The 250,699-nt window shown below is 37.9% G+C and overlaps 5 protein-coding genes across 20 annotated transcripts; 4 read left to right on the top strand and 1 right to left on the bottom strand.

Moving 5' to 3' along the window:
- The first annotated feature begins 11,598 nt into the window (after window positions 1-11,598).
- On the top strand, window positions 11,599-103,776 carry LOC121327632 (mitogen-activated protein kinase kinase kinase kinase 4). Of its 8 annotated transcripts, none has more exons than XM_041271757.1 (33): window positions 11,600-12,078; window positions 12,496-12,561; window positions 51,388-51,444; window positions 56,627-56,752; window positions 58,338-58,448; window positions 61,431-61,521; window positions 62,242-62,372; window positions 62,985-63,039; window positions 63,198-63,276; window positions 64,366-64,541; window positions 64,720-64,792; window positions 66,594-66,804; window positions 72,353-72,514; window positions 73,784-73,870; window positions 75,218-75,424; window positions 77,002-77,163; window positions 77,566-77,802; window positions 78,529-78,635; window positions 80,866-81,005; window positions 81,844-81,941; window positions 84,352-84,527; window positions 84,984-85,101; window positions 89,422-89,607; window positions 90,102-90,146; window positions 93,273-93,390; window positions 94,294-94,458; window positions 95,245-95,388; window positions 96,627-96,761; window positions 98,019-98,119; window positions 98,519-98,668; window positions 98,779-98,938; window positions 100,242-100,381; window positions 100,917-103,776. In XM_041271757.1, the coding sequence occupies exons 1-33, from the start codon at window positions 12,022-12,024 to the stop codon at window positions 100,998-101,000; spliced, it is 4,155 nt and encodes a 1,384-aa protein (XP_041127691.1). In that variant the 5' UTR covers window positions 11,600-12,021; the 3' UTR covers window positions 101,001-103,776. The 8 variants fall into 8 exon arrangements, with proteins under 8 accessions (XP_041127694.1, XP_041127691.1, XP_041127690.1 ...); XM_041271756.1 differs by having other exon boundaries at window positions 77,560-77,802; XM_041271759.1 differs by lacking the exon at window positions 75,218-75,424 and having other exon boundaries at window positions 11,601-12,078; window positions 77,560-77,802.
- Window positions 103,777-106,479: 2,703 nt separating this feature from the next.
- LOC121327678 (interleukin-1 receptor type 1-like) lies at window positions 106,480-122,901 on the top strand. Of its 2 annotated transcripts, none has more exons than XM_041271823.1 (11): window positions 106,480-106,558; window positions 107,288-107,361; window positions 111,487-111,718; window positions 113,860-114,028; window positions 114,340-114,508; window positions 116,026-116,091; window positions 116,873-116,999; window positions 118,604-118,746; window positions 118,986-119,129; window positions 121,754-121,921; window positions 122,269-122,901. In XM_041271823.1, the coding sequence occupies exons 2-11, from the start codon at window positions 107,295-107,297 to the stop codon at window positions 122,583-122,585; spliced, it is 1,602 nt and encodes a 533-aa protein (XP_041127757.1). In that variant the 5' UTR covers window positions 106,480-106,558; window positions 107,288-107,294; the 3' UTR covers window positions 122,586-122,901. The 2 variants fall into 2 exon arrangements, with proteins under 2 accessions (XP_041127757.1, XP_041127756.1); XM_041271822.1 differs by having other exon boundaries at window positions 106,499-106,563.
- Window positions 122,902-124,749: 1,848 nt separating this feature from the next.
- LOC121327549 (probable ribonuclease ZC3H12C) lies at window positions 124,750-169,717 on the top strand. 8 transcript variants are annotated; one of them, XM_041271628.1, is made up of 7 exons: window positions 124,750-125,018; window positions 125,388-125,482; window positions 151,706-152,529; window positions 158,353-158,492; window positions 159,526-159,760; window positions 165,986-166,092; window positions 166,545-169,717. In XM_041271628.1, exons 3-7 carry the CDS (start codon window positions 151,778-151,780, stop codon window positions 167,930-167,932), a joined length of 2,622 nt encoding a protein of 873 aa, XP_041127562.1. In that variant the 5' UTR covers window positions 124,750-125,018; window positions 125,388-125,482; window positions 151,706-151,777; the 3' UTR covers window positions 167,933-169,717. The 8 variants fall into 8 exon arrangements, with proteins under 8 accessions (XP_041127562.1, XP_041127560.1, XP_041127559.1 ...); XM_041271626.1 differs by having other exon boundaries at window positions 125,364-125,482; XM_041271625.1 differs by having other exon boundaries at window positions 125,331-125,482.
- Window positions 169,718-180,171: 10,454 nt separating this feature from the next.
- LOC121327948 (radixin-like) lies at window positions 180,172-219,022 on the bottom strand. Its single transcript, XM_041272314.1, is given in 15 exon segments — window positions 180,172-181,193; window positions 185,494-185,658; window positions 185,661-185,750; window positions 186,233-186,325; window positions 187,234-187,394; window positions 188,285-188,415; window positions 190,858-191,021; window positions 192,126-192,222; window positions 193,004-193,150; window positions 193,363-193,446; window positions 194,922-195,196; window positions 197,887-197,982; window positions 201,022-201,105; window positions 212,911-212,982; window positions 218,775-219,022. Coding segments are annotated over 14 exon segments (1,764 nt in total). The 5' UTR covers window positions 212,923-212,982; window positions 218,775-219,022; the 3' UTR covers window positions 180,172-181,028.
- Window positions 219,023-232,202: 13,180 nt separating this feature from the next.
- On the top strand, window positions 232,203-242,214 carry fdx1 (ferredoxin 1). The gene is made up of 4 exons (XM_041272589.1): window positions 232,203-232,518; window positions 235,737-235,861; window positions 239,254-239,383; window positions 241,961-242,214. The coding sequence occupies exons 1-4, from the start codon at window positions 232,352-232,354 to the stop codon at window positions 242,073-242,075; spliced, it is 537 nt and encodes a 178-aa protein (XP_041128523.1). The 5' UTR covers window positions 232,203-232,351; the 3' UTR covers window positions 242,076-242,214.
- The last annotated feature ends 8,485 nt before the right edge of the window (window positions 242,215-250,699 follow it).

Genomic DNA, 250,699 nt, shown 5'->3' with positions numbered 1-250,699 from the left:
TCACTATATAACTCAGTCATCAGCGAGGCCCCACCTTACTATTGTAGAACATACCTCGTTGCCAGTTGCTGAATCTATCAGGAACCCCACAATGTGGACAGTGATGCCCTCTAAACTGACAGGGTTGCTGTTCGCTGGTTCAGCACTCTGATAGGACTGCTGTACAGCTACCACACCCACAGTGAGTTCAGACAAGGGGGGGGGCTCCTTCAGGGGTTCTTCTGCCAGCCACTCAGTCTCCTCCATGTAGGAATGCAGTACGTGGAGAACGTAGTCTGAAAGTAGCAAATTCAGCAAATGCCAAGACCCTGTGGGAATGCAGGCATGGCATGGTAACTTGCTTCCAATTTGGAAACTTGGCATAACATAAATTGACCAGTACAGTTCCCCGTCCCTTTAAACACGGTATTTTAATTATCATATACATTTTAGAGGCACTGTTGTTGCCATCTTCCACAGGACAGGTTTATCACAAATACTTGATACATAAATAACTAAACACAAATGTTTCGGGTGCATTGAGACTGACATACCAAAGCTTTCTGCATTTGACAGTATCATGACTCTGCTTATGCCAGTGAGGAAATAGTTCCATGTCAAGAGGAAGTCAGCTGCCAGTCCTGACCACACACCGTTGCTTCTCCTTGGCTAGAAACAGTTTGAAAATGTGAACTGTCTCTATAACCAAAAAACTTAAAAACTATTCACCTCAAACATTTTAGCCAGAATCAGAGGTTAATGTCGCCAACATATTTCTCATGCAGGTTTTATATAACCTTGTAAATATGAAGTGTCTACCTCAAATGCGTCTGTATGAGGCTTTTCACTGTGGCAATTTACACAAGAGTTCATTTTAATGGCACAATACTCCAAATCGAAATTGACCTACAAAATCACTTTACAGTTTGAAGCCAATATCTCAAAGCAGTAGTTTGACGGGGTGTACCCTGCCCCTGTGTTTAAATGTATTATTTTGTATTTGTGGCGTGTTATTATTTAATTGTATGTATGTATTTGTGCACGTGTGTGTTTCACATGCAGACTGTGCCTTATCCCGAATTAGTGATTATAAAGCAATCAATCCCAGGCACATGTTGGGTTGTTCAGAGGAGGAACGTTACAAGAACAGAAAATACAGTATATAAGAAACAGCTGCTACTGAACTGAGTGACCCCTGTGCCACACGGTATTTGTTTTGTGTTTGTTTAGTTTGACCCTTGTGCCGTTGGCTTTGTTTCTTGTTTAAAAGTGTTCTGTTTTACTATAATATTTAATAAAAGTAAGAAGCACATTTGCGTCGCGCCCCGCAGTACTTGCCTGTCTGTCCTTTCTCTTCCTGGTCTGACGTCACCACAAAGCCTATCCGTGACATATGTGCCCTTTAACTTTCTGACTGTTTCTTGTTCTGAGTAAAAATCTAAAATGGCCGGGAAGGATGAGAATAGTTGCAAAACCAAAGTTCCGACAATATAAGGAATGTGATGCAAATTAAGTGGGGACCTAATTAACATACTCCCCCAAGCAAAAATCAAAAGGGTTGATGTGGTCGGATTGAGTATTCTCCGTCTAAAGTGGTTCCGCCTGTTTCAAAGAGTCCTAATGGAGATGGGAACCTATTTAAAACAGGCTCTATCTGATGTGGGTGCAGTTACTCGACTACTTTGGCAATGACTCCCAGTGCGCTGCTAGAGATTGCTGCAATTTTAGAGGATGAAAGGGATAATGTAGCTGCTGTGCCAAAATGAAAAATAAATATATATATATATATATATATATATATATATATATATATATATATTATATATATTTCGATTATTTATTTATTTCGATATTTATGCATTAATTAATTTCTTTTTCATTTTCGCATAAAATATCCTCCATAACCAAAGCTATAATTTACATACAGTATTAGTTCTGATCCATTTATTGTACTCACTACTTGCTCTTAATGGAATTTACTGTTATAGGAAAATAGTTGTACAGTATGTTTAACTGCTGTTAGTTGAAAAAGGAGTAGCTGCAGTGGGATTTATTTTATTTGAAGTACATAATGAAATGACACTTTAAAAAATGTTTTAAAAAAAGAAAAGATAGCCAAAGAGAAATGGAGGATTTTAAAACGACCATAATAATAATAATAATAATAATAATAATAATAATAATAATAATAATAATAATCATCATCATCATCTTCTGGCTAGATAACAGTATTAACTGCTTTAAAAAGAAAAAAATCCCCTGAACTTGGCCCTTTTTTTGTTGCTTTCTTGACTAATCCAAAAAAAAAAAAAAAGGGGCTAATAGAGGCTAATATTATTATTAAGAAGTTAAGAAAGGAAGCTACCATGCATTTGACTTCAGTGTTGCTGTTCTCTTCTTCCGATTCCCAGAGATCTTTTTCTAGGCTTTTCCATGGGATGTTTAGGATGCCGTGTGCGAGAACTGAATGCAGATCAGACTTCAAGGTGCTGATAATTCGACTGTCGTTTATAACTGATCTCATCGTCTGTACACAAGGATGATTGGCAAAACCATTACACCAGTACTAATGAGACTACTATAGATTCATACAAATGAAAATCTCTCGCTGGATCAATTTATCCCAACTTTATACCGCCAGCCTACCTTAACTAAATTGCAAAGGCATGACTTTCTTTACAGTCTGTTCACAAACACAATGGATTCTGTTTAAACAGAGAAAAGGAAAACAAATAAACAGTCAATAATTGAGAAGTAATACAGCAATATCTGTCTAATACCAGAAAATTGTGCCGGATTATAGAAGTACTGTAAAATCTATCTGCGCACATACAGTAGGGGTATTGTCCAGGTTTACTCTCGCCATTATGTAAGCAAGGATTTTACTGCAGAGGTACCATATCCAAAAATTATGGCAAATTATATTGAATGCTGGTATCTAGAGAGGCTGGATTGGACAGGTTTTACTGAATGGTTAAAGTATACAGGCAAATAAATAAATGAGCATGTGTGAAACGAGAATCAACCCTTTTTAGTCACAGATATTGTCCCTTGTTTTAAAATTCAGAGTTGCACCTATATTGTAGCTGGTTCTCTAATTTGACTGACCAGACACCAGTTGTAGTTCTAGCATAAGGCTTGGGAGGCTATGAAGTGCCAATTATGTATTATTCTTGCAGTGTGTGTCAAGCCGGATTATGGTTTGAGTTGCAATCTGACATGATAATCTCATTGACATTACCGTCACTAAAAATGTGTCTCATAACAAATGTATTTTATATGTAATCAGTGTAAATTTTTGTTCCACTGGCATGGAACCATTACTGTGTGATTTACATGCGCCTCATTTATAGTTACACTCTTTTAGTCTTGCAAGAATGTCAGTTTGATACTGCAGCAATGTTGTACCGCTGCATACCACCCATTGCTGTCTATTTCGAGAAGCTCAGAAGAGTTCATAAAACCACTGAATAAAAAGGAGCACCTTTTAAAGTTGGCTGCAGAATAACACAAGATCTGTTCTGTAACTTCTGTTTTGTTAAAGCTGAAACCTTTTCTATTTAAACACATTTTATTATTTAAACAAATTAAGCTCTTTAGGTCTTGTCACGAAAATCCATCACATCTCTGTACTCCAGAATAGGTAAGACCATATTTCTTCTTGAAGTCCTGGTTTAACATGTCTACCTTTGCATTTTGAAGCCTGTAGCATGACTGGGAAGTCATCCAGGACTGTCAGCAGCCAGGACCTGAAGTTCTGAGTGACTGTCCTAGCTCTTTTAAGATCCTGAACAGAGACTTCTTCCAGGAAGTCATTAATAAGAATCCCTTTGATCATCTACCAATGACCGAATGGATTATTAATACAATATTCTCATATGGTCCTATTTCAAATGTTTACTTTAGCAGTACTTTTATAAATTTAGGCCCAGCATTTTCTATAAACTAAATTTATGTTAATCTAATCTTTTTGTTTTTCAAAATATGAAGTCAGCATCTGAAACGGTGGTGGATTTACAAAAAAAATAGGCCTATTTTATTCAATTATTTACTGTATATAGTATACAGTTTGTTCATAATTTAAGAACCAATTAAAGAGTAAGTTATGTGTTTCCGAAAAATATATTGATATATGTTCCCATGTGTTTCTACAACTGTTCAAATAACATACCTGTAATTTTTCTTTTCATTGTTAACATTCTGACAACTTTTTACACTTATAACATTAAAGTCTGTTTCAAAGCTCTTTTCAAAATGTCCGCTCTAGTGCACTGGGGTTTGAGATCTGTCCTCTAAATCACTGTGTCTCTGTTTGCAAGACTCAAGCATAAAATGAAGGTGGTACAAAATAACAGTAACGTCTCTGCAAGACATTTCGAACTGTACTCCATAGTCTTTTAATTCTAATTTCCAACACAGGTGAAACAATATTCTGCTAATTCTTCAACAAAAAGTCCCCAACACACAAAAACTGGACTTGGTATTTCAGCTGACCTATCCTGCTTAAATATCTTTACAAAAGATCATCAATCAATCAAAATAAACAATCAATTGTCTTTACAGAGTTCCGAGAGACTAAACTGTACAACTGAACAAAAATGCTTGTTTACCTGTATTGATTGAATGATGAAGCAGAAGCATGGAGTGTAGATAGAGTTCCTGAATGAGTCCTTGTCATCACATTCGCAGCCATTGACTTGCTCGCTGCCTTCATTGGAAGTATTTACATTTCTCAATTACTCAAGTTCACGTCTCAAACTAAACCCGTCAAGCAGATTGGAAAACTGCAGACTTCTAATGTTAAATCATTCCCTGGTCACTGAATTGGCTTGTTCTAGAGTCATTCCTAGCAGTGTGAAACTGAGTAAAAAACACTGAGAAAAAGTTGTGGCCAGTTTTTAAGTGTATGAGGGTTGTATTTTAAAAGAGTTTATTCAAAACTTGTAAGTGAATTCCACATAAAACAAACAAACAAAAAAAAAACGGTTGTACATAAATTCTGTGGACTGTATTCATAAAATGTTAACAAGGACTGTATTCATAAAATGTTAACAACTCTTTCTTGGTAAGTATTTGCTTTGTGTTTTTGTTGTGTTTTTATTTTCAGTTTTAAGAAAAAAAGTAAAGTGGAATTACCTGAGTTAAACCAGTTTCTGTGTAAATTACAAAATCTAGCTAATGGCAAAAAATTATTTATGACTGAACGGGAGAGAATGAATCGGAACTGTAAATCTATCTCCAGACCTGGAAGGGTGCAAAGTAAGGTTGGTGGTACGCCTTCACAGGAATGGGCTGACTCAATGGTAGGACAAAACCAGAAGTCAGCCATCTTGGTGAAAAGTCGTAGCTGTAAGCGCTGATTGGATAGAGCGTGGTGCCATACTGATCATGGGGAGGAGGTTAACAGTACAAAGGGCATGCAGCTACGTGAGTATGGCCCATTACGCTGACAAGCTAACAAGCCGGAGCGCTGCTGTTGTTGTGTTTGGTGTTTTGACAGACGACTACTGATCAGGACTACCACCCAGAGCATCTTCACTGCCACAGCACCTCAACCTGTTCCAGCACTCTGAGAACCTGCACTGCCACACCCCCTGAACCTGTTCCAGCACTCTGATCATATACACAGCCACACCCCCTCAACCTGTTAGCACTCTGAGCACCTGCACTTGCACACCCCTTCACCCCGATGCTCACCGTTCACTATGGCTATTGTTTAAATATTTTGGGAACCTTTTAATTTGGGACTGCAAGCCCAACGTTTGATCCCTGATGCCATTGCTGGTAGAGGGGATAGTTATTTAAACAAATGGGACTGTGATTGTAAATATACCACTGCACCACTCACATGCTGACAGTGAGTCACCATGTTTTTTAGGTGTTTGTGCTCCAAAGTAAAATTACTCTCCATAAGCCAATGAACAGCTTCTTAGAGGAAAAACATGACAGAAACAAAAGCCAGCCTCTAATCGTTAGTTTTAATAGGCCACTTGAAAACATTTATAGCTTTGGCATAACCACTGCAGAGTAGGCAAAAAAATGTAATGGTTTTGTACAGCTAATTCAGAAACAATCCATTTGTGAGAAGAAACATAGCAAACTTTTTTGCTTCTCAACAAAAGAGGAGCTATTCTTATACATGAAGAAAATACCTCTGGGAGACAGAATGTGAAGGTGACTCTAGAAGTGGTCAGACTGGAGAATTAGTGTGGTTTTAAGATTTGTCTCTTTGGTTGCAATCAACAGAGGTCAATCAAACATGTGTTTTCAGAATTCCATCCTGTCCTGAACACTTCAAGGGGAAAGTTACGAGTTTAAATCTGTAAAGTTTTTAAATCCCTAATTTATTAGGGCTTCTTTTATTTTTTGTTATATTATGACATTCTTTTAATTTGTAGGTACAACATTATAGCGCATCCTTCTGCATTTTGCTTTGCAACTATTGTTATTATTTTATTACTTAGCAGAAGCTCTTATCCAGAGTGACTTCATATTATTGAAAGACATCATGTTATTATTCTTTTACATACAATTACCCATTTATACAGTAGGGTTTTTACTGGAGCAATCTAGGTAAAATACCTTGCTCAAGGGTACAACAGCAGTGTCCCCCACAAAAGTCAAAGATCACATATATCTATTTTTTTTCTGTATGATTGCTATTTTTTAATGAATCCACCAATATTCCCCTGATGGTTTAATACATTCACCACCTTCAAGTTCAGCCAAATTGTTTTTGTACATGTATCAGGTAACGGTTATGGATGTATCATCGGTTCCCTGAAAGAGAAGATGAAGTGGAGGTGATAGCTAACAGAAAGGCTGTCTTCATAGAGAGATATTTCAGCTCTATGGTATCTATGGGCTCAAACGGGGCCTTAGTGAAAGCCTCCAGTACCACTTCTAGACTCCATTCAGGGAGGACGTCCTTTATAGGAGGACGTAACCGCAGAGCACCCTTTAGAAAATGGGTTGCCAGTGTATGAGTCGGTGGAAGGTGGCAAGCAGATATGGCTGCTAGGTATGCTTTCAACGTAGAGGGGGATTTACCTTCCTCTATTAGATCTTGCAGAAACTGTAATATAACCGCTATAGGGCAATACATCGGATCATGGCCATGCACCAGTTTTGAAAATATTTCTACTTATAGGCGTACAACGCTGTTGTGGAAGACACCCTAGTATTCTGCAGCGTAGTCACTACTGCGTCTGAGAGCCCTAGGGCGGACAGACGGTCCTGCTCAGGGGCCAGACCCACAGTTGGAGTCTGCCCGGTTCTGGGTGCCAGAGGGTGCCTTTCGTCTGACTGAGGAGATCCATGCGCAGCGGGATCTCCCAGGGCTGGCCCTGTGGCAGGTGGCAGAGATTCTCATGGGCCATCTGGGGGCCACCACAGGAACTGTTGCTTCCTCTCTCCTGCCCTTCATGAGGACGGCAGGGAGCAGCGGTATAGGTGAGAAAGCATATAAAAGCGCTTTGGGCCATTCGTGTGCTAGGGCGTCGACACCTAGTGGACCTCCGAAACTGCGGAGGGAGAACCACGGGGCAATGGGTCACCTCTGCCATGGTAAATAGGTTGGCCTGTGCTTCCCTGAAGCATTCCCAAATGCGCTGCACAACTCCTTTCAACTATCAGGCTGAGCAAAGCCTACACTGGTTTTCCTTTACCTCTTCAAGCATTCTCTCACCACCAGAAACTTACAACACACAGTTGTTTTTCATTTAAGCTCCAAATCTCACGTTCTTTGTTGTTCTTGGTTGTACACACAGTACTGCTTTGTTAACAGCTCCCTGGCAGTCCTCCTAATGGAGCTTCAAGCTCCCTTTTTATATCCCTGTGGTTGTTCCCAATTAGCACCAATTATTTAATTTGGGAACAGCCACAGTCACATGTATTTGACAGGGCTAGGAATTAACCTCATCCCTGCCAACCACCACCAAAACACAGAACCCCAACACTTGCGTAGCTCTGCTTTTTGACCAGTAAAACGTGTGCTTTCACAAAAGGGGTTACAATGTGTATACTTAAAAACAGCATACTGTTTTTTCCTGAATCAAGTCTTCAGCAATGCACCGTAACAAAACTGTAAATCCTTTGCAACTGTGAATTTCAAGAACTGTGAAACTATAGAAAGTCTCTCAAATGTACCATCTAACATTATGTACATCCAGCTGTTCATCATTGTGATGCAGAGCACCCTCCATTGCTTGACAACGTTTCTATTTATTTTTTCCAAAGCCGCATTGTTCGTACAGGTTTTGTAACAGCGGTTAGCAAACTACACTGCAGACCCAACAACTCATTTGACCACTATCGTTATCAAACTCCAGCTATGAGTAAATCTTCAGCCACTTTGCCTGAAAATCTATTTAAATTTTCTTGTCACTGACGTCTCTTATTTGTGCTGTTGTATGACTAAGGCTGTATCTAACCCTAGTCTAATCTATGTATTAGTCAGTGGTGTGAGACCGAGCACCCTGAATATTATTTTTTTGTACCAAATTACCTTTTTGTATTTTCTCATTATGAAAGTTTGTTGTTTTTAAATTAGATTTTTTTATACCAATTTATTTTTACAATGGAAGTGACCTATATTTTATTTTTGTAACAATTTGAGTGTGAATCACATAGACAACATTGATTTGTGTTTGTTTGAATTACTATTTCGTCGACATAATATGCTCTCTGTATTTCTTTTTGTTGTTTTAGAATGAGTATGAAAATCGCCTTGGTGCCCTTGGGTTGGATTTATGTTTTTTCTTTTTGCCCCCTAGAACTGCCTTGGTGCTCCTGAATCTTCACACCCAATGAAGGCAACATTGCCTTGCCTGTATACTATACTCCATGGTTTTGTATATGGATTACGTCATACAACAGACTGTATACAATGACTAACTGAGTCTTGATTCAATGTTTTTGGTTTAGAGTTTAAACATTATGTGTGGTAGAGTAAGTAGTGTAGGTTAATGCACTAGCCTTTCACAAGATCTGCTATGGGGAGTCTCAATGTACTGTTGTTCAGATGTACTAAAAAGAGACTTTAATGTTTGTCTATTTTTTTTAGCACTGTACTTTATATAGGGCCTCATTTATGAAAGGCCACTAAACTTTATGTGTGCGATAACTGCAATTAGTGTGCACGTTAATGATTTCTGTATATACTATTGGAATTTTATTCATTATCACGTGGGATACTTGGCATATTATGGAGTGCGCTACATTTAGTGCTTCACACCATGGTAATCAGAATGAATATTTGATTGTTATTGTAATGCATGCTGATGTATTTAATTATGTATTTGATGTATTTAAGTCTCTGGCATTAGCTTGCACATTAAATTATCGCTCACAATACATCTAGTGTGCAGGGTATGGTATGTAAATTAGCCAAATACTGTGCACGTATTTTAATGTGTTCTTTGTATGGGGCAATAAACTGGGATTTATTGCACTACTTTACATGCACGTTAACTCCGAATTTAGTGCCCTTTTGTAAATGAGACCCATTGTGTACAACTGATGAGCTTTGTCCTTTAAAAAAAAACAGGAGTGATTTAATGAGTGCTTGGAAAATATGGTCGGAAGTAATACTGTTACCTGTGTTTGTGCATCATTACAGAATCATAGACACTTTTGCTTCTGCTTTTGCAGAGAACTTCCTTTTTCATGGAGTATCAGTTTGTCTTATGCTGCTTCAATCATGACTATGTGGACATTCAAAATAGGAAACAAATTTTGATGGTATTTCTCTTTTGCTTGTGTCATTGTGTCCTCTGACATCATTGCTAAACAATAAGGTTTATGTTTGCATGACTTTAAAAGGGTATATACTAGGGTAATGTTGCTTCACTGTACTCACACACTAGAACTCCCTGTTTAAAAAAAAAATAGATGTTGTTCTGAAACAACAGCACAACATTGTAGTGATCCTGCAGTGGGAGGTGAAAGAATCAGGATAGTGTAGAGGGTGTGTGTACGTGCAGGGGGTTGCATGGTGGTGTGTGCGTGCAAGGGGTTGCATGGTGGTGTGTGCGTGCAAAGGCATTGCATGGTGGTGTGTTCGTGGGTTCCCTCTTGTGTGTGTAGGGGGGTGCATTGGGTGTGTGCGTGCATAGGTTGCATGTTGTGTGTATAAGAGAATTGGGGTGCCGATTTGGGGCAAAGGGGGCAGAGGGAGCGAGGGGATATAAGGGGGTGCGTGGAAAAGACTGGGAGAATTGGAGAAAGCAAGAGTGACACAGAAGGGTGTATGTATGGAGAGATACAGTGGGAAAAGAAAAGAAAACAAATACTGATTTAATTTTTGACTCCTAGTTCCCTTCCCTCACTACATTGGTCAATAAGCATATTGAAGAAAGGAGCAAGGCAAAAATTGAAGGAGACCGAAGAAAGACAGCAAAGACAAGATGTACTGTTGAAAGGAACTCCCTCTCTCCTAACATTTTTTTTTTCTCCTACTAAGTCTGGTGGTTAGGAAGTCCAGGCGAAATTCAGTACAGGTTCCGTACAGTACAGTACAGTAATTCCGAAGTCAGTACAGGGTCAAATGTCTGTGTCAGAAATACCCAGAAGATCTCCTAGTTGGTTTTACTAAAGAATTTCAACAATATGTTGAATTCACATCCCTCTCAGGTATAGAAAGAAAAGATGACGAAAGCAAATCTATTTGGATGTACCAAGGTATCACTGAATCCAGTGTGATATAATGTTTCCCAAATGCTGAAACTGCATTACAGTTGTATTTGTCACTAATGATCACTAACTGTAGCGGAGAACATTCCTTCTCTCTTCTAAAAAGGGTAAAAAAATGTCTGCTAATCCACCATGACTCAGAAGCATCTCAGTGCTTTGTCCCTCTTGAGCAATGAAATCATCATGTCTTTGAATTACGATGACATCATTCATGACTTTGCCACACCTAAACTAGGAAAATGTTTTTTGTTTGAAGAAATTAGTGTAGTGAGTGATTTATGTTTGATGAATTTACCTGAGTTGAATACATTTGTTAATTTTACATAAGTAAATAAATAAATATGTTTGACTTCATAATTTTTTTTGCAATATGTAATCCATACTTAGGCCCCTCCATCCTATTAGCCTTAAACCCCTCATAACCTTAATCCCTATATATATCTATATATATATATATATTGTAGCAACCTACATCGTCTTGGCCTAGATATCCCTCGCGGTAGCGTCTCTGACCAATTTAACAGACAGTACTGTCAGGTACTATCCACTTACACAATATTCCCTTCCTCTGGTCCGGTCCCCTCCATAAATCCTCTTTCCCACACTCTCGATCAGGGTCCCGAGCCCCTGGGTCGTTATCCCTCCACAGACCCCCTGACACACTCCTGTGAGAGGAAAATAATATATATATATATATATATATATATATATATATATATATATATATATAATTTTTTTTTTTTCAATATTTACCAGTCAATAGCTGCAAGTTTCAATTCTGTTATATAGCTACAGATTATATAGCTTTACATTTTAGAGCATGTATTCTTTGGTTTGGGTTCGAACTGGAAACTCATCAATGTGACCTTTGTTCCCTACCACACCCCTCATGAATATTGATATATTTGTCTGTCGGAGACCGGGAGGGTTACTCACAGAACGGTTTCGAGGCGCGTTTCCGCTTATTTTTCGTGTTGGTGGAGAAAAGGGGGAGCTATTTTCACTTTTCTCATCGTCTTTCATTAAAGTCATCGAGTCTTCATGTAGAACAGCCCCAGCCGTTTTGTCTCTGTGTGATTCAACTAACCGGCTTCCTGTGTTTGTGTGTGTCTCTCTCTCTCTCACACAGACTGAGTGAGCGAGGAGGAGAAGGACGGGAGAGATTGGGAGCTACCAGCTGCCACCTCAACATGGTGTAGCTGTGCTTCTGAAAACAGCAAGAAACACAAAGAGAAATCCGCGTGAAATCTTAAAAAAAGCGTCACCAATGAAGAGATACAATATTGCAGAGATACAATCCGTGTGAAGGAAGAAGGATAGACATTGCAGTTTGTGTTTATTATTTAAAAGATGGCGAACGACTCTCCAGCTAAAAGTCTGGTGGACATAGACCTTTCCTCTCTGCGGGTGAGTGCTAGCTACACAAGGATAACATATTTCAACTGAAAAAGGATTTGGATTGTGGAATACGAGAATTGTAAGCCACATGGGCGGGTGCGTTAAAAAGACAAAGTAGCCTAACCCGCTTTATTAACAAGATAGTTTTGTCGCTGGTTTTAAAAAGGTTGTGTGTGTGTGTGTGTGTGTGTGTGTGTGTGTCTCTATCTATCTATCTATATATATATATATAGATAGATAGATAGATAGATAGTTTGTGTGTGTGAAATTATTACGATAGGGTGGGTGTCGGAGTTGGCATTTCCTTTGTTTGCATGTATTGGCATGTATATGTTGGAGAAACAGGGCGCAACAGCTGTATCTAATAGCTACCCAACAAGATTTGGGAGAGAAGTAATTAAAATGAATTAATAATATTTTTTGTAGGATCCTGCCGGAATTTTTGAGCTGGTGGAAGTAGTTGGAAATGGCACCTATGGACAAGTATACAAGGTTTGTGATTGGAATTATTTTCATCTCCCTTCTTAAATTGGATTGGTTGTTTACAGTGTTAATAATTTAGAACATGCAAACCACATTTCCACGTTATGTTGTACACGATTATGACCTAGGAAGAACCAGTCAAAGGTGTGTTTTTCAACATTGTGCAAGTACAGATCAAATTAAGAATGCATTGTTTTGCTTGTTTGTGTATTTTGCGTGCTGTAATTATCAAGTTGTAGCTAGGGATTATACATAACAAAAGTAGTGTTGTCTAAACAAGTAAAACGAAATCTAACCTGTATTCTCAGCTGACGTTTATGTTGTGAAGCTTGGCAAATGCTTTTCTTGATAGTTTAGTTAGACTGCTCTGTACAAACTGTTAAATGCATCAAAATAACAGTTGAAAAGGCAAGGCTAAGTCGGAGCCCTGAGCCTAGCAAGAACACCACCCGGTTTGCTAAATACAGAATGAGCCTCCTGAAGTGCAGTTGCGGTAGTACAGCACATCCTGTTATTCTGCATGTGGGAAAAGAAGAAAGGATTATAGACTGTTCTGCAGAGATTGTGCGTGGTCATTTTTATTATTTACTGTCCTTGAATTTCCATAGTACAGAAACATATTAACATTGGTCACTGAAAATGTTCAACATGAACCCACTTTTAAGCTTGTTTTACGTACACAAGCCAGATGAAATGTCATTGATTCCTTTGCCTATTCTCATGCGAAGGGGCTAAGGGAGGACAGGTGATGAATTCACTACTTAATATGTTTTGAGGCTTGCAAGTCAAGTTTGATTAGACAGGGTAGTGTATGTACTGCCAGGGGTAACATTTGGGAGTGAGTGACAGTATGTATGAGGATTTCCTTCTATTTAATCCAGTCTTTGTCTAGCTTAAAAACAAACATTGTAACTGTTGCCAGTTTTTAATCAAGTCCTACAGTGATAGGAACGTTTACATTGAGGAGGAGGCAGGGTTGAGAACAAGGAAAGCTCATTTGAGGCTGTGTTCACACGGAGTCTGTTTTTAGAGAGTTTGATCCACACTCGGTACAGTTCAGTAGGTTTGGTGTGAATAACAAAGTATGATTGGGAAAAGGAACTGTACCATCCACCTAAAAAGGTGGCGCTGGTCCGGTTTGGCAAACAAACAGAGTTTGATTCACTTGGTAAACCTCTGTGAACAACTGCTGGACTTGGCCCTTTTGACATAGGAAACAAGTTATACAAGGTAATGTCAGGCTATTCCGAGGAAACAGGGAGAGCAAAAAAAATCAGAACATGGACAGTGCGAGGAACTGGTAGAAGTTTGGTCAAATGCCAAAAGCCGAACTGGACAAAATATTAAAATATATGCAGTCTTTTCTCAAATAACTTGGTTTAATGCCTAAAGTAGGAGAATAGTGCAGTGTTGTGTAATTGTACTATTCTCCCACTTAATAAAATTAGCAAAGTGTTCCCCCATTTCCCATGCTTTATTTCACAAAAATACATCAAATATGTAAATAGCTGCCATCTTTCAAGATACCAAGATGCATGAATGAACCGAGTGCACTTGCAAACTGCGCTGTGAACACAAACCAACTCTGTCCTGATAAAAGTTGGAAAAGGACCAAAAAAAACAAACTTTAGCTCATATCCAAACAAACTCGGTCCCTTTGCTCTCAGATAAGTGTGAACAGCAAGCACATTGTTTCAAATGAAATTATCTAGGCCGAGGGCACTTGCAAGTAATTTGAATCGTAGTTCACTTGCAAACTAAATTAATTTTATTGATGCTGTGGTTTGGTTCATTTCACACCAAAAAAATTTAAGCTGAAAATTTAAGTGTTTCTTTTAGGAGTCTTTCACTCCTAGTTTGTTTGGAGAGGATAATTCGCACTGGAGTTCGGTTAACACCTGAGTTCGTTTAGTTTTGTGCAGGTGTGAAACGTAAAAAATTTTATTGTCGCGTCAGTGCGCATCAGAGGACTAGGGTTTACTGGAAAGGATGGTCTCGGCTCGATTGAGGGGGAACTGTAGTGCGTTTCCCCCCTCGGCTGGCCAGTGTGAAAGCAATCGTGATTCACAATGCAACAGAAACCAACCGATGTTTAAGCCACTAAGTTATTAAAAGCAAGTAGGGTTAATGTATATGTGTGTACTCATTCTGCCAGGGCACTGTATATAGTATAATTTTTATGTTGCATATATAAATAGCTTGGTCTCTCGCATAATTGGTCTTTCTGCCTTGACACACTTTTTCTGCGTTTGTGTCATTTACAATACAATCATTGATGAGACAAAATACTTTTATCTGTGCCTGTATACACTTACTTGGTTAAACAAATACAACACACTCGGTTGTAGGATTAATCTCGCACATGCAACCCAGCTACAGTACACAGTGACATATCTACTTAACAGTGCTGAATTAGTTTTGTTGACTTCTTCTTTCCAGTGATTTTCTAGCTACTAGATAATGATTTCTCTGTATTATAGTAGCTCTGTGAATACGCAATGAAGGAAAACTGTGTTGGTTGCAAGGGTAGTCACATGATGTATGCATCTAGGCCAAAAGAGCTTATCTCGGTATCTCCATGTCTCCTGTGTGGAAACTGAGCACTAACATGCTCGTTTTTGGCACCACTGGGAACTTTGATGCATGTAATAAGTACTGTAGAAAGGCTAGGCTATTAGTTGCCATCCTCCAGCTATAGATTCATATGCATTTCTTTGCAAGTGAAGGAGGGGGACAGGATTAGATTGTGAAGTGTTATAATGCAACTCTGGAGAGCCAATGCAGGAAACAAAATAAAATAACTATGAAAACCACTTTAACTGACTGTCTACTTTGCTGATGTGGATAGTATTTCATCAGCTGCAGTTGGAGACTGCTGACCTACTAAAAGTGTGGTGCATTTCTGCCTTTAGATAAAATATAATGTGAAGTTACCATCCTGAAGAATGATAAATTGATGATTTTATAGCACAAACAGCAAACAGGTGTTTCACGCAAATGGAAGATGTGCATGTTTCTGTAATTATTGTTTGTGGCAGACTTGTATCCAGCAAGGTTGGGAACAGCTTGTGCAAGATTAGTATGCATCTTTTTTTTTTTTTTGGAACTTTTTTCAAACGGTGTGGGAAGCCACTGCTAATGGTTTAATTACGTGTTTACCTACACATGCTAGGAACCCCCTTTCGTAACAGTATTTTAAAACTGTTGTTCTTGAGGGGGACTATACTAAGCCATAAGGATTTGTGAAGCTAATTGTGTGAGAGCACCAAAAGAAGTGGAGAAAAAAAAGAATCCTTGAATCGCCCAACTACAAGTCATCATTTATTAACAGTTTATCTGACTTCAGATGTAGGCTTTTTAAAATTTATAAATCAATGTTGCTAGCTTGTGAGAAACAACCAAGTCGCAAACGTTTGGTTTTCATGGGCAAATCGGTGAAGATAAATAAATTGCAGCTCATTGGCTGATGTCTCTGCTGTAGTTTAAGCAGAAAACGCTGTCTTTGAAAAATATATTGATTTATTTGTTTTTGCCATACAAAACTTGAAGATAAAGGCTGAAAGGATACAAGACTATTCTGTGGATTAAACTGAAGTCAATTTGTGAGTAAAGATAAAAGCACTATTTGTTTAACGCGCTCCAAACTTCTGCTGAGTTTTTTTTCTAATCAGGGAATGTGGAAAAGGTGCTTGGTATGAGCTGACTTGCAGTTATTTTCAGCGAAGTTTTTGCTTTGCTTTACAGCTGGTTTATATTATGACTGAATCACATTGATTGAGGCATGTTTGTATATGTCTTTTTTTTAAAACTCGAATTTTAGCATGCTTACTGTGATCTGTGTTTGACCTGATCTAGAAAACCCACTGCACCTTTTGCTAGGTTATTTCAGTCTGAAATCTGGCACCAGTCACAAGTGAAGAAAATTTGATGGCTGTTCCTATTAAAAACATTACACATGGGACAGGTGATATTCGGGACAGTATAGGAATGCTCCTGTAGAGTATGTGGGGTAAGCTCTTGTGATGCCTGCCAGTACCTCACCTGACTAGCCAGTGATCCTCAAAACTGGACGCCCAAACAAAAATGGAATGGGGGGTGGGGCTGGTAAGGAATCGGAAGAACTCTCCCTGAGACTTTAGCTAGCTTTCAAAAAATTTGTGTATGTGTGTGTTTATATATATATATATATATATATATATATATATATATATATATATATATATATATATATATATATATATATATATATATATATATATATATATATATATGATATATATATGTATATATATATATATAAAAAATATATATATATATATATATATATATATATATATAAAAATAGGTCAGATTGGGGTGTTTTTGTTTTCCCTGTATTGACTCTTCAGTCCTAGTTACTTTCAGAAGATTCTTTAGACTAGACTACTGATATAAACAGTGCTTCACATGACTGGTACATGCATACCCATAAAAAAATAAATTAAGACTTCCATTTTGTTAAGATGCAAATGCATACTGTTAGTACATTTAACAGGAAAGCATTTTTCATGTAAGTTGTGAGGGTGTTCACCCTTGCAAGGTCAAGCATATTATCTGGCTGTGACCCATACCTGCCTAACCACCTGATATACCTGTATATTTTTTATTTTCCCCTATTGAGTCTGGGATCTGTCAACAATCTCTGGGTAACCTGAGCTTTTATTATCGCTGATCATAATTAAATACCAGTCACCATATTTCACTTAAGGCCAGAGGGTTCCAGTTCACTAAAGTCCATCCCTGCTAGCACTGTCATTGGCTGCTTCTAATGGACACTTGAAACAACCAGTGCTAGTAGGGATCTCTGTTTTAGCTGTCCATTCTGATGCTTCACTTCCCAAACTGAGTGCAGTTGAGAGGTGGTGTCGATGTTTGAGAACCATTCCATTTAAATATTTAGTTTTTAGTTTCCCCCAGTTATATCATTCTATAAAAATATTGAAATAAACAGAATGTGTTTGTTAAATTGTATAACCAGCAATCCAGACTCCTAGTTAAACATTCATAAACTATTGTTGTTGTCTGTGATACTGTTGTTGAGCAGTGCAGCTTATGAGAACGTGGGTTTTCACATGTCAGCATTTTAATTGGCCTCACACCTTTCTGCCCTGATGCATATTCATATGTGCAAGATGACCACTGAAACCTTTGATCCTGAACCCAACATCCTTGACGGGTGCAAATCGCTTTGAAAATTGAATGCTAAACGGTTTTAAAAGTTTAGCACCAGAGAGTCTACTGGTGCTTAATTATTCTACCCTAAAGCCCCCTTACAATGACACAAATCTTCTCTCCTCTGTATGTGGATGAATGCGGGTGGGTCATTTGAGTACTCCAGACCCAATGAGAAGCTATCCTCTGTGGTTGCTAATGAATAAAAGACAAGAAATTAACATGTCTACTGGTGCCATAATACTGTATGAGGTACCCTGACGCTAGAATCTGGCTCCAGATCCGCCCTGATCCTTGACATGCCAATTGTTGGAGGAGTAGGTGGGAAGTGACTTGGGTGATGACCTGTAATTTCGGTGCGCAGCAATCCATTTCTGCTGGTACTCATGTGAGAAGCTAATAAGTTATGTGAACCACTGGATATAAACAGTCTTGTTTCTCTCCATGTCCCTATTCACACTTGCAATTTTAAGGTGGCTCAGGGCCGCCTTTTGTCATGTGAATGCTCCAAAAAAGAAAATGCAGCAAAGGGCTGGCCTGGACCGTTTGGATGTGGCCCAGGGCCTGCAATCTGGGATCATGGCCGGCCTTTACATATGTATGAAATCAAAGCAGACTTGGGCTGCCTTTTCGTATCGCATTAACAATTAGATTTTCTTTGATAACACAGAAAAAACGCAGATTTTCTATGATGTCAGGTTTTTTTGTTTTACGTTTGGGGAGTGTTTTTTTTTTTGTTTGTTTTGATAATAACCAAGTCAGTACATGCACCACATACACACATTTACACAGGCAACCTTGCTTTAAATTTATGTAAACATACCTGTCTAACAAAACCGCTTCTTGTATTCAGTTTAGTTTTGAATGGGGCTTCATTTTACTTCAGTCAGTATCCAGAGCTCTTCAAAGATCCCGAAAACAATAACAATGGCCCCTAAAGATTGGGTCAACGAGTAGTTTATGTATCATGCATGTTGTTGAGCAAAGTGTATATATGATATGATAGAAGTGTATATTTGATATATAATAGTGTATTGCTGCACTTCCCTTAATGAAGTTGCCATAGCTACATTAAAACATTTTTAAATTAGTAGTTGCCAATTATTTTTACCCTATTTTTCTCCCAATTTGGAATGTCCAATTGTATTTAGGCTCAGCTGACCGCTACCACCCCTGCGCTGACTTGGGAGCGGTGAAGGCGAACACATGTGCCGTCAGCCGACCTCGTCGTTTCACTTTGCAGGCCCACCTTGCAGCCAACCCAGAGCTACAGCATCGGAGGACAATGCAGCTCTGGGCAGCTTTGCAGGCAAGCCTGCATGCTCCTGGCCAGACCACAGGGGCCGCTGGTGCGCAGTGAGCCGAGGACACCCTGGCCGATCTTAAAAAATTAGTTAATGACGTGTCTTTCCTTAGGCGGGAGCAGTAGTATTAGGTGGTCAGTCGTGAGCTTGTCTTGTGAATGTTAGTCATTGTGTGTACAACCACATTTTAGCCTGCTTTTCAGTTACATCTGTGCGTGCAAAGGCGTCTAAAACCGCAAATGTGAACGGGGTTGCAGACCTAAATATACGGCGACCCAGGGCCAGCACAGTAGTGTGAATGGGGTCTATGTGGAACAAAGTAAACTTTTATAATCTTAAGGTAGTTTCCAGTAGGTAGTAATTGCATTGTTTTACTTTAGAATACACTTTATATTGGACCTCACAATACACAAGTTACAAACTTGCCCAACCTGTTCAATTGCACAAACATCAAAACCAAGTCATATAATCCTTTGTGTCAGCATCTACTTTTCTGATTGCAAATACTGGCAGTTAAAATGCAAATGTGTGAGAATTCATGCATTCAGGCATCTGACAAAGGACATTTGTAAACTGTTCTGTTACAGACAAAAGGCTTTTGGCTTTAAACAAGCAGTGTATTGGTTGTCTTGGCTTCTGTTTTCAATACATTTTTTTTTTTATTTATTTATTTTGATTTGATTTAGGTATATTGTCCAAATTTGTACTCCTGTGTGGTTAGCATTGTCAGGACACAATGAATAGACGTGCTGCAATGCAGACATTTCACAGCAATGTGTGTACAGTATGGATTGTAGATGTAATATTCATGATTTAAATATCAAAGATCCCCTATTCATTCAACATTTGATTTGGAAAAGCCTCTTCCCCAACTTGATTTAGCAACCCTCCAACTTTTAATGGGAATTGTGAATAAATATTCAGAATTCTTCATTTAAAAACAAGAAGAAAAAAAGTGCTTCAGGTTATGACTGGCTTGGGCACTGGGCTTCTGTAATGGAACTCGAGACTTGAGAACAAATCCCTCATATTGGTTGGTGATGAGTCATCAGTGTGGCAGTGACCATTAGGGTCATTCTCCCTGGCAATAAGATGACAAGCAAAGTGGGCAAGGGAGTGGTGAAGTCATTGATTTGAAGAATGGAAATGCACATCCACTAGACAATGAGCCTTCATATTAAAATAAAGCCCATTATACTTACACATTGCTGTATCTTGAAATTTTGAATTTAAATGTGTTACCACGATGGTCTCATGGTAAGAATTGCTCTTCTAGAAATAGTGTGTTTTGATGGCACAAGCTGGTGCCACGAGGAGGCAGAGTGGGTGACAGACACGCTGTCCTTGACCACAGGACCATGAGGGGTTGATCTGTCATGTGAAATCTCAGCATTGTTTTTTAAATCTTCCAAGGTCTGTATAAAAGCGTATTATAAGAGTGGTTTGTGGTTGCAATCAAAACCAGACAGAAATCTTTAAAAGGACTTCCTCTTTTCCACAACCAAGGACAGTGTGTTTTACATTGTGATGGGAATCAATCCCACTGCTTTGCGTTCTCTCATACCAAGTTTGGGTTGTAGGTTATGCTCTTATTAATAACTTTTGTTATACTTTCTATATTTTTACAGGTGATACCTGAAGTGGTATCGTTGTGCAAGGTGTGTGGAACACTTTGTGCCAAATGCATATTGATTTAGTTTTTAACCATTTCAAATACAGTGGAAAGATATTATCCAAACCTTTGTTTACTTGGCTCGGTTTCTTATAGTTTTGCCTTCGATTTTATTTAATGGCATTTATTTATTTTTATAAAAAAGCTACTAGGCTACTGTAGAAAGCAAATTTAATGATTTGATAAAAGCTTAACTATAGGGAAGTTAATAAACCACTAGAAAACTGAAAGTGTATTGGCAAAAAAAAAAACAGCAGTTGACTTTCTCAAATAAAATGCCTCAAGGTGTTGTGGGTGTTCAATCGCATGCTCTGCAGGGTTTATTAAAGATTGCTCGCTGGACTTCACTTGGGCCTTTTGAATTAGGCTGAATTAGAATTTTAGGTTCAGTGCATCAACAGATGTGGGTTGAAATCTGTTCAGGGATTAGGGGTAAGGATCTACTGTAGCTGGTTCCTGGATTCTTGGAAATGGGCGATTTTATTATTGGCTCTTTCCTATTGCCGTCCTTTTATATGTAAAGCTCGCTGTAATTGCCTGTAGTGTCTGGGGTTGTGCTGTTGTGCCTCCTCACGACTTCTGATCGGAGACACTTCAGCACTAGCTGTGGGCAAACACAGCTGGGTAGATTTTAATGCAAGTCTGTTTTGAGTAATGGGGAAATATTCCTTTTAGTTTGCTAGCATATGTTTATATATTTTCATGAGCCATTCATGCACCTAATGAATATTTATAGTCTGTTTTCAGGATGTACCGTATATAAATATCCATAGGTACTGTGTTACTAAACTGGGTTATTTGTATGTGGTGAAGAGAAGTGTCAGTTACGTTATAAATTCTAAAATCCATATGGTTTACAGTAGTGGAGTTTTTTAAAATACAAATTTTACATTGTCTGCAGCCTGATCTAATTACTGCAGTATAATCAAAAGTGCTGCTGGCATTTTCCTTGAAAGCATGACTAACTGTACGCTAGCAGCCTTTTTTGTATTTGGTTCCAACCTCTTGAAAATCCATATTATATATATATATATATATATAATATATATATATATATATATATATATATATATATATATATATATATATATATATATATATATATTCCCCTCCCTAAAGCCACAGTGAGTTTTATCTTTCATTTTATCCCACCCAAATACTGGCATATGTTCAGACCGAGTCCCTGAAGTGAAACATCCTGTCAAGTGATATCCCAGGATGTAAGCGACTCAGAATAGAGGTTTCTGGCTGTGTGGAGCAGAGCTGAAACGAGCAAACGCAGTGGCTTTCCCAGCCTCTGCTGAAACAATTCTCTTTCTTAATGCAGTAGGTAGGCTTGCAAGTAACAGTTGTGTGCAGTCTGAGCTGGGGGTGGATCTTGGGTTTTAGAAGGTGCTTAATGAGAGAGAGATAACAGCTGCTGGTGTTTCTCTCGAATACATTTTTACAAACCGTGACAATTCTTTGTCACATCCTGTAGTTTGTAACTACCCTCTCTAATCAGGGTTGACAGTTTCTGCACCTCGGCTAGGATTCAAAGCCAGGATTCTTCTCTGGACTAAACCCTTCTATCCAGCTTGGTGTTACAGATGATCCACATTTAGACTCCTCTTGTCAGGGGTGGGGGGGTGGGGGGTGGATCGTATCCTGTTTGATTCTGTTGTGAATAGGTTGCTGAACAGTCATGTGCTTCAGCTGTAGCTGGGTAGATTGCAAACCCCTCCCCTGCATCTCGTCACCTTCCACATCCTCGCGGGGCTACAAGATGAGCTGCCTCAGTTATTTTATGTGTGGAGAATGCCATTTTCTTTTGTTGCACCTGCTGTTTTTAGAAGTTCATGAAATTAAGCACTTTGGCAAATACAATGTAACTTCCAGACCTATAGCCTATACACTGCTGGATTTATACAGTACATGGCACTTACTAGAAGTCAGGTTTTTGAGATCCATAAGATATATATTTTTTTTTTTTAAAGCATAAAATAGTTCTGAGAAATTCCCATTTATTTAAGAATTGTAATTCATACCATAATTCATTTTAACGAATGGCTATTTCTCGGCGTTGTATAGAAGGGGCTTAACAATAAGATTACAACACAAAATGTAGCACTGTAATAAGAATCATTTAATGATGGGCTATTTAGGTAAGACAAATCCTAAATGAGATTGGAAGAATATGTATTTATGTCCACTATAAATTGCAATTTACTGTTCAAATATAGTTTTGATGGACTATGAGTTAGTGATGTAGTGCAGTGGTTGCTAAAAAAAAACATTTTCTAATTAGACCTCCAAACATTTTTAAACCAATAAAAAATGTACACAAATTAATTCAAGAGAAATAATGTGCATTCGCACACCCTCAAACTGTATAGCACAGGCAAGGACAGATTGTCCTTCTCTCTCACGCTCACTCACGTTCATTTCAGCATGAGCAGTAAAGGTACTCACTGGTGGGGGAGGTTCGTGTGTAAATCAAAGCTCAGGGAGTAATTCCATATCCATTTCCATGTTTGTTTTTTTGAATGTGACAGCTGGTGTATGAAGTGAACTGTCATGTTTTGTCAATATAATAGTCTGCCTTTTCAGCTGTCTTGTTGGCACCTGTTGGGTTTGGATATAGTGTAAACCCTCCCTGCTGATTGTAATCACAGATGTGACGATACCTTCTTTCTACTTTTGCCAAACTAGTGGTGGAACAAGAATTGATTATCATGATATTATTTAGTCAGTTACCTAATATGAGATGGTTTTTTTTGGGGGGGGGGGGGTGAGCTCATCGCACGCAGATTCAGTGAGTCAGACCTGAGGTGAGTGGGAAAAGCTTTGTGCTAAAATCCAATAAATTTGTGCTGATTTTACAGCCAAAAAAAGGCCCTTTTGCTTTTAAACCTTTATACAGAAACGTATTGACATAGTGTTCAAATGATACGATGCATCTCCTCTGCCTTACTTCACTTTTAACAGCGAAGTAGTATGAAGACTGCTCTACAGTACGGCAAAGATAACCCCACGAGAAACCATTAATGAAATATATATATACCAGACTGCTCCTGGCCTCAAATCCAGTGTTCATTTTGTGATTTAACAAAGTAAGAAATAGCTGCATTTTAGAGTTGCTGCGTAAGGAACACAAGTATACTTTATTTGTTAGCCAGATTGCAAATGTTGCACATTTTGAAGGTGACCTTCTCAGCTAGCCCATAAAATCTGCATCAGCTGCACTCATTATAATGCACACTTCTGTGTGTTGTAAATAATTATTCGGCTCTGTGATGAGTAGACTTTCCAAATAACAAGGTTTGGTCTGTGCTTTTAAAAGGTTGTCAAGTAACCACTTGCTGTGACACTGGAGCTGTACATGGTGTAATGGAGGAGGTGCTTGTATTCTGTAGCACATGGCTGCTAAAGAAATTTGGATTTCAGGACAAGCTTCTCAGCCAATAATTAAGGCCTTAAATGAGCACTAAGTACTTCAGCTGTATACAAAGCATTTTTACAGCCCTGTGTTTGTCTGAAAAGTCTCATGAAGGCTACTTGGGTTTCCCCAAGGAATCCCTTGGTACCTCAGTTTACTGTAAAGTTTTTCCATAACTTCTAAATTTGAAAGTAAACAAGTACTTGGATAAAGCAGCCTTCATTGCTGTTGGTTTTTTTTTTTTTTTTGGTTTTTAAGTAAAAGCTGTACATGGGTTGGTTCACTGTAGCATCAACGTGGTTATGCAGAAAGTCATGTAGAATGAAGTATGAATATTTGTAAATATGTAGCTGCTGTACACTTGAGACTTCCGTTAATTCTTTGACAGGTTGGAGGCAATTCAAAGGCTAAAGCATAATCAAACTCTGGTACAGCGTATACTGTAAAGATTTGATCATAGTACAATATATTCATTCACAATAGTATTCATGTTACAATAATAATGTTGCTATTTTTTTGCTTTTCAATTCAATTTTTTTTTTTTTGCGTATTCTGCTGTGCATGTTTGTGTAAATGCCTCAGCTTTACAGGTTTCATGCTATCTTGTGCAAGCACCTCTGAGCATTGAAATCCATTGTGGATACTGCAAGTTTTCGACCGTCAACCTTGTAAATCCATTCTTTATATATTCCTCTCCTAAGCTTCCCCTTTTTTTGTGTGTTGCGGTTGCTTGTTATGCTTTCATTTCTGGTGTGATTTTTTTTCTGTTTTACACCAGTATGAATCAACCAGCGATCCATCCTTACCAAAAGCCAGGTAACCAGCTTATTTAATAGATAACATGACCAATGAATATGCAAAAATAGTTCCCTGCTGGACTGATAGCTGTATAATAGTGGGAGATGCCACATGCTGACTAGTCACACACACAGTGCCACCTGGAGGTTTCAGCAGTAACATTGGTTCAGCTTAGTTTGCTGGGATGTGCTCATTAGCTGTACATTTCAACATTTCAGTTATGTTCTCATGCCCCTCTGGGATCTTTTCTGCACCAGTTTGAGAAACACTGCTATATAAACTTAACCCTTGGCTGTCCATACACTGTGGAGGGGTGGTGCTGAACTACTGTACATGACTCGGGTAGGTTTGCTCCCTAAATGAAGCGTAAAGATGCGCGAGTACTGTCAAACTAGGCGTGCTGTCAAACTAGGGAGTGAGGATAACCGTGGTTTCAGTGGCTTGGCTTTCTCATACTGGTTCTCATCAATCATTCATGTGTTTAGAATAAAGGAACAAATACAAGAGGGAATTTTACTCCCAACCCTGAAATCTGAGTCCATTTGTGATGTGGAAAATGTGAGTCAACATGCAGGCCCTACTTTTGTAGGTATTCGGCTGGTCTCCCAGGGCTTTCTGTTGAATATATATTTTAAATATTTGGCTGCTGTGAACTATACTCAGTCAGGGTCAGAAAGTTCCCACAAGCAAAGCATAGACTTAAAGCATCATGTTTGCAAAAGAAGACTGGTGTTTTGTCTGTGCAATGTACTGTCTCTCAGTGGCATGTGTTTTGCATACCAAGAGCAAATTCAATGCTATAATTGGGCTGCTGATAATGAAATTCTTCTGATTTTGTACTTTTTTTATTTAGTTTTCCAAGTTCAGCATTTTTTTCATGTATTGCTCTTAGAAGCGTGTTTACATTTACTTGTTACTTACTGTCAAATGTGTATTTTTTTTTTTGTTTTGTGATGCGAACTGCAGTTTCAAACTGTACGGAAAAGCAACACTGCCTAAAACACCTGGTAACTGTGCAGAGTGTTTCAGATTGGGGAATTCAGTCTGGCTGTCAGGATACCGACCTGCAGGCCCGCTGCATTCACTAGCTGCCTGCTGCGTTGTGAGCTATGTGGCGGCTGATTTAGATTTCATTCCTTTTGATGAAAGCATGCACTCATCCTTTTTTAAAGGATATTTATCTACACATTATAACTCCCGGTGGCTTACTTCTTCCCTCCGTCCTTACTGACTGCCATTGTGTGACTTGAGAGACAGTTTACATATTTGCAGGGGAAAAAAAACCAGAACAACTTTTTTTTTTTAAAAGGAGCCCATAAAGGTCTTTGCTTGCTTTGCTGGCTTCTGTTAAGTTGTGGTTGGCCAGGTCACTATTTCTAGGTTCTTGTGCAAGTAGTTTGTTTGCATAACAGTAACTAGTGTTTGTCATATAGCCTCAACTTGTAGGATGATACCCATAGAAGCAGAAACCTATTCCTGAGATGCTGGTTTTAATCTGCAGGTTGTGCCTACTTTACCAAGGAGTGATTTGGGAACTAGTGTAAGCCCATAGTAAGGCAACATTATGCAAAGGATCTGAAGGTGGAACCACGTAATACATAAGTTATTACTTCAGTTGCAAGGTACTGTAAACCCAGACCAGTTAGTTGATAGAAACGGGGGAGAATATTAGTGTCAGACAGCACCTGTAACTGAAATCAAGGAGCACAACATCATATGGTTTTCGTGAATGTCCAGTGATCCAGTACTACTGAATTGTCTGATGGCTGCCGAGGATATTGACATAAGAACTTATTTTTAGATTTTAATTTTTTTGTCTTAAGGCAAGCTGTTGAACCCACTTATCTGCAGAGTTTTGTGCCACATGAGCCAGAATTACAGGGGTGCCCTGTGGAAACAGAGGCACTGCTGTAATGTGCTGTGGTGCAAACTTGAATAGAGGTTGCACACTAAAGAGATAATGCACCTTTTGTGTATTGTTGGATCTTGGCTTTTTACATTAAAGTGAAAAACAATATGTGAATTGGCTATTGCTGATTGATTGCTGTTCGACAGTCCCTGCAGGTGAAAAATTGAAGAGTCAGCAACTAGAACTAAATGCATTTGGGTGGGGGGGGGTCACATTTTAAAATAGTAAGTGTACAGAACTGTATAAGCTTGTCTAATGAATTGCACTTCCAGTAAGCAGACCCTACCATTGTTTTAAACTTTGTGTGTAGCTCATCTCCTGCTTTCCTATTACATCATCTCAGAATCCTGTGTATAGTGCCATTTTTAGCTGCGTTTGAACTGCATGTTGTAGTGTTTTGGTAATTTCTGAAATTCAAAACCCTGTTGCAATTTGATGCCTGTTTACTGACGTGTTGTATGTAATCTTGCTTTGTCTGGTTTTGTACTGCGTAATTATTACATAATGTTTCATTTCATATTGTCAGGGCTTGGAATATTTGTGTAGGAATGCTGCTGTTTTTAAAATGTTTCTTTCATTGCAGCCTGTTTGGCTGTGCACATATTGATTACAAATTGATTCATTTCTCCTATCGCTGTGTATGTAATGCTGTAGTGTCATGTCACATTGTTCCTCTTTCTCTGCTGGACAGTTCCCTAAACCAGTGTTCTCTTAAGAGCAGCCATAGTCTAAAGTTTAGAGGTTGGTCAGCTGCAGAGTGGGACAAATCACTTTGTATGTTGGTGGCCATTTAGCCACTAGCTTTCAAAACCTGGTGGCCAGCATTTTCAAACGGAGACAATATGAGGAGACATGCATATGTTGCACAGGCATTGATTTTGCATGCTTTGTTTTCATGCAATGGGTGTTTTTCAATTATCTTTTAAATTGTGGAGGGGAACTATATAAAAATCAATGTGCCAAAGAACTAACCGTTCTATTCTATTCTAACCATTCTAACCACCAGAGGACTATGTGTTAAATTCCAGGGAACTATATACAATAAATACCAGGTAATTCTACATTAAATTCCAGAACTGTTTTCTGTGTGCATAACAATACCAGGGAACTATATACATAAAATGCCTGGAAGTAGAACTATAATTGCCAGGGAAGACCACTGTATAAAAAAAATATAGGGAAGTGAACACATTTCTTTATTTTTCAATCATAAACAGTTTTCTTTTGGCAGCCCAAGTCTGCTTTGCATTCTCTCTCTCTCTCTCTCTCTCAATGTCTTGCTCTCTCTCTCTTGATCCTGGATTGCAGGTCCTGGGCCACATCGAAACGGTGGTCTAAATCTACTCCGACCCAGAGCTGCCTTTTCATTTTTTAGATCGTTCACATATGAGAACGCTCCATATTGCGATTTTAAGGGCTGCCTTAAAAGTGTGAATGGGGTCTAGCATATTTTACCTTTGAAAAAAAGTAAGCTTGGAGGGTTACACACTGGCAGAATTTGACCCTACCAACTGTACAATCAGTGTTTTTAGAGATCATACTACAAAAACTAGTTGTTGCAGAGTTAAAAAAATAATAATAAAAAAAAAAAAATTGAAGCCTCACAATGGAAATGAAAGAATAAGATTGTGTTTTGTTAAACAATAGTTGACAATAATATTTATTTTGTTGATGCAAAAGTATTAAACTCCAAGTGCTATGTAATACGGGGCAGGGGGGAATATTTAGATGTTCAACAGCAAATAAAAGGCAACAGATTTTTTCACTAAATTGATTGTATATAATATATTTTTAATGTCATTGTGTGCGCAAATTATTATTTTTTTATTTACTTGTAAGCAAATGCACCAAAGAAAGCTAGCATTGAGCACTGTATTATAAAGGACGTCAGTGTGTTTTGGTTAGTTTTAGTTTTATTATAAACATTTGTCTTTTAAATTGTTCTGTAAAACTGTTTCATTTTGGTTGTGTTGGGCTAATTGTTTAAAATCTGCATGATATCTCAAAGCTGGAAGCCAGTCCTGCATGCGTTTTGCAAACAATGAGGCCCTTATTTGTGGGAGCACATGCCTTGGTGCTAGTGGAGAAATGTGACTTCGAGGTCTGTATATCAAGGAGATTCTTTCTGGTATCTGTAAAATATCATCCAGCTTTCCACAGGGACTTGTTCACCAATTATCCCTTCCAGAGATGTATGTGGTGGGGGCAGTTATAAAGGAGGTTGGTAGGGTAGGAGTGCAGGAAAGTAATTAAATTGCTCTTGCAGGAACAAACCTGTCCTGCTGTGCAATTGGAAAGAGACCAGCCTCTCCAGACAGCAGCAGGAATGGCTATAAATTGAAATTGCCCAACTATAGTGGAGGAAGTGTACCAGCCTCCTCCCTGTTCACCCAGCCTTCAGAAGTAAGAAGCTTTGGTTGGCAGCAACAGTCCATTCTTAAATAGACCTCTACCCAACCAACAACCGCAACAACCACCACTGTAGATCCCTGAAATAGACAATTATAAAGTAGCTTATTTTAGGAAGTAAATTAAGATATGTAAACCTAAAATGTAAATGCAGTACTGCAAGTGTTTGAACTTGTTTATTTTATATTGCTGATTTATTTTGCCTGTCATTTAGTTTGGTAGCCATGTCTGTTCTGCTGTACTGTTGTGCTATGCATTTTATTCTAACCTGTGCATATAGATTAGTTGCAAATCATTGTTGTTTGTTCCAGGCAAACTTTTATACAGTGCCACCCAGTTGTTTGTAACCCATTTCATATTATCAGGTGTGATGCAGGATAAGTAGTGTTGGATTTTCCACGATCCTTTACATTTTTAAATAACCTTATAGAAAATGTGTATGTGTGCATACAACAACTTCATGTTCTAGTACTTCAATCAAGCAAGTGTGTGTTCAGAACTGCCGTCGGTGATGGAACGGGGGTGTATGCAGTGATTTAAACTGGTCTGGGTCTAGACGCCTCCAACTTCAGACAGACAAGCCATCACAAGATGATGAGTCAAACCCTGCAACAGTTACTCAGCATTGCTTAGGTGCAAACCTTCACAGGGTCTTTGTGTTTTCCATAGATATCTTTCTAAATATAACCTCTGTTTTGGTAGGAAACACATGCTCTGACAGCACTCGCACAAAATCGTCCTGCAGAATTTGCAGCATTAATTGAGGTTGGTGCGATAAGATGTTGCTATGTGGCTAGAAACAGGAAATTCTGTTCACCAGCAGGTGTCACATGCTGAAGATGCTCTGCAATGGAGGGTGATCCACTGCAAGAGGTTTGATTATTTAAAAATAATTTACCGTAAAATAGAGCTTCATTGTGTTAATTTGTGTATGCATGGACACAGATGAAGACAACGACAATGCCTTGTGGTCCTGAATTCTGACTCAACATCTGCTTGAAAGCTGCATTTCTCTAATCAACATTATTAATGCCACTGTGATTCTTACACTGTGTGCATTGGGGTGTTCCCCTTTTTGTCTCTGTGTTGCTATTATTTTAGACCAAGCCACTATTGGAGCCCCTGTCGTAGTCTGGAGACCTGCCGCACGAGCCTCCCTATCGGCCCATTTGTTTTGTATCCGATCAGATAAGCCGCTGGCCAAATCTGGCCCCAAACATGCACACAACAAAACACATGTATCAGTCAGCCTGTGCTGGTCCAGAACTCCTCTCTAATCTCTGAACAAACTCATGGCATCGCCTTTAGTAGGATTAAATGGACCAGTTTGTTTTTGGAGGGTATCTATTTCACTTGGGGACAATACAGTCATCCAAAGTAGTTCTAACAGGGGCTATAGGAGAATCTGTGGATTGCACGCTCTGATTATCTCGTCAATTATGTTTAGTATTAACATGCATGTAACGGATGTTTGGGGCCAGATATTACAACAGCTGAGGTCTACAGTAAACTGTCTATTTTACTTTCTATTCCTGTTTTTGATGCAATTAAACTGTGCAGTGGTTTGACCCCTACTGCGTATTTTCAGATATACTTAGAACATGATCTAAATTGAATTACTGTACGTTCTCATTTGATCAAGGTAATTAAACCACTATTTCAATGCAACAGCTGTGCTATAATTTTAGTTGGGAAGTTCAACGTTTTTAAACTTTTTATAGCTATTAATCAAAAACAGACCGACGGTTTCAAACTGTTCATGGCGAACAAGATATTTAATGGAATCATGTATAGTAGTACTCAAAATGCCTGCTCACAGCAGTGAAGATTAGTGTTCCACGGAGCTTGTGTTTATTGCGGTGAAAATAAATGAATATTAATGTCAATCGCCTTGTTTTGGTAGGCATTATTGTGTTGCCCTGGAATTAAGTGGAATGTTTGCTAAATCTGTAGTTGCAGGTTTTTATTTCAGGTGGTTAAGTTCTTTGTTGTTGAAATCAGTGTAGTGTTGATTACAACTGACAATAGTATCCTTGCATATAATATCATAATTATGTAAATATAGTTTGCTTTAAATTTTAGGCTATTTGAAATTTTAGTTTGTATCTTTAATCTATAAGTGTCAGTGCATTGTCCACATGTTTGTTTTGGTGGTTTTATTTTTTTTAAAGGGAAGAAATAACCTTAAATTAGCAAATAAAAAAAATGAATACATATTTAGCCACTGCGTTAGTCTCAATATGCTTCAATTAGTACCGCTTTCAATTAGTATACACATCACCCGCCACTCTCAACTGACCAATGACATGCTTGCTGTCTGACAAAGCATGAATTTCAAATTCCTGTTTGTGATTGGGCTATTTTACTGTCATTTGTGAGAGATTGAACTCTTCTGATTTTGGACAAAGCACATAGCTTTTACACTTTACAGTCCAAACGGACACACAATGTGACATAACACAGAGTTAGAGACGTGAAGTATGAACTGACAGCGGTAGAGGAAAGGGAAGCATAATTTAAAAATTAGCTGTTTGTTTTGGTGGTCCTAATTTGTCTACACGGCAGAAAACTGTTGATGAACCGTCCCGAAGACAACAAGCTAGCAACTACCACCAGTCAGGATTTGTGAGATTAACTAAAATGCTTTGCTTTGAACACAATGTTAGTTAACAAAAATGAACAACCATAAAATCGGGCATTGGGTCTGAGCGCGGTTTCGCCACGTTGGGTCGCCACTGGGTCACGGCAGCTCTTGCTGTTTTTTTTTGTTTGGTTTTTTGTTTTTCTGTTTCTTCTTCTGCCACCTGGTGTCAGGAATAAAAGGAAGTGCTGCTGAATTACTTTTTATTTATTTTTATTTATTTATTTTAAACTTGGTGTACTATAGAAATTCTCAACCTTCATGAGAGTACTGAACAAATGACAACCCTGTAATCAATGTGGCAGTCCATGCCACCCTTAAATCGATCATACATGAAGTACACTAAACAGTTTCATATCTCCTACAATTCAACAGTCCCTACTACTACTGTGCGTTCATATTTTACATGTGCTTTATAAAGAAAAAAGACTGTAGGGGATATTTCAATCTGCACGTGCTGGCAACGTGTAGGGGCTGGTGCAGAATGACTTTTCCTTAGGGCCAGTGTAATGTAGGACACCTGGCTGGTAAATCACTTCTTTGTCATTGTAATTAACACTGCAGATCTATTACATTTTTGGTGACCCTGCTTCTGCAAGTTGTTGAATTTGAGTGCTTTTTGTGTGAACTTTTTATTCAGTAGTAGTGTGATTTTAAATAAATTATTCAAATTTGAGAAAACCCCTCAACAATCAGAAATGTATTTAAACGGGGTCCCTCAGTGTCCAGGTAAAGCCATGATTTTGTAGGGGAGGAGACGACTTGCAGTCGGCTGGCAGTCTAGGGGTCGCTTACTGTTTATCAATTCCACTTATTTAAAATAAATTCCCAATTCCTTTTCCCTTTTTTATTGTGAAATCTGTAGAATAACCTACCTGAATGGCAATGTTGTTGCTGTATCCCACATTGTAGTAGTGATGCATTAGTTGCGTTTAGTAGAACTATTTTGGTTCCGGTGAAATATAAAAGACTGTGTTGCTTTTATGATTCAGAATTGACCAGTTAATCAAATGCAAGCCAGACCATTCAATTGCTGTGGTTTTGGTGATGTTTATGCTTTCTGTTATCCATTGGGAAATAATGCGCATAAGAAAGCAGAGCCCCATGTATGCAGTCTTTTCTTGTTAAAAGAAAAGTTTAATTTCATTGCAGTACCTTCACTTATCTCATTTTGAATTTAACATGGGTTTTTACCTATCACTTTTACATTGACTATAGTAATTTCATTCAGTATTAAACTTCTAGTAATACAGTAGGATATGTCATTTTTAGATGAGCACCAGGTTACCTTTTAATTAATGCTATACTGTACAATTTAGCATCTTTAGAGAACTTCATATAATTTTAAAATGACAAATGCTACTTTTGGCTGAACCAATTTTTTTATAAATTTATATTTAGTAGGATCTGTGCTCGATGGTTTGTTCGCTAGCCAGGAATTCGTAGTTGTAAACCTTTGAAGGTTTGTCAGGTGGCATTCGCGCACTGTCATTTTTTTTAAAGTTTTGTAACTGTGTGAATACTATAAACCACACATTAAAAATCTTTTGATTTTGTGGAATATCTGTTGCTTAAACAAAAGTTTTCATATTAAAATCCACTGCCAAATCCTTTTACTTGGCACCTCTATGGTGCTGGAGTCGTGCATTGCACAGGGTGTGCCAAAGTGCTGAGGGGGTCCCTGTAGTGCCTGTATTGCTTCAATAAAAGGTGTACTGAATACCTAGTGTATTAAGAAGTGTTACAGTAGAATAAGTATGGAACATAAAATATTTTTGTTTTTTTTAATTGAGAAATAATCATCATATCTTCCGGTACTCAATATGATAAGCCTGTGTTTGTGGGTAACAGTAGCTGTGCATTGAAGCTGTAAGCGTGAGTTTCTGCGAGGCGTTAATGTCCTTTTCACAGCAAGTGCTCGGTGTCAAAACGAACTTAACATTCATGTTTTAGAATAACCGTACATCTTGCGGAGGCTTTCACATCGGTCATGTAGCGAGAAAAGGACGGCGTCTAAAATTATACTGTGTTCCTATTTCTCTGTGGGTGTCCAGCATAAATGTACTTATTATGAAATATCCATCCATGTGGCAAGTAATGTTTACTGTATTCAAATTTAAACATTCATATTGTCTCTGCACCTATTTAAAAAATGTAAAATAAATAAACCAGAGTTAAAAAGCCACAGCACCTCTATAGTATCAAATGATTCAGACAGATTGGGGGGAGGGGAGGAGATAATTCCTCATTTTATAAAGGTTACAACCCTACTTTTTTTGGTGGGGTTCAAAAATAATTTTTTGAATTCTTTTTATTTTGTAAAGTTAGTAATAACGACACATTACAATAACTTTTTATATATTTAGCCGATAATCTAACATGATTATCGTGATCACTTACAACCAATAATCGATAACAGCAAATAACATTATTGTTCAACACTACTGCTTTTATATGCGAGTATTGCAAGCAGCATCAATTGCGTGTACGTAAATGTGTTTTTGGTTGAAATTATAAAAACATGATTACCGTTATAATACAACACATTTTTAAACTACACTTGTTTTATTCCATTTTATATGGATTACCTGCAAGTTATAGGGTTTTTCAATCAAATATAAACTAGTAGTTATGGTGGCTGTCACCAGTAAATTATGCAAATGAGATCTATTGCTAGTTCGAACCTTCATTGGGTAATGTGTTCCGAACCTTTTAAACGTCAAAATGAACCCATCGTTACAGCCTTAAAGTTCAGTAGCAAGCTAATAGCAGAGTTTATAGTCTGTCAAATTGAGAGGCAATGGCTATGCAAGCTTCCCTGAAATCTTCTCCGTTGGAACACCTCAAACGCCACCTTTTTGTTTTGGCTGCGCTAGTGCTTCAAACCGGAACATTTCAAGGCTTCCTAAAAACTGCGTTCCAATTGCGTCGCCTAGTCTTAATGTATGCTTGAGTCATGCTATGGGCCAGTTGGTTTTTAGTTTCGCAGGTTCAGCGCAGCAGCTGCTAGGAGGATATGAAACAGAAACTGGAGTCGCTGTTGGGAGTTTGTGGGGTTAATTGAACAAAGACATTGATTGGATGCTGTTGTGCTCTGCTAAACAGCTCAGTGGCTTCCTTTTTCACACATGCACACTATCCTGTATATGATATTGATTTTTCCGGAGAGACATTTTGAAGCTATGGGAAATATTTTCCACTTGAAGTAGCTTATGTGAATAATGTACAGATGTTTGAGTGGGGTGCAATACAGCATGATGTAAAGGATTCATTGGCAGTTTAAGTGATTCTTGGCAGGGGATGTGCAGATGAGAATTACTGTACACTGTGCTGGGAACCTACCTGAGCTTCGTTTAGGAAGTGCTGCAATAAGAGCCACATGTGTGCTCTAGGTCTGTTTCAATCAAGCCAATAATTAGACAGAATTTGGTCATGGGAATTTTGTAAGGTAGCTGATGGTCTGTGCAGTACCATGTCATTTTTTTTTTAGCTCAGCACAGTAATATCTACACTGATGCCAGCTCAGACATTACACCTTCTGAGGCCTACTGTATGCTGTATGTGGTCTTTGTTCTTGTTCTTGTTTTTAAATAAAATCTTTGATTTGAATTTAAAAAGACCTAATTTGTTCTCGTTTAAGAAGAAATCAAACCTCTTGCATGAGTAAACCTGTGATGTTCTGTACAATCCTAGTGTGTGTGTGTGCACATACAGCTGTAGACTATGCAAAACTGTTGTAAACCATGACCTTGCAATCCCTGACTTGCAGTAAAACTGAACATGAAATGATGAACCCTAGAGCTTAACTAATGCCTGGAAAACAATGGTGAGAGTGGTGACCTTTTGATCCTTTGGTAATTAAGAAAACGCACAATCGCATACTAACTTGCAGTTAGATTTGGGTGTTCCAGTGAATTGCTATGCAATGGTTTGCTCAAGCTCGCAAGAAGTGATTTTTGAATGCATTTTATCTGAAAAATTGGCTGTAGAAAGTGAACTTTGTAGATATCTAACCCATCTGTTTCTGAAATGGCAGGTTGTGTAAACATTGCAGGTCAATTATAATAGATGTGCTTTTAAGTATTCTCCATCAAAACAAGGAACATTGCTTGTCATCTTGTTAAGCCCAGTTTTAGCATTCCTGAATTGAAGGGGTACTGTAAAACATTTGTGCTTCGTGTAGCAGCAGGCCGTTTACATTGTAGAAAAAACTGAAACTGCTGGACTTTTTACTATTTTCTGCTAAAGACCATTTACAGTATTGATTGTCCTACCTTTTTTGTACCAACAAAAGTGAAGGAAATGTAGTAATAATTAAAGAAATAAACAAAAGCACACTATCTGTACTTGGGATTTGACTTCTCAATACAGTCCATTTTATTTTTCTTTAAGTGTTCCAGTGATGAGAACATGACCTGGAATGAACCTTATGGGAATAAGAACTTTAAATAGGTCTTTTTCCAAGCATGTCTTGAACTACTTTCATTCTGGGTTAAGTTTCTACATATTCCTCCCTCTCAATTATATGTGCTAGTCACAAATACATGTTTTCTGCCTCAGATAAATGACCAGCTTTACTGTACCAAAGTTTAACATTTCACCCATGTGAAGTAAGCTTCTCTGGTGCCAGATTAAATTTATAACTGGGGGGGAGCAATGGTTTTTAGGAGTAAAGGAAATCTTATTATGCACTTATTTTGAACAAACCTCTCACAGAAATACAACTGTAAAATAACTAAATGAACCCATAGCATATTACACTAATTTTGAAAGACAAAACCGCAAACTGTACCAGAAATTATGCTTATTGGCACTGTAGTTTTAAACAACATTGAGGAGGTGGATGTTTTCCAAGATAAAAGCCATCAACCAAAATAGTTTTTTCCCCTGCCAATATCTTTTTATAAGAAAAAACAGCATTGAGATCCTCATTCTCCTTGAAACAATTTACTCTCACACACAAACACAACTGGCTGTTAGACAGGCACAACCTGTTAGTAAACTGTAGTATACAGTCTTTGACAATGCCACTTGCACAATTAACATTAATGTTAGATTGTACGATTTCAGATCTTTTAGAAACTTTGTGTCACTGGTTACCTGGAATTAGCATTTTTGCAAAAAGTTTGAGTGGTATGGTAAGAATATATGTTGAAACCCTAATTTTAAACAACTGAGTTTGAATTTGCTTTCCTTGGATTAAGTTCCACATCTACTTAACAATTCAGCGTAATTTAGAATAGTGTGATTCACCTAGCCGTTCTGTTGCATTTGAAGGAATACAAAACAGATTCCAAAATGACACCTGGGAAGAAATATTTACTTGGGACCATTGAAATATGAAAGTTATTGATACTAGATACCAGCATTTCCTCTAAATAATGAGCACGGTTTGGAGAACAGTGGGAATTTCTGATGTGGTGATGTGATGATTTCAAGAGGGGTGAATCAGACTCTTCTTATTGCAATTCACAAGGTAGAGGTTTACTGTATATTGAACCTCTGATCCATAGACTAGAGGAAATGTATTCCTTTATCATTTTAAATATACTGTCTGTATAAAACTAAATGGCCTTTGTCTGCTCAAGGCAGGGTGAAAATGTAGCTCGGTATACTTTTGAAAAATGTATTTGTATCCTTTTTTTAGTTTACAAATTCATAGCCTTCTCCAGCTGCTGGTGTTTGGCAGAATATTCTGTTCAGTTCCTAGTGTGACAGTGAAGACGGTTACCAAAGAATCACATTTTACAGTAAATAAAAGTTGAACTTGATGATGGGGGAAACCTTCTTCAGACATTAAAATAGGCAAACATTTCAGATGATGTCTTCACCATGGTTCTAGCTGGATGTACAGTGACATGCAGCATGAAGGTAACAGGATTCCTGCGTTCATGTAGCGTGAGCTCCACGTGGAGAGCAGGAATGATCCGTGATACTGTATATTGAAATAACATCAAGTAGCAGAAATTAATTCTGTACATAAGAAACCAAAATTACTGTTCCTGTTAAACGACTGTCTTCCCTCTGCATTATTGCATGGCCCTCTGTTCTTGTGCTCTGTGTTTACATCCATTTAAACACATTGCTGTCTAGTGGTGCAGTTCACTCATTGTCAAGGTAGCGTTAGTGGGATGAAATGTGCAGGAGAGTAGTGTGAAGACAGTGAAAGCTGCAGGAAAGCAGTGTGGTAGTGGCCTGAACTAGCTTGAAATGCACTACCTTCATGCTATGTGTACTGAAACTTGTAAATCGACTTGGATTTATATATTTATGACCTTTAAGAATCCTGCCTTTTAAAAAACAAACAAAAAAAAAAACTTGCGGTATGCTTGTCTTCCATCCTGAGTTGTCATCTGTATCTAGGCAAAAAAAGAAAAGCAGGCTTTCTTTGTATAGGGACCGCCCCCCCCCCACCCCAATTTCTTTAGCCAGGAGTTTTTTCAGTAACTCATGACAGTTTCATATTACAGTTCCTGCTAGTGCTCACTTTGTTGTTGGCTGGCTGTGCTGCCAGGTTGAGCCTGCTGCTGTCTGAAACAATGAAGGCAGACTGCATCTCCAGGGTCAAGACCCTGCCACTGGGCCTTGAAGTGGCTTATCTACAGAGGAACTGAAAGTGCAGAAATAGATATTGTCAAATATTGGCAGAGTAGCAGTAGTTAGGAAGGCTTTAAAGCAGCATCTCCTGCTCTTCATTTGAAGTTCATTTTCTACATCATCAATCTTTGTTGTAGAAATAGGTCAAACACTCCTAGTTAATACTCCTGGTGGTGTTTTTTTTGTTGTTTTTTTTTGTTGTGTTTTTTAAGTATCAACTGTAGTGGAAAGTAGATAAGTCAGCAGTTAATTTTATAGCCAGGGGTGGCTTTTTATGAAGTGCGATGATTATGTAGGTTTAAAAGTGGTCCACTTTTTTACTTGAGCATTAAGCAGGTATTTGTTTAGAAAGTTTTGTTTTTATTCTGCAGATTGGCCTCCTACACAGTACACTGTTGCTTTTACAGTCGTGTAGTGTAATTTGTAGTTGCAATTTCAGCTACCAATTCTGCAGCAGTTGTAATGATAACACTATGTAACACAGTTTTTGTTCCTGGGTAGTAAGTGTTATTTCCTAATTGCTTATGCCTCAAAAGTATAGAAAATGGCTATTATTCCCCACAAACTTTGCTTTTGTGGGGAAAACGGGCAAATGTGTGTCTTTTCGTTCACATAGTCAGAAAAAAAAACAACATATGAATCCAAATTAACATGTATTTATATTAAAGTAATACAAAAATGACTACAAAAGATTTAGAAGTGAGTAGTTTTTCGAGATTTACGATTATACTGTAAATACATTTTCTATACTTGAGACATAAGCAATTAGGAAATAACTTACTACCCAGGAACAAAAAATAAATAAATAAATTGTTACACAGTGTAATTGACCTCAGGTCTGGACTGCTTTGCTTATACCATCAGAATTATGTAATTTTAGGAGTAGAGCCATTCCAGGTTTTAGTGTGAGCCTAGTTACACTTGAGCTTATTTTGAGACTGCAGAGGTCACATGCCTGATTTCTCATTTCAAGAGGCCTGGTAGCTTAACTGAAATATGTACTGTTTTTAAAGTGCAAGTTTACAAGAGACAGAATTTTGGGCATATTCTACTTAGATTACAGAATAAATAATAAAAATAATAGAGGATGGCCTAAGGAGAACAAATAGACTTAGTTTGGGTAAACTGTTTTGCCTAAAGACGTGAAAGAAATGCATGCTTTTTTTTCTTACCAACAGTAACCATAATTGTAAATGTTGGATTCAGACAACACTCCCCTTTTGATAAATGTGTTCTGTTGCCTGTATACAGGGTTGCCCTATTAAAAAGCACCCCGCCCTATTGAAAAGCAGTGCCTTAATGTACTGTACACAGTGCTTGGGCTCTGTTGTAGAGGACTGACCTGCACAGGGTGCTCTGTGTGTGAAATAGCTGCTTCATCACACTGCTTTTGCTTTAACACATGCTGCGATCAATGTGAATGCCTCTGCACACAAGGCTTTTACCAGCCCCCTTAACATACACACAGCTTGCTAACCATCCAAATGCAGATTTAATGTACAGTGCAGTGAAATCTTGGCATGGCTATAAATGGACCCCGCCCACCCCCACACACACTCTCTACAGGAAGCAGATTAGACTGCTGCAGCTGCTACTTTTTCTTATATAGGCTTTTTTTTTTTTTTTTTTAAAGTGTGATTCCTGAAGCAGTTTGGGAACCTGGATCGCTGCCTGGTGGAATAATGTAGTCCAAAAAGACCCCATGTCTTTAATGCTGTGGTGGTGCATGAAAATGGGACTAGTGAAATGTCAATGAAATTGAACATTTTAAAAATGTAATTGTGCTACATACAGTAGGTCCTACCCAGCAAAGAATATTACAAAAAAAGCGTTCTAGTGTACAATATAGGCTTCTCTGTCTAGGTAAGGTCTGAATAAGAAGCTGGTACAGCAGCCTGTTTCTTACAGTAGTTTGCAAACTCCACAGCAGCCTTCTCCAGTATTACAAGTGAAACAAGGTTAGAAGTGAAAGGCTTTATGTTCAAATCGTGGGGAAAAATTTGCTTTTTCCTTTTTATAATGATATTTGTGTTGTGTTAATCAGCAAATGTAAGACAGAGGCTGAGGGGGGAGCAGTGCATGTAAGCACAGCGGCGCTGTTAACAGTGCAGTCATTGGTTAGCCTGGGAATTTCTCAGTTTTCACTTGTTCAGTGCACTAAAAAGATCATGCATGACTCCATCCCACTGGCATTTCCTAAGGAAAGTCTCTGTTATCCAGCTCGTCCTGAAGAGACTTGGATTGGGGAGGGGCGTGCTGCATAACGTTAGTATCCTCTCTGCATTTTAATTAGGGGGTTTAGGTTCCCCATTTTATTCTTGTTACGGTTAGTCTTTCATGAAGACCACCCTTCAGTGCACTGTAAGGTACAGATAGATGCCCTAAAGCCTACTGTGGACTTTTTGTTTTGTAAGATGTGTCCTTTGAGACAGCTGACTGTGCCAGGCTTTGGGTTGGGGCTGTTTTTTGTTTTTTTATTCTGGACAATTGATGAGATCGCATCTACTTTAACCAATCGGCAGGTAATTGTCATCTGATCAGTGCAGTCCCTGGAGTCCTTACAGGAAACCCAAGATCTTATCACATGAAGCAAATGAAACACATTTCCCATGAACATAAATAGTGTAGAACATGATGCTTCCTTTTAGTTACTGGCAAATTGCAATATAAAACTTTAATCTGAGGAAATCGAGAGGTGGGATTTTTAAGGGGCTCTATTTCTAAAAAGTCTTAATTGTATTTCAGTAGTGACTGATGCATCCTTTGTGTTACTCCTGTATTTAATCACTTGCATTGTATAATTTGCAAAAGACAACTGTCTAAGTCAGTCCGCTAAGAACCAATGATTCATTCGTAATGCCACTGGTCAAATGATTGCTTCAGTTGTCCTCCTATTAAGTGATAGCCATGGCGCTTTAGCCCACATATCAGTAGGGTTAGTCGTTAAAGCCGCCTGGCTCCACAGACACCCCTGTGGGGTCATGGCTATCCAAAGTAACAAGTGAGTTTAATCCATATTACAAAACTACCTCACTGTATGGCACAATTGGCAGTTTCTGGAGTTCACTGAACTAGGTATTTTGTCTTAGAACAGCGTTCAGCGTTCTTCAGAGCCCTTGATAAAGTTGTAGATTGACCTAACTGTGAATCCCTGGAGTGTTTGTGTGTGGGCCTAATTTAGCCCGAATCACAGGGGAGCTGCTTTTCATAATATTTACATCCACCCTAGTTAACCGTACTAACTAATGTCTTTGGGGGGGATTTCCCCCTATGATGAAGCCAATGTAGGGGGGATTCCAAAATTAAGGGGGAATGGTAAAAGCGAATCCATCACATGAGGGTCTTCAGATGATCATAGTTCCAACCAGTACCGCATACACACACTGAATACGTCTTTGAAAAGCCCAGAGTCTGTGCTTTTAAACAAGCCAGGTAGGTGGCTTTTCCGGTGCCTGGGTAATGTGTGTAACCTTTGGTGCGCTGGCGCCCCAGAGTGAATGGAGCTGAGTTTTAAGAGTTAAAGCGAAAGTTACCGCTTGCAAAACAACACCTAGATAGACTTTTAATATTGTCTTTTTTTTCAAAACTGTTTACTTACTGCAGTGTACTGAGCTTCTACAATCCTTAGATCCTTGAAAAATACAGTAGCTTGGTGTCTTAAAATATCTCCTGCAGGATTTTCCTACGCTGAAAGTTGCAGGGAGCAACTTGGAAAATGCATGATTCCCACAATCCCGCACTGAAATTCAAGTCCTTATATATATCTCTGTCTCTCTGTCTCATTCTTTGTCTCTTTCTCCCTACTATCTCTATCTGATTGTATAATTCATATCACAAGGAGCTCTTTTCATTTGCCATTATTTTTTTTCATTTTTATTTTTTGCCAGGAGACTATGGTTAAAGAAACAGGCTTGTAACCAGGAGGTACTCTGTTCAAATCCCAGCTCAGCCACTGACTCATGTGACCCCGAGCAAGTCACTTAACCTCCTTGTGCTCCGTCTTTCGGGTGAGACGTTCTTGTAAGTGACTCTGCAGCTGATGCACAGGTCACGCACCCTAGTCTCATATCTTGTAAAGCGCTTTGTGATGGTGGTCCACTATGAAAGGTGCTATATAACAATAAAGATTATTTTTTGAGTGCCACTCAAATTCTAGTGATAGTAAATAAGTGCAAGGTATTTTTGTCATTTGTAGCAAATAGGAATATCTGACTTGCATCAGAGTACATATATAGGCTACGTTGAGTACTGGTGTGGTGGTGTGCGTGTTTTTTTTTTTTTTTTTAATAAGTGTGTATGTAGATGTGGTTTTAAATGCTGACACTGAATAGCATTTAAACATTCATAAATATACCAAAATGCACATCCTTTTTGTTTTTTTGAGCTTCACTTATAAAAAAAAAAAAAGTGATATTGTATGAAGTGGTCATACTTGTTCTATATTTACAGTAGTCAATTTTACAAGCAAGAACATGTAATTGAAAGGGGAGCCTGTCCTCCTTCTCATTCTTTCTGGGTGTGACTTTCTGTGGCTGATCTGCAATCGCAGTCAAACAACCTACTGGCTTCAACCGCTAGACCACACTGCTTCAGATTGAACTGTTTACAGCAGGACTGAAGCGTAGAGGGGGTTCACTTCAGGATTGAGGTGTAAAGAAAAGCTCATGGCGCCTGCCAGCACGGAGCCTGATTTTGTAGCTGTAGGGATGGAAATAGATTCCTATTGCATAGCAGTTTGATCCATTCCTAGTTTTACAGTACACACTGGGACTTGTATTCAAATCTAGACTGGGTGAAACTGCTATGCATTAGGAGACTCATTTCCATCCCTGAGGCAGTACCAATGTCCCTCACATTCTTTTATCACAAAAAAAAAAAGAAAACAACCACCCTTCTGTGGTCTTGCTGATTTTGTAAAAATGATGTTCTACTAGTCTCGGTTATATTTGAATTCATGGAAATTCATGTTGGTAAAATGGCATCACCTTGTCATGTTACAGCTATGTAGTGGGAATCTTGATTTCCATCCCTGCAGCTACAAATCAGGCCCCGTGTTGGCAGGTGCCATGAGAGCTAACACTAGTATGCAGCTAACATTAGGCCTTTTTACTGTCCGTTTTTGGCAGCGAGTTAAAGGTTTTGAAGCAATAATGGTCTGGCATATCCTTTTGTTTTATTGCAGTCGTGTTTTTTCAACTACAGTGCATCTTAATTGCTGACTTAAATGTCATTTATTAAACTTTTTCAATCAGCAATAGCAACATGATCCCAAAGTACATTGGCTTCAGTTGGTGCAGTGGCTTGCTTTTTACACTGAACAAAAATATAAACACAACATACAACAATTTCAAAGATTTTACTGAGTTACAGTTCGTGTAAGGAAATCAGTCAGTTGAAATAAATTCATTAGGCCCTACTTTATGGATTTCACATGACTGGGAATATAGATATGCATCTGTTGGTCACAGATACAGAAAAAACAAAAACAAAATTAAAAAAAAAGGTAGGGGGATGGATCAGAAAACCAGTCTGTATCTGATGTGACCACCATTTGCCTCATGCGGCGCGACACATCTCCTTCACATAGAGTTGATCAGGCTGTTGATTGTGGCCTGTGGAATGTTGTCCCGCTCCTCTTCAATGGCTGTGCCAAGTTGCTGGATATTGGCAGGAACTGGAACACGCTGTCGTACACGTCGATCCAGAGCATCCCAAACATGCTCAATGGGTGACATGTCTGAGTATACAGGCCATGGATGAAAATGTCCCAGTTCTGTTTCCAGGAATTGTGTACAGACCCTTGCGACATGGGGCCGTGCATTATCATGCTGAAACATGAGGTGATGGCAGCAGATGAATGGTATGACAGTGGCCCTCAGGATCTCGTCACGGTATCTCTGTGCATTCAAATTGCCATCGATAAAATACAATTGTTCGTTGTCCATAACTTATACCTGCCCATACCATAACCCCACCGCCACCATGCGGCACTCTGTTCAACATTGACATCAGCAAACCGCTTGCCTACACAACACCGTACACGCTGTCTGTCATCTGCCTGGTATAGTTGAAACCGGGATTCATCCGTGAAGAGCACACTTCTCCAGCGTGCCAGTGGCCATCAAAGGTGAGCATTTGCCCACTGAAGTCGGTTACGACGCCAAACTGCAGTCAGGTCAAGACCCTGGTGAGATAACGAGCACGCAGATGAGCTTCCCTGAGACGGTTTGTGACAGTTTGTGCAGAAATTCTTCGCTTGTGCAAACCAACCGTTTCATCAGCTGTCAGAGTGGCTGGTCTCAGAATCCTGCAGGTGAAGAAACAGGATGTGGAGGTCCTGGGCTGGTGTGGTTACACGTGGTCTGCGGTTGTGAGGCTGGTTGGACGTGCTGCCAAATTCTCTAAAACGATGGTGGAGGAGGCTTGTGGCAGAGAAATGAACATTCAATTCTCTGGCAACAGCTCTGGTGGACATTCCTGCAGTCAGCATGCCAATTGCACGCTCCCTCAAAACTTGGGACACCTGTGGCATTGTGTTGTGTGACAAAACTGCACATTTTAGAGTGGCCTTTTATTGTCCCCAGCACAAGGTGCACCTGTGTAATGATCATGCTATTTAATCTGCTTCTTGATATGCCACACCTGTCAGGTGGATGGATTATCTTGGCAAAGGAGAAATGCTCACTAACAGGGATGTAAACAAATTTGTGCACAAAATTTGAGAGAAGTAAAGCTTTTTGTGCGCATGGAAAATTTTTGCGATCTTTCATTTCAGCTCGTGAAACATGGGACCAACACTTGACATATATTTTTGTTCAGTGTAGGTTTGAATGTGTTTTGTTTGTATTTTATGAAGTCATACTATTGGGTCCCTGTTTACTGTATAAATGCTACTGTATACATTTTTCAATTCAGTATCAATAACTAAATCTTAAATGCCAATAACTGACATTTGTGTTTTTACGTGCTTCAAAATATTTATGTATATTGGTTTATGCATCATGAAATGGGATTGTAAAAGTACCCCTAATGCATTAAGCAAAATTTACAAAGTTTGGGGGCATACTACTAACATGAAGGTGCATAGTATTGATTTGAAGCACACAGTATAAATTGTAACTTGGTCGAATCTTGTACAGCAGTCTGCTCAAAGCACTTTGGCAGAGGCTGCCATTGCAAGCAGCAGATGCTGGAGTGTGGAACTGGCTACTAACAGCTGCTCTGTTTATTACTAGTATCTGCGTGCTATGTTGCAGTACTGTGTGTGTGGTTCTTTTTTTTTTTTAAGATTTTTTTTTGTTTGTTTTTTTTAAAAAAGGCCATGTACTCCAAGAATTAATTTTCCATTGCCTTGGCACAGTCGATTTCCCTGAGAATGCAGCATTTAAGACACATCAACAAACCTATACCTTCAAACAATAATAAAGTATTTGACTCATTAAAATACCATTAAAGTAGTATCTTGGCTTTCTTGAAACCTGATTTGGATAGTCCCTTCTGTTTCCCTTGCAGTACGTCAGTGGTTTTCCACTGTGGTACCCCTCAGGTACCCAAGTAATACTCCAGGCCTGTCACTACTGCATGAATACATATGCATGTATTGTGCAAGCATAATTAAATCTTAATTTATCAATCTTGCGTAAGGAACTTGTACACACTTAATAGGTGTTAAGTCTTTTAGTGTCACCTAAAGTTGTTTATGTGTTGACATTGGCATTATAAAACTCCCCTATATAGCCATAAGGTGTATAGCCCTCTGTCACTGCTTAGTTTTCTAGGGGAGTGCTCACACTTGTGTTGAAGAATGAATAAATTGCGGGTTCCATCTGGCCATTTAGCCACAAGATTTAGTAGACAGAGACGGTCATCAGATATAACACTCACTAATTTTGAATGGTCCTGTTTTGTGTTAACTACATTTAGATTCATTCACTGTGTCTTGGTGCTTTTAATTGCTACTCAAGTATATATATATACACACACCACACACATACATATACACTTACTCACGTAATGTAAACATAATGAGGACGTTATTAAATTGCACTGGTTGCTGGTCTTTGCTGATTTTAATAGGAGTTTAATAGATCCTAACACAAGGAAACTGTCGTTTGCATGGTCCAGTGCAGCGCGAGTCTAAATAGCCTCACGCATACCTCTGTGTTGATAAATGGCATACTTTCTGTTCAAATGTGCTTGCGCACGGTTTAGAAGGGAATACTTGCGCACAAACAAATGATAAATATTGGACCAGGTTTTGAACCACTTTTAATGTTTGTGTATTTACGTATTGCTTTCTGGTTTAACATTCTAGAACAATTATAGTAGAGCTACACACTGTTTTTAAAATCTCAGACGCTGTCTGTCCTAAAAAGAAACGCACGCATTTAGCTACAGTAGGTCATGGTTGGGTGTTTGAGGACCAGAGGTGAAACCCTCCACCTTGCATTCTACTTCACAGTACTTGAAAAATTCCTGATTTTAAAAAAGCTACATTATTGGGAACCGCATCAAGTATTACTGTGTCACATGAACCATATAAGCTGGGTATTTTTATATTTTCTAGAAACTCTAGGGAAAGTGTAACTGCATTCTTTAGTTTCACCTGTAACCTAAGATGGCTGCCAATTGAGTATTTTTTTATTAATTTTTTTTCTTTGGTTTCTGTGCTTTTTATATAGAAAAGAAAATATTCAGCAAGTTACACATACTGTACTATCTCACTAGAATGATGCTGTTTTTCTAAGAACTGAGAAGCCATGTGCATTTTCCATTAGACCTCCTGCTAGTGTTTTACAGTTAGGAGGTATTTGCTGTAGGTGGAAGGCTGAGAAAGCCCCCCCCCCCCCCCCCCCCCCCCCCCCCCCAAAGCGGTTGCCGAGCAAGGGATCTGGCTCTTGGATGTAAACAACGGGCTGCTGTTCATTTGCTGTTTTTTAAAATATAAAATGTATTCGTTTATTTGAAACTGAACTGAAGCATTGACAGCACATATGAGTAAAAATATAAATGTTTTAATATCTGCTTTGTTTCTAGGATGTGCTGTAAAGGTGTAAAATCTCCAGCTTGTGTGCTTTTCATATGCTACTGTGAAAGATGAGTAATAAGCACACCTTTTCAGGTGAAAGCACTGCATGTGCTCCACAATAGATTCCTGGCTGAGCAAGCCAATAAACGGAAGTCTTCTGCTTAAGTACATTTACCAACTTAACTAGGGCTGTGTTTAAAAGGTTCAAAGGTAATTCTAAACCTTCGATGGTTCCACAGGCTGCATTCACGCGCCATCTGTTTGTTTTCTTTCTTTAACAAATTGTGTGAATGCATTAAATTTACACATTAAATGTCACTTGCATGCAACATTTGATCTTTTGACTTGCATAATGCCCATTACTTTAAACAGTCATTTGTTGTATTAAAATCCAGTAATCATTCTATGTGGCACCTCTAAGGCTCTGGCGCCGAGCACTGGTCCGAGTATATTCTGCCAAAGCACCGAGGGGCAGGGGTGCCTGACTTTGTTAAAGTGGGGGGTAAGAACTGCCAAGCAGAGCGAGGCAAACTTCTTTTTATTTTACTGTATATACAAGGTAGCTCTGGAAAACCTCATTTTTACTGTTCAAACTAAGTTACTGTTTTTGTAATAGTAAACCCACAAAACTGGGCAGGTGTTTCAGCATAAAATGTAGACTATTTACATTTACTAACTGAGCATTTATTAAGCACAAACACAAGTAGCACCAAATGGCAGAGCCAGTTCCAGTGGCATATCTACACAATGCTGTACATTACCTATAATTTCAACAAGCAGTTTATTAACGTGCTAAACAAACATGTACAAAAGACTTCTGATGTCAGAAGCATTGGTTTTCCCTTGCAGTTGCAAATCTCTGATCAGAAGCTTTATCACCTTGTCAACCTAGCATAATTGTTAATGTTACTAGTGAAAAAAGGTAAGCTTTCCAACACAACTGGTTTTGAAAGTCCCAAAAGTGTTCTGTCTAGCTGCTCTCCTATGGACTCAAGGTCAGGTAAGTCAGTAATTTCTTGGTGGGTGTATAAAAGAAGGATGTGGTTCAGCTGTGACTGACATAGTTCTACTCAGATCTGCTGAAGCAGATGAGGAAGGCAAAACCTTTAGATTTGTATGCAGTTGGCTAAAGACTCTGGCAGTCTCTCCCATTTTGTTTAATTCAATGATTGTTAGTGATGAGCGATTTGTCTATTTTGATGTATGAAAATAATCCCGGTTGTGATTTATCGATTTTATTCTAATAACAGCATTCTTAGGGTCAAAAAGCCACAAAGGTTCTGGATTTTAAATGTGTGTTTTTTTTTTTTCTAATTAAAAAAACTACAATAAAACCTAACTTTTTTCAACAGCTCTTTCAAACCTACGAGACATACAGTATGCATTATATTGAAGTCACTACTAAAGCAGCATAACCAATATATAAACAATACCACGCACAGAAACCATTTTTAGATAAAGAAGAGAAGCACACACAATCTGACAGTGTACTCTCTGGCTCTCAACTGCCTGAAATCTTCTCTTCAGCTCTTTTGAATCCCTTACACCCCAGAATTATGCACAGAAAAAAAAATAGCAAAATGATGCAGCGTCTCAGTACAAGTATGTACAAAGCATACTTTTATTTTTTTTTGCATAATGTCTTTCTAGCATTTATTCCCCTGGTCCCACCCCAGTTTGATGAAAATAAGTTGCTAATTTTCTCAAATGAAACACTACTCAACAGAATACTTTCTCAGACCTGTTTCTTGGACACTGTAGAGGTGCCTGCCTGTCTAGTGTGACCTTTCAACTCTGCTTTGCTTTGTTTTGGCAGTCCTGTAGCCTTCTCTGAAAAAATCTGGATGTGTCATTATTATTGGGGGGGGGGGGGGGGGGGATGGTGGTTTCATTTTGAACACTAATAAAGTTATTTGTCATATTGGTGTATATTTTTCATAAATATATTGGGTAAATAAGTACAGCAGTTGCCCACAGAGAATTAGGCACACAGTGTATTTTAGACGCCACCGTTTTACGCTACTTGACATTTACGTCTCGCGCAGACAGATCAGTGCCGCTTAATGCTTCAGTACAGGGTGGTAAATTTGGGCTGCATCTCAAATACCGTATTCCTTCAAACTTACTTTTCAGATTAAAATGCCATTGTTATGCAGTTAGTGCACCGTTTCTCAAATGCAGCCACCAGCAGGATTTTGGGCAGCCCCATCAGCCCCCCAGGAACTCCTCTCTTAATTAGTCTTTTCCTCCAGAAACAATCTTCCGAAGAAGTGAGCATCGTTTTATAAGACTAAATGGGGAAACTGTTACATAACATAGGTTTGTTGCAATGCCCTCCCAAAAAAAATGTAATTGTGTTTTGGCGTGTTTTCATGGTTGCAATAGAATCGTGACTCTACTCATTGTTTGATAAAATGAGAGAAGATTTGAAAACCGTGGTACAGTGGCAGGGATGTACTTTTTGTACTGTTTCTGCCTGAAATATGTAGAAGAAATATAGAAGTTTGACTACTGCTTGACATCCCCTGCTTTTTATAGTTAATTCAGTGGGGCAAAGGAAAGCCTTCACAACCTATTCTGGAATACTACAGTTTGATGTAACTTATGATATTAACAACATTGTACGTACGTTTATTGTATGTATTTGTATTCATATTTATTTGTGTTAAAAGCTTTAGGTGGAGTTCTGTATTTGTTCCATTTCCATACTGTACCTGCACATTCCTCCAATATCAAGAGTCTAAAGGGATATCCGAATCAATCTGAGGAAGGTGAAGGTTGCTCTTGAAGGAAATTGAAGCTGCCAGATTAGTACCTTCTGCTGTTGATTTTTTGCTTAATCTACGCAGAATGAAAGCTGTCATGGGTTTCCTAGTGTGTTTATATCCCTCTATTTTTGACTGTTAATATTGGGATCCAGTAATCACACAGGCAATGTACAGTAGCAGGGTTAAAAGAATCAAGTAACCAGTTATGAGCATATGGTGTGATGTAATGCTATAATCTTGCTGAATGTGATACACCATTGATGGGGCCTGTCTGGGACTTTACATTTTTCATTCCAATTAGTGCCCTATACTGTATGGAAAGATTGAGGAGATAGATATAAAGGTTGCGAGTACAAAGGCAACTGTTGGTGTATTTAAAGAATGTAAAACGTGGTCCGCAAGCTTAGTCCCGATGGATGTTTGGCACTTGTGTTTCTGTGACCTGGTTTCACTCTAGTTCTGCTTTGAGCTGGCACATGTTTTTGGTCACAACAAAATGAGCTGTGCAGCATAACTTTCCTGCCCTTTTTAAAGTGGAGGCTAATAACTAGAAAACACTTTCAATATTTAAAAAGGTTGTATCTGACCTTAAATAGTAAAGCTGTACAGTAAAACAGACGCAGTAGTGGAAGCATACCTACCATGTTAAATACGTGTGATGTCACCTGATATGGACATTCCTTCGCACAAGCTTTTGAACTCTGGCTTCTGATCTCTGTCACTCTGCACTGACACCTGAACAGCAGAGCTATTTCTGGATATATCATGAAGCACTGATTTTTAAACTGTGCATGGGCATTTACTTCCATTCTGCATTCTGAGGACATAGGCCATGTCTACCTTGTTTTTTTTTTCCCCCCATAGTGAAATAATAAAACCTCATCTGCTGCAGACAGACCAACAGGATGCTGTGATGTACAGCTGCTCAAGATTACAGGTCTTGAACTTAAAGAAGACATTCTATAGACAACGTACTTGGTCTGGCATGCCTTTTTTTCATGCTACGCTGTTGGAGTTTGTGATGTAGAATAAATCTGGAGCAATAGTATATAGAATAACAAGGTTTTCTCTTTTTTTCAGGGACGACATGTCAAAACAGGCCAACTTGCAGCCATCAAGGTTATGGATGTTACCGAGGTAAGTGAGCTGAGTGGAGTCCAGATGCATCAGTTATATTACAATTATTTACACTGCATTTCACTGGAACATTACAAAGAGTGCTGCAGAAGCTTTGAACACATACAGTACAAACCTGAATGCCAGCTTGATTGTCTCAGCTGGAAATATTGAGTGACACTTGCCTTGGTAAAATTCAGTGCTGGTGTAGCTTAGAAATTTTTCCGGGGATGCTTTGTCCCAGGAGATACGTATACGTGGACGGGTCTATTTTGAAAAGTAAGTAATGCGACCATCCAGAATACGTCCACTGATGTCAATAAAACCTGAATCTGTAGCGATTTATAACGGCAGACCTACTGAGGTTTTAATGTGAGCTGTCAAGTCATCTTAGAATAAGACGGGCTGATTTGCCCCCAACTTATACAGTTATTGTAGAATAAGTACTGACTGGATAGGATGTGCTTTCTAATATTTTGAAATCGTCAAGTTACCAGTTTCACCAACCATATGTTACAACATGGGTAGAAATAGTCGGGAGTAAGCTTTAAAAACAAATAATATTGCTATTCGTGCTGGGGTTATGCCAGCATGATACTTGTTTTATTTAGGGTTTCTCCTGTGTTTTTATTTTCATTAATAAACCGGTTCAACAGCGCACTCGTTCTCCAGTCCTGTGTCCTGCATTTCCCGGCCTGATGTCAACACCAGCCAGCTTGTTCACTTGAAACAAAAATAAACAAACCATTTTATTGTTTAGTATGGGCTACTGCTATTGTTTTATTGCAGTGTTTTATTCCTACCCTTTTAAAGAACTACAGATAGTTGAATTTAAAAGAAACAATGCACATCTTCTGATTTTTAATTCTTTAGTAGAAACAATTTAAGGCAATAATGTTGGCTGATAGTATAACAGTAAAGGCCAAATAATTTGTTATATTGTATTTTTCCAGGCATATTTTGTTTTCATCATTTACAATATGCTAAGAGCCTAAGAATATCTGCTAGAGTAGGCTGCTAGTGCTGATGCATCCTCTGCTGCTTACACTAGTTTTCCAGAAATGTAATACTCTACTGATTGTTCAAAAATAATTAATAGTAATACTGTGTACTTTCCATATGGATCTCTAATCGTTTATGACAATCTGTGTGGCGATATCCCCCAGTGACAAACACCCTGTCGTGCTATATTGGTTAAGGCGAGGTTCACAAATGCACCACTTTTTTTTTGGCGTAATGGACAGCAGCAGAAACTGAAATCCTGTGTAGTGCACCAAAGTAAAATTGCATTTCTACTGCCAGCATCCTTCCTGTTTTTACAGGCCTTGAGAAACATCTTGAAAGACAAATTGGGTTAAAGGAATGCTCCAATTCTCAGCACATTATTACTGCTGAACCCAGCTACAGTAAAATGAACGCATCCTGTTGAGTTTCAGATGGTGTCTTTTTGGTTCTTAAGTTCTGCATTCTTTTTACAATGTTTACGGTACTTTTCCTGAGTTCAGGTGATTGCATATCTGACAGTTAACTGGAACTGAAAAGCAGTTTGTGAACCCATAGTGCCTTACCAATTTTTAAAACACACTTTGTGTTTTTTGTACATCTGAGTCTTCAGACACTGATCCAGTAAGGTGTCCATGTATTGTCAATGGTTTAATGGCAGGTACAGAGCTCTTGAGTGGAATTATGTGCAGCTCTGGGAATCCTCAATATGCTCATGGAATCTTCCAGTATTCTAAGAATGTTACAAGCAGCAACATGTACCCCCTCGGTGGTCAGTCTCAGCTAACTCACAATGCCCAATGCTGTGTGCATTCTCTGAAATCGCCTGCTGTAGAGGCTGAAAATATGTGTTTAATCATAGATGTATCTCCCTTTTCATCTAAGAATTTAGGAGCAGTAAGTTCAATTTGCAGTCAATGACATTTTACATTCATGGTTAAATCTGACTTTAAAATGTATCCCAAACTGTGTACAGTCACAGACAAAACAATAGGCACTCTGCATTTAATATAAAATAATTTAAGAAAACTTAAATACAAGCATTTAGTGAACATTAGCCACTTACTAATGACAGGCTATGTACCCAAATACTGATAGTTTTAAAGAAACATCTTTATAACAAAAACAACAAAAGCATTTAAGCAAATATTCAACATTCAAATATTTGTTCATGACAGTCACCTTTGTAATTTGTCTGTAAAAACTAATTGCATAGTGACGAAGTTGCATTATAAAGTTAAAGGTGGTAATTATTTCTAACATCTGTGTTGCCAAAACGTTCAGAAGACGGTCAAGACAAAGGAGTTGGATTCACTTTTTGAGAAAAGCACTTCTAGTATACTACAACAAAGGAAATGGCTACGGAACAGTGTCAAAGCAATATGGAATAGCAAATTCCACAGAACAATAATCGAGAAGTACCACAGAAAAAATTCAGCTGAAACACTTGAAAGAAGTGGACATCCAAAGAAAGAGAAACATCCAAGATTAACATTTAAGGAAAAGCATCAGACATAATAGTGCAAGATAGAACTGTACAAAGGCATCTGAGCACAGAAGGGTTGTATTCACGGAGACCTCGCTGCAAACCACTTTTTAAAGAAAATGTATAAAACTGAAATTTGCGGAGAATTATGAACTGGAATCAAGCATTCAACAAAATTCTATGGTCCAATGAGACTAAAATAACTTCCCCAAAGATGAAAACCATGGCAAGAAATGTGATAAATATTCAGGAACATTACGTGAAGATAAATACTCTGAATTAGCACAGTCATTGAAAAATCAGCAATTTATGTTTACTAATGCTTGTAGCATAAGTGATGCTGCTGTTAAGGTGAGCTATGTGATTGCTTATGAATTAGCTGTTTCTTCAAAACCGTTTTCTGATGGAGAGTTTTTGAAGAAATGCTGCTGAAATAGTGTCCCCTGACAAGTGGAAAGCTTTCTCTGACATGAATATCAACAAATCAAAATGTTAATCTCAACTTAACTGGATACTCAAGATATCCTCAGCCCAGTCATTTGCTCCAGTTGATGTGCAAGTTCAAGCAGAGGTCCCAGGTATCAGGAAGCAACAGTAGCAGTCACTGATATTCTTTGTCTATCTTTTTGGTAAGTGCTAAATAAAATAAAAAAATGTATCCGTATCTATTTATTTTGCAGTTTTAGTGTTGGGACGAACATGGAATTTTCACGTTCGGATATTTGTTCAAGATTTAAATATTCGTTCGGGTATTCGCTTTAAAAAAAAATTTGCACCCTAGGTACATACGAAGGAGACTGATCTCGGCAAGAAGGCTCACAGAACCGGGTCTAGCCTGTCTCCCAAAAAGACAATTTCAAATTCGATTTCATCCGGTATTTAATATGTTGCAGTCTTGGAAAGAAAACGTCTTCAGAGACCATCAAAGCCCAATACAGGACATCTGCCATGCTACTACCTCGGCCTCATTCGAGACCTTTTTTAGCATTATAACTTGAATGTGTCTTGCTTTCAGCCTACTTTTTTGTTCAGTGTGATTTATCTGTGTCTTCCTCTACTGACATTTAATATACCCCCCTCACCTGGACACTTGAGCCGGTGTGGGAACACCAGGGTTTCTTTTTAATGCTAGTCTGAATTTTAATTAAATTAATTCTTGTTTTGTGGTTGGTATATTGTGTTATTGCATGCTTGCACTGTGCCTGTAGGGCACCTCTGTCCGTGCTACCTATGTACATGTTCATCTTGTTATATGGACTACACACAACAAAACCTACAGAGCTTCACGTGAATGCGTTCAGAAGCTCAGCACTACTTCATCGCTGACCTGCATTGCCTTGTGTTGTGTTCTTCCATCTTCCTGTCTTAGAAGCATGGTCTGCAGCCTTTATAAAGTGGTCCAAACCCATATATCAGAGGACACTGCCATTGTTTGAATGTTGTGGAGGGGAGGGGGGAGAGAGAGAGGGAGGTATTGGTGAGTCAGCCATGTCTGGGCATGTTTCCATGGGATTTTTATTTATTTTTATATACACAAGGGAAGATATACAAATGGAAACAGAAATGAGCAAACATATTGATGTCAGTGTGCTATATTTTTACAATAACAATTTACTTTATGTAACTGTTCTGAATCATTTAATAGCCTGAAAGCATTCAAGCTGCCATTGTGGTTCACGTGCAGTTCTTTGTGTTTTGTAGATGAAGGGCACTTTTTGTAAAAAGGCAATTCATCAGTAACTTTCTGCACACATTTACCAATTAAAACAGGTACCTACTCCCAAGAGCCTATTTTTAGGAAGATAACATTACATTTCAAATCCAGTGGAAATATAACACTTGCAGAACTATTGGCTGAAGGTGGCTGTAATTCTTGCAGTTTAAGCAAGATTTTATAATTTTATATGACGTGCATATCGTTGGTGTAATTCCCTTGTGTAGGTATTTTGATTACACACATTTGTTATTGAAGTATAAGTAAATCACCACCTACAGTGGAATTACTTTATTATTGAGTACTTGGGATTCAAAGCACAAACAGTTGACGTTTTTTCTAATTTTTATTATTATGGTAACATCTTGAAGGAACATCAGGCAGACGCAGGTACTGCGTCACTCTGCTTTTATAATTTACTTCTACTTATTCACAATACTGATTTACAAAGCAACATTTTCAAATCTCAAATTAATTTGAACATAGCAGATAATACACAAATTATTTTGTGACAGGCTAGCAATATGAACAAAAATTCTAAAATTCCTAGTATCAGAGTATATGCATACAACATTTTTTTTTAAATATTACCGTCTGGTAGTTGAAGATAGTGTGAAATAAAGCACTGGTTCATATAATGAGTGTCCACTAAAACTGATTGGATGATAATCATAGTAATATATAATAATAATAATAGTTTTGTATTAAACGGTAGTAAATTTAAAATTGAAAATGGGAAGTCACGTGATAAGGCTCATTGCTGTTTTGATTTGAAGGTTAATCTCTTTCTATGGTAAAACTGATAAATAAAATGTCTGTGAATCCGGCAGCTCTTCAGATTCAAACTGTACAGATCAGAGTGTTTATACAGTACTTTAGTTACTGTTGTGTGTGTGCAGGTTTGCAGACCTCATAAGCAGGATGCAGTATAGGAGATTAAATTAGTACTGTTGTAGTTTATTTTGAAATCAAGGTTTTTTGATTATTTTGTTTTTCTCCAGGATGAAGAGGAGGAAATTAAACTGGAGATTAATATGCTTAAAAAATACTCTCACCACAGAAACATTGCCACTTACTATGGAGCTTTCATAAAGAAAAGTCTCCCAGGACACGATGACCAGCTGTGGGTGAGTACGTTACACGGGATCACCACGGCTCATGCGATTCTGAAAGCAAACCACAGCTATGGCACACAAAGCGGCAGTTTTCTGTGTCTAAACCAAGAGCCGAAGTATGTTCTATTGCATAAGAAGCGCTTCTATTTCCACAGTGAGGTAACTAGCTGTGTGTGCCCAATTAATGGGCACGTTTAAATCTGTTACTCGAGTCATTATGCTTTTGAAGTGAACAAAGTAAATATACAATACCTGTATGACCAGACAAGGTCAATATCATTCAAACATTTGAAGATTAGTGAAACTTTGTACCTGATTTGGTACCCCAAACAGCCATCATTTTTAGAACCTTTAAGTTCAAAAGCATTTAAACTGCGATGGTCTAGAGCAGTGGTGTGTAAAGTGTAGGGCACGGCATGGAGAGCCAGTAAGGATGGCACGACTGTGACTAGAGGCAGTTCTGTCCTTTTTTTTAAAGGATAGGAAATATAATAAGTACATAAATAACAGCTAATTAGTCCAAGTTCTTACCTTTTCAAATGAGACGTTGATTATCACTCTAGGACTTGTAGAACCGGAGAAATGATGTTTTGAAGTGGCTCGTGTCGGTGAAGCTGAAATGGTGGCTTCCATGTATGGGGGTACCAAGAGTAAAAAAGTTTTCTTGGATTTAATCTAAAAGTCTAAATTTAGCTTAACATGTAAATGTTAAACACATTCTTTTAAAATTTTAAATTTGTAAAAAAAAAAAAAAAAAAAAAAAAAAAAAAATTGTATGCAGAGGAGGCGAGGAAGTGGAGAGATTGGCTCTCGGAGTGTAAGGGCAGTTCTGCAGCATTCAGTGCCCAATCAAACACTGTGGGTGGGGGCTCGTTTTGCATGTTTGTTTCAGATTTACCTGCCAATTTTATTTTGTGACAATCCAGATTTTTCTTTTCAGATTAATTGGTGAATGCTTTTTTTTTTCTGATTTATCTTTTGGGTAAATATTGAATCACCAAGTGTGGGGGGAGAAAAAAAAAGTCTCCTAAGAAAAGGGGGCGGCATATATAATGTTTGCGCACCACTAATCCTAGATGACCATTATAGTAGAGTTGAATTGGTATTAAGTGTCCTTTCTGAAATGATTTGTTTTAAGCATGCCCACTTTTATATAGAGAGAATGAGAGCATTAGAATTTGTAGAGTGAGTCGTGTCACACACTTTCTTTTAAGCTATTAATGAGATTGCATTTTTCTGCTTCGCCAGAAAGCTCCTTGGCTTTAATCCTTCACTACATTCTAATGAGTCCATGTGGTTCAGGGATGGCTTCATGGTGGTGGCATATATGCATAAAAAACAATAGTTGTGGATGCTCTACTATATCAAGCCTGTACATTAAATTACATTTCATATGAAAAGGTCTATAGATGGAAGATGTTTATTTGAAACCGTGGAACTTCCCACCATTGACAGCTGTGCATGCTGGAGCTGTGGCTTTATTGTTGTTTTTGGCTGGACAGTGTTTTTCTTGGTAAGTGTGAAGCAGCTGTTTCTCACCTCCAGAGAATGTTGACGATGTAAGGTTCTTCCTTTTTTTTGTTTGCACGTCTTGTAGCTTGTCATGGAATTCTGTGGGGCAGGTTCCATCACAGACCTGGTGAAGAACACAAAGGGAAACACCCTGAAGGAAGACTGGATCGCATACATCTCCAGAGAGATCCTCCGGGTGAGAGATTTTCATCCCTACTTATTGTCTACACAGCGGTTCACTCCCTTCCGACCTAGGCATTTTGTTTGTTTGTAGGGTTAGTAGCAGAAAGGACAACCTTAAATAAACTTGAGTACTACCTGAGAACTCTTCTACTGAATTATGTTGGACCCTGTACAAAGTTAGAGAGGGTGTCTTAGCTAGAATTACAGTAGATATGTTTGCACTTCCATTGCTCCTTGTTTGCCAATTGTTAAATTTGAAGTTTTTAAAATTGTATTTACCAGTGAGGCAACAGATAAGTACGAAAGACACAAATGTTGAACGTTTAAAAAACATTTAAATGGAAAATGCATTACATATACAGTAGAGCGTGATAAATTCAAGAATATTTAAAACAAAAACAATTAGTTTGTCTGGTGCTGGAGGCAACTTTCCTGTCAACAGCTGCTGACCCTTCTTTAATACACTGGAACAATGTTCACAAGCCAGCACCAGTTAGTATTAAGACCTTGTTAGTGGGATGCATTGTCACTTGTAACACTCACTTGCTTAAAGAAAGTAGTCACAGCAGCCTTGTTACAATTCATCCCACCTACAGTACAAACTGACTTTCAGATATTGCCCCCTGATTCCATTGCCAAGTGAAATGGTTACATTTTGGATTCTTTCATTTTCAAGAAATGCAAAGTCTTGTCTTTGTTTCCACCACCTTTTTCAGCTGTGGCCCTCGCTGTCCTACAGTAAGTAGAAAACCAGACTCTGGTCACAAACAGCAAATGACAGACCAGCACTGAACTTTGTAAAGATTCTTGCTCATGTGTAAATGGGTCTAGAACAGGCCATTCTGTGGGTGAGAATAGTCCTTGCAACAGAGTATATAAACCAGTAACACTTCACTTGCTCCATTTCCCTCTGCCTCACCATTCTTTATGCATCATTATTCCTCATGTCTCTCTTGTTCTCTCCTCTCTTTTTCTCTCTCTCACACACACATTTTCACAGTGTAACTTCCTGTAAACCTGTTTATTCAGTTACACTCATAATAGATAGGTCAGAGCGAGATGTATGTTCCTTTTTTAAAGGAAAGCCAGAGCTCAACCTATACACAACTATAATAACTTTTTGCAAGTCTTGCTCTATTGGGATATAATCCAAATAATGCTTTTAAATATACAGGGTGATTTAGAAAATAAGTTTACCACATCAGCTCATGGTGCATTGATGTGGTAAGCTTACTTTCTAATCGCCCTGTATACCAAAAGCATACCCCATATGGTTACCGTTCCCCAAATTGGTTTACACATTAAAGAAGGTTGATGCCCACGTTGAAAAAATGTTTTCAAAAGTCAGAGAAAGCCTCAAGGCTGTTTTTTTAATTTTATTCACTGTACAATACCAGGAGGTCTTTATTAAAGGGATCGTCCCTGACAAAGGCTTTAACCTCTAGTAGCTGACAGAGACCGGAGTTCCTGAGCCAAACAGAAATACAATTGCGGTTTATTTTAGTGAAAAAACAGAGCATTGTTGGGGGTGGGGGTTACCATCTGTAGTCTGGTATCTTGTTTCGTGGCATCAAGACATTGAGCTATTGCAGCACAGTCTGGGTCAAATAAGCAATGCATTGTTTGGGCAGTTCACACTGCAGCATAACAACGGTTCCCTTCAAATCTGAAATGTAAGCATAGCTCACGCCCCCAGTCCGGAACCAAACCGATCTTCCTCAGGTCTCACTATCTGTAAGCAGATTGAGGCAGCATCTGTATACTGTACACTGCGTTGCTTGCTTCTTGCATCATGCCTGGGTTTTATCCCTGCAAGACATGCAAGGCCAGTCTGCCTGTTGAGGACAAGCACAGTAGATGCTCTTCCTGCCTGGGGCCAGAGCAGTCTCTGCAAGTTTTGCACACATTTTCTAAGCACACGCTGGAGAAATGTTACTCCCGAAGCTCTGTAGAGCGCTCTGCGTCCCTTACTACTTGCTCTAGGAGTCAGGGGACTTTGTGGCATCCTGACCGATCGAGCCTACATCTCCAGGTCTGACCCCTGAACGGATGCATTTGAGCTCTCTGGCATTTTGTAGGATGTCAGTAACCCTATTGACAGACCCAGAGCAGTGTCCACAAGAACGAGTACAAGTGGGCCGTCTCGGACGTGGTGCCTGTCTCGTGGGTTTGACCCCACTACCTGTCCCATGGCAGTTATACTGCAATTTTTGCAGGACACTTTTTGATGAAGGGAAATCCCCCTCCATGTTAAAGGTCTATCCAGGAGCTCACTTCCTGACAGGGCAATTTTTGAAAGGGGCTCTGTGGCTTCGGCCGCCTATGACGGACTTTGTTCCTCACTGGAGGTTAAACGTGGTGCTTATTGCACTTACGAAGCCTCCATTTGAGTCCATGCATTCAGCTCAGCTGAAATATTTCTCTCTCAAAGTGGCTTTCTTGCTTGCCATCACCTTCGCAAAGCAGGTGACTGAGATGCAGGCATTTCTCATTACAAAAGCATTAATTTTTAGAGAGGCCAAGACAAAGGTTACGCTCTGTACCAATCCTGCCTTTGTGATCTCAGCATTTCATTTCAACCAGTCTGTGGAATTGCTAAACCCTTTTTGGTGTGGAATACTGCATTCAAAAGTACTTCTAATAGAACATGTATAGTTTAAAAATACACTTGCAAAAATTCTAAACCAAATAACCCCAGGAATGTGACATTACACCAAGCCTATTATCAAAAGCATATAGTTTTTGTTTTGCTTTGAAAACCCAGACTGAAACTTTGAGAACTTGAACCTCAGTGTACAGATTTGTCTCCTAAACTGGTAGAAAGTTTTTAGACGGAATCTTGAAACTGGATTCGGGGACTGAGCAATGCGCACCCAGCAGAAACAGTCCTGGGATTCCACATCATCTCTGTTTACTGTTGTACAGCACATTCTTTGGGACAATTGCAGTGAAGGGTACAATGTAAACCAGATGTCCTGTTTTCTTTGATACGTAGGGATTGACACATCTTCATGCCCACCATGTGATTCACCGTGACATCAAAGGCCAGAATGTTTTGCTGACAGAAAATGCAGAAGTGAAGCTGGGTATGTAATTGGCAGGCTGCTTTATCTTCTGTTGCTAGGCCTAGGATTGCAGGTTGGGGTTGTAATTCTGTGTGTGGTCATGCTATCCTGTGATAACACAGTAGGATTAAAAACACACGCCACAAACGGTCCAATCAACAGTAACCTGTCACAGACCCAGCTGACATCCACAGACGGCACGTAACTGTCTATTGTAATACAGATCCAGGACCTTAGTATACCAATACTCCGCCCTGTACTTGGAGAAATTGGTCAGCCTTGCTCGTATAATATCCTCAGCTCTGTCTATGCAATACACAATGTCTACTGTTTATAATTTTATATTAAAGGGGTAACCATCTTTTGAATCAATTTTTTTAACTCTCAGATTTTTTCTGCCAGGCAGACTTATTTCCTTGTACTCTTGATGTGCCCTATAGTTATTGCTTCATTATATATTTACTTTTTGTTTATTAATTGCTTATTGCTGTAAATTTGTATTTTTGTTTAATGGGTTTTTATTCAAAATTGACATTTTAGGAAAATGATACTTTTTATCAATTCCGTGCTTTGTTGCCAGCTGTGAATAAAGTCTTGGGTTATAACTTCTGTCTGTTCTACAAAGCAGCTGCTGTGGGTGATCTGCTGTCTTGGAAGCCTGAGCATCTATGAGATTTCTGAGAGCGCGTAGCTCTCTGTTTGAAAGGGTTAAAGCTGATGTAAGCTAATTCTGGTTTGCAGTGGATTTCGGTGTGAGTGCTCAACTGGACAGGACTGTGGGTAGGAGGAATACGTTTATTGGTACACCATACTGGATGGCTCCTGAGGTCATTGCCTGTGATGAAAACCCAGATGCAACCTATGACTATAGAGTAAGGAAATCCTTGTTTGCAGTTTACAAGGCTTGTGTACTTGTACTGTGTATATTCTGTTCTACTAATTTTATTACAGCTGTTTCTATATTTAAAATAAGACCCTGCATATAGAATAGTGTTCAAGTCTTATTTTTATAAATGTGAGAAGCACAATGATTTTGATTGCAGCAAGTGTTGGATTCATCAGTTTTTAGCTTAATTGTAAAATGCTCATTGTGTCAAGCTGTCTTGGATAAAACTGTCTGAACCCATTCGATATTTTTTTTTTTTTTTTTGTTGTCATGTTAAACCATATGTCAACTAGTGCTGAATTTGTATAAATCCAGGCATCGAGTGTAAGTGATAAATGTGTTCATTTTAATGTAAAATTAGTATGAATTATTCAGAACCTAATGGTGGAAACAATTGTAAATAATGTGGAATTTGACTTCCCTAATCAAAAGTTCACCAGATCCTTCTGTTGAAGAAAATTGGTGTACCTCAACTTGGCCAGAAGTTTCATTATTTCACTGTAATCAATTGGACAGTGCCTCTTTAGCACGCACTGATGGTTTGATGCTCAATCTACCACCGCCTTGCACCAGGAGTTTATCGCTTTTTGTTTTGCAGAGTGACTTGTGGTCCTGTGGGATCACAGCTATTGAAATGGCAGAAGGAGCGCCTCGTAAGTATAGATGTTAACAATTTTCTTTTAAATGTTTTTAAACAAAATGCCTTCCTGGGCTCTTGTCAACACGCCTGCATGAATGAACGTTTTTCACATGTTTAAGACCTGCAGCCGTAATGCCTTATATTCTTCTTTTGTTTTTCTTTGTCTTGCAGCCCTTTGTGACATGCATCCCATGAGAGCACTTTTCCTTATTCCCAGGAATCCTCCACCAAGGCTTAAATCGAAGAAGTGGTAGGTCTCATTGATTTATCTAATAGTACCGCACAAGTAACGGTGCAGAATTAGAGAACCTTTCTCTCCTGCGGGATGTCCATCCTTGTCAGTGGAGATGCACTGGAGACACCCCATATCTGTGTAAGAATCTGACCACCTGTGCATATGGTGCACATTCTACTTTCTGTGGACGTTTTGTGATGTTGAAACAGTAGAATGCTATTCCTAGGGATCTGGTGTCAGGATTAAAAAGAAATATACTGCTTTTGCCTAGAATCCTTTATCTCCATTCATGAATGTTTCAGCTGCTAAGCTGTATTTCAGAACCCCGCCCCCTGTGGACAAGGCTTCGTTTCAGTGGGATACACTTTCTGATTGCAACATGGCCACAATAATGAAATTGTAATGCTGCATTTTTTTTTTTTTTTTTTTTTTTTTACACTTAAGGAACTGTCCCTAAATTTCACATGACTGTTTTGTGCATATCAATCATACTGTCTGTGGTTTTGTTCTGTGATTTTAATGAACTCATCTGGTCATGTCATTTTTGGAGTCGCTTTTGTCAAGCACACTATATACCGTATAATTATATATCTTTTGAACGGGTTTTACTTCATGAGCTGTATCAGAAATCAAATAACATCCCACCACTGAAAATACTAACAGGATAATTCATGTATGGCTAAATTATGGAAAAATGTAATTGCCAGACACCAAAAAATATATTTTTTTGTTTACAGATGAATGACTGGATACTGCAGCTTTGTGTGCAATTTTTTTTTTTTTTTTGCAAAGCACGCACTATTACTTGGTGGCCCAGTACTAACATTGAGTTTAAGAATAAAAATCTAAATGTTTTTTTCTCTACGTAAAAATGCATAGGAAGAAATGTTAAATGATGCACAATGCTGCTGCTTTTTAAAAGAAAACCATTTCTGTGAAACGTGTACAATTTCTGTGAAGCACTAAGGTTTCAGAATAGCAAAAAGCTGTTAGAAGCATTCAAGAAGACAGCTTTGTCAGACTCCCCTCCCTGAGATCAATTCCTGCATGAGGATTAAAGCACCATGAGTTAATTTCCCATCTGCTGCTGTTTGCTTGTCTCAGGTCCAAGAAGTTCTTCAGTTTCATAGAGGGCTGTTTAGTAAAAAACTACACACAGCGTCCTCCAACGGAGCAGCTGCTGAAACACCCCTTCATCCGAGACCAGCCCAACGAGAGGCAGGTCCGAATCCAGCTCAAAGACCACATCGACAGGACCCGGAAGAAGAGAGGAGAGAAAGGTAGATGGCACGCTTGCATGCCTTTTGCTTAACCTGCTTTTCAGAAATCTGAATGCATTACCAAATTGAACCGGAGTTCTGAACTCCTTTTACAGGGTGAGATGGCATTACGTTAGCAATTCGACTGTGAATGTGGACTGTTGTGCATGATGTGTACTTTGTGTTTTGTCTTGTTTAGATGAAACAGAGTATGAATACAGTGGGAGTGAAGAAGAGGAGGAGGAGGTTCCTGAACAGGAAGGAGAGCCAAGGTAACAAAGAGCATCTTCAGTCTGTCCTGGACTGATTCCATTGGCTTACTTGAACCCTCATAATTCAGTCCTACTTTTTTCCACACTCCCAACATGTTACGTCTTGGCTCAGAAGATCTCGCCATGTGTAAAATGTCTTGATTTAAAAACAAATTCATTTTTTGCGCAGAGCAATCTGTGTGAACGTGCAGTAATGTACAAGACCCGGGTTGTTTCAGTTGTCAATGGTGAATTTGTCCTTGGGTAAGAGACAGGATCTTGCAGGCTTCTTATCTAATCTATCTGACCCTGGGAAGTTAATAGGAGCCTGGAACAGGTTGTGTGTGGTATGCTTGACAAATTCAGCTGAACATTTTTGTACATAAGACCTCTCCCTTTACTTCAAACAAGAGGTGCCATGTTGCTTGGACTATCTAATAGTTTGACTTCTGTGCCTTGTCACATCGAGGGATAGACGCTTCACCGTAAGCATCTCTTCATGCTTCCTTCTACAGTTATTCAACATCCTGATAAGGCACTTGGTATAAGGCATTACTGGTGAACTCACTAGAATTTGTCTACATTTCCCTAGACTAAAGGTCAATAAACCTCTTGCTTTCACATGAATTCTAATGCAGCTAATGAAGAAGTTGAATTAGATTAAAATATTAGCTGTACTTTTAGGCTGCTGACTCATTTGGATTCTCCCCCCCCCAGTGCCCACATGTTTTTATTAAGGTGTTACATCATATTTGGTAAGTGTCTCTAAAAATCTCCCACACAAAAGGTACCTGTTTCAGTGTCTGGCCAGTATTAGTGGTAGGGAAACAATGTACTGTGGTGAAGCATCGTGAAACGCTGTCCTTGCCTTTTCTTTGACTTTTTAGTATCGTTTTCCCCATACCCCTCATACCCTGATAAGTGTGGATATGAACTTCGCGTTATTATTATTTTCTCTCCCTTTTGGTTTCAGTGTGTTTGTTTTTTACAATGAGTTTAAAAGCCTGTTAACTGATATCCTCTTATAATAGAAAAACAAAAAACAAAAAAAAAACTTCACAATGATTAGGAAAGAAGAAAGGTGTCTTGTTTTGGAGGCAAAAAATGAAATGTACAGTACAACAAGCACTATATTATAATGGTCAATAAGCAATTCTGTATAGGGACTTACTGGAGTTGGTTAATAAAATCGTGAGGGGGGGTGGTTTTGCCAAACTCTGTCCTGCATGGTTTCCACTACACTTACTGTTTCTATGGGGCTTCTTGAGTCCTTTTGAATCAACACGAACAAAAAATTGGCTTGGATTGCAAAATTGAAATGACTGCTTAACTGTTTGCCAGGATCTAGCACATGTTTTACAATGTTAATTACTTTTAGATCGTCGTGTAAAAACTCTTAAATCATAGTCGTTGTAATGTGCTTTCTTACAAAAAGTTGAATAGCAATACCTGTTCTGTCAATCCTAGTGAATTTGGTAAATAACCAGGTTAATAACTCTGTATATAGGTGTTTATAAGAAACCTCGGTCAAGCCGACAAATGTTCTGGCTAATTCTGTGTTAGTGTTTCTGAAAGCTTTAGTCGATTTATTTGCTTTTGTTTGTTAGTTTTACCAGGTATAAATGAGCATTTTGAAGTTACGGATGGATTAGTTATAAAACACTGCAGCTGATGCTTTTGTTGGATGGGTGTCTCCAGTTCTAATAGTTAATATTTATACCAATATTGTCCCCACTCTTGGTGAATGCCGATGCTCTACACCTGCCAAACGCTGCATTGTCTTGCGTGTTGTAGTGCTGACTGACTGTTCTCTCTCTGGTAGCTCCATCGTGAATGTCCCGGGTGAATCGACGCTGCGGCGGGACTTCCTGCGGTTGCAGCAGGAGAACAAGGAGCGCTCTGAGGCCCTGAGGAGACAGCAGCTCCTCCAGGAGCAGCAGCTGCGTGAGCAGGAGGAGTACAAGCGGCAGCTGCTGGCCGAGCGGCAGAAACGTATCGAGCAGCAGAAGGAGCAGAGGAGGCGGCTTGAGGAGGTGAGGAGTGCTCGGACCGGGGACAGATACCAGGGGAGCCTCAGATGGTGGCATCTTTACAGGGCTTCATATAATTGTTTTAAATGTCATTACGCTGCATTTGGCAAAGTTTATCTGCAGTTGGTTTATATATGCAGACTCTGTTTTCAGGACACCCAGAAAACCTTCACAGGATTAAGTCACAATAACTTTAATTGGGTACAATACACTTTTGTTTTTCAGATTTTCACACGGTAATTCCAGTTCAAACTTTTAAGCTTGGACAGCACAGTTATTGATTCTTAATATCTTTTCTCCTAGGACAGTTTCTGATTTTATAATATGTATGCATGCATTTATTTTTATAGATGGATACATGTGTAATAAATACATTCGTACATGAGTAAAATACATTAAATACATTAGTAAAATATTGTAGGAGAGATGCAAATTTTTCTTAAATCAGCATCTCTACATGTATGGCAGCCATTCCATTCCAGTGTCTGTTGAATTCCAACACAGGCACACCTCATTCTACTGAATGAGTTACTGATTAGGGGATCACCTGAACCAAATCTTATTTAACGAGAAAAAGTATAAAAACCACTCCTGTGGTCATCACTATCCTCTTGCAATAGGACCAGCTGGATAGCAGAACAGTGCTAGTAGTACCTCAAAAGTAATTGGAATCAAAAAATAACTATTGACCATGCCCGAAGAGTTGAAAAGGAAAGTGAGGAAAAGAAGGGTTCAATTCTGGCTTTACTGGCAGAGGGATACAGTGAGCGTCGGGTTGCTTCCATCCTTAAAATCTCAAAGACGGCGGTTCATAAGAACAAGGTCAAGCAGCACACATTGGGGACAACAAAGCTACAGACCAGCAGAGGGCGGAAATGACTCTCCACTGACCGGGATGACCGTCAACTCATTCGAATGTCATTCAGCAACCATAGGATGACATCAAGTGACCTACAAAAAGAATGGCAAACGGCAGCTGGGGTGAAGTGCACGTCGAAGACGGTTCGAAACAGGCTCCTAGGGGCAGGGCTGAAGTCGTGCAAAGCTAGAAAAAAGCCATTCATCAATGAGAAGCAAAGAAGAGCCAGGCTGAGGTTTGCAAAATACCATAAGGATTGGACCATAGAGGACTGGAGTAAGGTCATCTTCTCCGAGTCCAATTTTCAGCTTTGCCCAACACCTGGTCATCTAATGGTTAGACGGAGACCTGGAGAGGCCTACAAGCCACAGTGTCTCGTACCCACTGTGAAATGTGGTGGAGGATTGGTGATGATCTGGAGGTGCTTCAGCAAGGTTGGAATCGGGCAGATTTGTGTTTGTGAAGGGCGCATGAATCAAGCCAAGTACAAGGTTGTCCTGGAAGAAAACTTGCTTCCTTCTGCTTTGACAATGTTCCCCAACTCTGAGGATTGGTTTTTCCAGCAGGACAATGCTCCATGCCACACAGCCAGGTCAATCAAGGTGTGGATGGAGGACCACCAGATCAAGACCCTGTCATGGCCAGCCCAATCTCCAGACCTGAACCCCATTGAAAACATCTGGAATGTGATCAAGAGGAAGATGGATGGTCACAAGCCATCAAACAAAGCCGAACTGCTTGAATTTTTGCGCCAGGAGTGGCATAAAGTCACCCAACATCAATGTGAAAGACTGGTGGAGAGCATGCCAAGACGCATGAAAGCTGTGATTGAAAATCAGGGTTATTCCACCAAATATTGATTTCTGAACTCTTCCTAAGTTAAAACATTAGTATTGTGTTGTTTAAAAATGAATCTGAACTTATTTTCTTTGCATTATTTGAGGTCTGACAACACTGCATCTTTTTTGTTATTTTGACCAGTTGTCATTTTCTGCAACTAAATGCTCTAAATGACAATATTTTTATTTGGAATTTGGGAGAAATGTTGTCAGTAGTTTATAGAATAAAACAAAAATGTTCATTTTACCCAAACACATACCTATAAATAGTAAAACCAGAGAAACTGATAATTGTCTGAACAAATAACCCTTTCAAAAGCAGGTTACTTGCCCTTTTTAACATTTTCAAAACTGATGTATTTGTGTGTGAGAGACAGATGGGTTTGGCAGTCCTGTTTGTATACTGCACAGATTAAGTCATATACTGTATGTGGTCCAGTCATTTGCAAACAGCTGCTGGAACACAGACCTGCTCCCTGTAAAATTGGTTTAAAAAAAAAAAAAATACAAGCCTCTTATTAACATGTTGGCTGGGTTCCTAGACCATATAGATTGTGTCAGTGCACAGGTGTCTAGGCCTTGTGCTAGAGTATGATACTCCCCTTAGATACAGGGATGAGCACTGCGTTGAGCCTATGCATGTGGTGTGGAGGCTATTTTATTCATGACTTGCGTGGATTTCTTTAGCTCTTATTGGAACAGTCTGTCAGTGTATAGGATGGTATTAGTTGGATGAGCTGGGTCATTTCAGGAGGTGGGGGGTGGGCTGAACCACACTTGTGGCAAAAACAAGGATTCTGTGTTTTTATAGGCTTGTTTTTATTAAACCAAAGTGCAAATTGCACTTGGCTACTGTCTGTTGCAGAACCACGTGGTAGAATGAAATCTGAAATCCCTTCTTCATTGTTTTAAAGCTTTTATTTATTTATTTATTTATTTATTTATTTAAATCTGAGGTCTTGCCTCTGATTTTTACAGGGTTTTCAGGTTTTAGGATCCCATAAACACACCACTACTATGTATTTTCTGTTCACTTACTCCTGGGGCATGGGGCAGTTTACTGCATTTAGGGCAGAAAAAAAAGTTACTCATTTTTAATATATATATATATATTTTTTTTAGTGGGAGCCTGAAAACAGAAAGCAAGATTAAGTTGTCACAGGCCTTATTTAAGCACATGCCAAGGTCAAGATGTCTCAAGCACACGCTTCCCTCTCTGCCATTTATTAGCTAGAATGCCTTTGATTTGAAACAAGAGATTGCACAAAAGCTCAAAATTGGAATTTCACTTTCCTGATTTGCGTAAATTATCGTTGCATGGTGGCAGGTGTGGGGGAGCCAGATCCTTTTAAACCGTATTTAACATTTTATATTTAATTTCACTATAGTCTTGCGTGTTAGCTTTTTTACTGAATTTTGTGGGAGCAACAATTATCAATTATATTATGTATTTAAAATATGCTTTTATGCACTTCCCAGTAATATTGGCAGATTGGTCACTGTTGGCTTTTAAACAGCTGATCGAGCTGCAGAATAATGTATAAACACTCATTGTAAATATGTATTTCTGTTCATCTGCCCTCCAGCTCTGGCCAAATGTTTTGCATCACCATATAGAATGAATTAATTGTTTCATAAAGTCAATGAATAATGTTATGTTAAAATATTTAATTACATTCTGCATCTTGAATAACTTGTTTTTGAAGTGTCTTGTACACAGTTTTATGACTAAGTGAACATGCTCCGCCACTGGGTAGCAGTCTTTGATTGATAGTGTATCTTTTTTTCACCAGACAGCTGCTACAAAAAGGATATATCCTGAAATAACAAAATAACAAGTTGTTTTAGAGCTAAATAAATGCCAAGCTGCTACCGTCCGTTCAGTCCTTGCTGATCACTATACACTTCAGTTATTTCATTAACTACTGTAAACCAAACTAAAGTAGATAACAGCCATCTGTTTCATCCAAGTGATGGCCATTCAGTCAAAGTTCAATATTATTTCACAGAATCAGTTAAACTTTCCTCAATAGCTTGCTTACAGCACTTGCTGAAATACATAAAATTACATAATGTTCCATAAAAGGTTTTTAAGGGAGTCCTCACCAAGGCTTTAAAATAAAAAAATACAAGTACAACCTCCTATTAGCACTAGTGAATCACGAGCCCCTCCTTTTATATTGATAATCTATTGTTACTTAATTTACTTTATTGGTATCACAATATCTGATTGCAGTAGTTTTCAGTATATCCTACAATATAGGAAGTTTATAATGAACTCCAGTGACATTACAAGCTTTTATATATACAAAAGTGTCTAAAACCATATTTTTAAAGTTCATGTGCAACTGATAATGACTCTGGTAGTGAAATTATGAACGATTGATAACTAAAAGTCGGGGTTCAAAAGAAATGCTTGTTTTGGAAATGACCCGTCTTGTCAATCCGCCCAGTAAGATGAAGCAGCAGGCCAGCACTATTACCAAGGAGCTGAAGTTGTCCGGTGCGAAGCATTCCTGCTTTCTGGCAGGGCTGCTGCAGTGGTTACTGACAGGAAGGTGGTGGTTGGCGCAAGGAACTCCATCTCCTTGTTTAATTTGGCACTCCAGACAATGACACAGTTGTGCCCCTTGAATTTGGTTTCTCTGTAGACTGGCACTAATTTAGCTTTCTTTTTTTCCCGTGGGCAATAGACCTTTAAAAAAAAAAAAAAAAAAAAAACACTGGTATGGAGTTGTAAACTCACCCATGTTTAATACCAATTATTTCTTTGAACATCTAAAACGTATCAATCATCTCTGTTGACTAAAAAGACAGGGACTTAATGGCTTTAAAACTCTGTGACAACCATGATTTGGTTCTATTACTTGATTAACAGTAGCATGATTTGATTCTAGTACTTGATTAACAGTAGCATGAAGCTCAAATCAGGGTTTTGGTATGAAGCAATATGCCATTTTATTCATAGTAGTGGGGAGGCAATGCATGGTCAGTTCTAGGTTCCACACCTGCCACAAACTTTCGGTAACATGCACACTCAGATGTTTTTTTTTGTTTTTGCACTTAAATACCTGCAATGCAGTATATCCAGGCAAAATATCTTAAACACAAGTGTAAACTGTGCTGTGTAGTTTGGGAAACCTCACAGTCTACCTCAGCAAGACACTACCTGCAAAGTATTTAAAACTACAGTGCATTAAAAAGCTAGGTGCCTCAACTAGTCACTTTTCTGTACATTTAAATTGTTGGATTGAAGCCCTTCTCTACAAAGCCTGGTTTAGGCAGGTGCTAGGTATGCTTCACACCTCTCTTATCCTGAAACAGTAATTTGTGCATTAGTTAAACTTGATACATGTGTGCTACAGGTTGAGAAATGTGACCAAAAGCACTAAATCATGATTTTGTAGTCCTTCAAACGATTCTTGAATGATCAATACACAATTCTCATTTTGTTTTTTTGTTTTTTTTTTTGCTTTTTAACAGTGTTTGATTTTATCTTGCTACAAATCGCACATTGTCAGACTCATCATGTCGTGACCTTATTGTTCAGTTACATCACTGATTTGAGCTGTTCAAGTAAACCGATCCAAAACAACCTGACTGAAAAGCGCTTTGCAATCAGTGTTGACCTAAGGGTTTCGATCTGAATAAGGCTGTAATGGCAAAACACTTCAACTATGCTTCTTGCACAAAACACAGTCAAGCAATGCTCAGGTCATTACCTGGACCTCCACCACTGTAAGTCAAACAGAAAATAAAAATAATTGACACTGACAAGCTGTACTGTAGATTAAATCAACCTTTAATTCCCCACCTGACAGCAAAGGTAACGGTTGTTCTTTCATTTCTTTAGCAACAAAGGTGTGAGCGAGAGGTTCGAAGGCAACAGGAGCGGGAACAGAGGCGCCGGGAGCAGGAAGAGAAGCGCAGAATGGAAGAGATGGAGCGCAGGCGTAAGGAGGAGGAGGAACGCAGGAGAGCCGAGGAGGAGAAGAGGAGGGTCGAGAGAGAGCAGGTAGCATCAGCACTGTTGGATCAGAGCTGGGTCCCAGACATAATATCTACACAGGAATGTATAACCCCTAGTAGCACAATATAGTGAACCTGTACATGAAATTCATAGTTGATATATCGCACAATATATTTTGAAAAACTGTATCTTGAGAAATTGGGGGTTCATGTATAGAGGCTGTACACCTTTTTAAGAAGAAAGGTGTGATGGGATATCAGCTGAACACTTGTCAGCTGACATACAAATGCTTAAGTGCAGAGGTGCTGGATTATTACACTCTGGTTTCAATCGGCAGGTATGATGGTGACCAAACGTGTGTAAATAAATAAGTAAATAAATTAAATGGTTAAAATGAACAGTTGCATTCAAAAAAAATATAGAACGAAAAACAAAAATGGACTTGCATTCACAAAATGCCCTGAAAACTTAACATAAAGAAAACCAATTTAAATGAAGCACCATAGTGAAGCTAAAAAGGCATTGAAAAGGTTACCGTTGGGTTTTTTGGGGGATTTTTTAACTACAATAAACCTTCGCTATCTTTCCCCAGTCAAATCATAGAGTGCTTCAGCACAGTAATTTACCATAATAGTCATGAAAAAGAATGTAGAACATAAAGCACAACCAGATACAGTCAACGAAAGACGACACATTATTCAAATTCTTTGTCGTATTATATGTTTAAGGTAAGGCAAGTTATTTTGCTCCTGGCTATAATGTCCTGACGCTCGGCTGTATGGAATTCCTGGGGAGAACCCTGGTTATTATTCACGCACACGTACTGAACAGTTATTAAATGGATAAGGCTAATGACTTTGTCATCATACCCAGACTGTAGTTTCAACCTCAGTGCCATTTTAAACTGTCATGTAATCTAAAATATAGTCATATATGCAGTTCCCAGATTGTTCCCAAGAATATGGGGATAGTTGGCAGTATAATGAATATTTTCTGGTTTCGTTGTTTTAATTTGATTTCTTTTTAGTATTCGTGTCTTAAGATTGGGTATGTACAATATGAAGGTGTATTTCTCAAGATAAATAAACAAAGTCCCTCAACAACAATCATCCATATTCACCAGAAATGTTAGAATGAACCGTATTTGGGGTTAAACTATCCATGAGTCTTTGCATCAACTTTCATAGGAATGGTTAAAACAACCAGATGTTTGCCAGGGAAATTTAGCTTGCACTGAACTGACAGAGAAGGCATGTCTTGCAGTGCTGTGCCTCCTTGTCCCAATATTAATGATTGTGTGGTTCTGTGTGGCAGGAATACATCAGGCGACAGCTGGAGGAGGAACAGCGGCACTTGGAAATTCTTCAGCAGCAGCTGCTCCATGAGCAGGCCATGTTACTGGTAAGTCACTGTTGTCTTTTTTGATTCACAAGTTTGGGCGATTTGATCTCACTGGCAGACTTAGTTGCACTGTGCACCGGGCACAGCTGCACAAACTGGTGTGTGTTACAAGCAGTAGCAGCAGCGGTGCTTTGTTAAAGAGCTGTCACGTTTTTATAGCTGAACATTAATGGTGGGATTTATGAGGCCTGCTTGGCCCTTTTCTGATGAGGCGCTGTGTTGTTGCTGCAGGCTTTAAAAAGGGAATATGTCACCAAGGCTGCTGCTAAGCTTGTCTTTGGGGGGAGATGATCCTTTATAAGGATTGTTAAACTCCTACTGTAATGCGGGCCTAATTTGACCATTATATAAATACTGAATCACCATATATAGGGTTAAATGTGACATCAGCAAACACATGCGCCGTTACCAACTTAGAGTCCTCACCTTGGCTGAGTTTAATAAGAGGAAGTGTCTGATTTATCGCTTCACCCACTCCATATCTTTTATAATTACATTGCTTGATAGATTTAACAAATTATTTTTTATTTGTAAATGCAGAGGTGGGTAGAATTGTGTGAAACGCCACCATAACGAAAGCAGAGGAAATTGGTAAAGAATCTTGAGACATAACAATAAAGATGCAACTTGTCAATAGTGTGGTGGGGTTTAAATGGTGGGGAGCACATAGACAAGCTATCGGAACAAGCCCTTTTAATTCAAGCAGTTCAGAATTCCAGTTAGCAAGTCACTTTGCAGATCAGCAGTTGCACTGCCACACACTGGATGGAGCTGCTTTCCCAAGAAGAGTGTGTACGCATGGAGTTTCCCACTATCAGCCCTGCACGCCACTGGCAGACTCTTGATCATTCAACACAAGTGGCACTTCCTTTTTGTCTCTAGTCCTTCACTGGCCTCCAGTTAGCTAGCCAGGTTTATTTTGATTTTCTTTGTATGTTTTCTGCCAGCCATGCTCACCTCAGGAATTTGTCTGTGGTGCAAATGCTCGTACAGCCAGAGACCTACAGATTAAGCCCAAATACCTAAACCTAAAAACTTTTTGATTTTTAAAAATACAATTAATTATTATTCTTTAACTTTAGCTGTGCCCTGGCTGATTTTTAAATTCTATATGGCCCATTTGCTGCTATGAAGACCAGGATGAATAAAATCAAAAAGGCCAGTGCATACTTTTCAAATTGAATTAGTTCTGCAAGACTGATCATCTGAGGCAAACGACATGCGTAGGTAGTCTTTTGGACTCTGGAATGCAAGCTTGAGCCATCGAGGGCACCGCTAGTGTTAAAGAAGCAAGTCCTGACCTGTGTACCCATGTATACCTGAACCCTTGCACTCTCTGTACATCAGGAGTACAAATGGCGGGAGATGGAAGAGCAGCGTCAGGCAGAGAGACTGCAACGTCAGTTACAGCAGGAGCAGGCCTACCTTCTTTCACTGCAGCACGACCATAGGCAGCAGCAAGACAGGAATAAACAGCAGCCACAGCAGCAGCAACCATACCAGCCAGCAGAGCTGAAACCCCTGCCCCATGAACCAGCAGAGCGAGCGAGAGAGGTGAACCACAGTGCCATTGCTTCTGGCATATTTATCACACATCACCATAGTCCTAGGGGGTGCTCAGTGGTGGCATTGGTGGTGTGAGTGGCATAATCTTGATTTTTATTTACTTTCTTTTTTATTTATTTTTATCCACTACATAGCTTGAGATTCAGCATCTCATTAAGTAGTTGGCCTGCTGCTGCTTCCAATTTGTACTGCCAAGAAGACCAAAGTGCAAGGTCGGTCAAGTCCATCGACCCACGCAGTGAGCTAGAGGCCAAACTGGGATTTGAACCCAGGGTCTCTTGGTTGTTTTTCCTTGACTCTGACTGCTGGACCGAACTGCCTTCCAACTACTGCCTACTCCATTTCCTTAGTAAGATAGAACATTCCTCATAATCATTCTGCTTTATAGAGTGCCATTCTTACATGAGCGGATTGAAGGATTAATTCATACACAATAATCATGATCAAGCTCGCGACTAGAAACCGCACACATTTTCTAATTGCTACGCTGTGTCAAGTGTGATTTACCACAAGAGGTTACCATCCTGATGAAGTCTCGCTTGTGTAGCATGTCTCACTCTACAGATAGTCATGCTATGAAAACGGCTGCCTTTGTTTGATTTGTTTCTTTATAACAGCGTGTGTGCATTTTCAACATTGCACTGACAAATTAGACTGGGCTTTCCTCAATTTCAGCAAACTTATAAAATGATTTTAATGTAAAAATCACTGCAGATGGAGCTGCCTTGTTATTTAATGATTTTCGAGTACGTTGATGAACAATGTGTCCCCTGCATTCACAGAGAATAAGCATTGTTTTGTGATTTGGTGATCTGAAGTTATGCATGCATGTTGCGGAGCAGCACACTGGTGTTCTTTCATCATGATGTGTGCGATTTATCTCCAAATCTTTGCCTTTCTGCTTCAGTGTTAATAATGAAGTCATTGGAAGGTCTTTATGCTGCAGTACCACTGTTTAATTTTTTTAGTAATACTGTTTTAGGATGATATAAAACTAATCAAGGAAGTAATATTTGTATTTGAGAATTTTCCCAAAATGCTAAATAAAAGTACAGCAGTAGAATTAAACTGGCTGGAATTGAATTGTTTGGTAAACAGTGGTCAATGAGTACAATAGTGTTATCATTTTAGAACCGTGAAGCAGAAAACAGATATTTCCTGATCACAGTGGTAGCATCTGCATTTAATCTTGATGCTTACTGATTTGCGCCTATGAACCTAATGAAAGATATAGGCCTATACTGCCTATAATATTAATTGGCTGTCCCTTTTGTACAGTGAAAATGTGGAAAACAATGATTGGCTTCTACATTAATTAACGTCATTTCAAATATATCTTGAATATGCCTTTTCTCACATGGTTCCTCAGTATAAAAAATTGCCTGTTTGCTATCCATACCATCTATGTGGGTGAACTCTTAAGTTTTGTATAGGAAAACGGGGTTTGTCTCAAGAGTCTTGTCATGGCATGAACATTTTTTTTTTTTTTATTACTTTTAATGCTTACTATTAACTGCCTTGCCTACAGAATTCAAAATAAGATTGTTCCTTATTTGTTCACCCAGGCTGACGAAAGGTTTCGAAAGACTATTCAGGGCTCGCCTCAATCGCAATCAAAACAGCCTAGCAAAGTGTTGGAGCCCCCTGTGCCTTCCCGATCAGAGTCCTTCTCAAATGGCAACCCTGAGCCTGCCCCGTCAGCAATGCACAGGCCAATGGAACCACAGGTACAAAATGCATTCAGTATTCACTGCTTTCAGGTACAGACAACCCATTAAGACCAATTTATCTTTAAATATTAACTGAAACGTCGCAGTACCTTCCAGAGTCTGCACTTTTAAAAATATTAATACTTTTCCTGTTTCTTGTTAACTGTTTCTATAAATGTATGAGTTACACATGCTGTATTGTGTTTGGACAATGTGTTTATATATGCAGGTATTTGTCTAATTATAGACTTGTGCCATAAATGCTAGAGCATGCCTGCTTGTCAGCTTTCATATCTGTATATGTACATGTAATGTTTGTCTGAATTCATTTCCATTTTCTGTATTTTCTCCTTTTTGTGCCATGCACACCACACCCCAATGCAAGCTGAAAGTTGTTTGTTCTCTCCCTGTAAGGTACAGTGGTCCCACCTGGCATCTCTCAAGAATAGCGCGTCCCCCGTGTCTCGATCCCATTCCTTCAGCGACCCTTCTCCTATTTTTGCACATCTCCATCTTCGCTCTCAGGACCCATGTCCACCTTCACGTAATGACAAGCAGCAAAGCTCTGAGCCTAGGTCAGACATGCCTGACCCCAGCCAAAAGGATAGATACCCAGGGGTCTGGGCTAGAGCAGACAGTGAGGAGGTGCCTCCCAGGGTAAGAGGCAGCATTGAAGTAGTTTGTGCTACCTGGGGACAGAAGGGTGGGGTGGAACTTGTGGAATGACACACAAGGTCCTGAGATACTGACGAAGAAATTAACCCTTAATAAAAACCCTTTTTACCACTGGCTTTGAAATATTGAATGGGCAATAAAAACAAATGGAGGAGTGATTTATCGAAATTGTGTCGTTTCTCTTCCTTTGTTTTTTATAGGTAATAGCAAGGTATCAGGCCCAATGCACTTTTTTTTTTTTTTGCGTTTTCATTGCAATACCGAAAAGGGAGATGTAAACTTTGATGAAGCAGCACAGCAATCCATTCTTATAGCCGGTTGTTTTTAGTTTGTCTCTGCCGTCTGCTAATCAATTCATTTTCCCCTCTGTGCACTTGTCGTTCTGCAGCTCTAGCATCACTCATGCACACTTACAAAACATTCGTAGGTATGCTCATCCCACAAACCTGTTAATTTTATTTTTTTTTATTCAGTTTTTGGTATACTTTCAATGGCTGTGTTAGAATGGATTCGCTAGATAAAATGCTGATTTTAATTTTAGCTTTGGAAATACAGTAGTAGGTTTTACGTTTTTCAGTAGAACAGATTTATGGCTTTGAACTTCACATACACTTGACAAGGTGTTTATGTATTGTATTTGACAGGGCTTGAACTGCTTTAGCACTCCTGCTATATGTCCTGTTAAGTAAACGCCTCTGATTGTTTAAGGTTCCTGTGAGGACGACATCCAGGTCTCCAGTGCTGTCCCGTCGAGACTCCCCACTGCAGGGGAGCGGTCAGCCCAGCAACCAGGCTGGCCAAAGGAACTCCACAAGGTTAATTTCCCCCCTTCTCTGAGCTAAACACCTGAGCAAACAAACAGTTGTGTCTTGCTGCTAAGCCCTGTGACCCACGCTGTTGATGCATTTCACTGCAGTCTTTTTTTCATAGTTCACCGTTTTTGGGATTCTCAGTTTCCAGAAAACGGAACTTGTTGACAGTCTGGTTTGTTTACATTCACCAAGGTGTGCATGTCAGCCAAATAGGCATGCAACCTCCAGCCAGTGTGTTTTTCAGTTTCAGCATTTCAATTCAGTTTTTATTTAGTTAAGCTTATTATTTCAGTTTATTTTGTTTTTAAATTATTTACCTTTAGTTTCAGTTAAACTAAATTCAGAAAGAGATTTCAGTTTTAGAAGTTTCAGTATCTTTTTTTAGGTTCACACTGAGTTGCTGCATACAAAAAAAGCATATGAATCTCTTTTTGTCAGTGCAAACACATTCGTCCATGTGCTTTAGGCAACAGTACCACAGAGCAAGGAATCATTGCAACTTGGCTTTACTATTTGTATAGCGTTTTCATGAAACGATAGGAACACAACTCATTTAGTTTTATGTTTTTTGTTTGTTAATTTAGTTTTTAAACATTTTCCAGTTTCTATTACTATTTTGTTAAGGAACTTTTTTCCATTTTTGGTCATTTGTTTTAATTTTTGTTAACTGAAAATGAATTCTATATTCAAACTCTGGCGTAGTTCAGGATAAAAAAAGTCTAATTCTGTCAAACTGAAAATAAGGAAGCCCGACATATTAATCATGGAATGTAACTGCACTCCAGCACAGGAACAGCACCCCTGCTGTAAATATATGCTAATAGATATTTAGCTAGGTATGCTTAACATGCATTCCACAAACAAAGTGCTTGACAAAGATGACACATACTTGAGAGGTCTCACTGGCTGGAAGGAGTTAAGGTTTTATCAACACTGTGTTGCCAAGGAAAATTTAAACAGGGTGTGGTATTCTTTGGGGGTTTGTTCATAGGTAGCAACTTTATGCAGTGTATAGAAAAGATCTATCCCTTGAGGCAGTGTAGTCCAGTGGTTAAAGTCCAGGGGTTGTAACCAGAAGGTCTCCGGTCAAATCCCACCACTGCCACTGACCTTGAGTAAGTCACTTAACCTCTCTGTGCTCCATCCTGGAGATTAGATGTTAAATCAATGTCCTATTGTAAGTGACTCTGCATATAATGCACAGTTCAGACTACCTCTGTAAAGTGCTTTGTGATGGTGGTCCACTATGAAAGGTGCTATATAAAAGTGAAAATGATAATAAAAATATCTTTTTACCTGGAGTGTTTAACTGCCTTCCTCAGTAACCTAATCTTAAAATAAAGGGAGGCTTTTTAACTGAAGAGTGAATGTTGAGGGATACATTTCCCTTTAAATATTGACTTGAAACTGGGAACAGTCAGCCCTATGAAACACTTTGTTTGACGTGGACTTCAGGGAAGTGATCAGTTTTACCATGTGAATAGTACTGGTTACCGAGCAAAGGTGAATGTTACAATACAGTCCTTCATTACAGCTCTTTCTGATTGGTGGGAACAGGATCACCATCTGTGATTTAGTTTGCCATTGTAGGTTGGTTGTATCTCATCTTTAATACATATTAAGCAGATACAATTAACAAATCATAACTGCACTAATGACTCAATAACACGGGCCATTAGAAACAATATGTTCTCTAATCAAGTGATAACATTATCATGCATCTCTGCTGTGAAAGTGCCCCTGGCTAACTCAGTGGCATTATATCTAAGGTTATGGGATGTATTTAATTGAACTAAAAAGTGTTGGATCTGAAGGCCATTGTGTATCGAGGTTATAAAAAGCACTGTCTCCTATAATGTATGCAGGTGTATTTGTCTCTCTTTAAGGGCAACTGTATTTATGTCCTAGCGTATTTATATCCTTTACTGTTTTTAGGTAATTTAGATACCCCCCAATTGAGTTTGCAAAAATAAATCCCCTTTTTTTGATAACTTCCATAGAATAAATCTGGAATGATTTAAACAAGCCTGCCTGCCACTACAGTTTCTTGCTATTTGTTATGTGGTACACAACATTTAATTCTACAGTTTTACAAATATTAAATATAAATTTAACTTAAACTTTAAGTCTACATCTGGAATTAACTCCATTAGTTGTGTTTTTTTATATTTCGTATTTATGCATCTTTTTGTCTTGGTGATTTTTAAGGATTATTTTGTTTGTCTCCTGACAGCAATATTGAGCCCAGGCTGCTGTGGGAGCGAGTGGAGAAGCTGGTGCCTAGGCCTGGCAGTGGCAGCTCCTCGGGCTCCAGTAATTCAGGTTCCCAGCCGGGATCTCAGAGCGGCTCTGGGGAGCGCTTTCGCGTCAGATGTAAGACTACCTTCTGTTTCGCAACGATTACTCATTATATCCAGCTTGAGCAGGGAGAGAGTGAGGGAGGGGCAAAAAAACAGCACTGTCTGTACACTGGAACTATATGCAATCATGTGAGAATTGAATAAGATACTTAGCAACAGTGTCATCCAAATCTAAACCGTCAGCAGCAGTTTAAATTTCACTGTCAAACTTTGTTGCATAAAATGTGAGATTTTTTTTATATAAGTATGCAATGAGTTGTATTTGCCTGTTTGGTGAGATACATAGTTTATGGGCATGGTTACCCATAACCAAACCCCTAATAATGAGTACCCCTTTATAAATCTCACATGGGTAATTGTATTTAATTTCCTTTTCAGTACAGGTGTTCCTTGTATAAGGGTGAACACACACAATATACCAATAGGCACAATGCTTTCCACTGGTCAGACACCCATTCGACCCTGCCTTTTATCCACTTCCCTCTCTTCACAAAGGATCCAGAGCTCTCGAATCATCTGCTCATCCCTGTTGCTAGGAGATTTATTGTAATTAATAACTTTATCTATCCCCCTGGGTTTTCAAAGTGCACAGCAAGCTCTCGCCTCAATTCAGAGCTGGGCTGTTAGTACAGGGGATTAATAAGACTGAAGTGACTAGATTTGAATGCTGTGTTAGCACATCAGTGATTTGTACTGTCTTTGTATGTTTAGTTTTACATGGTTGGTGCTGGACATCTTCATCCAGATCAGGTTGCTTTGCAATAGCATTGACTGCACTTGTTTACATTAATCATCGTCAGATAGAGTGCCTTGTCTGCTTTCTTTTAGATTTGTGTGTTTTTTTTTCCCAGCATCTTCAAAATCAGAGGGTTCCCCATCACAAAGACAAGAAAATGCCTCTAAAAAGCCTGAAGAGAAAAAGGACGTTTACAGACCAAGCAGGCCAGCTGTAAGATGGTGTATTCTGTATTCTAGTTTTTAAAATACTAACACTTTTTTTTTGTACATTTTGTACACTGATTTGAAATACAAATCTAGTTATTTTTTTTTTACCAAAGGGGGCAATATGTGAAGGCTTGACAATGTAATATTACACAATTTCAATAACATGTACTGTAGGACCATAGCCCCAAAGTAATGCATGCTTTAAGAAAGGCTATTGAAATGAAATTCTGACCTTTTTTGCATTTATTTCTTTTTCTTTTACTCTCTGGTTTGTCAACATACATGGCTGCATATGACCTAATCATATGACTGCTGAATGCTATAGGGAGAAGTGGTAAGCTATGTTCTTATAGTGGTTATCAAGCACCATCAGTTCATCCCAGTGAACCATTGCCTGCAATAACTTGAACTCTTTCAAAACAAACTAAAAGCAACATTTTGTTCAGTTAAAGCGTTGAATTCATGTTATGGGAATAGTACGTGTTTATTGCATTCTTTATCATTTTTGTTAATTCAAATAAAACGTGTTTTACACAAGTCTACTGAAGTTTAGTTTTTAGTGAGGGTCAATTAAGTAATGTATGTTGATATATATATATATATATATATATATATAATATGATATATAGATATTATATATAATATATATATATATATATATATATATATATATCTATATTATTACGATTTATCTACAATTCTGCATCATCAAAAAAATTCTTGTAATACCCCTGAACGTAAAGTGCTGATATTATCATTGAAAGGTGAAAATACTAACGTTGGGCTTATTTTAAACCAATGACAATGTGTGGTTTGTGCAGAGCAAAGCCAACTTTCAGTCTAACTGCCACCCAGACATGAAAGCTGACTCTCTGCTCGAGTAAAACCAACAATATAATGTAGTAGCTCTCTCAAAGGACCGCAGTACTACCGAAGAAAGACTGGCGTTTGTCCAAAAGCAAGAGAATCCGAAAACTCTATTCATCTACTGCAGCCCAAACTGTCAGAAAACAGTGAGTCGCAGGCAATAGAAACCATACCCACCACACAGCTCCACAGTATTATAGCGGATTTTATATCTGTCAATTAAAAACAAGATGGCTCTGAATACAAGCCCAGCACCATTAGAGGAGTCCTGTGCACAATAGATAGGCACTTAATAAAGCTTTGCAGAGACTGTCGCATCAACATCATCCCTGCAGGGATTGACACCAGCGAACAGTCTCGCTGATTAAGAGATACCAATACTCGGGCACAGCAGGGAACATCTTTGGTTCCCATTGCACTTTCTTTGGAGATGTTTCAGTTAACATAAGGCAGTCTCCATCAAAGCTAATGAAACACAAGAATGTCATCTACTCGCAGTCTGAGTAAACAATCAAAAAACTGTTGTTTCCAGTTCTTGTTCGTGTTTCACAGTGCTTGTCAACGTTATGATTTATTGCCACAATCATTGGCTAACTCCAAGTACTTGCTGCCAGAGATTCATCCTGTTGTCTGCATCTCCCGGCTCCCAACCGATTTTAAATGCAACTCTCCCACGAAACGCAAGACGTACATTTTTCAGACGGGTGACACTGTCCCAAGAATCTCAATGGTATTACTCCCTCGTAATACACACTTATTCTATTTTGTTACCATGGCAAAGACCCCTAAACTGAAATTTATCTTGATATTTACATTTCATATGTATGAAAATGACTATTGTTTTTATATTGGACTCCTTCCTATGTCATCACCACCTTCAGTGTGTAGTGCCACTTATGTCAAGTCTCCATATTTATCACTAATTACAACAAGCCCTGTAAATTAGAGACTAGGCTACATTTTAAAACAGATGTGGACAATTTGAAAACAAATTGATTCACACCAATAATGGAACAATTTAAACAAATGTTTTTAAAAGAGCAAGAAAAGAAAACGTTGACATAAACCTGTTGTATTTTTGTTCAGCAAGAGAAACTAGAGAATTTCACCCCGATACCTGGACAAAAACCTCGAATTTCATCTCGTCAGTAAAAATAAATAAATGAGGACGACTATGAACCAAGTTCTCTCCGAAGCATTCTTCGTGTTGACCGTTTCCTGCGCAGACATAACTGTGGATGCAGCATTTTCCAGAGCAGCCTGTCCCATTTTACACAAACAAAAGAAACTCTCAGTCAAACAAAAACAGCGTAAGAAAGAAGGTAAAGACAACCAGGTTTAAGAGCCATAGAACATGTTTATTAAACCTGTGCCACTCGTGTGTTACGGCTCAACATGAATCCAGTTTGCGAGACTATTTATTTGGATGAGTTTGAATTTGATAGCTCATTGGCATTCTCCTGACCCTCATTGATCCACCTCATTGTTGTATTTTTGTTGTTCACGTGACGCTCCGATGCTTCACAGCTTTCTCTACCTCTCATCAGGACCTTGCTGCTCTGGCCAAGGAGCTGCGTGCAGTTGAAGACCCCCGGCCTCCTCACAAAGTGACGGACTACTCCTCCTCCAGTGAAGAATCAGGAACCACAGATGAGGAGGATGATGACTTGGAGCAAGAGGGAGCAGACGAGTCGACCTCTGGTGCAGAAGACTCCAGGGCAGCGTATGTGAGGAGCTGTGGTGGCTGCATTGAACCATTCAAGCTTAGTCACAGAGCACTTTTAATTTGGTTGAGCATGAGCCGTAACTCAACATCACATTTCTATGTTTTTGCTGTTGTCTAGAAGAGCAGGCTTAGTTACCACTTAACACTTTTTTTTTTTTCTGAAAGGCCTTTAATTTTACTGTGCACCTAACGTTCAAGATTTATTCAGGGAAATGTAAATCAGTTTGTTTAGTTCAGTAAGGTGGAGATCTGTGTTTCGAAACCATTCTTGTGGAACCTGGTATTTTATATTTGTATCTGGATCTAAATCCTTTTAAATTGAATTAGGTTCAGAAACCGAAACATAAGGGCAAGATTCATTGCCAGTAGTTATTACTTTGGTAAGTGATTTGCAGAAAATGTATCTGTTGCTCATAAAACTGATCCTTTTTACTGCTGGCTTGCTTTCACCAGACTGTCTAAATTGAGTAATGGCGAAACTGAGTCCGTGAAGACGATGATTGTTCACGACGATGTTGAGAGTGATCCTGCTATTACTCCCTCACAGGAAGGCACTTTAATTGTCCATGAGGTACAGTGTGTGTTTGTGTTTGTTTTATTTTTATGTTTTTAAGTTGATCTATTTCAATTGTGTAATCATTAATTCACTCATTCATTCCCACTGTTTGTTTAATATTTGTTACACTGTCTTTGTTCTCGTACTGGTAGGAGATGTGGATGGGTGACAGATGGTAATAGCTAGGCTGCAGTCAGCTCTTGAGGGCCACATATGAAGTGCATCTAGAGAGGATGCCATAACCTCTAACTTGCAACTATTGTTTTGCATGATATAATCTGCAAACGCCACCCACCGCTTTTTTCCTCTTGTTGTTTTACTTCATTTAGAAAGAAAGGAAGCAAAGTGGATGTACAATACGCTAATGGAATTCCTTAGTTCTACAGACTACTAGGTAAATCCCCTCAAGAAGAGGTTATTTTGGTCCTCTATCAGTAGTGGCCCCAAAAATTGGGCAGGCATAAAATATTGGCAGCGGGTCTAACTCACTTGCTATTACATTTGAAAAGATGCTATTCAATACAAATGCTGCAATTTACCTAAAAACTTAAGTTTTGCTTACTATGCGATACACTAACAATGCAAAACGCTAATTGGCTAATGACACTTCAGAAGTAGGCAGAATCTCCTTTGTCCTCCACTCCTCCAGTGACTGGTATAGGTAGCAGTACAGCACAGAGAATTTAGATTTTCCATCAACCGATATGGCTCTCAACCGCGTGGAGCATCTTGCGTGCAAAATAAGTAATATTTATGCAAATAGTTAAATGTATGTGATCACTCTGGTTGTTTTTTTGTTTGTTTTAATTTTTTGCTTAAATTTTGAGGCAGCAGTGCCTCCCTTGCCCTACCCCAAGGTGATTCGTATGCTTCGGTGGTTCTCTGCGTCGTATCTGCTGTGTCTGTTCGTTTCATGAATTATTCACTATTATATTAAAACTAGGCAGCAGAGCTGGAAGTCATTCAGTGGTTTATAACCAGTACTGTTGACTTATGCTTGAAAATAAGTTAAAATTGCCAGCTCAAGTCTATGCTTGTATTGGTCTCTTGTGGGCTTTATACAGCAAGTTGCGGTGTTTTCTTCATTATTATTATTAGTTATTATTTAGCAGATGCTTTTATTTAGCAGAAAATTAAACAAAATATAAATTGCAGGCATTAAATGCAAAACAATATATAAAAATTATAAATAAAATACAAAAATATATAAATAGGAATTTGCATGTAAATATGGAATAAATGGGTTTTGAGGAGACGTCAAAGCTGAGGATAACCGGTAGCTGGTTCCATCACAAGAGGACGAGGGTAGAGGAGCGAGCACGGAAGTAAGGAGAGTGAAGAGAAGGCATAACAAGTCGGCCAGTAGAGGATGAGCAGAGAGGGAATATAAGGAGACCTGAGGGATTGGAGCTAGGAAGGGGCAGTATGAGGACTAGAGCGAGAGCAAGGGTTAAATTGGATGCGAGCAGAGGTAGGTAGCCAGTGGAGTGTGTGAAGCAGAGGGGTAGTGTGAGAGTAGCGGGGTTGGGGAAAATACCAGACAAGCAGCAGAATTTTGAATAAGTTGAAGAGGGTGAAAAGCAGTGAGACCAGTGAGGAGAGATTTACAATAACCCAATCTAAAAAGAACAAGAGCTTGGACGAGCAGTGGAATAAGAAGACAGAAAAGGGCAGATTCTATAGATGTTGCCAAGAATGAAATGACAAGTATTTGTTAGTGAAGAGATGTGTTGAGAAAAGGAGAGGGAAGGGTTTAAAATAACACCTTGGTTTCTTGCATAAGGAGAAAGATTGATAGCATCAAGGGAGACTGAGATGGAGGAGAGTAGAAGGAAAGTAAAGGAGGTTGGATTTAGGTTGAGTTTCACTTACGTGTGTGTATTGTATACGTTGTTTTCCCTGATACTGTTTTCAGTCAGTGTCCCTATTCTGAATGCTGAAACTGCTACATTGATTAAGTCTCTTCCTGCAACAAACTGCTCTTTTAGGGCCTCATCCTTCCATATTGTTAAAAGCAAAACCAAAAAAAAACAGGGGTAGGTTTGAGACCTTATCATTTGAAACATAAGTTTACCATAGTAAAAACACCATGGTGTTAAATGTAAAATGGGTATTTACCTCCTAAAGACATAAAACCTGAATAAGATGTAACAAAGTTCCTCAGCTGAGCCTGTGACGCAGTCATTTCCGCTCCTGGGGGTATAAAGGACTTTGTGCACAGACCCCAGTGCCATTTTTCAAGAACTGACCTGGCATTTTTCTGCTATAAATTTTCTCATGTGTGTCTTTACACATTTGTTAGTTTTACTAATTTATTTTTTGCGCTACAGCCTGTTTGTTACTTCCCGCTGCGGCTTTGTGCCCTGCATGAAGACCCCTGCTTGAGTCTCTCCTTTCCAGGGATCAAGCAACATAAGTCGGCTGACTTTGTGCTCTCCCCCCAGGCTGCAATAGGAACTATTTTAATCTTATTTTGGCTTTGGCCAAAATTCCAAGATTGTTTGTATAATTTAAGTAATTGTTACTCCTTTGTTGAAATATTTATTTTCGCATTCTGTTTTCACAGAGACTATGTGCAGGCCTGTCACATGTAGTGACAGCAGCTGCTGGGTTCATCAGAGCTGCGCAGGACCAAGATGCTGCTTCGGATGTGCTTGCTTGCAAACCACAGCATCTTGATGCCATTTCGGTGACAGCTTTTGCATCACCATTACAAGGGCTGTTAGTTCATTCTAACAAGCAGGCTTCCCTCAGTCTCATTTGAGTACTGACTGAGTGGTTTTGCCAGTAGCTTGCACTGGTAGACATCCCTGTACAGTGCTACCCACTGTAACTGCAAACCGAATTTTTGGTTAACCTTAGCAGAATTTTTTGCAGGTGGTTCAAGGGAGCCGTGCTTGTCCGTAAGGACAACACAACAGTAGTGGTGTACAGAAACCACCAGGGTAGCCTTGGGTCTCCCAGTCTCCATTGTGTGGCCCGCAAGCTTTTGCTCTAGGCGCACGAGAACCTCCACTCACTGCAGACAGTACACCTGCCCAGGGTGACAAACTGGGGGATGGACCTCCTCTCATGGGGAGTTTTGGGAGAGATTTGGGAGAGCAGAGATCTGTTTGCCTCCCAGGAATCGACCCTCTGTCCCCTCTGGTTCTCCATATAAGGAGGTGTGGACCCGCTGGCGGTTTAGATGTCTTGGCACACCAGTAGCTGAGGCATCTGTTATATGCCTCCCCACTGTTGTCCATGCTTCTGCTATGTCTGGAGAAAATCAGGCAGGGCTGGGCTGGGGTGCTGTTAGTAGCCCTTGATGCACTCATGAAGCCTCCATTTGAGCCCTTGCATTCAGCTGTGCTGAAATTACCACTTAGCCTTGTAGCATTTTGGTCATGCAGCAATCTTGCCCTCGCGACGGCTTGGGTATACTGATCCATTCGATTTAATGGTTGCATTTCATACTTGAAAGGGAACGTTTGGTTATTATCATTACCCTGGTTCCCTGGAATAGAAGTGTAACCTTAAAGGTCTCTGCGTCCATGATTGTGCACGGCTGATGAGATTTGTGATGCTGATCTGTGCGCGCTGTCCTTTTATACCTTAGGGTGAGAGCATGACTGCAACACAGGCTCAGCTGAGCAGCTTATATCTTCTTCAGGTTTCAAGTCTTTAGGAGGTAAATACCCATTCAATAATGGTTACATTTCTATTTCAAGGAACCAGGGTTATGACAATAACCTAACGTTATAACTAATTTTCATTAGTTGCAATTGCAACTCTTAATTAATAAGGCTGCATGATGAAACAGTCAGAACTATTGCCCTCTGACTAGAAGCTGCATCTTGTGATAACAGGATACTGTTCTTTTTTGATGAACAAATTTCACAAAGGCTCCCATTCACAGCACTGCCTACTAGAGAATCTCCAGTTCTGTTGAGTTCAGCAGAATGAGCAGATCCCTTTTTTTTCTGGACCTTAAATGGAAAGTCAAAAGCACTTGTTACACAATGGTTCTAATTGGAGGACACATCAAGATCTCTCTGACCAGTATACTAATCTTTACTCTCTTCATATAAGCAATACACCCTGTAGTTATTGCTTCAATAGCCCTTAGTAGAGGCTAAATAAAACAAATGAATACAAAGAATGATTAAGTCTTACTTTAAGAATTAAGTGTACAGTAAAAAAAAAAAAAAAACATTTATTAAGCATGTTATTCTTTAGTTAAGCTGGGCTGTTATTTAAGACTGTTAAGATTGGTAGTTTTGTTTTTAAACTTTTTTTTTAAGTTTGCTAGAACTAGTGGTTTTCCGCAGCTCTTGAGCCTGTTTTTGATTACAGAGCGCAGGTGACAAAAAGCGTCCCAGCCATCCCGAGAGCAATGGCTTTGCCGGTCGCATTCACCTCTTGCCAGATCTGATTCAGCAAAGCCATTCCTCCTCCTCCACCACCACCTCCCCATCCTCCAGCCAGCCGACTCCCTCCATGTCCCCTCAGACTCCCCAGGACAAGCTTACTGCTAACGAGGTATGTCTTGCACTCACACTGCTGCTGGCTGCTTTCTTGGGCTGTGCCATTTTCAATGCCTAGTGACCTAGTACCAACTCTTAGAGCAGTTCCCATCCCCCCAAGAACTGTTATGCGATGGATACCTGTGTCTTTAGTACCCTAAACAAATGATATTTGTTTATTTTTTAGAACTAAGGCTGTAAGTAATGCAGTTTAAACCACTTGTGTATGCGGTCACTGACAATTTAAACTCATGTGCTTAACAAAAGATGCTGTTGAAGTAAAGTAATAGTATAAATACATATGATAATGACAAGAAGTATGAACATGATTTGATCTTCATAATAAACACATTAAACATTTTTCATTTGCCGCTTTACATGTTTAAACTTTTACAGTCTTAAAAGGATCACTTTTTTCACACATCATGCTGTATTTTATTAGGGATATGCACAAAACCAGTGGCTGAAACCATTTCCTTTAACACTGTTTTTATTTACTTTTATTTCTAGTGGGATTTTTGCATAGCACACAGTGCCACCCGATTGCTGAATGTTGTAAGTGCAGCAAGCAACTTTTAAAGACAAAAATAAAATTAAATATTTCTGCTCACCACTTGCAATTAGTTATTAGTTTGATGCAAATGCCATGGGTAAATTCTCCCAAAATTAGTTTTTATTTTTGTTATTTTAAAGACAAATCTTTAGTAAATTGGTTACATTTTCCAATACCTGACAGCGTTTTTATAATCAGGGTCTCTGATAAATGGTAGCTGAATCCACACAAGAGCTTGATTTTTAATGACAAGGACCGCTTATCCTGACTCCTTGAAGCAGCTGCAGTAAAATGAGGGTTTCAACAAATATTTGTGCAGCTTTTGCATGAGAGCAAAGAACCATTAGAATACCCCCGGCTGGGTGCTTTTATATGTGCATTAAAACCAGTCCATCTTGGTGGTCAGTAGGTTGTTTGACGTTGTGATTGTTGCTTAGACAATTGCATGTCAGTAAGTAAACTCTTTAAGAGATCTCTTACTGCCTGTTTTCACATGGTTTTAGTGTCATTCCTGCAGCAGTTGAAATTAAAAATGACATTGCTAGTAAAAGATGTTTAGGGTATGGTAATTCTTTTCTGTATACCACATTTCAGCTAACTTGTATACAGGTTATCTACTGTAGTTTGCAGATTTCTCTTATGCAGTTACTGTAAATATTCATTGTTGCCACAAAAAAATGCTTAAACTTTGAAGGATCACTAATAGAAAAGATAAGGGAAGTTGTGTGTCTGTTAATTGACGAGTCGTCTTTAATAACATTTCACAAGAGGGTTTTGCACCGTTTTGAGTAAATGTTGCAGTTCTCTGTGCTCCACAGTGACCTGTTTTTAAGGGTACATTATTGATCGTGTGGCTTCTGTTACTTTGTTTTAGCTCAATCTGTGCTATATTTAAATTGGCTGTATTGCATCAGGTTTCAGCTAACAAGGGTAGTCTGAGAATAGAGTTCAAGCAAGTGATTCTTGTTAATGTCACCACCTTAACACTTGTGTGCACTAAACTGGCAAGTTGTATTTCTGTTTAACATCACTCAGCCATATTTGTAACCTTTTTTTAATATCCCGCTTGTGTTCTATGTGTTTTTTTTATATTTCCTTCATCTCTCCTTTTTGTGCTTGTGGCTTTATTTATTTATTTTTGATGGATCACTTTAACCGGTGTTATCTGACTAATCGCATGTTCCTTTCACATGAAACCCTTATTCAAGTAATGTATGTATCTTTTGTACTCCAAGTTGGAGACCAGGTGGTCCAAAATGCTGCTGGTTTCTGGCAAGCACTTCCTTTTGTCAAGTTGTTTTTGAAGGATTTGAACCCAGTATTAGACAGCATATCCACAGCCAAAAGTAAAGTGTTTTTGGGGCGAACTGAAATAGGTTTGATATAAATGCTGGTGTTTACAGCTGCTGTATGGTTTTTACCAACTGCAGGCCAGGCTTAATTTGCCTGTTAAAGTTGGTAATGCCATAGTTTTTATATAATCTGGAACACAATGTATTTAATAGTTTCAGTATGCTGTCTGATTTTAGTAAATTTGTGCTTTGGGTTAGCTGTATTAAAGCAGTAATACTAGTGCTGGGACACATTTGAATATTTGAACGAATATTTTTTGCATGTATTCGAGTACTTGTTGGAAATGTTGCTGTGTAGTGATTTTTATGCAGATTTTAAAATATATATTTTTTGCGACCTTTGTGGGATGTAATAAACGAGAACCAAAACGATTTTTTTTTCCCTCACCTCACTTTTTACAGCGCCGTTTCCTTGTTTTTGTTTTATTAGAGGTGTTTTAAAGTAATTTCGGGTTGTTTGTTCAGCTATGAAAAAGTAAACCTAATGTTGTTACTTTATGAAAACGTGTCGATGGCCACTGTTTAGTGTGCAGAAACGGCAATGACAAGGAATGAAAAAACGCGGCGTCAGCTTTATGACTATTTTCTGAATAAACAGAACAATGTTCAACTTGAACTGCTGTTTAGCATCCTTTGGTTTGTAGTTAATTCACTGGGGTAAAGTAAATCCTACACAACTGATTCTTTACTCCTGGGATATTCTATTTTAACATGTTATATATGTTAAAATGCTGTAAAATAGGCGCATGCTCAGGGGCCACGCCCCTGTCTCTGCCTGTGTTCTGAGCAGTATACTGGCTTCTATTACTTTCTGAAAAACAAACAAATATCTGAACGAATATTTAAATTGAGTGAATATCCGAACATGAAGATCCAGTTTTTGTCCCAGCACTAAGTAATACAAGTGTTAATTTTTTATTTAAGAATAGCTTATGCCAAACAAGTCTTTAAACTTTGATACATTTGTGCCACATCAATTAATATGGATTATGGATTTTAGTATTGAAGACCTGTTTTCAGCACAAGTATTTGAGTTCATTGACTCACCAAAAGACAATTCTTTTTTCTATACTGTTGGAATGGTCGAAGTTTAATTGAAATTGAGTTATATTTAATCAATCATATACAGGCTTTTCAAAAGCATGGATTGAAGTTTTTTTTTTTTTTTTGTTTGTTTTTTGTTTAGTTGCCAATATTTTTTACCCCGGGTTTTCTCCCCTGTCTTGTGTGCTCAATTATTATCTGTAGCCTCGGCTCACTGCTCGCAATACCCCCTCACCCCCTGTTGTCTTGGGAAACGGTGTCTCGGGAATCGTCAATCCATCATTTTTCGCACTGCGGATCCACAGCAAAGCCACCAGAACTATAGTGCCGGAGGACAACACAGATCTGGCGGCTGCACTGCATGATCACAGGCGGCCACAGGGGTCGCTGGTGCGCAGTGAACCGTGGATTCCCCTCCCAACCTAAGCCCTCCCTACCCGGGCGGCGCTTGGCCAATTGTGTGCCGCCCCTAGGAACCCCCAGTCAGTTGGCTGCGACATAGCCTGGATTTGAACCTGCTATCTCCAGGCTATAGGGTGCATTCCTGCACTCCATACGGAGTGCTTTTACTGGATGCGCCACTCGGGAGCCCAATGGATTAAAGTTTCTTGAATAAGGTCTCATGCAATGTATTTGTTTTCCTGAGAGGGGCAAATTGCTTTGGTAATTTTTTTTCTAGCCATTCTTGAGTGCATGCGGAGTGTCATTTCTGATTGAACCTTTCCGTTCCAGACCCAGTCAGTTAGTAGCACACTACAGAAACACAAATCCTCCTCCTCATTTACACCCTTTATCGATCCACGGCTGCTGCAGATTTCTCCGTCCAGTGGAATGACTCTAACGTCTGTGGGTAAGTACTGCTTAAGAGTACCTCCTATAGGAGGGGGGCGTAGCCTGTATAGAGAATATACATTTATTAAAAGATATCTGACAGCTTAAAACGATGTTCATGTCATCCAGTCAGTAATTTGAAGAGCTTTTGAATTCTATAGGTCAACATGTAAAAGCTATAAACGTTTAAAATAATACGTAGACAATATATGAAACCCTGCAGTCATCATCAATATTGCCTTAATATTTTGCTACATCTTTTTATACAGAAATTCCTTTCTCCCTGAGCATAAGTATGTATGTCTTTGGAAGCACTCCATTTAACTTGGTGAAATTTTCCATTGCCAAGTTATTAAAACTGTGTTATAAATATACAATGCGGAACTGAGATATAGATAGATGGCAAATTTCATTCGACTTTATGAAGCAAAATGAGTTCCTTCTGTAGGGTGATGCAAAACTTGTGGCCATAGCTGTAGTTCATACTGTACCAAGTTATAAAGTGCAAGGAATGGATTTTGGCTGGTGGTCACTGTCAGTCATCTCAGTGGTCCGTTCTTAGTACTGTAGTTTCACCCTATTCTGGCAGAAGCAGTGCTAGAATGCTGTCATATGCCAGCTACAGCGCCTGTCGTTCAATACGCCTTGATAGTAGTGGGTCAAGGTGTACGTATTTTGCTTTAGGTATATGGTGAGTTACTAGTTTTGATTTGAAAATGGGGTGGAAGAGAAAAACACTAAATGAAGATTGTGAACAGTACCCTGACCGATGGTCAAAATAAAATAGTAGCAAGCCTATATATAATGGTGTAATGCATTGAATACATTGAACTGCACTGCATCATCACTTGTATGATAGACTCTAGGTGATATAGCTTATATAACTACACACACTCTAAATGGTGTGTGTTTTATTCCACAGTAGGGTTTGAACCTATAAGGCCAGATGCTCTGAGACAGGATCCTACAAGGAAGGGCTCAGTGGTTAACGTGAATCCCACCAACACTCGACCTCAGAGTGACACCCCAGAAATCCGCAAGTACAAGAAAAGGTTCAACTCAGAGATCCTGTGTGCTGCACTGTGGGGTATTTCTTAATTTTATTTTTTTGTTCAACATTTCATTTAAAAGATAGCAGTCTGGTATTTTACAGGGCCTTTGTGTGTACATAACAAATTATGAGCTGCTGAAAGACCACCAGACAACCCTGTGAGAGGCAGCGTCTAACAAAATGAGAGCTCTGAAAATGGCAAAGCATGAATTGACATCTACTGCTCCAGTTGGAGAATTGATGCTGCTGTTTTTTCTTTTGTAGTTCCTTCCTTGCCCTCGAGGGCTCCCATAGTCAGTCTTTCATAACTACTTACTGGTAGCTGAAAAGCTGTTTTTATTTAAGGCTTTTTATAAAATGAAAGATTTCTTCCAGCTGACAGTAAAATCAAGATTAAAGAAACATAAGTGCGAACAAACTGCAAAATATGTAGGATTTTAGTTTGCGTCCAGCTTTGTTTGCAATGTAAATTAATGAAGTACTGCCTGGCTCTGAGCTTGCCTGACTTTTTTTTTTTTTAAATGCAAGATTAGCAGCACAATAAGCGGCACGGATTCTTGGTCATTATCTGCTCATATTGTGCTGTCTTTAGAAATGAACAGCAGGTGTTCATTTTTTTTGTAGTAGTAAATGCTTTCCTTTGGTGGAAGATGGCCCTGTTTCTGTAGGGGAACATGTCTCTGCTACATTCACTTCCCTTGAGATATACTACTGGGTCCTTGCCTCCAACACAAGCTGATTCAGAACTTTTGTTAAATCTGACATTTTGTTTAACAATCAATACACTAATAAATGTAACTTTTTTTTGCTTTTTGTTGTCAGGTGTCAATCTGTTAGTAGGTACTGAAAGTGGCCTGATGCTTCTGGACAGGAGTGGGCAGGGTAAAGTGTATCCATTGATTGGCAGGAGGCGTTTCCAACAGATGGACGTGCTTGAAGGCTTGAATGTCCTGGTGACAATATCAGGTAAACTTGTGAAGTATGCATAATCCATGTAATATGAATCCATTGGAAATTTGCCAAGGAACTTTTTTTTTATTTTTTAATAAGAATTTTAAAAATCCTTTATTTCCAAGACCTTGGTTTACTGTTTACTGAGTCACATGTGAATTGGAAAGCCAGTCATAGATATTTAATTGTGAAAGTTATCAAATGGCATTACACTTTTTATGTAATCTAAAATAAGTTGTTGTTATAGTAATTGTTTTTTGAGAATAGGGTAGAATAAAATGTGTATGTACTGTATTTGAACTGCAAGCTGGAGAGAAATTGACGATTCCAGACACTGCACCTTTAAATAAGTGAGGGGTGGTGGTTTGTGGTCTTTGTGTTAAGTCACTTGATTGCAGTCTGAAAAAATCTGTCACTGTGAACTCACTTACATAGTACTGCTGGAGAAGCTTGTCAAGAAGTGTTGCCGTCCAAAACCGTGGCTGAAACCTACTAGAAAGGAAGTTGAGCAGATATGTAGCATGCAGGACACAGAACATAAAGAAAAGAATAAGCTCTCAATAGAAAATGTCCTTTTTTTAAAAAAAGAAAACACTTTTAAATGTATTTGCCTGTGATTTGCAAATACAATATTTGGAAAAAGGAAACTTGATTTTTAAGAACCTTTTAAACAAGGTCACTAAACATAGGGCCTGTCTAGTCGCAAATGCATTTCAAATACACAGGCTGACTTCAGTATTGCAGCCTTTTTTAATGTCTCCCAAAATCTCCTGGTGTCTTTTCTTCATTACTGCTGTACAGTACAAAGGATTCTGAGACATTTTAGTTTATTATGTAAAAACCAGGATTTTTGTAATTGTGGTGCCTCTAAAATGTAATTACTGTTTTGACAGTGGAGGCTGACCCTCGATATCTTAATGTAAGCTGTGTGAAATGTATTCAGGACATCTGAGACCTGCCTTTAATTGGGCCAGTGTTACCAGATTGAATCAGCGTTTTGTTTTTGACCCTTGGCTCCAGAAGTGAAAGGCTAGTACCGTCTATTAACCCAAAATACAACCATGTTAATGATTTTATATAACCAAAGAACACATGAGGTGCTTTACTCACAAAATTATCAAAGAAAAGCACAGTTTTTGCCCCCCTTATCAGCGCTGCTTTCTGGGTATACAATGTGTTCCCAAGTCTGAACAGCAGCTATTAAATTCAATCGCTGAAGCAAGTGTTCATGTCGCATTTACATTTTTTCCTAGGCAAGAAGAACAAACTGCGAGTGTATTACCTTTCCTGGTTAAGGAACAAGATTTTGCATAATGATCCTGAAGTGGAAAAGAAGCAGGGTTGGACAACAGTTGGCGATTTGGAAGGCTGTGTGCACTATAATGTTGGTATGTCCTACTCATACATGTTTCTGTTTTGTATGTAAAATTAATCCACTTTTTTTTTCTTATGGAGACAAGACTGGAATTCATCTTAATAGCCAATTTAGTGAAGTCAACTATTTTAGTGAGTTTGCGAGTGCCCTTTGTTAAAGGTTTGCTTTTTTTTATTATGAAAAGACTGAAATGCTCCCCAGGTGTAATTTAGTTAATTGATTTCGGGGGTAATGAAGCTGATGGGTTGAATTTCAGCAGGGATTAATTTGGGCTGCATCTGCGTGTGTCCCTGCTGGATCCCTTAAATGCGGAAAAATAAAATGTTCCAATTGTTTTGTGTATTTTTTATATTTGAGCTATTTTGATGATCAGTTACTGGAACAACAAAAGTTAATCTTGCTATTTTGACCCTCTTCTCCATTGTATGAAATCTTAAATACATCCTAGTAGCACTATGTAATTTCAAACATAAACCTAAAACAGGCTTGATATTTTTTTCACCAACTCAAGAAAAACAATCTTGTCACAGTGAGAACTGCTCGGCCCATACTTCAGAAAACGTACAAAAAGACATTAACCCTGAATCCTGACTCTCAAACTGAAAAAAGAATCTTTACTAGCTGTGCTGTGTTCCTCAGTTAATGACAAGATGCATTTGTGCTTTCAATATCATGTAATTTACTGCAGTGGGAAATGTAAGACACTGCTCCATTCAAGGTGTTGGGGGGGGGGGGGGGATAGGGCCTCTTTGAAATGCAAAAAGCTGCCCTGGAAATGCTCCAAGAAGTTGTGATTTTTTGTTGTTTTTTTTGGCCACATGAACTAATATAGAACAGTAGTACAAAGCATACAGAATTGATTCAAGTCAAGTAAAACCACAAACTAAACAAGGGCTGTAACCAGGTAGGCTGAGGCACTTTATGCCTTTTTCACCTGCTCCATCCCAAGTGAAATGAGTTTGGCAGCCTCGGCCTCTTCCCCAATAAATAGAACTGTTGCACTACCACAACAGTTTAGCACCCTTGTCAGCCTCTGCTTGAGATGGGCCCTTGACTGAAGAGCATGGCCGGTTTTGGTCAGGATTGAGGTGACATGTAGCCATCCTTAGCCTTCCATGAGTTCTATTCAAATGCAATTCACAATTTTGAACAATACATTGTGTTCTGCTTGCCAGACACAAATCACAACAAGCATTGATGGGCTGAATGGCCTCCTCTTGCTTTGAACTTTTATTATGTGTTAGTTAATGGCATGCCTTTCTTTTTACAGTAAAATATGAGCGAATCAAGTTCTTAGTGATTGCTCTGAAGAATTCTGTGGAAGTCTATGCATGGGCCCCAAAACCGTACCACAAATTTATGGCCTTTAAGGTAAGGAGCAAAATCAGTCATTTTCTAGTTACCTACAAGTTGTTTGTTAACCCAATATGTGAGTTTAGTAATAATAACAATACTTTGTTTGTTTAGTATTTTTTAATAAACAGTAGTGAGTTTACAGTGTACGTTTTTTCCTTTTATTTTATTTACTAACTTTGTCTTCATAACTGTAAGTTCATACAAAAAGTGTTCTATCTTTTCAAGTTCAGTGTTGCAGTATACTCCAGTAACCTTGTTTGTCATTCTTTATATACAGTACTGTGTGCCTCTTGGTTTCACATAGTGTGGTTTCGGTTTTGCAGCATGTGGTGGCTGAGATCAGGATGGCATTGTGGGGCTCAGTGCTATTTCAGTGGTATTACACATGTTAACGTGCATTTTCTTTTCTGGTAGTCTTTTGGAGAATTGATACACAGGCCACTGTTGGTGGATTTGACAGTTGAAGAAGGGCAGAGATTAAAAGTTATCTATGGCTCCAGTGCTGGCTTCCATGCTGTCGATGTGGACTCTGGGTCGGTTTATGACATTTACCTGCCAACACATGTGAGAGAAGCATCTGTTTGTAGTCTTGTGCTACTAAGGAGTAAATTAGTCATTTTGTTTCCTTTCCCGTAACGTTTTCTCATTGCAATGGGTGGTTTTTGTTTTTTCAGATCCAGTGTAGCATTCAGCCACATGCTATCATCATCCTGCCCAACACTGATGGAATTGAACTGCTGGTGTGTTACGAGGATGAAGGAGTCTATGTGAACACTTACGGAAGGATCACCAAAGATGTGGTTCTGCAGTGGGGAGAGATGCCAACCTCTGTTGGTATGTAGATAGCGTTGAACAACTAATTATACCTTTCAGCCAATATAAAACACAGGCCTTCTGTGAACCGAGTCAAGAAGGAAGATAAGGGAACATGTACTTAAATTTCTTTGGATGAAAATGTGTGTGTTTGCGGTAGACAGACAAAAATCAGTTTCACAGAGAAAGGTATTTAAAAAAAAAAAAAAATTAAAAAAATCAAATGCTGTTTTGGAAGTCTCTATCCCAGTGACTAGAATATAGTGAACGTAAGGGATATCTGCTGTCCCCAAACAAAATCGGGAGTGTTGCACAACTGGAACAGCTGTTCACGGTACAATACTTTTCATTTTGAGAAATCGTAGCATTCTCTTTTCTTTATTTTTTTTTTTTGCAAAGTAAGTAGTTAATTTAGTCATGGATCTTCAGGAAAGATTCAAAACCTGCAGCAACCTGATTTGACAAGGACAGTTCTGGGGTGTTACTGTGTGATCTATCTGACAGATGGTGATCAAGGTTAAAGGGGACAGAGTTGAAAATATGATATGAGGTATGATATTCTGTTGGTATGCAATCATGTTGAGCTAGTTGTGCGTTTTACACACCTACGAGTGGTAGTGCACAAATGATACATGCAAGTCATGGTAATCTACATTTTCAGGATTCTTTTTTTTTTTTTTATTTACAATTTTGGTGGGTGTATGCATGTTGCAGACAATTAAGAAGAAAATACTGAGTAAAAAAAAGTTAGTATATAAAGTTAATTTATAAAAATAAAAAAAAAACAATTAACCAGCCATTGGACTAGTTTCTTTCACTATTAATTCAGAGATGGAAGTTTAAAATGCATAGTCATTGATTCTACCATTACCAGACCATGCCAACTGAAGCACGCCACAAGCAGCTTGGACTGTTATCATAAGGCAGTCACTACCTCGTGTACTTACAGGGTTATTCAGAATTAGACACCCTGTGATGTGCTGTTTGGCCACCAGGGGTTGGTTCAGGTAAAAAGAGGCTGGATGCCTGTAGTTCCTCAGACCTCACAGCCTCTACTATGCAAATTATTAATCACCCTGTATATACCTCCAATCTTTAACTGCTTAAATGCTGATTCATATTAACTTGTAATGGTTTGTCATGTTGAAGTCTTTATATTTTAATTCAGCTTTAGTCAATGTTACCCACCTTTTACTCCGAAGTCTTTTCAGGATTCTTTCCTAGTTGGGTCATCAGCACTAATCTATGAATGTTGTTTCAGTTCAAAGTGCTGCCCTGCTCTAGCTGTATTAGACCTGTCTGCATGTTCCTTTTCCTTTTGCAGCGTACATCCGATCCAATCAGATCATGGGCTGGGGAGAGAAGGCCATTGAGATTCGGTCAGTAGAGACCGGCCACTTGGATGGCGTTTTCATGCACAAACGGGCACAAAGGCTAAAGTTTCTCTGTGAAAGGAATGACAAGGTTGGTGCCCCTTGATTCTGCTTTTTGATATTTAAAAAAATAAATAAATACAAAAAGAAATTGACTGTTTTAATATTGTGCCCTGAATACTATCTGAATGGGGTGGGGTGGGGTGACTGCCCAGACTGGGTGTGCATTGAATTGACAGATCCACTGAAGCCTCCATATGGTACAGCACCACATTTAGTTTGCTATTTGGATGTTCATGATTTATTTTGATAAAACAAGAGGGATTGTACTGTGTGTACAATGTCCTTTTGTTCCCAGTATGTGGCAGTAAGTAGCACTAAGCACTTGCTGTACAGAAATGTTTTTATTGGAGGTTTTGCAATCGTAGGTGGTAAGCAAGTTTGGCAGCATAGCTGAAGCTAAAAGAACAAGGTGAGCTTTTTGGAATCTCTCCCCCCAAAATTGGCTGCAGCATAGGGGGGAAATCCCCCCCCCCCAGCAGACACACATGAAATTCAAGCCCTGTGAACGGAAACTTGCCTAGCTTCCTTATTTTGTTAAATCACTCTCCTCCTTTTTGTTGTAGGTCTTCTTTGCCTCTGTGCGTTCAGGTGGGTCAAGCCAGGTTTACTTCATGACTCTCGGCAGGAGCTCCCTTCTCAGCTGGTAGAAGAACGGGTTGAACAAAATGGACAACCAGAGTCTTAACAAGATCTGAAAATAAAACCAACAAAAAAAAAACAACCTTGAACTAATCTACAACTGGAGAACAACCTGCACTGAGGCATTCTCTACGGATGTCACTTGGTGATAATAGATTTTAGATATTTAAAAATAAATAAATTAAAAAATAAAGGCTGTTAGGTCGTTGGCGCGGTTAGAAAGTCGCTGTCAGATGCCGTAAGCACTGTGGCTCTGACACATTAGCCAGCAACACCTCACCTTGGTTGCAGATTTCCTTGGCTTCAGACTCTACTTTGTCAATTTGAGAAAATAAAAGCCCTATCTTGAGTAATGTAGTTGGATAAACATTAGACACGCGAGTGCGAGTGCAAGCAGGGGAGGGTGTCTGTTTTTGGTAAAGAGGGGATACAATCTAAAGTATTAATACTATAGCGTATTTAAATGTTTGTTATCTTTGGTAGTGTGGCAGTGCAAAAACCGGATGAAGGTACAGGTTTTAGTGTTTTTATATATAAAACAAAGGCAAAGTGAAAGGCAAAAAGGAGGCGTTTAGCATCAAATGTGAAAGGGGGATATTTGGTCATTTTCTGTGCATCAGGTTGTGCCTGAAATGCTGAGGAGTGGATTCAGGTTGTTCACATATATTCTGTGTTAGGCTGGGATGGGGTTACATCACAGGGTAAAGATCCTGCTTTATTTTAAGGACTGGCTTTTTTTTTTCTTTTTCCCCCATTAAGTGCAACCTACTTTTTTTTTTTTTTTTTTAAGAAAAGGTTTTCCAGACTGCAGTTTATTTTATTTGATTATTATTATATTTCTTATTTTTGTGCCTACCTCATTGTTGAAATGCAAGACTTCAGAGGTGGTTTAATGTTTTGTATCTAAAGAAGAAAAAAACAGTCTCTTAAATGCTTGTCAAACCAAATTATGAACATGTTTGAGTGTTATAAAGGAAGGGGCAGACACAGTCAAACCAACGGACCATGGTAATGTTGAATACCCAAAGGCACTGATGGCAGAAACTGACAAGATACTTGCATTTATTTTTGAATGGGGGAAACATATAATGTCAAATATTGTACTTGGTTATGTGATTTAGAACTGATTTTTAATCTGCTAAATCTGATTTTTGTAGCATACAGGTTACTCTACTAGGCTTCTTAACTATATATAGTAGAAAACCAGTGGTTGTCTTTTCAATGAACGCAGTGCACTAAATCTCAAGAATGTAGTGAAATACTGTTCATCAGTACATGGCATAACAGTTCCCTTTTTAGATGGAAGATCCCAGTCCAGAAGCATTTTTTTTTTAAATACAAGTCGAACAGTTTTGTTTTGCAAAATTGTTAACATTTATAATTGTCTCTGCAGGTTCTATGTTTTAACTGTCTGTTAATTTCTTGAGAGACCAAGTGTGTGTCATATTTCAGTGATGTAACAATACACATTCTTACCATGTACTGTCAACAGCTGCCTTAAGCTGTTCATTCTGTGAACAGTATCTCAGTGTTTCTATAGGGCGTAGTCTTCTGCAATCAAAATATTATTAGAATAGCATGACACGCAGAAATTATTTAATTTGTTCATATGGGAAGTCATATTAATAACTGTTATAAAGATTAAGCATAAATGGTTCCCCACCTCATACAATCTATCTAAATAAAATCTATCTAGGTTGTAAAATACTACTCAAACAGCATCTTTGTGGATGCATTGTGTATGAAGAAGCTAGAACCCAGCCAACTACACAATCCTAAAAAGAAATAACGGGGAAAGGCTTGCTTAAACAAGCTTGCAATGCACATCTTCAGATTGCAGTACCACCATTTAGTGTGTTCTTTTTGTTTTGTTTAAGCACCAAGGCAGAGGACTTCTTGCAAATGCTAAAATTAAGGATTCCAAGATATTTATAATATGATAAAGGGACTTGATTGTCATAGACCTAAACCCATTTACCAAACAGATTTTTTTTAATGTCTTTGGCATTGCACTTGTAGTCACACGAAGCAATTGAACCAATTTCCTGTATGCAAAAAACTTTTTTGTATAATAGATGTGTGTAAGGTCTTTATGGTTGTTAGTCCCTACAACAATCAATCTCTCTCTCTCTCCATCTTATTTCTGGTTATTAACATACTGTAAGGTCTTTTTGACAAGTTTAATTTGCCATTAACAGAAAGCTGTTGAAGTTTAAAGTAGAAGACATGTTCTCTCAGCAGTGTGACTAGCAGCTCCCACTGTAAGAAGTGCCAAGGTGGCAATGTTACATGTTTAACAGTATTACAAAACCACTACATAGAAAAAGAGAGAAATAATTCGAAGAACTCTCTTTAAGCATCATTGCTTTTATGTTTTGTTAAGGAGCTTAACGAGAGTTCACTTTTATTTCTGTGTTTTAATTAACCCTAATTATGTGAAGTGTTTAATCTTATGCACATGTTCTGTTGCAAATGTTTACAAAAACAATGTTTTGTTACACTAATGTGCATCACGTATTTATGGTTTATTTGAAAGCAACTGTGGGTTTTTTGTTTGTTTTTTTAGCTTGTTTTGTATTATTGAAAGTACACTTTTTTGTGATTTATAACCCTAAACTCTGCTGATACAAAAGTAATTACTAATATCTAGCTGCAAAGCAGACCAGTTACAGGTAAAATGTTTTCATCCATTGTTTCTGCCACGCTTCTGTCTTCTGTGTATTATGGAAATTCCTGTATTTTCCAGAAGGTCTTTTTTTTCTTGAATAAACTCAAATAAATACACCTTTTTTTTGTGTTTTCCATCCATTTGTTTTAGATTTAAAATCAGTGTGTTTTGGAAGTATCATTTTTCTACATTCTTGAGGTTAATTTCCCCATTAGAAAGTATTGGTAGCAAGAGTCTGTACCTGGAATGTCATTGACAAGAACATCAACACGTTGACCATCCCACACATAACAACTGTGGGTGCCAAACATACAGTACCTGCACGGCATTGACTCTGATCAGTTTAAACAGAGCAGTTGTTCCCAAGGTGATGGTTTCCTTTCAAGTATGAAATATATCTGTTACTGTATGGGTATTTACCTCCTAAAGACCCGAAACCTGAATGTTGATATACCAAAGCTGCTCAACAAGCCTGTGACAGTCATGGCCCTCCCCGAGGGCACAAAGACTGCGCTCACAGATCTCAGTGGAATTTTTCCTTTCAAGTGACCAGATCAGAGATCCCTGAACAGTTTCATAAAAGTCCTGCGATTTGCGTTGAAGTTGAGAGGATTCGGAGGTCGGCACTGTGTGCGTTTCATAAAGCACTTTGCGAGTGCCGTCGCTTGTGCTCACTTTTTCTGTCTGCGATGAGTGAAGTCTTTAACTCGGTAATCAATTTTAAGGCACGTGACCAATTCGGTAAACACACAATGGCAGAATTGCAAAGGAAAAGCTTTTTTTTTTTTTTTAAGAAAATATATATAATTATTGAAATTGCTGGTTGACACAACCAGAAAACAAAACAGAACGGAAGTTGTAAAAATATGCAGTAAACACTTTTGGGGAGGGGCAAAGAACAGTAGCCGAAATAAGAGAGATGGATAGATCTAGCGATCAGAAAATTTAAAAAAATTTGATTTGAGATAAACCAAAATCCCTCACTGTTCTGGAGCTGTGTAGAAGTGACAGGCTGTACTTTGAAGTTCCATCCTTCCATACATACATAAAGAAAGCCCTTCAACTGTGTAAAAAAAATAATGAATTAAATCATTGTGCAGTAAACGTATTTAAAGAAAAAGTTCACTGATCTGTGTCGACTTCTTTCTACACCACTGAAAAGGGGCTTTGGGTCGAAACGTATGTACCCGGCTAAGCACACCGACTACCTTTTATTATTCTATTAGTGGGCATGCCTGATAATCAAGCTGTGTTTAGCCTCATTATTTAAATGTGTGGGGTTTTGTTGTTTGTCTGGTGAACTGTAGCTGAGATGAATTGAGGAAGAAGCGCTTTTTGTTTCTGTGATTTGGAGATCTAGCAGGTTTTTTTTTTTAGATACCACCTGGCACATTGGTGATCATGCACCAACAGCATCTGGGTGCTCAACTCGATTCAGCTTTGTGTCACAAAGCACGGTCACAAACACTCGCGACGCCCTGGTGGTGTCCCAAGAGGTGACGACCCTGTTACTGAGGCAAGCTATCCAAATGGTAGACTTCCTTGAACTGGAGTCCGATTTTTACTATCGATACTTCCTGGTGTCCAAATGGAATTGTGGTCTTCGACCCATTATCGACCTCAGACAGCTCAATCTGTTCCAGAGGGTCAGAAAGTTCAAGATGCTGTCCACACAGCAACACAGTCAGGACAGGTGACTGGTTCACCACAGTGGACCTGAAAGATGCCTACTTCTATGTCCCCATACTACCAGGCCACAGAAAGTACCTGTGCTTCTCTTTTCAGGGAAAAACTTACGAGTTCTGTGTGCTTCCATTTGGCCTCCTAAGTTTTTCAAAGTGCATGGATGCTGTACTGTCCCCTTGAGACTCCAGACTGTTAAATTATCTCTTGCTTAGTGACACGTCACTGCAATCTCCTACTTTGAGCACACGACAACACTTTATCTCTCAGAGCAGTTCACCTGCTAATGGATTTTTTTCAGCAGGATAACGCCCCATGCCACAATGCTAGGATTGTCCAGGAATGGTTCCACGAACATGACAGTGAATTCAGCTTACTACAGTAGCCTGTCCAGTCACCAGATCTCAATCCAATAGAGCATCTGTGGGATGAGATGAAACGAGCTATTGGGAGTAGAGATCCACTACCAGCCAACTTGACACAACTGTGGAAAGCATTGGAGTCAACATGGGCCAGCATCCCTGTGGAACGCTTTCGACACATTGTAGAGTCCATGCCCCAACGAATTGAGGCTGTTCTGAGGGCAAAAGGGGGTGCAGCTCAATATTAGGAAGGTGTTCCTAATGTTTTGTACACTCAGTGTGTGTGTGTGTGTGTGTATATATATATATATATATATAATATATATATTTATATAAATTTTCATTTCATTTATTTTTAAAAACATTATTTGGCCAACTATCTTTTCTGCCTGTAAGCTACTAAATGTATTTTATTTATTTTGTGCATTGTTTCATATTGTATCTTTAAATATGATGCAAACTATATTGCAAATGTCTCATTCCTTATCAACGGTTTTATATGTAATAATACATATGTTTTCATATATTTCACATGTGAGTTATATATGCATAACATATTCAGCATAAGACAAATATAATAGTTATATTCTGCCAGGTAAATAAGTGGGGGGTTTTTTTTGTAGTTTTTATATTGAGTGGTAGGAAGAAGACTTGGTGACAGCTACAATTGGCTTTAAGTAAAAAAAAAACCACATCATTTTGCGATCGTCCGGGAAATTCCAGCGTTGATGAATAATGAAAACGCGGGAGGGGAGCGACAGTCATGCATTAAGTATTTCCACTTCAGGCACCAGGTGAACACACATATCGGGACCCGTGAATGTGGAGGACAGATTACATTTGGATAGCCAATGTAAGGTACCTTAAAGAATATTAAGATTCTTTCAACACTACAGTTAACAAGAAAATGCTGATAATAACTTGGTTGGTTTTAAATGTTGTAAAAATTAACATAATATTTTACAAACAGAAAAATTCGAAATGACTGGGCGGTATAGTTAATGCTGTGCAAAACCATGGTCAGACACCTGCTAAACAGCATACTGTTGCATTTAATAAAAACAGTAATAGTTTATCGAGGCATAAACATTAAACACTGCATGTAATGCCTAAGCTTGCTTTCATGGCATGTTTATTGCAAAGTCAGAGCTGTGGTGAAACGAAACTGTCATATATTAGATAAGAAAGTAGACAAGAACACCTCGATTCATCTCCTGTCCATAGAGTTGCTAGGATACGCGGTAATTTGTTCTCAAGTACATTTAACGTACATAAGACAAATAATCTCTTTTGAAAAGTGTTCAGTGTCTGTGCGTGGTGTATACTATTCAAACAGACTGTATAGAAGGTGAGTGTTTAGAAATGTGTCAGCGAATAATAAAACAGACGTGTATTCTGTATGTGTATCTGCCGCAGTAAACAGCTAGCAAACATATTGCTCTTTGAACATTTTTTGCTTGACGAATTGTGGTAACTTAATGGAATGGGACCCAGGCTATATCACTACCTAGGACTGGCCCAGTAAGGCAATGCATGATGAAATATAAAATACAGGGAATAATATAACTGTTTTGTTTTACAGCAGAACAATGGATACACCACTCCTTATCATTTTCTGCTCCTGTTTTTATATGTACTTCTGTGATAACAAAGCAGGTAAGCATTGGGATAACTTCTGGCATAGTGTATAATTAGGGAGATCAAAGTAATGTATACATTTAACGTACTGTACATTTCAGTGTAAGCTAGAATGGGTTTACTTTGTCTCAAGCTATGAAAGGGTATAAGGAGTTGGCACAGCATGTTCCTGATCGAAATCCGATCTCAGAATCCAGACCTGTGAAGCATTCAGGTTTTTCCTGTTTCGTGCGTGTATTAGATAGCTAATATCTTCTAGATTTTGCAACTGGAAACCCCGATGTGTATCTTGTAGTATTTCACACCTGAGTGTGCTGTTGGCAGGTGCTGATGTTCCATTAGGATCACTCTCAAAAGTTTTGCCTCTGTGGACAGCATATTTTAGATATTAATCCAATAAAAAAATATGGTGACCCTATTATTTCCTTATAATGTAGTGACAGCCAAGAAACTTTCTAGAGACATCACTCTCTCTCTCTATATATATATATACACACACACACACACACACACAGTACACCCTCGCTATAACGAACCTGTTGAGGTACAAGCCTGTTGTTCGTTATATCGAGAGGTTTGTTCTAGCAAAAGGACAATCAAAATGAATGATAAACTGTTGGAGTAAGTTAATGAGATGAGATTAAAATAGCCCTTAAATAGTCCGTGGGCCTGCCAACATTACAACATTGTATCACTCACAGCCCCCTGTCTCTAGTCTTAGTCTAGGTGCACCTCTGGAGCTTGAATCCATTGGAGCTCCACACACACAAAGTCAACTCTCAAATTTCAAGCAAAAAAATCAGTAATTCTTATCAGGAGTCTAAGTCAAATACATGCTGTCAATTTTTACAGTGTTGCAAAGTTACAGGAAATCAAATTTCAATTACACTACAATTAAAAGTTAAAAAAAATAAATAAAGTACTGTGCATTTAATTGAAAATATGGTTGTAAGAGAACTTTTAAAAGGTATACATTGCAAATAAGCGGCACTTGAAATCTGCACGTATCAGTTTTAACACGGGCCTTTTTAAACCACAAAAACCAGATGTCCTCAATATCAAGTATTCAGCAAATCGGAAACGCTGATGACTTGCATCCACACTTTGCTGCACATGGGCTTGTATTATGGCAAAGAATAATGCACATTTCCGGACAAGAAAAACATCTATATTGGGTTTAGACAAATAGGAAAAAAAAAGATTTAGACAAATACAGGTTTTATCATTTTAAAGCATGTTTCTGGCTCTGTCCCCTGGGGAAGAACATTTAATTAAGAATGTTCTTTCCCGGCGGGGATTAAAATAATTCACACAAACAAGAAATTGTGTTAATTTAATTCGTATTATAAGAAGTCATTTACAATAAGCAACTGCTAAATTTATCGGGGACCATGTAGAAAATTCATAGTACCAGAAAACTGATTTAATTGAAGATTGATTTAATCTCTCTATCTCTCTCTCTCTCTCTCTCTCTCTCTCTTTTGTTTTTAGGTCATAGTTATTTGAAGTGGTCTTATACAAACTGCCATGTATAGCCGTTTTGAAATGTTGTATTGGTTTGGAGTTTTTCAAGCATATTGAGTAAGAAAAAAGCTATATGTGGGTCACACAAATAGATTTAAAGATTTAGATTTTTTTTGCATTCATTTTGTTTCTGGCTTGGTCCGAATGCCTTCCTTGCCCACTCTGTGCCCCAGGAAGCTGACCTCCTGCTTCATGAAATGGCACTTGTCTGGGTGTAGATTCAGAATTACCATAGCCCTCTACCTGATGAAAACCGCCACCTCGCAAATGCTCAAATGTACATGAGACTGATAAACGACATTCGAAATACATTAACTGAAAAACTACAAATCCAATTATAGAAAATAAAGTCAGCAGAGAACGATACCGCGGCGCAGAGTATTGTAGCTGTAGCCATTACAGTTTTTATTCTGCAGGTTTACATTATAATTTGTATTGTAAGCAGGGGGAACTGTTAACGTTTGACAATGTCACAATGTGTTTCTGTTCCAAAGGATATCACTCTACCCCAGACCATTGCCAAGATATTAATGGTTGTAAACTTGAGTTTAACGTAGAAACGCAGTTGAAACCATGACTATAGCGATAATGGTATTTTGGCAAATGGAATTGTCATGGCAGTATAATATCCATTCCCAATAAAGGTTGATCCATATATATGACTACAGTAGTTTTCTCTACTTCTACCCCCTGATTACTTTTTCAAAAAGTTGAATCATTCTTATAGGTATCTGATTAATTGCTGATGACCTAAATGCATATGCCACTGTCATTGGACCAAATGATACCTCTTGAGGGTTCTTAAAAAACAAAGTGTGAAACCGATTGCCTGCTGCTTCAATTTGCAACCACCTCTTGGATTGTATGTGGTTTTAAGAAATATGACAGAATACAATACTGTACCTACTGTAGCTCAAAATACAATGTTTATTATTTATATTTTTTGTCACAATAGTTTGTATGATCTTTTCAATCGTTCAGTTGTTCAGTGATGTTGTAGCTAACTCTTTGAATTATTGATGGCAGAAACAAATGGTGACAATTATTTAAAACCTAAATGTACGATAAAAGCAACATAAGGTTTAGTCCTACTTTGACTGGAAAACAGTTGATTTTGACACACATTATTTTAGCTCTGCTTGGCTTGCATCCAAGGTCTTTATTGTCTTTGCATACAGAAATGTGTGTGAGGAAGAGCCCCTTGCTAAACTTTTAGTTTAGTTTAGTAGTATGTTTAGTAGTATGTAGTAGTATTAGTATAGTATGAAGTACTGACATTTCTAATTCAAAGTTAATCATTTATCTTAATGTATGGATTGCTTCTGTGGGAAAATTCTAGATCTTCAGTGAAAAACAAAGCAGGTTTGACCTGCATATTCACTTAAGTTATGAGAACCTGTTCTTTCAGTTTGATTGTGGATTTTCCAACTTGGTGAAACTAGACAACGAAATCTTTCATTTTAGTATTGGCTGAAAAAAAAACTCCTCCTCTATATGTAAAATAGTAGAGTTTGTCGTTGAATGTAATTTTTTTGTAAAATACAGTATGTGCAAAAAAATCTAGCTGGAAACTTAGCTGCAACAGTCTTTTAAGAGGTGAATCAGTATATCTAGGGACAACTGAATAAACTATAGACAGAGAGAAGGATTTGTTTGATGTGTTTGATCTAACATAATTATGAAAAAGGAATTAATGCAGTATGTTTTTATATAAGGTGACAATGACACTAATAATAGATGTTGGGATAGATGAGTTTCCCCACACTTCTTTGACAATGCTATATGCCGACCTGAAGAATCTCCCTTTAACTACAGTGAATGATCAGTAGTAAGCTGTTGCATTTCATTTTTGTCCATGTATGTGTATGCTGCATGTTTACTTTCTACATTGCCAGACAGTAAAGTTGTGATGACTTTATCCACACAGCAAGCATCTCGAGTAGCTACAGAGGGAATACATGTGGTTATTCTTTCTCAGACATATATAAGACATTTTTTCATTACGGCAGTTGAGCCAACATTGTGTGGTAGTTAGTTATACACGTCCGAATCCCTGATTGAGTATAATGATAACTCTGTAAATTTAAATAATGTAAACTGTTGAACCTTAGACTGCTCTGTACAGATAATTACCTGCTCAGTTATTTTAACGGCTTCCAAAACAATTGTTTATTAATGCATTAATTAACTTAATTCATGCATTTACGAACTTATGAATTAAGTTAATGACATGTGGCCCTTCTGTTAATTCAAATACAGTGGTCACTAGGACCAGCTATTTACCTGTTGCAGGACTGCCACAGTACAGCAATGTAAAAATGTCACAACAATATGTGGTCTTCTTTGAAAAAGATGTGCTTCATTTGTCCTGTCACAGAGTTTCATTGGGTATTTGCTGTCCACTAAAAAGTCAGGTAAACTTCGTTTTGACCTAGACCACCAGAGCAGGAATGCTAGTGTGTTAAATCACTGCACCACCTAGGCCCCAAACATTGTTTTTATTGCTTGTAGAGTATATAATGCCTAAGTAAGTTAATTTTAAGCAATGCTTAATTTTTTATAAAATTATGTACAGTACATGTTTTTAAAACTTATCTTTCTTAATTTGTTTTCATACAGAGAACTGTATAGAGATGCGTGAAGAAGAAACATATGATGCCAGGGATGGAGAAGTTGCCAGGCTTGAATGCAATATAAATGAATCTAATGATAATTATGATTTCAACTTGTCGTGGTACAAAAATGACAAAATAATCGATGGAATAGGACAAAAAATTGAAGAGCAGAGAAATGCACTGTGGTTTTTACCAGCATCCCTCTCGGACTCTGGAAATTATGTATGTGAAGTAAGGTGAGACACTTCATCTAGACATCAGCCTCAGCATGCATTTGCAGTGTTTGCAAGTTAACATATGCTAACAACATAAATCTATGCACTAAATTCTTATTAGCACTCACAATAATATTACTGGTGCCCTTTTTCTTTTGCAGATCTTTATGTTCGTCGCTTGTGTTTCACACTTCTGTTTAGAATTCTGCTTCTTCTTCATCCCTGATAACTTCATATGTTGTAGTTCAAACTAGCAGCAACCGGGTCATGTGACCTACAGCAAAGGTACCATATTGTAGGTGGCTTGCAAATGATTACAATGTCCTCCAACTTAGCTATATGAACACGTGTATGGCGAGACATGTTTTTTGGTAAAAGAAAAAAAAAAAGTAATGTAATGATGAGGCAAAACCAGTCGTACAGCGACTGCTTTCGTCAGTGTTAGGTATTCACATGAAGACATATTTTCAACTTAATAATAAACTCCTTTCTAATGTTGAAAATGCTATGTTAATGTTACAAAATTGGAAACATACAACTTAAGAGTGTGTAAGGCCTCGCACACATAAACTGCGGTTAGCGTGACAACCGTATTAACAAACTGCAATCACTATGGTTGTTTGTTGTACACACAGGTCTTTCATTACTGAAATGAGTGCACTCCCTGTCTAACTGAACTCGGACCATCATTACACGACATTCGACAGGTTTGTGTGCTAGCAGCATGGAGGCTTTGTTTTTGTTTATGCTTTTGGAAGGAAGTACAGTGCGTAATCGATCGAGAGGATAGCTCACCATACGTAAGGTTTACCCAGTTAATTGTTATAGGAATAAAATATACTCAAATATTGATTCAAATCGCACAATTTATTTATTTGTACTTTTTGTTTAATTCATTGATTTTGAAATATATATGCCTCATTGTTGTTCGTTGTGCACAAGGAAATGTGTGATAAATGATGGCGTTACGAATTATGAAATCCACAAGCACCTACTGTAGTTGTTTTAGTGTAGTTTTAATACACACACACACACGGTTAGTGCACATTAACTAACCAAACTGAATTAATAACAAACTCGCTACTTGTTCTGAACAGGATTAACTAGTGCAGTTGTCGTTGCCTTTTACAACCGAACTGTGTGTACTTAAACCGTATTAAGAGCAAAAGGTGAACTCTCAACCACATTTAGGCTGTGTGTGTGTACAAGGCCTAAGAGGCTTTGAATTTTATTGCTTTGTCGTTTGGTTCCATTGTTGGAAAATTAACAGCTGTTTTTCTCCTTTGAAAAAATATGAGTTTACTGAAGAGTGGAGAACTACTATGACTAATGATTGAGGCCAGTGTTTTCTGGAAATGAAAATAGAATTATTTAATATTTCCAAAACTTCAAATTTTCTTATATACAATAAATTAGTACAAACAGTAACTGTTTGATCATGAGCAACAGCACAATAGCAAGTGCATGCAAAGTACTTTAAAACCAGAGTGATTGACTGGCACATCGCTTATTAAGTGTTGTCTGTGTGTAACACTGGAGAACATTAAATAATACTACACCAGATTTAAAAAACAAATAACAGAAAAGAGAAAAACCCACAAAAAACACCTCCTGAAAATTTTTATATTTTTCTAGCTAAAGATTATTTTTGATGTACCTAAAACAAGGAAAGAAGACTGAATTTAAAAACATTCCAGCAAAAGAGAAAAAAAAAGAGCAATACTTAATTTTGTAAATTATTAAAATCAGACATAGATAATTGATTTAGGAAATGTAGGTTCATTTTGGAGAAAACTGTGGCAATTCTGGCATTTTCAGGTAAACACTGGTCCTAATAAGGATGAATCTGTATTGTAAAATGTATTAATATAAATTGTTGAAATTTAGACTGTAGAATACACATGAGTTGATCAGTTAAACAGCTGTGAATAGTGAGTTTATCACAGGTGAATGACTCATGACCCTCAGCTAGCTCTAATTTAGGCCTCAGCCTTTTCCTCCAGGGTTCAAAAGCATTGGTTGCTTTGGAATGACAATGGCATGAAGGTTGCCAGTTGCAGCAGTGAAGCAGCATTCCAATTGGGCATTTCCAATTAGCTAGAAAACATGGGTACAGATTTTTGAAAACAGTAATTTGAAGTCTTCATCTTTATACTTCACAGATTCTCAACATCCTGCTACAAGTTAGAAATGAACCTGTCTGTGAAGGCCCAGGGCTTCTATATTAATACCTTGGATATAATGGAATACTCAAAACCTGCTGTTATCCCTTGCTACATACTGAAGTATGTTGTTGATTTAGACAAGAACCCAGACGTTAAGTGGTTTAAGGTATTGTATGCTGTGATGTTGGTAGTGGGTTTTTTTTGTTTGTTTGTTTTTTGCGGGATGGATGGCAATTGTATTTTCCTGTTTTTACTTAGATATTTGCTTCCTGCTAGAAGTAACATATAAATCTGTATTTTGACATCATTTCCATCTGATACAAGCTCCCTGTGAGCCAAGAACTCATTGCCCCTGTGGGCTTCCAGCCAAGAAGTCAGGGCAACTAGCGTTAGAATAAGCTGCCAATTCCACGACTCGCCCTACACTTCACATGGCATAATATTTACTTTTAATACATTTTGACTGTTTTGTTGCAGAACTTTGAACCTTTTCAAGTAAATGGAAAAAAAGTTAAAAGGATTGAAAATACACTTCTCATATCTGATATGAACCACAATGATGCTGGAAATTACACCTGTCAAATAACCTTTACATACAAGGGGAAAAGATATACTATGTCAAGTAATACTGAGATAACACTTCAAGGTAATGTCAATAAAACAAATGTGCAGGTAATACTGAGTATACATACAATGTATTAAAGTTTTTACCTTTTAATATGTGTGGTGGTGTTGCTTTAAAAGTGAGTTCTGATGTTTCTTAAGAAAGTACACAAAGTCATTTTCTTCAGTTAATTATAGGTTTATTATAACACATGCAGGGAATCATGTCCCAAGTACAGAACAGACACATTTCAAATTATTATGACTTTACAAGATGTTAAATACCCCTTAACACAGGGCGGTTCCCCTCTCCGTCTCTGGCACTTAGCCAATGGTAAACCGCTCTGTTACTGGCTGTTGGTACTTTTACATGCCACCCATCCAGCTAAAGCCTGAATTTAAAAGGGTCCTGTGAAATTCAAAGTAACCAGATCTTACCTTGTTTCCCCGGACAGACTGTGAGATTACAGGGGGAGAGATAGTTAAAGACGTATTCCTTCTTACTAGAACAAGAGAGTTGTAAAATGGTTAAGAAGGTCCGCCCATGTTGTTTGCATGATCTGAGTGAGAAACTTAAACATGAAGGAACAGAAAAGTTCCGGTTTCTTAAAGCACACACATACACAGAAATTAAAGTAGTGTGTGTGTACCCCAACTGAGACGTGTTCAAAAGATGGGATGGTATGTGTTTGGGGTGGCCTTGCAAATGGCTCATCAGCAAGAGATTACCATTTATGTTAACCAGCTATTGTGTTTATTATCTTGAGTGTGCCAGGTTTTTTTTGCCAGCAGTTGTTCATTGGAGAAGGTGCTATTGGTTAATTTAACAATCTTCTCAAGAATATGCAACTTCAGACGACATTACCACTTGCTCCCACTTCCTCTGCTAATCCTTATGAACTAAAAGCATATAGGAGATTTGTGAATTTAGTCACTCAGTGCACAGAAAAGCAGCCCCAGTGGTTGAAAAATGACACAAGTTAGAAAGCCTTGTAAATAACAATGAAGATGAAACAGTATTAGAGAATTATACAAAACAAGATATTAAAAATAAAAATTTAATTATTCCCACAAAAATGTAAAAGTACTCCTTCTAACTCTCACTTTACTGAATTCCAAGGTGAAAACCAATAACAGAAGCATTGGAAACTATAGAAACTTGCAATGCAATTCTATAATAATTGCTAGAATGCCTTAAAGTTCACCTTTAATACTAAGAGCCATTCCAATAACAAATCTTAAACTCTTAAAACATCACAGCCCCCCAAAGCATGCCAGTCAATGCACAGGACTGCCATGCTAAAGCTTTATAAATACAGCTCAATATGTTTCACTTGGTGTTAAAATTGATGTTTAAATATTGGGAAAAAAACTGAGTTATCAAAATGTTAACAGCATTTAATATCCATTGTATAATGCAAAGAGTGAATGTTCATTTGTGTAGTTTAATTGTGTAGATAATGGAGTGAATTAATGTGTCAAACAAGTTTTTTTCACAAAATCTATTTCTCCCAATTAAAAGGTATAATGTACACTCATAAGCTATTTTCTTGTTGACAGATCCAGTAAAGCCCTTAACACCACACGTGATATATCCACAAAACGAAACTCTTCAAGTAGAATGTGGTATGTAACAGTATGCTGTTACTAAAGTCTTAAACCCATGAATGCTATACGACAAGCAGTTATGTAGCCTAGGCAGCAATAATTATCTGTTATTTTGTATGAAAAACCCTTAAAATGCTTGTCATTCATTGTCATTTTAAAGAAGTATCCTATATTTGAATCCTGAAACATTCCGCTTGCACTGTGTTTAAATTCCATGCAAACTGGGATGAAGGGCCGGTGTAGAGTAGATTGTAGCGCTAACAAGGGGTTCAGAAAGTTGTTCACCCAGTTGCGTTTCACAGAGACTTGTACAGAACATTTCATATCGATTTTATAATGCATATAATAATATTATAATTATAATATATATGTGTGTGATTTAATCAGCTGCTGAACCCAGCCAGCGGAGCTTGATCTACAGTAGGCACAAGAATGCAGAGTTGCCAGAAAACAGGGATTGTTACATTTACTGTGTTACCTTTTATATAAACACAGTGAAAGTATGCATGTTTCAGGATTCAAATATATGATAAAACATTGTTTTCTGTATAATTCTCTGATGTAAGTCGACAGTTATACACAATATCTTCACCCAGTCTACTTGAACTAACTAATCATGAGTAAATGGAAGCGTTTTGTGTCAGTATAATTTCCATCAGCATAATGCAGATACAGGTAAGTATAGCAGGTATGAATAGCTTAGGCAGTGAGGCTGGAGAATACATTTAAAGGTGGATTGGAAACCACAACCAGGCTTTTATATGAATATATTTGATCAACTTTGGCTTCTCTTCCCTAGGCTCTGAAAAAATCTTAACTTGCAGAGCATTCATAGGAATTGGTGAATATTTAAAGCCAATCATATACTGGACTGTAAATAATACACATCCTGAGATGTACAATGAAATGAAAGCACTACCTGGCATGTAAGTAAAATTGACCGTACAGTCTGTGTGAAAACAGTCCTGTGAAGTGTGGTTATTACCGGTTCTGTTACCTAACAGTAGGTCCCCTTAAAATTGAATTTTAAAAAGCCTGCAGATGATAAGTGTGCACATTTTTCAAACAATAAATATCTGGGAAACTAAATACTTATGTCAATGTCATTCAAAGAAAATAATAATTGCATGCTTGTGTGAGTAATGTTCTTGTTTGTATTGTTTGTATAACTTGTATAAGGGATATTTCCAATCATTGGGGAATGAAAATGTACCTGCCGTGAGACATGGCATACATGTTTTGAAGGTCTTTATTATGTTTAGCTTTTAAATTGGTAGCTAACGTTCATTGTTACCTAAGTTAATTTTATGACTCTTTGGGGTAGGTGTATTAAAGTGTTGCGCCTGTCGCAAACCAGTTGCAAACGAGTTGGAAGTCTTGGGTGAAATGTACTAAACAAGCACAATGCTATTTGCGGCTTTTTAGGGAATGCTTTGCAGCAGCAGTTTCTGTTTGTAGTTCAAGCGTAGATGAATACGTAGTTATGGGCAAATTCGCAAAAAGGGGGCAGAGATGGTACAAATTAGGGTTCTGAAAAATTATAACGAAATGTACGAAAGCTTTCGGCAATTGCGACACAATTGCATCAATTTGTTTAGAAGTTTTGAAAGCATGTTTTAAACAGTCATAATTGTTGCTGGCATTTCTCAGTCCGCTTTTTCTCATGCATTGCCAGTTGTGCTCAATGCATTTCTGAGGCGAACACATAAGTACCTATTTTTTCCTAACAGCAGGGTGTAACTACAAGCCTTAAACTCATTGTTATTCAATTTAATGATAATACGAATTAGTGGTATAATGCAAAATGTGTTGCTTGTCCTTTGAAATTCATATTAACAAGAATTGAGTGTGTAAGTATCATAACTTGTCAATGTGGCACCATGATCAATTTTTTTGTTAATTGTCTAGGCTGCCACGCTAATAATAATAATAATAATAATAATAAAACGCTAAAGTCATTTAGTCTCAATTTAAAATAATCTTTTATTCACACTGTACACCAATGTGTACAATGATTGCAGCAGCATGATTTATTTTTTGTTACCATACCAGTAACCTACAGGCTAAAGTAAAAAGTGCGCTAGGTTTTCATTTGGTTTTACTACCGTACCATACAGGCGTATAAGAACATAAGAAAGTTTATAGACGTATTTTTTTAAAGCTCACACCTTCTAACAGAAACAATGTTGTTTTGATTCTTGCACCCTTGCATGTTAGACGTTATCCTTCAAGCACCCTCTGCTGCAGCAAACCCCAACTCAACTCCTGCTGTTTATTTGAACAGTGTCGCCCGACTCTCGCAACACAGATCTCGCTAAGAAGACGTAATAAATATTTAAACAAGTATATTGAGGCTCTTTTCATTAACAAGTAAATTTCTCTTAATACTTACGACAGAATGTATGTAGCAGTATGTTTGCGCTGTGACTGGCCCATGCTAGTACACCTACCCCTTTGTTATTACAAAGTTCCTTAACATAAGTGCATTTTGCTCACATTAAACTGCCATTTTCCAATGTTCTGTTTTCAGAACAAAAAAAGAAAATGATACACATTATGCTGAAATAAAACTGGTAATATCAAAAGTGACACCTGACTTGTATGAAATACCATTCAAATGCATTGCTAAAAATGCAGCTGGAATAGATGTTGGACATTTACAACTGCAGCCAGGTTTGTTTTTTGTGTTTACTGGAACATTTTGTTGTTTTTTTTTTTACTGTTCCTTTACATTTTTCTTATGTTTGCAATTGATATGTGTTGATCTTATTGAAATTCAATAAAGCGCAATGTAGCAACATCGAAATGGAATAATCCACCTACTGTAACAATAGTATACCCAGTACTACAGGAGCCAGTGTTTACAAAACTAAAATAATTTTAATGAAAGATTTGTCAATCTTGTTTTCCAGCAAAAGACAGGAATTGGCACCTGCTTTTCATTGTGCTTGCAATATCTGTTCTGGTAATGCTGGGTGTAGTCATATATAAATTTTTCAAGATTGATATTGTCCTTTTCTACCGAGAAATATGGAACAGAACCCGAACAGCACATGGTAAGTACACAATTGAACTGCATCTTATAGATTCTACTTCTTTTGTAATAAACCTTAAATATTATTTCAGCATTCAGTCATTTAAAGTATACAAATGATTGGGCCAATTCATAGCTTAACTCATGAGTTAAGAATTCATTTTCTATGTATAGCATAGTTTACATGTTGCATATAATTCAAGGTTCTTATGATATTGTTACACTTTGATGATGTTGTCAAAAACATTGGACGCACAAGGCATTTTCATAAGTATTCTCATGCTAGAAAGGTGTGGGAATTTGTTTATGATAGCATGCTTACACCTTATTCACAAAAAAAACACAAAATATCATGAATCTACATGTGCAAAGTAAAAGAAGGCAGAAGAAATGAAGCACAGCGCTGGTCCAGGCAGGGAACTCACTTTTAATCAATCAATCAAATCAAGCTTGTTAAGTGTTGATAACCAGACAATTGTACTCGAAATAGCAACACCTTATCACTAACAACGTAATTACATCAGGGAAGGGATTCAAATCACACCTGATCCATTACCTCCCTGCTGGGAGTTACAGTTCATCTCCTCCTCTGCCTCCTCACGTTTTCCTGCTTCGTCTCAGGGTGGAGGGCAGCTATCTGCCCCCTGCCCATAGCTTTCTTGCAGTCAGCCATTTATCAGCAGAAAAATTTATGGGCAGGGCTTCCCTGAGGCGAGGCCAAAGATGTATTATATGTTAAATGTGTTCTCCACTGACATATAATATGCATAAATGTGCTATCATGTCTAATCTGTAACACATATTTTATCTTTCACGTGAGTTCCCTAAAGTGCCATACTGTTAAACCAAGCAGTAGGAAGAGGTCTGCCATTTGTTGGTTACATGGAAGGCGTTGGAGAGCAAGATTTAAGCAGGGGAAATCCTGTCCATCCCCTTATCAGATGCTGAATAAATTCAGACAAGTTAATCAGATTTACATGTTTGTTGAAAGGTTTCACCTCACATGGCAGACAATATCAGAATTATGCGAAGCACTTAGACTCGAACTGGAATCTGTACCGGGCAACATTTGCAATATCTATTGAGGCTAAGGTTTTATCAACAAGTTTAAGTAGAGGTTACAGTGCTGCATATTCTGTAATTTTACAGCATTTTTTAATTGTGTCATACACCAAAATACTACACATTCCTATTGTACATAAGAATATAATTCATTCCTTTGTCATTTTATATCTTTACAAGAGTTTGGTAAGACCTATTTTATAGAGTATAACTTGTCTGTGATCCATTCCAACATTAAGAAGCTTGAGTCTGCAAATTTTACTTATGATAACTTTCTTAGTCGCCCCTCTGGCAGAAGGTCCTATGTTATCATTGCTCACTTGTACAAGGTTTTGCAATCATTGTGTTGTACCTCTGTGTCAGTCTGTGTTCGTACAAGACCTCTGACAAGCATTCCTTGTCACCTTCGGTTGCGTCAGGTGTTCTTTCTTTGGCACAGCCTTGGGGTTATGGAATGCCCTTCAGGATTCCATTGTGTCATTGTCAAGCCTGTCCAGGTCTGCGCTTGGGATGTACTTGTTTTAGTTGTAATGAAATCATAACTTTGTATCTTTCTTTAAACATATTCATATAAGAACATAAGAGCATAAGACAGTTTACAAACCAGAATAGGCCATTCAGTCCATCTTGCTTGTTTGGTTGTTAGTAGTTTATTGATCCCAGAATCTCATCAAGTAGCTTCTTGAATGATCCCAGGGTGTCAGCTTCAACAACATTACTGGGGAGTTGGTTCCAGACTCCCACAATTCACTGTGTAAAAAAGTGCCTCCTATTTTCTGTTCTGAATGTCCCTTTATCTAATATCCATTTGTGACCCCTGGTCCTTGTTTCTTTTTTCAGGTCGAAAAAGTCCCCTGGGTCGACATTGTCAGTACCTTTTAGAATTTTGAATGCTTGAATCGCCGCATAGTCGTCTTTGTTCAAGACTGAATAAATTCTAGTTTTTTAGCCTGTCTGCGTATGACATAACTTTTAAATCAGGATTAGTTCTGGTCGCTCTTTTCACTCTTTCTAGAGCAGCAATATTCTTTCTATAGTGAAGCGACCAGAACTCAACACAATATTCTAAATGAGGTCTTACTAATGCTTTTTACAATTTCAACATTACTTCCCTTGATTTAAATTCAACACTTTTCACTATATATATATCCGAGCATTTTGTTAGCCTTTTTTTTTTTATAGAAAACTCTCTGAAAATATAAGTTTACTGAAGAGTGGAGAAAACTCTTTGAAAATATGAGTTTACTCAACAAAGAGGACCCTTGTAAGCCGGGGAGACCAGATACCAGATATTCTCTTCATCTTTTCGATTTGTCCGCTATTCTACTTTCCGTTTCCCCTTGGGTGAAGTAATGTAGCTTCCCAACCTTGGCGGTCGATTGGTTCGGCCTCGCCTCTGTGAGGGTGGTTCTGTGTGAGCTAAGAGGAAACCCTGTCCTTCTGCTAAAGTCACAAGCACTTATCTACTATTTCAATTCCCGAGGTTCTTCCTCCACACAGCCCTTGCTCCTGTCCCAGGAAATGTTAATACTTCTAAAAATACTTTTGTTATAATTAACAGTTAATATTACTGATTATGTTAAGTTTCAGATGGAAAGCTCTATGATGCATATGTGATTTATCCCAAAATTGACACATTGAGTTCAACAAGAAGGGCTGAAACATTTGCACTGCAGATACTTCCTGACATGTTAGAGAACAGATATGGATACCAATTGTTTATCTTTGAAAGAGATCAATTACCTGGAGAAGGTGAGTCTTGATATGTGTATGGTTCTTTACTGTACCTTTTATGTGGCTGCATTTGAATGCAAAAGGGCAGGTTTCACAGTAAAAAAAAAAAAAAAAAAAAAAAGAAAAAATTTTGTTAGTCATTTTTGAGGTTTAAAATAAATTTTGCTAATTTTGTTGTCAACACTATTTTTTTTTATTTTTTTATTGTAATTTAACTTTGAACACCATGAACCATGAACACCATTCCCTGATTTTTTCCTGGAAGCACAACATCAGTGAGCAAGTGTTCTTGAATTGTTTTTACTACAATAATTTGATTGTTGATTGACAATTATTTCCTCTTTCTAAAACAATTCTTGTTCCAGTTCACAACGTTATTGACGAGACCATCAGAAAAAGCAAAAGGCTAATCATCATCCTCACTCCTACATGCTCCTGGGATGAACACTGGCAGACCACTTTTGAACAGCAGATTGGATTATACGATGCTCTGATACAGGATGAAATCAAAGTGATTCTCGTCGAGATGGAAAGGGAGATCAATTACTCAGATCTTCCTGAATCAGTCAGATATATAAAAAAAAAGCAAGGCGCCTTAAGGTGGAAAGAACACCATGAGAAACGTGTGCCACATAATTCAAGGTTCTGGAAACAGTTAAGATATCGCATGCCATGTGAGTGAACCTACACAAGTTCTTTTTTTACCGGAAGTCTGTTGTGATATACAGACACAGACGTGATTTTAAATTTTAGTTTCATTGGTACGAAACTCACTAACCATAATGGTTGGAGAGACAATGTAAAATACAATGTCATTTTGTTATTGTTTTGATTGTTATTAAGAATGTATTTCTGTACAAAATTACCTAGGTAGAGTGTTTATAGAAAACAAGTAAAATGTAACCATTAAATGATCTGTGTGTTAGTGGGCGGGGTTGAACCGAGCTGTGGACTGTGTGTCTGGAGAAGAGTGCGCTAAATAAAAGCATTGAACCGAAGTAAGCATCTCTCTAGTTTTCTTCCTCTTGCACAACACACTACAATATATGTAAGCAATAAGGCACGACTGTGTGTAATATATTGCCCGGGGCGTGGTGATGTTAGAGTTTATACCAGTGTGTATATCTAGCATGGGATATATTTTTGTTATCCCACTGGAGTGGGATAACATGCTTACTGGGACTAGTTTTGAATGTGTCTTTGTTTGCATTCCAAACCAATGGCGTGCTGTGAAATTCAGGACGGAGCTACATGTCGGTACAACCACCAACACGGTGTCATTCGCATAGATTTAAATAACAAACACACTGCTTATACTGTACAAATCGCTCTTATTAACACTCGAATGACCAAGGCGGTCATTTTGACTATTTTCTGAATTTTAATTTAAATTGCGGTGTGTGTGTTTAAGATACAGAGCTGTGCTTTCCTGACTTTTACTAAATATATGTACTAATTCCCCTGACAAAGAAAGAATTGCGTAGCTGCAAAAATTAACAAGACAAAATACTGTCATACCCATTCAGAGCAGAAGTGGTCAAATTGACTGATACATATGAAACATTATAACAATTAAATGTTGAAGTATTATTTGTATTTATCAGTCGGGACTTGCAGCCATATGTATTGAAGTTTGATTGTATAAGTCTGCATTCCTCAAGGTCTTGTTTCAGTGAGCCTCCTGACAGCGCATCAACCAGCCTGGTTAGGCTACTATAAGTCAACTGTTTTTGTAAGACTGTGTGATGGAGTTGATCAAAACCCTTGAGCCTGGCAGGGGGTGGAGAATACAGAAAAGGAATACTGGTGTTCAGGTAGGCTCCTTCTCTAATCTGTTGCTGGAAATACTCACTGACTCTGAAAACAGCACAGATGTGTGGAAAGTGGCAGATGTGGAAGCAAATCCATATTATATTATTGTACTGAATAATCTGTTATTGGGTTTATTTTGTTAAAATTGTTCCTTTCAGAAAATTAACACTGGCCATGCACTAGTAGCTAAATAAGGCCCATTGTGTTTACATTATATTTTGCTTTTTAACCAATGGAGCTTGAAGATACAATTTATAATAACTTTGTGTTGGGTGAAGGTGTAGCTGATGCATGCATATTTGACTCACTGAGGCAGATAGATTTCCAAAGGGGCTCTTTAAAACAAACTGGATAGCCCAGCTGTACCTTTCTTCATTTCATACGTGTGGAGGCTGTTCTAGTAGTTCACTTTATACTGAATTTGAGCCTTCATAAGATAGGATTCTTAGTTTACACAAAGCATAGCAAAGTGTAATGAAGGCTTATTAAAAGTGTAGATATGCCACAGTAAAGCACAGGCAACTATGGCATGTCATACAAAAAGTATGGCACCAACATAAATAACCATACCTTTATAAAGAACATCAAGTACCCAAGATTGTGTGGTAAACTGCACTTAGGGTATCGTTGATTGCAGACGCCACACAAAAACAAACGAATGGACTTGGAAACATAATATTCTGTGCTATTCGGTCATCTTTTATGTACATTTAAAACTGGAAAAAATTTGAACAAATGTAAAACAGACAGGGACTTAGAACAGACTAGATTTAGGCAGTTGATTTGACTGGAATTTTAGGCCAGGTGAAAAATGTAACCTTATGCTAACTAAATATCTATTCTAGTGAGTGCTATTTATCCGTAAGACTAAATAAATGCTAGCTGCTGTAGGAAATTTAGATATTACTTGATCACAACTTCCATAAGATGGAGCCCTTGTAGTACAGAGTACCGCAATACAGTGAGTTCCCTCAACACAGAGTCCCCGGTGGAAGGAACGATGTGTGAAATGTAGTGCTGTGCTACTACATCTAGTCTCCTGATCTAAACAGAAGCGATAATGATACAGATGGGAGAATTCAACACTTATTACATGCTTTGATGCGATTTTCAATGTGAAATTGTACTGTATGGTCAGTGCTAGTTTCGTGGGAAAAAACAAGCAGAAGATTGCAAAGCAACACCATGAATTCTTCTAGATTGTGGATTGCATCATTTAGCTGTTGTGAGAATGTCACGGTGACACACGGACAAAGTGTTGCAATATCGTAATTCCTTGTAGCTTTCTTCGTTTTGATGCATGGTAAGTGTGTTTCTTACAGGGCTAACATGAATCCTCACTTTGGCCAGTGTTTGTTGTGTTGAGTTATAACTTTATTACGTGCATAAATTATTGTAATTTGTTTAACTATTATTGTTTATTAGCGTATTAAATGTGATAACAGTAATACACAGTGCCGTGGTAACGTAGAGTCTGTGATTTTTGACTAAACAACACTGGGGCTGGGAGCAAGCGAGTAAACAGTTAAGTTTTGTATAATAAAGTAATATAGTGCCATGCGTCTCGTCATGAGTGACGTTGCTTCTGACAGCTGTAGTGTTCTACGTTCCAAAGGTAATGGGGTGTTATTACTTGAATCTCATGAAGGCCCGGGCTTGTGTTCTCGTCCAGGAGCTCAAGTTTGTTAAGTGACCCAGCATAAACCCTACACCAAGGCCAACGGGAGCTACAACTAACAAACTACGTATTTTCACACATCATCAAATGTAAGTATTTTAATTATATCAATTCCACAGCTACGTTCCAAAGTACTGTAAACAGAATAAGATTGTTGAAGGCGGACTGTATGTGACATTATTACCCAAACTATGTTTATCGTCAGTTATATTTTTAAGCTTGACTATATTGAAGAATATAAACACATTACATATTTTTCATTGAAACCATTTAAGTTTATATATATATAGATATATATATATATTATATATATATATATATAGAGCAAAAATCTAAGGGCAATAGTAGATTTGTCACAGGGGTTAAACCAGGGGGGAGAGATTCCCAAACTTGTTTTTTTTGTTCAGCTGCATTAGGCACTGAGGGCCACTGTTAGCACTCCTTGGGAAAATGTCAAATAAAAAACATTTGATATGTTTAAACCTGTAACATTATAAGTAACCCTAATCTAAACTGTGCTTTATTAATTTGAATAAATATTGTGAAAGAAGGAAATCACATAAATGTGCCCCGAGTGAAAATATATATTTTAAACACTTTCATTTTAGTAAATAAAATAAATTGCACAAACTAAGCAGACTTATTTATTTATTTATTTATTTATTTATTTATTTTTATCGAACCTTTTTAAATTAGGTACCATTTGTATAATTGAACATTTTAGAATGCAGTTCTTTTTCTTCGTCATAAAACAATAAAGAAGGGCATGTCTCTTATTATTCCCATTCATGAATACCGGAACAGGAATCACTTTTGAGCAAAACCAGTACAACATGCACAAAAACATAACTCTTAACCCTAATTTCTGAACACAATAACTAAAGGCCTGGTCACACGGGCGACAGATGTTGCGGGCTTGTCCCTCATGTTACTACCCTGGGCACACACCCCGGCGACGTGTCTCCCACTTTGGATGATGTGCTATTTTTCAGGCAACACGAGGGCAATATTTTCAATACCAGCCAATCAAATTTGACAGTAGTGTCACATGATGATAAGGCACGATCATAACGTCAGACCGACAGTGTGTATGATGCATTCTGATTCCTGCATTTCATTCAATTAATTACATGTAGTCTATAGATATGCAATCCAGTGTGTGTGGATAAGCTAATGTTTTCTGTCCACGATTACAATAACATTTAAGCTATGAATACAAGTCTATAATAATAATAATAATAATATTATAATCTTTATTTTTATTTAGCGCCTTTCATAGTGGACCACCATCGCAAAGCACTTTACAAGATACGAGACTAGGGTATGTGAACGATGCATTAGCTGCAGTCACTTACAAGAACATCTCACTAGTGGCTGAGCTGCGATTTGAACCGGGGACGCCCTGGTTATAAGCCTGTTTCTTTAACCACTGTGAATAATGGTTTATTATTACTTTGAATAATATATATTTATTTAGTTTGTTATAATGTAATTAGTACATTTTTATTGTAGTCTTCCTTCGCAGCATGTTTACGTTTTGTGACAAAAACATGCATTATGATTGGTTTGCATTACATTGTTGCCTGTGTGTTGCCAGCTTGTCGACCGCAGGCTTGTCTCCCATGTGACCACCTCAAACTGCAAGGCAGCACGTAGGCAACAAATGTGTTCCTCTTGTTGCCATCGACAAAAGTTGCCCGCGTGAGCTGGCCTTAAAACGTCCCTCCATTACCTCTCACACTGAACTGGCATGCACAAAAAAGATGACAAAAGGAAACAGAAGGAAACAAGAGCCTTGCATAACTTACTTTTTTTGCCACTACTCTGTACAACCAAATACAACTTGCTAAATCACATTCAGTTGGCTTGCAACATCGCCACCCACTCCCCCCAAAAAAATAAAAAACAATCACAGTGCGCAGCAGCTGCACCACTTAACCAACAGACAACTTATGAAAATAAATCCATCTGTAGCAAAATTTGAATCAGTCAAAAAACGTTTCTATAAAACAAAAAACCCATTCCAGCACCTCAAAATGGCACACGGGACAAATGCATTCAAACTCCTGTAAGCTGCCTTTTTTGTTCTTTATACTTTGCCAAATGTATTGTAGCGTGCACGGGGGAAGGCAGTAGGAGGGTTGGTAGGTGACGTAATCACACACAAAGACATAAGCCCAATATACGCTCCTCGCAAGGGAGACGGTTATTTTGTAATGCAGTATCGGCGCTATTTAGTGCGAGAGGTCCCGGGTTCGTGCCCGCCCTCCATCTGTGTGTGGATTGCCTCGCCCTGTGTGATGTGCCTGCCTGTGTTAACTGAGATTGCTACACTATTGTTTGATAGCGGATTCAACATATTTTAATTTTATTAATACTGAACACACTTTTTACATCTGCCAGCAGAGCGATCAAATTACGTTTACACTGCCCTATTGTTGTCAGAGCTCTCGCTGTACATCCCGCCTAAAGGTAGGCAGTCTTTTGGCTCTGATTTGTGAATTTCTGCTTTGATTGACAGTACTGCCTTGCTACACTTTGTTTTTCTACAGTTACAGCTGCTGCCAGCGCCTGCTTTTCACTTTTAATAGAAAAAATACATAGAATGTCATTGCTCCCGCGGCACACCCTGGACTGTGTTGGGCCGCGGACCACAGTTTGGGAACCCCTCGGTTAAACATCTGTTGTGTGCAATCAAATCCATATCCTGAAATGCAGAACTTTTTATTCCTTTTTTTCTTGCATATTTGGAGATTTTTAAACAATTTAGTTTATCTCCCATACATATCCAATGAGCATAGGAGACTTGAGTTTGTTTAAAAAAAAAAACAAAAAAAAAACTAATCTGATGTAAATAAGTGGTCCGTTTAATTCAGGTATGTGCACCTGCTTCAAAATGTGATTCCAATGTTTGTATGTCTCTGGGGGAACACTACAGTACACTTCTCAGAAGGTTAGCAATATCATCCTGGCTAGCTGTGTTTTACATAAAATAACTCTCTGTAATGGATGTGATGTTGAATTTACCGAGGAAAGATTACAGGGTTTGAGGGAAGCAGATACAGAACTTAGATGCTGCAAGTGCCAGGCAGGTCAGACAAAGTCTTGTAGATTTCTTTTATAAGTATTCACTCTCCACCTCCAGGCTGCTAAAAAAAAAAAAAGAAGTCGTAATCTTGCTTGAGGGGGTTGGTCATCCTTCTTACTTGGGCTGCTGGACATTTTTTTTTTGATCCAGGGTACTAGTCCCCAATCCAGTTGCCGCTGGCCGTGAATAGCCCAGTTAATGCTACCCTATGCATTTTACACTAATGGATAGACTTTAGGGATAAAACATCAGCTGATAATTTTATTAGGTGGAAATCATTTTCAGTCACTGATGGCTTGGGCTGCATTCAAACCAGCAAGTGCTTTGCCTTGGATAACAAAACTACTGTTTTGTTATCCAAGGCAAAGTAAAAAATATTTATTTTCTGTAAAAAATATTTATTTTTTAAATAAAGCCCATGCAATCAGAGACAACATTTCAACAACAACTCCACTTTTCTCTGCAAGGATTTTTTTACGCTGCTTCATGGAAATGGTATTGATCTGTGAGCAAGTTAATACAATTCCCAATATCATTTACACTCAGGTGTTGAAACTAGTGGGATTTGTTTTAATCTGTTTTTTCTTCCCTTTCTGTAAATACATATCACAATTTGATTTGAGAACCATTTAAAGTGAATATTGATAGGTATGGAATTTTACACTTGGTGTGCTTATCTCTGTTTTGTGCATGTTTCACCTTTTCTCAGATGTAATATCTTATACTTGCCATTTAAAATCATTATATACTTCCTTGCCTCCAAACACCCCAGTTTTCTTTATTAAACTTTGCAGTAACTGCAGTTTTTTCCTCTGAAGTAATTTTCTGGTGCACCAAAAAAAGTCCCCTGAAGAAACTGCAAAACAAATTGTATTCTGTCCAGACGAGTGCTGTGCGGAGCTCTGCAAGAACGCATCCTGTTTGACAAGAAATACAAGCACTTGTGTACCAGTAGGGTTAGAAACTCATGCTCACCCGTTCGACCGAGTCAAATTAAACCTGATGTGGACTAGTAGTTCTCTGGGCGAGACCTTAAAAATATACTCTTACGTTCACAGTGTTAATAAAAAAAAAAAAAAAAAAACCTCCAGGAGAAGTCAATTTTCTAACGCAGTGTAGCAGTGGTGAATAAGAATTCAAAATGCTTACAAAAGTCACTCTGAACTGAAACCTCCCTTCATTTCCCCTACAATGCCAACCCCACTTAATGAAGTTTTACAGTTGTGTTCTCCCTCTGCGAAGTTTATAGACACAGTACAGTAATCCCGTCTCAAGCTGTCGGTGTCATTTTCTGAGCACACAGTACAGTATTCAATCATGTTGCATTTCTTCTCGATGCTTTAGGAGCATTGACAATTTAGTCAAAGCCTCCACTAGTGTTGTCTACTATTATAACAACCTTGACTTGCATAAATAAGGAAAAACATTGAGTGAAACAGCTCACATCACTCAATTTTCAAGGTATGGTATCCGAAGCATAGTCAACAAGTACAGAGGAACATCTGTCTAACAAGGATGAGCAATACTTGAAGATAATATCCTTGAGGAATAGAAAGAAGACCAGTGTTGGATTGACAACTGAACTGGCAGAAGGCAAGATCATGGTGCTGTATTATCTTTTCAATGTATAAACTGCATCCAAAAACCAGGGCAATGCAACAGAGTACGGGAAAACTTGCATGCAATAATGATGAACTGTTTTTGTTAAGACCTTTAATAATTCCCTTTAAGCCACAGATATGTTGAGCATGTACTTGTTCTTCATGCCTTACTTTTTGTATTTTTAAGTAGCCTCCCCCACAATAACGCTACTGAGGGAAAAGTCACAACTCAGACCTGTACTGACCTTGTGACAGCCACGCGAATGGAACGTTGGTCCTCCTGCTGTGCCACAATAAAAATGACAACTGGGTTTTGTTCTATTAAAATCCTTTCCATAGCATTTACAAGCATGTAAGCATTAGTTTATTGACAGGAGAATAAAATCAGAAAGTATAGATTTGAGAGGGAATATCAGTAACCTATAGCAGCTGGAGAATTGATGACTGTCAGAAAAAGCGCTTCAAATATTTTAAAGATTTTTAAAATGTGTTTTATAGCCTACATGTGTTTAAAACAAACTTATGAAAAAAAACACTCCCTGATGGACACGTCACAGTAACAAAGAAAAATCTTAAAGGGTTTTTTGTTGATGAGGTTTCTGGCTTGCATCATGTAACGTCTCTGTTTGTCTAAATGCCTGTCTTTGTTTTTCCGTCTAACTTAAACTGAAATATTGAAAACAGTGAAGTAACAGATCGGTAGTTTTAGTGTATATTTTCAGTGATAAAGCAGGTTGGTTGACAAGGAAACTGGGGAGGTTGAGTGCAAGGTACCTATTGAAGTATACTGTACATTTGCTTTTCTTTGACCACATGGTCAAAGGTTTTGCATCACCCTATAGAATTAACTCATTTTGCTTCATAGTCAAATGAAACCTGGTGAATAATGTTACATTAACATATTTAATTGCACACTGCTTTGTAGTTGTCCATATATTTAACGAAAAACTGCCAAAAACTGAAAAATTTTAAATTTTTGGAATCTAACATGAAAAGCTGTACTACTATTTTGGCTTTTGGTAGATTTATTTATTTTAATTGTCTCAATCCTAAAATTCTAAGTGATGCAAAACTTTGACCATAGCTGTAGATTGACCTGCCTGAGTAGATTGAATTTTTATTTATTTCTTTTTTTTAAAAGATGCAATGTTTTGTGGTGTTGATTTGCATATGGATTAGACCTTTGGCACATTGGTAGAGACCCTAAAATGACTTCTCACCAAAGGCACTCTGAGGAACCCTCATACACCGGTATATTTCCCATGATAAATCACCTGGTTATAAAAACAGCTAGTCTCAAATTCATTTGTGGTAGATGCCTGTTCTAGGTTTTACTGTAGTAGCACTATGTTAAAATAAAGGCATAGGCCAGTAAAGCAAGTCATGTCAATGTTTGGGGTTGTATCTGTATTTCATATAAATGTTGATAACTAGGTAACAAACCCCTAGTAACTAAGTGGCTTCTTTTACATTTCATATATTTCAAGATACTGTATTATCTCTTTATTCTGGTATTTACAATGGTCATGCCAGAAAATATGGTTGCCAGGAGACAAGGTACTGTACTGCTGTACCAGATGGCTGTATTTGGATGGGATCTGGCAAGTGGGTATTGAAATGAGGTATTCGGTCTAATTGAGGCTCTGTTGATGAACTTACTTGACTGATTTCTCAGGGCTTACAATACAATAGTGCACTTTTTGTCTGAGGCTTCAAACATTTTTGTTTCATTAATGAACCCAAATTAAAACATATTTTATAACAGGTTTAGATAGCAGTAGCAATTTATCATATAAGAAACAAAACAATTTCTTTATCTCTCTGTCCCCCATGCATTTACTGTCCAGACCAGTGGTACTCACTTATGGCTCTCCATTCTAAACCAGGGCCTTGTTTTAGCCAGGTTCTTTTTTACTCAATTCAACACCTATAAAGACCTGGCTGGAACAAGGTTGTGCACAGCCCAATTCAGTAAAAAAAGAACATTGCTGGAACAAGACTAACAAGTACCACTGGTTTATTGCATTCTTCTTTTTTTTTTTTTTTTTGACTCAGGATAGGTTGGTAAATATGTGTTATAAGGTCACTTACAAGTTGCTTCATACAGTAAGTTGGCAGAAAAAATTACCTGAAAATTGCCTTGTGCTCCATGAGCTTAATATTAAACACCACAGAGACGGCAAGTTAGTTATTGATGCTTGTTTATTTTCACTTCCAGTTCAGTGTATGTGTACCATAAACAGTGCAACAAAGAAAATGCAGTGAAACACTACAAATACATTTGTACAATGTTCAGGTAACGGCTGTAAATGTGATTCAGTTGGCTGCTAATTACATAATGTACTGTAGGCCTATGCAGACTAATTCATAATTTTCACTGTGTAGCTGGACCACCTGCTCAATCAAGCCCATTCATTGAAAGTCACTGTGCAGTGTGATGCTAAGGCTTTAGGGTATAGGGAAAATGTGAATCTGTACAATAGCCATTTATTTTGTGAAGCTCTTGGAAATTCTTCAGCAGCTGCCTCTTTACATGGACATTCCTCTTTGTATAGGAACTACCTGGGTCACCTAAGGACTGTGGCACAAAGACCACCCAGGTTGAACCACTTTCCCCCTCCTTTTGACAAATTATCCATCCGAAATGCTAACGGACATATTCAGAAACTGCACTTGAATGTTAGTCCTCACTTAAGGCGCTTTCTTGCTATGACAGCAGTTAGCCACACTTAATTAATCACTAACACTCAAGCTTTGTTTCGGAATATTTCTGAATAAGCTGTTGGTGACCTTGAAGTTGACTACCAAATACAGTATATCTGCAATATTAAGGATGTTTGAAGTAGAGTGTATAGTTATTGTCTTTATACAGTATATTAAGGCCAGTTTGTTAATCCAGATTTTCTCCTATTGTCAGCAATGTAAAGCCATCTTATATATTAAGGTCACCATCTAGAATCCCAAAAGTATCAAACCTTTCATAAAGTACTACTCCGAAATAATACCAATTATATATATATATATATTTTTTTTTTTACTTGAGAGTTTGCCCAAGTGATTTAGATAAACCAAAAATACTATTGGAAACTAAAAGGGTACTTTAGAACAGTCTTCATACAAGTAAACTAATACGTAATTTCAACCAGTTAAATTGCATAAATTAAGAACTTTTTCAGATATGTGAAGTATTTGTTCATTACGAGAAATTATATATGCCTTCAGTAGTAAGGTCCCACCCCCATTAAGGCCATCCAATGTTGTCCTGTGAAATTAACCATTGGTTCCACTCGACATACCAATACATACCTTTTTTTAATATACATTTTACTTTACAAACTATTCAATCAATCCCATTTCTCCTTCACAAAAACTCCCATTTCTCATTACTATATCTGGCACTGACTAAAATACTGTAGATCAGGTGAAATTATTTGCATCTTGTGAAATGATTTTAATTATGCTGTGTTTTGTCAGCTGACAATATACTGTTGTCCGATCTACAGAACTGGTTACAACAGCTACATTTGTTTAGCTAGGGCCCGAGATTGGGTTAGGTTTTGTTTTGTTTATTTTCTTTTAATTGTAAATAGTAAACACACGCTACAGCGTTTGCTGGCATCCTGTGTCTAAAATGTTTGTTTGAAGAAGGAAAACGTGACCAGAGGGTAATCCATCACAGTGCTTATTACTTGAAACGCCTGCAAACTGATATATTCCACAGACTGTTCTATTCAGCATCGCCTTATAAGGTAACCAAATTCTTAAATATGCAAACGTTATTATAGAAATGTATGGATCATTATGTTAATTATGTGGCGTCTGTGCAAAGTGACCTGCAAAAAATGGCTTGCGATGGCCCTTTGACTGTCGGGCAACTAAGAGCAGCTGTCATTTCTAAAGGACTGGTGTCTTATTGGTCCTGTGTCATGTGAGGGGGAAGGGTACTTTGGACTTTCAATACTTTTGATTTAAAGTTCTCGTTGTTTCAGCAGTTTGTGATGGTGAAGGGTTACTACCTACAGTATATGTATTTGTGACTTTATCAAGTTTTGTGAAATTAATATCATTGATGGGTTTCTTTCTCAAGCACAGGAGAACTCTTACTGTTGAAGCCAAACTGAAAAGTCCAATGCAATTTATAATACATAAACAGTATTGTGTATGGATTGCCATTTGCTAGTTGTAAGTATATAATTGTACAAAAGAGGTGATTCCCATATCCACATACTCATTTTGTATTTAGAACAGATAAAAGAAAACACATAAAAAGAGATGGTCTCATCCACAGCTAGCTATGGTCAATTGTGAGAAGTTCAAAACGTGACTGTGACTTAATGAAAACGTTGTACAGAAAACAGCATTTACAACGGTAACCATGTTTGCATTTGGTCTAACAGCAGGGGTAATCTCATAAGGGCCAAGAGTTTTTGACATGGCTTTCTCTGCAGTAACAGGCATTTTTCTCTTGTTATGCCCTGAATACTATTGTATTTTAAAATAAATCTTCTTTCAGTACACTACTACTTATCAGTAATATCACACTAAAACTAAATTCTACAGTGTTTGCCAGTGTTTTTTAGAATTTGTTTTAAGGCTTTCTTTGTGCTTATACAGCACAAAGAAAGTACCAGACAACAGTGACCCAACCAACACAAAACATCCTTCTTCTGTAATGGTTCTATGTTGCAAAGATCCTAACAACACCTCGACAGCCTGCAATGGTTGTTACTGTACATGGTTTCTCCAGATTTGGTGTAGATTTATGAAAAAATTATGTGGCAACATTATTGGTATGGTACTGACTGTGACTGGCCTTATGCACAGTACTGATCGCTAGGTACTGTTGTTATTCAGGAAGTTATTTCTAATCTTTTTTCACGGTATGATTTTATTTCATTTCATTGTGCATGATGCAGTTTTTGCAACATATCAGACCACTGGATTAGAGTTTGCAATAGTGCAAGTATTGTATATAAATACAATAATAATTTACAGATTAGAGTTGATGTCCAGCTGATGATGAATTGTAGGTTTATTTTGCAGGTTAACACGTGCTTTTCCTCACTGTCTGGAACATTATGTTATTGTGCATTATCACAAACAAAAGTCTTGTTACTTTAGAAATCAGCAGCTGGTGGCTAGGCTACTTTTAATGGAAACCTATGAGGTTTAGGGGCTGTCCAGAAGCCTGATTCTCCCCTGGGTCACACCAGACCTCCAGTTGAAAAGAATGCAATGGTGGTTACCATCAGAGGCCTGAGAAATCTCTTTGTTGAATTAGCAGCATGCTTCCACAACCCCCTTCTTGTACTTTGAATTAGAATAATGTTCTGTGTGGTGGGATTGTGACTTTAAAATAAAACCACCACCACCTCTTTTTAGTATCTTTTATAGCAGCTGGAGATCTAACAAAATTTAAGGTCCCCAGGTGCATTTTTTGCCAGTATTTTTATCGTTGGTACTTTTGTGGATAATAGTGTAACATATAGAATTAAAAGAGGGATGCAGTGAATGACAAGTGTTACAGGTTCAAGTCCAGGCTATTCCATTGCCGACTGTGGATGGGAGCTCCCGGGGGGGGGGGCGCACAATTGGCCCAGTGCTGTCCGGGGGGGGCTTAGTTTTGGCCAGGGCGTCCTCAGCTCACCGCGCACCAGCGACCACTGTAGGCCGGGCACCTGCGGGCTTGCCAATAAGCTGCCCAGAGCTGCGTTGTCTTCCAATGCTTTAGCTCTAGGTTGGCTGCATATGGGCTTGCAGAGTGAAAAGAAGCGGTCAACTGACAGCACACGCTTTGAGGACAGCATATGTTCGTCTTTGCTGCTCCTGAATCGGCGCAGGGGTGGTAGCGGTGAGCTGAGCCTAAAAATACAATTGTACATTTCTAATTGGGAGAAAAAATGGTAAAATCAATTGTCGACCTGCTAAATTGAAAAAATAAATAAAAGTAAAGAATGATGATGGAAATTTTGTTAAGAGCCACAAGGTTTGAAGGATTTTTAACTTTCACTTACATTTTTTATTGGTTTTGTTTTTGTATGCCAAGTCCTTTCAACTGTTTTGAAACTTAAAGTTGCCAGAACGTATTACTTAATCTGATCTAACAAGTACAGTGGATACTTGGCAGTGCATTTGAAACATAGTGTTAAAATCAATTATATGAAGTGCCTGCAGTAAAAAATGCAGAGGCTCCGTCCTCTATCCATTTGAAAAACAAAGCTCAGTGAGGGGTCAAACTAAAGGGACGCTATGGAAATTCAATAACCTAAATGAGGGAGTGCAAGATTAAGTACACATAGGAATTCCACACAGTTGCAGAGCAGTCTGTAATAATATTTCGATCCACCACTGTCTTCAATGTGAGACGAGGCACCAGTTTAATCCCACAGTTTTATGAACTGCTCTTAAAAAGCATATTTGTTTTTGAAAAGGACATTGAGGCAGTGACATTGTTAGAGTGCTGTTTTTGTATGATAACAGTACAGTATTGTGTTATGTTGTGCTCTGGTAAAACATGGAAATACTGCAGCATAATCTGTCCAAAGACTCTTTGGATGATAAAGTGATGTGGCCTGTTCAAGGAAATGGAGAGGCTCTCTTTCACAGGGATGCTCTACGTTTTGATGACAACTATTTTAAAACATATAACCCATAACATACTGTATTGCATAGATAGATCTTTGTATTCTTGTTGAAATTTTGCATACATTATCTTTGAATGTATTTTGTTATAAAAATAAAACTTGGGTATGATTTGACCATTTTTTACTTTTTGTAATGTCTGTTTGTAAAAAGTTTTGGAGAGAAAAAAAAAAAAAAATACATCTTCCTGGCCCTCAATCACTACCCTGACTTTGTCTCTCGTAGTAACACATACTTACTGAACCAACCATCAAGCAAAAAAATGAAAAGCAAACATAGAAAAAAGTATTGATGTGGCTAACAAAGCAAACAGGCACGTTGAATTCAGGAAATGGAAGGTAAATTAAATGTAATGTAAAGAGTAATGAAACATTAAAAGTCACAATTAAATGCCATTTTAAAAACTGCAGTCTCTCACTAAAATTCAAAGGTCTCGTCTACAAGGATTGTAGTTTTTGGGTTCATATTAAATTAAGTATTTTGAGCGCCTCAATTGTCCTGCCTTGTAATACACACAAAGCCATTGCATTATTTTGAGATATACGCATGCGTTAGTGGTTCCTTGAATTTTGTCTGTGATTTCTTATTCTAGTAATTTATTCATCGCTGTGGTTTAAATGTGAACTTCGGTATTATCAATTTAAATGTACTTTTTAGACATCAAAACAGTACAAAAAAAATCAAAACACAAACTAGATCAAGTAAATGGCCATTTCCTCACATTTATGAAATTGTTGTTCTAACTTTAGTCATGGAATAAATCATGGAACTGATTTCAGGCCGCAGGTCTCCCAGCCTCCTATGTGGACTTCCATCCTTATTCAGTGAAGCAGCTTGGTGTCTCCTCTGTCTCTCTGACTCTCTCTCAAAACAACACATATCATAACACAAACATTTTTGATTACTCACCAATGTAATTTGAAGTATGGGCTTGAATTTGGGAAGAGATAAGATCCATTTTGGCTGAATTGTTGACACAGCAACTCGGAGATCCCCCTCTACCTGCAGACGAGATTGCTGTATTGTCTTGATAGCTGTCGGAGCGAAAAATCCTGACTCACACAGGTATGTTGATGTGAAAGGCAAAACCAGCTCCATTGCTTTTCTTGACAGAGAGTTAGTGATTAATTTAACGATTAATAATAGTTGTTGGTTTTTAGTACTTTTCATGTCTTGTATTTTTGTGTGATGGCCCTGATGCCATGGGCTAGAAGTATTTGAGGTAATTCTATCCATAGGTTCACTGTTTGGCAACAGCATTTAAGAAATAATGCTATATCAGGCCAGGGGCATCATTTCGGGGGTAAAGTTGTGTCAACACTGATCATTCTCTGTCCCAAAAATAGCGTCATGAATGGCAAAACATGCTGTTTACAACAAGACAGCATTCTTATTCTTAAAATAAATTATACAAAATGTGCAATGCACGCCACTGGTTTATAACAAACTCGAAAATGTAGTTTCACAAAATTTCATTTTACAGTAGTAAAGTGTAACATTACAGTCATCATTCTCACTGAACCCTTTGTGTTTTTGTAGTGGGTAAATGCTAACCGAATTGCTCTGTTGCCTGCTTTCGATATCTCAGTGAAGTAAACCTTTCACAGTTACATACTACTGCTACACTAAACAATTAGCGCTACAGCATCATTTTTTTTTAATCGCTTTACAGTAGCAGCTAGGGACATTAGACTACTCTCAGATGACTGGGGGGGGGGGGGGGGGGGGGGGAGTCATGCATGAACTTTACAAAAGGAGCCAGGGGTAAGAATGCAGTTTAACTTTCATTCTAGAGCAGGGGTTCTCAAACCCGGTCCTGGGGACCCCCTGCGGCTGCTGGTTTTCATTCCAACTGAGCTCTCAATTACTTAACTAGACCCTTAATTGAACTGATAACACCGTGTAACCATTTTTTATTTTTTTTTGTTCCTGGGTAGTAAGTGTTATTTCCTAATTGCTTATGCCTCAGAAGTATAGAAAATGGCTATTATTCCCCACAAACTTTGCTTTTGTGACCAGGACAGTGATATTTCAAAATATCACTATTTCCAATGGGAAAACGGGCAAATGTGTGTCTTTTCGTTCACATAAAGTCAGAAAAACACAAAATATGAATCCAAATTAACATGTATTTATACTAAAGTAATACAAAAATGACTACAAAAGATTTAGAAGTGTATTTACAGTATAATCTTAAATCTCGAAAAACTACTCACTTCTAAATCTTTTGTAGTCATTTTTCTATTACTTTAGTATAAATACATGTTAATTTGGATTCATATGTTGTTTTTTTCTGACTTTATGTGAACGAAAAGACACACATTTGCCCGTTTCCATGCACACAGAGTTGATTGTACAGAGAGGAGTTATGGGAGATAGAGAAGAAAATAAGTACAATTGAAAGATATAAACAACTGCTACGCGTGCTGGAGGACCAGCACGATACTTGTTTGTTTCGTCCACTGTTCGTTAGTGTCTGTTTGGCCATTGCGCTGTTTTGTTTGTTCAATGTTTGTGTTTTGTTAAATTGTTATTTTATTAAAACGCGCAAGCAAGCTCACTCACATTTCACTTGGTGCTGTGTATGTTTCTTCCAGCTCTGACGTCACGCTCAGGCCAGCTTGCCACATCCCCCTATCATTGTTTAGTGCTACTTTTATTTGTTAAAGGATTTTTAAAATGTATTTTCTTAGAGTAACTCTGCCATTTTCACTGCTGCCCTTATCATGACCATGACATGATATCTATGCTGGAAGTCTAACTGGGATGCAGCCGAGTTGAGTGGTGTGGAATTACCTTTTGTGACTTTTGTGGCTTCAAGCTGCACCGTTGAAGTTAATTTAACTGTCATTTTTGTTTTAAGGTATTTCCTGATTTTTGTGACCTCAAGCTTAAACCATAACAATTTAACAAAGTTTTTTGTAATTAATATAAATACTACAATAAGTATACTTTTTTTTTTATTGAAAATGATTTAACAGATTGTTACGCATTCTTTTTTGAAGAGCGAAGCTAATTTGTAATTCTGCTATAAAATATTGTACATAGTAGATCCTGTTGTGTAACCCTAATCCTAATTTCTAAGTTTTGGAAGGTTGCTTCTTTTCATTGTATCAATAACTTTGCAATATGTTGATCTTGGCATATGCAAAATAACGCTGTTAGTATTTTAAGTTAAAAAAAAAAAATTAATATGCTTAGATGTAGTACAATAAAGGGTATATGCAGTGTTTATTGAATTGTGTGTGTTTTCCTGCAGTATTTTGCAGAAAAGGCAGATAAGCTTTGTGTTTGTTTTAATTCAGAAAGGCATGCAGTGTTTCAAATGAACGTGAAATAGTGTCACATTTTTTTAGTTTTTACACTCTAAGCTTAACCAACCCCCACCCACCCCCCAGAAAGAAAAACACCTGTTTACAGTTGGAGCACAGCAGATGGCTTCCTGAAGCCAGAGTTTTTGAGGGCTGGCAGATCTTTCAAAACCCAAGTGTGGTTTACATTAATAGTTCATGAACAGTAAACGATGCAGGTCTGCGACGGCAATGTATGGATTAGATGCATGTTTCAGGAGAGAAATATCCAGTCTGATCAGTTGTTTTTTATTATTGATATAGTTTTTTACACCTGAATTAAAAAAAAGGTTTATTTTTGTGTCTCTTCATTTAATGTATTTATTATAAATAAGAGTATTTAGGCATTTCACACTACATATGTTACACATATATATTTGTTTACTGTGTGTGTAGATAATAAACAGATCACCAAACCAAAACTACTATTCTTTGCTAAAATAGTTTACAATGGTAAAAAATGTACATTAACAAATAAGTGTTTGTAAAATTGGGGAGAAAATTACACTAATTTCATTTAAGCAATAATGTTTCTCTAGAAGGAATGGACAGACGCAGGAAAAATTAAGACTGGTTTTCTTTTTAGCTGTCATCAAACCTTTAAATCCTGTTGGTATCTGATAGATAACTACTACATGCAAAGTGTATTTTTTTTTTTTTTTTTTTTAACCATTTTTGAAAATCTTGCAAAGGGAATACAACTATCTTCTCATTTTAATTTGATCAGTATTTAATTATGTGCTTCATGTTCAAATAGATTTCACAGAAAAGGAAAACAGTATCTGGATGTTCTGTTAATATCCTAGCATTACAGAGCCTTTCTTAAAGGTCCTTTCTTGATAACAATAATGAAAATAATATTAATTCATTGCTTTTTTTTTTTTTTTTAAATAACAAACAATACACTACATAAACCACACCATAAAACCACACCATTGTGAGTGAAAGGGAAATGTTGACAAGTCCTCAGTCTTTTATTGTTTTAGCTATTTTTTGCATTTAGAAAATGTTTACTGTTTTTGAGACATGCAATACTTAAAATATAATTCCCTTCATTGTTTCCATAATCCAAAACAAAGAGAGTAGGCTAAAGTCCGCAGCAAGCCAGGTGTTTCTTACTGGGGGCCTGCTCCCTAATGACTTGAGCCCTCATGCAGCAGCTGCCTGCTAGCTCTTTTTGTTTGACCCATTGTTGCAGCACACCCCTTGTTAATTCACATGCTGCCCGGGGCAGACCTTCCGAGTGACAGCAACTTGCTTATCTTAGAAACCTACAGGCCTGATGTGGGGCGGAGGAGTTGGCTTGCATCTGCCTGTGCAACTCATTGTGAGGTAGTTTAGCTCTGATTGGATGACAGGGACCACTCACTAATGGGGAAGCAGAGACACTGTCGCTCCATCTGTTCAACTATTCATTGTTCCACTTGCCTGCTTGTAGCACAGATAGTATTTAGACGTTGCTGTTGCTGTTGGAACCACTACAAAGAAGCCAATGTCGGTGTGCTTTCCAGTTAATGTAAGTAGTTTTTGATTTGGTTTTGGAAGTAAAGAGAGGATGTGCAACAGTCCAGACCACTGTACACTGTACAAAACCAGGGAATTATCAGCACATTTTTTTTTCCTCATAGACAGCAAAGTTTGTTCTTCAAAAGCTGCCTTCTAGGATTTACCATATTTCAAGGATTGGTGGTAAGTTTCAAAATAGCTCATTGTTTTATTTAATGGACTTCATGCACTTTTAATGTATGCTTTTGCACGCATTTATGCACATTGTTATGCTTGTGAGTTTGAATGGACTTTGTTTCTCAAACAACTCTGGGTGACATTGGATCAATCGTTGCATACAAAAATCTGGACTATCCACAACACCATCAACAACAACATTATACGACAGAGCTATAGAGTTATTTTTTTAACTGTTTCATTTTAGCTTAAGTCTTTCATATTTTTGATAAAAAAAATAAATGTAGAATATTTAATTATATGTTATCGTTTTTATGGAAAGATGTTGAACCAAAGAAAAGCTAAACTAATCATTTTGGAAGCATATTGTAGATTACTCTTGAAATTTAAATGAAAGACTTGGAGGCGTAAAAAATAACATATACATCTATGCTGAAATAATATTCTGCAATGGCTACTATTCCATTTGCAATATTGTTGAAAGTAGTATATTTTTAACACGTGTAATTTTGTAGTGCAAAATGATGATGAATTGAGGAACATGTCTAGACTGTTTTTGGTTTTCAGGAAACCCTGCTTTCTTGATTCAAGCCATCTTGGCAACAGTGCCTGAAAACTGTGGCGTTGTAAAAACAAAGACCTCATGATTTGGAGGAGTTACAAAGAGGTTCATAAAGGGTTAAAGAGGCTCTCCTTTGTACCACATGCCCTATTGTGTGGGCATATGCATAACCCTATTGAATGTTTTCAGATGATGGGCAGACCACCAGTTGCTGGTCCCCTGTGGTTCCAGTAGACATCTGTTGCCCCCTTAGCATTAACCAATCTGTTCAATGGGACATCATTCCTTTGTTTCATATAGCTATGCAGACAGCACCCCCCTTGCACTGCAATGGTAATTAGGCCTATAGGGACTTCAGCAATAGATTTGTGTTACATATTCATTATTATTATTATTATTATTATTATTATTATTATTATTATTATTATTATTATCAAACATTTGATAATTCACATTTAGTGAGAGATATGCGTGTGGATGATTTCTTCCTGTTAAAGTTGATGCACAGGCTTGTTACTCTTAAATACTACCTGAATAAATGAACCTTTCTTGATTTAAAAAAAAAAGCATGTCATTCTTTAAAGCCCTGCCCTCATGTTTAGCTGTGTTTCTTTGTTAGCAACAGGTGTTAGTGGTGGTATGAGGTTATTTTACCCCTGACCTTTTCTGTCATGTTTTTGACTGTATACTGTAGACTGTATTTTGTAGGCAGTAATGGTTTGGTGTTAACTGAAATGTAGAACATGTCAATTGTAGATTCATATCTTGTCACAGTTATACATGAAAGATTAAATGGGCCCTGCTTCTGACCTTTGTGGTTTGTGTGATAAGTCAAAGTTTTGAGTGTTCTCTATAAGAAACAACAGAATATAAATAGTTTGCTTTCATTTTTTCTAACTTTCACTGTTTCATGTAAAGGTTACTTGTTGTTTTTGTTTAATTTCCCTACCCAGCATTCTGTTATGGACACCCAAGTTTTTAGTTCAAAGTTTAAAGCGAATGTTACTGTTTCAAAAAGAAGAGTCTTAAAACAGTTTGGTTTTATGACCCTAATTTACACAATACTACTGTGTGTGTTTACTTGTGGGTTAAGTTTATGTTCTTGCATGTTTACTTGTGTTAGGCTGGGATAAAAGGTTATCTCAAATAAAAGTGGGCTACTTTTTTTTTAACTGTGTACATGGATATTATCTAAAGGGCTAGTACTGTTTAAAAATGATAGGACTCGAGATCTGTAAACCCAGGCTTTTCTCAACTTTCACAGTACAATGTGTGATTTCTTACCACCAAGAACAAAGTGATAACAAATGTAAACATTCCTTTGTGTCTCTTACTTTGGGCCTGTTTGGTCGTTGATCCAGGAAGTGCAAATCAGCAGAGTGAACCATAGTATCATGAAAGGTTACAAAATAGTACAACTGCAAAATAGGAACTGCAGAATACAACCTTTTAACAGAAAGCAAAAAAAGCTTTTTAGGCAGAGTATAGGAAAAGCATTTTATATTAAAATGAAAACAAAATCTCTTACAATACATAGGTCATTAATAATAATGTATGGCAGTCTGACGGTACAAGTAATGCTTAATCTTGTTTCTTTTTAATATTGTGTATCTTAATACCATATACTACTAGTCTGTATCCTTTATTGTGAAATTGGGCAGTCAAAAAGAGAGAAAAAAAACCTCCCTTAACATTCACATAATAGAAATTCACAGCACTCTTTTATATCACAGGTTTTTAGCTTTGCAATTTTGTTTTAATGTAGCCATGTTTCAGGGCTTTATTTGCACCTTCATTGATTCTTTCCTTCAAAAAACATGAGTAAGAGCAGAGAGCACATTATCTGTGGATATCTTAACGTATTGCTAGTTATCTCTGCAGGTGCAGCCGTTAATATCAATGCTAACACCAGAAAGGGGCCTATAGAGTCATGAAAAACTCCAGCAGTTCCAGCGAATGTTACATGGCCATTTAAAAACAGTGAGAGTTTGCTCCTGGTTAGTTACAGGTAAATTCACATTCTCTTCGTTTCATTTTCTTTAGTAAAGTATTGTTTATTTCCTGTTTTTGAAATGCAGTATATTAATGTTATTGTTGTCTGAGAAGGTTAAACTAATATAAAACCTGCTTTACGCCACGGCCATATGTGTTTACAATATTAAGCAAAATATAAACTTAATTTTATACAAAATGCCATTTTTTGCAAAATAGTATATTAAAGTTCCAAAAAGTAACTTTAGTAGTTTGTGTTGCTGAGACTTTGCAAAAAAGACGACTTGTTTTGTAATTTAGGTGTTATTTGAAACACATTAGAGTGCTGCTCAAGTGAATACGGGTGTCTTAGATGATAAGAGTGTTTTAATCTAATCGATCCTAAACCAGCTTAGGTTGGAGTTTTAAGTGTAACCACACTGTGCATGACCCAAGATCACATTACACTTACATGATACGTAAGGGAAAATTGTGTTGTGTTGGCACAGTAGGCTATAGTATATCAAACTGTGCACAGCATTTCAATCCTCATAATCCACTGAAGAAATATTCTGTGCTTTTTATTGATGGTGATAATGGTTTTAGCTGTACAGTGGTTTCAGCCATGAATATGTGTTTAGCAGATGGTTCTCAAATATGAGCAGAAGGTAGGGATTTGTATTTTATTTCTACAAAATAAAACCCTTTTTCTACAAAAGACTCATAACTGAAGGCCTTGAAGCATTATGCTTCCAGAATATGATGAAGCTGAAACTTTTCAACAAAAATATTGAATAGTTTCTCTAGTTTGAGCAGATTGCAAGGTCTGCAGAACAATAACGTCGGAGTGCCCAGATTGGTTTTGCAGCTGCATTGTTCAGAGAGGGTGAGCCAGACACACTTCAGCCCCTGATTCTTTTGTCGGCTTTTGTTCATACCAAATTATTCTTTCACTATGGAGGGAATCATGATGACATGCTAAAGCAGCAGAAACCTAGCAACAAGGGGCATGTTGCTAGGCAGCCTGGCTTCCAATTGATTTATCTTTAATAGGTGTTGGTAGGCGCTTCCTGAAGGCCACAGCAGATAATAAATTCCCTTTTATCCACATTACTGCCTCTGTCAGGACATTAAACTTTCAAATCCTTGCAGCAACATTTAAAAAAAAAAAGTAGGTGTAAAGAAATTGTTGCAAACAAATTATAATTCAGTTGATGAGAGAAGGTTTTCTACTCGAAATGTCTTTTGAGTCATTTGCAAGATGATTAAAGATTAGTAGCATTTTTCTCTTGTCAATGTCTTTTAGATGTAGTAAACCTTATCCTTGATTTTTGAGTAGTTTTGCTTGCATTCACAACTTCCACAGCTTCTTGTTTTGATACAGCTGTAAAAATGTTTACCGATTTTTGGTGCAGTAAGTAACTTGTCAGAAATGATCTCAGTGTACAGGCAGAGTACATGTATTCCAGGAAAAGGAATGAAAGTAAAAGTAATTGAAAACAGGAGGGTTCTTATTACACAACCTTATCAAACCCCTGCAGCACAAGTGCTCCTTCATGAACTGCTCCTTTGCTGCCAAGCATTTAATATTCATCTAGGAAAAGATTTGCATTCATTGCATGAGGCAACGCTTGTGATATGATGTATTAGAGCTCAATGATCCCTTATGTAAATAATTCTATGGTATTACTATAAGAATTGTATAGTAAACTTTCTACAATAAATTGGGGCATACTATATGATAATATTATAGGTATTAAAGGTGTTGTCGCATGCAGTGTGGGCAGGGGCTACAATTACTCTGACAGGAAACCATAATGGCAGATGACAAACAAATGTACAATCCCTTGGAAGGATGAGTAAATGAAATCATTACTACAAGTGTGAAAATGACATACAGCAGCAACCTCACAGAGCAATTAGAAAGGTACAGCTAAAAAGCAGTGGAATAGACAAAAATGTAGTACAGTGCCGAGAGAAAATGTTTGAACGTAGAAAGACTACAACGGGAGAAGTGGACTCGATGGACCCAGAATGCAAATGAAATGAGTGGAAGCAAGATATTAGCACCTACCAGTAAGCTCCCTTTGTCACTCTCCCAGCTGTCAACTTCCCCTCTAGCTTGAGCAGAGAGGTACCTTTGATCTCTGCACTCGCCCTCCTATCACACCGCCACTCTTGAGCAGCGATCTAATTGAGACATATTGTAATGCTTCATTTGTTTTTAAAATAATGATCTACAATAAACCCTTTTATGGTTAGCGACTCAGTTATAAAGTGTCCCACAGTCAAAGGAGCTACAGGATTGGGAACCACTTTCTCTGCACTTTAAGACAATACCTATTTTAAATCTGAAGCCAACAAATTCTGGGCTCATTGATTTAATAATCACAATTTAAAACTATATTTCGTTTAAGAATATGAACCCATAATAAACAGACTCCGGTTCTTAAACTATCAGTCGATAATGCACATTTCTATTTTTAGAAGGGAAGGGGAGATTATACAATTCCTAATAAGAAGTTCAATATAGATTGCATTTGCAGTTAAGTAATCAAAGCTGTGAACATATTTACAATTCATTTTAAAATATTTAATTGCTGCAAAAGACAAAGAATTGTATTAATTAGTTGTCGTGAGATAGTATTTTTGAGCATTGATGACCTTTTTACCCCCACCTGTTTTAACCTTCAACAGAACACCACTGGGTGTTTTCACACCCCAGCACCATTTTTTGTAATTATCTTGTTGTTGGTTAAATATGAATGAATGCTGAACTACCTGCCCAAATGTTTTGTTTACAATTACAAAACCAATAATTTGAGCCACAGATTGAACAGCAAAAATGAGATTGCCTTGGCCTTGCAGAGCTTCACAAAGACCTTTCCAGACCCCAGGCCTGAATTATATATATATATATATATATATATATATATATATTTTTTTTTTTTTAACACACACACACTGTAGTCAGTAATACGAATTTTCTGGGACCAGCAAAAAACAATCGTCCTATCAGCAATCTGTATTGTCAGGAGTCTAAGCCATACTGTCAGTTAATTCATACTGTCAGTTAATTCATACTGTCAGTTTAGATTGATGTTACAGTAACACTGAAATCAAATTTCAATTACAGTATAATGGAAAGTATTATACATTTAAAAATGCAGTGTGTTTTATTGACAATATGGCTGTAATTGAACTTTTAACATTGCAAATAAACTGCACTTGAAATCTGCATGTTGCATTCTGATCACTGACATTTTTAACCACAAAAGCAAGGGTAGTGAACATTCTTTGCACTGCTTCATAGAAATGGCATTGATGAGTGAGCACTATGGCAATCGGAATGCATCACAGGATCAGTAGTCCCCAAACAGCACTAAAATACAGTACAGAGGCACTCATCCAGATGCAAGCTAATACATTTCCCAATATCCTTTTAAATCAGCTGTTCTATTAGTCGTATTCAAGCTTCTCTTCCCTGAAGGGGCTCTCATATAATTAGCATAAACAGGAAGTTTGTGTTCTGTGAATTTATAATAAGCAACTGCTAAATTTGGCTAGGACCATGTCAAAAATGTAGTAGTGTCAGGAAATTAGTTTGATCCAAGCCCTGTACACGCATTTGTGACTATCCCTCCAACACAAGGGAAGCAGAGACTGCAAAAAAAAAAAGGTACAGGGTCTACTACGAAAATGAAAACAAAATAAGAACATAAGAACAATGTGCAGTGGCGAAGGCAACCCCGGGTTCTGTTGCATTGAACATTTCAATAAATGGCACAGAGCAAGTCGATAATGGCACACGTTTTGATGTTTGATTTTTATTTGATAATTACTGTTTACTGATTATTAGTGTTATTAGCGTTATTAGCAACACTTTTGTTTTCATTGTTTTTATCTCCTATATTTAACATGGGTATGTAGTAGCATTAATGATGCATTATGAAAGCATTAATGAAAATCAGTTTAGGTCATTTATTTGCGCTTTATTCATCATATATTAACATTTTATAGCAATTACAGGTTTGAAAACATTGTTATTATTTTCAAAATCTGGTACCTGGGAAGGGGTTTCATTTTTACATCTGGATTTGAAGTTGTTAAAGAAAGGTCCTTTTAAAGGTGTGTGCTTTCATCTTTGGTAGGTCAAGGTATGTAGACAATCCCAGCTGTAAAAGGAGGAGAGGACATGTTTTGTTGTTCGGTGAATTTAATATATTTTTATTGTGTGACTTGTAGTGGATAAACTAATTTAGGGGAGACCGACCATAAACTTGTTAGCTGGAAAGCAATTAAGGCATGCTGAGATGCTTAACCATGATACATACATCTTCTGTACATTTAAATACCTAGAATTAGCTGCATGTTTAATTTTATACTGCATTGTCTATTTTATTTAGAATTTACTGCACAAATGAATGTAATTATTTATCAGTTATTTATACTTGTAAAACTAAGATAAACATAGACCTCACTGAACAGGCATAAGCTACATCTTTCAGTTAACTGACATGGCTCATTTATAACTTATAGAAGACGGAAGCTCTGTCTGTTTTTGTGTGGATTTCAGATATTTTTTGTAATAAATAACTTACAAATATTACTATTGCTATAGTAGATTGTTGATATAAAACCTGTTGACATCTTGTATTTGGTAAAGCGCATTTAGTGTTGTAGATGGTTGTAACCCCTGCAATTGGTGATGCACATTTGAATAACAAAGTCATTTAGCTTGTTTGTGATTTATTTTATCTCTGATTTGTAGACCACTATGAATAACACTTTTGAATTCAGGTTGTGCCAACTTGAATTTGGAATATGTATCTGGGATTTTTTTTTTTTTTAGAGCGTGAATTGTATTTATTTGAAGTTACTTCCATTCTGTGGTTTCTGAGCCATATTGTTTGTTTTTTACTGCTTTCTGCTTTGCACTAAAACTGTCTTGGCAACAGGAAATCAAGTTTCATAAAACTACCAGAGTCTACCAGCTTGGTCACAGTGCAGTATATCAGTTATTTTACAACATTTGTATTAATTCTACACTGATAAGTAGGCCTGTACTTTATAATATTGGAGCTGTGTGTAACCTAATAAATATTCAGATTGTAATGTGAGCAACTTCAAAGCTGTTCTGACTCACACCTCTTATTACATTCTGCGATGACAAATGCTGCAAAGGTCAAATTTAAGCTCAAGATGCATTGGTGAAGAGATCCAAGAAAAATTTAATTATATAAATGTACAGTCAATTCTCATTAAAACAAACTTGTATTAAACATAGTGCTGATACTACACATTTTTGAAATGGTCAAATTTAGCAGTCGCAATTGTAAATTGAACTCCCCAGGGAAGAAAATAAGGTAAATAATTAAACAAATTTCCTTAGTTCAAACAGTGTAGGGCTGTAAACGAAGGTACCATTTTGACCTTCTAAGGTTCGGAACACATACTGAATGAAGGTTAAAACCTTAAATACTACTAATTTGCATAATGTACTGGTGATATCACTGTAGCTACTAGTTTATATTTGATTGAAAACCCTATTATAATACAGGTAACCCATATACATGGAATAAAATATTCACACATAGTTTAAAAAATGTTATATAGAACAGTAATCATGTTTTTTATAATTTTAATAAATACACTTTGTTCATGTGCATTAATTGATGCTGCTTGCAGTATTCCTACATATAGAGTCGGGTGATAATGCAATTTTCTGGTATCGATTGTCGGCTGTAAATTATCACGATAATCATGATTATCGTCTGAATAAATAAAATTTAGACAATTTCTTGTAAGGTGTGTCGTTATTGCTAACTTTTTTTTTTTGTTGCTGCCACTTATTTTTAGTTATTTTCTCCCTATTTGAAATGCCCAATTATTATTTAGGCTCAGCTCACCACCACCACCCCTGCGCTGACTCGGGAGCGGCGAAGATGAACACGCGCTGTCCTTCGAAGCGTGTGCCGTCAGCCGCCCGCTTCTTTACACACTGCGGATTCACCATGCAGCCGCCCAGGAGCTACAGCGTGGGAGGACAACGCAGCTCCCGGGCAGCTAACAGGCAAGCCCACAGGCGCCTGGCTAGACTACAGGGGTCGCTGGTGCGCGGTGAGCCGAGGACACCCTGGCTGACCTCCCATGAGAAGTGACCATATCAGGGTTATGTTACAATCGATACAACAGGGGTATTTGCCTCAAAACAATACTAGCCTTCACAATAAACCATACACAGCTGTAATATAATATTAACATTGGTACAATCTATCCGGAAATTCTACAGTTCAGTAAAACACAACGATTGGGAATAACAACATTGGGGATGGGATTTGAAAATGCAAAACAAAACTGCCGACTTTTTAAAAAAATGAATGCTTTTAAATGGTGCATTTGAAGATGTGTATGGAAATACATATCACTCAAAGGATGAAATGGTTACTGTAGCCTTTGGAAAAGAAGGTACAAAGAAACTGGTTATTTAAACCCACAAAAACGCGCCCTCTGGCCACAACATCGCATTTCATTTTGAATTTATCGACTTTCATTGACTAGATGTCCTCTGCTAGGACACTTGGTTTTTAGTCTGGTGCGAATCATGTTTAAGTCAACTCTGGAATTCTTGAAGAAAATGAAGGTATAAGTTCTGGAATGGGCTTCGCATTCACCAGATTGCTTTGGACTGATCTGAAAACCTGTAGCAAGGCATAGTGTATCCAGTCTGTCTGAGCTGAAGGATATATGAAATGCAGAATGAGCCCCAGATTTCACCAATAAGATGTAACATACTGGTTAAGAATGATCATAAATGTCTGAAAGCCATAGTAAAAGCAAAAGGAGGACACACGAAACATTGAAGCAGGGGTGCCAGTACTTTTGTCATGAACAAATATTTTAAATGATTAAAATATATAATTGGACATGTAAAGAAAACTATTATAACTAGGGAGTTTTAAATGAAAATGTATATTTGATAAACATGATGTAATAAATGTTCAGTTTTGGCAAACTGTTAAATGAAGATTGATATTGAGAAGAACAGAACCGGGGATCATTTTCTTTGGCAGTTATTCAGAAAACTAGCTTAAACTATAGCTGAGGGGACAGTTCATGAAGTGAGCAGCTGTGGGATAACAGCAATAAGGCACTCGCAAGTGTGGACTATATTCAAAAAGTAAAGTCAGAGCTGCTTTCATGGAGTGTCACCTCACTACTTGAAGCCATTAAGTGTTTGTTGGGTTTGTGGTGTGATATGGTTCTACTGCAGCAGGTTAGTAGGCTGCTGACAGTAGCTCCGGAGGTATGCTCAGTTTACGTGATTGGCATTTACGTATACCCTGTCAGCCAATCGGAGAACAGGATTTCTCTCTGTTTGTAATTTAATATATAATCTCTTTTGTCATTTCTAGGATTACAGGACACTTTACTTCCAAGAATACCCAAATATTAAAAGTGCGGACCCAGGTGTATGCGACAACTTCATGGGCTTGAAAGGTCACCCAGATGGTGGAATAGATGCCATCCTGGACCTGGATTACCTACATGTGGAGAGCACAGACCAACAGCTCAGGACAACCTCCCTGTGGTCTAGGATAGAGAAGCCCACGATGGACAAAGTAAACTCCAGGAAGGAGGATGGCTCGGCAAGCTCCACGGAGGACACCACCTGCAACAGCTCCTTCGGAGATTCAGAGGAGAGTGCTAATTCTGACAGCGAATCTGAACACCTCAACAGCAGCACAGCAACGGACTCTAGCCCCTTTACAAAAACCCACCGGCAGTTGTGCCGGTCACCATGCATGGAGCCACCTGTGGTTATGAGGACTGAGATCCCACAGGATTTAAAGCCAGAGGAAAGCCACGGGACAGCCAAAGAAGACAAGAAACCACCAGATATAGTCAGGGAGTACCAGACCAAAATGGAATTTGCCCTCAAGCTAGGGTATTCAGAGGAGCAGGTCCAGCTCGTTCTGAGCAAGCTGGGCCCAGAGGCGCTGATCAATGACATCCTGGGGGAGCTGGTGAAGTTGGGGAGCATGTCTGAGGCTGACCAGGCCTTGTCTGGTGGTAGCGGTGGGGGCTGTGGCTCCTCATCCTCGTCCACTTCGTCTTGTATCTCATCCTCTTCCTCCACAGAGTCACACCGTCCCGACTCGCCTTCTCAAGAAGAGCTGTCTGACAACACAGACAATCTGAGGCCCATAGTCCTCGATGGCAGTAATGTGGCCATGAGGTAAGTTGACACTGTTCAAATCCTAGCAAAACAATAAAGGTTTATATTCATATCTACATAGTTTGTTACTAATTTAGGAGCTAAACAAATCACTGAATAAAGCTTCCACTTGATTATCTTTCACCTGATTATTTCCAACTTTGGGTAGTTCTATTAAATCATTTACATTGTGCCTCTTTAATAGTGGCTTCTAACCTTTTCCAAGCTCGGAAACATCTTTTAGGAATCAAAAATATTTATACTACAAACTTTACTACATTAAAATACTCCATGAGAAATTCTTCATGAGAAATGCTCCATACTTGTGCATATGCAGTGTTAGGTGTAATGCAGATGATACATGGTTTGGAATGTGAAAATGGAAAGATAATTTTAATCATGGACCTGACTGCGATATGGTAAAAGAATATTGAATAAATCCTAGATGGATAATTGTGTTAGATGTATCTAGGCAGCAGCGGAGTGGAATTAGAAAACCGCAAACATAAAAATGCAGAAACATTGTTTAAAGTGGTTCACATGACTTTTTTTGTTTTACTGACTTTTTTTTTTTGCAGAATATGAAAAGAAAGATACTTCCTTGTGGTCTGTCTTCCTCGAACTGTCGCTTTAAACAATGAATCTAAACATTTTGAATAACTTCAGATTTTGATGAAACTGGGTATGTTGGGTGGGTCCATAAAGTAAGCAAAGCACATCAAATTGCAGGCCTCCATCACCCTGGAAAGTTCTTACTGAGTTCCATGAAGAATCAGAGCTAGGGGGTGTTTAAGTACAAGCTGTGATACTTGTCACTGAGTGTATAGCCCCTGCAATTTAACACTGACAAGACATGGTGTCTTAGATAGCTTACTTTAAAGCCCTCTACAGCAGACAAGTTAAACAAATGATTTATCAGTGACCACAATCACTCCCCATACCTTTCAGTGTGTTAGGAAGTGTGCAATCCTCCTTGATGTTCAAAATTAATTCTCAGTGTAGGATTTACACTTCATAAAGAAAGAGGAAGTAAGAAATCCTATATATATTTAAATATCAGTTAAATATATTTAATCTTTGAAGTAAAACAAAAAAAAAATTAACCTAGCAGTTTGTACAGCTATCGGCAAAAGTTTTTCGTCGCCCTATAGAATTCACTAATTTTGCTTCATAAAGTCGAATGAAACCTGTCTAATAATGTTATGTTAACATATCGAATTTCATACCGCTTGGCAGTTTTCCCTATTTTGTTGTTTATTTTATTACATGATATTAAATAAAAGATCTGAACTTTTTGCAATAGCTGTATTGTAAATGTCATTATATAATTTGTCAATTAAATCTGGACTATGTAAGCAATGAGTTCAGAGGTTGATATATCCAATAATATTGCTCCTCCTTCAGGTCCTGAGATGACCCTATGGTCATTGATCTTTTACAGTGTCCATGTTAGTCTTACTGTAAATGTCTCCCAAAGTTCTGGATGACCCAAGAGTAAAGCACATTCCTGGGTGATGTGAAATTAAATTACCAGATTGATGAAAAGTTAATTAAAAGTTGGCCAAAACTTTCAGAAACTAAAGATCAAAATAATGGTGTGATTCAGTTTTTAAATATCGTCAAACGATTCTGAAGAGGTGACAAGGTTTTCTCATTTGATTGTACGTGTAGCAGACCTCTGACATGTTCCTTTCAACTGAGTGTTGAAACTGAGTGCTGCTGCTTGTTACTTATCCTGTGTGCTTGGAGTTAAGAGCTACAGTCTGAAAGTAGTGGTCTGGGAGTTAAGTGTTTATCCATCTGATTTAATTGCAATCCTGTTTTAAACTGTATTGCTTGCAGTACCTTCACCTTCCTTGTTTCCCTTGGTGTCCATCTGCTTACTTTCACACCTATCAGTGAGGAATTTGTCAGGGCTGTATATGGTTTGTTTGTCTCTGAATGTGCAGCTTTCCAGTCTAATAACCGATTCACAAATCTCTGGGGTCCCTGTGTCACTCCTGTGAATTTTGCCCATTGCTAGTGTAAGCAGACACTGAGATGCAATAGTCTTCTGGCTGTCGATTCATTTTGATCTGGTTTGAATTTGAGCTCCAGTAAGAAAACATACTTTTCTTAATGTATTGTATTACAGAAACACTAAATATACCATAGCTTTTATTGTAATCATTTTACCAAGGCTGTTGCTATAATTAGAATAGTTCCAAACACTTATATTTTATTTTATTTTTTTTTTAAGTCACAAGAAAAATATTAAATTGCAACTTCAGTAAAGAAATGTAGCCTTATTCTTAGAGAACACTCAATTACAAACACCTTAAAATGTAATTCTGCAAGTTAAATAAATAAATTGGAATAATATAGAGTGACGTAGTATAAATTAGGCCATATGTGTTGGACTGTGATCCATTACTTAATGTGGTTTACTCATTGAATTAAGTGAGAGATTATCCAAAACACAATTTAAACTCACTGAGACTGTGCCCTAGTTGGGCAACAGATATGACTGATAACCACATTTTCTCTCAAGGCAATGAGTAAAATCCTCCATAAAATATCAAGCTGACCGTTTTTGTCACTGTTTCCTGTGCTTCTCCTTTCATCATCATTTCCTTTTTGCTGAAATCCCCCAAAACATTCAGATATGCTAGATTTTTTAACTTCCTGCATGTCTAGGTTTGCAAATAATGAAACAATTATCCTTTTATGCAGAGTATGTACTGTTCCAAAAATCAAAATTCTGAATAACAGTTGACAAGGTTGTGTTTTTTTTAGTTTTCAGAAGTGATTTCAGACACCTTGTTTTGTCAGTTTTTCTAACACAGTATGGTGTTTCCACGTCACACCTGTGTACAGTATTTTGTAGACAGCAGTCAGTTTTTGTTAAAGCGATCACACACAAATTATCAGAGTCCTGTAGTTAAAAAGTAAAAATGTCAGTCTTTTTGACTGTGTGATATTCGCTTGTTAATTTAAAATGTAACATGATTTGGAAGTTAATCATAAAGTGTATGTATTGCAGATCATAACAATTAATTGTAGTACATACTGTATGTAGAACTAAAATGTAAAAACGAAAGAACATGGCTGTAGAAGAAAAGCTGAAAGCTACTGAGTGAGTGAAAAGTGGATGTTGCGTGTTATTTGAAAGTTGGCGAGTCAACTGTAAGAGGATGGATAAAAGAGAAGCTCAGAGCACTCCTTCATAAAGTTGACAGTAAAGAAAGCTCACTAAGAAAACAAACACGACATTGATGAAGCATTATACACCTGGCTTTAGAACAACATGCACAGGGGACACCTCTTTCAGTCCCAATCCTGCAAGCAAAAGCACAAGACTTGGCAAATGACTAAAGGGACCAGAGTTTGAATTTAAGGCTATCCGGGGTTGGTTTTGGTGCCGGCAAAAGACATGGCAACTTTGAAGGGACTCTAAAAGGGGAGCAACAATCTACAGATGAGCAAGCGGCTGTTCATTTTCCAGCATAACTTAAGGAGATCATACAAGCTGGTGTATATGAAGAACAACAGATCTATAACACAGATGAAGGTGATGTTTATTGGAAATCGCTGCCCTGATCTGCAAAAAGAAAGCTTACAAGCAACAGAAGGATCGGTGCACAGTGCTGTTTACAGCTATTAAAAGTGGGAAGCACAAACTGCCACCTGTACTCACCGGAAAGAGTAAAAAGACATTTCACCATGTGAATATGCATAATCTGCCTGTTGTCTACAAAGCAAGAATGCCTGGATGATCAGCCACATATATTCAAGTCATGGTTTTTGTATTCATTTGTGCCTCAAACCCATTTGTTTTTGCAGTGTAAGGCAAATTCTTCTGTTAGATAATTGCCCTGCACATCCTCATGCAAACTAACTTCTTATGAATGATGGCAAAATGAAGGTTATGTACTTACTGAAAAACACAACCAGACAGGTTAATTAAACTACATATCGCATTGACTTCAGTTTTATTACAGAGCATTTCGCCATTTTTATAACTGGTTTTGACTTCAACTTATTTGTCACACTTTTTTTAAGAAAATGGCACATGTTGAATATTGATACTTGTTCTGTTCCCTTGGCTTCACAAATTCAGTCTGGTTTTTCAGTTTTAAACTTGCTTTTCAGTTTTACCAAAAAACTATTGGATGTCAAAAACAGCTGAAAGTTCATTAAAAAAAAACAAAAAACAAAAAAACCCTATCATAATGTATTTGCATACCTAGCTATAAATCTTTTAAAGATTGCTAATGATTCATGTATATTGCCCAAAAAAGCCTTCTGAGGCTTTTCCATGTACAATAGCTAAAACCTGCCAAAGCAAAGTGAGTGTAATGGCATGCACTTGTGGTAGAGTACACGAGTCGAAACGTTTGCCTGCCTGACTTTGTTTCTTATAGTTTTATCTTATCTTAGGCCTCTTTGAAGTAATGAATGGGATCTAGGATGGCAAAGTCCCTCGGCAGTTTTGGTTGAACAGTGAACTTTTACTTTAAACTATAGACCTCAGGGCGGGGGTAGGAGTGGGGTTGGGGGTGATTGCTATGCAGTAGGCGTGATCCTGGAATAATTTAACGTTCGAGTGACACATAAACAGAAACGCACTCATCTGAAGCCATGGACGTGACAGACTGGAGTGATCAGAGACAGTGCTTGCTAATATTTTTTTAATTGCTTAGCTTTGTCTTGGTAATAAGAGGCACAAAAAGTACGCTTGTCTGATATGACATGAAAACGGAGAACCAACAAAATACTACATTTCAGTTAATATGATATGCATTTGTTTCATACTGTACTGCCCTCTTATGTTTACTTGAAAGATGCCCTGCATACTTCAATAACAATGGCAAACTTGATACAAATAAATGATTAATTACAAAATAATACACCCATCTATGATTTCTGGTGTTTTACCTCTGATACTGTTAGCGAGTATCATCCACTGTAGGGCTACTCGCACTAATACCCACACTCACACAGTTCTTCCAGGTTTAGAACAAACAGAAAGAAACAGCTGATTGGTCATTTTCTGTAGTGAAATATTGTTTATTTCTTAAATGAAAACTGCTGTGCAGTGTTAAATATTTCATTTTTGATATATGTGTGTGTGTGTGTGTTATCTGAGGAGGTTAAACTACCGGTAATATAAACCCTACTTTGATGCTTAGACGTGCAGGAACCGTGTGTTTGCAATATTAAGCAAAATATAAGCTTCATTTTATTTGCAAAAAATACATTTTTGTAGTTCAGTTATTATTTGTAACAGTATTTAAAACCGTTTTCTAAAGGGGACAAACAGTGAATTTTAACTAGCTGCAAGATATAATAATGCGCTGGGTATGTTTGTTAGTGGCCAAATAAAGGCCCATGTTAACTGTAAAATGAAAAAGAATTTCAATAATTTGTAAACTCAGGAAACTGTACTGCACGGCTAAACTTTTCATCCCACGTATAATGAGATCAGGAGATATGGCATCTGAGGTCATGCCCTTTAGTTCAGGGGCTCTGTACACGCATACTGGTTCAGAGCCCACTTGGCGTGCTGCTCTATTGTAAACGGGTGGCACAAATAAGAAGAATCTTTGAATCCAATCAACTCAAGTCAGGTTGGAGTTTTAAGTGTTAACGCACTATGTTAGCCCATTTTAATCTGAGAGATCCAGCTCTCTGTTATCACCGTTTAATTTAGTCCCTTTTGGTGATTCTGATTTCTGGATTCCGCTGTGCTTTAATCACACTATTGCATTCTCCATGTCAATAAGCTTTACAAATAAGCTGTCCTTGAAATCCATTCAAATTCTAGTGCAGGTTTTCTAAGATGTTCTATTATTGATGTTTCAGCCATGGCAACAAGGAAGTGTTTTCCTGTCACGGAATTAAACTGGCAGTGGACTGGTTTTTGGACCGTGGCCATAAAGACATTACAGTGTTTGTCCCTGCCTGGAGAAAAGAACAGTCGAGACCAGATGCCCTTATAACAGGTACTCTTTCATTAACTGTTCATGTCCATAGTAGACGGCCTTAACATATGTTCACCATGTACAACTATCTGTAAGAATATGATGTGGACACCACATGAAAAAGAAGAAAGGCCCAATTTTGACAAATGCTGAAAAACGGAAGGCAATGTGATGTATAAACTCAAGAGCATCTCAAGAGTGTCCTGAACAGAGCAGAGGCTGGCAACTGGCGAGAGTGGGAGACAGAAAGGATTAGCAAATCAAGAGAAACTAACTTCCCCTTTTAATGTGGAATACTTATTACTGCAGATGTGTGTTCTGTCATTTTTTTGATAATAATAAAATAAGCATGGATGGCTTATATTGGGTACAGTGCAGAAACTTCATCTACAATATGGAACATAGTAAACCCTAACCCTTAAATCAGGCATGAATTGGATAAAATGAGTCAGTTTAGAATTGTTTCACACAGGTATGGAGTATGAGCTTTATATCATTTTAAAAAAACAGTTTTTGTTTGATTGAATGAAAGCTATCATTTGCAAAACAGCACTAAGTTTATCAAGCCGGGTTGTCACACAGTCTCTTGTATGTATGTATGTATGTATGTACGTAGAGTACAAGGCTACTAGCCTGCAGATACGGGGAGGGAATATATAAAAAGTTGTAATGCAGATTTGCCTGTGAAAATGTAGGATAAAACACCAGGTTATTTTGTCATTTTTTGTGTCAGTGCAGTTATATTTGAATGTCAGATTTTTTCGGAATGTCGGCATATACTCTTTAAAATCACTCAGGTGAAAATGATAATGAGGCCACTCCCCAATTTTACCTGACACCTTGCGATAGCGTAGGTGTAAACATCTGGGCAAAACATGGTACCAAAATCCCTCCACAGGGCCAAGTTTGATTGCCCTCGTTGGCACCTGATTATGGGGCGCTAACGACCTATGGATTGCGTTACTGCCTTACCCTGTGATCAGGGTTGGGTCCTAAGCAATCATGTTTAGATGTATAAAATGTACTTTTCTTTCTTGTTTTTTTTTTTAAATAGACCAAGAAATCTTGCGGAAACTGGAAAGGGAGAAGATACTGGTGTTCACCCCTTCACGACGTGTGCAGGGGCGCAGGGTGGTCTGTTACGATGACCGGTTCATAGTCAAGCTCGCCTATGAGTCGGACGGCATCATTGTATCCAATGACAACTACAGGGATCTGGCCAATGAGAAGCCTGAATGGAAGAAATTTATTGATGAACGATTGCTCATGTATTCCTTTGTCAATGACAAGTGAGTTTCCATCTTTTCAATGTATATATATATTTTTAAATGGGTAGAAAAAGGAAATAATGTAATAACATCAAATTTCGTCTGACAGGATGATCTTGAATTAACCTGAAGCGTCATATGTGCATGGTCACTGTATTTGCAGGATGAAAAGTGAATACAGATGCACGTTGTGATTTCCTGAGTTTACAAATTATTATGGGTGTTAGTGTCAGTACCAAAGGTATACCGTGATATCAAAATGTTGCATTTCCAGTGTCTTCACTCTGGGGAGCCACTTTACTACCGTGGAGACAATACTGCCGTGATTCATTTCATGGTTTGACAAAGAGAAGCATTAATAAATGGCCCAGTCTAAGGAGTGAAATAGCCAATACTAAAATTAAATAAATAAAAAAGTAAAATGCAACAAGTTTGATTTGGGATTATTTCGGGTTTTTGGCCAGTGAAGATGGCCGCGCCATCGACAACGGAAAGCCAAAATGCCGAAGATGTTTGAAAGAAATTCTAGAACAAGGAGGCAATAGGTCAAATTTGTTCAGACTGATCAACATTCAGACCTGTTTACAGAAGTAAAAACTGTAGTTATGCAACATTATTCAATATTGGTCTTTATTTAAATAACTATACTAACTAAAGGATTATTACCAGTGATGTTAGTGTTTTTTTTTTTTTGTTAATAAATATAATGCTTGTTAGATGACACAACTCACATATATTGTAGCGTTTGCGGGTTCAGGGAATAACATGGCATTTCGGGAAGCAAACGGCATTTTTGCCCAGACTTTATTCAACAGGCTTAAACAACAACAGAGCAAACAGCAAGGCTTGGCTTCAGCACTCTATCAGGCTTACACAGTGGTACACTGCAGGCCTTCTCACACAGCAACCACACACAGACTCGGGCTTACACAGCGGCACACTGCAGTCCTTCTCACACAGCAATCACACACAGACTCGGGCTTACACAACGGCACACTGCAGCCCTTCTCACACAGCAACCACACACAGACTCGGGCTGCCATAGCGGCACACTGCAGCCCTTCTCACACAGCAACCACACACAGACTCACTGTCCCCATTTTTATTCCTCCCCAGGTGGGAAAGCACGACCTGCTCAAACACACACAACACACAATTACCACACATACAGACACACACACAGAGCCAACACAGCGCAAGGTAATAGTCCCCCCAGTACAACAACACCACCACCACAACAGTTCCTATGTACAACCACTAACCCCTGGCATGTTACAAATGTTTTGTTTGTTTACCGTTCTAACCTATATAAAAAACTACCTGTTGGTTTAAAGTTTTGTGGCATTTTTAAGGAAATATTTCTCTAACAAAAAAAAAAACCCTTATCATATTTAAATGAAGCTATTGTGACTGAGTTGAAGTTGAAATAATTTGTATTTGAAGTGATTAGTGGTTATTTTTTAAGGCAACAAGTTTCCTCTTTTTTTTTAAGTTACCTCTTTAGGATTTGCAGTGCATGTTTAGTTCTGAAACTATTTTGTGCATGCAAGCTTTGTACTAATGCAGGAACTTATAGATTATTATCTTCCTACAAGTATAAAACTGTTACCATCACAGAAATCTGAGCTTAGTTTATCATCTGTACTTTTTAAAACAGAAGTCAGCAGCTAGAACACCTAAAACTGCATCTTCCACATAAAAGCAGGGAACCCTCCCAGCTTCATTTGACAGACAGCAGAAGTATGATTCCAGGTCAAAGGAAGCACACATCTTACAAAGAGCAGTGGCTGAGTTGGTCTGCATGGATCACGTGCCTGAAAAGAATGGATTCAGAAACCTACTGGCCAAACTCAACTGCAAGTATGAGCTTCCAAGACTTTATAATGAAACAAAGGAAGGAAGCAGTAAGTGCACAGTTATTGGGAATACCTTTTTACTCATGCACTACTGACCTCTGGACAAGCAGAGTCATAGATGCCTATATGTCAAGTGTCCAGTTCATTTGAGAGAGCTGGGTAATGCAAACCTGGTGCATATGTTGTGCTGAGATGACCACAGATCATACTGCAGATGATCTGAAGGAAGCTCTTAACATTTTAGATGACTGGAACTTGGATACCACTAAAATGTCTGCAATAGTTACTGACCGCACCACACGCAATCATAAAACTTTTGGCTCTAACTCTTAGATTCCATGCTTTTGACATAATTTAGATCTGGCAAGCAACAAAGCAATTCACATTGATCAAGTGTCAGCAACTTTTATCCAGAGTGCGCAAAACAGTCGGCATTCACAAGGTCTTCCAAGATCACTAGGCAGTTGGTGAAAAAACAAATAGTCCTAGGTCTACCACTGAAAAAACACATACATGACGAGCCTACACACTGGAATTCAATTTATGATATGGTGCAGCATTTCTTGGAACCGCAGCAAGCTGTCTGTAGTGTTCTTGTAGGTGACAAAAAGAAGTGACATCTTATGCCCAAGGATGCATTCGTTACTATTGTGGAAACCATGGCCCACTAAGTGACTTCAGTGATGCAAGTGGTGAGAAACATTCCACTGTTTCTTCTATTCATCCTTTAACATGAAAGGTTTTCTCACATCGAACAGCTCTTGATACAGACATTGAAATTAAGGAAAAAACAACGAATGATTTATAACAGGTATGAGGAAAGGGAGGACTTGCAAAACATTCTCAATGCAACGTATCTTGACCCACTTTTTACGGATACTTTTGTGTCAAATCAAGAAGAGATCAAGTCAAGGAAGAGCTTTTGCAGCAGGTTGAAAATCACACGAGTGACTCAAATCAACCTATGGAGACAGAATACAGATGATCTAGAGAATAAGAGAAAAAAAACCTTGACTTGCAAGGGCTGCTTTTCACCATCAAGTTGCAGAAAAAAGGTGAGGTAACTGCATTAGCAGGCACACCTACTACACTCTCAACAGGAGGAGGCCTGAAAAGCGAGCTTACTCTATGGCCGAATGGAAGACATGGATGCTGAAGAAGATCCTCTAGCTTGGTGGAAGAAAAATTCAGGAAGTTTACCCTTGCTTTCTGAGTTTGCCAGAAAATACCTGTGCATTGCAGCTTTGAGTTGTGATTCCGAACGTGTGTTTAGCACATCAGGAATCATCTGCAGTAGCAGACACAGAGTGTCACTGCCACTAGTGAAACAACTTGAGACCATGTCAAAGAAAAATCGATGAGATCGAAATGTTTTGCTTAAACTGTTTCCAGTTTTAATGAAACACTGATTTTTTTTTTTTTTTTCCATACTGGAGCCTAGTTGATAAATATTGGTACATTATTTACTTATGTATTCTTGAATGCGTGCTGACAATAATTTGAGAAAGTGTTACTAATAACAGGAACTCCTGTTTTTTTATTACTGTTCTGCTTAACATGTTACTTTTCTGGTGGTGTCATGATATTAGAATTGGTATCGGTATCGCCTTGGCATTGCCTGTTATGTTCAAATGCTTAAAAAAAACTTTTTTTTTATTTTTATAACATGCTTATATATTGCTTAAGATTGTCTGTATAACCTTCTCATATACCTAATATATATCAAAAGGACAACAGTTTTAATGAAAGAAATAATCAGTATTTTATTAAAGAATTAAATGAAGATAATGTGCATTTGCCTGTAAACAATCAGCAGTTTTTCTGTTTGCTACAAACTTGCAAGAGTACTATGTTGTTTGTTTTTCTTCCAAAGCACATTTTGTGTGTTTTTATTTATTTATTTATTTTTTATTCAATTCATCCAAATCTAAACGGTAACTGTTTATTTGTGAAAATAAATGAAACACTGTTCAGGAAATGGTAGAAGAGATTTGTTAAATTTTGTAATTAAGATTTATTTTTATCTTAAAGTTTATAATGTGTTGTTATTGAAGTATGCAGGACACATTTCAGGTAAACATTGGGGATAATACAGTATAAAACTAATACATATCATAGCATATATGAACTAAACTGTATTATGTTGTTGGTTCTGTTTTCATGTCATATAATCAGACAAGTGTACTAGTAGCCTCTTATTAGCAGTTACTAAGATACATGTCCAGGATCCTGTGAAAGATTGAAACTGCCCAGAATGGGGGATTAAAACATATTCTGATCATCCTGGCCTGTAATGTCTGCGGCGTTTGCTGAGTGTGTTTGTGTCCTGTTCCCAAGGAGATGGTTGAGTGACAGCGACACTGGGGGTGTTGCTCACAACATGCCTCTGCATGAGCTGACATGGGGACCGAGGCGTTCACAGTTGAGAAAAAAGACCAAAGCCATCAGAAAGCCACCCTATGGAGAAGGCCACTTTTGGGACAGTTGCTTTACTGAAAAACAACAAAAGATTAGCCAATCAGCCAATCTTTATTTTATATAGTGCCTTTCATAGTGGACCGCCATCACAAAGTCCTTCACAAGATACAGTAAAAAACAATGCATAATACATTAAGCACAGTAAAAAAAAAAAAAAAAAAAAAAAAAAAAAAAAAAAAAAAACAATACATATAAAGTACAGTGAAAAACAATGGATAATACATTAAATACAAGGCTAGGATGTGAAAATTGTACAACAGTGGATGCATATGCCGTACAGAATCATGAGTATAAGATAGTTAAAAAAAAAAAAAGTTAGAAGTAGCAAAGACACAACAGCTAATAACAGATATGAGGCTTAAAGAGCATGGAAAACAAGAGAGAACAGGTGGGTCTTTAGAGCTGATTTAAAGCGAGCGACGGTGGGAGCGTCACGCAGGAAAGCTGGGAGAGAGTCAGCCATGAAGTTAAACCAGCGTTCTCCGTGTGGTGCACTTTTGCTTAGGGATAACAAGCAGGCCAGAGTCGGAGGACCTCAGCTTGCGGGCAGGGACATGGTGGGTCAGCAGATTGAAGAGGTACTCGGGACTAGTGTGATGAAGGGCATTGTAGGGGTGGGGGGTGTTCTAGTTTTGTACATCCAGTAAGGATCCTGGCTGTGCAGTCTAACTGCAGTCGTTTGATGGCGCGTGCCGGAAGATCACCATAGAGAGTTGCAGTAGTCGAGTCCTGAGGAAAGACAAATGCATGGCAAAGTATCCCTGCATCCAGGAGGGAAAGGTAGGGACGGAGATGTTTGGAGATGTTTTGAAGGTGGTAGAAGGAAGAATTGACAACGGAGGAGTTGTAGGCATCAAAGGAGAGGTTGCTGTCAAGAAGTACACCAAGGCTTCGTACTGTGGGGGAAGGCAGCAGCAGAGAGTTTCCGAGGTTCAGGTTAGCTATATTGAGATTCTTAAGTTGAGTTCAGATTTGCTAGTGTTGAGCTGAAGAAAATTAGTAGACATCCAGGCCTCAATGTCTTGAATGCAAGCCGGGTGTCGGACCATGGCAGAGGGGCTTCCAGGGTCGAGTTTTAAGTAGAGCTGGGTGTCATCAGCATAGAAGTGAAACATGAGGCTGTGTTGGCGGATCAGGTGACCCAAGGGAAGCATGTAGATGTTGGAGAAGAGACCCAAGAACAGATCCTTGAGGGACTCAAGTGACTGGGTTTGCGAACCACTGCATCCAGCATAGAAAACAGACTGCATGCATCCAGATAGGTAAGAGGACAACCAGGAGAGACAGGTTCCAGAGAGCCCAGCATACTTTTGAAGGCAGTCAAAAAGAATGCTATGATCTATGGTGTCAAAAGCAACTGTTAGGTCAAGGAGGACAAGCACAGCGGGAGCAGCAGCATCAGCATTAAGCAGGAGGTCATTTATAATCTGGAGCAGAGCAGCGTCAGTACTGTGGTGCGGCTGGAAGCAGGCTGCAGAGATTCAAGCATATTGTTATCCTAAACGTTTATGAGATATGAGACAGAAAGATCAACAATTTGCATGTATGAGTTTTTTCATTGTTTTTTTTCCCCTGTGCATTCATGTTGGAGGTGCCATGAAAATGTAATGTTTGAAAAGATAAAACACAATTGCATCTTGTGATGCTTTATAGGGGAACTTTTTAAAAGGCACTGATGGAGATTGTTACAGAACTGTCTGATAAATATTTAAGAACTTGCCTTACATTTTTTTTATATAACCTGTCTGCCATGAAATTTCACACCACCTTGATCTTCCTTCCTTTTAAACTTGCTCATTTTTAAAGTAAGGGAATTTAACATAAGCATCAATGTGATTACCCTTGAATAGGATAGTGGCCATGCTGTTGTCTGGTTAAAACAATAATGCAGGTTCCTTTTTTTGCTCTTCAGATTCATGCCACCTGATGATCCACTGGGTCGCCACGGCCCAAGCTTGGATAACTTCCTGAGAAAAAGACCCATCATACCAGAACACAAAAAACAACCCTGCCCATATGGTAAGTCTGTGTCTGCCTTCCAGTTCACATGAGAAAACAGATGCCTTCTTTATTTCTTTTTTTAATTTGATTTGCTTGTTTATTTAGTGGATGGAGGGGGTACAGTTGCCTGTCACCCTGGCATACACGAGATCCACTGTTCTCAGCACAACCTAAACCAAATGAATCACTGCAGTTGGTCTCAGCTGTTATCTTGTTTTGTGATAGTTGCACACAAACACATACACACAAAAAAAGGAGCAATGATGCATGTAAAGCATTATTTTGCCCAAACTTGTACAGTACTATACTGTACCTTATACTCCCACAATTCAAGGAGCCTGGATTTTAGCAGCATGAGATAATGAATAAACCTATTGGAGGATTGGATACACAAGGCTAAAGGAATTCTCTTTGATATGTTTCTTAAATTGAATAGATGTTTTAATTACCTTTTATTTTGTATGTAACAGGTAAAAAGTGCACTTATGGGCATAAGTGTAAATTTTATCACCCAGAGAGAGGTACTCAGCCCCAGCGCTCTGTAGCGGATGAGCTTCGTGCCATAGCTAAAAACACAGCGGTCAAAGGAATGAATGAAGGTGGGCTGGTCAAGAGTCACAGCATGCCATCAAGCTCCAATTCTGACAGCTGCTCTGACATCAAGCGCACAGCACCAAAGAGACAGTCAGACCCCAGTATCAGGACTCCAGCATACCACGAGCTGGAAGAGAAGCTGATCTCCAAAATCAAAGCTGAGACACGCTCTGTTCCCTCGCCGGTTATCAAAAGCAGTTCCCCTCTTCCTCATTCTCAGAAACCTCAGCCCTCTGCCCCAACAAGCAGCGCCCTTCACCCCTCTCAAAGAGCACCTATGATTGTGACCAAAAACCACGGGACACCCATGGCATACAACGAGCTGTACCCCAAATGCAACTCTCCAGTTGACATGAACTATTACTCCATGATTAATGCATACTCCAACCTAACCCTCTCGGGGACCAGGAGCCCAGATAGGCGTTTTTCTGTCGATACAGATTACCGGATCAGCTCCGTTGCCTCGGACTGCAGCAGTGAAGGCAGCATGAGCTGTAGCAGCAGTGACTCTTACATTGGATACAACGAACGCTCTTACATAAACTCACCAGACCCGCTGCTAGAGGAGAACCTCAGGTGTCACCATCACCCCCCTCCTCCTCTTCCTCACCACAATCACCTTCATTCACAGCATTTTGGCCACAACTATCATGATGCCTTAGCCCGGGTTCAAAGTTTTGGGCATGAGGAGCCCAAATCTCATCACAAGCCATCCATTCCCTACCTCCCTCCTCACCTGCAGCACCCGGTGGTGGGGGCCCGATCTAGTTGCCCAACCGACTACCCTGGACCGCAGAATCACCAGCACTCCCAGACCAGGGCCTTGGTTTCAACTCGTATTGACAGCCATTCTGACTCGCGACTTTACCACAACTCCCCTCGGCGGCAAAGGAAGCCCTATCCTGGCCAGGAGCACTCTGGGAGTTGGGACAGCCTGAATTACGGGATGGATGCTTATGGCTACCACCAAGGCTACTCTTTACCCAGTAAACCCACGCAGCCTTGTTACGAGCAGTTCGCATTCCAAAGCTTGCCTGAGAACCGGGATCAGTCCTGGAGGATGCCCTGGGGACGCAGCATGCCCCAGCAGGACCCCCCAAATCCTTCAAGGTATCAGGATATCCGGGAGAAGGTCTTTCTGAACCTTTGCAATATCTTCCCACCCGACGTGGTGCAGATGGTAATGAACAGGAGTCCTCACATGACGGATGCTCAGCAGCTGGCTGCTGCCATTCTTGCGGAAAAGTCCCAACAAGGTTACTGAATGGGGAACGTGATCCTCGTTTTATATCTTCAGCACCAGTGTTGAGTGAGGTCTGCTACAGTAGCATTTTGTATTATTATTTTTAACTCTGTAATGTGGTTATGTTACAAGCAGCAACATACTTTGAAACCTGCATCAATAGAAAGGGGTCCATCCCAAAATAAGTATCAGAAATACCACACGTTTCTGTTGAATATAAAATGCAGTAGTTTGGATTTTTTAAATCTAAATTTAAATCAAACAGCTCAATAAATTGCTTACTACCTACACTAACATGGCCATGCAATATTTGAAGCACAATTGTATTCTGAAATGTACAGAAAAAATAATAATTTCACCCAGCAATGGACTCCTTCCTTAATTAGCCATATTATACAGGCTTCACTTTATAAAAACTTAGAGGGTTTTATTGTACTTTTCTGGTGTCTGTAAAACAAATGAAATGCATTTATTTTTTCTTTTTTTTTAACACAAAGAAATTTGCAAAAATGTAACTTGGTTTGTTGTTGAGGTATTGTTCTTTTTATGGCACTTTTCATTCTTGTTTGTTATATTGTATAAGAAGTGTTTTGAAAACTGTTGGCAGTCGGGTCTAAGGAAACTCAATCTGCTTGTTTCAGGGTAAAGGCAAGAAGATTAAATAAGAGAGCGGTATTATTCATTGTGTTTTAGTCTGGGTGTTTCAGGGCTACTTTTAAAGAGATGCTGCATTGATACAGCTCCTTATTCCATGAGCCCTAAAGTCATTCTAGTCAGCAGAGTTTTATCAGGCTGATTGCCAGCTTTTGGTAACTGCAATAATATACTGTACTACTTATTTATTTTGAAGGTTTTAATAAGACCTATTTCTGTTATTGTATTCCTATCATGTGCTCAGTATCCCAGCTAAAGTGAGAACACATTCCTAAGTTTTCCCAACAGGTAGTGTTTCCTTTACGTGATTGTGTGCTTATTCTGTATTTATGTTTTGTGGTATAACAGTGTTGTGCACGTTATGAGATTGTATCTTTTAACTTGAGCAGACACCATTGCAATCATAAAAGGATGCTTCACGAGGATATGCAAAGTAGCTCTTGATAATGCACTGTAGTGTACAATTAATGCTATTTTATTTACTGAAATTAATAACTTATTTTTTATTTAATGTTTCCTGTAAGTTAATGCAAGTTTGTTATAAAGTTAGTTGCAGAGCTGTTTTGTTAGTAGGAGGTCTGAATCTTTCCACAAATTTAGTAAAGGAACAGCCTAAATGTTTGTGTACCTTAGTTTTAGTAAGGGATGTTTCTGGCATGTTGTTAATGGGTTTTTGCTAGCTGCTATTGCAGCTGATTCTTTTCTGTAGCAAGGCTGACTTGCACATTATTTTTGCTAGATCAGCGATAACCAAAATTATTGTCTGCAGGTCAGTGTCTACAAAGCACTATACAGGATTTTAATCACTCTAGCGCTTCATTGTTTGGGATATTACACTTTATCCATCTTTTAAAGGGACATTCCCACTTCAAAGGAGGGGTAGGAACTAAACTAATGATTGCTTGACTACCACATTTAGCTTCTTTTCAATTCTTGTTCATGTTTAATTAGTTCTTCAGTTAACACTGTAAAATATATTTTATAAAAACAGCTAATCTCTTGGCATGCTGGTTTAGTTTGTTGACTCTCCATCCGAGGTGGGTCTTTGCCAGCTCCGTTTCTGGAGATGACGAGGTTCATCCAGGATATGCAGCACCAAGTATGTCTGGGTTACACTGGGGCAGACATCCATTAAAAGCATATTCTACTCCACTGTGGAGCACTTTTGTGATTATCTAAATCCACTGCAAGTTGTTGTGTGTTTTTTTTTAAATTTGGAAATGTCCCACACACACCTGAAAAGGTGGAAAATGTCCCTTGTGAAAGTAATATTATTCACCGAGCTCACTGTTCAGTGTCCTGTAGCAGCTATCCGCACAACCCTTGATAGCCAGAAAACACCTTTCCTTGTTGATACAAATTGTATCTTTTAAATTAACAACAGATTTTTTTATATATGTGTATTTATATAAATATATATGTACAGTAGTTTTAGACACACATTTAACTCTTAAATATATTTTGGTCAACATTTTATCGTTTATTTTCAGTTAAGTGGTCCGAGGTTTCAGTTATACAACAATAAGGGGGGGGGGGAGTGTATATAGTACATTAGTCAGAAATGTTGGGACTGGACTGTCATATCATGTAGCACTTGTACAATACACCCACTGTGCAGAGAGGTGCTGTAGCTACAGTATCGCGCACTATTTTGACTGCTGAGTATATTCTTGAAATTCAAAACTACATTTTAGAATGTCTGTATTGCTTTGGTTGGTTTTTGGGCAACCTGACATGCATGAAACCTCAAAGAAATATAAAATGCTGCCTGAAGTAAGGTCCGAGCACCTTTTGACTAAGATAACCTTCTTTCTACTTATGTGGCACTGTGTGTCAACACACGTAGGCTTTGGGAATACAGTAAATGCTTCTACATGGCATTGTGCTTTTTGACACATCCAATAATCTGAACCATGTTCAGCAAACTAGAATTCCGTTTTTTTATGATTTATTTTATTATGATTAAACAGGTTTTGGACATATTCCGGTTGCAGCATGACTTTACAATAAGGTTTACTTGGAGCTCAGATTTTCTATTTAGTAATTAACTGCTCCCTTGAGGTTGTTTTGTTGTTGTTAATTAGTTCTTTTGTGTTAAGTTTATGGAACATAGTAAGAGTACATTGAATTGAAGTACCATACACGTTTTCAATTATGTAGTTTGTGTGAGTCTCAGTTTAAATTACGAGAAGTGTTGAGTGAAATGACAATTTGTAAAGATTTGTTTGGCTTTTAATGAGTGTGCAAAAATAGCTTTAGAAATCTACAGATCTGCAATCCCTTCCACACTGTGTTCAATCATCTTTCTTTCCACAATTACTGATTTTGTTACCAGGGGAATAGACTAGAGTCCAGGGGGAAACAATCTAAGCCATATATTACCATATTTAATACAAATATAACTTATTAAATCTGTAAACAAACATTTACACAAAATCTATTTTCCAATGTCATCATCAGTTTATAATACAAAAATATTTGTAAAAGAAAAAAAAAAATCAACATTGTTTTTATAATGTTTTTTGGAAAATGTGTTTTTATCCATTAAAATCTAGCCTGGTCTGCTATCTGTTTTTATGCACCATGCCACAGCCCATCAGTGAAGGTACATCCCCAGTACTGTATTTCTCATACAATGGTGGCATTCAGCTTGTACCAATTTAACATGTGGAGGTTTATGAATTCCCAAGCGAGTGGCTTAGATGGAGAAACACACACACACACACACACACAGCTACGCATGGACGTTTTAGGGTGAATCTGGATGGTTAGAACCAAAACAGAAACAAAAGAAAAACTGTGTGTGTTCATATATAAAAAGCTTTAAATTACTATTAAATTATTATTAAAAACAGCTTTGTTTTTAAGATAAAATAATAATAATAATAATAATAATTTTAGGTCTGCATATTCCTACTTGTGCAGGTGCTAGAAGTATTTACTGAACTAAGCCATGCCAGTTGAAAACAGGTTTATTTTAGCCTAGACATGTATATTTTATACAAAACATTTACACATATTGCTAGATTGTATACAGCTTTACTTTTCAGAAATTATGGATAGATACATTAATTATTGTATTTTCCTATCCAAAAGGAATGCTGCATTTATTATTGTTGACACAGTATTTTTGTTTTGTGAAATGTAATTGATTTCTTATCTGAGAGTGCAGATTATTTGGGATAGTAGCCTACTTCATGAAAACAGTCAACTTAATAGTTACAAAGACTATTTCTATTTTTAAACTGTCCTCATCTGAGAATGTAAAGATCTCAGCTTCATTAGGACTTCAGTTCCTGATAATTCATTTACATACATTAAGTGACAAACTATTGTTACGTTTGGCTTTTCATATGTGCTGCTATTTAGGCACATTTGACAACACGTAAACACACTGCTTTGCCAAGATGTAGTCTCCCACTGTAGGTAAATGTACATACGTTCATGAAAGAGCTTGTTGAAATAGCAGTGCTTCCTTTAAAATGTCAGTATAGCACATTGAGCACAAAACTCCTATCTCAATTTTGTAGCAGGAGCATTCTTGAAAACAAGCTTTCCTTTTTGATAAAGAAGGCTGCATTATTAAATAACATTTTAAAATCAGACCAATAATATTTTTGTTTAAAATAGAATTTCACTGTGGGACACTGCAGCTTTAAAACTATGTTGTAGACACATTGTGCAACAGCATTGTTAATACAGTGTGTTTTAAAGAAAAATGTTTGTCATAAATGGAAATTAATACGTTCTTTGTTATGTGGCCTTTAAAGTTATTTTGATATATGATACAAACTAAAAGGTCTTATTTATTTTTGTAATTGGAGTCTTTCTTATACTGGGAGAGAGATCTAAAAATACAAAACTAAATTATGTACAAACTTATGCAAGACTAACAGATACAAAAGGATGAAAATCATTATTTTTTATAAACAAATTCAAAATGAATTTAGATCAAAACATTTTATATTTATGATCCATTATGGATTTTTTTTTTTTAAATGTCAATGTAGAGACATTCATATTTGATAAAGCAATCCACTACAGTAGCACTGTTGTACAATTTTTACAGTCTGAATCCACAGTCTTGTACGTGTTAAACAAAATAACTCCATTGCTCTTCATAACCTTACTTGCTCATCTGAAATCCTACTACTGCCCAAATGGAATAAAGTTAGAGAATGATACACCACCACCTCAACAAAAAATACACAACATGCCACGTGTAGGAGTGATGCACAAAGTGCAGTATTACATGCACCTAGCGTGCTATTGAGCTGTTTCTACTCATTATGTATCATATACATAATGAATAGGGTCATGAGTCATATTAACCACTAGTAAAAATATGGGTGTAATTGTATCAGCTTGCAATTATATACCGAGCATCAAAATAAACCTATCACTATTAACACATTTATTTTTGAAAAAAAAAAAGGTATATAAATGATGGACTATGACAAAATGTTTTTGGTTTCTTTTTAATCACTCATTATTGACCATGACACGCTTGAGTGACTATGACTGAAGCATATACACTTAATCACCTAATTAGTGAGACAGTTGATTGGACACTGGATATGGAGTGATTTCAGCTGTTGAATTGCAAGCTTGAATAAAAGCAATAAAGAATCACAGAAAAAGAAAAAAAACAATATGCCATGTCTGTGAAGAGAGCAGTGCCTTCATGCAGTCGGCATGTTGGAGGCTGGACGTCTTGGGTGCTCACAGCCAGCAATTTCAAACCTGACGAGACGGTATAACCAGATACACTGTCACGAACTGGGAGACCAAGAGTATCAACACCTGCCCAAGATCAACAGATCATTTTGCAGCATCTTCATGATGTACTTGTTAATCAGCACCATAAAAAGTCACTGCACCTGCTCTAAAAAAAATTTTGTCATTTTTTTTATCACATCTAGTGAATTTTGTCCAACTATAAGTGATATGTTTCTTCTGATGCTCAAATATAAGTGATACGTTTCTTTTGATGCTCAATATAATTTTTAAATGCTCTTTGCTAGTATTGCAGTGATTTTCCTGTTTGGCACTTTTATAACTACTAAGGAAAGCAACTTATGTGAGAAATACTGTGTTTCTATATTCACCTGAATAATGGCCTAATAAGATTGAGTAGCGTTACATGGAAGTCATTTTGCATCTGTGCACTGTGTAAAATTCATTGCATATGAGGTTTTACACTGTATATTATTCTATACCCAAGGCCACTTTTCTTGCCACAGACTTAATAAATTTAGGTAAAACAAATAAAATAATTTAAATTATTCTTACCTGGAGTGTGTATGCCATCAGATATGTATGCCTCACTTGATGGGGTTTGCGAAAAATGGCAATTTTTGATTTTAAAACATTTCAGGCGTCTTTTACATGATACAAAGCCTATTTGGAGTAGATATTTCCTCAAATCAGAGACTACCTTCTTGGTACTTATTTAGTGATGCTAACAGGGCAGACATCTCTCCTCCTTGGGGGGGGGGGGGGGGGTTGTGTTTTTTTGCTATGCATCTTTTAAAAAGATTTGTATTGAAACCTATACAGTACAATTACTGTGCATAGCATTCGTGTCAATTGAGCAATACAAATTTCAAGATTAGAATCAAATCTGTTTTACTGGTGGGTGGGCATCAAAGTAGCAATGACTAGAAGCCAAATAGTGTCACCACTTACAGCTGCAAAACTGCCACTTCTAAACAGCCATTAGTAACAATTATAACAAATTAATCATTCATTCCTTAAATCATTTAAATGTAAGAAGTTAGTCTCTTGCTTCCTTCCATGCCCAGTCCTATAGGTAATGTCAGGCTCAGACACCAAGCCTCACTAGAAGGGTGCATCACAGAATGTGGTCTGCAAAAGGTAATGGGGAGATCTTTTTTGCCCTCAAAATGAAAGTAAAAACATTTTCAGCCTCTGAAGAGCTATTAATTGTAGACATGTTTGCACTGCTCTTGTACTTAACTCAGATGAGTCATACTTGTAAGATTGTAATTCACTGTATGTAAATTTTGGAAGGAAATTGGCTGGGAAATTCCAGTTACCCACACAGCTCCGGTTTACCAAATGAACACATCCTGTCTATTTCCAGAAATGTTTTTCGCCCCCCCCTTTTTTTTTCTTTTTGAAGACGAAATCAAGCAAGTAGTTTCTTGTTTTATAAACCCTAATCCTCTTTGCTTTTACTTCTTTACTACATGTGTATTTTTAAAATACTGTTTGATAGACCTTTTAGTTACGCTTTTGACAAAGAAAAGTATCTTAAAAGTATCTTAAGATTTAGTGTGTTTAAATCATAATATTTACAAAAGCAACATGTGAATTGTGCGCTCACAGGTAAAGACCTATGCATTCTTAAATGGTGTAATTATCTACTAATGTAGTATGGCTGTTGCAATTAAAATAAAAGATATGATATGATATGTATTTGTAGTTTTTTTGTGTGTGAAAAACAATTTCCGGTGAGTTTGAACATGTCTGTGCTTTCAAAATAAATGTTACTTGATTTGCATTGTGTTTATTAAATGCTGATTAGGACTATATTATACTTCGTTCCATGCTTTTTTGTTGTTGTGTTAGTGACATCATAAAAAGAACAGGCCAGATTGATGAGGGTTAAACCATACTCATCACCCACAATACGGGGCGGTGTAAGTGTTATGTGGTAGACAAAACATTCCTGTATGGGCTATTAAGGGAAATGACTTGCATTGCATTATTTAAGACTAACCCTCTCTACATGTTGCTTCAGAGGAACTCCATCATTTATCAAGTTAAACCCACAATGAAACAGCATTTAGATTAGAAGTTGTGCTCCTGAAAGCTAAACAAAAAGACCAGTAACACATCTCTTCAACTAACGGTATTACTCATCACAGACCCATGCACAATGTGAATCCCACAATACCATTTCATAGTATTATACTTAACTACCCAGTTAATTAACCAAATACATAGAAATAATGGGCTATCACAAGAAATAACATTTTTGGGTGCAATGGCACTTGACCAAGCTGCTACCATATCACTAAACATATTGAGCTAAGGTTTAGTGGGTCAGAAACAACCCAGATTGACAAAATACATCTGTTACAGTGTGAACAGCCAAGCAGTTTCCAAATGAAAAAAAAATGGGTACAGCAGGTACTGTAGTATAGGTATAACACTAAATGTGTAATATGGTCCCTGTTCGTTTTTAGGAATATCACACAATTAACAATTGGAATAGCATCCTTCCAAACTTCTCACATCAGGGCAGTGTGACCTTCTAACCTCACACTAATTGCTCAACCCTTTCTCAGACAAATGTTTTTTGGCCTTATGGTGGCTGTGTTCAAGAAAGCCACTCCTCGAATGAAAATGACATGTAAAACATTGTGACAATTGGGAAGGCCTAATCAAGTGCTGGATCAGTAGTGTTGCTGGGGTTTTCTTACCTACAAAACAAAAGCAGGATAATGAAGTGAGTAGATGGTCTGGAATATGGTATTTAACAGGCTGGTGTGAAGAGAGTACAATAGTGTGAGAAAGAGGGCCAGCTAGGGAGAAAGAGGTGTGAAAGTGTTCTTACGTGGCTTAAAAGGTGTGGCACCTGACCATGAGCTTGATGATGGTGGATAATAAACTGTTAGGGCTGATGTGTGATGGATGGATACTGTATTAGTAATTTGCAGTCTTGGATACAGAAGCACTTACCAATTGAGTTTTATTACGAACTCTCAGTCACTGTCGGATTTGCTGTCTTGCCTCTTGTGACTGAACCCGTCTTGCAACTGGGAGAAGCTACTTTAATATTACACAACACGTCAGATTCCCTTTACCTTACAAATTGATATTCAAGGGTCAACACATTACACCAAGAATAAAGTTTTCAACCATTCTTTAAACATTCCTAAAACCTGAATAATACTGCGCCTACTTTATTTGAAAACATTAGCCATGTTCCAGGTGGAATTGTGCTTTTGTTTTAAATATTCAAGAAAAAGTTGGCAGTTGATTAAGGAACATTCTCATCTGTTCAATTGATCTCAGGCTTATCACGTAAAAGCAGGTCTTCAATAACCCCTTCATAGCTCCATATGAACAAGAAGATACTGTACATAGCTCATCAATTCCCAGTGCACCTGGGCAATGTCCCTCCTTCCTATCATTGATTTGTTCTGAATACTTTAAACCCACCCCAACTAGTACTGAGTGACAGCACATTCCTACATTTCTTGGAGACTCTGCTTGCTAGATTTAAAACGAGATTACAATTAGGAATGGAGACTTGTTCGTGGGATTTAAAGCTGTATTTGGTGAATCCATAAGGATTTTGTTGTGGAAGACAGCAAAGGGAAGAAAGTACAACTTAAGGGCACAAGTACTGTTGACTTACTACTATACATATTTTGACAGGAAAAACAACTCAAGCATTGTGGAAAGTAACTCCAAACAATTTCACATAGTATACAAAAAAATCAAAAGCCGTGGGGGGGTGGGGAACGATTTACATAAAACTCAAAAATAGCTCAAAATATACACTGAAAATGAATTATAAAAACCGAACAGAAGCCCTAATTACACCGTGTAACAATTTTTATTTATTTATTTATTTTTTTTTTTTGTTCCTGGGTAGTAAGTGTTATTTCCTAATTGCTTATGCCTCAAAAGTATAGAAAATGGCTATTATTCCCCACAAACTTTGCTTTTGTGACCAGGACAGTGATATTTCAAAATATCACTATTTCCAATGGGAAAACGGGCAAATGTGTGTCTTTTCGTTCACATAAAGTCAGAAAAAAAACAACATATGAATCCAAATTAACATGTATTTATATTAAAGTAATACAAAAATGACTACAAAAGATTTAGAAGTGAGTAGTTTTTCAAAATTTATGATTATACTGTATTTACTACTCAAGTGCTAAATCGAGGTCTGGGAAACCAGTGTTTGAAGTTACTGACAAACTACTTGCATAGCAACACTCAAAACAGCTCTCAATGTGGTTAGCTATTTCTCTGTCCATGAAAATATAAATGCATGACTGTTAGATCAGAAAAAGATTGCAGCTGAAAACAATATTATTAGGGACCACATTTATTCAAATTAAAATTCTGATTAGATATTTTATGCAATTGTAAGTACGTCCACCTAGTGGACAGTTAATCTCAGTCACTTATTTATTTTTTTAAATTGATATTAGGTGATAATAGCTGACAGAGTCCAATGCTGTGTAATGCACAAGCGAGCAGAATTCAGAATAACCTAAGCACCTAACAGCAGCATTCATGTAACACACCTGCTTTGTCAGGTTTTGGGGCCATTTGGGAGAAAACATTTCTGTATGCATTGCAGATCCTTGAAACCATTTGTTTAAAGAAAGAAAGTTCAAACCCTCTTAATAAAAGTACATTAATTACAATGGGGTTTCCATGAGTTAATGTTGAGCAAAAAATGCAAAATACAAAATCAGGGAAACCCCAAAAGTTGAATACCAGTGCAACTTAAACCACGCCATACACTTTGATAGTTAAAATAAGTAAATACTCTCCAAACACCATTCTAGTATATCCAAACAGGGCTACTGAAAAATGAAGAATACAAACAGCATGATTCACACATGCACCTCCAAACATACACTTCACAGCAGGAACACAAAGGTCACTGGGCATTCAAAAGTGGACATTGTATCCACTTATGCAGAATACAAATTACACACAGTGCCTAAATGTGTCCTTCCTTCTGGAACCCCATTATATTTATGTAATGCATGGATATCTTTATTGTTAACCAATGCATGCTGTTCAGAATAGTTACATTTGATTGTACAACACAATTAATGGAGTTAACAGGCAGTCCAACAAAACAAAATATAGGAGAACAATTTTGTAAGCAAATAAACATTCACACAATCAATATAAATAGATTAAATCAATTCTTTATTTATTCTATATAATATATAGATACATGAACAGCAAACATGATAAAGGAGTTTGTATTTCTCACACTGATACAGACACTATGTATCAATGTTAGCGCACATTTCAGGAAAATAGAAAATGTACTTGGAAGCACAGTATTTCACTTGCTATGGCAAAACAAAAAGTAGTGTTTTGAAGCATGTGCACAACATTCGCACACTGGGATTTTTCAGTTTGTAGTTAACCAGTCAATCCAATTATCTATTATTGCAATTACAAAAAAAAAAATGTTAATCAAAATGCTTCTGTAACACTTTCTTTGGAGAGAAAAAGCAGCTCAAGGACAATTAGCAGCAAGTAACTTGACCTACTGTACTGTGCATGAAAAAGCTTTACAAGAAATGGCAAAATTCAATATTAAAATCGATAAATGAAGAATTATGAATTGCATAATACCAAATGGAAGTAAACTGAACTGGCATCAGAGGGGAAGCCGGGGCTTCAGATGAAATAACTGCGTGTGAAATTAAATGCTTAACACACAATGGCTGAGAGACGCCTTGATTCCAACTAACCTGAAAGTTAGATTTAGATCTAAACAAACACAGATGTACAGAAACACACCCTGAACTGTTACCGACTAAAGCAGATTAGCATTCCAAACTTGAAACAAGTCCAAATAAAATCTTCTGAAAGGAAATGGAAATAATCATTCAGAACTGTGGTTGATCGACCTGCCTCATGCCAGCATTGATTAAACCTGGTGTTTTCCTTTCATAAATGTGGCTTTGCACTTATACTTGCATCAAAATAAGGCTATTGTATTTTCAATACAAATACATCTTGAACAAAGTCTTCAGTATCCGAGGGGCTGGTACCTTTAATCGTGGGGCTCATTTGAAGTTTAGAGAATGTTCTAAAAAGTAAAGTGTGTGGGAACATGCACACCAAGAACAAGCAGGCCCAATAAAAAGCCTCTCAATTCGCAACTTCACAGATGTGCAAACTACGAAAAACTAAAACAGTGAAATTTTAAGAAGTTAAAAACTCCATGCAAAATGTGTCTACTAACAGATTTACAATATTACATGTTCTGAAGGGCAATGGTGGGACATGGACCAGCAGCAAACTAGGTTTTAAACAAGCATTCTACTTGCTTTGCCACACAATAGAGGCAACTGGTCAGCAGATTTCAGTACCTAGAGGTCAGTGTTTGTGAAAAGCCGATTATCCATGGAGATACTATTCTTCATCAATAATCACATGGAGCTACATCCCCTGTACATCTTTTTTACAAATCTAACACCCAAAAAAAAAAAAGATGCAGGAAAACAATACATGGAATAAAGGAGAGATGAAAATATCAAAAAGTGTGGGCATTCCTAACATGATAAAAAGTATTTTCCCCTGCACGAGTGAATCCCTAACATACCTTGACATGTTCACAATAGTTTCTGTCTCACACACAAATATGTACACACATTCACCTAGTCTGCCTGTATGAGGTCACTTCATAAACGAGCTTTTAGGCGTCTGTGAGTGGAATGCAATTATCACGTCAAGTGCAACATGTCAACATACAAGGGCTGGGGGGCTGGGGAGCTTGAAACTGCCCAACACATTCTAGAACGTCACCAGGGTGGGGGGGGGGGGGGGGGGGGGGGGGGGGGGGGGGGGGGGGGGGGGGGGGGTGGGGGGGGGGGGGGGGGGGGGGGGGGGGGGGGGGGGGGTGATTGGCTGTCCAGTCATCATGCATATAATATTGAGGTAGTCAGCTGTCCCCTCCTCGGGACCAATGTTTTCGCATGCTCCCTTGCCAGAAAGGGCAAGAACTTCAGTAGTGGATGGTGAGTTAAAAGCAGCTCATGCAGCACACCAGTTACAGATGCACAGGCAACCACATATTACATGCGTCTACTGAAGACTCCACGTCAGGCAGCCATCTTTTATACACAGCCAGCGTTCCATCCATTGCCATATCAACAGCAGGACGGCTATCTGTATTCCAAGCCTTTGTGAGCAAGCAGGCAAAGAAAACCATCTATGATGACTGGACATGAAACACTGAAACCCAGGGGTTCTGCTCACTCCACTGGATTAGCTGCTGACAGATTTAACTTTCCCACACCATTGTAGGGACTTCTAAAAGTGCAATGGTTAGATACACATATTACTTTTAAGCAAATGGCAATGCTAACTAATTCTACAGGCAGAACATTCTGAAAATTCAAAGAGCCCAACCTATATTAAAAAATACCAGCTGAATCTGTACTTCAGAGAAAGAACTTTCAAATGTGTTGTGGATTTGCTTAACTTCCTTACCCCTGTCCTTCTGTTTGTTAATATGCTGTATACATGCAAGCACATCAGTTACGTATCCTCTTGATGAGAACAGGTGCATGGTCAGTGCTTTGGCATGGCGAGGTGGAATCTGTATGGGTTTAAGCCCTGCTCGCCTCTCTGCTGGAAGGTTCAGCTCTAAACAGAAACCACAATGTGAAATGAGCAGCATCCATAACAGCCTTCTCTCTCTATCCCTCCTCCCTCACATGGACTCAAACTCGTCAATGCGTTGCTTTGTGTTTCCTTGCCGGATCTGTCGCAGGGTCTTGTACTTGTCACGGCCTGCCTTCACATTCTCTGCATGGAGGACATCGTTCTGAGTTTTCTTGGTGTCATCCCGAGCCTGGGCCAGCTCAGAGCTCAAAGCCTGTTGTGAAGAGGGAGTGCATTAATACAACTACAAATATTACTTAACTGCAATGACATATACAAAGAAAACTATGCTGCTTGCACTGTTCTGCATCATAAATATTTCCATTATTGTCTTTATGTTAGTCTCCAAATCAGGTCAGGGCTTTTTTTTTTTTTTTTACAGTTTAAAGTTGCACACAACATACACTCTAGAAATTAATTATTTTTTTTCACTTTAGGTGTTGTTCTTAGTCATGGGAGGCTGTGTGGTCCAGTGGTTAAAGAAAAGGGCTTGCAACCAGGAGGTCCCCAGTTCAAATCCTGGCTCATTCACTGACCTCCTTGTGCTCAGTCTTTTGGGAGTGACTCTGCAGCTGATGCATAGTTCACACACCCTAGTCTCTAAGTCGCCTTGGATAAAGGCATCTAAATAAACAAATAATAATAATAATAACATTTGCAGCATATTTCCTATTCAAACAAATCCTAACAAAAATAAAACACAGGCCCAATGTTTTTTTTTTTTTACCACTTTATTTTGTTCCAAATCTTTCCACAAAATGATAAAATGAAATTGATGCTTGTTAAATAACGTTGAAGTTATACCTCACAGACCTGTTCACATGATATTAGGTCATTCACATATTATACACCAATATATACTTGAATATCTGATAAACTAGAGTTTTTTATGGAAAAGCAAGGTATCCCACAGGCTTAACCCCGATGCGTGGACTGCTCTAATTCTGGAACTTAAGCACCAATGACACAATCTCTGTTCCGGGATGCCCAACGGCAATAGAAGTGGTGGGGCAATGAAATCAGTCTTTTTGAGCCTCGTCATTGTCTATATATTTTTTGTTGTTGCTGTAGTTAGTTTTGCTAGTCTTGTATTTTTTATTCAAGGTTATATTGAATTATTTAACTCTGAATATAAATGTGATTTTTCTCTTCCTAATGAAAATTATGAATAATTTAATAAAAAACTGCATTTTTTACTTGTATTTATTTCAAGGTTAAAAGGTTTTGATTTGACAATGTACTTTGTGATATTTTGCTCAGCCTGGGCTACTTCCATAAAATAGCTGACAATGCCTGTGGATCGGACAAAATCTTATAGCACCTCAAAAGGTAGAAAATACTTGAAATCTGAATTTTTTTTTTTTTATTTGAAATCCTCACAAAATTTCGCAACTGTAACGTCCTAAATATTTTATATATAAACTTAACGGGATTGAAACTTGGCAGTTTTTTAATATTTATTAGAACTGTGTTATGATTTTTTGGGGGCGCCTCTCATTAAAAAAAAAAAAAAAAAATGAAATACATTCCACAACAAAATAGATTATATCATATTTTAATTTTTGATTTAAGGTTGCCAAACTACAAACGCTGTAAAAACATAAAAGCGGTCATAGTGGCCGTATATAGTCATTCTATTCAGGCAGTAAATGGTTAATGTTAGGGGAACAGCATATCGGATCGAGGGCTGTGTAATGCCAGAAATAAATAAAAATGAACCCTGGCCATACTATATACACTAGATGGCACTGGCATCTACCACACACGTTAGATATTTTAATGGTTGAACTCCGAGCACTACAAAATAAGAATATTTGAGTAAGTGTAATAAGAACCAGTCGATGATCACAATAAAAAAGGGGACAGAAAAAAAACTTCACATATGGAAAGTCTCAAAGAATGAAGCAGTGCTTCTATAGTCTCCTTTGGCGATTGCATAGGCCTCAAAAGGCCATTAAATTCTTTACTGAACCAAAAAAAAAAAAATGAAAACGACATGGTAACTAAATGAAAGCTAGTGTAGGACCTTGGAAAAGGTTATAATCATTTTTGTTGTGTATAGTATAAAAGTGATTTAAACGTATTGATGTATTACTATTACTGATACTGCTATCCGTCCTGCCAGAGGTGCCGCTGCAAGACCTTCACAGAAGACTGAAATAGGTCAGTAAAGAGAGTGAGTGCGCAGCAGTAAGAGAGACAAGACACAGTGAAAAGAGGGTGGGATGGTCATCTAACAACTGGATCCGACCGAAGTTACAGAAAGACTTGTATACACTACAAATACAATACCAAAACAGCACCTCGTTTACAATAGCAAACTGGTTCATAGTGCAAATTAATAGAAACCGGAAGACATGAAAAGACATCTTGTGACTGGACGGATGAAACCGTTAAGAACTTAAGACGTTCTGTGTGTCTGATTGAATGGAGATAGAAAACAAAAAAAAAAAAGTATTACAGATCGATTACAAATTCATACTGTTTAAATAAAAGCTTTAGATTCAACCCAAGTATCTTTATTAAACCTGTAATACTAACATACAGAAAAGGTTCCTGCATGACTGACACAAGTCGTTCTACTAGGGTAACCAGCCAACTATTTTGTCGCTTTTGAAAGGTTAAACTCGGACTAAGTCTGAACAGATTAGCCTGACACCAGTCAAGGCCAGGCGTGGAACCATCTTCAGGCGTCTCGTGGAGCTTATCATATCAGAGTGGGCAGTCTAGTGATGAATGTTGTGTAAAGTATAGTCAACAAAGCGAGAGGAGTGGAGACAGGTGGCAAACACAGAAGCACGCATTAAACATGTCAAAATTGCAAAATAACTGAAAGTATATATTACTAGTGTATCTCATATTAACATTGAATATTTCATTTTCACACCTGGATTGTCCAAATTTAAAACACTCAAGTAAATCTTTGCACAAAAATGGAAAGCTTGTATATTAACAATTTAGTTGTCTATAGTTTTACTGATCTGCTTTTTGTACGTTACAGGAATATTTGAAAGACATAATTAAACTGAATGCTCAAAAGTAGGCAAAGTAAGGTCTTTGAAATATGTGAAAATCTAAGACCTTCTTAAAACTGGACATTTTGGTTGAACCCTTTAATAAAACATTATACCGTTCCAGATTTTTATTTCTGTTTACTGTCTGCTCGTTTAACCTTTTACAGCCTAAAGCCTGACTCGCATGGGACTAAAAATCACCACAAACTGGTGGTTCTGGAATTTGTGACATCAGTGATATTTAGTACCATGCAAACCATCCAGTTTTTATTATCCCAAATCATTTTCTCAGAGGTCCTCTGATTTGTTTACAGGATATCGGGATCTTGTGTACAATTTCCTGTGTCTCTTTAATCCTGTGTGAATCGACCATGTCAGTCCTACGTTAGAATCGATGGAGCATTTCTGGGGTCTTCTCTTCAAAGCAATACTAGCCTTCACAGTAAACATAACAATTTTAAAATTGGTAAGATTTGTCCCGAGATTGTCCAGTTCAGTAAAACCGTATGATTGTGCATAACCAAACTGGGGACGGACGAAAACACAAAACATAATTGGCGACTCTTAAGTGGATGCTTTGAACAGCATATTTGAAGATCTGTTTGAAAATGGTTCTTCTAGCCTTTGGAAAAGAAGCTGATTATTTACACCTGGTTGTCTGTTCACAATGCATGCACAAAAGCACCTTTTCTGGCCACAATATCTCATTTCATTTTGAGTTTAACATCTTTCCTTGATGAAAACCAATCCACGTCTGGGAGGTTACCAGATGTCAGCTGCTTTCTGCCACCTCTCAGGACAGCTGGTATTTAGTCCTGTGCAAATCATACTTTACACTGCATTTAACAAGTATGTCAGTAACTTTACATCCCTGCCACAGCTGTAATTCAGAACACTGATGACCATGACATATAACACTATGTAACACAATTTTTGTTCCTGGGTAGTAAGTGTTATTTCCTAATTGCTTATGCCTCAAAAGTATAGAAAATGGCTATTATTCCCCACAAACTTTGCTTTTGCGACCAGGACAGTGATATTTCAAAATATCACTATTTCCAATGGGAAAACGGGCAAATGTGTGTCTTTTCGTTCACATAAAGTCAGAAAACAACATATGAATCCAAATTAACATGTATTTATACTAAAGTAATACAAAAATGACTACAAAAGATTTAGAAGCGAGTAGTTTTTCGAGATTTACAATTACTGTATTTACAGTATAATTGTAAATCTCGAAAAACTACACTTTTTTTTTTGTTACACAGTGTAAATCAGCAGTATTACAGAATAGTATTGAAGAAGGTCATTAGCAATGAAATGTTTCACCACAATTTGATAATCAATTCTCAATAAGTTGCTCTCCAGATGTATGCAAGCATGTGAAGTGTGACATGTACGACCACCTCCACTACGTGCCCTTCGCAGGAGATTTCATCCATGCCAGGGGACAATAAAACACAGTAAGAAACTCAGCAGTGCCCGTGCCCATGGCCTCACCTGCAGCTGCTTCTTAACTCGCTCGTTCTTCTGGGTCTCAGTGAGGCGCGCCTCCTCGCTGCGGTGGTTGTTGACGCCCTCGTTGGAGAGTTCTGCGCTGGCCTCTGCGCTGTTCTCATCCTGCTCGTCGTGCTCGTTCTCCAGAGGGGCCACCATGGGGGGGGGGGAGGAGGAGGAGGAGGGGGTGGCGGCGGCATGCTCATCACAATCTTCAGCTCCTCCTTGGTCCTCTCCAGGTCGTCCTGTGCCGAGAGCGCCTGGGGGAAAGAAGGAAGACTGTTTAACAAGAAGGTTAGGTATGCTAAACTGAACTCGCCTACTGCTGGAATTTGCCTTCTTGATAGGATAACTTGGTAAATGTCTTTCGTGCAAGTTATCACTGTATTACCCTATTTGTCTTCTGAATTTGTATTATTACAGTTCAGTATATATTACTTACAACTTCAATGGTTTTTTTTCCCCCAAATTTTGCTCTAAGAATGTTTCATGAAATCATGGTAATTGTCAAACGACACACACATTCATTATCACAGTTTCTATTCAATTTTGATCCAACATCCTTCCATTTAGAATTGTTGTAACTTGTGGGTTTATTTTGACATAAAATGAACATCAAGAAAGCCTTAGTTTAACAAATAAGTTTTGATTCGAAGTGGATTTTTAACAATGCATCAGACATCCCTATTGAAAAATGATTTAGCAATGTAGCACTCTGTGAATGGCAGAAGTCGTCCCTTACTTTGTGCTGCCACTCAGATGCCTCCTCCTCCTTTTTCCTCTTGGCTTCCTCGAGCAGGGCGATTTTGGCAGTAAATTCACCGAGTTCAGCAGCCTGAAAATGAAACAACATTAAAATATGACTTTTTCATTTTTATTTTACCGATTCTGGTAGATATATTTCAAACCTCGTCAGAATTTAAAACTGAAGTTATAAGAAACGCCAAACTATAGCCTTCTGTGTATTGCTGAGATGTTTGTTTACTTGACTTACTGTAGTTACATAAGGTTGTACCTTAGATATAATTCAAGAAATGTAACTAACAATGTCCTGTACACCGCTAGCTGGTGTAACAAAAAGTATACATTGTGCACATCAGCACAATGTAACCTTAAAAGTGAAAATTTTTAAAGTACAAATATGAGTAAAAAGTCGCAAGAGTATTACTTATTAAATATGGATGTTATGAATCATTTAAAAGGTAAAACAACTAGATACTTAAACACTTTAGATGTATATTAAATTTAAACATAGATTTACAGCCTTAGTGAAGTTATTATCATAACCCTGAAAGAGCCCCAAACAGGGAGCTATTCTCTGCACTCTGCCGTCCGACAGAGTGTCCAGCATGGCCCTGGAGTCTAAGCACACTCCAAGATAGGAGGCTGCCTGGGAAGGGGTGGTCTGGCTCTTCACATGTAAGGCACAACCGCTGGAAGTACCAGCACGACACTTGTTCTGGGGTTTGGTGTTAGTGTTTTGTTTGTCTGTTTATTTTGGCCAGCGTGCCTTTTGTTTTGTTTAAATATTTATTTATTATTTGCAATAAATCAGCACATCAGCACATTCAATCACAGTACTGTGTTCTGTCTCTTCTAGGTCTGACATCATCAAATCAGCTATCCCGCTCACAGTGACGAGCATATCTGTCATCAGACATGCCTTGCATGAGGCAGAATACTGCAGTGTATTCAAGGGAAATCATGAGAATCAATTTTAACAGCAGTGGAGCTTGCCCTTACCAGTTGCTCCTGGTTCTTCATCTGGTCCGCGGCCTGCTTTGCTAGTGCTAACCGGGCCTCCTCGGCACTCTGCCGTTCCCTCTCCAGCCGCTCTGCCTCCTCCTTCGCTCGCTTCTTCTCCTGGTCCAGTTCCAGAGCCCGTCTGGTCTGCTCCTCCAGCTCTACGCCACAACACAAAAAATAGCTTATTTCAGCACTCTTACTGGTACAAATTACCAGGCAGCGATGAGCCCAAATACAGCTCAAGAACTGTGATATCTGTGTCTTTTTAAAACCCTTTTATACTATAACAAGGGATAAGCTAGTATACTATTGATATACTGTATATTTTCTATAAATCTGTGGGGCTAGTCCAGTTTCTACAAGTGCACCTTGCAGATGAAAGGCATATGCTTATAGCGTCAGTACCATGTGCTACTGTGGTCTGAAAGGTTACTTCAGTTAACTTTTTCAGGCATTTTTTTTTTGCAATTATTGGTTTTGTAAACCAATACCAGTGTTCTCAGCCACTGAAAGCAAGTGCACTGCTTGAATACTTGAAAAAACTAGTACCAGTAATCCATTCTCATTTGCCGTTGTCTACACAGTAAACCCCAGCCTAAAGATTAACTCTACAGTCCAGTTCACTCTGTCATCTTCTCTCTATTAAAACCATTTTACTTCCCTGAAACACTTCATGGTTGAATGAGTAGTAATACTAAAATAAACCATGGAGGAATACTGAGTACTACTGGAATACCGAGAAAGACTTCTAGTTTCTCAATTTATCATTATTTTTATTTCTATTATATAAACCACACACGAAGGCACTAGTAAAATAAACAAATTCATTAAAAAAAAAAATCAACACAGTCCACGTTCCAAAGAAAGCATACAACATTATGACCCTCAAGTAATGGAATCGGACCTTTGCCCAGCCAATCCTTGGCCTACATATATACAGAAAGCCTAACAGAGGCAGAATAAAATGAAGAACAAAGGCCTGGGAAATCCAAACCTCTCAGCCCTATAAAATGAAACAGAGTCTTTATTTTAAGTAGCACAGGGTTACCTTTTTGTGCCTTGATTGTCTGTTCTTCAATTTGTCTGAGTCGCTCAATCAGCTCATCCTTCTCCCGCTCTATTCTTTCCTTTTCTTGCTCTGCCAACTGTCTTTTCTTCTTCTCGTTTTCTAGCTGTGCTCTGGACAGAAATAATCACATTGCTAGCCACAACTTCTGTTTCCCATTTTACTACAATTTTATTTGTATGATATGCTGTATAATTAACATTAGAGCGCTGTACTCAAATTTTAGTTCTAGTCACAATGAATGTAGATGATGTGCCTGTGTTGTACATTATAGCAGGTTGATGACACTAGTGCTGTGCACCACCACAAGAGGGGGGATTGCTTCATAACAGCATGCTTAAAAAAAAAAAAAAACAGAAAAACAACGTGACTAGGGGCACAAGGGGCAAATTTTAAAAAGTTTGAGGTTGTTCGCTTAATTCAACGAAACAAACTTGCAGCCCACCCTTGACCTACTAATGTTTTCCACATTTTGTATTATGGCTAGACAAAAGTGTTTAGTAAAATCTCCATGCATACAGTCCATTATGAGCTGCTGCATCTATCTATGGCTGCATTCACACTGGGTCGGTTTCAAATGGACTCGGTCTGGTTCGTTTACGTTGAAACAATATATCTATTTGCTTGCTGTTCACATTTATCTGCGAGCAAAGGGACCAAGTTTGTTTGGATGCGAACTAAGAGTTAGCTTTTTTGGTCCTTTTTTTTTCCCACGATCGAGTCCGTTTGTGAACTCGGTTAATTTATACGGTGTGTGAACTGGACGTTTACAGTATCCTTAAGGCATACTGAAAGATTACAGTTATTGATGTATTGCTCCGGTTTTTAAGGTTATTACATATTGCTGTGGAAGAAATCACTGGGGGTGCACTTTGCTTATTTCATTAAATCACACTTCACACCAAAAGGTACTGAACCCTACCGAGTGCAGATAAAACCCTCCAAGCGTACCCAGAGGGAGCACAACCTTAGCCTTTGTGAGTCTAAACCTAGAATGTTTTAACTAAGCCCTCATGGTCTTCCTACAAAGGGACTGTATCAAAATAACAAGCATGTTCGCGACACACTTGCCAACAAACGGTGTAAATATAACACTAGTAAAACTAATACTATCTGTTGTGAAAATGACATGACCTACATTTACAATTAGTCTGAAACTGTCAAAACTGAGAATAAAGAATGCTACCTAAAAGGGGATAAGAAAGGGAATAAGAGTTCAAATCAAGTTTTAAAACATGCTTTTTCAGTTTCAGCATTCAGATTCAACAAAGGACATAAATCATTGCAAGGAATGTTTTGTGCATGGGAGGAAATTAGGGCTGCGGAAGCCAAACTGTCCAACATAATTCAGTGAATATCCTGACATGTTTTCCACAACTTGCATTTTACAGAAAGATTTATGTCAGTATGGGCCATGTAATCATGTAACCCATGATTAAAGATAAAAAGGGCAAGACATTTAAAAATGAATGAATTTCGACACACTACAAAGTTTGCTTGCATGTGGTAACTTATAAACTTGCTCGATAAATGGATGGAAAGCGCATTATAGAATCACAGTTGTATGACAGCAACACAGCAAGCCATCTACTTAAAGGGAAATCATACAAATGCAGAGTGACGACAACAAGCTTGTAAAGGAGGCTCTGTCCAGACTGAGGTGGCAGGCATTTTGAAACCGGATACAAGACAATGAGATTGATTGCGATGTAGACCTCATCAACAGCAAGATCCAGGAATGTTAAAATGTGGTATCAAACAACGATGCAACAAGCCAAACAGCAGCACAGTCCCAGTTCAGTGATGCCCTAAGAACGTACAGGTAGCATGGCAAAGATTCTTCAATTGGAAGAGCAACTTCCCAACCCTTTGCATTCTGGGATGATTACCATTCTCAAAATGGTTAACAACCTAATGTGGTTCATTACACCAGAAAGGTGAAAGCACCTGGGACCTGCATCTTGCAGCAGCTGTAAGGATGCTACAATTATTGCTTTTGACTGTAACAACTATGGCCGCTGAGTATCTGTGTTTGTAAAGATGAAGCTTCTCCAAGATTATGCCCCGGAAGTTCATGAGCAGTTTGTGCAAGCATTCCTTTTACTTACTATGTTACATATACATTAAGGCCTCTATGTGTGGTCAGTTAGTGTCCTAATTCTTAAAGCCTTGGTTAATACGATTTTAACAGATGTATTTAATTCTGTTTGGTTAAACCAATGTCGTCAAGGTGTGTGTGTGTGTGTGTGGGTGTGGGTGTGGGTGTGGGTAGGTTAGCTGATCTGGCTTCAGCTCCTGTCAAATCAATGTTGGCAGCAGCGCAAGTCAGATGAGTAGGTGGACTACAACTAACCCTATCTTGTCAAACGAGCTTAGTAGTTAAAAATCTAAACATATAGCCCAATGCCCCCTTCTTTTCTGTTTTTCTTTAAGGTGGATTGTGCCAATTTTCACCTCCAAGTGCATTAAAGAAAGTGGGGTGGAATGTCAGACATTTTATGGCAGTAGTTTTATAACTAATAAATAAAATGTGTCAGTTGGTCAAACTGAGGTACCTCTCAATCTGTTTGTGGTGCTTCTCCTCCCTGGCCTGAGCCTTCATCTGTTGCACTTCGATTGTGTCTGGCTTCCTCCTCCTCATGTACAGCTCATGGTTGCCCATGCACAACGCCAGGATGCGCTTGTTTATTCTCAGCCGAGGGGCGTAGAACACAAAGTCCTTTCAAAATAATAGAACATAGGTTACTGTGGGACATACACTATATTATTAGTGTATGTCCCATGGTAATACTTGTGTTAACTCTAAGGACCGTGATCGTGTTAACACGATCATACTGAAGTGGGCTTCTAGGACTGCAATCGAGTAAACACAAGAAGAAAAAGCACTCTGTTTTGATGACTTACACGGCCACTGTACTTTGCAGTATAAGATTGAAACACATATTATTGCACAGGGGAGGGACTGACATTCAGGTCACAATAGTTTATTTTAATCTGACATCACTGAGAGGGGCATTTGGTGTCTAAACGGTGGAGTCAGTTTAGAGCAGCCCGGCAGAGACAAACGCAGAAACAACACATCACAGGAACTTGTTTAGAGCTAATAAAAAATGGGAAACACTGTAAATCTGATTAATTATATTATAACATTTTTTCTGTCATGTGTTTTAATATATAGATTTTACAACATTTATAAACATCAAGAAACAAGTGGATATAAGCATATGATATCCTTATGCCACCTGGTGGTAGGAATAACAAAGTGAATTAAAGTTTTTCACAAACTTTACAATTGTCATTAGGCTCGCTGCAATACGTACCCCAAGGGCAGGAAGTGTCTGTCTCAACTGTACACAACGATTAGCAAAGCTGCTTCTCCCCCAGCCCGTCAGCATAATAAAGACTGTGTAGATGAACTATAGCGCTTAGACAGATTGTGTTTCATGATTTCTTCTCTATTCTTTGAGCTGCTCTCTATAATTTTTATAATATTGGCAGTAAAAACAAAAAAAAAAAAAAAAAAAAAAAAAAAAAAAAAACAGCAGGGGCCACTGTGGACTTCAAGTAAATACTTTTAGAATACAAAACTCTAGCAGTTACAGAACAGGATGTGTTTTTTTTTTTTTTTTTTTTTTTTTTTTTTTTTTTTAAAAGAGTCAGGAATCACTTTTTTTGGATAGGGTTGCTGTGTGTGAAATGTGTTGAAACATGTCTTTCTTCTCTTGCAGGGAACTGCACCTTTTTGTTACCAGTACTATTGCCACTTGCATTGAAAAAGAGCACTTTATTCACAAGAAAACTAAATATAATGTAATTTACTTACTGGAGCTTTTTTGTCAATGGGCTTGATAACAAACTTCTTGTCATTAAATGAAATGTTTCTAATTTCACTCCAAGGGAAGCCAATCTTCGGTGTCAACCTGGAGAGAGAAGAAAAACCTATTAACATTGAAAACATTCAAAATGCATTACTCTAAATTCAATCAGAAATATGGAGAATTAAATCACTGAGCCAGAATCACAAGCAGAGATTCAAATAAACACAGTGGCCCAGGGGTACAATTAGCATTTTCATAGCTCAGAAATTAGGCTGCTCAGCAGGCTAATTCACTAGTCTCTCAGAACTTCCATAGTTAGAGAGGCCCAAATTCAAATTCAGGTGTAGGTCAAACAAATTTGGTGGCGTCAGTCCTCGGTGTGCATACAGAGCTGTGAAGAGTGCCTGCCACCACACTGCCTGACTGTCACCTTTGGGTCATCGAAACAAACTAGAATGAGATTCTGTTGTGAATAAGCTCCTACAGCAGGTTGATAGTGCTCTTGTGAAAACACTGTACTGGTTGTAAAGTGGAAGTATGCTTATGAATAACCTACAATAATTCTTATTCTTTTTACTAGAAAAAAAACTTCAAAATCTTACAAGCCTTTTTCCAGCAAAAAATAAAACCAAAATTGCCAGTAGAGGGCAATGTTACAACTGGAAGCATACAATTATTTAAATATTTAAAACACAACAAAATATATTGCAGGGTGCCAAGAGCAGCAACTCTGAATATAGAATGTAGTTTTATTGAATTTCTATGTAACTATCTTGTTTTTGTTTGTTTTTTTATTTGTTGGCTTGCAAATTTAGTGGTGATGAAAAAGTGAGATGTATTGAACTGGTTTTTAAACAACAACCCAATCTGTATGTAAACTTACTTGTCTTCATGTTCGTAAATGTTAAGCCCCAGCGCATCAACACCCAGCCACAGCTCTGTTCCCTTTTTGTTCTTAATTTCAAAGTAGTTCACGCCATACATCTCCAGATCCTGTGCAATCTTCAGATACTCCATCATCGAATCTTCTCTGTGTTGTAAAAAAAGAAGTCAGATGGCCTGTCAAGTTTTTTGACAAGCGTTTCATCTATCTTATATGTGAGGCAATATTCACAAAGTACTCTACATGTTACTTGAATTGAATAATATTAACAAAAGGTGGATACCAACCCACAAAACACAATTTGATATCATAACTTTTAAATGATTTCATATTTGTAATGCTCATAAGTAGTAAGTTACCTTAGAATTCCTCTATGTTCCTCATGCCAGGTCTGTATTCTTTCTTCCCACTGTTCTTTGGTTAGTTTATGTTGTTCCAAAACCCTAAGAAATACAACCAGACATTATCTCTATATATAAGAAAAAACAAGTAAGCCAAACAATATTAAATCCACCACACTACCCGAATGAAGCCACATATTCCTAACATTTTCCAAAAGTCCCTTCAAATGCAGAGAAGCATATAAACCTGGCTTTGTTTTTTCCCCCTTGATTTTAGGGGCATCCATGTGCACACTAACAGCAGTAACTAAGGGCCGGACCAAATCAAAGTTAGCACTCAGCGAACAAGGACGCGAAAGCATTCGTGGTAATAAAACAAGAAAAATTCCAAGAAAAATCTCGCGGAACCAAAACAAGCCCTTTTCGTCCTTCAAGAAGCAGCCATCGCTTGGTGACTACAAGTGGGTTGAGAAGGGCGAGTGGTTGCTCTCGTCCGACAAAATCTACTCAATTCCAGCTATAAATCACATTGCAAGACTTTCACAGGACTGGATTTTATAGTCAACTTCGATGTCTAACACTATCGTGTATTAAGCAAATAGTAAAAAAAAAAAAAAAAAAAAAAAAAAAAAAAAAACACAAAACATCCTGATATTTGCAAAACGAACAAAAAAAAACAGTACATGCCTCAAGACGCGCCACTGACCTCATATCGAACACTTTTGTTTATATCATACCAGTCTCACAATAATAATTTGCAAGATAGCAAGTGTTTGAGCAATCTCCAGTGGATACCCAGAAACGGGTTCGAATTTTGATTTTGAATGTGTTCAGGTCAAAAACGGCATTCATAATCTTTCCAGGACTCATTGGTATCACTCAGCAAAATTGGCACTGATTGGCAGAGGCTAAAAACGTTTACTGTAGAATGTTGCTGTTACAAGCATTTCATAACTAATTAGGGTCCTTATATTTAATAAACAAATAACAACAGGTTTAAGACTGACAATTGTCAAGCACCAGTACTAAAAAAAAAAAAAAAAAATAGAAACAATAAAAGGGGGGTGCGTTTGCTTCTACTTCTACATAAAAATCATTAGGAAAAAAAAAATTATAAATATATTTGGCCAGACAAAATCGCATCCGGGACAGTAAAAACATAGCTCAGTGGCCCATGGGGCCAGTAGCTAAAAATCTAAACATATAGCCCAATGCCCCCTTCTTTTCTGTTTTTCTTTAAGGTGGATTGTGCCAATTTTCACCTCCAAGTGCATTAAAGAAAGTGGGGTGGAATGTCAGACATTTTATGGCAGTAGTTTTATAACTAATAAATAAAATGTGTCAGTTGGTCATCTAATTTTGTGATGGAATTTATAATGTGATGCACATTGATTTATACAGTGTTAAGCGACTCATTAGTATGCTAGCCGTGCGTCTCCACTATTTTTCCAGCACACAGTCATGTGATGCTGTTTAACCACTCAGAGGCTGTTATTTTTCCAAAGACATTTTATAAATCTGCAATGCTAACTGTGATTTAACTCTGGTATATCCACGGTCAGATACAGTGCTCTTACCGCTGAGGAAGGAGCCTGTCGTTGCTTAAATAGCCTGGCTTGTGGATCTCTTTGTTGAAATCACCGTACTTGGCCTGCACGGCGTAAGAAGCCAGCAGGACGGCGGTCTCAGGAGGGCAGTAGTTTTCATCGTTCAGGATGGCCTCCTTCACCTGCAGGAAGAACAGCCTCTGTGTGATCTCCTGGATCAGCTCCTCTGACACATCCTCAGGGAAGAATTTTGCCCGGAACTTGAACTGCAGAGGGTTCTCTTTCCTGACATCTTGTTGCGTTACCTGACAGAATAGAGCACATTAATAAAAAGACCTTGTGTAATGGAAATTCACCTGTGTAACATTCTCTTTTGTGAGACAAGCACATCTGACTTTTGAATTACAGGCTTGCCTTTGTCGCAAGCCTTTCTTTGGATTTATATAGTTGCACATACTGCAGTGATTCTGTACTGACTAGGCTTCTCACAGGACATACCAGCTTGGAATAAGATGTTGAAGGAACTGAATCTGAATTCAGATTGAGAGTCTGTAATTTAACGACATATGAAGTGTTTAAATAATGCCACTAGATGGTAAAACAAATGCGAGAAGAGAGAATCATAGAATACATCTGTATAGTGATTTTGAAGGTAATGGGCTGAATTGTCACACCCAATAAAAAAATAAACAAAGACTCTTAATTTGGGTGATTGCAAGTTATGTTGTTTATTATTCTTTTTAGAAATGCAATGGTGTATTTTCTTAAGAAAATGTTTTGAAATAAATAGCTGAGAAAATGTAGCCCATTGTGTTAGAGGGTGGTCTTTATCAACAAGTCAGATGTCAAGCTTACATTTTACCGGAGTTGTTCTGTTAACATTACAAATAGTCTCTACTGCATATCAAAATGTTTTTTGAAATAGGTGGTGCGGAAAAAACAAGCACAGATGCGTTTACAAGAATTATTAACTAACTATGAGGTGAAAATAAAAACAGCTTATTTTATTAAAGTCAATACTGGTACATGTAGTTTGAAAGTTAGTTTTAGTAAATATTACCATATTCACACATTTTCAAACGATTGAAAAAATATTATCAGAGGCTGCCAGAAAATCATTAGGGGGCTAGTCAGACATTTCAGGAATTACATGATTTCTCCCCAGATAGCACGTTAGATAAATTGCAAGAGCTAAAATCTTATAAAGGGGGCCTTGTTTGAGGGCCAAAGCACAAGAAGGTCAATTACAGGTCTCAGAGGGAGTGGGGCTGTCGGGATCCAACAAACTTCTCGATCAACTACCAGAACAATCTTTTGCTCATTTGTGGACCCTAGAATCACTGCCAACAAAACACTTCTTGAACAGAGGGGAAAAGTGGGCATGTGTGTATTCTGGGAGTGTGGGCCTCTGCTTCTACTACAGCTCTCTCTCATCTATCACTGTGGAAGCATGAATCACTGCAGGGGGTGAAAACACATCAGGGAAGCATTTTGCCCGGAACTTGAACTGCAGGGGATTCTCTTTTCGACATCTTGTTGCGTTACCTGATAGAACACAGCACATTAAATGGAGCCAAATTTATCTTAATAGTTCAACACTGGTGGTATTGCAGTTAAGCTATAAATGTTACCAGATGCTAAACCAAAAGATTTTGGGTCACGGAAACTGCACTAAATAAAATAAAAAAAACAAGATAAAGTGAGCTACAACGTTTTGGGTACAATACTTCCGGGAGGTGTCTGGCTACAGAGATAATAGGGATGTCACAGTATTCAATTTTGATGGTATGATAACCACGGTATTGTGTCTTTTTATTATACAGCTATTACAGTCAATTAAAATTAAAAATTAAAAAATTTAAAACAAAAAATTAAAAAACAGCGTCACCCTTAGAGGACCTGATTGACACGGATGACCCCCAAAACTGTACTCCATGTCCTGCTATCGCAGCCTGCTTTCAGTGCTCTGTGGCGCACAGCAATTCACCAGGCATATCCAGAAACTGGGTAGGTCAAATAACATTTGAACCATGCTGCATTAGTAATACTGGGGGATTCGACATGTCTTTCATGTCTAATCTGCTGTCAGATCTATAGCTCTGATGTTTTCTAAGTGGAGACCTGATGCAAGGTGATTTAACAGATATAGCAGAACAGATATAATGGTATATGCCTTCTGGGCTACCAGTGAGACAGTCATGATTTGTTCCTCTTAAATAAACGAAACGCAGCAATAAAGGCAAGTTTAGCGGAGGAGGTAAATTCCAACTGTAAATCAAATAACTCCCACTTCACCCAAGTCTGGAAGTTAAGCATTTCATAACGGGTGTGGATATCTGTAGAACCCATCTTGCAAAAGAGCCTGTCTCAACGATAAATAGGATATGTTTTTGGTGGAGATAGAGGTCGATGAAATACACTGGTTCAGTTCCATATATTGTTTGTCCTAATGGTTTCTAAGATACTTGTATCGAAGGAAGGACCCCCCTGAGTATTTTAATCGAGATTATATATCTATTATATCGAGATATATATATATATATATATATATATATATATATATATATATAATATATATATATATATATATAAGGTCGGTTTTTCTATTTGCTATACAATGAGTTCTAGTTGGTGCACACAGCATTGTCATGAACTCCAATACAATAACAAAAATAAAAATAAAAACTTCACATGACCACATTTGTATAGCTTCACTTTGATCATAAAAATAAGATGACTGAAATTACTAACGTTTTCAGTGTCATGGGAGCTGCTTTAATTATTATACATTGAATTCCAACTGGGCATAGGACTTCCACTTAGACATCACAGCAGCTTGTTGGGAAATTTTCCAATCTGCGTTGTAAAGCTGCCAAGACCGTTTTGCTGCAGGTTGAATGGTTGATTGTCCCAAAAAAATGTCAAAACCAGAGTAAAGATCAGCTATCCGAGATCTGGAGACCATCTCTCTGGATCGCCAAGGGGGGAAACTTACCTTTTTGTTCAGTTTCAACCATGTTGTGTAACCTTTGCTATCCACATACTGTAGCCCAAAGAACCAGACTTCACGAAGTCCAACTGTCTTTACCACCTGTTGATAGACGAGACCAATGATATTTCAGCAATTTTAATTTTACTGAATATTGAGATCACTTTGGATAAAAAAAAAAAAAAAAAAAAAGTAATTTACCTGTAGATCACCAACTTTAATTACAAAAACAATCAAAATGAGAAGGAGGTGGGAAAAAATAAATTGCTCTATAGTAAAAGTGTACTCCTAAATACAAATAACAATCAATATTAGATGGATCTGAAAGTGACGTTCGATGTCCCAATGAATCAACTGTCTCTGCATATAGATGTCTAGGGCTATACTGAGAGTCAATTACCATGCCAATATAAAGGCTATGGAAGTGCATGCCGTGTTATTCTTTCTACGGGAGGATATGTCTCACCATGCTGCTTCTGCTGTATTTTAATTTGGTATGATCACACTCCTACCGATCAAATCTAAGCACTCTAGAACAGCCATAACAGCTTCAGCATCGTGATATTGAAAGATCGGTACATTACTGTGTCACAGTGGTCTGGGAAGGATGTAGTTTCCTTCAAGGACTTCACTCCAGTTCATATTTGCACACAGGTTGTTAGGATTTTAATGAGCTCCCCCACTGTCTTCCCCATTTATTACACTGGAGAAGGAAACATGGTTTGGTAGAGCTCACACTCCATGAATTACAAGGTAGATTAAGACACTTTCAGCCTGCCACTTCTCAAATTGCAACAATAACTACTTGTCCATATCAAAGGAAAGATCCCCCGTGCCAATATTTAAACCATTTTTTATAAAAATGTTCTTGAAGATGCTCTATTGAGTTTTAATAATATGACCTTAATGACATTTAAATAACTATCTGAAGAGTAATTCTGCTTCATAGAAATTCCCTCTCCTCGCATCTCTCTCCTGCCTTATGATGACATATTAAAAGGGTTTCACTGCGAGAGTTAGCACAGGTGTCTATACCCTGTACAAACAATATTAAAATAAAAAATAAAAAAATGCATCAAATATTAAGAATACAGTCCACTCTTGTTCGTTTAACCACACACAGTAAAAAGCCTCATCTTTCAATAGGTCTACTCAGCAGGATGAGGCTGCGGATCGAGTTTCACTGCATTGGGTCTGTGGCACATTGATTTACTTCCACAGGTTTCACCAGACTAATGTCGTTTAACTTTCTACTAACTGCTCAAATGATCAAACTGAGTTTTTAGTTATGAAGAGGATGTTTGACTTGTACACAGTACACAAGTACAGTAGGCTTTGACATGAGAAACGTCAAAAGGAAGAAACAGAGCAAACTGGTGCAGTTACTGGTAACCAGTTCTTAACAAACCTACGGGCTTCTTCCCAAACCACTCGTTTTATTGCTGTGACTATCCTCAGTAATCACTGTCCCCAGCCACACCTGGTCAGCTGCAGGGTGCACCCGATTTGACTGTAACACAGACCCCATGTGTGGCTCATGAGGGAACACACAGACTATTGAAATGCGTCTGATGTGTCTTGATTATGCTTATTGAATGCACCAATTACAGTCAAATCGGGTGCGCCACTAGTCAGAAGCAAAGAATAAACACTTGCTTGAAGTAGCAATTCCTGAGCAACACCAATGAACAGGAATCATGATGTGTCAACAAAGAACACTAGTTGGCTCAAACATAAATACATTACTCTAGAAGCTGTGTGGTTTATTACAGTTTTGGGAGCCCCTGAAAAAGAAACGTTGAAAAAGTAGAAAGCCAAAATGGGTAGTCCAAAATGATCTTCAAATTACAGAAAGCGTACACAGCGTGGTCTTTCAAAAAGCATACACAAACATACTCGCATCAGAAGCAGGCCCGGTTTTCAAAATGTAATGACTGACCACAGTGAAAGTGAAAACAGGTGACTGGTTAACTGTATCTTATACTGAAGGGGTTCCCAAACTTTCTCAATTCACAACCCACCTGAGCAGCCAGATCATTGTCTGGGAGAGACAGTGTGTGAAAAAGCATATACAGTACCAAAAAAAAAGTGCAGCAATATATATATAAAAAAAAAAAAAGTAAAAAAAGGTCTAAAACTCATTTACACAAAATGAAAGATAGAAAATAATAACAATAATTATTATAATAGTAACTGCAGTAATTTGCTGCATTTTATCAAATAAAACCGAAAGGCTACCAGCACAAATATAAAACAATCGTCTCTCACGAAGCAAAATCACTTCGTCTCCACGCTACACCCTGCTTTCACTGTAGGAACAACCTTGTATTTTACTGCTTTAAGATGAAGATTACCGATGGAAATGCAACTTGTACAATTGCACTTTAGGTAAAATTTCACTTAGTTTCATGCAATGTAACAGATATTTGTAGCATGTAGTTCATTTTTTAAATAACTTGAAATATTTATTCAAAAAAAGAGTATAAAACTAATTTTAAAAAAATAAACACAGACCTATTATGGTTGCCTTACACAACCATGTTTTTAGTTTGAGGCTTTTAGACTAGCATAGAATGTTTATTTTTGCAATTCTGTGCTTATATAAAAACACAATTACCTTATAGCTGTTCCATGTGAAGGGTGCACTTGCTATTTTCTCCCCCGCAGAGAAGGTCTATTCTTAGACTGATGCAAGATAAACTGACGCTCAGCTACACAGCTAATCTGTGTGACCCATAGCTTTAACATCTCTCACTGAACTGTGAAGCAGAGATTCGTCTTGTTTAAATATTTATCAGTACATTTATATTTTTTAGGTGTCAGTACAGAGAGGTGGTTGTCATAATCAATATTCATGAAAATCAAGTTTGATAGAAATCCAGTAGTTTCAGACATATCCCAAACAGAACCTACAACAAGCCACTATGTGCAGTAATACTGGAATGATTAAGGTGACCCAAAAAATTACATTTGGGTAAATACACTATTTTATATGCAAAGTAATCATAACAAAATAGATTCCTAGAGATACAGTGTATGCAATCTCTTTTGCAATTATGACGGACACAGACACATGAAAAATTAAAAAGGAGGCAGAAACATAAGTGCATAAAATGTATTTGAAGACAAATGATAACTAACCTGGTCAAATAGCTGCTTGCCAGTTGTATTGGGCTGGATAGCAAACTCCAGCTCTGCATCCATCGTAGTGACCCGCACATTGATCTAGTGGAAGAAAAAAAAAACACATGAAGAAAAAAAAAAACATATGTAAATAAAAAGAATAATATTACAAAAAAAACAATTTTCCATCAGTAATACAGGAAGATTGCTGTAAGACATAAGTCACATGGTTTGCAGGGGTGTGCAATTTGTGTAGCCCAAAGTAGTTTTTATTTATTTATTTATCCTACGTTCACTCTGCTGCTAGAAAGACGCTTGGGGTATATTTGTAATGCACAGACTATTTTATTTATTTTAAATTGAAGGTATTATTAACTATTTATTTATTTTAATTAGCAAATAAGTGATACTGCTTTCATTATGCATGAACCTGACATTTAAATGCAGCAATCTAATAAAGTTGGGAAAAAAAAACACCAAATCGCTCAGGTATTAAGAACATAAGAAAGTTTACAAACGAGAGGAGGCCATTCGGCCCATCTTGCTCGTTTGGTTGTTAGTAGCTTATTGATCCCAAAATCTCATCAAGCAGCTTCTTGAAGGATCCCAGGGTGTCAGCTTCAACAACATTACTGGGGAGTTGATTCCAGACCCTCACAATTCTCTGTGTAAAAAAGTGTCTCCTATTTTCTGTTCTGAATGCCCCTTTTTCTAAACTCCATTTGTGACCCCTGGTCCTTGTTTCTTTTTTCAGGCTGAAAAAGTCCCTTGTGTCGACACTGTCAATACCTTTTAGAATTTTGAATGCTTGAATTAGGTCGCCACGTAGTCTTCTTTGTTCAAGACTGAACAGATTCAATTCTTTTAGCCTGTCTGCATATGACATGCCTTTTAAGCCCGGAATAATTCTGGTCGCTCTTCTGCTCGTATTAGTGGATTAGAAAAAATTGTGTTGTGTAATTTATAACACTTTGTAGTCAATATACTTGTTGGGATCTATCTATCTATATTACACACACACACACACAACCTCAAAGTTTACTTTTTAGAAGCATTTCAAGACAAACTTTCCCTGGCAAAAAATGTAATGATTTTTTTTTCTTTCGATTTTAGGTGTTACTAACCTAGTTTGCTATTGACCATATTTACATGTTTTTTTTTTATTTTTTATTATTTAAAATGCTATATAAAAAAAAAAAAAAAAAAAAAATTACTAGATTTGAACAGAAGCAATATTGGTTATTCATTGGACATTCACAATCCATCGATTTATGAAACTATTAAAAAATGAAGATTGACAAATTATATTTATAATGATAGAAATGAAATGCTTATATCTGTACAATACTTAGTACTGTAAATAGTGAGTGCATTTTGATAGCAAAGAACAGTAAAAAAAAATCTGAGAAACTTGCGACAGGTTATAACAAGTCCTTTAAAAACTTGGCGTTCAGCAGTTCAGTGGTTACAAAACAAAGAACAGCAAGAAAAATCTGCATTCACAAAGCAGCAGTAACAGTTGGCAATGATTTCATATCTGTGATGCAAACTAAAACACCTGTACATCAGGAGTTGAATTCAGCTTATAGAGAAAGCGTGGAAAACACCAGGCACAAGCTATTTTATATTTGAATAACTCTCAAGTATTGCTTGTTATAGTTGTACTCTTAGTATGTTGCTTAAATGTACTATCAAATGTATTCCAGACTGCACTGAAAGGAACACTTCCTTGAAGCATGTTATTAATGTGTTGTGGGGAGCAGGGGTCACAGGGAACCTTTTGTTTATCTTGAAGAATATAGTGAACCTGTCAAGCTACAAGGCAAGATCTTCCTCTGTTAATCACTAATTGAGCGATTGTGTTCACTGTTAAACAAAACCAAAAGCATACAAGTGACAGGCTACTTTGTGTGTGTGTGTTTTGCGAGATGGGTCGGGGGCAAGTAGATTTTTTTAGCATTTTGTCCCTGGAATAAAAAGTTTTGTTCAAAAATTGCACCCCCTGTTAACATATTCAAATTGAAGGTGGCATTTTGCATTTAGAAAGTAAGTCGTAACTGCTTTCGTAAGAAAGTAACCTGACATTAATGCATACATCTAGTAAAAGGTACATTTAAAAATAAACAAATAAATAAAAAACACAGCACTCGGTAAGGTATTAGCTAATTATAAAGAAATGTGTACTTGAGATATTTAAGAAAAAAAAATAAGTTTACGGTTTAGAATATAAAGTCCTGTTTGAAACGTTGGGGGGGTGGGGGGGGGTGGGAAATGTGGGCACGAATTGTTTTTTTTATTTCCCGCCTTTAAAATAAAAGGCCTTCTCCATAGATTAGCCTTGTTATAAAAATAGGAAATACGATACAGGGAGTCCTCCTGTTAGGATAAAGTTACATCTCTCATTCACTCACAAGTCTCTACAGCTTACATACTGACCTTACTTACAAGGGTGTTTGAAAGATATGTCCTGTATGGAAACTTGTTAAGTGTCTACACATGCACAGTATGAGTGTGTGTATTTGTACAGTATGTGTCTAACACTGATGTATCTATCCACACTTATCCACTCTCGAACTGCTCGATATCAAATTGTACTGTGTTTTGTATTTACTCTTATTAGGACTGAAGTCACTGTATTTTGTATCTTGCTCTTAATTGTACAGTAATTCTTTATGTATTTTTGTATACAACTCTAAGTTACCCTGGGTAAGGGTTTCTGCTAAGAAATAAATAATAATCATCTCCATCACATTCCTTGTTAAAAGAGGACTGAAGGGAACCTGATTTTAATGTGTTGCTTTGAATTTGCCTACATACAAACCTTGGACTATCAATGGTGTTTTATTACAGGACTGCTTAACTATACATTGATCCCAAACACTGACAGAAACCACAGCTGCACGCACACTGAATAGCCAATCAAGTTGTACTGTTATTTCAAAATGCAGATTTATGTTAATATCATAAATGAAAAAGCAGCACAATGCATGCACACAAATTAAAGCATGTTATATTACCAGATCATTCAACACACATCTTTCAAAGTGGTGACAGTGCTAAACTTAGTATAGCCGAGACCTTCACACAGTTAGTCAGTCTCGGCCATTCATACCAGTCAGTATACTGTATATTTTAGGAAACTACCATTACTGTTAGGGAATGAAGCTGCAAAATGTGATAAGTTTGTCTCTGTGACACACTTAAAAAAAAAAAAAATTCTATATTACATTGCCCCAGTTTATTACATTAAAAGGCCAACTCCTGGATCAGGCTGAGATTTGCAAGTTCATAGCTTGACTTCCTTGAATGAGGTAATCAAAGACCATTGGGCTGCTAATATTACACAGAACCACTGAATTTAGTGACATACTTAAGCCCAAGACAGACAGGAGCAGCGCGGCACCATTGAGTATTTTCAGTGCGATACCACTAGTCTGCAGCCAGACACACAGGTGTAGTATGCACTGTCCGGTGCAGTAGTTGTCAGTTCCACACAGTAGGCTATTCATAGAATACAGCTTGTAAAGCCTGTCTGAAAGCAAGCGGACTATCATTACTATGGTTAAGAAAATGGCACTGAAGCACCTGCAGTAGTATGTGCAGCTGGGGGTTGCATCTCTAACAGGGATGCTTCATCCCGGGTTCAAATCCCGGCTCACTCACCGATTCACTGTGTGACCCTGGGCATGTCACTGAACCTCCTTATGTTTCGTCTTTCAGGTGAGATGTTGTTGCAAGTGACTCTTGCAGCTGATGCATAGCTCACACACCCTAGTCTCTGTAAGTCGCCTTGGATAAAGGCGTCTGCTATATAAACAAATAATAATAATAAATCATAATAATAACAACAGTATTGCTTTCTGAAAACCAATACAGGATTCTGCGCAAAACATGTTTTTGTTCCTCCTTTGATGGTTGATGACCAAAAAAAAAAAAAAAAAAGTGATAAGGAAAGAAAGTTATATTGCATTTTACACATTTGTTTGCTTTTCACCAGAGTGAAAACCTGTTCAAACACCTTCAGCTCTTACACTGGATGTGATTACGTGTGTCTGTAATGAAACTGGTTCAGGGAGGTACTTAAACAACAAGAAAAAGGGGATTCACAATCACATGGAAAAACTGGTTTGCGGAAACAAAAACAAAATATCCTCCTTGCACAGCTTTATGTGAATGTCACTTTAGAATACCGTGTCTTGGAAGCGACAGCGAGTGGGAGAAGTACAGCGTGGAAAAGTACAGAGCAGTTTCGAAGCAGAAAGGAGAAATTGCATCTTGAATTGCTTTAATCAGAAAACAGAGGACATTGGGGAAACACAGCCGCGTGTGTTTTTCTGATAACAAACAAGCTGAAACTCGGAGCAGCTGATTCAAATTCAGCGCCGTTTTGAGACACGGGCGAGGGGAGGAGCCGACAGCACAGCAGAACAACGCAGTTAAACGAGGCAGTCTTCCCAGCGACAGCGAGTGGAAGCGACAGCAAGTGGGAGAAGTACAGCGTGGAAAAGTACAGAGCAGTTTCGAAGCAGTTTGAAAGCAGGTTGACGGCTGCAGAAGAAACTAAACTTCAAAAAAAAAAAACCCTCAACATGGTCTTCAAGCCAGTAATCTGTGACACCTGCTTGATGTGGGAAATCCGAGAAAACCCAGCGGAGCTAAACCAAGTGTGCGTAAAGTGCCGCGCGATCCAGGATTTGCATAAACTAGTAAGTATGCTAGAAATGGAGCTGGAAGAAGTGAGACAGCAACAAGATCTTGAGGAACTGGCACACCCACAATTCATGGAAGTCTGCATCACCCCTAACAGACTGAAAGCCACCAGGGAGATAGAAGGTCAGAACAGCTGGGTTCAGGTAGGCAGAAGCAGGGAAAAAAAGAAACTTCGTCAAACACAACCACCAGAAATCAAAACAACCAACAGATTTGAGTCACTTCAGAATTGTGATGAGCAGAACCAACAACAAGAGAATGAAAGGAACAACATCCAGGACCCTATTGACAGTGGTGACCAGACAGCAAAAAGAAGGGAGGTCATGATTGTTGGGGACTCCATATTGAGAAACACAGCAAGTTCAGTTCGCAGTTTGGACCCCCTTACTACAACAGTGTGCTGCCTTCCGGGAGCCTCGGTCAAGCACATCACTGAAAACGTGGACAGGCTCCTAGAACGAACAGGAGACGACCCGGTAGTAGTCGTCCACATCGGTACAAACAACATTGGAAGAGACAGACCAAAATCCCTGCAAAACAAATTCAGAGAGCTAGGAAGGAAATTAAAAGAGAAAACCAAAACTGTGGTATTTTCTGGTATACTACCCGCACCTTGCAAAGGACCATATGGACAGCTGGAAATAATAAATCAAAACCAATGGTTGAAGACGTGGTGCACACGGGAAGGCTTCACCTATCTTGATCATTGGACCACTTTCTACAACGAGGACTATCTGTATAGACGGGATGGACTGCATTTAAATAACAAGGGAACTAGTCTACTCGGAGAAAAGATCCTCGAGCAGGTTCAGAAGCATTTAAACTAGAAAGGAAGGGGGGAGAAATCAACAAAAAAACAGAAGGGAGACCGCATCAAAACAAGAACAACAACTCAGGTAAGACAACCATTAAATGTGTTTATCTAAATGCTAGAAGTATCAGAAACAAAATTCTAGAACTTGAAGCTACTGCACTAACAGGTAACTATGATGTGATAGGTGTTACAGAAACGTGGTTATCTGAGAGTGATGGGGACGAATATAATATTTGTGGGTATACACTGTATAGGAAAGACAGGCAGGACAGAAGAGGAGGAGGGGTAGCGCTATACATAAGAAACAGTCTTGAAGCCCAGGTGTTAAACCTGGACAAAGAAAATAAAACCGAATCAATATGGGTCAGAATAACAGACAAAAATTCAAAAGGCATAATAATAGGAGCATGCTATAGACCGCCAGATTCAGACGGTGAGCAAAATAATCTGTTATACAATGACATTAGAAATGTGTGTAGCAAAGGAGAAGCCATACTAATGGGGGATTTCAACTTCCCCCAAATAAAATGGGAAAACCCGGTGGGTAGCGCGAAGGATGAAATAGAAATGGTGGAAATGACAAATGACTGCTTCCTAACACAATTTGTGAAGGCACCCACTAGAGGGGAGGCATGCCTTGATTTAGTCTTTTCAAATAACGAAGATAGAATAACTAAAACAGAGGTCAGAGAACCACTGGCAAACTCAGACCACAACATGGTCTCATTTGAAGTGTTTTTTAAATCCCCAAAAGTAAAGACTAAAGCTAAGGTTTACAATTTTAGAAAAGCAAACTATGAAGGTATGAAACAGAGACTAACAGAAGTAGATTGGAGTAAAATAGAGAAAACACCCACAGAAGAAGGATGGTTGTTCTTCAAAAACGTAGTACTAGAGGCGCAAAACAATTATATCCCTAAAGTAGACAAATCTAAATGTAAAACTAAATTGCCAAAATGGTTTAATAGATCAATTAAAAAAAATATTCAGCGAAAAAAGGCACTTTACAGAGCATTAAAAAAGGACCAAAAAAGAAAGTACACAGAAAGAGTACACAGAACTGCAAATGCAAGTCAAAAAGGAAGTTAGAAAGGCCAAGAGAGAAATAGAAATGAACATTGCTAAGGGAGCTAAAACCAATTCCAAAATGTTTTTCCAATATTACAACAGCAAGAGAACATTCAAAGAGGAGATTAAATGTTTAAGAGATACAAATGGCAAAATCGTAGAGGAAGAAAAAAAAAATAGCAAATATGTTAAATGATTACTTTTCACAAGTTTTTACAAAGGAAGATACTGACAACATGCCCCACATGTCATCCAGTTCCTATCCAGTTTTAAATAACTTTAGCATAACTGAGGCAGAAGTGTTAAAGGGACTAGGAGCTCTTAAAATAAACAAATCCCCTGGGCCGGATGAGATCCTCCCAGTAGTACTCAAAGAAATGAAAGAAGTAATTTACAAACCGCTAACCAAGATCATGCAGCAGTCTCTTGACACAGGGGTGGTACCGACAGACTGGAAAATTGCAAACGTAATACCGATCCACAAAAAGGGAAACAAAACTGAACCAGGTAACTACAGACCAGTAAGCCTGACTTCTATTATATGCAAACTTATGGAAACTATAATAAGATCCAAAATGGAAAATTACCTATATGGTAACAGAGTACTGGGAGACAGTCAACATGGTTTTAGGAAAGGGAGATCGTGCCTAACTAACTTGCTTGATTTTTTTGAGGATGCAACATCGATAATGGATAATTGCAAAGCATATGACATGGTTTATTTAGATTTCCAGAAAGCTTTTGACAAAGTCCCGCACAAAAGATTAATTCTCAAACTGAACGCAGTTGGGATTCAAGGAAACACATGTACATGGATTAGGGAGTGGTTAACATGTAGAAAACAGAAAGTACTGATTAGAGGAAAAACCTCAGAATGGAGTGTGGTAACCAGCGGTGTACCACAGGGATCAGTATTAGGTCCTCTGCTATTCCTAATCTACATTAATGATTTAGATTCTGGTATAGTAAGCAAACTTGTTAAATTTGCAGACGACACAAAAGTAGGAGGAGTGGCAAACACTGTTGCAGCAGCAAAGGTCATTCAAAATGATCTAGACAAGATTCAGAACTGGGCAGACACATGGCAAATGACATTTAATAGAGAAAAGTGTAAGGTACTGCACGCAGGAAATAAAAATGTACATTATAAATATCATATGGGAGATATTGAAATTGGAGAAGGAATCTATGAAAAAGACCTAGGAGTTTTTGTTGACTCAGAAATGTCTTCATCTAGACAATGTGGGGAAGCTATAAAAAAGGCTAACAAGATGCTCGGATACATTGTGAAAAGTGTTGAATTTAAATCAAGGGAAGTAATGTTAAAACTGTACAATGCACTTGTAAGACCTCATCTTGAATATTGTGTGCAGTTCTGGTCACCTCGCTATAAAAAAAGATATTGCTGCTCTAGAAAGAGTGCAAAGAAGAGCGACCAGAATTATTCCGGGCTTAAAAGGCATGTCATATGCAGACAGGCTAAAAGAATTGAATCTGTTCAGTCTTGAACAAAGAAGACTACGTGGCGACCTAATCAAGCATTCAAAATTCTAAAAGGTATTGACAGTGTGGACGCAAGGGACTTTTTCAGCCTGAAAAAAGAAACAAGGACCAGGGGTCACAAATGGAGTTTAGAAAAAGGGGCATTCAGAACAGAAAATAGGAGACACTTTTTTACACAGAGAATTGTGAGGGTCTGGAATCAACTCCCCAGTAATGTTGTTGAAGCTGACACCCTGGGATCCTTCAAGAAGCTGCTTGATGAGATTTTGGGATCAATAAGCTACTAACAACCAAACGAGCAAGATGGGCCGAATGGCCTCCTCTCGTTTGTAAACTTTCTTATGTTCTTATGTTCTTAAATGAAGCAAATACAGCGTCCAAATAAAACCTCATCAAGAGAATCCTAGAAAACAGCTGTGAGCAAACTCTGGAGCGAACACCCCAGAGAGTTTGGTCTCTATCCAAAAGTAACATGACCAGTAGATGTCAAGGTCCTTGAAAATGTTCACCGAAGCAGTTATATAACCCCTGCAAATACAAAGTCTATCACATATGGTTTGTAAGGTGCAGAAAGAATAGTGACAGATGTACGAACACAACAAGCACAAGGACGCTATTTGTATTGACGTATGAGAAATATTAGAATAACTAACCTAGATAACATGGCACATGTTATATACCTTATGTATTTTTATCACTGCCATTTGCTGACTGCATTTTTTACTAAGTAGATTGACAGACTCAAGTTCTTTTTTTTTTACCATTTGTGCGCTGAAGCGCTGGACTGGAGCCTGCTTGCTCAATTATGAACAAACCAGCTGTTTAAAACAACTACTTGCAAAGGAACAGTGAGCCAAGATACTATGGATTCAAATGAATGAAAAGCCACTTAACATTGCATTTAATAGAATAAGATGAATAAAAGCAGGATGGGTATATATCCAGACACAAAGACAAAAGGCCAGATAGTTTCAGTATATCTTAATCCCGGGAGAACCAACTGAGAAATAGTGATTTCCACATAAATGCTACAGTGCAGCCAATCATTTTGGAGAAAAAAATAAACAAATTTAAGAGCATACTAAACATACAAACCCCACTTACATTGTCTCAGTATTACTTTCAAATATAAATTTGAGCATATACAACAAGCAGGGAAGCAGAAGTCTCACATACGCTCTCATAAGCAAGTATAGTTTTTGTTTTAATTGTAAATTGAGTTGTTTCTAGTTCTGATGTTGTAGAGTTAACAATATTAGGCAGTGTGTATTTTGAATCGAATCACAGCAGGATGCGGTTGACTCGATCAGACTAATTTGCCAAGCCGTTGCCTGAATCATACAGCTCTTGACCTCCAGGGCATTATATATGCATTGATGCTAACTTAGAGCACCACCACTCAGCTCCAGCTCACCGAAGGGCAATATCCCCAAAGGGCCGGAAGTTTAAACTGTGGTAGTCTAAACAAGGACAGGCCAACGATGATCTGTTTTAAATAAATAGATAGATTAAATAAATAGATAGATAGATAGGACAGTCCAATGTGAAGGTTCTAACCAGGCTTTCACACATTTGCCTTTCTTTTCTTAATGCTCTTGCTCCTCCTGTAGCTGTCTGTTTTCACCTGCCTCTCAACACCACCCTCTCCCATAGCCATTTCCACTTCCTTTCCTCTACTGCTCCCTACCATGACTAACTTCAATATCCCCGTAATCCTCTCCTCTCATTCCCATGCCCCACGTCTAAAATAAATTGATCTAGACAACATGGGAAACAGAATGATCGTGCTGGTCCATTCGGGTGCAGGAAGTTAATTTCAGCCTCCCGTTTCTTGTGATCAGCAGACACCACCAGACCGAGCCACCAGTGACTGTCAAACTGAACAGTGACATACCCTTCCATTTGGTCAAATGGTAGGACATCCTCTTTGAATGTGACTGACTGTCCTCTTTCTGGGAAGAATGTTTGCCCATGTTTTCCCCACCCATGTCTCTGGCTTAGCTGGGGGGTGTTAATCACGTGAGAGTAGCCTGTAAGTGCTGCATGCACTACCTATTAAACGTCTTTCCTCAAAATGTACACATACAAAAATTTTTGTTTTAGAAAATCGAGATTTTATTGGCGTTCTGGTACTTCAGACTTAGGACTACACTGATGATTATGATGTGTCAATGCATATGGAATAACTTCCTGTAACAAATGTCCATGCAAAGCTTGAATATATTCAGCCAATGAATACTGAAAACAGGGTAGCAGAAAGTCTAAAATCTTTGGGGCACAGCCTCCAAATCTTCCACAAATACGAAGGGGGGGGGACACAAATGGAACCAGCCTGGCTATTTACCCCAACCAAATTAAGTGTGCAAAAAGGAATTAGAAACTTACTATTATAGATTATAAAACATAGATACTTTTAAAACAATGTCACTGCTGCCGAGGGATGATTATATACCCCCCTTTGACACTGCACATATCGGTGAATATATGCATTCCTCAATCACTGAATCAAAAGAGTAATTTCAGAACAATTTCCCCATCCTTCACCGGTAGAGGACAGGTGAATAGCATTTCTGTCTACAGACGTAAAACCGAGGTCCTACTGTAAGCGACTCTGCAGCAGCCGTTGCTGATGAAGTCTCTTTGGAGAAACGTTTGTTAAATGAACTTTCACAAAATTCAAAAACATGATCTGAATTAACTAATTGTATTCTAAAATCAGCAGACTAATAGACTAAATTGACTTTTTTCATGTAACAATCTAATGTAATTACAGATTAATGAACAAGGCATGGCAGGTTGATAAGTGTTTCCACACAACCAGTACACTGCTTGAAGAAAATATTATGGTTGAACCATTTTAGGCCTGGTGTACACAAGCAATTTTTATTGTCATAACTGACACAGAATTGCTGTTGCAAAATGTGCCACACACTAAAAAACGGATAATTATTTTATTTGATCATTTTTTAAGACTTCGTCTGTTGTTTCAGCAGCTGCTATAGTAATTGGAATAATTTTGAATAGACGTTGACGTAGAAAAACTTGTCAAATTCTCTGCTCCACTCCCCAATTTCTTTTGAGAATATGGTTCACAATATGGTCAAAAAAGGTTTTGTTTGAAAAATGTCTCAAGTGAGACAAATGTAATAGAGATTTCACCAACACATGGAAATCTTAGGCCTTCACAGAATTATTTCCTGCATGAAATCTATTAGATATATATGTTGCATCACTACAGATAAAAGGGACCGTTTCTCATAGCACACATCTCCATCGGATTTACCTTTTTATAACATTCATTTAGAGCTTGTTTAAAAAAACAAGACTTAACCCTTTTAAGGACCAGGATCATGTTAACACGATCATACTGAAGTGGGCTTCTAGGTTCACAATACAGGCTTGAAACACATATCAATGCATAGGGGAGGGACTGTTGTTCACGTCCTGATTGGTTTTCTTTTCCGTGTGACGTCACTGAGAGGGGCATTTAGTATCTAAAGTGCAGAGACAGTTTACAGCAGACCGGCAGAGAAAAGCGCATCTCAGGAACTTATTTAGCGCTAATAAAAAAAGGGGAAATATTGTAAATGTGATGTATCCAACTTAATTTTAATGAATGAAATCGAGAGTAGTGTCCATTACTGCTTATAAAAGACCTTGAGAATAAATATGTATTATGTCATTGCAATCAAACATTGCAAATACCATGAAAAAATACATTTTATTGTAATCGATTTGACAGAAAAACAACTTTGGTTGAGTTAGAGGTAGGGAAAGAATAAACAAATGCATTTATTTTAAAATGGTCTCACCGGTTTCGGCATTTTCCAATGGTCTCCACGGTTTGTCCTTCCACCCGCACAAACTCCTCTGCAGCCTTTAATCTGCAAAAAACACAAACAGAACAAGGGTTTAAGAACAACACAGGACACAGCAAAGGTAGAATGAAACTACAACTATTGTAGTTTATCAAAATACTGGAGCCAGGTATGAAGAAGAGGAAGTGCAGGAGCTGCCATGGATGCTGAAGCTGTATCTTAGGTGAGTTTGTGTAGTTTTATTGTGTATTAAACATGCAACAAAACCATGGTTACCAACATTCTAACTGAAATAACGTTTGGTCACAGCGAAGCTACACCTTGTAAAGCTAAAGTTCCTATTACTATTACAGATATTACGAAGTGCCTTTTATTTACAATAAATCAAAATATTTAGGCTTATTTATTGTTTGTCATTAATTATTAATGAAACTATTAAACTATTTCAAAATGTTACAGTTCAGCTTGTGTTGAAAAGAAAAGCTACTAAAAATGTCTACTTTTGATTTTTTTTTTTTTAATTTACAATGTTCCTTGTTTGTTTCTATTACAATGTGCCAATCTGTACCCTTTTTTCTGAAAGCACTTTGATTAAAACCATTTAAAAAGGGGGTTTTGTCATACTTTTTCATGCACTTCTAGCTTCATCATTGCAGTCAATGCATCAAACATGTGGTTATAAAAAACAAACTAACAAATTACAGATTTTTTTTAAAAATGAAAAATCCTAAAAATCAGGAAAAAATTAATCCGAAAATATTAAATAAAACGGATTTCATAGGGCCCTACACTACTGAGCGTTTCTTTCGTCCTTGCCATGCCAGTAAAAAGCTAAACCAATGTTTACAATCATTCATTTAGTGGAATATCATATTACAAAGCCAGCAATTACCTGTTTTTTCAAAACACCTTTATTTGTTGACTGATACAGTACATTGTTACGAGTGGACTGCTTTAATACTTAGAGCAACAAAAGTTCTTTAAAAAAAATAAAACCGTAAAAATGCTATTCATGTTCCAATTACCTTGTTAATTTTTTATAAATTGCTAAAAAAGGCACTGGTCACTTTGAAAAACAGAATTGGTCCTTTTGAGAAACTGAATTTGCCATTTCCCAGAATGGAAAATCAGTAACTCTGGCCCATAGCTATAGCTTAGTCCCCATTATCGGTCTAACATGGTCCACTCTGTTCCCCCACGCATTTGGTAAGCTGAAATCATGACTAAATTAGTACTGATTTGCTGCCTGGATGTCCTGTTACAACTTAATACAACTCTTATTTAACTGTTAATGACATAACTTTCAGTTACATGCACACACATATTGGTTGCAAATATACAAGAACAGCATTCACTGACAGACACAAAACAAATAGATTTATAATGGTAATATGGAAGAGGCTCTTAAAGAAAATATAGGACACCAAAAGAGGAGCTTGGTGGATCATGTGCCTTAATAACAAGCATGTCAAACAAATCCTCCAAACTACAGCTGAAAGGAACCCCAGAGAGACCAACACAATAGAACACTGTGTTACTGAAGATGTGGTTTCTGCAAGCATCACAGATGCAGAATCAGCTGGGTCAAGCAAAAGCCAAGGCTATAAATAAAGGCAACACTAAAACAGCTGGGTTATTTCATCAACTTTTCAATGACAATCACAATGTTGCTTATAATCATACTGTTTTACTAAAAGTGATTACCTACCGTACCACCTACAACCATTCCTTATAAGCAATTTTTTTTTTTTTTTCTGTGTTTTGAGCTAACAGATGCATATTCGCTGGATCTGGATTACTAGCAAAGGGGAGTTTTGAAAAGGAGCTTTCTAAAACTAGAGCTACACTGAACAAAAATATAAACGCAACATGCAACAATTTCAAAGATTTTACTGAGTTACAGTTCATATAAGGAAATCAGTCAATTGAAATAAAATTCATTAGGCCCTAATCTATGGATTTCACACGACTGGGAATACAGATATGCATCTGTTGGTCACAGACACCTTAAAAAAAAAAAAAAAAAAAAAAAAAAAAAAGTAGGGGCTTGGATCAGAAAACCAGTCTGTATCTGATGTGACCACCATTTGCCTCATGCAGCGTGACACATCTCCTTCGCTGGGTTGATCAGGCTGTTGATTGTGGCCTGTGGAATGTTGTCCCGCTCCTCTTCAATGGCTGTGCCAAGTTGCTGGATATTGGCAGGAACTGGAACACGCTGTCATACACGTCAATCCAGAGCATCCCAAACATGCTCAATGGGTGACATGTCTGGTGAGTATGCTGGCCACAGAAGAACTGGGACATTTTCAGCTTCCAGGAGTTGTGTACAGATCCTTGCTATATGGGGCTGTGCATTATCATGCTGAAACATGAGGTGATGGCGGCGGATGAATGGCACGACAAGGGGCCTCAGGACCTTGTCACTGTATATCTGTGCATTCGAATTGTCATCGATAAAATGCAATTGTGTTCGTTGTCAGTAATTTATACTTGCCAATACCATAACCCCACCGCCACCATGGGGCACTCTGTTCACAACACTGACATCAGCAAACCGCTCGCCCACATGACACCATACACGCTGTCTGCCATCTGTACAGTTGAAACCGGGATTCATCCATGAAAAGCACACTTCTCCAGCGTGCCAGTGGCCATTGAAGGTGAGCATTTGCCCACTGAAGTCGGTTACGACACCAAACTGCAGTCAGATCAAGACCCTAGTAAGGACAACAAGCACCCAGATGAGCTTCCCTGAGACGGTTTCTAATAGTTTGTGCAGAAATTGTTCGGTTGTGCAAACCCATAGTTTCGTCAGCTGTACGAGTGGCTGGTCTCGGACGATCCCACAGGCGAAGAAGCCGGATGTGGAGGTCCTGGGCTGGCGTGGTTACAAGTGGTCTGTGGTTGTAAGGCCAGTTAGACGTACTGCCAAATTCTCCAAAACGATGTTGGAGGCGGCTTGTGGTAGAGAAATGAACATTCAGTTCTCTGGAAACAGCTCTGGTGGACATTCCTGCAGTCAGCATGACAACTGCACACTCCCTCAAAACTTGAGACATCTCTTTGTGTGTATGGAAAATTTCTGGGATCTTATTTCAGCTCATGAAACATGGTACCAACACTTTACATGTTGCGTTTATATTTTTGTTCAGCGTAAATCAGAACCACAGCATCAGTAGAGTACTGCCATAACAGAATTCCTTTCGTCAAACCCAACACTGGCACACATGACAATCTTTTCAGATATGATTTATAAAATGTATTGCAACGTTCTAGGGCTGTGTTTTAAGGTTCAAAGGTTAGTTCACTAGCTCGGAATTCGAAGGTAGTTCTAAACTTTCGAAGGTTCGTCAGACGGCATTCACACACTGCATGTTATCTTTATTTATTTTTGTTAACAGAAACCGTCTGACAATGTGTGAATCGGCGGTTCCCAAACTGTGGTACGTGTACCCCAAGGGGTACGCAAGAACGGGTCTAGTTTCCAGCCTTGAGTCAATCTGTCAATCAAAACACAATCTGCACATCACAGCTCACAGATTGTCTATCTGGAGGCAGGGTGCAGAGCGAACGCTCTTGCATTAGGTTAGTGTTGTTAATGTCATTTGACTTATTCTGCTAGCAGACATAATCAACAGATGGCAAAGATTCAGCATTTTAAAAAATGACATGCTTTTGAGATGTTCATTTGTTGTGTATTCATAAAACTTGAGTTGTATTGAGTGCGTTTGTACTGTGGGCTAGGTTTTGATGCAGACCTGTGTTTTTTATTTTTTGTATAGAAACGTTTTTATTAGGGGTACACCGATAATCGGTAGCTTATCGGAATGGCACCGATATAAAGGAAAAAAACACAATTGGCTAGCGGCAGCTTTTGTTTTGTGCCGATAATATACACCTATATTCATGCTTGAATTTAAGCAAATGAGGTCCTTGTAGATTTTCTATAGGCACTGTTTTAGATATATATATTTAATTGAATTTATTTTAATTGTCTCAATCCTAAAATTCTAAATGATGTGAAACTTTTCGGCCACAGCTGTACAATATGCATATTTTCTAAACAGACAGATAAATGAATCAATAAATGATGTCTTCATTTGACAACTAAAAATGTTTACAGTAACATTAAATATGGTCCACACACATACAGTCCATTTTCTTTTTTTAGCAAGCAAGCATGAATACATCAAGCAGTTTTGTATTGAACCCTCTATAATATCCTACTGAGGAAGACACGGAAACAAGCCTAAATGCAAAGACAAAAAACACAGCTCACTGAGTTTCAAAAGGAAATCAAGATAAATCAAAATAAATAAATAAGAGAGAACAGCAGTCAAGGACATAAATAAATACCAGCAGGCTAGTGCTGCAAGATATCAGCAAAAGAATTGTCATCTTAAAAAAAAATACAATCATTATAAACTCAGGTAGTGGCAGAGAGGGACAAAAGGCATTAATACCTCTGGATCTAAACGTCACAAAAAGGAGAGCTGAACTTAATTAAATGCTCAAAAGCCAAGAAAGCTTTTTTTTTTTTTGCAGCACAAAATGCAAGAAAAGGTATTTTTATACGTTTATCTTTTTTTGTATGTAGTTTATGCTGTGCAGTGTTATTTTTAGATTGCAAACCAGAAAAGACCATCATAAACACTGCAACACTGTCCAGGCTCCCAACCTCTAAGCCTTGCTTTACCGTGGCTGAAAGGCGGGGGAGCATTTGTCCACCGCACAGGGCCCACAAACAGGTAAGCCCGTCTCTGGAGATCAGTACATTTGTCGTGGTCTATTTTGTTTGTAAGATCAATCTACATACCGGTATTACTCTTGCCTTTTTAGCTTATCATAATAACTGCGCAACAGCGGCACCCAAGAAAGCGTCAATGACATTCCTTGTAATTTCAGTACTTATATTACTGGACAAATCTTTACATGGGTATCTGTTGCTCTGTTTCACAACACGATGAAATCGTAACATTTTCATTATATATTTTATGCATACCCACCAACAGCGTTTGTAGAGAGGCCAGGCACGTGTTTATTTACAATCGGACCATCTTTCCTTCTGTATTCTTAAAGTGACACATTGCACTGGCCACTCAAACATGTAACATTATTTACACAGTTAAGAAGAACAGCAGCAGCAGCAGCTGCATCTGTCTAGTGATGGCGGTACCACGATAATAACGTTATTAACATGTTACCTAACTAGGCTGCAATTAAAACGGAACACCAAAATGTACACTTATGGAGACAAAGTTTTCAATATTCGATATACAAAAGTAAGCATTTTTTTTTTTATTTTCTAAAATACCTACCTGTATTATGGTTCAGAAAATTTAACCTGGCATTGCAATTTTATATAACACAGCACCGTTCTAAATTTAAAATCAGAAAGCTTTTTGTATGTTTTTAAAAATACGTTGTTCTAAGCTTCTCCAAGTAAACGGGATACCGATTTCAAACACAAGCAACTACACTAAAATTACTTGCATCCTTAACAATGTAAATATATATATATATATATATATATATATATATATATATATATATATATATATATATTATATATATATATATATATATATATATATTTGCAGATTTCGTGCAAAGTTAACCACGTCTTTTTTTTTTTCCTTTTTGGTGCCTAAAAAACACGTATGTAGCGGGAGTACTTTTCTAAGGCCTGTTATTAACATTTTAGTGCAATAGCCAGTCAGGCCTGCTTAACACTAAATTGTCGGAAACAAAATATATTTATATATACATTGTTTTGTTTTGTTTTGTTTGTCTTTTCATCTTCTAATACACAAAAAAAAAAAAAAAAAAAAACATTGTTTGGTCAGATAACTTACCTGGTCAGCAATTTTTTTTTTTTTTAAAGACCCAGTGGAAGTATTTTCCAAGTTAAGAAAGTCTTTTATCAAAGAATAAATAAATGAATGTTTCTTCTCTTGTCGTTCTGCTCGCCTGTGTCTTTTCCCCCCTGTGTGAGTGATGGTGATGTTGAACTCCGTGCGGTTCACCACTAGGAAAGAAGAAGCGAGAGATTCTCTTTGCAATATGGCCGTCAGTCTGCGGCAGGCGTTGTCCCTGTGCTGGCATAGCGAGCAAATGGGAGGGAGAGATATCGACAAAGATCTTTAAACAGTTTAGAGTTACGGTACCCACTCCCGTTCTTTCTGCATCCCAAACAAGGAGACAATATTCAAACAAATGTACATTTTTGCACTGTGGGTGTCATCTTTAATTTTCAATTTAAATTCAAAATATAGCCTTGCAAAAATAATAATAATAATAAACACAGCAAATAAAAGTTGTGAATCGTAACTGATATTTACTGGTCTCTTACTGGGTTCTCCGCAGGTATGTAAAATGCACACCAGGTTCACTGCAAAAATTTAGGAAGGTAGACAACAGACAACTGGCTTTAGAACTGTACATTAAAAGAGATTTTGGACCTGGCTTATTGTTCTGTGTCACACATCACCCCTTACGGAACGAAAATATATTAAAATATATTAAAATATATTGCATAATACATTTTATAATTTACTACATTATATTTGTCAATATATTTAAATATATTTTCGTTCCATAAGGGACATTTTCCATATATCTGGAAATACCCTAATCGAATTATCATGAACCTTGCTATTAACATTATTTAGCATACCTTACTGAAAATATCAGATTCTGGGTTTATGTGGGGGTGTCCGTCTGTCCCTACAGCCCTATCTCCTGAATGCCACACTTACATTTTGCATATATCTGGAAAACTGCTTCTCCAGTTGTCATGACACTTGGTAATAACATTATATAGCTGTTTTGGGAGTATCAGATTCTGGGAATATATGGAGTTGTCTGTCCCTACATCTATCTATCTGTATGTCAGACTTACATTTGTGCCTATGCCTGTATCCAGAGAACCTCTTGTGAAATTGTGATTAGATATTTTAATTGTCATTTCTTTGAGGAGAAAATCACCAACGATTAAAGCTTTACTCCCTAAACTGAATTGAACTGGAACAGTTCCTAGTGAATCTAATGTGTATGTGCCTATGCTTCTGCACAATGTGAAGTACTGGTATGTTATAATAATTGATTCATCTTGAAAGCAGTGGCTGACTATGACAGCAAACAGCCTAAACCGACTAGCAATTCAATACTCGAAATGGTTTTAATTTCCTGCTGCTCACCAGTTGCTGAAATGTTTAGCAAGGCACACAGATTCGACATTAGATGACAAATGTGCTGACAAATAAAGTGGGGACAAAACCGAAGAAAACTTGAATACTACTACAAGCTTGCTATTACGCTTGAATAATTTGGTAACCAAACCTCACACAATTCAAAATTGAGTTATTGGGTATAGAAATATAATTCTCCTCCACCAGCAACTGCCTTAACCTTTGAACCCTTAAAGTGCAAATGAGGCAGCAGCTACAGAATTTTACATTTCCTATGGATCGTATTGCATTATGACACGCTCGTTAAGATAATGATAAACTGCAATGTTTTGTTTTCTTCACATTTGCCCACATAGTATACTAATCTATTATGTCACCTGTTGAGGCTGTTGGTAAATATAAAAAAAACACATTTGTGTGTTCAAAAACTAAATATATTTAGAATAGATTTAATTCTAGGTTTGCTATTTCATATTTTTTATTGCACCAATATAAATGTCAAAAAATAAATTATAAGTGTACATTTTGTGACACTTAAGTTGGTCATATACATAATTTTTAAAGATAATTTCAATGCTAATATTTTGGATTATGCTCAAAATATCCCCCAGTGAAAAATCAAAAGAATCAGAGCTCCGAAAGAGAACAACCATTTAGTTTAACTGTAGTGTCACCTAGTTTTACATTAATACAATAGTTCAGTGCTTTACTTCATCACAAATCAAATTGCTGACTGCCAAGATTGTTTCCATTCCCCTAGCTTAGTTTCAGTTCAGGACAAAAACTCCCCCATTGAAATCTGCTCACCTCTATATTACTCTGTTAAACTAATAGGCAAACTCCGCTAACAGTAAGACAGGTACTAGAGTCACCCAATGCTCAAAGCAACTACAGGTGACAAGGCATGTGCCAAATTTGGGAAGGCAAAACTGTCCATGGCATGTGGACTGGAAATGGACTTGCTATCTAGCAAAGAAGCCTAGCTACAAGCATAGTTCTTTTTTTAAATTTTTATTCAAGGTATCATTTTGTATTTCAGTTATCACAATGTGAACTTTAAAGAATCCCTCTGACTTCAATGTACAGTAGCTCTTAGAATCATGTCTGTCCTCCAAGTGCATCTGGTACACCAGGGTGTATGCATTAACCTATCCCCCTGCAACACTTTTAATGTATTTCTTACATCCACTAGAGGCAGGGTGTTGCAGGGGAACAGGTTAATTGCAACACTCTGGTGTACCAGAAGTTCTTGAAGGCTGATTCTTATGATTTAGTTACGCTGAGGCCACAAGAGTGCTTCAAACCTTTGAGCATCTACCTATGAGATTTCTATACTCTGTAACATATACCTGTGGCTGTTTGGTAATCAACTAACTATATAACGACCCTCTATTTTTGTTACAAGAATTGTGCATGCTACTTTCAATATGGCTTTATTTAAAAAATAAATAAAATCTTTTATATTCCCAGTATTAAGGCTGTGGATATTGTTTCAGTTGTATGGTGTTGCAATGTAGCCTTTTACAGTGTCTGCAGAGTTCTGTGTCTTACATGGGACAAGCAGGGTACAGGTAGGCACAAACTGACACAACAGCCTCCCATACATTTAAAATCTGCAGTGTCCTTTTCTGTTCCAAGTAAAGAACATCAACTAGCTCCCCTTCAAAAGTGACTGTACTGCATTTTAAACTGCAGAACCCTGTATGGTTTTAAATATAGTTTGACATGAAGTATTTAAATCATTGAACACCTTATTATGAACCCTGGGGCGAAAATGTTTTGTCTTTTTTTGTTTTAAATGTTAACAGCTACTATATTTTCTTCATTTAGAAAAGTCTCTGGAAGAACAATACTATATTTCTGACCTATATGTTGGTGCACGCCTATTACAACACCCCATGCAACACACCTTACTTTATTGTGGGACAGGCAGAGCCCCTGTCCAGTTATTAGCACACGCTTTGCCTTCATGTCTTACTGAAACTCTGGGACACAGGGAAATGGCACAGTCTTAATTATTTCCTGTTAAAGTGGCAGTGAGGGACATGAGGTCCAATATTAAGGAAAGGAATCTGAGCTGTGTTGAGAAATAGTAAATCAAAATATTTATCTTTGTTCATATATAACAAAATGCTTTGGGGACAGGTATACCAATGCTGTGGAGGTCAGGTGGTGTTCGATAATCTGTAACACAGGAAGTGAATGTACTTCCACCAAATGTATAGCATTGTGGCAGGATACATGGAAATGTTATCATACCCTTAAATTTTATTTCTGCAACTGAATTAAGCACTGCAAAATGATTATGATGTATGGAATAACGTCTGCATCTCTGCCATGGCTACTTAGTGTCTGTCCTTTCAAAATATGCGTTGATGCAGCTTCTAATAGTTCCAGCATTCATATGTTCACAATATGAAATGTAAACGTCTGATAAGGTTGTTAGCCCAGACACAAATAACACTGCAGTACTTTCAGGGATAAGTAGATTTTCAGATGCGTCACATACTCCACGGGCTGCTTCAAAACTAAACGTTAATCATTGCATCTTGATGGAAATCCATTCTAGACGAGATATAAGAAATTGAATATGCAATGCATATCCCTAGGCTATGCCTTTGAAAAAGCTTTACAAAACAGTAACATCATTAACTAATCACAGGGAAGAAACAAAGCAGTTTTTCTTTTTGTGGTGACCTGTATTCATAACTTAATGCTCTTCTTGCTAAATACCAAAAATGCTTTTTTGTTTTGTATTATACCTTTTCACTAAAATCATTAATGAGTCCTTGAGCTCTGAAGCAGTACCTTCACAACTAAAATTTGCACATTGCCACACAATTAAAAAAAAAAAAAACTAATTTAAATCCTGATATCTTTTGTAATTACAGGCCTATTTGTAATCTGCAATTTTTGGGAAACATTTTGGAGCGTGTTGTGGCTCATCAGCTACGTAATCACCTATTGAAATGTGAACATTGAATATTGAACGTTTTCAGTCAGGCTTTAGACCATTACACAGTAAGAAAACAGCCCATTAAAGAGTGAGTAGAGGATGCTGAAAAATAAACCAGGACACGTCCCCACGTGTTGCTACAACTGTTTAAATAACGTACCTGTAATTTTTCTTTTCATTGTTAACATCCTGACAACTTTTTACACTTATAAACTTTAAAGTCTGTTTCAAAGCTCTTTCAAAATGCCCGCTCTAGTGCACTCATAATGTAAGGATTATTGTCCACATTGTCAAACAGGTAACACAGCAATAACGATCCATGATGTGGTACAGAACAGAAAAGCCAGAGCACTTGTTGCTGTTTTTTTAAATGTTTTACTGCTCTTCCTGTGGTGATTTAGAGGATAGATCTCAAACCTCGGTGCATAAGAGCAGACATTTTGAAAAGAGCTTTGAAACAGACTTTAAAGTTACAAGTGTAAAACGTTGTCAGGATGTTAACAGTGAAAGTAAAAATGACAGGTACATTATTTCAACAGCTGTAGCAAAACATGGGGACATATGACACTACATTTTTTGGAACCCTGCTACTTACTGTTTAAGGTTGTTAATAATCTGTTGATGGTTGCTGATTCTGGCACTTTATCTATCTTGGTTCTTTTGGACTGTAGTGTTGCTTTTGATACTGTTAACCATGCGCTATTCTTAGTTGTTTGAAGACCATTGTGGGTATCTCAGGCACTGCTCTCTGCTGGTTCAGATCTTATTTACTCATCCGCCTCTAGTCTGGTATCCACAGGTGTCCCACAGGGCTCTATAGTGGGGCCTCTTTTATTCAGTATCTATATGCTGCCTCGGCCAGATAATCCGTTGCCATGGCGTGACCTTCTGTTCTTATGTGGACAATACTTTGATTTATTGCAGACTAAACCTTACAGTAAAGAGGCTGTACTTTCACACGGCTTGGCAGAAGTTAAATTAATGATGCAATAGAATTATTTGCAATTGAATTGTGATAAGATAGAGGTAATGTTGCTTGACAGCTTTAGCATGGTTACTGATAGGCTTGAAAGTATGTCTAGCTCTGAATTTAGAAATCTCACTGTTATTTTTGATCATACTCTAACCTTTGAGTCTCATGTGCAGAATGTCACCAAGATGTCATTTTCCCATCTATGTAACATTGCCCGACTACGACCTAGTCTTTCTGCACCTGACGCTCTAAAACTAGTGCATGCTTTTGTCTCAGCTCGACACAATTACTGCAATGCTTTGCTTGCTGACATCTCAAGAAATGTTCTCAGTAGGCTATAGTATCTGCAGAACTCAGCTGCTTAGGTCTTAATTAGATTTAAATCCTCTGAACATATTACATCTGTTCTGCATCATTGCATTGGCTGCCTGTTAAGAGTAGGGCTGATTTTAAATGTTGTTGTTGACCTGCAAGGTCTTGAATGGTTTGGCTCTAAATTACATTTCAGACCTATTAACTAATTATGTTCATCTGCGTAACTTGCGATCTGCAGCCTCTGGACTGTGAAGTGTCCCCAGAATCATGATCTACTGTATGGGTAATAGGGATTTTTGAAGTTACTCACATAGGCTCTTTCCATGGAAATCAATGACTCTGGAAGTGTTGGTATTTAAAAAACTTTTTTTATTTTTTTTTAACACTGGCGCTTTTGCCTGTTTAAACTTTATTTGTTTGTATGTGTTGATGTGTTTTTAATTGTAAAGCACCTTGAGATGTTTTACATAACAGGCATTATATAAATTAAAGAGTATTATTATTATTATTATTATTACATTGGTGATAGCAGCATTGCTTTTGCTGGTATAATAAATAGACACAAAGTTTATTCACAGTTCCAAGGCCAGCATGTTGTGTGCGCGCTACAAAAAACTACCTGGTGCACTATGAACTGCCAAATAGTGGGAAAGCTAAGGAATGCAACTTTCTATGGACCACAGTGGAAGTTGTGAAAAAGTGGAGCATATCATGCAACTGTATCATAATACAATTCAAACACCTTTTCTCCACAATTTCTGTTTAGTCCCCAAGTGGCCATGCATATTACAGTACATTGTGCACCCATAAGCTGCAGCACCAGGAGGCAACCGAGAATGCCACATCATATCATGCACATATACTTTTCAATGTTCACAGTCAAATGAAATATTGTTTGTTACAGTATTAAGCAATATCAAACCATAATGTGTAGTTTTTTTTTATTTTATTATTTTTTACATTCTCTTTATACCAAGCGTATCATCCCTTGTTAGGTATATGGTTATTTTATTTATAATGTAGAACAAGTTACAAATAACATGTTTGATTCATAATTTTGATTCATGATTCTTTATGTACATATTTGAGACATCAATGTGTGGAACTGTGACAGACAGCAAATGAATCCTAGTCAACAATCTCCCCCCTGACCTGTGAGGGCACTGTATAACAGGAGCAGCGTGCCTCGGACTGGATGGTTCGGCAGTTCATTCCAGGGGCAGTTGGAAGCCGGCCATCCAGGAAGGTGGAGTCACAATACCAGAAGTCATCATCCTAGTACAGTAGACGTGATTGAACTAGCTATCGGAGGGGGGTGTGACGATGCAATCTGCAATCCTTTTCTATGGTTGCAAACAGACCTGTAAAGGACGGACAAAAAGTATAAACCGTGAGTGTTTTGTATCTGTGTGTTTGTTACTAACTGTTTATTTATAATTATTAGATGCCTAACAAACCGGGAACTGTCGCTGTCAAGCCAGCGTCACACCCGGATTACAAACACTGCACCAGTCAGGATAATTGTATATTCAGCACCAGCATGGGAGCACAGTGAAAGGATGTGGCGCCGTGTCCAGACATTGCCTTTGTTTATTATTGTTTCAGGACTGAAACCCTGTGCTGTTTATTTGTGCACATAGCTGTGTAGTTGCCAGCATTATTGTTCAATGGTGCCAAACCACACAAACAGAATAAAAGAACTGTTTGGATCGTAAACTTTGTTTGTTGTTGCTGGGGTACTGCATCCTCACTGCACCTGCGCACTGCAAACCACTTGTTTGCAGGAACTTATTGATTAATTCAAGTAGGCCTTCTTAGGTGATGTCATAATGACTTGAGGTGAATGTGGGGCTCTTTTTCAGGACTGGCTAATTTAGCTTGAATCATCCTCATTTATTTATGAAACCATGATTTCCTTGATAGTTCTTTTATTTTATTGTATGAATATACAAATAGCACCAGAAGGCACAAACCCACCTACAAAAAGACAGTAACTATCAATTTAAATCCAATAACATTCCACTCCTATACACTTCTCATTCCATAACATTCTGTAACTTGGAACTGAACATTTGTGGCTGTTGCTAAGCAGGTGAGGGGACTACATATTCAAGGGTCTTCTTTCTTTCACTGTGAACAGTTAGAGTGACTCACTGAAATATTGTATAACTAACTATAGTTCATACTGGCTCAATAAATGGAGAACCATGGCCTTTTAAAAATGATATCATGCTCTACGATGCTGAGTGACTACTTTGACAAAGTAAATTGATAACCCAGAGCATTTTTATATAACAGTACATAAGTCTTATCTTGTACCCTTCCTGGAATTCCAGAATTCATGTTTTTGGTATATTTCCATATTTTAAACCTTAGGAGTTTCAACTATTAACATATGGAATTGTGAATTGTGCTTATTTTCACAATCTAGAACCGGTTATAAATGAGTTGCACTACTAATATGTAATTGTAGATATACAGTACATTGTTGTAACCCTAACTTGTAGCATCCTAGTTATTTACTTTTAGCAGTATCATTTGCACTTACTGTAAGCTATATTAAATTTAAATATTAATCTTGTATTGTATCCCTGTACTGCCCTATAAGTTGCCTTGGGTAAAGGCTTCTGCCAAATAAATATTATTATTAAAAATAATAATAATAATAATAATAATAATAGTAAACTTAACATATATTTTACAGTGTAAGAACCCCACACAAATTCACTACACTCATATTTATATTTGTTTAGGTATAAATCAGACAGCAAAATAACAATGGAACACTGTTTTAGGTATTTTTATCAGTGTATTTCACTGCCCTATTATAGAAGCCTATAGCTGATTTTATTTTCTTTCAATGTTTTTGAACCTGCTGATTCAATTTGAAAGCTGGCAATCTTGAATTCAGCTGAACATCTTTTCCTGTCAGCTTCACTTTGATTCATTGTGGCACACAAGCCAGTGTCAGCCTCAGAGGTATTGGGATGCAATATGAATGATGTGTGCAGCTGTTGAGTTCTTCAATATTCCCATTTCCAGCTTTCACTTGCCAAGTCGGCTGAGTAATGCTGAAGTTATTTTCTGACTGCAAGCCATTCCTGTTTATATGCTCTGTCTTTCTCTGTGAATGCAGACCCCTGTGTTAAACAGGGTAAATGAAACATAGCAACTGGACAAGCTGAGATGTGAATTGGACCATAGAGTTTACCTGTGGTCAATATATAGATTTGCTGGATAATTTCTCATATGCCTAATACCTTGTGTATGTATCAGTTTGGCGCATTCTGGTATTATAATAAGACACATGTTTCTCATATATACAGTGAATAATTGGGTCAACTTGAATGGATTAATCTGCAAAAAATATTTTATAAGTAGTTTGGTTCCCTTCAGGTGGCATCATACACATAGGAATTCCGGGTATAGTGGAGAGCATGTTTATCTCTGAACCTGGAGATGGTGTTAGAACCATGGTATAGAAAGGGTTTTTTACAGTATCTTCTTACACTAGTGTCCAGTGAGTGAAGAGAAGCCACCTAATGATTACATTTCATTTCATCTACTCTCCTTTGGCATATCAGACTGTTCTTTGGTCTCTGAGCACGGAGAGTGGGATTAATCTTCAGAAGTTACACTATATTATGCTAAGGATGTTGGCATACCTTTCCAGCAGTTCATTACTACTTCACTGATAAATGGGCTGCCTATTGTTGTCTCTATAGCTGCCAAGACCAATCAAATCAAGCCACCTCTATGTGTAGGTTTATCAAATTGACCAAGTGCATGGCAGATTTACAGAGAGAAATAATTGGAATTGTATACTTTCTGCAAATGTGGTTTTGCTCGACTTGCACCATGAGAACATCATCGCCCTTGACCGTGTCAATCCTGGGCTGGTGCTGAGCCCTTCCTGAAACCCTCAACTGTTCCCAATGGACCCTCCCCTGAACCTCACCCACCACTGGCCACCCGAAAGTCCCTGCCCTGGACTCCCCGAGCACTTCAGCCACTCTACTGCCCTCAGAATAAGCCACCAGCGAGCCACCTCCATCCCCATAAACCCAACCCAGGACCTGGTCAGAAGTAGAAACGGTCCGGCGCAATAGCTGCACAGAGTTTTGCCAGGGGCAGTGTGCCCAGCTGTGGATACTGCTGGCTGAGTTCCAGAACAGCTTCACTGCTCACCCTGAGGAGACTGGCCACACTCACCTCGTGCAACACACCAGTGGTACCGGTGATGCCCTCCCCATCAGACCGCAGCCGCGTCGACTGCCCCTCTCCCGACAGGGAGTATCAGACAGAATCCTTAAAGAGATGCAAGATGCAGGCATCATCGAGCTCTCTGACAGCCCCTGGACCTCCACCATGGTGCTTGTACCCAAGAAGAAGAGAGTGGTGCTTTTGTGTGGACTACCACCAACTCAACGAAGAATGCAGTCACCAAACATGTAGGTATTTAAGAGAGCTATCAATGTGATTGAAGTTAGTAATGAAAATTACATTTACCAAATAAAAAGGCTTAACACGGCTCAATACGTATAGTAATATCAATAATTTGTATTTTTCATAGTTTAGTTACAAGACTGTAGCCAGCTATGAGGCACCTGAGGCAAGGGCTTGGTTAAAATCATACTAATAATTATTTCTTTAGGCTCTCTTAAAAGTTGCTTTGCCGCAAAATAAAATGCATTTCATCCCTTGTTGTGTGCATGCATTAATTCTCAAGTCCTGCTGATATCTATAGCCTTTGGTCTCTTCAAAATTGCAGACTACAGTGACACTGTACGGCCCAGTTCATCACCACAGCCGTTAGTTAAACGTGTTCGAATGGCTTTGAAATGGCCAAGACTTATTGGCGACTTTATTACAAGGTGCTGCAAAGTAATAATGTTGATTAGAAAGAAGTACATATCAGCCTAATAATAAGGAATAATACATTCCCTTGGTAGTCCACAATTTAGGTAGAACCCAGCTTACTAATATTCCTAGGTTGTAAATACAGTACACTCTTGCTATAACAAACCCGTTCATCAGATCTGCAATGTTTTTTTTTTGTTTGTTTTGTTTTTTCTTTAATCAATTTTGCTTTTGCCGCATGGTAATTATTTTATTAATGGGTAATTAAGGCTCCAGCCATGGAGTATAAAAGACCCATTCTAGGCTCATCGTGAGAAGAGAGTTTAGAGGAGTTGTGAGTGAGAACGAATGCGAATGTGAATGCTACCAGGAATGTTACCAGGAATCATTATTGTTTCTGTATGTTTTGTTTTGGCCAATGAGCCATTTTCTTTGTGTGTTTTGTTTATAGTGTTTGTTTTATTATTTAATAAATAGACTGCTGCGGCAGTTTAAACCCACACCTGTGTTCTGGGTACTGCTTACCTGGTCTTATGTCACCCCTGCAGCCATCTCTTACATGTAGGGCCTTCTGTGGTGTCGCCACAGCTGGGACTCGAGACCCAAACATTGGGCTCTGTGAATAGGCCAAAAAACTGTTGACATTAGGTATAAAATGGTTGTTTAGTGTTGAATCAAGTAGTGCACAGCTTGACATACTGTATGCTTAAATTATGTATTTAATAACCTCCTCTAATCTTTTTTCTTCTGTTATAAAAACCTTAGTGGTGAAAGGGGGCTGTAATTCTCTATTCTTTGGTTCAATTGGAGAAAACACTTAATTCGGAGTGCAGCATTGATGCAGTGTGTCACGATTCGGCTGGGCAGAGTCTATTCCAAGCTTTTGTTTGATAAGAGCAGATATTCTGCCAGTAAGATTCACCGATTCCAGGCAGGCCAATTCAGTCCATCAATTAATTCCTTAAATTATTAGTTTTACTTTCCTTCAATGGCGACCCCAGTTAATGGAACTCTTTTAAGTCCTGTAACAGTATTTGAATTTTCTTCCGTTTATTGAACCATTCAGGGTGTTTTCTAGATGTTATTTGCAGGTGGTGGTTCAAGTTGTTAAAAGCTGTAACCTCTTTTTTATAATTAGGCAGATAAAATGCCCATTTTATTATTATTATTTATATATTTATCAGTGTTTTCTAGCTAAACATTTGGGTCATGTGGAAAACAAGGCTAAACAGTATAGGTTATAAGCCAACTTCTTAACCCTGAATAGTAGCTAAGGCTGATACTGTACAGCATGTGGCATTTCAGTAGACAAACAGGCTGACACAACTCCTAAGTATTAGCATAGAAGTTTTCCGGCCAGTGGTAACAATTACTGTTACTTGTTTTCAGTTTATATGAAAATTGAAGTTCACTTCATTATGCATCCCAGTGAGGGGATCTTTTATGTTCTTGTAAATCCGTTGCTATTTCAACCCTATTATCTTACAGATTCCAACTTCATATATTCAAATTTGGAATTACTGTCATCACATTTCCTATAGAGCTACTTTATAGTATAGGATTCTTTCAGTCAAGGTCCATTGCAGGTGCTGTTCAGTAAAAATGAACTGGATGAATGTCAGTGCAAACTGTTTTAACCTCTGGTCATAGCAATGATGCAGATCACACCCTTTTCAAACAGTGAATCATTTTAACAACATGAGATACAAGCATGATTCTGTGTAATACTATCACACCATTTCCCCTTCTTCCATTAACGTTACCCTATTGTTTACTCCACATAATAGGAAGAAAAGACTGGGTCTGCCTGTGATGTGATACCAGGCTTTCTTTCATTCTTTTTTCTTTTGAAACCTTTTCACAGCACAGAAGCAAAAATCTCTAACAAATTACAGTAACCACGGCGAGTAAAAAAAACTTAAAAAGGCATCTCCCTTGTAATCACACAATATTACAATCATTCTGATTAACAAAATAACACAATTATTCTATACAATGATAAGAGTTGGTAAAACTAATAAGAAGTGCTCTAAGAAATAGTCATCAAAGGCTTAATTAGTCAATCAATTATCATGTGAGCTTTCAGCTTTACTAACTGTTGCCTAATTCATCATTTTCCCGATTTACGGCACTATTTACAGTTATTGCTATTACTGGTACCTATGTTGCTGCAAAAGGTGCACAAAACATTAAATCATAGACAGCTGTGATGAAGAAAAAAAATTGTTCTGTGTGACACTGCCCCTTTAAAGTAGTTCACTTTAATAATGAAACACCAACATGAAAACCATGCTCATGTATAACTTGACTCTGCAGATATATAGTGGTAACAGGGACAACTTCAAAACTTTGCAAGATTCAAAAACAATTGTGTGGGCTCAAACACTGGGCAGTGGAAGTGTGAAACAATTCAAATAAATTAAGTAGATTCATATACTGTAATTAACAAATCAAACAGAAAAACGGCACCATATCCAAGAAATCTCTTCATCCCACAAGGCACACATGAGTATGTTAGATATGGTAGATAAAAAAAAACAAACAAACACATTAATATGTCATGTATTCATTTACTGCACAGGTGTGAATAGCAGAACAATACATTACATGCAAATCAACCGTAACACATAAAATAATGTTTATTACAATTAAATATTGGATTTAGGTGCGCTAGACATGTGAAGCACATCTGATTGTTGTTTTTCAATGAAAACTGCTCCTTAATTAAATACACATAACTGGGGTTCATCAACAATTATTAAAAAATGGATACCGATACATTTCAACCTGTTTTACATTTTAATTGAGAAAACAAATACAAATTATTTTTATTTCTTAAACGTATGTAAAATATGTATACGTATATAGAGGTAGCACGTAGGTTATTTGTTACAAAACACACCTGAAAATATGAACATAAAAAAATAACAACCATGGAACTATAAGTGCTATCAGGAGTGCAAAATTACGTCACATGGGGGGGAAAAAAAAAAACAGGGCCTAACAAGCAAAGGGACAGTGTTGTGTAACCATTGCGCTAAGTGACTTGTGAGGGTTCTTTTTATACAGAAATCGGATCTACAGAAAAAAAAAAAAAATCCTTTTTTAATTTGAGTTTTTATTGAACCTCTTTCAAGTATGGCTGCAGCTATAACACAGAGATGCATCCTTCTTTCCCAGAGTTTGTTCCTTAGATCTCGGTCTATGATCTCTAAGCAAACGCCGCTGAGGACACTGAGGCCGGGACAGCGGCACTCGGCCTGCGGATTTAGCCGAGCTTTTAGCTCATCTACCGGGACACTCAGGTAGGAAAGAGTGGATATTTTTAAGACGCTGTGAGATACGGAAGTTAAACTAAGTTTGACTGTAAAAATAATGTAAGCTATTACGTATTTTACTGTAATACAGAACTAATGTTAACACTTGTTTCTAATTGTGTTTATGAAAAGGGTGTTCAGTTGGTCAGTGGGTTGCTGAGGGTTCACAAGTTTTCTGAAACAGCCTAATATGCCTTCATAATGAAAAGTACACAATTTAACTGGAATACTTACAAAAATTAAGAAATTAAACAAACGTCACAGTCAGCAGTCATTACTACAGTTGTTGTGGTTTTAATCACAAAGGACAGTGACTTCAAATCTTCTAGAAGATATCGACTGTATTGGGCTGTTTCAGAGAACTTTTGACTCCTCAGCAACCCACTGACCTGCCCAGTGGTGTCTGAAGTGAACCCACCTAATGTACCAGTTAAGCAGTGCGTGTTGGAAAGCCTTGTCAGAGCATGGGTGAAGTAAGAGCGCAGTGGCGGCCTTACCTGACAATTTCCCGTCTTTTTTGGCATTGTCGGCTGTTACGGTCACTTAAAACATAGTTTTGGTTTTTAATTTACATTGCTTATTTACTGGAATGGCAAGTTAAAATATCTGTGTACATATGCAATGAAAAGTACATAATCTTTTTCCATTGTAGGTTTCTCTGTTCATAAAGACCTAACTCTTTCAGGTATTGGCTTCATACTCATACGTCATACATCATATTGGTATGATTTGAAGGTAAATGCACTGTTTCGCTTACTTGATTGGCCTGTGCTACTCTTCCTTTAAAATCCAAGCATGTTCGCCGAACCATTTTTTATCTGGAACTTTGTTTTAGCACTATCAGATGAAGAAAAACATATTCTCTGGTCTTGGTTGAGACTTCTGTGAGTTTAGATTATAAACGTGCAGTTGTGAAATGTTGACACATTAGAAATATGTTTTTTTGTAGAATGTTCAATATGTTAAGGTTTATTAATTTTGGTTTACCAATAGCTTTGTATTAAATGTGTGACCAGACTAAGTTGTGTAACTTTGTTGATATGGGTAAGTTTGAATAGGAACATGACTTATAATAACCCTAGCCTTCTGATAAATTGGTTTTACTGTGTTCCAAAAAACAGCAGCCAGATAGTTACAAGACCTTTGTTCTGTTTGTATTCCTCTGTAGCCTACAGGGTTACAATTATAGTTTTCCATTCCAGCATATTTGCAATTTTAAGAACACGTATGCTGTTTGTGAGATAAAAATCTGTCTGTCTCTCTCTCTCTCCAAAGAGATTGACTACTAAGAGGCATGACTACAGCAGACGTATTGCCAAAGCAATTACAAAATAAATAATAAACATACCAAATGATTACAGAAAATAAAGCCTATATAAAAAGTTAATAAACATATTTTAAAAAGAAACCTGTAGTGCAGGTCAAATGAGACTGAGAATTGGGACTTTGTTCTATACTGAACTTGCACTTTACAATAGCTTGTGAAACAGTGTTGTAATTAATAGCCTGTAGGTAAAGTTTATTTGCAGGGAGAGCTTTAAGTTCTAGTATGTCAGGTGCATGTTCACCATTTGGATTTTGCAAAACAAATACAATGTGTAACCCATACTGATCTTGGGCATCAGTCGACTCATCAGTGTGATCACTGACAAGCAACCAGACTGTTTTACCAATTCCATAATCTCCTGCTTGTGATACTTTGTGTCAGCTGTGATAGATGTCTCGGCTGGGCTGATGAAGGAATCGATCCACCATTTGCTACACTCAGTCTGAAGAATTTACGTAACTTTTGGTTGTCCAATTTTTCATGAGGGATATTTGCGCAAACAGACGCCTCTGTCAGGTCAAAATGTAATGTGCTTCACTGTTTTCAGTGCACTTTTGGAACATGGAAGTCACCTTTTTTGTTTCTTTTGCAAGTAAAACAGTCGCAGTACTGCTCTGGATTGCTGTCTTTATCTTTCAGTGAATACTTTAATCTAAATGCCTGTCAACAGCCGATTCTCAGTAGTGAGCTACAGCCAAGATGCGCAAGCAAACTTTTATCATGGGCCGCATATCCAGAAAACTAGTTTAACCTCGTGTAGCGGGCTGCACATGACTAAAGAATAACCCATGTTTAACCCTTAGCTGCACAGTAATACAAAGCAAATTAAATGTCTACTTGCTGAAGTGGTTTTTATTTTGGCAGACGAGTTGTTCAGTTGTAACAGGCAGCAAAGTCACAGGGCTAGCCACAAGCCTATGTTGGGAATTGGTTCTTTCAATGCAGCAGGTTTGTGCATTTGAGAAAGGAGAGGAATACTCGTGAAATTAGTGGGAGACAAGCTGATGAGAAGCAGTAACCCTCTACTGTATGAATTAAAATGATGTGCTGCCTTCTATGTGAAAAAATTGAAAAAAGCAAGTAAATAAAGTTAAAAAATAAATAAAATTACGATATATTCATAAGTGAAATGGAGTGAATACACTGGGCCACAGTCGGACGATAAACAGGCAGCATACTACCCCGTGACCGTGGGTTGCGTGTCCCTGATCTCCAGTAACATTATAGGACGTACAGGAGAGATTCTCTTAAAACTCCTGCTGGATATTGCTTTACGTGATCTGAATGCAGGCACATTTTTAGCCTTTTCAGAGACATTATTTTTCTTATTTACAGTGTGTAGTATTTTAATTTCCCACCAAGATTACATATTGTCACATGAAATCACTGCACAGCACTATGTGCATGGTGAATAATGCACACAGCAGAGCTGTACAGTTTTGTTAATGTGATTTTTATTTTTTGTCTGAAATTTTTTTCTTAAGAATATTGTAAAAATCATAGTATTTGGGCTAATTTCAGAACTGCCTTCTTTCTTAAGCTGATTTTGTTTGGCTGAGAGTTTAATTTTGTTTGTGTAAACTGCGACGCACTGCTGTAGAAAATGCCAATTCCGCATTCGTAGCCGATGGAGGCTGCAAAGGGGTTAAATATTTGATGTGTGAAAGAACTAAATCAGTTTATCCCTTATTTCTGGTAAAGTGTGCTTCTACTATACATTATATAGCTCAGGAAAGAAATACAAACTCCTTTTTCCTCATATGCTGTGTTTTCATTTTGATAACTTTTTATAAGGAACACCTAGGGCTGATATTTGATCTTTATTTTAAAAAGAAGCTGTACTTTTTTTTTTAATTTGTCCTCCTGCTTTTCTCAACAGATCAGAAGACAAAGTAACAGTCCATTTCATAAACAGAGATGGAGAAAATATCACAACTGAGGGGAAAATTGGCGATTCTTTATTAGATGTTGTTGTTAACAAAAATCTGGATATTGATGGATTTGGTAAGTTGTTTTTTGTCATGGATAATGTACACTGGTATGCTAAATATAGGTTTTATTTTTCACTATAATGAAAGGCAAACAGAATATTTTGAAATTACCTTTTTTTTTTTACATTTTGTTGAAGACTTGAGGTAACATGGTTGCACACACATCATCTTCCTGCTAAACCACATGTATTTAATGCACATTAGTTACATGAGGTAATACTGCCAAACACATGTAGTGTTTGTTACCTAAATGCCAATCAATAGAATACAATGGTTAAATAATACTTTAGTGTGTGCTGTTTGCCTACGAGACTGACCATGATTGGTATGTATAGGGTTTATTGTATCTTAATATAAAATAAACGTGATTATACTGTGTTTCTATTTTTAGCAGTAAGCATTGTGTGTTGAGCTGAAGGAAATAGCGAGACCGAATGGGCCCAGATTTCCAGATTTACAAAATGTAACATGCTGGCTAAGAATTATCTTAAGTCTGAAGGCTATAATAAAAGTCAAACACAAGAAACACTAAAGCAGGGGTGCCAGTACTTTTGTCATGGATTAATACTTTAAATAAGTTAGTTTTGTTTTTTGATAAATATTATGTTAAATTACTAGAACACGTGTATTTAGCTTTGATTTATTCAAAAGTGGTTAGTTTGCTAAGTGCTTGTCCTTAATCTGTTACCTTGAATGATAGTATAATAAGCGAAGTGCCAATACTTTTGTCTCGTCTGCACATGTTGTCTCTATAATGCTTTATTTATCTTATAAACTGAGGGGTTAAAGAAGAAATTAATCAGTTTCAGTGCACTCAGTATATGCAATCGCTGTAATACCGAACCTTTCTTCATGCATTGTGCCTGTTATTTTTATTTACAATTAAACCTCAGTTACACAAATCTGTAAAAAACACCCAGTACTGCACTGATACTCGGATATCCTTCACCAGCTGTTTCAAGCCATGTTTAGAGAAGTGTGAAATATAAGACATGTAATGTGCACTCTGTTATAATTGGAAATACAAATATGTTGAACATGGTTTTTATGGTTTCTGTTTTGCGCTGTATTAACTAGTTGGATAAACTATACAGACATAATGGGATGTGCACAACAAATAGATTTCCCTTTCAAAAAAGAATTGTTGAAATGGACTTTCAAATGGATTGCAGTTTCACTGTTTGCCCACCAGATGTCACAAAGAGCTTATGAAAAAAAGAAATGTACATGTTTAAACCATAAATGGGGATACTGTTGCACAATATTGGAGGTGTTTTGTTTTTTGTTTCTTTCTCCCCCAATTATGAACAAGCCAAACAGGCACATGCACACAATGATATTATTTAGGATAATAGGATTGTTTGAGTAGTATTGTTCCTTGGGATAACAAAATACAGAGCTGAAGTCATGTGATTTAATAACAACACCAGGTGCTCAGTGTTTGGTGTTTGAGTTGAGTTAAAATTGCCAAAATTAGTTAATTAAGAAGCTGTATAAATAGCCATTCAAAAAGACGTGATTTTAATTAACACAGGAACAGCGAAAGATAGGACAATGCCCCACTTGAGTAATGAAGATTGCATGGTTGCTGTCAGCATGATTGAAGGCAGCCTGTCTGTGAGAAGTTACCTGGAGAATGCAGACTGCTGAAGCAGAACATCTCAGACTAGTCCAGAGAAACCAGGAAACTGTCTCTGTGAAGGGACAGGCCACATTATGCAAGTCAGAGGGTCACCACACCGGCCCAGGAACGTCACTTCCGACTGACTGCAGTGGCAACAGCATGAGAAATTTCAGGAAGAAACCTGTGCATCAACCTGTGTAGCGCACAGTTTGCATGAAAATGATTTTGCATGCTCTGAGGCTGTTCAGGGGTTAAATGTTGACAGCTGAGAAACGAAATCGGCATCTTCTGTGGGACAGAGAACATCTGAGGTGCCCTCGACAGACCTGACGGAAAATGTCTGTGGAGACATTGTTGTGAGCGTTACGCTGACTGTTGCATTGTTCAAGCCAACCGGAGGGGTGGTGGAAGTGTGATGTGGGGAGGAATCTCCTTTAACACAAGAACCCCTTTGCTGCAGTTTGAGGGCAACCTTGCTGCTCAGCGATACATTGACCAAGTCCTTGGGCAACAGTTTTTCCGTTCCTGCAAGCCAATCCAGAAGTGTCGATTTTCCAGCAGGACAATGCAAGACCACACAGTGCTAGGATTACAATTGCATGACTGCAAGAAAACGAGATTTTGCAGTGTCCAGTTTTTCCAATAGAATATCTCTGGGACCAAATCGCCAGACTTCTACTAGACTAGACTTATTAGACTTCGACCACGAGTGTGTACATTAACCTCCACACCCACAGACCATAGTGAGTGTGGAGAAGATAGATCCATGTCCAGCTTTGTTGTAGTGTTGAGCAATAGAATAGTCTTTATTATTTCCAATAGCTGCTTCATGTACAGCAATTTGTAATTGCATGAGTAGAAAGCCATTAAAAAATCTGCTACAATCAGGGGATATATAAGAACTGTAGAATCAAGTACATCTGCTGTATTTTGAATTTGTTGATTGACAACAAGGCTACTAAAAGAAAAAAATCATATGAAGTAAAAAAAAAAAAAAAAAAAAAAAAAAATTTCCCCTGCCTGTATTAAATGTTATTTTTAAACTGAAATGCTTTTCCAACTTTTTTTTTTTTTTTTTAAACTTGCATCCTGTCCCCTTCCTAGAAATATGTAAAACAAATAAATAATTCTGAACAACTAAATTAGAAATAGCTCTTTATATGGGCAGCGGATTTGTATTTATTTTTTAAATACCAGTAGATGTAAATAAATCCCAAGCAGAAATCATCTTGTTAAGCAAGGACTGTAACCGGCTCATTAAATTGCTAAAAGCTCTCTGGTGCACCCTGTTGGAAAAATAAAGTATTGATATTACACTTCAATCTGCACCACATAACTGTGGTGTGCTGTGCCTCGAGGTACAGCAGATTTGCAGTGGTGCTGTGGAAGTTTTCCACAGAGTTCACTGTAGGTTGAAGCCAGAGGTCTGGGGGGTGTTCTTGAAGATTGATTAATTTGGCATGGAATGGCCCTCTGAAATGGGTATCACAGCTGACTTACCATGTAGTTGTATTGACCAATATTTAGAAATTACAGAACATTTAATTTGTATTTCGATTTTACCATTGGTGGGTACGACTGGACATACTCAGTGGAGTTGTAAAGGTAACTTGAGTTAGATATGAAAGTATAGAATGACTTGATAAACTTTGACTTTCTCACTAGTGATTGCTCCGAGGTTAGCTTATTAACTGCTCTGTTTCTCTGAGTTTGATTTTATTGAATGGATCCCCAATAGTTTTGTTTGATTTCCTTCAGCCATGGTAGTTTTTGTTTTCCAGGTGCCTGTGAAGGAACTTTGGCATGTTCCACCTGCCATTTAATCTTTGAAGAGAACATCTTTAAGCAGCTGGACCCAATCACTGATGAGGAAATGGACATGCTGGACTTGGCTTATGGACTCACTGAAACGTAAGTGCGTTGTATTCGAGGGGAGCTACTGATAAGTATTCATTGATGTAGTTTCATGTGATTTTAATTTGTTACTATCTGCCATTTTAATTTTCGTTAGACTGATGGTAGTGACAGTTTTATAGAGGAATGTCATATAATGGTCTACTACTAATAGACCTTTTAAATGGCAGCATTAAACATGGTCCCAACAAGGTTATCCGTTACAATCAAGATTACTGTGCAATAACTGCTGACCTTTATTGGAACTGTGTGGCAAAACAATGACATGCTGGGAATGTACAGGTGCAGCAGCTTACTCAAGCAAAATATTTCTGTCGGTGTGAGTACACTTGTTGTTTTAGTGTCAGTTAACTTGACCTGGTTTTGAATTAAAATAGATTATTAGTAACTGAAAACATCCTCAAAGGAAGTTTATAAGTCCATAGAATTTTTTTTTTTCAATTCCTGACATTTACACCTGGATAATGTTATTCCATGCACAGTCACGCTTCCAAAATATGTGTTGTTGGCCAGGCAGAATAACCAGTTTATCTGAACAAATCAGCACATTTGCTAACAATATGCCACATCTGTCGAGAGCAGCACCTTCATGCAGTCCACATGTTGGAGGCTGGACTAGGGCAGCGTACTGTGGCTCGCCATGTTGGGTGCTCACAGCCAGCAATCTCAAACCTAGTGAGACGTTGTAACCAGACACACTCTGTCAATGACAGGCCACGAACTGGGAGTCAAAGAGTCACAACACCTGCCCAAGATCGACAGATCATTATACAGCATCTTCATGATGTCAGTTGTTAGTCAGCACAATAAAAAGTCACTGCATCTGCTCTAAAAAAAAGTTTGTCATTTTTCGATCACATCTAGTGAATTTATCCAAATGTAAGTGATACGTTTCTTTTGATGCTCAAATATAAGTGAGAAGTTTCTTCTGATGCTCAGTATAGATGTCCATTCATGTTTAAAACAGATTATGTTTAGTCCTAGATCATGATGTATATTTAAAACCAATACAAAATGCATTTCATTGGCAACAAGAGGCTCCGGATTGTATCAGCTGATTAACTTGCTACATTAAACAAGACTTCCGTGTCCATCACTACAGCGGGCATGTTTTGGGAGTCAAACATAGCTGCTGATGCGCCCTTGATTTACATTATAATAGAAACCCTAACTGATTTAGTGCTCTTATGGTAATGTTCAATGTATTTTTTTGAAGTTCAGTGGCAAATCAGCAAACCGAAATTACCTTTGATAGATGAGAACTGTAGTACCAGATTTAACCTTGGGCATTTAGTGTGATCAACACATGTGACTACTGAGTCTTTGAATAGTCACCAGGAAAGAATAACTGAGGCTCACTACAAAACAGAACATGAATATAATCACTTAACAGCTACAGAGATTAAAAGCTACAGTATATAGTACAGCTCTGGAAATACAGGCTTATCCAGGACACAACAAACCAATAACTACATCCTCCCTAATTAGGAACCAAATAATGTAATTGTCCCTATTTTGCAAATACAAAAGGTTTTTACAGTTGAATATTAATGATATGGTACGGTCCCATTGACTGCAAGTGTTTTTAAGCGTAGTTGACATCTATTGGACAGTAAATACTAAACAAAGACACAACTGGACCAAATTAATTTTATTGTCCTCCAAAACCAGCTAATCAATACTTTACATCGACGAAAGCAACCAATCCTTTACCTGCAACTGCCGAAAGCCAGTCGCAGACTGTCGGCTCGACTGGAGCGCAGACACACACACACACACACACGCACACACACAGCTTTCAACAACAAAGCGAGACGCGGACTGTACAGTAATATTGCTCCATTCATATATAGATTCAGGAGAGAAGGCTTTGGCTGAAGGTAGAAACATGGTGAGTTAGGAGGTGTTTTAGAGTGGCATTTAATGAGAGATTGTATTGGTAGTTCACACTCCACCGTACACAGTAGTTGCTCCCTTCATTCCTCAGGCAATGTCCTGAATATAAATAGGGGTTTAAAACCCGAACAAGTTAATAAAAAATACACATCAATTTACTAAAGTAGAAACTCATTGTTTTTCTCTTTTATATGTATGTCATCCTTGTTCTTTATTTAAAAAATGTTCTGGACTATTTTCGTAGAACGGCTTTACTCAGGTTCCTGACGAATCGGTACGATAAAGCCATCATCGAAGGGCACTATCACTTAAATATTACTTTCATGTTCGTAAATACTGCAAATTCGTAGAATTTTTGCTTGCAATGTACTAAACAGCTCTTTTTCATGAACTACCGTAATGTCACTGCAATTTTACGAACAGCATAAATTTACTGTTCACTATACAGGAGAGAGTGGAATTTGCATCTCATTATAAATAGGTTCGCAACACCAAAAGTCAAGAACTGTACCACTAATTTATTCAACTCATGAATTCTTAGCCAGTACCACCCAAGATTCCAACAAATTTGTCCTAATGGATTTACTGAGCTGTTTATTAATGTACTCTTTAAAGAGTTTTGAAGAAGTGTTTGCTGGTTTGGCCTTTTCACTAATGAAGCTCTCCTTTTTTTTTCAGCTCACGTTTGGGCTGCCAGATCTGCCTTTCGAAGTCAATGAATGGTATGACAGTATCGGTGCCGGAGGGTGTGTCTGATGTCAGACAAGCTGCAGATATGGGATCTACTCCTTAACCCTAGTGAAATTCCTTGAGATTCATAGTGATTAATAGATTCCTGTAATTACAGGGATGGTAGAATAGAAAGAAGACAGGTGGCACACAGGTGTCATTGTCCATCAATTCAACAGTACATGAAATCAGGACTTAAAGGATGTAAGAATGCCTCTGTTAAGAAAGGGGAACAAGACTAAAAGGCTAAAATATGCACAAGAACAAGGGAATTGGACTATGGAACAATGGTCAAAGGTGCATTGGACTGTTGATGGATGGACAACGACACCTGTGCCTTCTGCCAGTTCTGTTGTCAATTCAACGCTTGTCTTCTTTCTATTCCTTAAGGATATTATCTTCAAGTATTGCTCATCCTTGTTAGACAGCTTTTTGGGTCTTCCACTCCTGGGTTTGTCAATTACAGATGATGTTTCTCTGTACTTGTTGATTAGGCTTCAGATACCACACCTTGTAAATCGAGTGATGCGAGCTATTTCACTCAATGTTTTCTCTTTCTTTATGCAAGTCAAGGTTGTAATAATAGTAGACAACACTAGTGGAGGCTTTGAGTAAATTGTTGATTCTTTCTCTCTCTCTCTCTCTCTCTCTCTCTCTCTCTCTCTATATATATATATATATATATATATATATATATATATATATATATATATGTATATATGTGTGTGTGTGTGTATATATATATATATATATATATATATATATATATATATATATACACACACACACACACACACACACACACACATTAATATCTATATATATATATTGTGTGTGTGTGTGTGTGTGTGTGTGTGTGTGTGTGTGTGTATATATATATATATATATATATATATATATATATATATATATATATATATATATATATATATATATATATATATAAATAAAATCTCTCTGAAATCATTGCCTCCTTTGTGTCTTTAAGCCCTTTATGCTAACTGCATTCTAGGAAACATCTGCTGAAAAATAAGTCTTAGAAAAGAGAATTTTGCCATCGTCTCATGGTGCTTTGTAGTGGTGAACGCTAGTTAATCATAATAATGTGTCATGAATCGCTAAGAATGCACAGAATATACCTTGAGGCTTGTTAACATTATTTTTAAAATTCTATTGATTCCTTGTATAAATAAATAAAGAATTCTCTCGGGGGTGGTAGCATGTTTATTTAGAAATCTGATAAACACACAACTGCTTTTAATAAAAGACTTTTGTGGTTTCATAATGCTGTTGATTCATAAGAAAGCATGACAGAGTTTATTAAATACCTTTTATAACCGTGTCTCTTATTTGAAGAAACATGTTGTGTCAGCAGCAAGCTTCATTATAGTGACATGGTGTGATAACAGACCTGAATAGGAAGGGAATGCGGCAGGGGGGGGCTGGCAAGGCCTGTCCTGTTATTAACGAGAAACAGTTTTGTGTTATGTAATGTTTTCACCATGTTTATCAAATTCTCTGGAACATCGCAATGTTGGAACCACCCTGTCTGTGCTTTTCTATTATTGACAGTAAGTCTGAGATGATCCCATAGGCTTCCTACTGTACTCTAGCCACTCGTGAACCACTTTCTATCCTTTCACCACAGTGTCAGACTACACAGAACTTCATACATAGATGTTCTTTTACTGAACACCTTTTACCTCCTAACACAGTAATCCAAAGAGTGATGTTAATACTTCATGTGAGCCCTTCTTGGAGTGTTGCATTATTATAAATCAGGTTTACAGTATATTGACTGTAATGGTAGGTGTAGTCAACATTATCTTGTACATTGTTACTGGCATTGGGTCTTGTTTACTAATGCCACCAGTTTCAGCATCCTAATTTTAAAGAATTAGTTTTCTTTAAAATAGGACATGACTTTCTAGTATTTGCCCTTACCTTTAACACAATGCATCTCCAAAGAACTGTTTTTACCTTGACCCTTTTAGCAAACAAAACTACAGCAACCAATTTTCCTTCCCACTCAACACAAAGACACCACCATTTTTAAAACAGAAAAGGGGAACTCTTTGAAGTGGTTTAAGGTTGCTATACCCCTACATAAAAATGATTGTCTTCACTACATTTCAATGCGATTACAATTCTTAGTTATTCAGTATATTACATTCTGGAGTATAACAGAAAAATGACAGTGAAGCTCCTTGATATGTATAGAATCTATCACCAACTTTTCACTTGTACACAAAGGAACATGTAACCAGACAATTCAGGAGGGTTCTCTTGAGGCATTTTGTTTTTGTTGGTTTTGTTATAGAGGTGTACACATGTTTTAATTTAGAACATTAAAACCAGCCAGTGCATCATTTTCAAAAGGACACACAACAATAACTGACTATATACCTATGCTGTATAACAGTCTATAGAGTAGAGGTCACTTCTTCAATCCTGTATGCCCTTACAGATTTACCATTTCAGTAACATTAAAATATCGGCATCTATTACCACGAAGAACCCTTAGCAGTTCAATAAGCAGGACATACTGTGTCATTAAAGCAATGGCAGCACAACTGATGTGGATACAATGTTGCACAGGGATCCTGGTATGGTTGCACAGCCGTATTGATCTGATGGCTGACTAGTGTGTATGGGTTCATACCATGCCAAGATCTGAAAACGTTTGAACCGTTCATCAGTAATTCAAGGCGTTTTCCCACACATTTTAAATAAGGGTTGAAAAACTGAGCCAAACCCCACTTAAAACAGTGTTATTGCTTAACACAATGTCTGTTTTAAAATTGAAGAAAACCATAATGCTTTGTATGAAACATCCACTACAAAGCTGCAAAAACATGCTTTACACTCAACTATAATTGGCAACGTTATTTTGGTAGCAAACTAACCCAGCCTTTTATAGTATTTTTTAAAAAACAAATCATCAATGTTGTCTGTTATGTTTAATCTAATCTGTTAATATTTTGACGTGTTGGGATAATGCCCTTTGATATTCAGTTTCTCATCAAAGCTTTCCACTTGTACAGTATGTGTTGGACTTTAAAAACGCTGACATCACCATCAAAGGGAACTGTTTATCATATTCTAAACAGTAGGATTTTTTTCCTCTGTCAAGTCCAAATAAATGTATTCTCTTTCAACTCGAAGAATGAAGGGAAATACAAAAGGGTTGGCAATAACTTCTGGACATGCTTGTGCTGCCAAGTTTTCATTAATTTCTATGATATAATGAAGAGAGTTCATTTTGGTTATTCTAGAAAGGCCTTGGATTCAAAACTCCTGACGACAAGTAAATATCGCTTTGACTGCCAAGAAGAACTTTCCAAGTGAGGCGCCACTCTGCTGCGGGCAGGTACAGACAAGGAGCCGCTCCACTGCAGGCAGGTACAGTCGAGGTGCTGCTCCGCTGCAGACAGGTACAGGCGAGGCACCGCTCCGCTGTAGGCAGGTACAGGCGAGGCACCGCTCCGTTGCGGGCAGGTACAGGCGAGGTGCCGCTCCGCTGCAGACAGGTACAGACAAGGCGCCGCTCCACTGCGGGCAGGTACAGTTGAGGTGCCGCTCCGCTGCAGACAGGTACAGACAAGGCGCCGCTCCACTGCGGGCAGGTACAGTCGAGGCTCCACTCCGCTGCGGGCAGGTACAGGCGAGGCGCCGCTCCGCTGCAGACAGGTACAGGTGAGGCGCCGCTCCACTGCGGGTAGGTACAGGCGAGGCGCCACTCCGCTGCGGGCAGGTACAGGCGAGGCTATTTTTCTTCCAGTAAGCGTATTGTGTACTAAAGTTATTAAATACAGTTTACACTTTACTGTCTTATATTCAAACCTAACAGTTCCTGTTTTTATTGCAATAAAACCTTTATTTAAACTAAATATTTATATTCTTTAGTTTAATTGATATTGTAATGTCTAAAATAGTTTTTGTTTAGTTGGAGACAGAAACTGAACTAATTCTTAAATTGTTTAAATTAAATGAACATTATCTCAAATGTGTCAAGCATCTGTTATAATGAACTCCCAATATGTTCTTTCAACAGTTTAACTTTAAATGGCATTGTAAGATGTATTTCTAATTCAGTTGTTTCAGTATAACAGTCGCTCCTAGAAATTGTAATATTATTTTACTTCATTGATCCGTTATGAAGTCTTTTAAGTTTTTAGTGGAAGGTCCAGTTATTTTCATCTAAATACAGGCGACCATTAATGTAATTGTATTATTCTGACTGAACTATGTCTGACCTTTTTCAGTTCATACAGAATCCAATTGAAGCAGGTTTTAAGAAAATCTCTCCTTTTGCCAATTTTAGTGTTGATTAATATGAGCCACTACCGTAAGCATATTCTAAACCAATCTTTAGCTTAATTCAATAAATCGCCCTATGCTCTGTGCCCAAATCTCTTCTTGCTAGGTTCTAATTAATTTCTGTTATATATAGAAAAGTGTTTATTTTAATATTAGCTCCTACCTTCTGTTATCTGAAAGATATTTCTTTAATATTAACGAGATTGTTCATTATAGATAGGATCTTAGCTTTTAAATCGCTGCCCATCAAAAAACATGTTGACAACCCAGTTGCTGTCTTTCCCTGGTGTTCCCAACTGATGATGTGGAGTCAGATGGCACATCCGCTGCGGTTAAGCTCTCCCTGTAACAGCAGAGCTTATGCCGTTGATCAAGAGGCCACTGTGGTCTTGCAGGTGCCCTGGTCTACAAAGCATCCGCCTTGTAGCTTTACTGTACTGCGGCATTGCTGCTTGAGCAGACGCCCTCTTGAGGGCAGCAGCAGTACTGTACACTACTATACAGACCCAGTGCCAAACCGACCCGATACTTTTCTGGTAAAGTCCTGGTTCCAATTTGCTACTGACTGGGGCTTTTCGATCCCCAATCTGGTACCAAGCAGGGCTCACCCCATGGCCCTGTGGTAAGGGAGAGCCACGCTCCCGGGAATAGAGAATCTCTGGGCAGGCGCGCCTGATGGGGACAACGTTTGCTCCTTTTCGTCTGGTTCTGGCATTGAACCATATGGGTCTGTCCGATAATGTTTTTGACACCTTGCAAAATGCCATAGCAGCATCCACACATTCCCAGTATGGGTACAAGTGGAGTGTCTTACAGATGTGGTGTCTGCCTCGTGGATTCGACTCCATGACTTGTACCATGGCAGTAACACTGCAGTTTTGCAGGATCTGTTGATGAGAGGAATTCCCGCTACATTTCAATGTCTATCTGGTAGCCATTTGGCTTGCCATGTAATATTGACTCGGTTTCCCCAGGAGCTCAGTTTAAACTCCCCATTAAACTCTGTATTAATCCTGCAGGTGTGTTCCCCCAGGGGATTAATTGTTACCTTCACATGTAAAGAAAGAGGTCTATGTTCAAAGTTTTTTAATTTAAGGGCGTTTATATTTAGTTTTCTACTCTTTGGATCATTAAAATAGACATCCTCTGCCATAATTGTACAATCTGTTCCAACCTAGAATGTTAACATCTTAAAACAGGATGGAAAATTGTACAAGAAGAAACAGCCTCCGGATCTGGTAGAACCCCATAGGTGGGCAGAACTGTGGGTTTAAATTAGAGGCAGGAAAGGTCAATCTCTTGTGGACTCCCAAAGCCCTGCATGAAAAAAAAAACTTCAAAGAAAAGGTCAGCTTTGATGGAAGGAATGTGCCCTGCTAGTAATGCTGATCTTCAAAGTCTCTGGCTATCCTGATAAAGGGTCAGGTGGCCTGTATCAGAGGGAGGCGTTTAAAGGATAAATTGTCTCAACAGACAGGTGTTTGCTGGAAAAGACTTTAGAGGTCAGAACCTCAGGGTTCAGCTGTGACCCATCGCTTGCTCAATTGGAATGTACCTATTCCATTCAGGATTTAATGTACTGTGGTGTTTTCTTTTACAGCTCAGTGGACTTTTTCCATTTGAGAGTGGATTTATACGGTGGTCAGACAGGTTAACAGACACCAACAAAGAAGTAACTGTTTGAACCCCAGTGGTACAGCAAAGGATTTACAGTTGTCTAAAAAAAGTTACCTACTATTCAACCATTTACTCATACCATTAAACAGCACCTATTCTTGTGCTACCATTAGTGCAGGCCCATTACATATTACCAGTGCCATAAAAGATATTCTGTTAAGCATAGAAACAGTCAAGAAAGATACCATGCTGTATGCGACATGTATTATTATTCTTTTTACATTACCCTTCTGTTGATCCAATATTGGGTTATTATTATGAACTCTAAATCTGCCTTTACCTGGCTTTGAGCTTGTCTAGAGAATTGCCAGGAATGAACAGCCTGCCCCATTCCATTAAAATCACAATAGGCCCTTTCAACACTGTGAACCCCACCTGCTGTCTCAGGCTATGTGTCCATACAAAGTAGTTGGAATGTCATAGAGTCACGTTGTTTGAATAGAGCGAGGAAAGCTGTTCAGTCCTGGCACTTAGGAGTCCAAGACAAGCTCAAATAAGCTCGAAGCCAGACAAAGACAGATTCAGAGAAAAATAATATCAGTAACTCAATATTTGAGCAATTGATACCAGAACCACTTAGAATGATTGCAAACAGCATTAAATATTCAGGAAAATGAAAAAAATAAAAAAGCAATTCAATTTACATTTAAAGTTACTTATTTTTTATAAACAAGTCAACACATTCTTTAATTAGGTTCAATGTTACCATATATTTAGCAAACTATGACTCTAAAGTATTTTTAAATTGATACATGAAAGCAGCCTGGGTAATTAAAGTTGATAGAAATTGGTATTTGTCCAATGACAACAAAAAGAAATCCCCCAAAAACCTTGAAAACACTGGAAATCAATCCTATATGAATTCAAGCCTCTGTTATATTATACAATGATGAGCTTTGTAATTCCACTTATAAGGCCAACTACTCGTCTTCATGTAACAAATCTAATTTGATTAGTTTCGTATCATTGGTTCCTGGTATAAACTATTTCACCAATGCAATTTTTTTTGCAATTCAGACCATGCCTGTTCCATCATTAATGCTGTCTGGCTAACACTCTCCTGGCACTTGTCTGCCCTTTTAAATATTGGAATGGCTGTTTTCAACCATAAAATGTGATTGACATATTGTATACATGCCTGCCACAACAACTTGAGGTAAGATCACCTATTGGTCTTGTTTTATGTGCTACAGTTAATTCCCCGCTTTCTCTCTCAAAACACAGTTGAATCCCGTTGAGACCAAAATACATTTAAAACAAACCCTGGGGCTCCCCAGTGGCGCATCCAGTAAAGGTGCTCCGTGGAGTGCAGGATGCGCCCTATAGTCAGGACGTTGTCGGTTCGAGTCCAGGCTATTCCTTTGCTGATTGAGGACTGGAGCTCCCAGGGGGCAGTGCTCAATTGGCCGAGCACTGCCTGGGAGGGAGGGAGGGAGGGTTAGGTCGACCAGGGTGTCCCCGGCCCACCACGCACCAGTGAACCCTGTGGTCTGGCCGGGCGCTTGCGGGCTTGACTGTAAGCTGCCCAGGGCTGCATAGCTCTGGGTGGCTGCTTGGTGAGTCTGTAGCGTGTAAAAAAGCAGGCAGCTAACACGGACAGTGTGTGTTCATCTTCGCCCCTCCCGAGTCACTGTTGTGTAAAGGCACAAAATGACTGAGGTGATCCAAACCAGAGGTTGCTCAATATTTCAGATGTACTGTACAGTACCTATAAGCATTCATATCATAAATAGTGAGGTAAAACTGTCCTTGAAACTGGCTTGGCATTGCCACTTTTTGTGCCCGGTTTCAGGTTTCTCATCACATTACTCAGGTAGCTATCCTTCATTGTACTGTAGCAGCGGCTTACAGCGCCTTCCCTACACGCTCACAATCAGGGTCCTGTTACTTTATTATGGAATTACGGGCTGTGTATTTTGGTGTCAACTAACATGTTATCTTTTAATGTTGTACCATATAAAATAAAATAAAAAATACAAATCAATTCTTTTATAGGCCTACTTTAACCCCAAGAAGTAGCAAGTATTAACCATAGTAACCTGGCATGTAATGATGCTGTCTAGAAGGTAGAGTTTATTATATGTACATTGTAATGATGCTACAGGACTTCACTGTTTCCATCGTACTGTTCAAAAGCCATAGACCCAACAGATTATGACATCAGATGCAATACAATGAGCCCAGTTCACATGGTAAGCTTAGGGCATTGACCTCTAAGTCAGAGTCACGGGTTAACCCCATGGGAGCTGGCTAAAAGTAAAGATTGTGTTGACTGACCGGATAGAGATGTAACAAGATTGACAGACAGCAATTAAAAAGCAACGTGCTGTGACTTCATGAATTGTTTAGAGCGCTGTTAGCATGGTCAAAAGTATTGGTGATGCGTTGATCTGAATTCCATTTTACAAATATTTCTAACATAGGCTGAAATCATTTTGTGGAATCAACTTTTTGTTTGTTCGTTTTCATGTTTTCGCTCTTGTAAAACAAATTCAATGAATTAGGCTTAATAGATTTTATATACACGCTCAAGTCTGTTGGTGTCGATAGCCATAGCAATAATAAAGCCACTGGCAACGCATTCCCACGCATGTCCTTGGTGGGTACCCTTGATAGATGCTACTTAAGACTAGTGTACAGTGTATTGCATCTTACAGCTAAGGGACAGAAAAGTCTAAGCTTAAAGCAATC

This window comes from Polyodon spathula, chromosome 15 (genome assembly GCF_017654505.1).
Source record: "Polyodon spathula isolate WHYD16114869_AA chromosome 15, ASM1765450v1, whole genome shotgun sequence".
Lineage (NCBI taxonomy): Eukaryota > Metazoa > Chordata > Actinopteri > Acipenseriformes > Polyodontidae > Polyodon > Polyodon spathula.
This window is presented reverse-complemented; position numbering and strand designations above follow the sequence as displayed.

Excerpts from the sequence above, each read along its gene's own strand:
- LOC121327632 (XM_041271756.1), top strand. The coding sequence starts at position 12,022 with ATGGCGAACGACTCTCCAGCTAAAAGTCTGGTGGACATAGACCTTTCC. Across the intron at positions 98,120-98,518 it reads ACAAATTTATGGCCTTTAAG|TCTTTTGGAGAATTGATACA; the intron begins GTAAGGAGCAAA and ends CTTTTCTGGTAG. Across the intron at positions 98,939-100,241 it reads AGAGATGCCAACCTCTGTTG|CGTACATCCGATCCAATCAG; the intron begins GTATGTAGATAG and ends TTCCTTTTGCAG.
- LOC121327678 (XM_041271822.1), top strand. The coding sequence starts at position 106,526 with ATGTGGAGGACAGATTACATTTGGATAGCCAATGTAAG. Across the intron at positions 111,719-113,859 it reads AATTATGTATGTGAAGTAAG|ATTCTCAACATCCTGCTACA; the intron begins GTGAGACACTTC and ends TATACTTCACAG. Across the intron at positions 118,747-118,985 it reads ACATTTACAACTGCAGCCAG|CAAAAGACAGGAATTGGCAC; the intron begins GTTTGTTTTTTG and ends CTTGTTTTCCAG.
- LOC121327549 (XM_041271622.1), top strand. The coding sequence starts at position 141,567 with ATGTCGGTGTGCTTTCCAGTTAAT. Across the intron at positions 152,530-158,352 it reads GGCAGTAATGTGGCCATGAG|CCATGGCAACAAGGAAGTGT; the intron begins GTAAGTTGACAC and ends TTGATGTTTCAG. Across the intron at positions 159,761-165,985 it reads TATTCCTTTGTCAATGACAA|ATTCATGCCACCTGATGATC; the intron begins GTGAGTTTCCAT and ends TTTGCTCTTCAG.
- fdx1 (XM_041272589.1), top strand. The coding sequence starts at position 232,352 with ATGGCTGCAGCTATAACACAGAGATGCATCCTTCTTTCCCAGAGTTTG. Across the intron at positions 232,519-235,736 it reads TCATCTACCGGGACACTCAG|ATCAGAAGACAAAGTAACAG; the intron begins GTAGGAAAGAGT and ends TTTTCTCAACAG. Across the intron at positions 235,862-239,253 it reads TCTGGATATTGATGGATTTG|GTGCCTGTGAAGGAACTTTG; the intron begins GTAAGTTGTTTT and ends TTTGTTTTCCAG.